The sequence below is a fragment of the Xyrauchen texanus genome, chromosome 7 (genome assembly GCF_025860055.1).
Source record: "Xyrauchen texanus isolate HMW12.3.18 chromosome 7, RBS_HiC_50CHRs, whole genome shotgun sequence".
Taxonomy (NCBI): domain Eukaryota; kingdom Metazoa; phylum Chordata; class Actinopteri; order Cypriniformes; family Catostomidae; genus Xyrauchen; species Xyrauchen texanus.
The window spans coordinates 27,354,984-27,643,341 of record NC_068282.1 but is presented as its reverse complement, the minus strand read 5'-3'; the positions used below and the strand labels follow the sequence as shown (position 1 = coordinate 27,643,341).

General features: G+C 38.9%; 10 protein-coding genes across 15 annotated transcripts; 6 read left to right on the top strand and 4 right to left on the bottom strand.

Moving 5' to 3' along the window:
* The first annotated feature begins 10,462 nt into the window (after window positions 1–10,462).
* boka (BCL2 family apoptosis regulator BOK a) lies at window positions 10,463–22,618 on the top strand. Of its 2 annotated transcripts, none has more exons than XM_052131181.1 (5): window positions 10,463–10,560; window positions 10,839–11,162; window positions 12,528–12,656; window positions 15,889–16,052; window positions 21,603–22,618. In XM_052131181.1, exons 2-5 carry the CDS (start codon window positions 10,937–10,939, stop codon window positions 21,726–21,728), a joined length of 645 nt encoding a protein of 214 aa, XP_051987141.1. In that variant the 5' UTR covers window positions 10,463–10,560; window positions 10,839–10,936; the 3' UTR covers window positions 21,729–22,618. The 2 variants fall into 2 exon arrangements, with proteins under 2 accessions (XP_051987141.1, XP_051987142.1); XM_052131182.1 differs by having other exon boundaries at window positions 10,535–10,682.
* Window positions 22,619–27,536: 4,918 nt separating this feature from the next.
* Window positions 27,537–35,912, top strand: atg4b (autophagy related 4B, cysteine peptidase). The gene is made up of 13 exons (XM_052130733.1): window positions 27,537–27,593; window positions 28,213–28,314; window positions 28,396–28,467; window positions 28,619–28,717; window positions 28,909–29,010; window positions 29,380–29,452; window positions 29,562–29,641; window positions 30,381–30,580; window positions 30,692–30,770; window positions 30,933–31,078; window positions 35,135–35,191; window positions 35,282–35,372; window positions 35,773–35,912. Exons 1-13 carry the CDS (start codon window positions 27,584–27,586, stop codon window positions 35,844–35,846), a joined length of 1,185 nt encoding a protein of 394 aa, XP_051986693.1. The 5' UTR covers window positions 27,537–27,583; the 3' UTR covers window positions 35,847–35,912.
* Window positions 35,913–36,448: 536 nt separating this feature from the next.
* Window positions 36,449–40,322, bottom strand: dtymk (deoxythymidylate kinase (thymidylate kinase)). Its single transcript, XM_052130739.1, has 5 exons — window positions 40,094–40,322; window positions 37,582–37,690; window positions 37,119–37,209; window positions 36,723–36,920; window positions 36,449–36,597 (listed from the first exon to the last, which is right to left on the bottom strand). Exons 1-5 carry the CDS (start codon window positions 40,221–40,223, stop codon window positions 36,487–36,489), a joined length of 639 nt encoding a protein of 212 aa, XP_051986699.1. The 5' UTR covers window positions 40,224–40,322; the 3' UTR covers window positions 36,449–36,486.
* Window positions 40,323–46,128: 5,806 nt separating this feature from the next.
* Window positions 46,129–54,401, bottom strand: agxta (alanine--glyoxylate and serine--pyruvate aminotransferase a). Its single transcript, XM_052130734.1, has 11 exons — window positions 52,895–54,401; window positions 52,309–52,501; window positions 49,128–49,192; window positions 48,644–48,744; window positions 48,389–48,459; window positions 48,225–48,309; window positions 48,030–48,128; window positions 47,827–47,896; window positions 47,554–47,649; window positions 47,321–47,449; window positions 46,129–47,193 (listed from the first exon to the last, which is right to left on the bottom strand). Exons 1-11 carry the CDS (start codon window positions 53,051–53,053, stop codon window positions 47,086–47,088), a joined length of 1,176 nt encoding a protein of 391 aa, XP_051986694.1. The 5' UTR covers window positions 53,054–54,401; the 3' UTR covers window positions 46,129–47,085.
* A 156-nt stretch (window positions 54,402–54,557) lies between these two features.
* zgc:103559 (Allantoinase, mitochondrial) lies at window positions 54,558–63,544 on the bottom strand. 2 transcript variants are annotated; one of them, XM_052130731.1, is made up of 11 exons: window positions 63,241–63,544; window positions 62,552–62,703; window positions 61,553–61,667; window positions 61,303–61,449; window positions 58,370–58,415; window positions 58,171–58,264; window positions 57,868–58,054; window positions 57,567–57,705; window positions 55,160–55,275; window positions 54,969–55,001; window positions 54,558–54,763 (listed from the first exon to the last, which is right to left on the bottom strand). In XM_052130731.1, the coding sequence occupies exons 1-11, from the start codon at window positions 63,385–63,387 to the stop codon at window positions 54,617–54,619; spliced, it is 1,323 nt and encodes a 440-aa protein (XP_051986691.1). In that variant the 5' UTR covers window positions 63,388–63,544; the 3' UTR covers window positions 54,558–54,616. The 2 variants fall into 2 exon arrangements, with proteins under 2 accessions (XP_051986691.1, XP_051986690.1); XM_052130730.1 differs by having other exon boundaries at window positions 55,160–55,332; window positions 63,241–63,540.
* A 3,909-nt stretch (window positions 63,545–67,453) lies between these two features.
* On the top strand, window positions 67,454–201,473 carry kif1aa (kinesin family member 1Aa). Its single transcript, XM_052130720.1, has 48 exons — window positions 67,454–67,523; window positions 76,406–76,569; window positions 100,060–100,133; window positions 100,691–100,870; window positions 101,184–101,252; window positions 101,532–101,710; window positions 102,906–103,017; window positions 103,206–103,283; window positions 103,558–103,623; window positions 103,745–103,762; window positions 104,205–104,283; window positions 104,370–104,448; window positions 105,374–105,516; window positions 118,233–118,366; window positions 119,915–119,994; window positions 121,670–121,745; window positions 122,679–122,758; window positions 122,876–122,982; window positions 123,074–123,154; window positions 124,429–124,609; window positions 124,695–124,767; window positions 131,555–131,645; window positions 131,779–131,927; window positions 132,015–132,193; window positions 132,440–132,577; window positions 135,538–135,837; window positions 150,355–150,473; window positions 152,451–152,536; window positions 152,877–153,012; window positions 153,376–153,538; window positions 153,821–153,911; window positions 154,010–154,128; window positions 166,617–166,672; window positions 175,662–175,770; window positions 176,159–176,225; window positions 176,354–176,438; window positions 176,526–176,631; window positions 188,213–188,327; window positions 188,547–188,680; window positions 188,775–188,836; window positions 190,786–190,931; window positions 191,046–191,243; window positions 191,467–191,538; window positions 192,127–192,251; window positions 192,665–192,793; window positions 194,317–194,509; window positions 197,368–197,486; window positions 197,590–201,473. The coding sequence occupies exons 2-48, from the start codon at window positions 76,464–76,466 to the stop codon at window positions 197,630–197,632; spliced, it is 5,325 nt and encodes a 1,774-aa protein (XP_051986680.1). The 5' UTR covers window positions 67,454–67,523; window positions 76,406–76,463; the 3' UTR covers window positions 197,633–201,473.
* Window positions 80,657–83,392, bottom strand: LOC127646829 (uncharacterized). 3 transcript variants are annotated; one of them, XM_052130737.1, is made up of 4 exons: window positions 83,035–83,392; window positions 82,691–82,903; window positions 82,292–82,407; window positions 80,657–81,259 (listed from the first exon to the last, which is right to left on the bottom strand). In XM_052130737.1, the coding sequence occupies exons 1-3, from the start codon at window positions 83,375–83,377 to the stop codon at window positions 82,292–82,294; spliced, it is 672 nt and encodes a 223-aa protein (XP_051986697.1). In that variant the 5' UTR covers window positions 83,378–83,392; the 3' UTR covers window positions 80,657–81,259. The 3 variants fall into 3 exon arrangements, with proteins under 3 accessions (XP_051986697.1, XP_051986695.1, XP_051986696.1); XM_052130735.1 differs by having other exon boundaries at window positions 82,723–82,903; XM_052130736.1 differs by having other exon boundaries at window positions 82,723–82,903; window positions 83,053–83,392.
* Window positions 201,474–205,817: 4,344 nt separating the features above from the next.
* On the top strand, window positions 205,818–216,969 carry scly (selenocysteine lyase). Its single transcript, XM_052130732.1, has 13 exons — window positions 205,818–205,912; window positions 206,687–206,820; window positions 206,915–207,024; window positions 207,110–207,210; window positions 207,322–207,505; window positions 208,138–208,265; window positions 209,322–209,483; window positions 209,570–209,676; window positions 209,800–209,836; window positions 211,073–211,156; window positions 211,303–211,405; window positions 211,971–212,046; window positions 215,342–216,969. The coding sequence occupies exons 2-13, from the start codon at window positions 206,690–206,692 to the stop codon at window positions 215,493–215,495; spliced, it is 1,377 nt and encodes a 458-aa protein (XP_051986692.1). The 5' UTR covers window positions 205,818–205,912; window positions 206,687–206,689; the 3' UTR covers window positions 215,496–216,969.
* Window positions 216,970–217,443: 474 nt separating this feature from the next.
* Window positions 217,444–260,705, top strand: espnla (espin like a). Its single transcript, XM_052130723.1, has 10 exons — window positions 217,444–217,737; window positions 220,543–220,733; window positions 227,932–228,118; window positions 229,642–229,824; window positions 229,951–230,082; window positions 255,379–255,519; window positions 255,691–255,838; window positions 256,077–256,222; window positions 258,565–258,729; window positions 258,843–260,705. The coding sequence occupies exons 1-10, from the start codon at window positions 217,444–217,446 to the stop codon at window positions 260,340–260,342; spliced, it is 3,087 nt and encodes a 1,028-aa protein (XP_051986683.1). The 3' UTR covers window positions 260,343–260,705.
* A 118-nt stretch (window positions 260,706–260,823) lies between these two features.
* LOC127646823 (kelch-like protein 30) lies at window positions 260,824–267,988 on the top strand. Of its 2 annotated transcripts, none has more exons than XM_052130728.1 (8): window positions 260,824–260,967; window positions 261,684–262,522; window positions 262,664–262,847; window positions 263,640–263,726; window positions 264,428–264,583; window positions 264,771–264,959; window positions 266,561–266,706; window positions 267,388–267,988. In XM_052130728.1, exons 2-8 carry the CDS (start codon window positions 261,749–261,751, stop codon window positions 267,631–267,633), a joined length of 1,782 nt encoding a protein of 593 aa, XP_051986688.1. In that variant the 5' UTR covers window positions 260,824–260,967; window positions 261,684–261,748; the 3' UTR covers window positions 267,634–267,988. The 2 variants fall into 2 exon arrangements, with proteins under 2 accessions (XP_051986688.1, XP_051986689.1); XM_052130729.1 differs by having other exon boundaries at window positions 260,845–260,967; window positions 261,800–262,522.
* The last annotated feature ends 20,370 nt before the right edge of the window (window positions 267,989–288,358 follow it).

The window sequence follows — 288,358 nt, the reverse complement described above, 5'->3', positions numbered from 1 at the left end:
TAGGTCTTAATGACATTGAGGGAAAGGTTGTGCTCCTGACTCCAGAGTGTCAGAGTGTGCACTTCCTCTCTATAGGCTGTTTCGTCATTGTCATTGATCAGACCTACCACCGTTGTATCATCAGCAAACGTAATGATGGCATTGGAGCTATGTGTTGCCACACAGTCATGTGTGTATAGGGAATACAGGAGTGGGCTGAGAACACAGCCTTGCGGGGCTCCAATGTTGAGGGTCAGTGATGAGGAGATGCTGCTACCCATTCTAACCACCTGACGTCTGCCTGACAGGAAGTCCAGTATCCAGCTGCACAGTGAGCTGTTTAAGCCCAGAGCCCGGAGTTTCTCGTCAAGCTTGGAGGGCACTATGGTGTTGAATGCTGAGCTGTAGTCTACAAACAGCATTCTCACATATGTGTTCCTTTTTTCCAGGTGGGAGAGAGCAGTGTGTTTGTGGGTTGTTGCGGTAGGCAAACTGCAATGGGTCCAGAGAGGTGGGCAGCACAGAGCAGATGTGATATCTGATTAACCTCTCAAAGCATATGCTGATGATGGGGGTCAGAGCAAAAGGATGCCAGTCATTTAGGCAAGTGATTTTAGCTTGCTTCGGTACAGGCACAATGGTTGACGTTTTGAAGCATGTGGGGACTACAGACAGGGAGAGGGACAGGTTGAAAATGTCAGTAAAAACACCAGCCAGTTGGTTCACGCACGCTCTGATGACACGGATCCCCAGCTGGACCCCCAGCTTTACGGATGTTCACCCGTCGGAAGGATCGGGTTACATCTGCAATAGAGACGGAGAGTGAACCATCCTCTGTAGCGTCGGCTGCGAGTGCTCTCTCTGCGAGGGCAGTGTTGTTGTCCTCGAAACGAGCATAGAATGTATTACGATCATCCGGGCGAGAGGTAGCGGTGTTCACGGCGGACTTTTTGTTCCCTTTGTAGTCCGTGATGATGTTAATTCCCTGCCACATACTTCTAGAGTCGGTGGTGTTGAACTGTCCTTAAATTTTGTGCCTGTACTGGCATTTGGCTGCACTGATAGAGTTACGGAGGGCATAACTGGCTTGTTTATGCTCCTCCACGTTCCCAGAATTGAAAGCAGAGGTCCGCGCATTAAGTGCCGCGCAAACATTGCCGTTAACCCATGGTTTCTGGTTGGGGTAGATCCGTATTGTTTTGGTTGGCACAACGTCCTCTACGCACTTCCTGATGAAACACGTTACGCTATCAGCGTAAACCTTGATGTCGTCATCAGAGGCAGACTGGAACCTCTCCCAGTCCACGTGATCAAAACAGTCTTGTAGCATAGATTCTGATTGGTCCGACCAGCACTGGATCGTTTTGAGGGTGGGTGCTTCCCGTTTCAATTTCTGCCTGTAAGCGGGCAGAAGCAGAATGAAAGAGTGGTCTGATTTGCCAAATTGTGGGCGGGGGAGGTATTTGTAGCCATCCTGGAAAGGAGAATAGCAATGGTCCAAAACCCGATCCCCTCGTGTGTTGAAGCTAATGTGTTGGTGGTATTTTAGTGCGATTGTTTTAAAATTGGCGGTTTTCTGCTCACTTATGCTCCCATACAGTTCCTTGAGTGCCCGGTCTGTGTCAGCTTGTGGGGGGATGCACACAGCAGTGATAATGACCGCTGTGAATTCCCTCGGTAGCCAGAATGGTCGACACAGAAGCATGAGATATTCCAGATCAGGAGAGCAGAAAGACTTGATAAAATGTATGTTCCTCTGATCAGACCATGATTTGTTGATCATAAAACATATACCACAACCTCTGCTTTTACCTGAGAGGTCTTTCACGCTGTCCGCTCGGTGCTCGGAGAAACCCACGGGTTCGATGTCCGAGTCTGGAATCTCCACAGACATCCAGGTTTCTGTAAGGCAGATAACGCAGTATTCCCTCGTCTCTCGTTGGAAAGAGATCCGCGCTCTCAGCTCGCAGAGCTTGTTGTCCAGAGACTGAACATTTGCCAGTAGTATACTGGGTAGCGGGGGTCGATTTGCACAACGTCTTACTCTGATGAGCACGCCTGCTCTTTTTCCCCTTTTCCTTCTGCGTTTCCGCGGCCGGGCAGCCCAGACAAAGGGCTCTGCTGGTGTGTTTGTAAACAGCGGGTCAGCATTGAGGAATTTGAAGTCCGGTTTTCAGTGTCTAATTGCAGAACCAATTTCCAAAAACATTTGTCTGTCGTATACAATAAGGCAGACAACATCCAAGACAAAAACCAAAAAACTGTGAACAATACAAACAATAAACTGCAGTGTTGAGTCGGAGCCGAGTATGGCTGCTGCGTTGCGAGCTCCGACACAATTAACAGTGGTTCTGTATTAATGGGACATATGTAAATGGAGTGTACCAGCATCATCCCTTGAAAGGTAATGACGATCCATGCCGTAGAGTGATAGATGACCTAACTTGCATGTAGCTTGTGATGCTTACTTTGCAGGTCTCGAACGGTTTGCCAAGGGAGAGCGTTGCTCCAGCTACCTCTGTGAAGGTGTTGGAACCCATCAGACTTATTTTGGAACCAGTGTCGAGTAGTGCATAGGAGCTGATGCACCCCCGACCACTACTGATGTGTATATGCATCGGGTGTTGCCCTTACGGCCCATATTGCTCAAGAAGGTTAGAAAAGGAGGGTTTGGTGTGTTAGGAGTGACTGTTTTGGGGAGCAACTTGGCCTCCACTGTTCCCATTTCCCAATCTACAAAGTAAACTTTGTCATTAACCGGAGGGTGTACATAGTCTAGTCATACTGATGGAGGGTCAGCGCCCTGGTGAATGTTGGAGCATGTCAAGTTGCGTTACTACCTCTTTCTGGCATCTCCTGATTTTACCCTCCATTTCCTGTCTCAAACCTTGTCCACTGGGGGGGTTTGAAACTTTGTCTTCCCACTCACCTTCTTGTTTGGGTTTTTGTTTGAAAAGGCCTGGTGTGATCCTGGGGGTGTGTCTGGTCACCACCCCCCTGGTTCTGTTGCCCACCATGCTGGAGAGTTGGTCAGAGCCCCTGGCGTCCTGTTCTAACGTTCACCTTAACTTGAGGTGCTGTGCATTTCCTGGGTGGCCAAGTCAGCAGCTGCTCTTACCCGAACTGACTCTGCTCTTAGTTGGGCAGCTTTGAGCTGCCTGCGCAGGTTTTCATTTACCTCCTACATCTGGGCATTATCTTCCTGTGCCCGGACTCTTCAAGCGTGGGTGCACCTAACTTCTTGGCGCAGGATGAGATTTTCCCTCTGCACCACTTGGTTGTGGTTGTGTAGCTGGGTGAGCTGGGCCTGGTGCTGTGCGGTTTGCAGTTGGGTTCTGCGGTGATGAAGAAGAAAATTTCATCATGAAATTTCAACATCGTGCCCAACACAGTGTAACTGACTCACCTACAACACAAACAGTATTTCATTTCATCACTTTATTCTTTTGCTTTTCACTCTGCATGTAGAGACACATGAATTACTCTTATTATTTGTCATAACATGCAACAAACTGATATACAATATGCTCATGGCCAATGTTGTGTGCTTGTTTTTATATTCAATAGCCAAAAAATCATCACTGAATTCCCTGAAGAAGACGTTAATTTTCAGACACCTGTGAAAACCAAAGAACAGAAGAGGCTGTGAAGTGGATCATTGGAAAGCTTTGGTAGGTCCTTGACTAAAGGTGAAAGATGAAAGATTATATTAGATGGCCTTAACTACTATATGCTTAACCATTTGATACAATGTATTTATTATGTACATACATGTTGTTGCATTGTAACTACATTTAAAGTACTTGAATTTAATTGCATTTGTAGTTACACTGTTAACTTTACACCTAACCAAATCTAACCCCTAATCCTAAACCTAACCTTACTCCTATACCTAATCGTACCTCAACCTCTGTAGCAGCAAATGTGGGAATTTTGCAGGACAACATGTAGTTACACAGTAAAAACATGTTTAATGTTAGAACATTGTACTTAAGACCACCTAATATAAAGTGTGACCGGGTTTTTGTAATCCGTAAGTAATGCAATATAAATACATGTTCATGTATTATATGAGATAAAAGCTTCTATAAGACTGGTTTACTTTGTTATATGCTGAATGTGTATTTTTGCAGCTTAAACGATCCTTGATTTATTGTTTCCTATTGTTTCTGAACCGCAATGATCAGGGGAGGAAATAAGTGTATCTACTTGTTCTGTTTGATGTTACACATATTTCAATATTAATCATGCCACTTCTTGTTCTGTCAATACATTTTGCATTGTGAATAACCTATCAAACGACATTACAGGTGTTGGCATTACATGAAAAATGGGCCTTCATTTCATTTTCATATATTTTATTTAATTAAGTTTGCATTCAGTTAGACCATGTTGCTTTTATTACTAACTTCTTGTACTATATTATTTACTCTTTACAGGTACATCAAAGAAAAACTCCCACAAAGAATTCACTGGATTAAGTTGTGGAAAGACATGATACACAGTGACAAGCTCCTGATTGAGATGATGAAAATAAGCAGACCAAAGCACAGTAAATGCTGTTTCACGCAAACAAAAAAATAGTCTGATAATAGTTTGATTTAAACACATGGTTTAAATAAGTTTACATTTGATAAGTATAAAATGAGTTCAATTAATGCCAAAAAGAAAATATTATTGCTTTTTGCCTTTTACCAAACTGTATTGTTTAAAACATTTTGTTTAGGCCTACTGCTTCTAAGTTCAAACTCCTCATTGTTTAGCTAAATACTCCATATAAATTCTGAATTCATAATATGTGCTTTATTCAAAGATTACTTAATTCTGTGAATCGAGGGCGTAGAAGCAATGGGGGTGGCACATTCTAAATCAGCCTCTCTTCACAACATGACAGTTTTAATAAATTTTTTTATTTTTATTTTTTATTTTTTTTTTGAATATGTTTCATGTTTTTAAGAATGTGTTATTTGAAAGCAGAAAAAATTTAAGAAACATCAGGATTTTTTATGAAAGACCTTTAATAATTAGAACTAAAATGTACATGTTCACATTAAACAAAATAATTATCATATAATTTAATGACTGTAGAAACCATGTATAAATGAAAATGTTCACATTAAAAAGAAGAATTATCGTATAATTTAATGACTGTTTAACATTTCAAATATTGGTCCCCCCACCACCATTTTAGGAATACCATCCTTTGGCATTCACTGTCATTTTTGACCAGAAGGTTTAGACGTGTAACCCTTTTTTTAATGATGATAATGATGCCATTTTTTATTCCCTGAAAAGTAAGAACAATACAATTATGCATTTCTTTTGGGATTTTATGCTATTTTATTCTTACATGTAAATGTCAAAAAATTTAATTAAATTGTCAAAGAACAAAATCATTTTTTAAATGTATACTATGTCATATGTCTGTCACACTATGTCTGTCCCTAGTTCCGCCAACTACCAAAGCAACCAGCTGGCAGAGGCTTCTGCGGGGTCTTAAAGGCTTAATTTTAAAATCAGAATCATCTTTATTGCCAAGTATGCTTACACATACAAGGAATTTGTCTCAGTGACAGGAGCTTCCAGTGCACAACAATACAAATACAATACAAAAACAGCAACAAGCCATAGATGATAGTAAAAAAGAATAAAAAATAACTATACACATACGTACATACAGACACATACATAAATTGATACACACATAAACATACATAGTGCAATTCTAATACAAATCTGTTATCTGTTATGTACAGTGCAAAATACAAATGTTATTTATTTTTATTTATTTATTTTTTTTCTCAGAGGAATGAAATAGCTGAAATGGCAGAAGAGGTAGATGTGTTGGATAAATATAAAAAGACTAAACTGTGAATTTCACATAATTATTGCTCAATGGGGCAATTCAACTGTTCATGAGATGGATAGCCTGCGGGAAAAAAACTGTTCCAGTGCCTGATGGTTCTGGTGCTCAGAGCTCTGAAGGCAACAGTTCAAAAAAGGTAATGGGCAGGGCGAGTGGGGTCCAGAGTGATTTTTCCAGCCTTCTCTCTGGAAGAGTATAGGACTATAGAAAGGAGTATAGTAGTGCAGAGTACAGAATCAATGACTGCTGAGTAGAACTGTATCAGCAGCGCCTGTGGCAGGTTGAACTTCCTCAGCTGGCGAAGGAAGTACAACCTCTGCTGGGCCTTTTTCACAATGGAGTCAATGTGTGTCTCCCACTTCAGTTCCAGTGAGATGGTAGTGCCCAGGAACCTGAATGACTCCACTGCTGCCACAGTGCTGTTTAGAATTGTGAGCGGGGTCAGTGTTGGGGTGTTCCTCCTAAAGTCCACAATCAACTCCACTGTTTTGAGTGAGTTCAGCTCAAGGTTGTTATGACTGCACCAGACAGACAGCTGTTCAGCTGATGATGCTGATGACAGTGGTGTCATCTGCAAACTTCAGGAGCTTGACAGAGGGATCCTTGGTGATGCAGTTGTTGGTGTAGTGGGAGAAGAGCAGTGGGGAGAGCACACATCCCTGGGGAGCACCAGTGCTGATTGTACAGGTGCTGGAAGTGAATTTCGCCATATGGGCCTGAAGCCTTCCTTGTCTTTTGTTTCTGAAAAACCTGGCGCACATCAACTTCACAGATCTTAATGCCGTTCGAGTAGCAGGAAGTAGGGAGGAGGGGGGTTGCATGAGGTGTTTTTGTGAAGTGAAGGCCAGAGCGGGTGAGGGGTGTGAGATTGGGCCTTTCAAATCTGCAGTAGAACACATTCAGGTCGTTAGCCAAATGTTGGTCCACCACAGGGTTTGGGGTAGGAGTCCCATAATTTGTGAGTTGTTTCATGCCACTCCACACTGATAAAGTGTCGTTAGCTGAAAACTTGTTTTTCAGCTTCTCAGAGTAAATGTTTTTTAGCCACTCTGATTTCCCTATTCAATGTGTTTCTGGCCTGATTGTACTTAAGATTTTAAGCACCCTCTTTGGCAAGACGAAGCTGTCTGAGGGAATTTTAGGGGAACGGCTGCTCTTTTTTTCCCATTGCACTACAATTAAGCAAAATAAACTTATTAAAATGGATTTAATATTTCTCAAAATTGTTTTATTTTTTAATCCATATGTATTATACAGTAAAAGTTTTGTAAATTATTGAAAATGTTTAAAAGTACACATATTAAACAATTGCTGTTTGTGTAATGTTGTAAATAGTTATTCAAGTGAGTTCTTTTACATTTATTTTAATTATATGACTATATCATTTGCCTGGTATATAACTGTATATATATCATTGCTTAATTTATTGCTTTGTAAACTTTTAATATGCTTAATAAAGTCAGTTTTCCCATCATTATTGGAATGAAGTGAACATATATTGGATACTTACCATACTTTAACACTTTAATTAAACATGTCATTTTAAAATGACATATTACAGCATATGAGTGTGCTTGTGTATAAGATGTGTGGACATTTCCAGACATTTTTATAAGTGGTACACAGGAATTTATGTGCTAGTGCATGGGAGTGCTCAGTTGTGCTTCGGCTGGTGCGCAGAAGTGTTTGGATATGTTTTGACTGGTGTGCAGGAGTCCTGTGCACAAATGTAGTCCATTCCCATAGGTGTACAGTAAATGTATTAGCATGAAATTGTGGCACACTTTCCCATAAAAGTTTAGAAATCAGATTTTTCATTAAGTGTTAACTACAATGCTCACAGTTGCCTTACAGATTTGTGCCTTTAATGTGAATCTTTGCCAGTAAAAGTGTTATTGCTGTAAAAACATTTTAGTAATGTAGATGTGTACTTTAAAAAAAAGCAGTTTAATTAAATTTGGTGCATGACACAATGTTGTCTCCTCTTCGTCAGAGCAGTTGATAATGTCGCTGCTGTCAAGCAGTTTGAGTAGAAACTTTATTGTTGCTTTAAATTAGAAAATTTTCTGTAGAATTCAAATGGGTCACTAGTTTTGCTATCCCAAAGCTCTGGCTATCCCTTTTCGAATGCTGATGTGTGCTGCGGTGGTTCCTGCAAAACCGCTTTTCATTTGCCCGCGAATGACTTATCTCGAAAGTTTTCTTTCTCGTTGTGCAAATCCAAAAATAAACTCATCATCGCTACTGCGGCATGTGGGGAAGTCCATTAAATTTTTTCGATCTGTTTGGAGCAGTGTTGCCAACTTTGGATACCAGGCTGGAGTGAGCTTTTGATGTCTTGGCCAGGGCTGCATTAATGAACAGGCAAATCATCTTTCAATCCAGTAGAGGTCTACACGGGCCTTAAAATGAAACCTGAACTGTACCCAAGACTGTGTGTTCCGGCCCAAACAATACCATCAGATTTTAAGCCCGAACTCAAATTGTTTACTATCTAATGTCTTCTAGCAAGTATTGTTGCAATAGGCTGTATTTTAATTAAGCATATAGGCAACCTTCCTAACAGTGCTGAAACTGTAAAAAAAAAAAAACAAGGCACAGTAGCCCCTTACTACACTAGAGCAGAAGGGAAAATAAGCATTGACTTACCGTTTATTTGCTGAAACTTCACTTGGCGCAGAACAATCGGGAATAATATGAAACACTGCAACGGTCTCCTCTGTGCAGCCTGAACTTGTTCAGATTGTTTAATCTTTTTGACAACTTTGACAATGTGAACATTGACAATGACATTTTAACCCATATAGACAGTGTAAGGGAAATGTTGGCCAAAATAAATAATTGTAACATTAGCTTAGCTGTTGATTGTTAGAGAGAAGGTTATGGAAGTGGACACCCACTGTTGTTGAAAGAAAATTATAAAATGACAATGGATGCAAACAAGTGCTATAGGTGTAATTTATGGGTGGGACATGTCCTTACCACCCTTTGCCTTTGCCAATTTTGTGCCCACCACTTTTGATATAGCTTTCATCAGGTAAGTGTCTAATGCAGAAGAAAAATCTCCAGTTCTTGAGCAGGAGATTCCATTTCATTTGTGTGTGTTATAATCTAGCGCTGAAGTTTGTTATTTTTAAAGTTATGTTGAGTGTTCATTGCGGCTGTTAGCAGTGGCGTTTACTGACAGCGGGCTGCTGGGTTTTTTCTCACACATCCAGACTCAGCTTGCACTCCTTTGCAGTTAAATCACATAGCAAAAAGCAAACAAATGTGTCCCCACTTATAATATACATCCACTGACGAGCAGATGCATTTCTTCACTGATTCAAATAAAAAGTTCTGGAGGCGAAGATTTTACCTTAAGACCAATCAGAAATTCGGAATAAAATTCAGTGATCCATGTTTTTATTTACTAACAAAATCCAATTACTGACAGTGTTAGATGCACGGACCAAGTTATCATATTATTTTTGTGAAATATTTATTGGAGCTCTTAAACTGGTCATCAAGACAGACTGTTTATCAAAATTGTAATATATTATTTGACATAATCTGCACATGACTTAATTAATATTCATGAGTTTCGCCACTTAACTACTCTATTTTTAAAATAAAGTGACGGCCATGCTCTAAACACAATACAAGGGACAATTACTGACTGATGATTGATTTAATACTTTTTTACAGTATCGTATTCATTATGTATTTAATCATTTGTGTATGTATTTAAATATTTATTTAATTTTTTGTAATTAATATTTTTTTTGGAGGAAATGTAGCTTCAATATGATTTTTGTTCTTTTTTAATCATTCTACATTATTATTCAACATCTCAAGTTATTCAACATTTAAAGAAAACCAACATGCTTTGCAAAATACCAGAGAATGTTAATCACAAGGCATGTAAAAACAGATATTTGGGGTACAGTGTTTTTCTGCTTGCTATGGGAAATCCTAACTGGGTGGGTGATTCTAAAGAATGGAAACAGCTTAAAGCAAAAACAATTACGACTTGTAAAACAACTTGTAAAATCATAGATGGGGCTGGGACTGGAGTAACGTAACAATTTCCGTTCAACAATGACAACACTAAAATTACTTTTAAATACATTATGCTTAGCCTATATTCACTAAACTGTAATTGTTGGCATAAAAACTTTAACAATACAGTGAATTTGGGGCTGACAAAAAAGCAAATCAGACTGATAAATAAGCATCATCTATTGTAGTCGTAGCATAAAGTATGTGCAATTGTTTTCCACGTCTAAAAAAACTATATAGGCCTACTGATGGGCCAATCCATCTGTTGTATGACTCGATTTGTTGTTTTTCTGTTCTATTTGCAAAAGGAATGTTTACAAATCCAAAAACTGATATTTACTACTTACACACTAAAGCAGAAGCAATAAAATAACAAATGTTTTTGTGACACACTTAATGTGCATATTACAGCCAGCCAGACAGATAGATATATTTTTGGCTCCTAGTCGAATCATTGTACCTTGAATAACCAAATCTTCGGCTTGCTAAATACTAGGTAGTACAGGCCTATCATGCTCTTCGGGAGGGGCGGGCTATCAAAGCCACAACTCTGCTTATCTCCGCCTTAACGGAGAGCTTATCCATAGAAGGAAACTTCATGTGTGCATGCGTACACAGCCCATCTGACAACAGAACTGAATCTGCGCGGTTTTAATGATCATTCTGTGACCAAGGTGAGATCGAGTCTTTTTAACACATAATGTACGACTTTGAAGCATATTGTAGCTTACCCTTTTAACTAACTAAAGTGTGATATTTACCATGTTCTTCAAATCCAAGATATTTTGTTGTAAAGGTAAGCAAGCAAAGACAGCATTTGCATATAGGCTACTTAATTATTATTATTATTATTATTATTATTATTATTATTATTATTATTATTATTATTATCTTTTTTTCTTGTATTCGATGTTATGACACCAGCTTTTCTCTCTTTTGGATGCATATTAAGACTCCAGCAGACATTGCAAAGAGAAGGAGAAAATACTTCCATACACGGTGCTGGTGGAAGTTGTCAGCTGATTGAGGATAGTTTGTTGTTCTCCGCTCATGAGGGGCATGGAGATGTTGCGCCGCTCCTCAGTGTTTGCGGCTGAAGTCATGGAGGTGTTTGATCGATCCCCGACGGATAAGGAGCTGGTGTCTCAGTCAAAAGTGCTGTGCAGGGATTACATTCACTCCAGGCTCCACCGGGCTGGAATCGGGTGGTCTAAACCGGAGCACGGACCATCGGGAGGAACACTGGCTGAAGTATCTTCAGTCCTGCTGTGGTTAGGTAGGTAGGACTAGGACATATGAGATTTCGCCTGTGTACTTTGAATCATGTTGGGGATTTCAATGGCGCTCATGAATAGAAATCGTTTGGTATAAATGGGAACCATGATGATGGACTACGGTCTAGTCCAGTCAAGTAGGCAAATTAAATGACATTTAAATGGATATGTAATGAACACAGGCCAATGTAATAAAAGGTTTATTCTTTGATCATAATGTTTAAAAGGTGCTGAAGAAGGTCACTGTGTTTTATGTAACCTATTTATACACACTTTTGATAATGTATGTATTGACTTTTGTTGGGTTAAACTGGAAACATTGTAAGACTAACAGCTAAAAGTACAGACCTTCATGTCAAATTTATTATTTTCTTTAGTTGTGCTGTGGTTCATAAAAATATCAGTGGTATATTGGCCATCCTTGAATGTCCCATGTGCTTTCAGAAGCTAGAATAAACCCATGTGTTTCTCAACTTCCTCATAATCAAAGCATAGGATTTCATAAGAATTTACAACACACTTATAAGGTTCATCCGTGTGTCACCCACTGAAATGTATTGCCAAGTACTTTGCCTTTGTACCATGTTCATTTACATGCATTGTTGGCTACTTTGAGATCTTCCTTTATTGCTGTGTCATGCTGTTAAACATTATGAGAAGGATGATCTAGAGCTACAAGCCCCCTAGACATATGCCATATGACTGGCATCTGTGTTATTCTATCATCTTAACTGCCATTGCTCTGTAAGAACCAGTTTTTCTCCTCTAAGTAAACAGGAAATTTAATGGAATACAAATGGGTTATGGGGAAAGCTGCTTTTTATGGAATACGCATGAAAACATGCAGATCATTAACACAAGGAAGATTGAGGGTTCCCCACCCACACTTAAACAGATTAACCCTATATTGTCCTTGACCTATTAAAGTCCTCCACATTGTGACAAACAACAAGCACTGTATGCCTTCCAACACACCTCACCCACCTGAATCACCTACATTTAGACGTGGGACATAACTTAACTAATCTGAAAGGCTTATTTGTTCACTAATGGAACCTCACTCCAGTAATCAATAGGTTATATTATTCCCTACTTATTATTCATAGAGGATAAGGCCATATAAAATACTTAAAAGTAATAATCTCTTTCTAAAGTATCACTCCTTTTAGGCCTGTAATATGGATAAATAGTGGTAATAGTGCAGCCATGTTGTTGAGTCATTGTTTGAAGCCGCACTGAAAAAGTGATTTTATTAGATAAGAATCTCAATTTTATTTTCATGTGATGAGAAAACTGATAGCTTGAGCCAAGGCAAGAAAACACATTTTCTCTCTCTCTCTCTCTCTCTCTCTCTCTCTGTCTCCTAGGTGACGAGCTGGAGTACCTGCGTCCAAATGTATACCGCAATGTAGCACGACAGCTCAACATTACTGTTGCCTCTGAGAATATCGTTTCTGATGCATTTTTGGCCGTCGCTGCAGAAATTTTCTCCACAGGTTGGTCAACATGCTCCTGCCTGAGTCTTGATGTACATTTACTAGGGAAAACAATTTATATTGATGAAAAGCTTCTAATACCTGCCTCCAGTTCCAGAGTTGTTGTCCATGCTGCCAGTTTAACCAGAGCAAAAATTAACACTAAAATCAGTGAATTATTAAAACACACACACACACACACACACACACACACACACACACACACACACACACACACATGTTGTGTTTCCATGTTTTATGGGGACTTTCCATAGACATAATGGTTTTTATACTGTACAAACTTTATATTCTATCCCCTAAACCTAACCCTACCCCTAAACCTAAACCTCACAGAAAACTTTCTGCATTTTTACATTTTCAAAAAACATAATTTAGTATGATTTATAAGCTGTTTTCCTCATGGGGACCAACAAAATGTCCCCACAAGGTCAAAAATTTCGGGTTTTACTATCCTTATGGGGACATTTGGTCCCCACAAAGTGATAAATACACGCTCACACATACACACACACACACACACACACACACACACACACACACACAATGAAACATGGTATGTTTGCTCTGCATTTTATATGTTATATAGCAGAATCAGCATGGAATGTACTGTCTATACATTTTACAGTTCTTTTAAAAGTGATTTATTGAGAGACCCAAGCTTTGGTCCTTTTAAGGAAGAAAAAGAATGATCCTTTCTGACATTTATATATACAAACAGAGACAGTGCCGCACTCGTCCAGAGAATTCTGACAGCACCATAAAATATTTATTTTTCTTCAAGTAAACAGTGTCTGGGCACCATGGAAGTTCTCATTCCCTTTGCTGCATATATTCGCATATGTAGTGCAAACCCATGGGATTCAGATTAGTTCACATAACAATAAAGCTTATTTGATCTCCCATGTTTTAAGGTTTGCAAATCTCCAACATGCACCCTTGCACCTCCTAACCTGTCCTGAAGCAGAATAGCTGATGTGCTCTGGTATGATCGTCATGCCCAGATTCAGCTCCCGGAATGCTGTTTTGCTCAAGTATTGTTGTATTTCTTAAAAAACAAACTTTTAAAGGATTTGAGGAGATTGATTACTAGTTATTAATTACTAAGAGTAATTTATGACAGAATTTAAAATTTTGGGTGAACTATGAACTCCGGTGCACTCAGTAAGTTTTTATTTATGTAATCTTGGAATTACACTGACACCTAGGGACATGGGTGGAGCATCATTCAAACGAAATAGTTTGAGAATAGAAATTCAATATCCAAAGTTGGCCATGAGTGAAAGTGTCCAATAGCTGGCCAGTTTACTGAAATTAGTTGAGTAGTATTCAGTTGGTCGTGTGATACTTACATGGTAGCCTCCATGAGGGGACCCGCTCCATGTAAAATAAAACCGCTTTTGTAAGGTAACAGATCAGAATGGTGTCTTCATATCATATCTAACATATCATATATAATTTCTTTAGAAGTAAAACCTTTTTAATAAGGGACAAAATTACTGAGTGCACCTTTTAAATTGTCAGTGTGATACAAGGATCATTGTTGTTATTGGAAGTGACCACTGTCTCAACTCAGCAACACATTACCCAATCTTTTAGAAAACACGTTTCAGTGTGTTAGCTATTAAAAGGGAAACCTCACACAGTCACAACATTGATGCAAGTGATGAAGCTAAATCATTGTCATAATCATTGTATTATTGTTGTATGTTTGAAAGCCCAGATCAGTTTTTGATAGTGCTTCTATATAGCAATGGATTGTATTGTTGAAAAGGATTATGGTGATTGTCCTGTATTTTTGAGCATAAATATCAGAGAGTCTGTGTGTGCCCATATTTATTGAATTACTGTAGTAATTATACTGCAAGATATGACTTCTGGAATGTGAACTCGGCAAGTAACTGTCTTGCCAGAGATAGTGAGAGGGAATTTTTTGTTGTTTATCTTAAACTTTAAACCCAGCATTTATTTCTGATATGCCTCAATATGGTTTCCTATTCTTACTTTGCCTTTTGTGCTTCCTATGTGTGCTAGTCTCAGATTACGTGTCTGACCACTACAAGATATTTCCGGGGGTGGGCTGGCAGCTTTAATAAGTTACATTTCATGCTGTAAACACTAACCAAAATATTCCAAAAAGTACCATGATACTGTGAAGTTATGGGAAATATACTATGGTTGTACCATGGTATTCTTTGAAGTACCTTGGAGCACCATGTAAATACCATGGTACATGAATATAGTAGTCATTCATTACCATGGTATATGTCAAATTATCAAGTATAGGAAACCATGACTGTGCCATGGTACAACCATAGTACATTTGAAAGGAAATGTATTCTGTACATATTCTGTAAAAATGCATTCAGTATATGTATTCATGTTTTTTAAGGTACAGGCAGATCTTTTGGAATAGTGTATCAAGGGATTCTTAGTCTATTAGTGCAAAAGAGGCCTTTTGTTTTCTTTGGTTTATTACACTAGCTCTAATAAATCAGGATGCCCACTTAACATAATCGTTTACAGAGAGCCTATTTGCTGTGGTGAAGAAAAGTTCCTTGTGTCCCTCTGTTCCAGACTGTCTGACAGCTTGCCTGGCTGCTAATACAGTTATGTAACATTAACCCACCCCCTTGTGCAGTACAATGATTTTGCTGTCTTAATAAAGGGGTTAGGGATTGTCCTATTAATATGTTCTTGTATAATCTGCTGTCCCAGTGACTCACCTGGTTATATATGCAGTCAGAAACAGAAACAGTTGTTTGACTCAGGCTAACATGCAGACACAGACTTGGCAAATAGTATTTAAATCGGTTAGAACAGTCAAGACTATGAGATTTATAGGATAGTTCATCCAATTCTGTCATCATTTACGGTGTCATTTAATGTTGTTCCAAACCCATATGACTTTCTTTCTTCCATGGAAAACAAAAGCAGATGTTAGGCAGAATGTTAAGTGGCTGACTTTCTCACACACCATTCACCATAATTACATCTTTTTTCTCCATACAATGATAGTGAGTGGTGACTGAAGTGGAAAGATAAGTCATACGAATATAACATGACGCTGAGTAAATTATGGATGAACTATCCCTTTAACCTGCTTATTTTCAGATAGGTTGCAAATTAATTAAGCTATGATTGGGTTACTTGTTTGAATAAGATCATACTGTTAAATGGTTTATATACAGTACATATATACTGTAGATGTCTATCTTTGTCTGTCTTCATACAGGTGTAACTTGGGGGAAGATTGTGTCTCTGTACGCAGTGGCTGGAGCTTTAGCTGTGGACTGTGTCCGGCATGGCCATCCAGCCATGGTACACACCATTGTTGACTGTATGGGAGAGTTTGTCCGCAAGAGCCTTGTGTCCTGGTTAAAAAGGAGAGGAGGCTGGGTAAGAAATTAATCCATTTATAGCACATTTATTTTCTATGGAAACAACATAAATGTTGGCACACTGTTGCTCCCAAAAATACTAAAATTGCAAGCGAAATGCATCAGATGCAACATTTTTGATAATGTCTCCACATGAGTGTGGCTTACAACAAAAACCTGAACCAGGAAATTTAATGAAGTGTGTTTTGCATATAAGTGTATTTTTTGACTTGGTTATACGTCTGCGAGTTCACCAAAGACCAAATATACTTATATTCAAGATCTATTCTCTAAAAGCAAGTCTAAATATCTTATATGCTGCTTCTCAGGTGAATGCATCTATTTTTAAATGATTTTTAGATATTTAAATATATTTGTATTTTTTATATTTTGTTCAACATTCTCAGATAAAAACAATTCTTCTGCAGTATAGTTGCTAAATTAATGTGCAGTGACACATATACTGTATTATGATACAATAAGTCACAAGCCATCACGCTATAATCTAGCTGCAGCAAGTGCGGCTAGATTATGTGCACGAGGTACAAGCGTTGCTGTGACAGAGTGTGCTTCAGCCGGATACAGTTTCAATCTCTTCCCCTTTGATCGGGACACTTCGTGCAACTCATAGAAGAGGCTCCAGTTTTGTAGTTATTTACTTGACCTGCTTCCTTATTATTTGAACGTTAATAAAGCTATAATGCATTAAATATAATTGCATTAAAGAAGAAACACTGGGATCAGGGCTGGACTGGTAATCTGGAATACCAGGCATTTTCCCGGTGGGCCGATGCACTTTTGGGCCATTCAGGGGCAGAATGGCCATCGGGAGAACCGAGCGGGCCGGTGGTTCGGCTGCGAAACGTGCCGAATGGGCTGCGATAAGCAACAATGAGCAGAACGAGCAAATATGCAGAACGGACCACAAAACGGCGCCGTGCAGAAAAGGACAGCGAACACCCCACCCTCCGCTCAACAGTTGGGCCAGTTCCCTGTTAAAATCCCGGGCCGATTTCTCTTCCCAGTCCAGCCCTGACCAGGATGTTTCCTTTAAAGACGTTCGACCAGAAAGTTTTGCTTCAGTGGAGAGGCAGCTCCGGCTCCGCGTATTCCATAACGAGAGTGCTTCTGTATTTACTTAGTAGTTATTTTTGTATAATTCCCTCATATTGTGCATCTGGACTGTGAGCTGTGTTTTCTCCCTCTCCTCAGTCAGGCGTGAGCTGCAGTGCTGCTCTCGCGCCCCATCATTAGAGTTTCGTATGATCTCATGTTACGTTAAATGACATCAAATGACTATTTGACAATGAAAATTTTTGTTGCCAATTTTTTTATGTCGATGTTGTCTATAACGTCCACTAATAGTTTCAGCCCTATTTATGAAGTCATAATTAGCCATAGTACCTATGATTTGTGTGGATGTGATTAAAAGCCTCTTGTGTTAATTTCACCAGGAACTGCAAAACTTTGAAAGCGGCACGTAAAACTCAGTTTGGAAAAATGTAGTTAGAATAACTTACATTTTTTGAGACAAGGTTGCAAACATCTGTGTAAACACACTGCTTTCATGTGATTTCTGTGATGCAGCTGTGGAGTAAAATTGCTCTAGATAGGCAAAACACGAGAACTGTTTCATAACGCCAATGGGTTATATCCCAGTTTTTAGAACTGGAAGAAATAGGTGCTCCTACATAGTTCTGAATTTGTGTGCTGTTCATTTTATTTCTACCAACATAACATTGACCTCCTTTTATTATTCCTGAAATTCATTTTTAATGGTGGTTTCTCAGTTATGGCCTGTGATGTCAGAGCAGGGGTAGGCAACTATTTTGGTAAAGGGGCCACATTGGACTTTAACTAGTGCACAAGGGGCCGTATTGTATTCCTTTTGAGATACAATGTTCCACATTGATTTGGTTTTTGTATCTTTTAAGCCCAGAAATATTTGTGTACTCCATTTTCTTAAGTGTATATGTGACTAATGTGACTATTCTGCAATTGCCGAAAGTATTGTATTGCTCTGCAAAGGTAGATACTTTTCTATCAGGCATTAAATAACTGAATAAAGACTGAGCTGATTATTAATTATTTATTTTACCATCTCTACTTCCTTGTTAATTTATTATTCAATTTAACACTCTACAACATTTTAATCAAATAAATAGAAAAGTATAGAACTTTTAATGTTTGTCGCAAAGTAGGCGAGTTTACTTATTTTATTCTCAAAACGTTACCCGTTTACATGCTAAAATGGTCATGATGTTGGTCTCGTCAATGGTTTGACTTTCCATTCAGCACACAAGTGAAAAAAAACAGGCTTATGACTATGATAAATGATTACTACAAGAGTTAGATTAATATAAAGGTGGGAGGGGACTAAAAAAATAAATATCTCTCGCTTGCTTTTCCTCGAAAGTCAATGACGCAGAGATCTACTTTTTATTTAATTTAATCACTGAGAAGGTTTATCTGCAAATTTAGTAGCATCAAACATTAAAACCAGCCTTAAGAATGGACACATGGTGGCTGTATAACACTTTTACTTGAGCAGAATATTGCACTAGAGAACACTAGGTTTGTTCAAAGGGGAAGGCAAGGTCTAGAAAGGGCACACTAGCACGCATGGTTGCCAGATTGCACAAAATAAGTATAATGTTAGGTGGAATATTTCCAATTTGCGCAAGTGTAAATCTCAAATTGGGAATGATGCGTCACTTATCTGGTAACCCTGAGCTTGTGGAGGCGTGTTAGGTCCCAATGCGTGATATCTGAAATATCCAATGACCAAAAAACAAACGCTTTTGAGATAAATGAACCACGGGCCACGTTGAACCATGTGGAGGGCCAAATCCGGCCTGCGGGCCGTAAGTTGCCCAGGTCTGTGTTAGAGGGTCTTTTATCAGTTAAACTATACTTAAAGGTATTTCTTTTTTATATAACTAAGCTAAAATAATGCCTTTCCAGTTTTGCCAATATATAAAGACAGAACATTCAACGTTTATGCTGCTTTTTTCTTGGGTGGAAATCAGATTAATCTCTGAAGATGGGCACAGTTCAGCGAACCTGTTGAATGAGGAGCTGTGCTGGTATGTGTGCCTTTGTTTGCAGGGCATGCCTGTGGTGTCTGTTCATTAGACTGTCTTTGTTCAGGTAGATTCAACATAACCCTGAGGCAGTCATAACACGTGTCCATGTCCAACTCTTACAGACTCTTTCTTTCTAGCAAACTGTCTCTGAATCTACATGTTCTAGGCCTGCTTTTGGTACATTACTGTGGCAGGGCGGAGGGTGGGACCGGGTCGTGATTATACACACACATGACGGACATGCCCATAAACGATCTCTCTCTCTCTTGCACCATCCTCCGCACCATCCTCCACAGTCAGCCTTTAGAACTCTTGATTAGCCTGATAAGGGACCGGGTGTGTAGAATCACGACCCCACCCTCTGCCCTGCCACAAATACTTTGTCCATAATGATTAAGACAGTAAGCTTGATGTCTGTTGTTTAGAAAGATCAACATCAGATATGTTATATTACTTGTTTGGAAATATACATGATGACTATTAAAGTATCAACTTAGTTCAAAGTTGGTTTTAGTATTCTTTTGAAAGCTGCGGTGGGAAAAGGGAAATTTAATTGGATGGGTTAAAAATCATAATGGTTGCTTCAAGCAAAATCATTCTCAGCATTCGTCAAGGTGTTCTTCTTGGGAGTGTCCTGATTTTGTAACTGCTGTTTTTGTACAAAATGGTCACACCCTCACACTGAATTGAACCTGAAAACTGAGGACTTTTTGTTGGGAGCATTAATTGAGAATCTGTGTGGCATAAATGAGGACTGGCTGCACATTCTTTTCCATGCTGTTGATTTGAGTATGTGGGCACTTGTGTCTACGTGCCATTTGGTGTGTTTTGGTCTACGGGATTGCCCTGGGAACTAAACTCTCACTCACACACACTCACACACACACACACACACATAGACAGACAGAGCAAGAGAGAGAGAGAGAGAGAGAGAGATTCAAAAACATTACTGAGTAGCATACAATTCCTAATTAAGGGATACCCCCATATTTTCTTTGTTTTTCTTGATCCATCAATTTGTTTCTTGATGAATTTCCCTTTCAAGAGAGAGAGAGAGAGAAAGAGAGAGGATTTTTATTTCTGGCTTCTGCCATAGAGAAATGCTGTGAAGTAATTTTATATTTTGTGATGCAGGAATGTCTATGTATATGATATGTATTTATATATACTTTATATTGTGTGTGTTTATATTGTGACAACAAAAATGTCATTGCTAAGGGAAACTGTGTGTGTGTGTGTGTGTGTGTGTGTGTGTGTGTGTGTGTGTGTGACACACACACACACACAGTTTCCCTTAGCAATGACATTTTTGTTGTTGGCCATCCAAACAAATGGAACAATCCATGCTGAAATATAAGACATTTATGCCTCTGAATATTGCTTTTGGCGAAAAGGTATGGAGGGACAAATTACTCAAAATGAAATCATTAAATACATATTTTTATAAATAATTTAATACGTAGTGAATTAGTTAATTAAATGCATCATTAAATAAATAATTACATATTTAAATATATCATTATATACATAGTGAAGTAATTACATGCAAAATTAAATACATATTTAAATAAATAATTAAATGCATAATGGAATTGAAAAAAAAGCTATACAAATATTACATTCAAGTTTCAAGTTTTATTTTTCACATACATAACCATAAACAGTACGACATGTAGTGAAATTCTTGATACGACTTTTCTCCCCACAGTTTATGATAAAGATATATATATATATATATATATATATATATATATATATATATATATATATACTGTATATAGATAAGGAGTAGAAATAGAAGTAAAACCACAATAATAAAAATATATATTTTTTAAAACATGCCCATTTAAAAACAATAAAATACACAATACAATAGGGAAAAGAGAAATATACTATATGTACAAAGTATGCATATGAATATGAAATAGTGCATTGTGAAAGATGTAAAGTAGCAGCAACACTTTGACTGGTAATATAAATATTGTGCAGGGTAAAGTGCAATTGTGCATTAATGCATTAATGATAAAATCATTAAATAAATAAATAAATGCCCTTGTATTTTATTTTAGCACTATTTTTTGGTTTATATTACATTTATACATGAGCTTCTAGTCTTTTCATTTTAAATTTCAGGGTTATGGCACTTTACTCCTCGACAGTGGGCAGTTTTTGATATATATATATGATTTAATAAAGCATTTAATTAATTCACTAGTTCTTTTTATATTTAAATATTCACTATGTATTTAATGATTTAATTTGGAGAATTTGGCCCTCCATAATAGGGCACATACTTGAGTGCAAACAGATATATATTAGCCTTTTTTTTAAAAAAAAGAAAAGAAAAGAAAAGCTTTGTTTTAGGTGTTTAATGAAAAATTCCATATGTACAGTAAATGTTTTGTGCTGTTTTTATTGTATTTATCAGCACAACCGAGTAAAGTTTTTTTGTATTTAAATGTGTTTTCTGTGCTCTCTTACAGACAGATATCACAAAGTGTGTAGTCAATACAGACCCCAGTTTCCGTTCTCACTGGTTAGTGGCAGCTGCCTGCGCCTGCGGTCACTACTTCAAGGTTGTGGTATTCTATCTGCTTAGGGAAAAATGAAGGGTGACATTAGGAAGTGATGGACTGCTGGACTCTGGCAGAAGGGGTCTCTACTCACCACTTCAGTCTTTCACTGCTCTTGATGTGTTTACGCTTGCACAGAGTTTGCACTTTTACTTTAATGGACACTCTTGGGCTCCAGGATGGACCGTTATCTTCGAGGCTTTGTTATATGTTTAACCTGGCCTCTTGCACTCTTAAGGCATTCCTTGCTGTTACTAGTTCTTTCTGAACATAGTGCTGATATGTAGAATGTCAAGTCCAGTGGGACACAACTTAGTGGAAGCTACCATGACCTTTGTATTTGCAGTGGAATATAATGCTTGTGCAATGAATATGTACTTGGCTTGATACTACCTAGCCCAACGTTGGCTTATTAGATGTTTTTTGTAATTGATCTTGCATTTTTCAATGTCTTAAATTGATCTCAGCTGGATTAGAAAATCCAGTTGAGATCCAAAATGCAGTTTAATAAACCTATAAGCAAATTGCTTTAAGTGGAATGGATATCAAAGGATTATACTCCTTTATATTTCACAAATGAAATGTTTATTAAGGGTTTAATTATGAAATTGGCCACAGGAGAGTGAAAGTATGTAAAAACAGATTTTGGTTGGCTTATAATCAAATATTATTTGAATTATGCTCACCACTGAGCAAGCAGAGAATATGCAAATGATCTGTAATATTTCATTTCATGTTATATTTCAAGTCTGGACCTGTCAACCAGTATATGACTGCCTCAACAGTCCTGAGCATTCAACAGTCATGTATGGGCTGTTTTTTTTGTATTTATTTTTCTTGTTATTTGTTCTTCCCCTTATGTTTCATTTGTTGTGTTATTTCTGGTATTGCTGGTACCACCCTGAAAAACTGTAAGATATTATGAACCATCACTAATAATAACTTAAAACCTGCCATTTTATAATTGTATTTGTTTTGTTCTATTTTATATTTTAGTTCATAAAAATGATTCTGTGAATAATGACACATTGTTTGTGTGTGTCACACTGAATGTATGCAAAAAATAAAATAAAAAATGTTTTTTATTGATGATACATTTGTGAAACATTCTTGTTCCACATGCTTGTCTTGTGGTTGAATGATCATTAACACAAAACTTTCACCTTCATACTGATATATATATATATATATGCAACATTAGAGTAAACCATAATTTTTATTTGTATAGGCTTAGTGCCTTTTACTACACGCATTGTCTCAAAGCAGCTTTACATAAAATGATGCTGTAATGTCTTGAAGTCCTCATTGGACAGATTCAATAAATAAGTTAGCAAAAATCATGCTTTGAAAATTATTTACAGTTGTGAACGTACAGTTGTGGCCAGACAAATTAGCACCCTTGGTAAATATGAGCAAAGAAGAATGTGAAAAATATGTCTTTATGGTCCGGAGACTGGGATAGCCATGACAGGTCCGTGAACTTTGTGTTGATTTTGATATGTGTTTTGGATCATTGTCCTGCTGGAAGATCCAACCACGCCCATTTCAAGCTTTATGGCAGAAGCAGTCAGATTTAGATTTTTTTTTCTGTTTGTATTCGATAGAGTCCATGATGCCATGTATCCGAACAAAATGTCCAGGACCTCTGGCATAAAAACAGCCCCACAATGATAAAGATCCACCATCATATTTAACTGTTGGCATGATCTAATTTTCCATCTGGCTTTCTCTATGTGTTCGACAAATCCATCTCTGGTGTTTTATCTTATCATAGAACCTAGTCCAATTTGAAGTTCCAGTAGTCTATGGGAAACTGAAGATGCTTAAATTTGTTGTTTGATGAGAGCAGAGGCTTTTTTCTTGAAACCCTCCCAAACAGCTTGTGGTGATGTAGGCGATATCTGATTGTGGTTTTGGAGACTTTCTGACCCCAAGACCCAACTAATTTCAGAAAATCTCCAGCTGTTATCCTTGGAGAATTTTTGGCCACTCGAATCATCCTCCTCACCATGCATGGAGACAATATAGACACACGTCCTATTCCAGGCCGATTTTTAACATCTCCAGTTTATTGGAACTTCTTAATTATTGCCCTGGTGGTGGAAATGGGTATTTTCAATGTTTTAGCTATTTTCTTATAGTCACTTCCCATTGTGTGAATCTCAACAACCTTTTGCCACTCATCATAATTATATTCTTTGATCTTACCCATTGTGATTGATGACTAAGGGAATTTGGCTTGTGTGTTACCTCATATTTATACCCCTGTGAAACAGGAAGTCATGGCTGAACAATTTCATGTTCCTAGTCACCCAGGTGTACTTAAAATTTAAAATATGAATGGGAATATACTTTAGATATATTTTACTCATAACAATTTCTAGTAGTGCCAATAATTGTGGCATGCGAGTTTTGGATAAAAATATTTAATTATTAGATTTTTCCCACCTTTTAATTAGTTTACTTCAATTAAAGGTTAGACATTTTTTTTTAATATTTTGAATGAAAGATCAAAAGGATAAACAATAAAAACATATTTTTCAGAGCCTTCTTTGCTCATGTTTACCAAGTGTGCCAATATTTATGGCCACAACTGTATAGTGAGCAAGCCAAAGGCAACTATGGCAAGGAACCCAAAACTCTAAAAGATGTTAGTAGAAACCAAGCTCAGCTGGGGGAGCCAATTACCCTCTGGCTTTTTTTTTTTTTCAGGTATAATGTTTTATTTTGTAATTTTAATGTACATATTCTGGTTAAATAGTATTACAGTAGGAAGACTTGCTGTCCTGCACTAATGGACCATACTCATTTGGTTGGCCCAAATCAGGGTTTTGATCTAGACAAGGCCAACCAGTTAATAACAATTCAACCCCACCACATTTTAAATTCATAATCAATAAAGCTTGCAGAATGAATGCCATCTGTTTAATTTACAATTCCATTATTCAATGGTTAATACAGGATGTACTAGTTCATTAAAACTGATTGTCTTTATCTGTCATCTTTGTAGGGGAATACAGCTTAACCCATCTGAGACCAGTATGAACAATGAAGAGTTGAGTTTTAATCAGCTGAAATAGAGTTTACTGAAGACAAAGTTCTCCAAAGGCAAAAGCGAGAAACAGAAAATGAGTTGAGGATCTCACCTTGAACTAGCAATGTTAATTATAAGCATAAATGAACTGACATCTCTTACGAGTTCTGATAGGTGAGCAGAACAGATAATTATAGAAATGTCCAAACATGGTGTTCTGTTCAACAATGTGAATGCAATCATTTAAAGATTATATTTTTAAACACAAAGTCTAGCTGGTCAGCAGATAAGTGTCAGAGGTGAGTCATGAATTGAGAGGCTCTTATCTTTTTAGATAACTTTGTTGCTCAATTCCTTAGGCTCAGTCACATGACTCTTAAAACTCCAAACAATCCCTGCAATGACAGAATTAAACAGAACAAATCAGTGGGCTATCATTCCCTCAAGGTTGAGGCAGACCTCACTAGAACACAGACCGTATCCAGCTGGAACAAACATGAAAATAAAACAATACATCCAAACTCAACAGAGCAGAGTTAGACTGAAATGTACTTTTAGTTACAAATACTAAGAATGCATTTGTGTTAGTAAAACATGTGGTACATTAGTGCCCTAAAACTTAAACACACTAAAACTCTTCCTTAATGTAATTATGTCTGATGAACTGACTACAAATTTCAGAAATTATAATTCTCAGGGAGCTGGCCTAAATGACCAAGCACTGTTACTACATTCCTGACATGAGTCAGACCCTCAGAGACCAATACATAAATGACCTGTAACATTGATAATTAGTAAGAACACTTTGATTACCTTTTCATTATAACAATTGCTAGTGGATGTATTCAACTCATCTAGGCCAAAGAGGCAGGAGTGAACCTACCCCTTTGTCTTATTATCTTTCTATAAACATACATTGCATTAGTGTAAGAGGTGGAAAATGAGTGGGAGGATAGTTGAGATCAGATAGCATAGTTAATGGATATATGGTGATCAAGCTCAAAATGTGGTATTATTTACCAAGAAACAGATCCCTCTGCTTTTGACTTGAGCACACAGCCATGAATTAATATAGAGTGCTTTGCTGATGTACAGCATAAACATTAAGCAGTAATGCAAGTGAGTGAGTTCTACACATTTTACCATCTTAAAGGGATCATTCACCTAAAATGAAAATGATCTTATCATTTACCCACCCTCATGCCATCCCAGATGTGTATGACTTTCTTTCTTCTGCTGAGCAAAAATTAAGATTTTTAGAATATCTCAGCTCTGGAGGTCCTTTCAATTCAAGTGAATAGGTACCAAATTTTGAAGCTCCAAAAAACTCTTAATACAGTCTATAATACAGTGGTAAAATCCATATATTCAGAAATGATATAATAAGTGTGGATGAGAAACAGATCACTATTTAATTCCTTTATGACAAATATAAATTCTCCTCCCTGCCTTGTAGGTGGCAATATTCACGAAGCATGCAAATTACCAAAAACAAAAGAAGAAGAATGTGAATGTGGAGATTGATTCAAAAAAAGATCTGTTGCACACCCACACCTATGATATCGCTTTAGAAGACATGGATATAACCACTGGAGTCATATGGATTACTTTTATATTTCCTTTATAGGCATTTTGGACCTTTAAAATGTTGGGACCCATTCACTTGCATTGTGAGGGCCTTCAGAGCTGAAATGTTCTGCAGAAGAAAGAAAGCCATACTTAACTGGGGTGGCATGAGTGTGAGTAATAATGAGATAATTTTTCATTTTTTGGTGAACTATTCCTTTAACAACTGGGCCTAATAGGTGGAGAAATTGAGGACTCTATTAAATAATTCAGACATAAATATTAGATCAGATCTCTTGGGATTATGATCCAGAATATTATGATGTAATAACTTAGAAACTTTGTCATCTTGACTAGATCTCCTATGTACATTTAAACTTTATATGTACTGGATGCAATTTTTATATTGTGACGACACACTGACACCTACTGTCTATAAGGAGAACTATATCCTTAAATAATGACACGTGGGTGCTTAGAAGTTTTTATCAGTGCACAAAACGCCTGTAGATGATCGAAGTGATTTAATTGACACTGTTCTTCATTTATAGAGGTAGCTCTCATGTACCATTAGAAATACCATTAAAATTTTCACTAATGAGTTATTTTGGCTTTACTGCTAATGTTTTAATGTTGATCGAACTAAATCAAAGCACAAAGCGTGTGGCCAGCCTGTCCAATTTACACGTATAACGATGTAATGTATACAGGACGTGAAATAATTTAAGAGTGTGTCCTGTGACGATGAACTTGAAGACTCGAAGGGTGTACCAATAAATAAATAAATCACGTTTTATGGTTGTGCCAGATGGTGTTATTGCTAAGTTGTTTATAATTAATTAAATTGTTATTAATATGATTGTATTATATGTTGTTATCATTTGAATATCATTTGAAAAACTTCCAGGCTTCTCATTTTTGTTATCAACATATCCGGTTCTGAGCAGCATCCACGTGACATTGAACAAAGCTGTATACGTATACAACGCACGCTGAAAATTATCTTGGTTTATAAAAACACTAAATCATTTAAAACGGCGAATGCTAATATAATGCCAACATTCCACAACTTTGAAAAATATTTTGACTTGTTTACATCAACTTCCCAGACAGGACAACGTGTCCCTCCCTTGGCGAAATTCAATTGGTTAAGAAAACGTTCCAGTCCGTAGAAGTGATTTGATTGGTTATAACACATATGACGCACCCGAGGCAAAGCGGAAGTAATTTCCTATTGGTCCGTACATGTAACGAACGCTCAACAAACAACATAGGCTGAATCACTGTCGGGATGGATGCAGGTAAGAAACCAGCAAAGAAACAAACAATAACTTTACAAATTCGGTAAACTGTCCGGAACTAATGAAATGGTTAAAAAGCAAGATTCTTCCTTCAACAACCAAATATGTGCCGGTTTGTGGAGAGGCGGCCTCTACAGTTTGTCATGAAATATGGTACATACCTGTCCCAACTGCTGCCAGCTAGACAGAAAAATGGCACAAATCTCACACTCACTGCAGCAAAATTCCACGGTTGTGCAAACAGTTATGTTTTAAAGGCTGTTTCAAAAAGTAGTAAGCTGCCTACCTAGCCGGTTGATAATGCGGTCTAGGTAACAGCTCACTTGGTTTTGAGACAAAGGTATGTCAGGTAGCACTTGAATTACGAAAGCTGGAGTCGCCGATGCAGGTTATCCTTGTCGTTAGTAATCAACTGTTATCAATTAGGTAAGTATTTGTAGCAAAGAGACATGAATACATTGTGTCATGTTGTAATGTGACACAAAAGATCAGCAGGTGTCTAAAGGAATGCCTGTGATTTTATGAGAAGATAAAAAGTAAAGGTTTTAAGGTTTTTTTTGTGGTCATAGGTGATTAAAAGAGATGAAAGTTGTTCAGTTTTCCTTTTTTCTCAAAACAGCTACTCTCACATACGACTCATTGCGCTTTGGAGAGATCGAAGATTTCCCAGAGACCTCAGAACCTGTCTGGATTTTGGGAAAGCATTTCAGTGCACTAACAGGTAGGTTTGAAACATTTGTACTTTTGTGCTGTTGTGTCCAATTTTGACTTCTAAGGAGATTTGCATTTCTTTGTGTTTCAGAGAAGGATGAGATTCTGGCTGATGTCACTTCACATTTGTGGTTCACTTATAGAAAGAACTTTCAACCAATCGGTGAGAGTCAGAGTCATAATCCTCAGTCATAATGTGTCGGCACACTTGCAGTCTAATGTCACCATTTAATTAATTATCCACATAGTCCATTATTATTATAAAATTTTTTTCAGATGGTTTGTTAATAGACTGGTTAATGGTTATGTTATAGGTGGCACTGGGCCCACTTCAGACACTGGCTGGGGCTGCATGCTCCGATGTGGGCAGATGATTCTTGGGGAGGCCTTGGTCTGCAGACACTTGGGTAGAAGTAAGTCGGCCACAAATGGAAACACTGTATTTTCTGCTTTTTGTTTTTAAATATATATATTTATAAAAAATTATTTTTATTGAATTATGTTATGTTGCTGAGATAATGTGCAAAAGTTGGTCCTAAACTTTGAAGATCAAATGTAAATCCAAGAGTTCACTTTTTACTACAACTGTGTTTTGTCTTATTAGACTGGAGATGGAGTCCAGGTCAGCGGCAAAGAGCGGAATATATCAGTATCCTCAATGCCTTCATTGACAAGAAGGACAGCTATTATTCCATTCATCAAATAGGTACTCCTCAAATCAGCTGCCTGAATAGTATTACATCAGAACAGTGGTGCTGCAGTTACTGACTTGGAGTAAATAACTCTGGGCGGCTGTGGCTCAGGTGGTAGAGCGGGTTGGCCGCTAATCACAGGGTTGGCAGATCGATTCCTGGTCCACATGACTCCACATGCCGAGGTGTCCTTGGGCAAGACACTGAACCCCAAGTTACTCCCAAATGGCAGGCTAGAGCCTTGCATGGCAGCTCTGCTGTCATTGGTGTTTGTGTGTGTGAATGATTCACAGTGAAAGTGCTTTGAAAACCACTAAGGTTAAAAAGAACTATATAAGTGCAGACCATTTGGATAACAGATATGGCTTGTTCTTTTCTTTTAGCTCAGATGGGTGTAGGTGAGGGCAAGTCTATAGGGCAGTGGTATGGTCCTAATACAGTGGCACAGGTACTCAAGTAAGTGCCAAATTATATTAATAATAATTTTTTGTTATTAAATGTTAAATTATCTGTTTTGTTTGTTGCTTATTTAGACATATGGGCTGTTGTTTCTGTGCTCATTCAGGAAACTGGCAATTTTTGACTCCTGGAGCCGACTGGCAGTTCATGTAGCTATGGACAATACTGTGGTCATAGAGGAAATCAGTGAGTTCTCTTTCATAATATCTCATAAGTGAGGAAATGGTGATGTATGTATCTATTCTATATAAATCCCTCATAAGTGAGGTTTATGTCAAACTAGGCTTTCATTTATTTAGAATCCCTTAGGGTGTTATCATGTACCTCCATTAGTACAAGGATTGTTTAAAAGTATAGTTCTCCCAAAAATAAAAGTTCTCTAATCCTTAACTACCTGGGGAACAGTAAGATTTTTTTGAAGAATGTCTCAGCTTTGTAGGTCCATAAAATGCAAGTGAATGGTGACCAAAACTTTGATGTTTCAAACCGCATATAAAGGCAGCATTAAAGTAACCTGACTTCAGTGGTTTAACCCTTTTAATGTCTTAAGTGATCTATTAAATTTGTATGGGAACAGACCAAAATACCTTTTTCACTGTACATCTTCCTATTGTAGCCTCTTAACATTATAATTACTTCAAGCTTGATTACACTTCCTAGTGCTTTACGCATGAGCAGAGCAGTAGATGGTGCTAGGAAGTGAAATCGAGCTTGAAATCATGATCGTCAAGGAGACCACTGTAATAAAGGAGTTATTTTATTTTTGGCTGATCTATTCCTTTAACAATAGGAACTGGTTCTTGTAAGTGGACATCATTCCTTTCTTTACCTTTATTTACAAAGGAACTCCTATTTCAAGATTTTTGTGACATAATTAATCACATGTCTGGCATGTGAGTTTGATTATTGTTTATATTGTCTGTAGAGAGGTTGTGTATGCCATGGCTGGACTTTGATAGGGGAGCATGTGCAGCTTCTGAAGCGCCTCGGGAGTTGATTGGAGATCTGGAGGGGGCTTGTGCTCTTGCAGAGGAAGAGACAGCTCTGTGGAAACCTCTCGTTCTTTTGATTCCTCTAAGACTGGGCCTTAGTGACATAAATGAAGCCTACATTGAACCACTCAAGGTAATTATTTCATATCTGCTGTATGAATAAATGTGAGCACTTAACATCATTCTGTTAAGGCTAGTTGCTGAAATTTACGTGTTCATTTTTAATTTCATATCTTATGCACAGCAATGCTTCATGATGCCTCAGTCTTTAGGAGTAATAGGTGGCAAGCCAAACAGCGCTCACTACTTCATTGGCTTTGTAGGTAAGCCAAGTTAATAAAGCTTAACCCATCTATGCCATTAGACACATAGTAGTCTAGAAGTTTATCTGTGGTGTGGACATTAAGTAAATGTTGAGAGCCATATGGCAGTATTTTCAATTTGAAACTGCATCATGCTCTTTTCTTATTGATGTCATCCTGCAGGTGATGAGCTGATTTATCTAGACCCCCATACCACTCAGCCAGCTGTGGAACCAAGTGAAGAGGGTCACTTCCCAGATGACTCCTACCACTGCCAGCATCCTCCCTGCCGAATGCATATCTGTGAGCTTGACCCCTCCATTGCTGCTGTAAGTAGTGCCAAATACAACACACACTAATTCTCACCATTAAAGGTGTTGCCAAATTCAACATTAAGACCCTACCAGGCGTGGTTGCTGTGTTGGGAGTATCTATGTAAAAGTAGCAACACTTCCAGTAGGGTTTCAGTAACTATTTTTAATATAGTGTAGCTTGTCCAGTAAAAAGCTACATTAAGAGGCATCAATGTTTGCACACGCTGCTTGACAGCCAGGCAAGCTGCGGCATTAATCAAATTTATACGTATTTAGTGTTGGAAAGTCCAACATATTATGGTGAATTGGTTTGTTCCAGATGGTTTGTAAATGAACTTCAAATTTACTGATTCAAGTCCCTGCACTCTATTGTAAATAATCTGTTCATTATTCATTCAAAAAACAATTTTTTTTTGGTGCCAGATACATTTTGATAAAATCAGATTAAATTATATAATTGGATAGATAGTTATATATTTAAGCAATATCATGAGCAGTAGTGCTGTATGGCTGTATATCAGCACAGCTGTGATGGTAATGCCATAGGCAATCACAGCCTTGCTGATTTATGGCCATACAGCACTACTGCGAGTTTAATACTGCTTATGATTTTATTCATTTGTTCGCTGAACTGAGGAAAAACAAAGGACTTCTAGCCTTGAGTATGTGTGATTACATCATCTGTTGTGTCTCTCAGCTGTAATAAGCCTTAATGGTGAAGCTGTATTTCCCAGTTGTAGTCTAGTAATAATCATAGCGATCATGGAGTGAGAGGCAACTGCCACTAAACTGCTCACTCACTGGCAGCGCTGACTAAAATGAATGTCAGTTCAACTCGCTCACAACATACCAAAATATCTTGTCACCACAGGCTGGCAAAAAAATTTTGTCACAGGGAAATTTAGTCTAGTTCTTTTTATTCAATGCCTATAGAAATAATCATACCTCCTGGAATAGTCACTTTTTTTTGTGTGTTAAATGAAATCAAAACGCATATAAAAAAAATTTTTTTACAAAGAGGCAATACAGGTGAATCTCGAAAAATTAGAATATCGTGCAAAAGTTCATTAATTTCAGTAATTCAACTTAAAAGGTGAAACTAATATATTATATAGACTCATTACAAGCAAAGTAAGATATTTCAAGCCTTTATTTGATATCATTTTGATGATTATGGCTTACAGCTTATGAAAACCCCAAATTCAGAATCTCAGAAAATTAGAATATTACATGAAATCAATAAAAAAAAAAAAGAAGGATTTTAAATACAGAAATGTCGGCCCTCTGAAAAGTATAATCATGCATATGTACTCAGTACTTGGTTTGGGCCCCTTTTGCATTAATTACTGCCTCAATGCGGCGTGGCATGGATGCTATCAGCTTGTGGCACTGCTGAGGTGTTATGGAAGACCAAGATGCTTCAATAGCGGCCTTCAGCTCTTCTGCATTGTTTGGTCTCATGTCTCTCATCTTTCTCTTAGCAATGCCCCATAGATTCTCTATGGGGTTCAGGCCAGGCGAGTTTGCTGGCCAATCAAGCACAGTAATACCATGGTCATTGAACCAGGTTTTGGTACTTTTGGCAGTGTGGGCAGGTGCCAAGTCCTGCTGGAAAATAAAGTCAGCATCTCCATAAAGCTTGTCTGCTGAAGGAAGCATGAAGTGCTCTAAAATGTCCCGGTAGACGGCTGCGTTGACTCTGGACTTAATAAAGCACAGTGGACCAACACCAGCCGATGACATGGCTCCCCAAACCAACACAGACTGTGGAAACTTCACACTGGACTTCAAGCATCTTGGATTGTGTGCCTCTCCATTCTTCCTCCAGACTCTGGGAACTTGGTTTCCAAATGAAAATTTGCTCTCATCAGAAAAGAGGACTTTGGACCACTGAGCAACAGACCAGTTCTTTTTTCTTTAGCCCAGGTAAGACGCTTGTGACGTTGTTTGTTGTTCAGGAGCGGCTTGACAAGAGGAATACGACATTTGAAGCCTCAGTCCACTCCTTGTGAAGCTCCCCCACACATTTGAATGGCCTTTTCCTGACAATCCTCTCCAGGCTACGGTCATCTCTGCTGCTTGTGCACCTTTTTCTTCCACACTTTTCCCTTCCACTTAACTTTCTATTAATGTGCTTTGATACAGCACTTTGAGAACATCCAACTTCTTTTGCAATTACCTTTTGAGGCTTTCCCTCCTTGTGGAGGGTGTCAATGATGGTTTTCTGCACAACTGTCAGGTCAGCAGTCTTCCCCATGATTGTGAATTCAACTGAACCAGACTGAGAGACCATTTAAAGGCTCAGGAACCCTTTGCAGGTGTTTAGCTGATTAGAGTGTGACACTTTGAGCCTACAATACTGAACCTTTTCACAATATTCTAATTTTCTGAGATTCTGAATTTGGGGTTTTCATAAGCTGTAAGCCATAATCATCAAAATGATATCAAATAAAGGCTTGAAATATCTTACTTTGCTTGTAATGAGTCTATATAATATATTAGTTTCACCTTTTAAGTTGAATTACTGAAATTAATGAACTTTTGCACGATATTCTAATTTTTCGAGTTTCACCTGTAGTTCCAAAAATGTATACAAAAAAATAAGTGATCATACCCCTGGATTAAATACTTTATAGATCTGCCTTTTGCTTAAATGACAGCCATTAGCCTGTTTGGATACTTCTCTACTTGCTTTGCGCACCTAGACTGGGGATTATTTGCCCATTGTTCAAATTCTGTCATATTGAGGGGTGAGCGGCGATGATCTTTGACCTTCCTATCCATGAGCCACTGCATTGTTTTTTAGGGTAGAGTGTTTAGGGTCATTGTCATGCTGAAAGGTGAACCACCTGCCCATGCTCAATTGTTGAGCAGAGGGCCACATATCTATCAAGTACTTGGGTGTACATGTCAGCTCCAACTTTCCCTTCAATCCTGACCAATTGCCCAGTCCCCGATAAAGAGAAACACCCCCACAGCATAATGTTGCCAACACCATGCTTCATAGTAGGTATGGTATATTCTGGGTAGTGTGTGTTTGGTTCTCCTAATGTAGCACGAGTTCAGTCCAAAAAGTTACATTTTTGTCTCCTAGACCCATTCAACCTTTTGTCATATGGCATCAGAATCTCTAAGTGTTTTTTTCGCAAAGAGCAAATGAGACCTAGTGTGGCACTTATTCAGAAGAGGCTTTTTGTCTTGACACCCTGTCATACAGGCCAGCTTTATGTAAATCTTGAGAGATTGTTGTCATGCACAGACAGATCAATCTCAACTGTAAGGGCTTGTAAATCCTTCAAAGTTGCCTTTAGCATCTTGATAGCTTCCCTGAGCTGGTTTGGAGGGACTGCCGGATCTGGGAAATGTTTTGGTGGTGCCGCCATGTGCTTTCCAGTTCTTAATAATGCCCTACTGTGCCTTCCCACAATTTCATCCTGGAGTCCTTTTGAAAGGACTTTTCCAACCATGGTGAATTCATTACCATGCACTACTTCGCAATGGAATTATCATGGAACAGCCAGTTTTATTCTTAAGTAATCAACTACTAAGGTTGATGTCAGGTGGGGGCCAATTAGCCAGGTATGTGATCTGAAAGGTGATTGGTTGCACCTGAGCAAGTTTGTAATGGTTACTCTTAGGAGCTGATCACATATCAAAAACATGTATTTTACTAATTCATTTTTAATAATTGTTCTGAATTTTTTACATGGTAATTTAACTTTAATGTTGAAGGTTATGTGTAAATACAGCTAAGAAGGTGAGATTTCATTTATTTAAATTTCCAGGTTGTAATGTGACAAATGATAAAGATTTTGAGAAGGTATGATGACTTTCTATAGGCACTACTTTTTCAAGAGCAGCTTGACTGTAGTTGAAGTATTTCATATTACGAGTAGCTTGGCAAGGTATAGTTTCAAAATAGCTTCCCCTACTCTTAACTAAATTGTTAAGTGTCAAAACAGCAAAGGTAATTTTTTTTTTTATGAATAACATGGAACCCCTTGGATTAAGTTGCCATTTTGAAAATAATCCCGTATGTGCAGTAACATCTGTACTAAATTTGTGTCTCAGGGCTTCTTCTGTCAAACAGAGGATGATTTTGATGACTTGTGTGCACAGATTCGTAAGGTACTTGGTCATTCCATTTTTTGTTTTGTTTGTCTAAATGTTGCACTTTTTATATTAGCTTCTGTTCACTGTCCTTTTTTCCTTGTACAGGTTTCAAACTGTAGAGGTCTTCCTATGTTTGAATTGGTGGACAGTCAGCTATCCCGCCTAATTAGTGCCGACATACATAATCTAACTCCAGGTAACATCATATACTATGCCTTTTCTATATATTCAAAATGGCCACGTACTTGCTGCAAAGTGTTGGGAGTGTCAACCCTTAAATTTCTATTCCATATGTATACAGGAGTCACTCCCGAAATTGCGATGGATGACAGTGATAAAAATAGCAATGTTTTGCCGTCTTGCGGCTATAATTGAAACAAGGCATTTCAATACCATTGGTGTTAACTATTGACAGAGGCGCAGTAAATGCGTAGTTGATTCTAGAATGCGGTTGTCACTCTCCTAACTGAGTGACAACTGTATACAGCTGCAATGTATATGTGGCCAATGAGCTTTAATATATATATATATATATCTTAGTATACACAATTATGGTATATATTTTTTCATAGCCCCCCATATACATTTCTTAACAGACTTCTCTGATTCAGACCGGCTAGAACGCTTATTTGATTCTGAAGACGAAGAGTTTGAAATCCTGTCTTTTTGAAGAAAGGTTACTTTTGTGAGACTTCCTGAATCCAGTGGTAGAACCTCCTTGGAGGACAGAGGGGAGTGAAAAATAAATACCATTGATGTCCAAGGCCAGTGTGGCATTGTCACTCGTGTCAAACACACAGCTTTCTTCTTAAACAGCAAAATTGACTGCCCTGTGTCATCTTGGGTGAGCCAGGGTCAGGAATCAGTCACTCAGGATCATCAGTATGTACATTTTATGTGTATTGATATTGAGTCTTAACACAATAGATTTATTTTTAAGTGATATGGTGCCTTTTTACCCCTAAACTTAACCACAGGTTTGCCATAACACATTTTTATGGTTTTGGTTTGGATCACTGCTAATTGGATCTGAGTTAGCATGTACTCCAAGTCAGTGAAGTTTTGGACCTGTATCATATAAACGGCAACAAAGGTTGGTTGAGCATTTACCGACAGTGTAAGTTCTGTAAATATACAGACAAATGTTTTTTCTTCATGTTTAAAAACAAATCTTATGTACACAAGTGTATTTTGAATATTTATTTAATCAATTCATTTTAAAATAAAAAATAATTCAATCAGTTTTCACTTTATTTTTCTCAAGTGTCAGGTCTATATGAAAAGCTTCTCCATAGCAAGTGGAGGTTTGTTCATCTCCACAGATCCCTGATCAGCTGATTTTCAGATAATCTGATGATATCCTCACTCAAAAGCTTAATATCTTTGTGCACCTCCTCTATGGTCCTAGCAGCATCAATCACCTAAACAAGAAATCACATGATAGTCAAAATAGCAGACATTATCTGATACAGAGTCAAACTATTACAATATAAATGGAAAACAACTGCAAATGTACAATATACAGGTTTATATGAAAATAAATCACCTTCCAGTTGACTGACTGATCTTTCATGAGCTCTTCAAACCTCTGCTGAACTGTGCGTTGGAAAGTGCTTGTTTCATACCGTTCAATTCCATATTCTCCACGGTTTGCTGCAACATTAGGATTTAGCTGCAAAAACATTACCAGATCTGGCTTTGGAAGTCCCACGTCTGGCTGCATGCACCAGTCCAAAGAGAAGCCCTGAACACACAAAACAATTAAACTGAGGTATCTACATATGCTCAAATTGTGTTGTTATTGACTACTAAAACAAAATAAAAGAAAAATGTGATGCTATTTATGCTCATTTAAAAATATTACATCCACATCTCTACACCTATTTTTTTTTTTTCTGTATATGTCAAGTTTATATTAAACTGCTTTGGTAATAACACTCACAGGCTTGGCACTAGTGAAAGCGACTCCTGAAAATGCATAACGGTCCACCACTAGATTAATGCCTTGCTCCAACTTCTGTTTCATCATGGGCCTGAAGTTAGAAAAGAGCTTTGAAATGCTGACTTGTTGCACATTGACCAACTTTTGACAAAGTACAATCTCTAACTGCAAACAACAAAAATAAGATTCGAACAAGGCTAAAGGACAGTGAAATCTAGTTAACCTATGCAACGTCGACAAATGGGCTTTATTTAAAAAAAAAAATTGTATCTTTGTCTTGGACAAAATGAGGGAAAATACAGAAATTATGCAATAAATAAAGAAACTCATTGTGATTGATTGACAGACGGATAGATATACAGATGGATCAGTATTAATCAATGGGACATTCATGTGCATAAGATTCACTGCATTTCTAGCCAAACCATTTAACTGGATGCAATACACTGAAGTGATAACCTACACCATTTCCCAGCGGTTTGCTGAAAAAAGCAGGTGGACCGTGTGATCCTCCAGATTACTCTTCTTCTCCAGGTATGAACTGATGAGCTGGCCAATCTTAGTGGTTCTGTCTGGATGGAAAACACTTTATGCGGTCAATACCGAACAAAGACCAATGCTTTATGGATTAAGTCTGTGTCTTGAATCCAAGTGAGAAGCCTGCTTAGACAAAATGCTTGTTCATCACAGAAATGTTCAAGCAAGCAAAATATTTGGACCTATGTGGTCCAGGTTGGCTGGTCACTGGGTTTTGAGACACGGCAAACTATTTCCTATTGAATAAGTTTAGGAGTAGCTGAGAAAGTGCATAATATTTTCTTCTAGGGCAGTCTATCTATGGAAGCATTATAATATTGCAGTTTATTCAATGTACTGCTAACAATTTGCAATACGATTGTGTATAAAGTAACATTACACAATAGTTAACATGAACCAAATCTAAACACTAATTTAACAACATTTTTAAATCTTGGCGTATGTCAATTTATACATACACTAATAAATGTTTAATATTACAGTAAAAACTAAATGAACAACAGTATATTTATGTTAACATTACCCAAAATGAAGAAATGCATAAAATATAAAAATTCATGATAATTTATAAATAACTTTTTGCACTGTTTTGTTATCGACGAAGTAAAAAGTCTTCTGCCCGTTTCCATTCAAATGGCCTGCGTGATGACGTCATGCCTAAAAAATACTGTGTTGCATAAGTTTTGGTTTATCGCAGAAGAAATCTGCCCTTAAGCCATTACCATACAGAAATGTGTGTATATCGCTAATTTACCTACCAGATGTTCATTTTTTTTACTTCTTAGTTTTTTATAAAATGGGGAGAGTATTGAGACAATTCATGGAAATGAGACAGCTTGCTCTCATTTTAATTTCACAAATAAAAGAAACCAGAAGATGAGGAATTGCAATGAAAAGGGAACAGTTGCCCTTCTGATAGGACTGTAATATTGGTCCTGATGTTGTGCCTATCGCAGTTTGCCACCAGTTCCAAACTGAAAGTGAATCTTCATGGCCCTGTTAAAGCTGGCAACCTGCACCATGTAGTGGAGGAAAATTTTGGTCTTCGTATAAGGACCATCCATCCATGTGTATATGCTGTGTGCACAGCTATTAAAGAAAAATGTATACAGTGTAAAATCAGGGTTTAATAGATACATTCCTGATATTCAATAGGCTATTTTGAACAATCATCTAATAATCTAAAGCATTGCCATCACAACTGCATTGTGTCCTGCATATTTCTCCAGCATCCTTTAATGACCAGCTGAACTTGTTTGTCAACTAAAATGAATTTTAGTGTCAATGCAATTTACATTTTCTGATGAAGCTCAGCAAATGTGATCTGAGGTAAAGAGGGTTAGATTTAAACGTTTTAAAATGATCAAAAGCACGTTTTCTGAAGGTGAACTCAGCATTGGACAAATAGTTCTGATAGTTTATAGTCTTGAAAAAAGTGTAGAACATTCTGAGAATGCCATTTGGCCGATTTTATCTACAGAACAGGGTAAAGCTAATTTATGTTTGTGTAAAGAAAGGGCATATATAGGTCTAAAAATAAATATATTTTTCATTTGGTAATTTATTTGTTTAATACAGGGAAATGTGCCTGCATTTTTTTCAAAAGTAAACTAGACAATTTAATAGAATTGGGCTATATATATAAAAAAGCACACAGGTTATCTCAAAGTATTGTGTATTTATTTTTAATTTAACACATCTTTGTGCACAGAAATTATGCATTTTATTTTTTTTTTGTATTGTGGGCTAATTCCATGACTGCCATCTATTATTTTGAAATGGTGTGGAAAGGCAACTTCAATAAACACATTGATTAAATTAAACCACAAACACTGGCCATTAATTTGTTCTCCGTGCATTTGTCGATGTGCATGAAACAAGATACTTGTGTTTGCGCTCCTGGATGTTGGCAGCATCGGATCTATATGCCGTTAAGATCAATCCATAATCACCTACAATAAATTGGCTTTCAAGGATGTATACCGTTATCATGATTAACTATGCTAACAATTGAGATACATTCTGTCATGTGACAGTACGTTTTTGCGTTAATGCCAATTTTCTTGACAAAAGGTGTGTCCAAACCAGTTTTTCGAGACATTTACGCGCTATTGTTAAACGGAAAAATTGTATGTCGACACTTGTTAAATTGAATAGATATTTTGCGTTTTCATCAGCTTTATTTTGATGCGCTAAAACTTTTTTCGCAAAAAAAAAATCCTTGGATGGAAACGTAGTTATTTTAACACATGCGCATATGTTAATGTATACAACCTTGTGGATCTGATGCCCTGAAGGTAAATATTTAATTCACATATTATATTCTTAGAAACATAAATATTGGCTGGTATCATTCAAATTACTCTGAGAGAATTGCAGTATGTCTAGATAACAAACATTTCTTATGTGTTGGTCAAGGACGGGGTCCGTGATTTTACCGGGAAAGCGCATAATTTCTGCGGCTCGTCCACTCTGCTGTAACGCCTCCACGAGTTTGTGACACTGTGTGCTTTTCCCGGCTCTGTCTACTCCCTCCAGCGCAATCAAAGCTCCTCTTCTGCAAGACATCGCTCTTAAAAAACAAATATACAACAAAACAACACTTTAAAACCCTAGGTAAACGATAGAGATAAACGATAGCAAGTCGTGTTCAAGCGGTCATGTCTTTACGCGGTTCTTTTCTTAAAAAAAAAAAGTCTGTTGATCCTTCCCCTTCTACGGTGCCCGGGAAAGGACAAATGAGATTCACTAAATGGAGTGTCCTCCAAACAACTATAAAACGTTTCAATATAATAATAATTGTGTATATATATATATATATATGCATTCCACTACAGATTACAGAATATATGCTGTAAAATGTAATTATAAATTAGATTACTCAAGGTCAGTAACGTATTCTAAATACTTTGGATTACTTCCTCAACACTAGAATTTTTCAATGGTTTTGACTTTAAAAACTCTGCCACTACAGTAAGACAAAATACACATGTTAAATATATTCTCTGAAAAGCCTAAATATCTTATGCAGTGTTGTTTCTAAAACAAGATAAATCAAACTGGTCTTGTTTTAAGGATTTTTAGATATTTTTACAGGAAAACAATACAAAAATTATTATCAAGAATATGATTTTTGCCCTAATATCAAAGGTCTTACTAGAAAAAAGAAATTATGATCTAACATGAATTTTCTTGTAAAACAAATATGATTGTGCCTGGTAACGTGCATGTAAAATGGCTAGAAATAGCATGGTGTAAAGCTGACAATTTACACAAGATTTATTTATATTTCTTCTGCTCCAAACTTCTCTGTCTGCTCATATGAATGTAACACATCATAAGAAAGTGTTTCACCGCTGTTCAAATGCACTTTGGACCACATCATTTATGTATAAATGTTTTCCATCTGAAAGGACTAAATATTAAATTAAACAAATTACAATAAAATGCACAGTAATCTCTTCAATAATCAAAAAACTTTTTGAATGTAACTGTATTCTAATTACCAATTATTTAAATTGTAACTGAAGTGGAATAGAGTTATTTTAATTTTACATATGTATTTTCATTACTCCCCAACCCAGAATGAATATATATATATATATATATATATATATATATATATATATATATATATATATATATATATATATATATATATATATATATATATATATATATATATATATATATATATATATATATATATATATATATAAATATTAAATACAATTGTCAATGTTGAAACAAAATTTAATTGATAAAACTAACAAAATAATGAAACACCCTTTACACGCTATGTGAAAGTCCGAACATTGGCTGTTGCAGACCACTTGACAAAACCGGGGAAAGATTCTGAACACTTTATTCTGTTTGCTACAATTTATATTCATAAGCAAAAAAAAAATAAATAAATAAATAAAACAAATACAATTAAAATTCCCACTTAAAGGAAAAATTCTCTCAATAATTTACTCACCCTCATGCCATCCTAGATGTGTATGACTTTCTTCTCTTGAACACAAACGGAGATTTTTAGAAGAATATATAAGATATGTCCACTCAAGGCAAGTGAACGGTGTCTAAAACTTTTAAGCTCCAAATAGCACATAAAGGCAACATAAAATAATCCATATGACTTCAGTGTTTTAATCCATTTCTTCTGAAGCGACCCAGTCAGTTTTGGGTGAGAATAGACCAAACTATACGTTTTACATAATTCATCTGGTTAAATACACAAATGCACATCCTGACAGAATGTGTGGTGCCTTAGCATAATTGTGCCTCAAGGTGGCACTCTAATATTAATTGGGATGTTCTTAGATGCTTTTATTTTGAATGTACTTTATTGGCATTGTAGTTGTACATAACAAAAACTGTTTGCACAACACACTGTTACATGTTCATCGGCACTACTTGTCATCTGTTCATTATGCAATCTGTCACACTGCTGGTGCGCACTATTGCTGCCCCTGTAAGTGCACATGGGAAGCTTGTATATTTTATGCCGTGTTTACACTACATAATTTTAAGACCGATTTTCGGTCGCCGACAGTTTTGTAGAGATCGCCGACAAATGCCTGAAATCATTGACAAATCGAAGTTCGCTCCCGTGAGCAACGATTGCAATGTATGAACTATCAAAGACGCGATTTGAGAGAAGTACATATATTATTTGAGAAATGTATCTAGGATATTAAATATCTGGACCTGTCCGCGACTCCAAATCGTGCAATGTGAAATGTGTTTTAACTGAATACAACTGCTGCGTTGACCTACAGCCAATGAGAGAGCAAGAAACGGGGCACGGGAAGTTTCAGTGGGAGGAGTCCTGATGTACCTGCAACAGAACATCAACTAGCATGGCTGCGGTCTCAAGAAAGTCTCATTGGACTGAAGAAATGGAGGAAAATTTTGTGCAACATTGGCAGGAGTACCAGTGCATATTTGATGTTTCCTCTGAACAGTACCACAACCGGGTGGAGAAAGAGCTGGAGAGAAATTGCCAATTCTCTTGGACAGTCAGGTAAACAAATAGGTAAATTTTTCAGTAGGATGTACTTTTTCATATTGTTACCAATAAAATATATGATGCCTTTACAGACTATGTAAAGGCGATTAAAAATATACACATATTCTGACATGCATAACGTATGATCATGCATTTGTTTTCGTATCTCGTATCACTTCTCATGTGTACTCTGTTGTTAAATGTAATTTGGAGTCCAGAAAGAGTCATCAGGGATTCATCAATAGTGAAATGTTTTGTAATGTGTTCACCCCTGTTGCCGATTCCTCGTGTAATTTGTAAACGACTTCCATGACAAGACAGACAGTTGTGTAATATGAACGGTACCATGATCTGACATCTTTCAAAGTCGTGTAGTGTGAGGCATTAGTCGCATTCAAGTCGGAAACAAACTACAGAAGATGCCAAACAAAAAAAGTACACAACAAACTGTTTTGCTAGTGGATAAGCATAAGTGAATAGACCTGCGTCACTTTTACATGACCTGTATAATTTGATAACACATAGGGTAGACTTTCTATATGCAGTAGCAGCAGGCAGAGCACCAAAAATGGGCGAGAGCTCCAAACCGCCCTCAAATATAAAGGAAGCCCCTAACCCTAATTGTGTGTGGAAGTGATGACCCATTTTGTAGTTGGCACAACCCCCTTTTGGAGTAACCCCTACCTCTTTTGGAGATTGCACCTCCATTTGGAGATCTCCGGCCTGCAACTATACCTACATGGATGGTTCAGTTAGGGCTGGTTAGTTCCATATTTGACCACAGATTTCCATTGGGAAAAATTAGGGACGCTGTGAAGTTATGGTGGGCAGCAGATTTTCCAAGTAGGTATAGATGAAGGCTGGGTGTGGTTACTCAAGGGGGTTGTGCCAACTCCAAATGGGGGTGCCACTTCCACTCATGGTTAACCCCAAAGTATGCTTCGATGCAAATTTTGTCATTAGCAGAGAGCTTGAACACTGAACGAACGCAGCCCTTTTTTTCGGCATGCACCTGGAATTATTTGCACTACTTAGTGGGTCAACAAGTTGGTAACACTCACATTTGAGCCATTGAGGTCACGAAGAAGCACTAGAAGATGTAATTGCCTCTAAACAACAGGAGACGAAGGTGGTAACAACAACAGTGGATGTGCACATCAAGAGGTCAGGAGATGCATTTGCATAATTCGAGGCTGAAGAATATAAAGACATATTTATACATCTAAACGCCTAAGGAGAAATTGACCAGTAAGAGACCAGAAAGTGCAACCACCCATGTATGCACACAGTAAAATTAAGTATACTTTGACAGGCTTGCATTCGAAAGTGCATGGAGTCGATGCTGAGCATAAAGTATACTTTGGTCTTTAGGTGAAGGAGAAATGTTTTAATCTTAAAAGAAGGGAAAATAATATCATATATTATTTTCTCCCTTTACATAATACTGGCACACAATTCTTGTTTATTTTTAAATGTTTCTAATCATTTTGTACATTTGTTTATTTTTAAATGACATTTTTTTTTGTTTATATACTGCACATCTTTTTTTTCCTTTTTTCCCCCCTATTCTTGGAAGAGATATACACAATTGATTACCTCTCCCATACATTACCCTCTCCCAACTCCAGATCCCAACTCTCAGTCCATTTAACCTTTTTGGAGCTTTTCTCTCCAACTTTTTAAATGGTCAGGAGATCCGCTAGACAAGGTGCAATGGTCAGTTTCCCCCCCAGGTGGCCTGTCCACCTCGCGTGACGCCCAAGGTGGTTCTTCAGTCAAGCCTTCACCACTGATGGCATAGCCCACCCAGGGACCAGCTCTGTCACCTACCCAGCACCACTCCCTCCAATCTTCCCTTTCATATCTGCCATAGCCCCAACTGAATAAATTTTCAGTGGGGACTACGTTAAGCCCTCAAGTAGAGGTTAGGTTTAGGGTTAGGGTTAGGTTAGAGTTAGGATCAGAGTCAGCGTTAGGGCCCAGTTAGGTTAGGGTTAGGTTATGATTAGGGTTAGAAGTCACACTCTAATTGTCTCTAAGATTGGGAATAAATTGTATATCCCTATTTATAGATCCTAAGAGTTAAGGTTGGGTTACAGGTAAGAACCGTAAGAGTTAAGATTTAGGTTATCTCAAAGTTTAGGAATTCATTTTATATTGATATTTACAGATCATCTGTTTTGGAATCCAATTCAATTAGGGTTAGGTTAGGGTTATTTTGTAACTCTATTCAGGATAATACATTATTTTATAAATACAAGTAAAACAAAATATACATATAAGAGAGTTTGCTAATACTAAATAAAAACCTTTTAAGTGCTATAAATTGACGCAAGTGCTATTATTAATATCGGTGCTCAAAATAATCCAAATATATTCACTTCAAAATTGAAAAATAAATCAAATAAGAAAAGTTGAGGTTAGTTAAATCAAACCTCTTAAGTGCCATTCTTTATATAAGTGCTCAAGATCAATCAAAACAAACTTAAATCCAAAAATATTTTATTAGAAGACACAACCACACGTGAATGGAGTCGGTTTTTATTCAATACCTATCACTCAATATATAAATGTATATATATTTTTACACACACACACACACACCTCTCTACATACACCTTTATAAACTAATCTATATTCTCTAACCCCCACTCTCCCTACCAACTCACACACACCCACATATATACACATACTCTTATATATACACACACACACACACACACATTCCAACCCACTCCCCAATCCAATTAAAATCAGGAATTCAAACCTTTTAGAAATCTAGTCCATAATCTGTTTATCCACATATATTCTGATCTTTTTCTTTGTTTAGTGGACCATTGAGGATCAGTTTGCAAACCTGCTATTTGAAGATGTTGTCTAAAATGAATGGCTAATTGTGTAATACATTTATTTATTTTTATGTTATAAATATGTTGTTTTATTCTAATTTCCATAGAATATCTTGTTTCTCCAACATATTTTTTATTACATTGTTTACAAGAAATAAGATACACCAAATTCTTTGTGTAAAAAGTAAAGTTATTTAAAATTGGATATCCTTCCTTTTTAACTGTCAGATACTTCAGCTTCTTGAAAAAAGTTGCACAATTCATACTGGTTCTCCGAGCACGAGGTCTGTATGTATCAGAACAAAATTTTGACCTCACCAATATATCTTTCAAATGTTATTTTTTCTTGTACGCTGAGACCACCTTCAGTCTTTGTAATGGTTCATATATCTGTTGAATCTTGTCAAATTCTTCCTTCACTCTGTTATTCAATACCATCGCCTGACCTGAGAAAGTGGTTATCAACGGGATAACATCCCCGGGGTCTGGCCCCACGCGACCATTACCCACCTCTGTCATCTCCTGTAAAGTAGTGGATTTAATAGATCTTCAAAATCTTTTTGAATAGCCCCTTCTTCTGAGAGCTTGAAATAATATTGTGATAGCCTCTTGAAAATGTTTTTTTTTTTTTTTTTTTTTAGAGCAAATTCTATGGAATCGAATGATTTGTGATTTGATCAATCCTTTAAAAGTATGTTTTGGATGGGAACTACTCTTATGTAGCAAGGTGTGCGTGTCTGTAGGTTTGAAATATATTTTGGTCTGTAGTATTTTTTTTTCCATTTTTAAAAAATAAGGGTTATATCGGGGGAGCCCTATCTTTGGTGTTGGTTTGGAGCTCCTGCCCGGTTTTGGAGCTCTGCCTGCAGCTATATCCTTCTTGGATGTTCTGCCCCATATGCTACCACAGAGTGTAACTGAGGTTTCGGCTACATTTAAATACATGTTGTCAGCATTTTTAACACATTTTCGGGTTAACAAATAAATTTTTTGGCAGTTTATAGTATAGATATATGTTTCCAAATGGATAAATATCCTACAGTAGTAGGACACTGTCCATATAGAGGAGTCGTGGCTGATTAAAATACATATTTAAATCCATTCCCTGCAAAATGGGAGAAGTCAATAAACCACTACAATGGGCCCATCCTCACATTTATCATACACAGGACCTGCATGGTGACTTCTGGTCACCTTTGTCCTATGTGTGAAATGAAGTCTTAAGCATGTGAATGTAATCAGATGAAATGCACTTTTTAACCCTATTTTAAGTTGTATGGAAAAATAAATAAATATATATTTTTTTGTCTCCTATTTTATTTAAATATAAGTAGTACTTAGTCATTAAGATCTCACTATATATATATGTAAGGTGGTTACGTTTTGGAAACAAAACACATTTGTCAGATTAAGGGTGTTATGACTTGGTCACATTTACTATAATTTTATATTGCACCTATAACTCAATACACTAAGATTAAAATATCAAAGCGATTAAATATCACAGCTGTGTTACTTCAAAGACTAACTTTATATGGGGTTGAAAAGATTGACAATGATGGCCATGCTGTCAGACTCTGCTCTTGTGGCAGTGTTGAAGAGCATCAGCCAAGGCCTCTAAAACCTTGTCCACATTAGCAGTGCTGCTGTTACACCCCATCAATCCCACACGCAAAACCTGTAAAACAACATGAGAAGTCTCTTTAACAGAGCCAAGCCAATGCACAGGCAATGGACTATTGTTCTGTCGTTTGATCAGTCAATTGTACAAAATAAATGGTTAATTGAAGCCAATAGCTACTCACCATGCCAGCAGAGGGCCCCAGGCCCCCAGAGATTTCAATGTTATAGGTTTTCATAATGTACCCAGTAATTTCTCGCCAATCATATCCTGGGGGAGCTACTATTGTGGTGACTGTTGGCAGTCGTGCTTTCTAAAAGACATAATACGTTTTTAGGTAATATTAGTGATATTCACTTGATTGATACATTTTCCTTGTGAGATGTGTAGAGTTGTTTGTTGCTCTCTTTTGTTCACCTTGTCCTGCACAAACAGTTTTAGGCCCATCTCCTCTAGGCCCTTATGGAAGTACTCTGCGACCTCTCTGTGTCGTTTCCATGAGTTTTCAAGACCCTTTAAAAAAAACTATGTTTACCTTGTATGAAATTGGCAACAGTGTCATGAAAAGTAACAGTGTCAAGTCTTTGATTTGCTCATTTGCTCTTCAAGTGAGCACAGCAATATAGAAATGGCAGAAACAAATGTGAATTTGAAAAATAATATGTAATACAGAATACTTTATACACTCACACTTTCTGTGAGGATGGACAGGCTCTCCCGCAGACCATAAAAAGAAGACACAGGCCCAGTGTGATGATAACTGCAGAAAAAACATCATATTCTTTTTGAATTGATTCTCTTTGATTGTTCTTCTCTAACAAGTACAAAATATTAATGAATGCAGCCTATATGTATTATGTCTGTGTTTGGTAAATGTGCTAAATGATCCTTACAGGCGTACAGGTTTGTCATCGCAACCCCAATAGTTTGCCAGCCAGCTCATGTCCAGAAAGTAAGAGATTGGCTTTGTCTTCCTGTTAAATATTTTTTGACTGCAAAAAAGAAAGCTGTTTAGAAATTTGATCTTTTCAAACAACAAAAAGTAAAAAAATCTGCCAGTACTGATACTTGTAGCTGTTCTGTCTCACCATGCCTTCTCACTGAAGGAGATTGGTGCAGTTCCCGGAGGGGCATTCAAGACCTTCTGAGAGCCAGTATACATAATGTCAATACCTACAGACATAAAATGTATGGTTAAATCATGTATCCACAGACTATGATTGTGATCCAAGAACTTGTAAAAAGGCAATACCTTGCTTATCCATGAAGATGGGAGCACCTCCCAATGCTGCCACAGAGTCGACCAGAAACAAGCAGTTGTACCTGAAAAACACATCAGAATTACAAAACAAATTTAAAATAAATAAATAATGTTAATAAGTGAATTTGTGTGCCAGGAACAGCTAAAACACAAGGAGGGAAAATATGGACAAGTTAAGGGAAAGAATATAAAAGAAGATGAGGTAGTTAAAATCTCGAATCTGACACATCTATTGATACTTCTTACTTTTGGCAAAGGTCACCTATGCCATCAATGGGGTGGACCACTCCTGTAGACGATTCCCCGTGTGTGAGGAAAAACACCACTGGTCTATATTTGTCTAATCCCTAGAACAACAGACAATTTTTTTCAATTATGCCTAGTAAATCCATATTGCAACTAATACAACAGTTAGTTCCAGTCCTCCAATTTGATTGTACAAGTGGTACTCTAAGAGTGCTGATATTTTATGTAATGGTACATTGAAAATACACTGTTTTTATCACTCTGCTTGTCTGTGTTTATGCATTCTAGACAAGCTCTCAGTCTGTGTATTGCTTCAGCAACATGCAATGATTGCTATTTCTTTGGCTTCTTTTGAAATTATTTTCAATGGTTGAACTATTTTTAGAACTGTTGTATAAAAGTAAATAAGTGCTGTTGTAATGAACACAAGCACCCTTGTTCGTGTGATATTTACTGAAGTATAATTTAAATGTGAAAACATTACCTGCTCAATTTCCTCATTTGTGAAGTACCCACCAGCAGAGGTAACAATTGTGTTCACTTTGGCACCTGTTGAAAGCAGGATGAATATATGAGTTGATCATGTTCTGAACCACCTTTATAACCCATAGGTTTATGTTGTATACTTAAATCAGGGGTCCCCAAACTACGGTCCGCGGGCCGAATACGGCATTTGGACCGGCCCTCTGAACAATGCCATGCAGAGAAATATTTTTACAATTTAATTTTAAATATGTTTTAATCATATCATATTTGTATTTGATAATACATATTGGCTTTCAAAATAAAATATCCCTTAGTTATAATTATTAAAGTAGCCAAATTATTTGTTAGATTCACCCGGATTGATGTTCCATCGTGATCGAGCGGGTGCACGCGATCCAGCAAGAAAATTTAAAGTGACAACAAAATGGCCAAACGGTTGGGAAAGAGAAAAGTTGATTCAGAATGCAGGGTATTTAACCAAAAGTGGACAAGTGATTATTTTCTTGTTCAATGCAAAGAAATGGCTGTTTGCCTCATCTGTCAAGAAACAGTCTCCGTGTTCAAAGAATACAATCTGCGCCAACACTATGAAACCCGCCACAGAGACAAGTATGCGAGTTTACAAGGCCAAATGAGAGCAGACAAAGTGTCGAAGCTAAAAAGTGGACTATCTGCTCAGCAAAATACGTTTGTACGGCAAACCCAGTTGAACCAGTCATCCATTCGAGCTAGCTTTCAGGTAGCTAAACTGATTGCAACCTGCGGTAGGCCATTCAGTGATGGTGAGTTAGTAAAGAAATGTATGAATGCTGTTGCGGAGGAGGTGTGCCCCGATAAGAAAGACGTCTTAAATGCGGTGAGTCTGTCCGCAAGTACAATCACCAGACAAATTGAAGAAATGGGGTTTATGTATATGCCCAGCTGAAGGAAAAAGTGAAAGAATTAGATTTTTTTGCATTAGCGCTGGATGAAAGTAATGACGTGCAGGACACGGCACAGCTGCTCAGTTTTCTTCGTGGAGTTAGCTCAAACTTTGAAGTGTCCGAGGAGCTGGCAGCCCTAAAAAGTCTCAAAGGTAGTACGACAGGGGAGGATATTTTTGGTAAAGTGTGCCAAACGATAGAAGAGTTGGATCTAGACTGGTCTAAGCTGGCCAGCATCACGACTGACGGAGCTCCTAGTATGGTTGGCGCGTCAAGGGGACTGATAGGACGCATGAATAGAGAAATGGAGGAAAGAGGTCTCATGCCCCCTTTACAAGTACACTGCCTAATTCACCAGCAAGCACTGTGCTGCAAAGTTCTGAAGTGGGAATCGATTATGAAAGTGGTGGTGTCATGTATAAACTTCATCAGAGCAAACGGACTTAAACACAGGCAGTTCCAAGTCTTTCTGTCCAAGCTAGAGTCTTCTCACGGAGATGTGCTTTACCACACAGAAGTCCGATGGTTAAGCCGGGCAGAGTTTTGAGGCGTTTTACGAGCTGCTACCCGAAATCAATGTTTTCTTCTGACAAAGGGCAAAACTGTCCCAGAACTGATCGACACAAAATGGAAATGGACCTCGCCTTTTTAACAGATGTGACAGAAATGTTGAATGGCCTCAACGTGCAGCTCCAAGGCAAGGGAAACTAATATGTGACATGTATTCCCACATAAAAGCATTTGAGGTGAAACTAGCACTGCTTGTGGGACAAGTGCAAAAGCAAGACTTCACCCATCTCCCTGTTACCCAAAGCCTCTCAGCTGAGAAACCAGTGGTCCCATTCCCAGCTGAAAAGTCAGTGGAAGCGCTGGAAATGCTGAAGGCGGAGTTTGATGTGCGATTCCGTGAGCTACATGTCCACGCTTAAAGAAATCCGCCTTTTCAGAACCCTTTTGCTGCTGAAATTGACGAAGCCCTGCCTTCTTATCAGTTTGAGTTGGCTGAGTTACAGAACTGTGATGTTCTGAAAGACGCGTTTAAGCCCAACAGTCTCATTGAATTCTATACTGCCCTCCCTAACGAGACCTACCCAAACATCAGAAGGAATGCAATGAAGATGTCCACACTTTTTGGCAGCACGTATATCTGTGAGCAAACCTTTTCACGCATGAAACTGATGAAAAATACGATGAGATCAAGACTCACTGATGAAAATTTGCATCAGTCTTTGAGACTGGCTGTGACAGGAATGGAACCTGACATTGGACTTCTCACCAGCCAGAAACAAGCCCATAGTTCACACTGATTAGCCTAATACGCATGAGTAAGTAAATAATTTGATTTCAATAGCAATGAAAAATTGTCATTACGATAGTAATAATGCTCTTTTAATAGGCTATATATCACTTGATATGTATGGTGCATAAATAATAAAATAATCTAGCATTAGGAGGCATAATACTGTAAATCCATTTAAAATCATAATAAAATCTCCACAATAAATCACTCCGGCCCATGCCATTTTCTGTTAGACTACGGCCCTCCATTATAGAAAGGAAAAATGATGTGGCCCTCATAGAAAAAAGTTTGGGGACCCCTGACTTAAATGGTTCACCCAAAAATGAAAATGTTCTTGTCATTTACTCACTTTCATGCCATCCCAGATATATATGACTTTCTTTTTCTGCAGAGCACAAACAAAGAATTTTTAAAAGAATATCTCAGATCTGTGGGTCCACACAATTCAGATGAATGGTGACCAGACCTTTCGATCTCTAAAAATCACATAAAGGCAGCATAAAAGTAGTCCATATGATGCCAGTGGTTTAATCTATGTCTTCATAAGCTATATAATAGGTGTGGGTGAGAAACAGATCAACAGTAAGGCCCTTTTTGTTTTAACTATAAATCTCCATTTTCACATTCTGAAAGTGAAAGTGGAGATTTATAGTATTAATAATAATAAAAAAAAGGATTGAAATGTTGATCTGTTTCTCACCCAAAGTGATTGCATTGCTTCAGAATACTGTATATTAAATGACTATATTACTTTTTTGCTGCCTTTGTAATTTCTGGAGCTTGAAAGGTGTGGTTACCATTCACTTGTGTTGAATGGACCTACAGAGCTGAACTTTGTTTGTGTTCTGCAGACGAAAAAAAGTCATACACATATGGGATAGCATGAAAGTGTGTAAATGATGAGAATTTTCTTTTTTGGGTGAACTATCCATTTAAACTGACTGCAGAATCAGTACCTATCCTCTCAGCTATCTCAGCAGCCCTCTCCCCCCATATGCCATTGACTGCTATGAGCACACTCTCTCCGGGCTCCAGTGAGTTAAAGATGGCACACTCCATTGCAGCATGACCCGGTCCACTTACAGCCAGAGTCATTTTGTTGCGAGTCTGAAATGCATACTGAATGCCACTCTTAATGTGGTTCATAATCTGAAACAAACACAAACAAACTTTGATGTGTCTGATCAAATGAAAGAGAGGCAAGACTTTGGCATATATTAAAGAGCTGGTGGATTTCTAGAAAAGGACAATTGATTTATTTACAATTATAAAATATTTTTTAAACATGGTAGTCTCTGTTGTTGTTTTCTTTACCACTTTTTGAATTATTTCCACAAGATCTGACATTACCAAGGCAATTCAGTCCTACACTGTATTGTATTTATTCATCTGAGCCAATCATTACTACACTGTAAAGCACCACCTCATTATAAAACAAAAAAAGGCCAATCATTATGATGTTTAGAAGTAGTTTTAGACATTTCAGATATTTTTCATTATATTTTTAGTCATTAAAATATACATTTAACCAAAGCATATTACCTCAATGGTTTCTGCATGCAAGTGACCCAGCATGGGTTGGGCTCCAGCTGCCGAGATCCGTGCAGGTACATTGGACGGTCCTGGTCCAAGCATAAGACGCTGGGGGACGGTGAAAGGCTGTAACAGACATGCCGGTGGAGGAACAGATAGAGAGGACATAATGCTGCCGGCACAAAGAAAGACTGAGGCAATGGTTAACTCCTGTAAACTGTGTGCAAACCTTTCACCTATTGGTTAATCATCTAACTTTGAGTTCTGATACAACCAGCTTGTGGCTGAACAGTGACTGTAACTGTTTAAGAAAACTAATTCATTTTCCTTTATATTCTGTTTAACTGACAAAATAACCATTTTGTTGAGATCAACCATAAATTGTGTTTTAGGTCAGAATATTTAAATCTGCATACACAAATTAATAAATAAAATTAAACCTTAATGAAATAGCGATGTGGACTGCAATAAATAAATACTTTTTTGTCAGCCCTCTTCAAATATTTTTGGACATTTAGTTTGTGGAAGAATTTTACAACTACTCTTCCACCAAAAAAGAGCAAAGAAACAGATTTCTGTTTACTAACACAAAAGTATTTGCTCCATTTAAAAAAAATAAAAAGAATTAATACAATTGTAAATGTATGGCTAAACTGAGAATGTAAATTTTTAAAAATCAGTCTTTGCTCCCCTGTAGGGTTAAACATTAATTGCTTATCTTTGCAGTTATGTAATCAAATCGTATTTACATTTCCTGACAGGATCAACAATTTACATGTCATGAACAACATTGTATAGCATGCTAACACAATTTAAGGTAATTTCCAAATACAATATTCATATTTGAATGTACATAAAATATTGATCTGATAACCTTGATGTTCTGTTTTTTTTCTAGGGGATCACAAGGCCAGTTGATTATAAAAATAATTTAAGCTTGACAACATGCTAAAAATTTTACATTACTTCTGTTTGGTGTCTCCCATGTAAAAACATGAATACAAGCTAAGATTTTATAATGGCCGCAAACAGAAACAATATTACTATCCGTTACAACTGTCTGTTTTCATTTCTACACTGGTGTTGGGAACACCAAACAAAAAACACAATCTCAACAGAGAACAAGAGTTAAGCATTATTTGAAGTTTATTTGTTTAATTCAATAGATTTTGTAATAATTAACATTTGACATTTTTGGATTTTTGTAAAATCATTAGATGCATTTTTTCTTACAGTGATACTTAATTAAAAGCAAAGTAGCTTTGAGAAAATGTCCAGGAAAAATTGTTTGCAGATGCCACAGAGTTTGATATTTTGTTTCTTATTCAATGAAATTTGTTACTTAAGAGTCTGAGTTCTTTTAGGGGCTGATGATGAGCACTTGTATTTGATCATTCATGTTTTCATATCAACGTCACGTGTCAGTGATATTTTTATTGTAATGTTCTGCAAGTAATGATTTCAATAGATTATTCAAGTTATAAAAATTTTTAAATCGTTAACAATTAATCATTAGATTATTTTTTAAATACAGTGATAGGCTACTTTATTAAAAGCACAATAATTAAATAAAATAATTGGATAATTAAATATACATATATATATATATATATATATATATATATATATATATATATATATATATATATATATATATATATAGTAGCATCAGCACTGTAGCACATCACAGTGAGTATATGGAAAGATGCAACAGTAATGTGCTGTATATATTCACAGAGAAGTCTGTGTCTTTTGCTGAATGAGCAGATGCTTCCCCAGGGGCTGAGAACTAAAAGAGCCATGACTGTAAACCAGCCTACCTCGGACTATAGTGCCCTTCACCTCCCCTTGCAGAGGAAGGCCAAGGTATGGTGTCAACTGAAAAGAGAGGGGAATTTATTTTTTCTCATATATACAAAGAATCTCTCTCTCTCTCTCTCTCTCTCTCTCGCTCTCTCTCTCTCTCTCTCTCTCTCTCTCTCTCTCTCTCTATATATATATATGTATGGATGTCTACATGTATATATGTCAATATATGAAGAGTCATCTCCAACTTTGTTTTTTTTAATGTAATTTTACTTACTTTGTTTTTGTGATGAACATTGTCCTCTGCCACCTAGGAAATTAAAGGACACATATTTACTTGCACATATGGCAAGCTTTTTATGTATTTATAGAAGAATACATAAATATAGCAACAAACAGTTAGTCATTTATAACACAGCTGAAGGCCTTGACAGAAATGAATAGGTGGACTGAATCTCTCCTTCTCACCGTAAACACTTTTTCTGGATCCCAAATGACTAAGTCTGCATCGTGACCTGGAATGAGACTCCCTTTTTGGTTGTCAAGACGACAGAGTTGAGCAGGCTCTTTACACAAGAGTCTTACTGTGTCGGAAAGTGAAAAACCTCTTTTAGAAGCTGAGGTCCAGAACAGAGATAAACCTGTTTTTAAAACAGTAATATAAATCAAAATTGTAGTTTGTACGATTAAGTTTTGTGCTTAATCGTATCATACAGAGGCTCCAAAGGTATTTGGACATTTAAGCCACACTTAAAAATGCATGAATGTTTTTGTGACACACAACACTATTTATTTACAATAAATGCCACTTGGTTAGATATACAGTACACAACAAACAGTCTTTCCAAGAAAAAACATTTCACAAAAAGATGTTTGTAAGATTTTACATTTTGAAAATGTAAATATAAAGTATACGGACACTCTCTGGCTGTAAAACTTTGTGGAACATGCCCATAGATGATAAACTACACACATGGTTACTATGATTTTCTACACCTGTGTGAACTTAATTTACCCTTTCCAGAAATAATTACATTTGGAACAGTTAGTAGAGAAAACTGGTTAGTTTTGAGAAAATGTTCTGCACATCTTGTTGTTTCAACTAAAAATGAAGTTTTCGTGCTGCCTTCAAATTTTTAATTGTGCCAACTTAAGAGGGAAGGTTGTTTAAACGGTGTAAAGTTCACTTAAATCGGTATAACTTGTTAAATGATCTTAATGTCTTTTAGAGTAAACTTGACTTTCTTAATTCAAACAACTTCATTCTAATTCAATTTTATATTGAATATAGAAATACAATAACTTACTTTATATCATTTATAATCATTGAGGTAGTTAGGACTATCCCACTGTCAGAGATAAATTAACCTACTATGTGATGGTATTTAGTTAGTTGATTATCAGAGACTATCATCTGGCATTAATCATTGTAACATACAAACTTAAGCTTGTTAAGGAGACACGCATGGGCCTCAACTCTTTATGTGCAAATCACAATGATGGTAATAATCATCATAATCATCATTGAGTAAAAGATGAGTTTTGATTTATTGCTACAATCCAGACAACTGGAAGTGACAACAAACACAAGAACCAACAGCATAAATAAAAGCAGCAAACAGTAAAACAATTTTTTAAGACAGTAACACTGCAATTTTCATAATTTATGCATGCCACAGTGTATGCTGGGAATCCGAATATGTGAGTGTTATGTGCATAGTTGTCTTAACTTATATTTTTGATTTCAGCTATAAACTTTTTCTAAATTCAATAACTTATCCAAATTTCAGCCAACAAAAACTTGAATGTTGAGTTATCTCAACAAGATCAGGGCAGTTATTCTAAATCTATATTTTAAGTTTATAATAACTTAGAGCAAAACATTTTTTTACAGTGTTTGATGTTTTGCTTCTAATGCAATGAAATTCATACAATTTAAATATTACTTAAAAGTGCACTTAGTAACTTTTGTCTTTGTGTCATCTTGGACTTACACTTGGATGCAGCATAATTAAAATCAATAGTTTTCAGTTTCAGATGCGATTGTAGAAATGTAGTATTCTCAGTCAGCCAGGATTACTTAAATCAATGAGTAAAAGTGTCAAATAACAGGATGGTTACTGAGATAAAGAGAGTAGTATTCAGCTGGTCATATGATTCTATCATGGCAGCCCCCATGTGCGGACACTCCATGTAGAATAAAACAGTAATATGACTGGAGTCTTCATTTGAATGTGAGTGGTCATGATTTCTTACATATTTTGCAAAATTACAAGTCGTCTTTAGGAGTTAAACTTTTTAATGGAGAAAAAATTACTGAGTGCACCTTTAAGTGTTTGAATACTTTTTGGGGCTGATGATAAACACTCTTGTATTTGGTCATATATGTTGTAATATCAATGTAAAGCATCAGTGATAATTTGATTGTAATGTACTGTAAGTAATGATTTCATAAAATAATTAATCATTTAGGAGTGGTGATGGCTTAGTGGACTAAAGCACATCACTGGTAATCAGAAGGTCACTGGTTCGATCCCCACAGCCACCACCATTGTGTCCTTGAGCAAGACACTTAATCCAAGTTGCTCCGGGGGGATTGTCCCTGTAATAAGTGCACTGTAAATCGCTTTGGATAAAAGCATCTGCCAAATGCATAAATGTAAATGTAGCCCTTTTTAAAGTTAGAATTAAACCGAGACTCTGACCGGACTCCTAAAGGATTCCTGATTCTTTCTTTAGAGTCAATCATTAGTATGATTGGTAAACAGATGTCAAACCACTGTTTACCTCCCACAGGACTTTGGCCATCAAAAGGCACACATAAATAATAGGCGTGTGAGTGTATAAATGTATTGGTACACCAGTGACAACCTACCAAATTGCAGAGAAGAGATCCCTCCCCATGCCTGCATGAAATCCCCGTTGTCAATACACTTGAGGTCAGGTGTGCAGGGTGAGTGATCTGACACAACCATGTCAATGTCCCCAGCTTTAAGTGCAGACCACAAGAGCTCCTGACAAAGAAATATAAAAAAGATTATTTAACAGATGGGTAGCTAGAATTCGCAGAGTTTAATCTTAAGAGAAGATCTCTTTACATCCACAAATTGCCTTGTCTGTATTCATTTATTAATGTTGCTTAAAAACCTTTCTTAGGGTTTAAATTTGTCCTATACCTGGTTGGCTGTGTCACGAATAGGAGGGCAGCATTTAAACTGAGTGGCACATGTTGGGATGTTCTCGGCGGACAGGTTGAGGTAGTGATGTGTGGTCTCCACAGTCAGAGGAGCTCCGGCATGTCTGGCATCCCTGATGAGATCGAGAGGCTGGGCTGATGACAAGTGCACAATGTGGCAACGCACTCTGATGGATAATTATAACAGAGTTACAGTCAACATTTTACCTCCTATCGGGCTATTAGATAATCAAAAGTTGAGGACTTGATCGTTTTCAAATGTTATGGTCTCATCATAACATACTGATACTGTAGGCAGAGTTGAGTGACAGTGCGGATGGCCTCAAATTCCATGATGTCAGGTCTGGACCTCAGGAAGGTGGAGTATTCACATGGATCTGAGGAAAGAAAAAGCAATAACTTCCATTAAGAAGATTCATAAATGTTCACAGTCTCAAAGTATGATTTTATTTGATCAACTTTTAAAAAGGTAAGAATCATACCCCCCTCGTCAGCAACTGGATGCTGGACTTCTTGCTCGGCATGAAACTATACCAGATAGGAGCATCATTACACATTCACAACTCAACGGCAACATCATTAATTTAACTTCCATGAGAGACTGACACCAGGGTCAAAAATGACACAAAAACAAATGACAAAAATGCCCAAGAAATTCCAAATGTGGGGGTGAAAATGCTATTTTAATGATGTCTTATGTTTTTTTTTATTTGTAAAATTGTATTTAGTTCATTTTCTATTAAAGGGTCTGCACTTGTATAGCGGTTTTTTTCAACCTTAGTGGTTTCAAAGCTCTTTACACTGTGACTCATACACACACCAATGACAGGAGAGATGCCATGCAAGGTGCTAGCGTGACATTGGGAGCAACTTGGGGTTCAGTGTCTTGTCCAAGGACACTTCGGCATATGAAGTCATGTAGGCCAGGAATCGAACCACCAACCCTGCAATTAGTGGCCAACCCGCTCTACCACCTGAGCCACAGCTGCCCAGTCAAAGTCCTAGTTATACATACTATGGCATATACTGTAAGTCAACAGATAAAACACAGTTTGTTTTAAATGGTTGGAAAAAAATATGTCCTCATAAAGATAATTAAATGCCCCTAAAAATCTAATCCAGGGGCAAATATTGACACTGACTGACACATACTATTATTAATTTAGATAATTCCACATTTTCTGTGTTATAACTGATATTTTATGCTATATAAAATAGTTCACCCAATAATTAAAATTCTGTTATCATTTAATTTTGTCGCCAATTTCAGTCTGTTCAGCTAACGACCCTGCATCGGTTTGGAGTGGCATGAAACAACTTATAAATTCTCCTGCCCCCAACCCTGTGGTGGACAAACAACTGGCTGACGACCTCAATGTGTTCTACTGTAGATTTGAAAGGCCCAATCTCACACCCCACACTCGCTCTGACCTTCACTTCACACAAACCCCAACACCTCCTGCAACCCCCCCTCCTACTACTCAACCTGCACTTAAGATCTGTGAAGAAGTGGTGTCCCATGTCTTCTGAAAACAAAAGATAAGGAAAGCACAGGGCCGAGATGGTTTCACCCGCATGTCCCACATAACCAGCTGGCCCCCATATTCACACAGATCTTCAATAGATCACTGGAACAGTGTGAAGTCCCATGCTGCTTCAAATGCTCAATCAACATTTCTGTTCCAATTAAACCAAAAATCACAGGACTTAATGACTACAGACCTGTCGCCCTGATGTCTGTGGTCAAGAAATAATTTGAGAGACTGGTGTTGGCCCACCTGAAGGACATCAATGGACTCTTTCTAGATCCCCTTCAATTTGCTTATCGAGCAAACAGGTCTGTGGATGATGCAGTCAGCATGGGACTGCGTCATATCCTGCAACATCTGGACAGACCAGGGACATATGCAAGAATCCTTTTTGTGGACTTCAGTTTGGCTTTCAACACCATCATCCCTGCTATCCTCAAGAACAAATGACACCAACTCTCTGTTCCCACGTCTATCTGTCAGAGGTTTACAAACTTTCTGACGGACAAGCAGCAGCTTGTGAGACAGGGGAAATTCACTTCCAGCACCTATACAATCAGCACCGGTGCCCCCCAGGAATGTGTGCTCTCCCCACTACTCTTCTCCCTCTACACCAATGACTGCATCACCAAGGACCCCTCTGTGTAAGCTTCTGAAGTTTGCAGATGACCCCACTGTCATCAGTCTCATCTGAGATGAAGATGAGTCTGCATACAGAAGGTAGGTTATACAGCTGGTTGTATGTGCAATCAAAACAACCTTGAGCTGAACAAGCTCAAAACGGTGGAGTTGATTGTGAACTTTAGGAGGAACACTCCAACACTGACCCCGCTCACCATTCTAAACAGCACTGTGGCAGCAGTGGAGTCATTCAGGTTCCTGGGCACTACCATCTCACAGGACCTGAAGTGGGAGACCTACATTGTGAAAAAGGCCCAGCAGAGGTTGCACTTCCTTCGCCAGTTGATGAAGTTCAACCTGCCACAGGTGCTGCTGATACATTTCTACTCAGCAGTCATTGAGTCTGTCCTCTGCACTTCAATAACTGTCTGGTTAGGTTCAGCTACGAAATCAGATATCAGAAGACTACAAAGGACAGTTCGGACTGCTGAGAGGAATGTTGGTTTCTCCCTGCCCTTCCTTCAAGAACTATATACTTCCAGAGTGAGGAAAAAGGCTGGAAAAATCACTCTGGACTCCACTCACCCAGCCCATTACCTTTTTGAACTGTTGCCTTCTGGCCAATGCTTAAGAGCTATGAGCACCAGAACTGTCAGGAACAGGGACAGTTTTTCCCTCAGGCTATCCATCTCATGAACAGTTAAAACTACCCCATTGAGCAATAACTATGTGCTATTCACAGTCTAGTCTTTTTATATTTATAAAACACATCCAACCTCTTCTGCCATTACATTCCCTTGCACTGTATATAACAGATTTATATTTATATGTGTATGTATGTATGTGTGTATGTATGTATATATGTATGTATGCATATATATATATATTTTGTATTGAATTCTATATATACTTTGTTTCTATTAAATGTAATTTGTTTAAATTAAATTTATTATTTTGTATTTTTATATATGTGTTGTTGCTGTTTTGTATTGTTGTGCACTGGAAGCTACTGTCACAAAGACAAATAAAAGAGAGTCATATGGGTTTGAAATGACATGAGGGTGAGTAAATGATTTTGCTGCTTATGTCTAAACAGATTCATTTTTACCACCATTTCTCAGTGTCTGTTGTGCAATAAGTTGCATCATATCACCATAAGTACATCAAGTTTTGAGGTAGAAGTAGTAGGAAGCATGGCAGATATGTTTGATAAATCAGAAATTAGGTGGAAAGGATTGCGCCAAAGAGAAAATGAGGTGGCTCACCAGCAGAACGCTGTCTGTGCCCTGGAGCTGTTTCATAGCTGCATGCAGATCACTGTCACTCACATGAGGAAACTCATCCACTCCACTGTGAATCAGAAAGCACTTAAACCCGGCCACACCTGCCTGGGCCATCGGCCTCAGCTCCAGCTGACATGTAGAGACAGAGAGAGATTGACAATATTGGTAATTTATTGAAATCAGAAGGTTAGAATAACAAGCTAAAACTTGAGCTGGTACAGTATGTTAGTACTTGGTTGCCAGGGATGACTCCTCCCCAGAATGCGGTGTCTACAAAACACTGTCCAGTAGCAGCATCCAGCTTCTCTTGAAAGTTTACAAGAGTGGTAGTTGGTGGGATGCTGTTTCTATAAAAAGGAATCTGTTGTCATGATACAAATTAGATTTTAGTTACACTAAAATATTTCAAGACATTGAACTGAAGTCTTTCATTTCAGTTGCAAGCATGTATCCTTAGTTTGTATAGGTATAGGTATAGTTACTGGAAGGCCAGTATTTTGTAATGTGTCTAAGTGCATAAAGGTCAGTGTTGGGTGTTGGTAAGTAATTAGTTACTGTAATCTAATGATATTTTAGTAAAACAAGTAGTATAATGCATTACATTTTACATTCTTGTAATTAGATTACATTTACTGACTTTCAATTAATTTACTTTTAAGTTCATTATAGGGTTATGATTATTTATAATATATTATTTATGTAGAATACATTAATTATGGCCCCGTAACAAGTCATTGTGAAGGAGAAATGTGAGGCAGGACTAGTGTTTAACAATGAACAAGTAATTTAAAAGTGGAGTAATTAGTAATGTGATTAATTTCTCAATGAAGTAATTAGTAAAATAATTTAAAATTGTTAATTTATATAACAGTTTTTAAGTAAATTACCCAACACTGATAAAGGTGTATAGGCCCTACTGTATGTATACTCCCAGTGGCATATCAACTTACTATTGAACTTACTCTTACTGTACCAAATTTTTTTTATAATTTTCTCTGTCTCTTTCGTCTGCTCCTGTGCCTATACTACTCCAGCCACTTTGAAAACTTGGCAGTTGCAGATGTTGTTGATTGTATGACAAATTGCTTTCTACATTCCTCATTTGTAAGTCACTTTGGATAAAAGTGTCCGCAAAAGGACTAAATATAAATGTAACAAAAGTGTGAATGTATATGGAGACTCACATCTGCATGTCTACAATGGCATGTGTGCAAATACTGTATATACTCACAAGGGCATGTCTACAATAGTAGTTACCCCTCCAGCAGCAGCTGCTCGTGTGGCAGTCCAGTAACCCTCCCAGGTTGTACGTCCTGGTTCATTCACATGAACATGACAGTCCACTATACCTGGCATTACCAGACTGTTACCCACATCCAATACCTGCAATAAAGATGTTTTCCAGTGAGTGCAGAAATGATAAGCCCCAATACAGAATTTTACTTGGCAGAAAAAACAGTAGCGATTTAGAAGCTTACAATTAGACTGTTGTTTAGGGATCTACAGTCAATGCTCCAGAACAAAGCATATTCCACTGTCCAGAAAAAGCAATGCTTCACCTTTATCTCTAAAAATTTAAATCTTTTCTGAACAGGATAATATTCACAAAATTGTTTATTACAAAAATGTTAGACAGTCCAGTTGATTGTGGTTTTGTAATTCATGGTAGAATATTTGTTAACTTTGATTTCATGTATTTAAAATAATAAATGTTATGTATACATATGTAAAAATAAACTATCACAATATTACATTTATTACATCACAATATTACATTTCAGTTATCAGTAATTGAAAAACTGTTTTGAGTTGCTTATGACTGAATTCTGCCACACATCCTTCAGACGCAAGTGTGAACTGTAGTGCATTTAGTCTCCAGCAGGAGGCGTATGTCTATGTCCCGCTCACAAAGTAGCTCACCTCTCCAGCAGTGTGCACTGCAGCTCCAGGATCAGGCAGAATGCTATGAATCTTTTCTTCTTTTATAAAGATGACAGCAGGTCGAAATTCTTCTCCACACAAAACTCTCTGGCTCCGCACAGCACTGACTATAGATCCTGGCTCCATTTCTGCACCTAGCCTGCAAATGTTATGTAGTTTTTATGAGCCTCTGCCTTTCCCCGTTCTGCTGACCACAGTAAATTACACTCAAGGGTCAATGTACCTCCACTCATCGGTCTTTACATAAGAGTTTCAGCAGGGAAAAAAAAGGTCATTGACCTGTTTTTGTCTTGCTTCCTTTAACTGTAATAAAATTAATTATTAAAAAAATAAAAAAATCCCTCATCGGTGATGGCAATTACACCATTAAAGGTGCTGTAAGCGATTTATTCTTGGACAGCTATACAAAAAATAGTCCTACTCCCTGAAAGATATGAATGAAATAAGTGTTGTGAGATATCTCACCAGTCTCTGTAGACTCTGTAAACAGCAAACAAAAAAGTTTCCGTTGGCCACGGTCTCTTACGATTTCTACCTGTCAATCATTTTGCACATTCTCAAGGTATTGTAGTTGCGGTGATTTACTGAGACTCAAAGGGATAGTTCACACAAAAATGAAAATTCTCTTATACTCAACCTCATGCTATCCCAGATATGTATGACTGACTTCTTCTGCTAAACACAAACAAAGAATTTTAGAAGAATATCTCAACTCTGTAGGTCCATACAATGCAAGTGAATGGTGATCAGACCTTTGAAGCTCCAAGAAGGTGATAAAGTCAGCATAAAAGTAATCCATACAACTCCAGAGGTTTAACAATGTCTGCTGATGCAATTCAATTTGTTTTGGGTGAGAACCGACCAAATATATCTCCTTTTTCATCTTGATGAATAATTCTAAGTCCAAAAAAACAAGTCCAAAAAACAATTCACAGGTGCGTGGGCCACAAAAATCCAAGTCTATAATCCATATGCAAAAAGAAGCCTGCACCCTATTTATGGAAGACATACATCACTACTTGTGAGATAAGTATAGGTTTACTGAAGGTGAGCAGTGTGCAAAAATTTAGGTCACAGGTGACCTTCCTCAAGCACTACACATCTTGCCATTGAGGTCTCTATGCACGTTCATGATATGAAGCTTGATTACACATCCTAATGCTAATCCTAATGACGCATGCGTGGAGCGCTAGATGGCGCTATAAGAAATGTAATCAAGATTGAAATCATGATCGCTAAGGAGACTGCTGTCAAGATTTGTGTTCTGCTGAAGAAAGAAAGTCAAACACATCTCAGACGGCATGAGGGTGAGTAAATGATGAGAGAATTTTCATTTTGGGTGAACTATCCCTTCAATGGAAATTCTAGAATGGTCAAAATCGCTCACAGCACAGAAGCTTCTGAATAATGCTTCCCAAAACCTAATTTCTTTTGAAAACATTGCATTCTGTATTGAAGGTTCTTTATAGAGTGGAGTTTCATTTCTCAAAAGTTTATGCAAAGATCAAATGAAAACCTCAGAATGAGTCCTTAGTCAGGATTATAGACTAGCACTAGTAGGATTAATTCAGACTGATTTATTTTGTGTAGATTACACAGATATTTATACAGATGATTATTGTGTTGCAAAAAGATTAGATTTGTTTTGTTAGGATGTATTATCAATGCCTATTGTAAAACATTAGCAGTACTAATTCTTGCAAAAGGCGTGTCCCTTTAAGACCATATCAGGTCAGGCCCACACCAGTGGTTCTTAGATGGATAAATTATTCATGGTATTGCTCTACTGAGCTGAAAAGAGGAGTAGGAAGGGTTGGGGGAATGGACAGAAGGAGAGAGAAGAAGCCACAAGGGACTGATCAGACTGGCATGGCGTTGAAATAAAAGCTGGTTTCTCACTGCTTGCTGTGCTTTCCTGTCTGGGCCATATACATTTCTTACCTTCCTATTTTACTCTGATCACACACTTCATAGATGGAATGGAAGGAGTTACATTTAGTATCAGGTGGCCATTTTGTTCACTGCACAGCATTAGTTTTAGATTCACATTTCTGGAAAGGTGTGAGTCACACACAACTGGATCTCTGTGTGTCATGATTGAGTTGCCTTGGTTACTTTGATATTTATGAGTTATCAGGAATGGATGATGTAGCTTGATGTAGCTACATTGATGGGCATACTGTTTGTGGCCAGAGTGAAATAAAAATAGAACAAGAGGTGTTAGGAGGTATAATCAAACATAAAGATGATGGAATAAGATGGAACAGAAAACAAACAATAAAAAAATCAAGTCCCAGATCAACAAACAGCTGATGGGCTTTGTATATGTTTATAGCTAGATCAGTGTATTGTTTTGCATTCAATATGGGTGAAACCCAAGCGGCCACTGACATGGTATGTTCTGGATGCACCATGGATTGTCTGTGTTCTTTCCTTTTATTGTAGATGGACAGACCAATCAATTGATTTGAGCTACACACAAAATGATATCATCATAACAGCATTCAGAGGGACTGATGTGCTGGTCTGTTTTTCATTCTTACATTGTCACATTGAGGCTAGCAGCACAGATGTTCAGTCCTTCAACTTGTAACATCTTTAAAGGAGTCATGACGTACATTTTGTAAAATGTATTTAATTCCTCCTTGAGGTTAACATATTACATTAGTAAAGAAAAATTAGTAAAAAATGATTATCATATATTTGTAAAACATTTTCACCCTCATTCTGTCACTGTCAGAAACGCTCGGTTTTGGTACTGCTTCTCCTTTAAGACTTGACAGTAAACGCCCACTGTTATGATTGGTTCTCTGCTCTTGACTGACCTGCTCTCTTCTTGCCATCTCACTGCTCACTGCTGGGCAGGCTAAGGAAGTAATAAGGTAAAGTAGGTGTTGATGTTTTGCTGTAGAGGCAGTCAGATGCAAATATCTACCACAGTGTAACATCACAATGTGGAGGAAGTAGAGTGAGTCATTTTGGCAGCTTGGTTTCAATAAATACTCTTTTATCAGTGAGGAGGAAGTTTTGAGTTCTGATACTTACAGTATGTTTTTATACTACAATGAATTTTGTCAAAAGATCTAGGAAAATTTAATTCCTCATGTACTGATGCCTTTAACATTTTTTATCTTGAAATTATATGCATAATAAGCTCCCTCATCTTCTCCAAAAGATGCCTATGAATTGCTACTACATGCTTTTGATTGCTTAAACCATAATCATTCTTTCAAGATCACCTAAAACCTTTTTACTTAAAAAACAAAAAAAAAATCAATAAATAAATCTAGCTATTTTATTATTAAATAGCTAAAATTCCCAGCATGATTAAAGTTTATCTTGAATTATTATTTTTAATTACAGTTTTTAAAAGGACTGTTAAAAGAATGATCAGCTTAGGCTAATAGAAAAAAGATAAGTTTCTTAATCATGATTACATAATGAGATACATTTCTTCACTGGTTTCATTTCCTTTAAGTCTTTAATTCACTTTCTCACTTCAGAAAATGCAAACAGAGGCTGAGTCAGAAGAACAGAGGTGGATTAATGTCAGAAGGATATGTCTCCTTTTTGAATGTGTAACAAAAAATAACATATTATTATCTAGAATTCTGAATTCTGTTTCTTTTGGGACCAAATTTGAATTAATCAAGGTTCTTAAATTCATCCTAAGTACTTACTATGTTTGGTTTCTTTTAACACACTAACCACATACAGTCATTCTAATCAGCATTAGCCACTGAATGTCAAGTATTTTAAACAGGTTATGTAGAGCTGTGTGTGTGTGTGTGTGTGTGTGTGTGTGTGCACGTGTGTGCAGTACTCCACAGGGATTGTAATCTCACATTCTCCATCCCCCTCCTCCTCCTCATCTACTCCCCCCCCCCCTCCCTCTCTCTCTCTACTGCATTGATGCTGCTGCCTTCACTATGATGACGTCACTGGTTCAGTCAGTCTCAGCATCACTGCTCTAGGCAGCCAGCAGAGCCATTTTGCTTTTACATTACAGGGCACTCCAAGATCTCTCCTCCAAGAAGCCTTCCTCCTTACAACTAGGTTTCACTGGGCACCCAGCTACACAACACCTCTCTGGAACAATAAAGGACCCTCTGTTTAACAGAGGGAAAAGGAGATTGTTTTCGACATTTAAGAGAAAGAGCTGGATAAAACAAGAGCATTTGAGAAAGCAACACAAGAGGCAGTAGTGCGAGATCATCCTTAGAGTCAATAGCTGAGGGCATCAGAGAATCATCATTGTAAAAGTAAGAGTTTTTTCATTGTCATTGTGTTCTAGAGGATAATGCAGTATTAATGAAGCTCAGTCTGTTTATTTGGTGTGGGTCACCAGGGTGGGATTGCCATGGGGTGCGGCTATTCAGGGCCTGTCAACAAATCCAGACATTACTATTATGAGAGAGAGAGAAAGACAAGTGTTTTATTGAGTAGAGGAACAGACGTTGTTCGCCCTAAATGGCCCTCTGTGCTTGTGTACATATTTCTAAGTGCAGGCTGGATAAATGCACTGTCATTCATTGTCTTTGGTTGGTAGCCACTCAGTCATAGCTTCAGGATAGAGCTAATGAATAATGATTTTATAGTTTTGCCTGGGAAAGTTTCATGTATTGATGAAAATTATAAATTTTCTATCTTTTTTGAGGAAATATAGGACATGTTTCTTTTTATTTCATATGTATTATAATCGATGGTTGGGTAAAATATAAAGACATCTGGCTTTATAAGCTTATGCAGTTGCTTACAGTATGAATCCCATTTCGTTTTTAGATCACGATATTCTAAAAGTGATATCAGGTAAGATGAATTACTTCTTGATTTCTTGACAGTTGCCTTGAACATTTTATACCTTGATTGATTATTTTTTGGGAAAAAATTGGAAACATCAGATATTTCTGCTTATCTGTAATGTACATCTGAGTGCATAAAGTGGAACGGAAGTCCAATCTTAATTGTGACAGTAATCCTTTACAAAATAGATGGCGTTTGTATGTTGAGTGACTGTTCTTGTTTTAAGGGATACAAGAACAAACATGCTTGACCTTTTCCTTTGTGGCCAATTCCTCAAAATAAAGTCAAGGTTAATCACAAATTATTTGGAATGGACATAAATAGAGAAATTATATGATCATTTGTAGATTTAAATTTAAAGTTAAATTAATTGCAGGTCACCATTGTTTTTTTATTGTTAATACATATTTTCATATTATTGTCTATTCTGCATAATTACTTTCCTATAACACCTCAAGGGGGAAATTATGGCATAATACACCATTTGCAGTATATATATGCAGTACTGTGCAATAGTCATAGGCACATACGGTGTTTCACAAAAGCAATTGTCTTAAGATGGTTATTTATATCTGCTTCTTTAGTGTGTCAATAGGAAATATGAATGTTAGACTCCCATACATTACTTTTGCAAATAGAAAAGATTAGAATAGAAGAACACGGAGCCCTGCAAAAGATGTCATGACCCCCACAAAGCCCCCCACTGAACATCATGTCTGTCTGAGATTACATATAAAGACAGAAGCAATTGTGACAGCCTAAATAGATAGAAGAACTGTTGTCGAATTCTCCAAGAAGCTTGGAACAGCCTATCTGCCAACTACCAAGAAAAACTGTGTGAGAAGAATTGGTGCTGTTTTAAAGGCAAAGGTGGTCACACCGAATATTGATTTAGCTTTTTTATGTTTACTGGACTTTGTATAACATTAAGTGAGAAATGAAAACCATTTATTACATTATTTTTGAAGAAATGCTGCTTTTTTACTGAGACTGAAACTGTGTTATAACTGGCATGCTGTCTTGAGGTTCATGTCTTGGATTCTAACTAGACTAGAGTAAAGAGACTCCTTTATGACACTGAATTCACCCTGATAAACCAGAATGTGACTCTGCATGATGCAAGTCTAAACAAAAATGACAAAATTGAGCTCATATGAGATCGCTATATTTTGTAGTCATGCAAACAACCATGCTTTGATACACAACACTGGAACTCATTGAAGATTGAGGCTTATAGCCCATAAATCTCCCCTGACACATTTATTGTACCTCCATTTCTGTCTGACATAGAGGCTGAGCTGGACTCTGGGTTTGTGGCAGCCAGCTCTGTTACTCGGTCATTGTAATCCTAGGAAGCATACTGACATTTAGCCAGGCATGCACTTCTTTTGTTGCTGCCGGGACCAGTATCTCTCTCTATCTGTAGCTGACAATGCATGATCTTTTTTATGGTGAAGTCATGTAAACACAACCTCCCTGTTTTGCCTGAATATTAAAATATTACCTGTACTTTACAGAACGTATTTGTTTTTATTGTTTAACCTTATCTTAAGTCGCCACTGCTCAGTTGCTATGAATTCATACTTACCTTATATGCTTTAGATGTAATGCATTTTCATATGCTAACCCCTCATGCAATTTCTTTATAGGTACAACAGAAATTATACGCATACTGTAGGTTGCTATGGTGAAAGACTCTGTCTAAAAGACTCGGTTTTAAGCTGACTGGCCCTTAATACTTAAATCAAAATGCCCACTGTTATGGTAGGCTAACATCATGCAGCCCTTTCAATACAGCTATATTTGAAACACAATCCGAATAAAATGAACAAACTCCACACTACATTTCAGGGTAAACACATAACATACACCCAACACATTTCATGTGAATATATTAAACTGTTCACTCAAGCAGCTCCATAAAATATTAAACAGTCATGACATTTGACATACTCATGATAAAATTGTTTACATATGGATTTGCAGTCCAATAGTGTTTTAACTGCCCCATACTTCAGTAACAACTCCTTCGCAAAGCTTGAATCATATGGTGACTAATACAATCCATGACATGGGTGCTTCAACAGGCCAAAGCTAAGTTGCTGGTCTTCCCATCTCACATCTTCCATTTTTGTTTACACACAAGTCTGCATTTGTTTCACCCATCCAGTGGCAGCATCAGAATGAGATGTGTTTTTAAAAGTTGTGCCTGTATGCTCTTAAAACATGGCATACATTGCAGGTGTTGTTGGGAAAGGCACCAATAAGATCAATGACATCCATTTTTTCAAAAAAGGCTAACAATTGTGAGTGGTGGTGGCGTAGTGGGCCAAAGCACATAACTGTTAATCAGAAGGTTGCTGGTTCGATCCCCACGGCCACCACCATTGTGTCCTTGAGCAAGGCACTTAACTCCAGGTTAATCAGGGGGGATTGTCCCTGCAATAAGTGCACTGTAAGTCGCTTTGGATAAAAGCATCTGCCAAATGCATAAATGTAAATTAAATATACCAGAAATGGGTGCAAAAACGGTCCATGACACCTTCAAAACAGCACAGCTGAATGAAACACAATGGAGGTCTCCATTTTAGAGATATAACTTGACATTGCGTCTTTTATAAGTGACCCAAGATGTTTGATAATGGTCTAAGTCATTCGTCTAGTGCAAGTTTATGTAGAAAAACATTTAAATCTAGACAGGAAAGCACATGAAGTTGTCCTGTGTAAATCCACTTTGGATGAATCTCTCAAAAACACAAAACACACACACAGACACACACAAAAAAATATACTTTCAAAAAACAATTAAATTGCACACCCACATTTAAAACAAGAGATCCCTCTCCACTACCCCTCCCAGAATGCCTTCCAAAAAGGTCAAATATCTGCCCCATTTCCTATCAAATAACCCCAGATTGCCCAGCGTTCTATTTGACATCTCCTCAAATGCCACTACCTTTCCCATCTCCATGCACCACTCTCGAAATGAGGGCACTCCAGCCGACTTCCATCCCCTGAGAATAACCCATCTACCAATCAAAACACTGGCCAGGACCCAATTCTTTATGTACTTATCCCCTATATTAATGACCGCCCCATTGTCTAAAATACAGAGTCTGTGGCAAAACTCTGAACCCTCAACCAGAATTCTTGAATCTTAACACACCACCAAAAAACATGGGTTGTGTCCCCCTCTTCTGATTGGCATCACCAGCAGGTGGGTGTGTCTTTAAGACCAAGCCTATACAATCTAGACGGTGTCCAACAGAATCTATGTTAAATGCATAAGGCATCCCTTTGCATCTCTAGATGTTGACTTGACATTTTTATAATACTAGCCCACACTCTCCTCCAATACCAAGCTTAAATCTTTCTCCCATAATCTCTTGAAAGAAGCCGAAGCTCCATCCCACAGACACTGAATTAGCAGGGAGTAATACACTGACAACTCATGAACTTTTCCAAAAGCAGTAATTACCACTCCCAGAGTATCAAATTGTTGAACCATATTTTCAAAAGATCTCAACACTCCACTCTCATATTGGTAATTCCTCACAATCCACTCTGTCCAGCAGAAAGGGAATTTATTAATACATAATTTTGGGTTCAGTGATGTGCTCGAGGCAACATTTAAATAAATGTCAGAATTAAATACTCTGGACTCATTTGTCCATACCAAGTGCAAATGCAAGATAAGAGGTTGTAACTTAACTTCTCTGGTTAGTTTGATAGAAAGGCTTTGTAATGGTGAAATAGGGGCAAGGTCTTCCTGTTCAATACAAAACCAGGGAGGGGCTCTCTCAGGTGGGAGCGACCAATGAGCCAAATGTCTGAGACCAAATGCATAATAGTAAAACAAAATCTTGGGTAGGCCTAGCCCACCTTTGTCAATCGGCCTATGTAACTTACTGAAATATAATCTATGACATTTACCATTCCAAATGAAGGACTTCGCTATGCTATCAAATTCTTTGAAATAAAAGAGGGGGACATCAATATGGCGAGACTGTAGCAGGTAGTTGAATTTTGGAATACAATTCATTTTAATAACATTAACTTTCCCAATCATAGATAAATGTAATGAAGCCCACCTGCCCACATCAGTCAAAAAACTTTTATTAAAGGGTAAAACATAATTCTAAATAAATCACAAATTTGCTGGGAATAAAATACCCAAATACATAATGCCCTATTTGCCCCGACTAAACCCCACCATCTACATGTATAAGAAATGTCATAACTTTACTTAATCGGTTAGCCAAAATTATTGACAATATTTTAACCTATGGCTGGATCAGGGAAATTGGACTGTAACTCTTACTCTCACTTGGATATTTGTCCTTCTTAAAAATCAAACTGATCCAAGCTTGATGCATGGTTGGTGGAAGCTTTCCCTTCTTTAATGATTCTGTATAAACTTCTAACAATAGTGGAGTCAGTTCTGTAGAATAAGATCTAAAAAAAATCAGTGGCAAAGTCATCTGGCCTCAGAGACTTGTCTGTAGGCAAGGCCTTAATTACCCCGCCAAGCTCCTCCAAGGTTCTCTCAGAATCAAGAGAATTCCTTTGCTCTGTCGTCAGTTTACAAATTTCTAATGGTTTCACAAAGTTTCTAATATCCTCATCAGTAGATGAAGACATGGAACTATAGAGATCAAGATAGAATTATTTAAAAGCATTATTAATATCAATGGCTGAGGTATATATTTCACCATGAGGGAATGGCAGAAAAAGACTCTCTCAGATTTGATATACAGTATCTAGCCAGAGCTTCCCTGCTTTATCCCCTGACTCAAAGTATGACTGTCTTTGCCCTGAATAGCCAAAACTCCACCTTCCGCGAGAAAATAGAATTATATATGTATTTCAGTCGGGTCAATTCCCTGAGGCCATTAGATGACATTCGGCACCTCAACTGTGCCTCTGCACTTTTAATATTCCCTTCCATTTCCACAAGTTCTTGTGCTTTGGATTTTTTGCTGATAGAGGCATACTGTATGATCCAACCCCTAAAAAACGCCTTAAGCGCCTCACAGGCCACACCCACAGAGGATACTGAGGTATACCAGTTGGTCTCCTTAAAGACATTGATTTCAGTCTTTAGGATTTTTTTGAATTCAGGATTTTGCAAAACTTTAAACAATAAAGCACCAACTATATGATTTATTTTTATCTGTATGTGGCAACACAATCTAAACACACCAGAGCATGAGCTGAGACTAAAATGTTTCCAATTGAGCAATCAATTAATGAAATGATGGTCTTAGATATAAAAAAAACTATTCTAGAGTAAATCTTATGGACTGATGAAAACTATTTATAGACCCTACCAGATGGGTTCAAACTCTCAAAATATCTGTAAGACCAAGATTTTTACACATCCTGTGATGCGTCCATGTTGCTCTAGGGGGCTTGCATGCTTTGGCTTTACTATGGTCAAGGGCTGAGTCCATCAAAAGATTAAAGTCTCCTCCCAATATTATAACATGAGGCGTGCCAGCGGCTTGTAACATCCCTTCAAGATCTATAAAAAAAGCTCTGATCATCAAAGTTAGGTGCATAAATATTAGCCAGAATAAAACTTTGTCCCTGAATTTCAGCTAAAACCATAATGACTCTTCCTAATTTATCTTTACACTGTTTGAGATATTTTAATCGTAGATGTTTATTTACCAGTGTAATGACTCCCCTGCTCTTACTCGAGCCAGCACTATAAAAAAAATGCCCACCCCATATCTTTCCAAATTTTTCAGCTTCCTGTGGAGAAAGGTGCATGTCTTGAAGATACACTTTATCATATTTCTTATGCTTAAGAATATTAATAACCATCCTTCTTTTTATGGGGTACCCCAATACATTCCACATGGAGAGAGACAATCCACTCATATTAACATTTGACATTTTTTCATATAAGAAAAAAATTATTGTGTTATTATAAAGACCACTTTCCAACATTGGTGCGACCATCAAAATGACAGCACCAATTAGCATCCATCCCTCCAAACTCAAACAGTCCATGCACACCTACGAGAGCCCCCGCAACAACTTTGCCATCAGATTCCTCAAGTCCGGGGTTTATATACACATTTTGTGAGTCAGAATTACACAGAAAAAGATAATCTATAAAACAAGTTCCAGTCAATTAGAGGAATAAGTACAAAGAGCATGTAAGTAAAACTGTCCTGAAAGTGTGCCACTCTACAAAATAAACTCAAGCTGCTAGACGGAACCAGCACAAAAGAAAAGTACTCAGTTTCCTCAAAGAGTCAAGCGAATGTTCAGTGAGCTGGTCCAGTCAGCTGCAAAGTGAGTACCACAAGATGACTTACTCCATTGACTTTATGAAGGACATTGCTTGCTGTGGGCATATGAATGTTTTACTGCCCTCCTTAGTATTTATTCTCAATTCAGAACCAGAAAATGCTGTGAAATCCTTCCTTACTCCTCACCTTGCATAACACAAAATCTTCCAAGCTGGACCCTGTGAGCTTGCTCAATTTCCAGCTTATGGCCTGCTATGTCGAGCAGATTCAGAAGGAGCCCATCTAGGAATTTCACCATATCCTGTCCTTCTTTGCCCTCAGGAATTCCGACGAAAAGTATGTGTGTTGGAAGTCCGTGTCTTCCAACTTCTCCCAGACATGCTCCAAATTCACCTTTTGCTGGTGGATTAGCAGATAATTCCCTCTCCGATGACTAGATCCCTCTCTGATGTCCAGATAATTGATCTGTTTCTCGAAATCCCCCACTCTTGTAACCATCTAAATGGTAAATGGTCTGCACTTATATAGCGCTTTTTTAACCTTAGAGGTTACCAAAGTGCTTTACACTGTGTCCCAATCACCCATTCACACACACATTCACACTCACACTCATACACCAATGGCCGCAGAGCTGCCATGCAAGGCGCTAGCCTGCCATTGGGAGCAACTCAGGGTTCAGTGTCTTGCACAAGGACACTTCGGCATGTGGAGTCGTGTGGGCCGGTGATTGGCAGCTGCCCCTAAGTGAACTTCACTTCAATGGCAGTGAACGATCAATGTATCACAGCAAAATCCTCCAAGTCAGCAACAACCTTCGTCAACATTGCCGACATGTTCAGCATCTCTCGCCGCATTTCCTGCACTTCTCCAACTAAATCAACTCACTGGCTTGCGGCCTGCTCAGAGGCGTCAACTTGACAACGTAAGTGTCTATTGATGTCTCCAGAGCCCAAGAATTTTTAATTATTTGACATATTGGCCTCCTAGAACAGTTATGGAGTGTATCGAATCCAAACTGGCAAAGTGCGCAGAGCTTGCCGTTCACACGTCCGATCCTCACATGACTTCAGGTGACCCTCTCAACTTAATATGTTGAGATAAGTATAAGTAAGCTATTTGTAGGTTGATATATAGGTTCCCAAAAAGTGTAAACACTGTGTCTCTGGTGAATTCACAACATTGCTTTGTTTGTTTGAGCAACCCACCTAGGGGTGAGTTTCCTATAAAACTACATAACTCACTGCTTAACCACTATAGTACCACTGCTTAACCACCATAGTACGATTCATCGTTGGAGAAATTAACTAGCTAGTGATGAGTGTAAAAGTGACAGATAAATTAGCTGCAATAGTGGGGTTTCCCTTTACATCAGACTTTGTGGTTCCCCTGACGCACTTGAGCACATGCGCACTTTTCAGAAACATATAACAACTTCACTTATGCGTTAACATGGACAGCACTTTTTTTTAACAGCCTTCAATCCTGATAACAGCTACATTTGCGTTTATGTGACATTTCGGAACGCCACTGTCTTCAAACCCCTGAATAAGCAGTTTTCTTAAGTGCGTGTAAACGTGGTCAAAGTCTTGATAGAATGAGATATACATATATACAGTATATATGGAATAAAAGAGATAGAAGCCTCAGCAAAGTCAAATGATGTCCACACAGCAAACTAAAAAGCAACTATGCTTCTAACCACAGGTAAAAAGCTGTAGTTCTATCCACACAACTTTGCAATGCTGTTTGCAAACATTTGTTGAAACTACAGTTTTGGGAAATACCAAAACTTTGAGCTATGTTGGTAACAATGGAACTTGTGACCATAGTTGGCTAACGATGCTTGTGGGAAACGCATCTCTGCCCAACATGGCCAGTGGCGTGAGTCTAGGGTGGGGCTATCTGTTTGTACAACCAATGGCATTTACAGTAGGGGGGAGTGTTCGAGAAATTTCTTTGGAAACAATTCCATTTCGTGACACTATTGGTGAAATGACACACTTCAGCTTTAATGATGTTGTTTGAGGTTTTAGTTTGTTGAAATTAATGTTGTGAATGCTTCATTTCTCTTTTAACAGGTGTGAGCATTGGCCTGGACTTATAGAGGAGTACTTTCACCACACATAGAAAGGCACCATGGCAGGAGCCTCAGTGAAGGTAGCGGTGAGAGTCCGCCCCTTCAACTCTCGCGAGATCAATAAAGAGTCGAAATGCATCATCCAGATGTCTGGAAACACAACCAGTGAGTATCCAACTGCTCCCGTAAACAATTTCCAACCATTAAACCCCTCAGAATGCCCCAAACAACCAGCTCCAATATCAGGTTTATAGAGCATCACTTATTGTGTGTTTGGCTGCTGTTTTTCTCTCTTATTGCATTTGTTCTATGTTTATGGGCCCTGTCTGAGTGCTTGACCTCATTTTTAAGGATTTCATAAAGGCAGCCATTTTGAGACAGAGTGGGACATTAGCTATCTGATCACTGACCTGGGGGGTGAACAAACGCAACAGAAAATCTGATCCGACATTAATTTAGTTTTCAGCCATTAATCTAATGTGCCTACAGAGAAATGGAGAGCTATTAAAATAGATAAAAATAAAGGGATTTTGCGATTAACTTATCACAACTGACAAGCAGCAATGTCAATGACCTGTACAGCTATAATTAGGAGTGAGCAGTTTTGCTATGATGTGTTTGATAGTTGTTATGCAACCACTGTTTCAAATGGTAGGGTGATCGATCATTTTCTGAATAATTAAGGAGACTTTGATTAGTCTTAAAGGGATAGTGTTACGACTGGTGTGGAAGCAGGACAAGACAGACGAGAGGTGCGGATCCAAACGCGGTTTTATTGTACAAAAATAAACATAAACAGATAGGCACAAATGAAAACATCTACGGGGGGACAAAAGCGAAACCAAAACACGAACACCACGGAACTAGGGAAACACGGAAGAACGGGCACGGAGCAAACATAGAAACATAAACATGCATAGGGAAGAGTAGGCGACATGAACATGAAACGTCAACGAACGACAAAGGGAAGGGAAGAAAGCAGGGTTTAAATAAACAGACAAGGTAATGACAAAATAACAGACAGGTGCGGACAATAACACAGTGATCAGGGCTGGGAGTGTGATCCAGGAATTGTGGGAAGTGCAGTTTCACACACGGACAGTGAGACTCAGGGCGGACAACAGGGAAAACGTGACATGGAGCGGGATCGGTGATGGGTGAAACGGAAAACACGGAGCAGACAACAAGGAAACGTGACATAAACGTGACTAGTGAGACAGAGAACACAGGGCAGACATCAAGGGATCGTAACAGATAGTTTACCCAAAAATAAAAATTCTCTCATCATTTACTCAACCTCATGCCATCTCAGATGTGTTTGACTTTCTTTCTTCTGCTGAACACTAACAAGGATTTTTAGAAGAATATCTCAGCACTGTAGTTCCATACAATTCAAGTGAAGGTTTGAGTATTTAAATTCATTATTCATTAAATCCAAAATCAATATTTAAATCCCTTTTTTACTATAAATCTCCACTCTTACTTTAAGGATGTGAAAATGTGAAAGTGGAGATTTAAAGTAGGGATGCACCGATACCACTTTTTTGGAAAACGAGTACGAGTACGAGTACTTGCATTTCAGTACTCGCCGATACCGATACCGAGTACTTAATAAAAAAAACATGATTTAAATTTACAGGTAACAGCTTTAGTCATATAATTTAACAAAAAACAAGGGACTAGTTTGGAATTAAGAACATTTATTTAAAATGAAAAGCATGTTGTATGCAACATATTACAGAATAAATAATTATAAAAAAAATTTAAACAGTGACAGTGCAACTCAAGTATTTTTTTCAGTTTGTTGTAAACTCTGCCGCTTTGGACAACACCGTGGTATCGGTCCCGGTATCGGGGGACTTTTAACCAGTCACGAGTACTTTAGAAAATGTGGTATCGAGGCCGATACCAGATACCGGTATCGGTATCGGTGCATCCCTAATTTAAAGTAAAAAAATTACTGAAATATTGATCTGTTTTTCACCTACACTTATCATGTTGCTTCTAAAGATATAGATTTAACAACTGCAGTAATTAATAACTTTTTTGCAGCCTATATGCAATTTTTGGAGCTTCAAAGTTCTGGGAACCATTCACTTTTTATGGACCTACAGAGCTGAGATGGTCTTCTAAAAAATTTGTGTTTAGCAAAGGAAAGAAGTCACATATCTGGGATGGCAGGAGGGTGAGTAAATGATGAGAGAATTTTCCTTTTTGAATGAACAATCCCTTTAAACAGTTAGATGAGCTAAAATAAATGTTTCTGATTCAATTATTTCCAATCAAACCTACATTTGAAAAAATGAAAATGTCCAGTTATTACCTTTAATGTTTGATCAAACCCTTCAAATTTGTTTGGTTGGTTTAACCTAATATGCCCATTAACATCATGCTGCAGAAATTTCCTGATTCTACAGAGTTGAAGGAACATGTAGGAGACAAGAGAGAGCGATCTGATTTCTAATCTTCCTGGCAAGGCACAGCCATTGGTCAATAATGAATGAGAGCTTTTAAAATATTTAGAGTTTGGCCTAATTTAGCTTCCACTCTTCTACCTTGTGTTGCTTGAGACAAACAAGGTGTCCACCATCGTCTCTCAAGGTCACTCTTGATGAAGTGTTGAGAGATGTCAGTCAAATATTAGTCAAAAACTAAAGACAGTATGGTATAAAAACTGGAAGCCAATTGTGATACTTCTGTTTGTTTGTAAATACACTGCACATTCAGGTGTTTCAAGAAACAAAGAATCTTGATGATAGTTGATGTAATTTTACACCACAGTATTGTTGTACAGTATAGGACAAAAGGAAGGTGCTCTGGCTAGCAAGATATTTGTTGTTTTAAGTTTTTCAGTCTCTAAGTTAATGTGGCTTGGTGTAAATATGATATTGTTCTAGAGTGATGACAGTAAGTGAGGATAAAAGCCAAACCCATCAGCCTCTAGTTATTTTGTTTTGATGGGTGCAGGCTGTGAACCTTTAAAAACAGAGAAATGAGCCAGCAAAATCAGTAGAAACACTTTCTGACACTGTAAATGTATTGTGCTAGTCAACTCTCTCTAATGGTTCAAAGATGAACATAACTGCTCTGACAATATTTGTAACATCATATCTGCCACCTGCTCAAACATTGACGTCATCTGTGCCCTGAAACCATCATCCTGTTAATACTAGATTTCAAAAGCAAATCATTACCTTTTGTCTGTGACCTTTTTTTTTTTTACCGTTTAGCATGCCATATATGTTTGTTAAACATATTTTTATAGGACATCAAGTGCTCTTTCTATTCTGACTTATATATTTATATTTGTATATTTAACATTACTCTCACAATATTAAATTAATTTTGATATACTGGAAGCATAACACATGTTCTAATCTTAAATATTAACAGTTAAACATCGGAGGTGCATTGAAGTTCACAGCTGGTAGTGCCTAGTTGAAAACTTTGATTAATATTACATACTGTAAGATAATAATAATAATAATAATAATAATAATAATAAATTTTATTTGTAATGCACTTTACACATGAAGGAACATATCTCAAAGTGCTACAAGTGCACAGGTAAAAATAAATAAATAAATAAATAAAAATAGATTGAAACACTTAATAACAAAATTAAGAACAATTGGTGACAACAAAAACAGGATATGTTTTAAGAAAAAGCAGTTAAAAATAAGTGGGTCTTTAATTTATTTTTAAAAACCTCTATAGACTGTGGCGCCCTTAGGTGATTAGGGAGAGCATTCCACATTCGAGGCGCAGTTACCTGGAAGGCCCTATCTCCCACAGTACGGAGTTTGGACTTAGGAACCTGGAGTTTGTACATTTACATTTACATTACATTTACATTTATTCATTTGGCAGACGCTTTTATCCAAAGCGACTTACAAAAGAGGAAGAACATCAGCGAATCATCTTAGGGAGACAGTGGTACAAAAAGTGCCATATTACAAAGTTTTACTATCATCATAATAGTATACAAAACAGATTTAAGTGCAACAAGAAATGTAAATATATATATATTTTTTTTTTTTTTTTATTATTATTGACCGGTTAAGTGCTTTTGGAAAAGATGTGTTTTTAGCCGCTTTTTGAAGATAGAGAGTGAGTTAGCTTCCGGATTGAGTTGGAAAGGTCATTCCACCACCGTGGTATGATGAAACTGAAAGTCCGGGAAAGTGTTTTGGTGCCTCTTTGTTTTGGTACGACAAGGCGACGTTCCTTAGCCGACCGCGAGGCTTCTGGTGGGAACGTAGCTCTGCATAAATGTTTTTAGGTATGCTGGAGCAGACCCAGTGACTGTTTTATATGCCAGCATCAGGGCCTTGAATTTAATACGTGCATGAACCGGCAGCCAGTGGAGAGAGACAAAGAGTGGTGTAACATGTGCTCTCTTAGGTTCATTAAAGACCAGACGTGCTGCTGCATTCTGGATCATTTGGAGAGGTCTAATAGCACATGCAGGAAGGCCTGCAATGAGAGCATTACAGTAGTCCAGTCTAGTTATGACAAGGGACTGAACGAGCAGTTGTGTGGCATGTACAGAGAGGAAGGGTCTTATCTTCCTGATATTGTAGAGTGTAAATCTACAAGATCTTGCAGTTTTTGAAATGTGGTCTGTGAAATTTAGCTCATCATCAATGGTTACCCCTAGATTTCTGACCGTTTTGGAAGGCGAAACTGTAGTTGGACCCAGCTGCACGGTGATGTTGTGTTCAACAGCAGGGTTGGCTGGAAAGACAAGGAGTTCTGTCTTGGCAGGGTTGAGTTGAAGGTGGTGTTCCTTCATCCAGGCCGAGATGTCTGCCAGACAGGCAGCGATTCGAACGGTCACTGTGGTGTCGTTGGGCTGGAAAGACAAGTAGAGTTGCGTGTCATCAGCGTAGCAGTGGTAAGAGAAACCATGTGACTGGATGATGGGTCCCAGTGATGTTGTGTATATGGAGAAGAGAAGTGGCCCAAGCACTGATCCCTGAGGTACCCCAGTAAGTAACTGGTGTGGCTTGGATACTTCCCTCTCCATGCTACCTCAAAGGACCTTTCTGAGAGATAAGAGTTGAACCAGTCAAGCACAGTTCCAGTGATACCCAGTTTAGAGAGGGTGGAGAGTAGGATCTGATGGTTGACTGTGTCAAAGGCAGCAGAAAGGTCCAGCAAAATCAGAACGGATGATCTCGATTCAGCTCTCGCCAGTCTCAGCGACTCGATGACAGACAGCAGGGCAGTCTCAGTGGAGTGTCCACTTTTGAAGCCCGACTGATTGTCATCCAGCAGCTTGTTCTGTGAGAGATAGGCGGAGATCTGATTGAAAACTGCCCTTTCAAGTGTTTTTGCCATGAATGGGATGAGAGAGACTGGTCTGTAGTGTTCTATCTGTGTGGGGTTAAGTGCAGGTTTTTTCAGCAGTGGGGTTACTCGAGCCTGCTTAAATGTAGTGGGAAAAGTGCCTGCAAGAAGAGATGTGTTAATTATGTGTGTAAGTGCCGGTAGGATGGACGGAGAGATGGCCTGGAGAAGGTGTGATGGAATGGGGTCAAGGGAACAGGTTGTGGGGTGGTTGGAGAGGAGGAGTTTAGAGACCTCAGTGTCAGTTAAAGGAGAGAACATAGTGAAAGAAGGGTTGCATACAGGAGCCAGGTGTTTGACAGGGTGTGGTGCTGTGAATGTATTGCTGATGGCTGTAACCTTATCAGTAAAAAATGTGGCGAATATATCTGCTGTCAGTGATGTGTCAGGTGGTGGAGGGGAGGGCAGAGAAGTGTGTTAAATGTTCTAAACAAGCTACGAGTGTCTGTGGTGCTGTTGATTTTGGTCTGGTAATATGAAGTTTTTGCAGTTTTAACGTTATTTGAAAAAGTTGCGAGCAGAAGCTGATATTTACCTAGATCAGCTGGATCTTTAGATTTCCGCCATCTCCTCTCAGCTGCCCTGAGAACAGTCCGATGTTCACGAAGGATGTCAGACAGCCAGGGGCTGGGTGGTGTAGTCCGTGCTGGTCTAGAGGAGAGAGGACAGATGTTGTCTAGACAGGTTGTTAAAGTAGAGCTAAGTGTGTCTGTGGCAGTGTTCACATCAAGCATGGAAAATACATTTATTGTGGGAAGAGAGGCAGAGACATCAGTGGAAAGGCGAGAGGGTGAGAGGGAACGGAGGTTACGGCGAAAGGAAACCAAAGGTGGGGTCGGTTTTACAATGGATGGGAGAATCATGTTGAATTGAACAAAGTAGTGATCAGAAACATGTAAAGGTGTAACAAGAATATTAGAGGTGGTACAGTTACGTGTAAAAATGAGGTCCAGCTGGTTGCCCGACCTGTGAGTTGCTGTGGTGTGTAGTCTTTCCAAGTCAAATGAGGCCAGAAGAGTATTCAGTTCAATGGCCTGGGGTTTGTCCTGGTGTATGTTGAAATCACCAAGAACCACAAGTGGCCTGCCATCCTCTGGCAAGGAGGACAGCAGGACATCCAATTCCTCAAGAAAGCTTGTCAGCTGACCTGGGGGCGATAGATGACAACAACATGTATTTTTGTGGGTTGCATTGTAGTAATGGCATGGAATTCAAAAGATGTATTGTTACATAGTGAAGCATGTGGTGAAAAAGTCCAGTTATTATGAATGAGCAAACCTGTTCCCCCACCCCTACCAGTATGTCGAGGGGTGTGGGAGAAGGAGAAGTTGTTAGAGAGAGCAGCAGGTGTTGCTGTATCCTCAGGACGTATCCATGTCTCTGTCAGTGCCAGGATGCTGAGGGTGGACTGCGTGGCGAAAGCCGGAATGAAGGCAGCTTTGTTCACAGCAGACTGGCAGTTCCAGAGTCCCACTGAGAACGAGAGTGGAGCAGGTGTTGATGTGCAAAGCGGCCGTAGGTTGTGTGGGTTGCGTTTTGTCTTGCATCTGTATCTTGTGAACGGTCTACAACAGATAACAGGGATGTGCTTGAAGGCATGTGTTATTAGTGAACTAGACATCTTAGTATGTATGTATAAGTAAAATAATAAAAGAGATAGAATAGAAAAATACTTATGTGCTTTGGTGAGTGGAGCCTTGTCAGTGTCCTTGCTCGGTGGACTCGCACAGGTAGACTCGCTGGTCTTTACCCAAGTAGGTCTTCACATGAGGGCCACCACTTCCGCTGCCGCTTCCGCGTCAGCATTAAGTCCAATAAATAACAACTTTTACGAGCCGTTCAGTGGAAAAAAGCAGCCACGCCTTAATGCTACTTATCACAACAAAGCTAGTCACGTGGTCACCCGAAACCGAAACTCAGGGTTGCGCGGGAACAAACGCAACTTCTGTACAGCGCAAATAAATTATGCTGCACTTAGCAATAAATAATACTCTGAAACCAGTGAAGCACTGTTTGCAGACACTAAAACGACGAAAGTTTTACACACACACAGGATAACCAACCCGAAGTCTAAGCAAATCTAGCAACGAATCCTACGTGACAAGTTTAAACAAGTCTAGCAATTCTATCAGCGAATACTATGGGACAAGTCAACACAAATATAGCGCGCACACACCAAGCACACGTCTAAGCGACCCGCGTTAAAGACAGTAAACAAACAGCACCTGATCTAGCAATGAATACCACTATAACAACGTTAAAAACAATGAAATAAACACACTTACATACAACTGCAGACTCCTGTAGATAGATCGCTTCTCCTGAATGACTATGTTTCTAACAGTTTAAATAGTTTACCTGGCGCTGGCCACGCCTTAATGCTACTTATCACAACAAAGCTAGTCACGTGGTCACCCGAAACCGAAACTCAGGGTTGCGCGGGAACAAACGCAACTTCTGTACAGCGCAAATAAATTATGCTGCACTTAGCAATAAATAATACTCTGAAACCAGTGAAGCACTGTTTGCAGACACTAAAACGACGAAAGTTTTACACACACACAGGATAACCAACCCGAAGTCTAAGCAAATCTAGCAACGAATCCTACGTGACAAGTTTAAACAAGTCTAGCAATTCTATCAGCGAATACTATGGGACAAGTCAACACAAATATAGCGCGCACACACCAAGCACACGTCTAAGCGACCCGCGTTAAAGACAGTAAACAAACAGCACCTGATCTAGCAATGAATACCACTATAACAACGTTAAAAACAATGAAATAAACACACTTACATACAACTGCAGACTCCTGTAGATAGATCGCTTCTCCTGTAGCTGTCAGAAGAGCGGAGATGTCGGTGTGGATTATGCAAATAATTAGTTCTTTAAGGTACACTGGTGCGCTACCGTAGACACACTGATAGGTCAGGAGACAGATCTTATAATCAATCCTGAGTCTAACAGGGAGCCAGTGAAGTTTTTGGAGGATGGGTGTGATGTGCTCAATTTTACGAACCCCCATCAGGACCCTGGCAGCGCAGTTCTGAATGTACTGCAATCTTTGTATGCTCCTGCCAGGGATCCCAACAAGTAGTGAATTGCAGTAGTCAAGCCTGGAGGAGACAAAGGCATGCACCAGCATCTCTGCATCAGAAAAAGAGAGGGAGGGGCGGAGTTTGGAAATGTTTCGGAGATGAAAAAGTGCAGAGTATTGAGTATTGAGTATAAGAGTATTGTACAAACTGTTTATATAAATTGTATTAGTTTATTAGTGTCCTGAAATGCAAGATGACATACAGTGCCTTTCGTTTGAAATATGCTGTATAACAGTTCTCAATTTCTGAAGAAACATTTGAATTATTTAGTTATTTATTGATCACATGTCAGTTTCTGGATTTTTTTATTAGCAATTTTTCCAGGGTCATGGAAAATCTAAAAAAAATATGAGTAAAAAAAAATGCGATTTCCAGACCTTTTTTTTTTTTAATAATGTTTGAATAATAATTTTTTTTTGTTTGTAGTTATAATAGCTCTAAAATATTTCATTGGCTAAAATACCTTTATGTTTTATGTGCAATCCTTATCCAGTAATCATGAATGACTGGAAAACTCTTTGAAAATGGATTGCTCAGAAGGTTTGAAAAAGTTTTTCTTTTTCCATGCTGATTGTCAGATTTGTTAATAGGTACCATTCTATATTTATAACTGGATTTCGGATAAACAATGCTTTTCCATCTGCTCCCCATCATCTCTGTGTGAACCCTAAGACCATCTTGTCCCAGCACAGCAGTGCTGTAGGCCAGGACATCAATTTGAAATGCAAGACAGTCTTTGTGGTTTGCCTGTGTCTATTCAGAGTCCTCCCAAAGACATCTATTCAATAAGGCCTCAACACAATGGCCAAGCTGCTTAAACTGAGCATTTAAAGGCCCAGCAGAGTGGCATAATGGAAGAGATCTTTTCAAAATCTAACGTGAGAAACCTCATATTTTCTTAACATGTTTTACCTTTCTGTGGGCGAGAGAGCATTTTAGTGTATTCACATAACCCAAACAATACATATACACTCACTAAACACTTTAGGAACACATGTACACCTAATTATTCATATGATTATCCAATCAGCAAATTGTGTGGCTGGAGTGCAATGCATAAAATCATGCAGATATGGGTCAGGAGCTTCAGTTAAAGTTCAACCTTCAGAATGGGGAAAAAAACGTAATCTCAGTGATTTCGACCATAGCATGATTGTTGGTGCCAGATGGGCTGATTTGAGTATTTCTGTAACTGCTGGTCTCCTGGGATTTTCATCCCATCTCCTGGGATTTTCATGCTCAACAGTCTCTAAAGTTTACTTAGAATGGTGCCAGAAACAAAAACATCCATTGAGCGGCAGTTCTGTGGATGGAAATGCCTTGTTTATGAGAGAGAATGGCCAGACTTGTTCGAGCTGACAGAAAGGCTATGACAACTCAGATAACCACTCTGTACAACTGATTAGAATATCATATCAGAATGCACTTCGAACCTTGAGGCGGATGGGCCATAACAGCAGAAGACCATGTCAGGCACTTTATTATGGACTATGGACTAGTTAGCTAACATACAGTATTTAGCTGCAATATAACATGTCTTCTATTTTTAAGTCCTCTCTTTGGTATGTTGACATGGACAACTGTTAAATATACAATGCTGTGGTCATTATAAAATAATATTTGACAGCACAATGCTGCGATTGTAATAAATTTAAAAATGCACGCACAAAAACAGAAATCTTTCTCAATTACTTTACAGATTTTTGTTTTTCACATCCTTGAAATGTAAACTCAGTTTCATGTCATGAAAGTGTATTTCTAGTCAGCAGTAATTTGGAGAGAGGCCAGTCCCAGTCGCAGTCTGATGGTGTAAATAACTGGTTGTTAGTGGGAGTCTGAGCCCAGATAGTGTCTTTTGTGCTCTGTGCTGGTTGCTTTGTTACAACTGCCAGATGGTCAATAGCCAAGCTCCAACAAAGCTGTAGAATGGTGGAAAACCGAGTGATTGGCAGCTCTGGCTAGTCTAAGCCACCCAGCTATAATGGAGGTACCACTGGGCTGCTCACTCAGGCCTTTAAGTTCATTAAGTATCATTACAGAGTGTTAGAAGATTTTAGCTCTTCCTGTCAGAGCGGTGAGAGTGAGACAAACAGACCTAAGAGCAGAGGAACAGTTCAAAGGATTTATTCACAATAATAAAGGTAGATCTGTGAGGAATCCTCATAAATCCTACCTAATATTGTTATTTTACCATACCGTAGACTTTGTCAGTTCGAACCAGTCTGGCCTTTCTTTGACCTCTCTCATCAACAAGGCATTTCATTTTTTGGCACCATTCTGAACTTCTTATCTTAACTAATTCAAAGAGTTCTAACCAAAAAATCCTCCCAGTGACAGCTTTGCAGATCCTAGGCATTCTAGCTGTCAGTTTGTCCAGATACTCAGGTGATATTTCACCCCACGCTTCCTGTAGCACTTGCATTAGATGTGGCTGTCTTGTCTGACAATTCTCACACACATACAGTCTAGCTGATACAACAAAAGCTCATTGGGGTTAAGACCCATAACACTCTTTTCCAATTATCTGTTGTCCAATGTCTCTGTTTACTTGCCCACTCTAAAATTGTATTTTTGTTTTTCTGTTTCAAAAGTGGCTTTTTCTTCTTTCAATAAGGCCTGCACCCTTGAGTCTTCTCTTTTCTGTTGTACATGAAACTGGTGTTGAGGGGGTAGAATTCAATGAAGCTGAGGACATGTGAGCCATCAATTTCTCAAACTAGAGTCTCTGATGTACTTATCCTCTTGTTTAGTGGTACATCTTGCCTTCCACATCTCTTTCTGTCATTGTTAGAGCCTGTTGTCCTTTGTCTTTGAAGATGTTAGTGTACACCTTTGTTTGAAATCTTCCGTTTTTTGGCATTTTCAAGCATTGTATAGCCTTCATTCCTCAAAACAATGATTGACTGACGAGTTTCTAGAGAAAGCTGTTAAGACATGCCAGTCTATTGCATATTGTGACAATTCAAAAACAAACACAAAGACTATGTTAAGCTTCATTTAACAAACCAAATATCTTTCAACTGTGTTTAATATAATGGCAAGTGATTTTATAGTACCAAATTAGCAATTTAGCATGATTACTCAAGGATAAGGTGTTGGAGTGATGGCTGGAAATGGCGCCTGTCCAGATTTGATAAAAATGTACTTTTTCAAACAGTGATGGTGCTGTTTTGTTTTTACATAAGTAATGTCCTGACTATACTTTGTGAGCAGTTATATATATATAGAGAAAAAAATATTTGTATTTCTTTACAGTGAATTGGCCCAGACACAAAGACTACAAGAGTGCAAATTGAATGACATGCCAGATGTCGTTTATTGTGCTACTCCAATCCCAATCAATAATTGTAACGCTTGGTGTGCTTTGGAGTCGTTGGAGTAGGAACTTTCAATCCTTTAATAATAAACACTGGAGTAGGAGCAAACACTGGAGTAGGAGCAAACACTGGAGTAGGAGCAAACACTGGAGTAGGAGCAAACACTGGAGTAGGAGCAAACACTGGGGTAGGAGCAAACACTGGGGTAGGAGCAAACACTGGGGTAGGAGCAAACACTGGGGTAAACATCACACTCTAAACATAACACTTCAAGGACTGACAGAAACTAGGAGAAACTGAAGGGTATATATGCACAAAGGATTAGACGAGGGAATGACAAACAGGTGGGGACAATAAAGGAGTGATCAGGGCAGTGGCTTATGGGAAATGTAGTGAGGGAGAGAACTTCAAAATAAGAGTCCTGGAAAAAGGTGCAGACTGAACGTGACAATAATAACCGGGGGAAAAATATTTGGTGCAAAACACAGAACTTTTAATTTACACAAGCCGAAATAAGAATGGGACTACTATTTTGAGATGTCTGCGCTCCCAGTTGTGAACTCACTTACAGCTGATTCACTGAGAAAGTGAATCAAATTCAAACTGCTAACCTGAGCTCCTGAGTTCAAAAGAGCTCTTGTCGGGTGATTTAAAAAAAACAAATCTTGTCGGGTGATTCATTAACTAGACCCGGTTCAAAAGTAATTTGTTCACAAATTGGACATCATTTATGTTTGATGTCGTGTGCAGCCAGCGAGCTTATATCATCAACAGAAAGGGTGAATACTCTAAAGATGTATTCAATATCTCTGATATCTGACGAAACCACATATGAAAGCACACATCCCGAAAGCACACGTTGCCAATAGTGACTAGATTTTAAATTATTGTCACTATCATTTATTTTGGATGCAGTCTGGAGCCCTGCTACTATTTCAGTAAAGGTGAGTATTCATTCAGTTAGTCAAACCAATGATAAGCTCCTTCACTGCCCGTTCTTGAATGCTCTTGGCTTAAACTAAAGTCAGTCTTTAAAAGCAACGCAAAGGGATTTCGCATGTCTACAAATGTACGAAGATATTTTAAAAATAGAGTTTAAATGCCATAACTGTTTTCACCACAAATCCTATTTTGTCAAATGCTGGGCTTCATGGTCTTCAGTCATTTTTACACATTCATAAATTAGGAATTATGATTTTGCATACCTTTAAATGTGTTTTAGTACATTTCACCTCTTTCTCTCCTTGTTGAATGCAATTGATTAGCATGCCGAACTGAAAGAACAACATGCCTCCTCTCGTTCAGTCGTTTAACCCAGTCATTCAAGTCTTTCGCGAACAAGTGTATCAGTACATTCAGTTAATTTATGAATGAGACGTCTCATCTTGTTCACTCAAACGACCTATTCAACTAGTTTAGTGAAGGGGTGAATTCATTCTGCAGGTGAAACCATGATATGTAGCCTCATTTCACTTTGAAGTTTATGATTATTGTTCATGTTCATGGTAACCAAATAATAATATCCCTAGTTTACAATTTTTTTTTATCTATATTTTTGTGTGAGAATCAATATTTTAGATACAACTTCAGTATCGGAAATAACGATACTTTTGGATCGATTTGCCCATCCCGAGAGTAGACGGCTGCAGTCAGGGGAGGAGTAAAATATGTGCTGTCAAATTGGACAATGGACAACGCACGGCACGCAGCCTATGTATTTCCGCTAAAATCTCAGCCAGCTACTTTACTATATAGCGCTTGCCTATTGCAATGTGTACAAGCGGAGAAACTGAATTGATTATTCAACAAATATTATTTAAGTATTATATAGTTAAGTATTGTTATAAATATAAACATAAATAATATCTCATTATAGTAATGACTTCCCGAAAGTTTAAATATCAACGATGGGAAAACAATAGTTTGGCCGAACACTTCTTGTGGATGACTGTGTGCAATGCAAAGTCTAAAGACCTGTGTACCTGTCAAAGAGGAAACAGATGTCAGCTGAGGATAATTCTCACATCTCATAGTGGATCAGTCACCTATGAGATCAAAGGCAGGATTCATGTTCATGCGCTCTTGCTGATAAATTGGATAAAATTTAAATTCTGTTGCTTTAAGATGAAAATAAATATGATGAAAAAGACATTCAATGTACCTGTTATTTAATTTAGCCAATAAGACGTGTCTTTCCATCCATTTGTAGTTTAAATAGTTCAGAAATATGATAAAACTCGCATATCCCATAGATTGTGTTGGGGATATTCACATATACACTCACCTAAAGGATTATTAGGAACACCATACTAATACTGTGTTTGACCCCCTTTCGCCTTCAGAACGGCCTTAATTCTACGTGGCATTGATTCAACAAGGTGCTGAAAGCATTCTTTAGAAATGTTGGCCAATATTGATAGGATAGCATCTTGCAGTTGATGGAGATTTGTGGGATGCACATCCAGGGCACGAAGCTCCCGTTCCACCACATCCCAAAGATGCTCTATTGGGTTGAGATCTGGTGACTGTGGGGGCCATTTTAGTACAGTGAACTCATTGTCATGTTCAAGAAACCAATTTGAAATGATTCGAGCTTTGTGACATGGTGCATTATCCTGCTGGAAGTAACCATCAGAGGATGGGTACATGGTAGCCATAAAGGGATGGACATGGTCAGAAACAATGCTCAGGTAGGCCGTGGCATTTAAACGATGCCCAATTGGCACTAAGGGGCCTAAAGTGTGCCAAGAAAACATCCCCCACACCATTACACCACCACCACCAGCCTGCACAGTGGTAACAAGGCATGATGGATCCATGTTCTCATTCTGTTTACACCAAATTCTGACTCTACCATCTGAATGTCTCAACAGAAATCGAGACTCATCAGACCAGGCAACATTTTTCCAGTCTTCAACTGTCCAATTTTGGTGAGCTCTTGCAAATTGTAGCCTCTTTTTCCTATTTGTAGTGGAGATGAGTGGTACCGGTGGGGTCTTCTGCTGTTGTAGCCCATCCGCCTCAAGGTTGTGCATGTTGTGGCTTCACAAATGCTTTGCTGCATACCTCGGTTGTAACGAGTGGTTATTTCAGGCAAAGTTGCTCTTCTATCAGCTTGAATCAGTCGGCCCATTCTCCTCTGACCTCTAGCATCAACAAGGCATTTTCGTCCACAGGACTGCCGCATACTGGATGTTTTTCCCTTTTCACACCATTCTTTGTAAACCCTAGAAATGGTTGTGCGTGAAAATCCCAGTAACTGAGCAGATTGTGAAATACCCGTCTGGCACCAACAACCATGCCACGCTCAAAATCGCTTAAATCACCTTTCTTTCCCATTCAGACATTCAGTTTGGAGTTCAGGAGATTGTCTTGACCAGGACCACACCCCTAAATGCATTGAAGCAACTGCCATGTAATTGGTTGATTAGATAATTGCATTAATGACAAATTGAACAGGTGTTCCTAATAATCCTCTAGGTGAGTGTAATTACTGAACATAAAACATGATATTAAAGAAATCAATTATTTTTTTTTGAAGAGAATGAAATATCAAGTTTTTTTTTAATCCAATGAGCATTAAGCTGTGCCATCTGCAAGTTGTTTCCCATCATGCTTGCAGCTTGCTCAGCTGGAAAAATCTAACTGAGCCACCTGGCTTTTTTGGCATACGTCACCATGAGCAAGTCGGACAGATTTCTAACTGACATGCACCTGCCACTGATCAACGGTAATCACTTCTGTGCAGAACTTGCTCATCTCAAATGAGCCTTGTGTATTGAGGTGAATGAGAATGATTTGTTAACTTGAAAGATTTGTTTCAAAATACTGAATCATTCACAAATGAAACCTCACTAATGGACATTCACTTTCAAGTGAAACTTAATTTGAGTGCTGCTTATCTCATTAAGCAGATGCTATCAAATTGACAGTGCAACAGTTTCACTGTTCTTATTGCATTTTTCCACTGCACATTACGGTTTGACTCGACTCTGTTTGCTTTACTTTTCTGAGCTTGCTTTTCCACTGCAGTCTAGTGCCGCCTCAACGTGGGTGGGATTATAGGCTGATAATCATAGTTGCGCCGCCTCTACTGCCCTGACATCATCTTAAACGTGACACAAACATTACTGACCATAAACAATAACTTGACAGCTAGCTGTTAGCTACTAGCTCATTGTGCTGCATAAAGCAGTTGTTGCATGGTGATTTTACACAAGTGTAACAGTTAAATTGGCCTGGTTGTTTTAGAAGCAAGCTTTCCAGTAGCTGGTCAACTAAATAAAGTGAAGCTTTCAAGCAGAATATAGAGGTAATGTAACAAAACGCACCATCCTCCATCATGGGCTCCAACAACGCCGTGGCCAAGTCCAGGACACTCTCCGTCCCATCTATTGCCATAGATAGTGTCCATTTGGTTGAACCATGTCCACTTTCTTCAGTTTGAACCACTCAGGCTGTTGTGGTCCTTGATGCTTCTGTAGTCAATTTAATTTTTTTTAACTTCTCCCTAAACTGTTGGTAGGTCCGGTGGTAGCCGTGTGCGGCCAACAGCCGAGACACTTCCTGAAAGACTTTTTAGTTTCACGTTGTTTCGTTCGTCACTATAAGTGGAACGTCGGCACATAATTTATTGACCACAGCGTGGTTTTGCACACAATTCAAAAGTCACATGAACAAATTATTCTGCTATTGCTGTTGCTAAATTTATAACTAGCTGGTTGATGTCACGTGGCAGTGCATGAAAAAATCCGCCCCATCCATGCCCATATAGGGAACAAAAACAATTAAGGAAAATGATAAAAAAGGAAGGTAAAGATGGAGACAGGGAGAGTGGAGAGGAACTAGTAAAAAGCAAGGTGCACCAATTATCTGAGGGTGTATGAGATCAGTTCCTAAGCTTGAGCGGGACGTGCTGTGTGTTTGGCCAGTGTTAACGTCGGAGTGAAGAGGTTCCGCGCCGCACTTCCTAATGCTGGCTGCAGAGTGTTGTCGTCTTATGCGAATGCCGTTGTCAAGTAACCAGTTCAGGTAATCGACTTGTGTCTGCGTCTTTGCAACCTCAAGGGAATAGTTCTCCCTGCCATCCATGGTCAGTGATTTACAAACATGCACACACACCCACACAAAACCACACACACCTAATCGCATACATTTACAGTCCCACATTTGCGCACCTCGCTCAGAGTGAGTGTGGCGTCTAGTTTTTTCTTTCCTTTAAATTCAAAAACTTTTTCATGCCAATCTAATTACCCTCTATTTCTTGCCTCCCTGTTGTTTTGATTTTGATACTTGTGAGTGAATAGGACACTCGAAATCTGCTGATTTTGATTAAAAAATACAGGTGCCTGAGTCAATCAACACTGATAGACTATTTCAGCTACAGTGTTTTTTATTTTTTATAACTGTTTTCTGTTAAACATTGTGTTTATAATTGTGTTATGGATGGGGGTAAAAATATATCGTATTAAATTGCATTCTGTTGTTTGTGGTGTTTTGTTTTTTGTGTGTATGTAACTGGTGTTTTTTTGTGAGCTATCTTTTAAGGGTTAAAATCTACCAGTAGACAGGTTTGAATCCAGTGATGCTGGTAGTGACAATTCTCTCTGACCAATCAGTGATCTGCTGCGTTTTGATGTCACATTTAGTATCGCTCGACTCACTTGGAACCTCGACCGAGGTGGTACTAAAAAAAGTACCAGGTACCAGGTACTATCCACAGTGGAAAACCCCCAAAAAGCCGAGTCGAGTCGAGCAATACCGTGCAGTGGAAAAGCCCCATTACACTAGCTCACCTCGCATATATAAATGATTAATAAAATAAAGTAAGTTGGACAGACTAAATTAATTAAATGAAACATTAGTACATTTTATTTGATAAACCAAATAAAGTTTAGTTAAAACTACTGTAGTACATAAATTTGACCTAATCCAGCTAAATTATGTTTGCTGAAATACTTAATTTGAATGAAAGAAATGAAATTGCTTGTAAAAACTTTCTCATGATCAATTAAATAAGGGTAATGACTTAAAGCAAGAAATGGTAAATCTAAGCAAGATACCAGAACTTTTTTAAGTCTGATGATTGATGCCTTTAGAAACTGGCGATAATGGAAAAACATTTGGCAAAGGGACCTTTCGTTTGACCTTTAATGGGTGTGCATCAGTCAATGGTGTTGTTACACACTGTTACACACATTTATACTTTATATTACTAAATTATACTACATTTATAAAGGAAACTTGCTAACCCAGTGAGCACAAAAACTCCCTCACTCTCTCTCTACACACACACACACACACACACACACACACACACACACACACACACACACACACACACACACACACACACACACACACACATGCCTTCTTTCATCACATCCTCCTGTGGGCATTAAAAGTGATTAAAAATCCTCCTTATTAGTTTTGTTCATTTACCGCCTCAGTTGTGACTCTGAGGTTATGGTTGCTGAAAAGTGTAGGTGTGAATCATTGCCACTGTTGAGAGGAAAAGCAAGATGAGAAGAAAGTTTAGATATTTACTGCGTTAGACAATAATTTACTTTTTATATCCTAATGTATTGAAGTTTTTTGCTAACAATTTACTTCCAGTAATGCGGCAGTACAACAGATCAGCAGCATGGAATCAAACTCCATGAGTCAAATGAATAATTCAAGCAGTGACATCTCAAGGTTAGCATCATTAGCACTGATTTGCCTTGAGGAGATTGTGACCTACTGGGCTCCTAGCAACAGGACTACTGATAGAATGCTCACAATCAGCAGTGCCACAGTCTCTACAATTGTCATTTGCACAGCTCAATGTCTGCCTTTTAACTCTATATCCATTTTTCACACATTATGCTGGGTTCACACATCCTCCATGAGGTGTTGCATGAGTGATGTGCGAGCGGTGTGTGAGCAGGCGGTCGCGTTGGACATTCACATTGGCTGCATCTCTTCTGCGAGAAACAGCAGTGCATAAATAAAGTGTATATAGATTAATTTATAATTGTATATTTTAAATATTTAATAAAAAGTGATAGTCCAAATCACTTTTTCAAATACAATTCTAAAAGCCTTTATTTGAATTTAGCTTCTATATTCAATAATTGAGGTAAAAATTATTATAAATTATTTTTTAGAAGGTGCAGTGAAATATTACATTCCCTTTAATGGATACCTTTTTCTTCAGCTAAAACCCCATTTAGCACACAATTTGTTTACTTTCAGAGTAGACGTCAGTGCTCTTATACTGATGTCCCCTGGGCTTATAGCTCTATTATTATAACTCACATTCTATACTCTATGGTACAGCCGGTACTGCAGTGCCCTAGAGATAGTCAAACACAGATGTACAGACCTAGTAAAAGGATATGTCCCTTTTTCTGAGACAAGTGAATTAATTATTTCACTCCAACTCCTTAAGTTGGGTTGGCTATTTGAAAACAGGGCTTCCAGTGTTGCGTAATGTGGCCGCAGGATGTTGCTTGATGTATGATACAGATGTTCAAATGGGTTTTGATGGTTACAACTATTTAAATTAGAGTTCCAATAGATCATATATTAAGGATATTTAAGCCTGTTTTTAGAGTAGCCTGCATTCTTTTTATTGTAAGGTGAATTAGATTTGCTAATACTTGGAGCTCGGTTCTCTTATAGGTGTTTTAGCTACTAGATTATTTGATTGTTTTCAGGCATTAGCTTTGCTTGAGTGATAGTTGAAAACTGGAGCAGGGATTTACAGATGGGATTGTGCATTGACACATCATTCTGCTACTGTGTGTGTGTTTGTGTGTGTGTGTGTGTGTGTGTGTGTGTGTGTGTGTGTGTGTGTGTGTGTGTGTGTGTGTGTGTGTGTGTGTGTGTGTGTGTGTTAAAATGATTGAATAGCCCTATATTATTGAAGAACAAAACGAACTTTGGCAACCTTAGGTGATACAGGTTATGGTTAGTCAGAGACTGATTGTGACAACATAAATCCACACTATTTTGTTAAATTAATTAAACAAAATGTACAAAATAGATCTTAACAAAAGAGAACTAATTTGGGGGACCATGAATAAGGCCAAATTTACAATTGATGCTGCAGTACTGTCACACCAAATATATAAAAAAATGATATTACAGTCATTTTTCACTTGCATTGTGGTGAACAATAATTCTGTCTAGGTCGCATTGCAGTCCATAGAATATGAAATATATATAGATCAGCTATATAATGAGATTGTATGTTTGTAAACTGACAAGTACATGTCCCTGGAGAAACAAGCTAAGTGTCTGTGGAGTGCAGAGAATCCTCTCTCTGTTGACTATAGAATATCCATTGACTCTCTGAAGGTCAATCTATTGTATCAGAACACATTGTGCAGCTTAAGGGAACATGTTGTGCAATTTAGGTTATATGTGCATCCCATGTACCGTAATTTCCGGACTATAAGCCGCAACTTTTTCCCCACGCTTTGAACCTCGCGGCTTAAACAACGATGCGGCTAATAGCTTATATGGATTTTTCCCGCTTTCAAATTTTATTTAAAAAAAAAAAAACATTCTGTGACGTGCTCAGTTTTTTGGCGGCATGAAGCTTTCATTAGACCAATGAAATTGCCGAACGGGTTAAGGTCAAACAACTTTTTTGTTTACTGTTTAGATTAAATCGAGCGCGCTCAAACTTCCCATCATTCTGATTACGGTAGTCATTTTGTCACCCTCAAGACACGGAGAAACGCATATGATGCAGCTTTCAAGTTGAAGGCGATTGATCTGGCTGTTGGAAAAGGAAATAGAGCTGCTGCACGGGAGACGTTGGAAACAGCAGCGTGATGAATTGACTCAGTGCAAAAAGACAACTAAAGCTGAGGCTACCCTATTCAACTCTGACACCGATGGAGATGACTTCAGTGGTTTCATGTGCACAAGAGGAGGAAGATAGTGACCAATGACTTTCTTGCTAGGGTACTGTTTACTGCAAATGTTTTATTACAAGCCGTGTGTGGCAGCGGGGGCGTGGTCAAGCGCCCGTCCGGGAGAGAAAAGCGGTAAGGGCGCTTACACCTGAGCTAATGTCTAACACCTGTGTCTAATTTCAGTAAGCGTGGGGAGAGCGGCATAAAAAGGCAGCAGTGTGAGAGAGTGACACACACACACACACACACACACACACACACACACACACATACACACACACACACACACACACACACACACACACACACACACGTGTCAGTCTAGTGTTGGCGCATAGAAGACCAAGAATTGAGGCACCTGAGACTCGTAGTGACGGATTAATTGACAGCTGCTGTCAGACTCTATGTTATTATTATTCCTAACACGGTCGCAAGACGACATGTACATGAATCTGGCGTGGTGAGCTGGAACCTGCTTACGTCAGCTGTCACCGCTTCCGTCACGAAGTACCGCAACAGCCAATAGGAAAATTCAACTGCAGTAGCCACCGTTCAACCTGAAGAGGGCAGCACTCAGACATTTTTGCACCATATATTGTAGAATTAAAACACTTTATACACAAATGTCAAAAAAATTACTTGAATCAATGACCAGTACTAATAAAGCCCCATGCTTACAGATCATTAACTAAAAAAAGTTGGTTTAGGGTTTAGTTACCCTTTAAGACAAAACCACTGGGAGTGTGTGCATATGTGTCAGTGACTGTTCAGAAAGTTTCCCCATTACTGGTTTACTAAACTCAATCTAAGTTCAATTAAGGATGCTCAGCCATGTCTTGAAATAGTTTACTTGAAATGTCCTTTTCATTATATATTTGATTTAGACCTTTTTATTTATGGATGAATGTTTTTAATACATATTACTTAATTTTCTATTTTTATACTTCAAAGTTTTTTTAGTTTTTTTTAAAGTCTTCCACATCACACCATATGGTTGCTGAGATGTATTTCAGAGCAGAGACAGTATGCTCTGTCAGGATTTATGCTCATACTGGCTGTCAGACACTAGGCTGCACAGTTTGTGAAGCCACGTGGGCCAGTTATGAGTAAGCCTGACGGAAGACTGATTAATGACTTTAGGCGAGGTACAGATGAGCATACAGTGAAATGATTGTAGAGGCAATTTAAATGTAGGTAAGTGATTCCAGTGACCTCATTTGGTACTAACTGAAAGTGGATGACTTGTACATTCTGCCTTCATATGAGTCAACAGCAAAAGGGCTATGAGGTCACAAGTGCTTGTTAGATGTGCATACTTTTAAATGACACTTCCTTAACATGAAAACATGAGCGATGCTGGCAGAAGTTTTTGGCAATGCTCTTCTCTTATATGTCCAAATATCATCTGCATTTGATTAACTTCCTGTGGGATAATGTTTGTTTTATCAAGTACCAATTATTATTAATCCTTGATTATTAAACCTACTTAGTAGTTATACTGCTTTTTGTGGAGTAACAGTGCAAGGGAAGCTCTCACTTTCATTAACAGGTAACACATTCTCTAGTCTAATTATTTTAAAAATTATCTTTCTTTTTCTTGCTTGCACAAGAACATACAGAAAAACTAAGAAAGTGGTATACACTGTAATGTGAATAAACATATGAAGGAGTAATCACACGTAGAGAGGTTCATAGTTTTAAGCCTGTTCACATAATTTATTAATGCTTGCATGTTTAAAAAAAAAAAAAGAAATGTATAGAGCCATTGAGAGTACATTTAACAATTCCAGCTTAGCATTCAGCATTACATCTTTGATCCAACGGTTTTGTGATGGAGGAGTTGAATTCTTCCATTTAAACTGAATTTCTTGTGTTTGCATGTCCACATAGCCCCTGAAGGGAAATGGTAAATGGATTGTTAAGGGTAACATCTTGCTCACAAGAGTGAGAATGTTCCTCCCCCTTATAGCACCTGCAACTCACTAGCAAGTTGCAAATCACAGTTCACTGTTGTGATGTAGCTTAAAGCTATTGGCTATTCAACCATTTGGCACGTGAGTATTTCCTGTACTGACGGATCCCCCAGCGTGAGTTCTTTAACCCTTTCACACAAGCGATCAAACCGGTGTGATTATGCTGGGCTCACACGTGTACGATCAAGCCGGTGAGATCTGCATTTGTGCTGCTGTTTACCAACAAAAGAGGGACTGAAGCAGATGTCATAATGAACCAGCTGATCAAATATTATTTTAATAAAGATATCACAATATCTTTATTTTTATATGTTACAAACATTCAAACAATTCCTGCTTCAATAGGAAATACATCATCACAGTAAAAAAATACAAATAATTTGCTCATCAAGCCATTTCATGGGGTCTTTAAACAAAAAGACTCAACACTAAAGTCAGTCCATATATTTACGGTTTATTGCAGGACAATAAAGCAGTTATTCTGCATTATAAATCTTATGGTTCTGACTCTTGAATGATGCTGATTGAATGAGCTGCACTCCATGCTGTTGTAAATGACTATAAATGCACACCTGGCATTGCACATTCTGTATTAATGTGCAAAGTTCCCATTTTTGCCAAGCAGCCACAAACTGTCTACAGTTAGGAAAATAAACTTACTATTCATAATTGTAAATATTTATTGAACACTGGTGTCTTCACTTGAGTCACTTGAGGCCCCATATTCATGGCTTATCTATTTATTGAAATGATAATTGCATATTCCTAAATAGTATTTCCCTTGACTTTGAAAGTTCAGATGACTGCAGTCTTTATGTGAAGAAACCCGTTTAGTTGGTCATTTTCATTTACACCCATTCCCTTATTCAAATAACAAAATTAGCCTGGTGAGATTCCTGCCTCACTGTGATGATTTCCATTTGGTCATTCTTCAGTGACTCAGCACTACTTATTCTGTGTGGCAACCATTTAGTGTCTGACAGCTATCTTTTCACTGTCTTTCAGCTATCATCAACCCCAAAGCACCTAAAGAGAACAAGAGCTTCAATTTTGATTACTCCTACTGGTCACATACTTCGGTGAGTCAGTGAAACTGTATCACAAAGTACATTTAAAATATTAAAATAAGAGAATCTAGATGAAACTTGAATCAGCAACCTAAATGTGTAAATTCTGTTATCATTTCCTCACCCACATGTCGTTCCAAAACTTTTCAACTTTCTTCTGTGGCATGCAAAAGGACAAAAAAGTACCTTAAAATTGGTCTTTGCTACTTTTTTGTCTGTTCCTCACACAAAGCTATGTTATGGCTTCAGAAGACTTGGAATATAGCACACAAGTCCTCTTTGAAGGTAAAAAACCTCATCCCCCTTGGGGACTAATTAAATGGAAAAGAGCAACCAGCAAAATTATCTTTTTCTGTTCTACGCAATACATATAGTAATGTGGGTTTGGGACGACATGAGGGTGAGTAATTGATGACAGAGTTTTAATTTTTGGGTGACCTTTTGCTTTAATTGTTGAAGTGCACTAAACAAGGATTTTATTGGTGGGTATTCTTTTTGTTCTTAGAATAAATAATGGCTATCAAATAATGATTCAGAGATATTCAATATTTCTCTTCATCTATCCACAGCCAGAGGATATCAACTATGCCTCCCAGCAGCAGGTGTTCAGAGACATTGGAGAGGAGATGTTACTCCATGCCTTTGAGGGCTACAATGTCTGTATTTTTGCATACGGCCAGACAGGGTCTGGCAAATCGTATACTATGATGGGCAAACAGGAAAAAGACCAGCAAGGAATCATCCCACTGGTAATATAGATACATGTTCAAACAAACACAATGAGGTGCAAGCATCTGCAAATATAAATTCAAGAACCTAAATATGTTTAAAACTCGAGTGGCCTTTTTGTGTATCTTAAGCACATATTGTTTCTTAAGTCACATCACTACTGTGTAAACATGGAAATGATAATGCATTCAGAAACAGTGTGTGAACAATGTCAATTCAAACAGAATTAAATGACAAGTCAAATACTACGCTGAGACCAGTACACACAATGTGAAACGATTTATTCACTAACTACTCTCTTTATCTCTTTCTCTATTATGTCTCTCTCTTTAGCTTTGTGAAGACCTTTTCACCAAGATTAATGACAGCAATACTGATAACAGCATGTCCTATTCTGTGGAGGTAAGATTTGACTAAGCCATCTTTTGTTTCTCTCCAACTCTTTTTGCAGTTTATTTCAGAAATTAGATTCCATAAACGGTCTTACGGTGTGTTTGATGAATCTGGGCTTTGAGTTCTATCCATAAACAATACCTATGGGAAACATTTTGTAAACATCTCATTAACAGTTGTGCTGTAACAATGTTATTGTGAATTCTGTAATGGATGATATAATCCTCTGTTAGATTGTATTTTTGAGGCCATTTCTCCATTTTAAGTCTATCATTTTTGGTCTTTCAGGTTAGTTATATGGAGATTTACTGTGAGCGGGTAAGAGATCTTTTGAACCCCAAAAACAAAGGAAATTTGCGCGTACGTGAGCATCCCTTACTGGGCCCATATGTAGAGGACCTGTCCAAACTCGCTGTCACATCGTATAATGACATCCAAGACCTGATGGACTCAGGAAATAAGGCCAGGTAATAGATCTATTCTATTCTATATTGTTCCTCACACTTACCTATAGTGACCAGTGGTCACACTCCTGAGTACAGTATGGACTTATGTATGGTTTCTGTTCAGATGTGTTGTCTTCTAGGAAAACACTTGTTTACACATTATGCTTGCATCACAAAGCCGTGGAAACTAATGGATCATATAATTCCTAGAGGCCTTGCTTTTATGTTACCTAAGCATATGTTGTAACTCAGCAGTTCTCTAATTTGACTCAAGGAGTTGTGCTTAATGCTTCAGGACACATCTTCCACTTTTCTGTGCATTTTAAGGAGCAGATAATTCACAGAGGAACAATAATTTTTTAAATGCTTCAATGTTATAATTTGGCAATGCGATCTCATGGTAAATAGTCTGCACTTATATAGTGCCTTTTTAACCTTAGCGGTATTCAAAGCTCTTTACACTGCATCTCATTCACCCATTCAAACACACATTCACACACCATTGATGGCAGAGCTGCCATTCAAGGCACTAGCCTGCCATTGGGAGCAACTTGGGGTTCAGTGTCTTTCCCAAGGACACTTCAGCATGTGGATTTGTGTGGGCCGGGAGTCGAACCGCCAACCCTGCGATTAGTGGCTAACCCGCTCTACAACCTGATCCAAAGCTTCCCGATCTCACTATTATTCATAGATATTCAAATGTAAAATATGGTTCAATCATACGTAACATTTTGGCGTACAATATAGATGCATTGACAGCATCTAAAATGTACTGTAGACCCCTTTTGATTTTAAGAAATGCAGAGACTTTTCTTAAAATCCTTTGGATTCAAATAATCAAGTTTCGGAACAATTGTGACAGATCATACACATATCATATCACATATCTATTTATACTTAATTTGTTCTTAAATATGCCATTAAAAGACAATGTTTTTGGACAATGTTTCTCCATCAATAACGGATAAATAAAAGTACCACTCATCAAGATTTGTTCATCTCTAAAGCTGCACATACGTAAAAGTGCTTACATGCTTAGCGCGTACACTTCACTGGCTATCCAAACATATTAAAATGTATGTTTAAATGTTATGTGCAAATATCTATGAATTCTAAAATGAAGATTTGCCAGAACACAACCTGCACCTATGTGTCTGAAAACCTGATATGAATAAGGTTTCTGAATGGTGAAATTCTCCTGTCTCCTGTTATGCAGGACAGTAGCTGCCACTAACATGAATGAGACAAGCAGCCGTTCCCACGCTGTCTTCAACATCATTTTCACCCAGAAGCGGCATGATGCAGATACAGAAAACACTTCAGAAAAGGTGCGCAATGCTCTGTCTTGTTACAGACCCTGTTAGTCACGATAAACAGCTCATTGCAGAAAGTAAGTCTGGACTGCTTCTTTTAAGACACACAATCCATCTAGTTATATCGGATGACTTTTGACAATGGGAGTTTTTTTTGATGTGGAAGGTAATATAGGCTGACCTCTCCTAAACCTCTCTGGCAGGTCAGCAAAATCAGTCTGGTGGATTTAGCTGGCAGTGAGAGAGCAGACTCCACTGGAGCCAAGGGAACACGGCTCAAGGTGAGTGTTGTCTACAGTATTTTCCTCTCTTAATATTGCCATAGTTGTTTCCACGCCATCATGTTCCTCTGTGTTTGCTTTAAACTTCTACTTATAATCAAAATCTCTGTATCCTTTTGCTTTCTACTTAGTTCTCTGCTTCTTTCTACATACTGTGCTTCCTGCTCTTCATGCATAAAGAGCATTTAGACAAGTCTCAAGTTTTGTAGAGTACCTCATTTAGATGTTTGACTTTTATTTTAATTATATCTTTTACCAATTCATTTTATCTCAGGAAGGGGCAAACATCAACAAATCACTCACTACCCTGGGGAAGGTCATTTCAGCTCTGGCTGAGGTGGTAAGTGTTTTGTTTTGATCTGAGCTTTCAGAATGTTTGATTATTTATTAATATGTGCATGAAGAGTTCAATGTGTGTCAGCTTAATCACCTGTGATGCATTTTATCACTTGTTTTTGCAGGATTCTGGATCAAACAAGGTATAACCCTGTCTGTCTGAAACATCTGTCTGTCTGTATTTCTCATCTGTCTGTCTGTTTTCTCATCTGTCTGTTACTTTATCTATCTATCTGTCTGTCTATCTGTCTGCAAATCTATCTGTCATTCTGTCTGTCTGTCTGGGCTTGCCTTGTTTTTCAGTAAAACATCCTAAATTCAATATAAATCAACCTGAAAGTAAAACTGCATAAGATATTAAGACTTGTTTTTTGTACTTAATATCTAACAAAATTTGCTTTTCAGACAGAGTAATCTTGTATTAAGGATGTTTAGAAATTTTTACTGGAAAACAAAACTTAAAGAAATTTGAAAATGTGTTTTTTTTTATACTGTTGTTTTTTTGCTGTGTATCTTATTATCTTTTTATCTATTGCTTAATATAATGTTAATGGTGAGTATTGTATGTTCTCCTGATCCACACAGAACAAAAAGAAGAAAAAAGTGGAAAGTTTTATTCCTTACAGAGATTCTGTACTGACCTGGCTCCTAAGAGAAAATCTTGGTATGTATCAAAGGTATTCTGTCAAATAAAGCAGGATTTGAATTTAGTCTCACTCTTGAAACACTTGAACTTATGACCTTGTGCAGGTGGCAACTCTCGCACTGCAATGGTGGCCGCTCTCAGTCCAGCCGACATCAATTATGATGAAACCCTCAGCACTCTTAGGTATTCTGCATCTGTACTCATTCAATCATTCTCTCTCTGTTCGAGGTTGTTAATGAGCTGACAGCTAAAGCAGTGTGTTACGTAATGAGAACAGTCCCTTTCATGTACCTGCCTCACATTTCAAATGCCCTTCAAAAATGCTGCTGTGCAGTAACACTGCTGAACTGAGTAATTGGGCACCCATGAGAAGCGTGCACACATTTGTGTTGGTGCAAATAGACAAGAATATCTCAAATCGCATTTTAGTTAAACTCAATATCTTTCTTTTTTCTGAATACCTGCCATCATGAAATTGTCCTTTGTATTATAACCACAAGAAAATCAATGTTGTTAAAGCACAATGTGGTACATACTGTACTGTGGGGGTGACATGTCTGAGTCCATTATAAAAATGCTTCTGTTTTTGTTTTTTCTCATTTGGTCTCATTTGGTTCAGTATAGTACAAATTATATTGTCAGCATAACAATTTGAACAAACAAAAAACATGAATCTCAGAATTTCTTGGTATTTGGTATGTCCCATTGTTTGGTTTAATGGCATCATGCAGTCAAGCTGGCATGGACTTTACAAGTTTGTGCAAAACCTAATGATCCATTTTATACCAGCGTAATCTGAGATTGTTCCAAAGAGTATCTTGTGTGCTGAAACAGAAGCAAGGAAATCATACAAAGAATTGAACATGATAATTGTCACAAATTTGCTTTTTTGTTTAGTAACCTTATAGAATCTTAAATATTCCTTATTCATTTTATAACGTTTCTTTGTTTAAAATGTTTCAGACTTTTATAATGCTCTGTTTATTTTCAATTGTAATTCCAGATTTTCAATGTTGACTCAGACTTTTAAAAAGCATTGATATTAGCATGTGCTCTTTGTGATGTGAAGTCCAGGTCACATACTGACAATTCTGTGTTTGTGATACAGGTATGCAGACAGGGCTAAGCAGATCCGTTGTAATGCTGTGATCAATGAAGATCCTAATAACCGTTTGGTGCGTGAGCTGAAAGATGAGGTGTCCCGTCTGAAGGACCTCCTCTACGCCCAGGGCCTGGGTGACATTATCGAGAGTAAGACAGCTTTATCTTATAATCACCTCTGTTACATCACTATTAAATCATCAGACAATGATGATGACACATTGATCATTTTAAATGTGTTTATGGTTCTGAAGTGATTAGTACCTAATTTTCTATGTCCATATAAGAGATTAAGAGAGTTGGATAGATAAACATGGATTATCATGGCAATTAAAACACACCTGCATTTGGGCTGGGCGATATGGCAAAAAAGAAAGTCTCGATTTTTATCATTTATACGATTTATTATTATAATTTTTTTCAACTTTTAAATGTACTCCAACATGATTCAAATTGCATGTTCTTTATTAGAATGTACTTGCTTGTCTCTGCATCCCCCCTGGAATCTACACCCCTGAGTACACTTGAAACACATCACAGAACAAAGCAATAATTAGCCATCTATCTGGATCATCATGGTAAAAGGAGCGGTGGATGTTTGGTTCTTCCAAATACAGTATAGCCTATCCATATGATTTTAAATGAAGTGCCCTTAACTGTCACATAACTAACGCTTTTTTATGGGTAAAAAGAAAAGAAGCGAGACCGTTTATCACGTGCATGCCGAGGCCAGTTATGGTCTTAGGCCACCATAAAACCCAGCATTCTCTGAAATTACTTTAGTGGCAATTTTTTCCCCTGTTTGAACTGAGACAGACACCGAAGATGCACTGGTCTGTACGTGCTCATTTGTGAGGTGCGCGCGCCTGCTCACGGTGTCGAGACGAACCCCTTGCTTGCTTGAGAAAACAGTTGCACAGATGACATTCAGACCCAGATTATTCAAATGGCAAAGCAGCAAGTCTCTGTGTTCGTACAATAGTGCCTCTGGTTGGGCTAGTAATAGCCAATCGTCAATGTAACTCAAAACACGCACACCGTTCATTTTCAATGGGGCGAGCGCCGCATCTATACACTTCGTGAACATGCGGGGAGCCAGAGACAGACCTTTGAATTGATACGCAGTCCCCTCAAATGCAAATCGGTTTCTGAGTTATCATTTTGAATGAGTGCTTCGCAAGAACTGAGATTGTGTGAGCATCCCATGTTTGTACAATGGGTGCTTTTTTCTCTTTTGTGAGAACAACCTCTGTTTGAGTAATACACACAGAAGCAACATTTTGAACAATGTCCCATTCACAATGAACATTAATGGGGAAGAAGGGAGAAACACTGTGCACCTCGAATCGAGCATTCTTCTGCTCGCTCTGGGCTTCTCTTCAGTGAGGTTGAGCATTTCTGAGGCTGAGGCGTTTCTGTTGCCTGGCCGTGGTTTTTCCATCAATGTGTTCTCGCATTGAGATGGCGGGTGCTTATGCTTGGGCCATGGTTTGTGTGGTTTCACAGATGACTCAACAGAAGCTTTTGGCTGTGCTGGGGCAGAGAAAGAAGGATTCTTTGCCGGACGCTGACCGGAAATAGATTGGGAGTGTGCCGGCAAAGGAAAACTCTACTTCTCTGTGGTAGAAAATGTTTCATCACTTGACTGCTTTTGTGTCGCGATGAAGCACTCCAAAAATATCCCGTCAGGCGACACTGGGGTGTCAAAGAGGGCGACTTTCTCTGAGTCAAGCATCTCTGTGAGGGTTAGCCAAATATGCTGGTCCAGAACCACTAGGCTGCTCATCACTTTACTGATGGCCTGAGCGGTAGCTTTCGTAATTTGCCAACGTGCCAAATCTGTAACGGTGTGGAGATCTTTGAACGGCTCTGGATCAGGGTCTTGCTCATCCATTTGTTTGAGGAGCTTAGCTTGAAAACCTGGAGCACTGACATGCTGTGGAGTGCTGAAAGCTTGGCCCCTGCTGTATGAGCTCCTCAAACCAGTGCTGACACTGCTTGGAAGGGTGGGCAGGATTTCCATCCCATGGCAGTATTATGGCAGAGGTGAACTGTAACCACCTGTTCCACCGGGGGAAGCATTGAGTAGCATTTTTCTTCGGCGTTGTCCACTTTAGTGACCTGAGTGCGTGAAAAGTAGGGCACACGCCAGCTCTTTGTGAGCTCCGTGTGGACCTCAGGGAAGAATGGTGCACTCCTCCGGACCGCAGTCTGTTGACAATGGCCGGTTTGCAAAAACCATTCATAAAGGTAAGAATGTTCAGGCTCTTCTGGAGGGGGCCACTCAAGACTGAGCACTTCAACCGCTCTTTCGAGGATGAGGAACGTGCACACCTCATGGACAAGGAGCTTCTTCACATTCTTGAAATAGCGGTTGAAGTGCTCAGCAGCCTGAAGCAGCATCCTCTTTGAACCACTCGCCTGAAGCTCCGAGTGACAGTATTATTCCCATCGCCACAGCTGCCAAACGCTATGAGGCCGTGTTCTTCAAAAAAGGGCCTGAGCTCATATCGCACATATTGCATAGACGAGGCTCGCATGGCTTACGCCGGCACGAGAAACTCCTCTAATTCTTCCGTCTCAACCTTACTGCCCCATAGGCCAACTGTGTGCCTAAAGGGGCAGGGCTCAGACACCATTGCCAATCAGAAGGGTTTCAACAAGGTTGTCTATAAGGATGACCCCATAGTGCTTACGGCAATGTCTAGTGAGCTAAATCGATAAGGAACTGCGTTTACATGAGATTTTAAATCATTACCACAATAAGAACGCCAGTGTGAAATTAACGTAATGGGAAAAAATCTTAAGTGTCCCAATTCGTTTATTCTTAAGCCATTTATGACCTTACCCCAAAAAAGAAAAACCATTTCAGGCATTTACTTGACAACACATGTTGTCGGCTTATTAAACATAATCAGTGAAAGACTTGCTTATTAATTCACTGGGTCCTGGGTCCTATTCTCTTCCCTGTGCACTCATAACTCTATTTCTCTCTTTCGTCTAATCACTCTTTCCTCATCTTATCATCTCTTGATGGTGATCCCAGCGGTGAAATATGTATTACAGAGGATCTGGAGTTCAGCGCTCTGGGTTTGCTTTAATTCAGTGTCAAGTGACTTTCAATAGTCTAGTTCAGCTTTTTCCCTAAAAATCTTCGCTTTGACTGTCTAACAATGAGTCTCACTTTCCTCTGTCTCTCTTTCCCTCTCTTCACTTTGATCTTTATTGTCTCTTCTTCTTCTCACTCTTGTTTCTCTTTTGTTCTCTCTCAGCATTTCGGGGGACAGTTGAGGATTTTGCTGGTTTGAAATGTGTGTTTCTTGGGCTCTGTTTCACTCTCTCTTTTGTGCTTTTGCAACTTTTATGGATAAAGATCTCTGCAGCACCAGGGTCCATTAAAACTTAATAAAATTTCCTGTTCTATCAAACAATCCAAAGTCATATCAGAATAATATTCATGTCACATCACATGAAAGCCATATATTCACATCTGCTAATGGAGGGCAGCAGAATATACTGTAGTTCCAACCCAGCTTGTACATAAAATGCCATCATGTGTCATTTTTTAAATAATCCTGAAGACCTTGCTTAACTTGGTGTGTTTAATTAGGGTTGGAGCTAAAGTCTAAAGGATGGTGGCCCTCCAGGAGAAAATTTTAATACCCCTACCTTAAAGTTTAACTTGTGATTTGTTAAGACTATCAAACAATTTAACAATATATTATAATTATTCATTTTGTAAATATTAATATTGTTATAATTATTCATAATATACTGTAAATCTAAGAAAAGTTGCATTTGTACTAGCATAATATAGTCTTATTTAGGCCTAAATGATTATTACCAATATAACCCATGGTTGGGCCATTTTTTTAAATGTATTTTTCTAACCCTGGTTGCTGTTACGGAAGCTGCTTTATCTAATCTGGTGCTGCAGGGCTGTATGCGCTTTCTCTGTCTCCCTCGCTCTCTCTTCCGTAATCTTTCACTTTTGGCTTGCAATGTTAAGCAAAATGAATGGTATATCATACTGATGAACTAACTGACATATCAGCTAAATGTTTAATTGCCCTCACATGTTTCAATTTGTATGCATTTAAAAAAAAAATTTCCAAAATAAAAAGCAATAGCATTGCTTAAGGATCGTTTTAATGCTGAGAACAAATTTGTAAACAAAACAAAAAACCACTCCATAATAATAAACACAGAGATGCAATGTAAATTGTTTTGGCTTAGTTTAGTAGATTTAATGAACAAAAATTGAACCAGACATAGGAAGAAGCCTTGACACCTCTCCGTCTTTTGTTGGAGCAGATGTGTGTTTGACTGACAGCTGAGGCTTTATCGTCTGGCTGCCTGTTACTGACTGCAGCTTTAGTAACAACTGAGCTTCAAACCCTAAAGATTCTTAATTGCCAGTTGTGTTATAACTCACCATTGTTATTTTTAAGGGAAAGTTCAACCAAAAATGAAAATTCTGACATAATTTATTCACCCTCATGTTGTTCCAAACCTATATGGTTTTCTTTCTTCTGTGGAACACAAATATAAGCCTCAGTCACCATTAATTTTATCACAATAACAAAATTTCAGTGGTCGGTACTGATACAAGTAATATTTTAGGCCTACTGATCTCGATATCAATTTCAGTACCACAAATAAAATATGCTATGTCAATATGCTATTGACAACACACTCCATTAGCCTATTAAAATTTTACATATCAGTGTAAATAATAAATTTTTCAAAAACTATTAATATTAAGTAATATTTCAAAACATTAGTGTTTCACAATTAAGTAAACATTGCTTCAAGTTTAAGTAGGACCCAATGAAATAATGTTAGATTTTTTTTCTAAATTCTAATACATTTTTCCCAAATTCCACGTTTTAATCTTTTGCTGAATTCCATGTTTTAAAGTTTAATTCAGTTTCATCATTAAAATTGTATCTAATCAAATTAATCTAAACTTTACTCTAAAACTATACTTAAAAATGTATTTCAACCAAAACTTTTTTTTTCTAATTAAGTGTTTTCGTAAAGATCCTCACAACATAATCTAAAACCATGGGTGCCAGAACCGGGGGAGGCATAGGCTAAAAAAAGGCCACTTTTAGCCTATGCCTCATCTGAAATTCTGCTGACATAAAAATATGCGCACTTCTGGCACATGCATTAAGAGTAGTATAGTGTGGGAACTGACTGAATAGCAATTATTACTAGCTGCTTTGAGTCATTTGTTTTCTTCAAATTGATCAAACTGATATCGTTCAGGCAATCAATAAGTCAGATTTTAGCTAACTTAAACTAGTGATATATGTATTCGTAACATGCTTTTGAAACCTTTTCAAATCAGTTGTTTCGAACCAATGCTTCGTAGCAAGTATCAGACTAAACAAGTCATGTACTTTCACCTGCGTTTGTCACCAGCGTGAGATGATTCAAGTGGTGATGTCCAGTTCATGAATGAAACTTTCTTTTTAAATGGTTCTTTTCAGTGAACGATTTGAACCAGTTCACCAAATCGGACTGAATCGTTTGATACAGTTTGTGTCTTGAGTCAACACTGATCAACAAGTTACTCTATCTTAACTTCTCTCTTGGACGTGCCTGACACTCCGACTCGAAATGAGCTGATAAACGGGAATAATATGATCCTTGAACTGGGAAAATCTGCTTTATATAACTCTTCTTTGCAATGAACTGCTCCATCTAGTTCACAAATGAGACTGAATGCTCCAGTCACAACAATTCTTGCATCACCAGTACAGTGAGTCGCTCGCAGCAGGTGTCCGACATACTGAGAACTGATGAGCTGGTGATACTTAGCATGCCTGTGCTGTGTAATTAAGGGGTGTTAAATGTATGTTTCTTATGTATTTTGCTGAACAGCAGAAAGTATAAAAAATAGAATATACTGGAAATAATTTTATGACTTGATTGTATTACCGTTTTTCAACGTATGATGATGATCCAGTAGCAACAGTACTCAACAGTACACTGATACGGAGACCGCAGCTCTCAAGTAAAGAGTACATTGAGTCGATCACAACAGTTTTCAATTTAACAGTACACTGAACTGAGAATCAGCTTTTTCAGTTCGAAATACTGAGAACTGATGAGTGAGTTGCTGATGAGCATGTGTGAACTGAGGGCTTGAATGAGGGAGCTAAATGTTTCAGTCGAGAGATGTAAATGAACTCTACTAGTGAGTATTGTACATACAGATTATATTTTGAAGTTATGAGCTGAATCATGGTTTCTGTAAAAAGGGTGAGTTGATAAAGACTAATTTATTCACTTTTTATGCTTTAGACACGTAGAACATCTGCGTTTGTATATGTCAGTATTGCGTGCTTTAGGTGCAAAAAAACTGGAAAACTTATCCAAGATGTATGATCACTGAATGAAACACTTATGACAATAAAAACCCTTATTATAACTGAATTTAATTATCGTCAATATGCGCTTACATATGGATATATTCAATGCGTTTGAGTGTGTATTCCACGATGCCATGATCATTACTCGATTTTTTTTTTTTTCTTTTCATTGAAGGGATCTGTCTGAGAAATACTGTTTGCAAGGACGAATCATACTTCCCATCGCTAGTTTCAAATAGTTTGTTACAGCAATTGATTTGTCTAAGCTTCAAAAAGCAATAATTTTTTCACTGTTTCATCTAACGGAATCACATCTAATTCAAAAGAACACAAATCTCACCCAGGGTAACAAAAAATAAACACATAATTAACACTAAACAGAACTTTAAGCATAACTATAACCCCAATAACTTCTAAATGTTAATTAATAACACCCCCAAACAGTCCCCAAAACCTGGACAACAGCCAGTAGCAAGTCCACAAGCATAAACAACAACAGACATTAAAGTATATTCCTGGTAAGGAATATAATTCGATGTAGTTTTAGCATCCGATTTTCATTTAAATAGGTACATTTTGTTTATGTTTGCCAATGTTATGAAACTAAACTGTTTGGACAATGTAATGAAGCTCCTCAACATAAGACATTTATTAACACACACACTTTTCAGTGTCACTCATAACAGTGTGCTTTTCTGCACCCCCTCAATATAGACACACACACACACACACACACACACACAGACAGCTTTGTGCGTGCGTCTCTCTCTCTCTCTCTCTCGAACTGTGGCTCTGGCTCCTCTTTATCTCTCTCCCGGCTGACAGCTGTCCATCTTTATCATTCGGCCACACCCTGCTCACCACAGTTATCAAGCTTATCAAGTAAAATAACAGTGTTTTAAAACCTCTGTGGGTTTTGTGTTATTCTTCTTTCAAGAGGGAAATTGATATCGAAGATCAGAAATAAAGTCAGCAGCATTAGACAAAGTAGGATAATGCACAAATATTGCTTTGTATCCTATTATTGGGGATAACAAAATAACTTTAACCCTTATCTCTTCAAGTCACACAATGTCAAATGTAAAATGCTGCTTTAAAAACAGTATAAAACTCAGGGCATATTTTGCTTATGCAACGGTGTTGAATGCAGGCACAAACAGTAAAAAACTGTCAAACAATTTAATAGACACATAAAAAGAGGAACCGATTCACAAGAACATGCTGTTGAACCAACAGTGTTCCAGTAATATCCGAAACCGAAGACAGCTCCCTCATCAAAATTATTTGTGAACTGTGAATATAATGACAAGTGAACGCCCGTGTTGATGGCGCGAAAGCAGATTTGAATCTCTTTAGTTCGATTACGTCAACAATTGAACTGTGTATGTAGGTAAATAACTAGTCAGTCACCGTGATTTTGACAATGTTGGAAAGTGGTCTGTTATAAATTGGCCATAGTGACTGTGGAATGTTGTTGTGATGATGTCACAACCAGTCCAGTTTACTGTTGTTGTGTTGATGTCACAACAGCCCAGTTTACTGGAAAAATGAGTCATATGGGTTGGGAACAACATGAGGGTGAGTAAATGATGACACTGGCAGGGCAATTTTGTGGTGTTGATCTTATCTGTTCAATTTTTGCATTTGCTCTGTGTAAGGTGCAACCATTATTCAAACAGACAGAAGATTTGTATAGAGAGGGGAAGAAACGTCGAGTCAGGGAGGTACACAGCACTGCCTTGTGAAGAAACTATTAGCCTTCTTCAATCCCCAATCTCCATCTTAAAAAAGGGTTTACTCATCCATAACTAGGGGCCTCGTCTTCTCACGTTTTACCCAGGATACATCCCTTGCAGCTCCCTTAGGGATATAGTAGCACCGAGTAAGCACTCTGTTGCCATAGCAGCACACTCATAGCTGAGATGTTATTGTGCTGAAGGTTACAGCAACATTACAAAGCCTGTCTCTCTATAAAAAATTATTTTAGCCAGTTACATTCCCTAGTCACATTTCAAATGGTAGCAATATATCCATTTAGATCTATATGATAGTGGTAGGATATGTAGTACCTCATGAAATTGTAAAAATGTCTCTTAACAGTTCATTAACCATCAGATGCATTGATGGTGACTGGTTCCCCCCAATGTTTACATTAATGTATTTTTTTTATAAAACTAATATGTCTTAAATATTTGATTACATCCATGCCTTGATGCGAGAAAGATATGGGACGATATTTCCTGTGAGCAGTTCACAAGAGTTGCGAATGTTATTTTGTAGCTCAGGTAAAGTTTTTCGCATTGTCAAATGGATTTCATGAGAGTATAATGGAGCTGGTAATGGAAGTTTTGTGGTTAGTGGTGATGACATTCACTGTAGTCAGTGATGACGGTGTAAGCCCGTCTATCGGTCCAATGGCGGTCTCCAATAATACGGGTGAAGGTCTCTGCGTGTTACTGTCTTTCTTGTTACGCAACACAACAATATTAAATGAAATACATTTTCTCTTATGTATTACCTCATTATTTCATCTGACTCCATAAATGAAAAAAGGTTTTTAATGATATCTGAGTATCATAAAAAGTGAGCGATTATTCTTTTAACTCCTTTAATTGTACTTTACCCGTTTAGATTAAGAAACTATGTCGCTTCGAGGTGCTCGCGTGTTTTCTCTACACCGCGGGTCTCACGATCACAAGCGGCCAGTATTGGATCATCAAACAGAGGTAATTGCTATATACCTGAGATCGGTCACGTTCACGTATACACAATCAAAGATACTTCAGTATAGCCCCATGGAATTGCATACACTTGAATTTAACTTAACGTTTTCTTCAGTAGAGGTCACGGCCACTATTAAAGATGTAAGTTGACCAACATAACTTCTCTTATAATAGCTTTGGATTGGCCATGCATGGTTTCCCACATACACTTATCTGGAGAAACATCAAATTAAAACAGAGGTAAGACACACCCAAATTTAGATTGGTCAAGCAGCATTTGCTGTTCTAAACGGAAATTCCCTTTTTGTCTTTGCAAACCAAGTACACTTGAATCGATGCCAAATATTAGTCGTCACTAATCTGACGCAGACTTGCGGTAACATACGAATCGTTTAATCTGTTTGGGAAACACAATGTCAGAATCAGTCAGAATAAAATCAAATGTTTACAATTTATTCACCAGGTAAATAGAACAATAATTCAAAATCCAATTCATAGAGTGAAATCATCAATCAAGTATAATAACAACAATTCAGAAATTGAGTAATATATAGACACATTTACCTGGCAACAAGAACTACACACAGCAATCGTGTGGGAAGTCTACCTACTGACTCCCAGAACCTTTCGTCCCTTCTCCTTATAAACCCAGATAATTCAATAAACCTACCAAATGGTGGTGTCTGTCATTATAATTAGATTTTGGTCCCCTGTTGAGGGGTTCACAACTGTGGGATCAGATTTTGTAATTGAATGGGTTCTTGCTTCCTGTAGATTTACATACAGGGGGTAGTTTGTATGGGGGATCTGGGGAAGGGCACACCTTTAAGGGGCACACCACATTTCACATATATTATAACTTCTTTTAACATTTCATTATGGCTGGGAGAATGAGACCAGCTTACCAGGCGCACTGAGACACTTTAAATGATACCAAACATGTGTGTAAAAACAGTAAATATACCTAACATTGCATAGGTTTTTAGTGAGCTTTAAGTGAGGAGGAGGAGTGAGATGAAGAGTCTTTAGAAGGGAGGTGTTAGCTGCACAGTCTGTTGCATCTCGGATGTTGCTATTACATATGCGAGAAAGGGTTCAGGTGTTAATTCTCATGAGAGCCTTTTGTTTTCTCGAGGAGAAGCCCAGACTCACTGGCACCCGCCTTACAACGGTCATTGGCTTTTAGCATTAATTTGAGCTTCACTGCTAATGTTTAAATGTACCAGACAATAGTTTCTTACATACAAAGTTTGTTCATCATTATGAGAGATGGGGCATTGCTGGATAACATACAAGATGTTTGGCTTTCTGTTTAGTTGCTTGAAAGGACTAACAGAATTGTTTTGCTCAATATACGCTAGCAAATGCAATAATAAGTTGTTGTCAATTAAAGGGTTCGTTTACCCAAAAATGGAAATTCTGTCATTTACTCATGTTGCTCCAAACCTTTATGACTTTTTTTCATCTGTGGAACACAAAAAGGCATTTTTGAGGAATATCCTGGCCACTCTTTTCCATTTAATGAAAAGGGGCTTTTAAGCTCAAACTATATAAAAAAAAAGCACCATAAAATTATCTTTAATTGGCTAGGGCGCTGTTTCCTAACCTTCTGAAGTCATTCGATGACTAATGGCCCTGATATATGAAATTAAAGAACGAACTGGTGTGACGTCATTTAGAACAAAATCTTGCCAAAAAGGTGTTTTTCACTTTGTTCCAGTGGTTCGTAACAGCTTGCCAGGTGAACTTTAAAGAAAACTGCTTACCGGTTGCTAAACTCCTTCTTACTGCCCAAAGATATGACTCTCGTCATCATTCTTTTGTCTGTATTTTGCACATTAACACTCTTTTATTCACCCATATCTGTGTCATAATAAATTATAATAACAGTGTAATCAGTGCATATTATGGTATAGCATGTACGCTCAATAGCTCCGTGAATTCAGATGGTAAACAAGACAAATGAAACATTGACTACTGCATACATTTAACTTTAAAACATCATCAAGTGGTTAAAACTGATTATTTTACTGACCTCATGTGAATTCTACTCATAGAATGAGGATTGATAACTAGGCTTGATATCGATGCTATTTTTCACGTATCGATAATCGGAAGATTTTCCTGATGATTATCTAAATAAATCAGAATTTTTTCAGATATAAAAGGGCTGCTCGTTTCACAATAGTTTTTATCAAACATATTTCTCGACACAGCTTTGGTTAAGTGGCAGAGTGTGGCAGGGTTAATGATATATTGTGTATAAATATCTTTATAGAGCCTACACAATGTTTTTTTTCAGTTAAAAGTATATCTTTTTGTGGTTTGACAAATTAAATGAAAGACCTGTTCAAGGCTTCATACAGAGAAATTGCATAATAAACGTCTGCATTTCTAATCGTTCAGTTATTGTAGTTACACCAGTTTCAGACACGAACCTCAAAACTCATCAACGTCACTTTGTTAATTCTTGGAAAATGTACAAAAACCTTTGTAACTTTGGACTGCCATCAGCTCGTAATGTGGGTGTGATGCCTTGTAGGTGCCGTGACTGGCTTCTGTAAATGTTATGTCGCCCCCTTGTGTACTCCCAAAGCTATTATGTCAAGAGTACATTGAATGGAATGCAACTGGGAGTGAATTGAAAGCACACAAATTAGGCTTCCTTTTTTAAAAGTTGGCTGATGTTAATATATTGATGCCTCAAATGTTTTTATAAAATAATGCATCAATAATCTGTATATAAATATTTTATTTTATCCCTGCTGATAACACAGTTTAACGTCACATTAGAGTCTTGAGCATCCTCAAATGTAAATGTATTTCTAAATGCCTCCCAGCTCCCACAGCGGTGTTGCCAGTGTCTGAATGTTCACAAACTATATACCGTTGCTCATCTGTTTCGATACTTCGTTTTAACCATGAACAAAGAATTTCTCCAGAAGTGTATAGGAGCCAGTAGTGGGAGGAAAAGACCAAAATATTCCCTTCCAGTGAACTATTACCTATTATGACCAGATCATTCAACCGAATCAGTCAGATTTGTGAACTAATAATTCAGACCAGTTGTGAAATGGATCAGCTGATTCATTAAAGATCCAACTTGAAAAGAATGATTAGTTCAGGAATTGGTCATTGGAAAAGAGATTCAGGATTTTTAGTAATTCACATTTTGTGTTCCGTGGAAGAAAGAAAGCTATACAAGTTTTGTACGATGAGGGTGAGTAAGTAATGACAGAATTTGTTATTTTCGGGTGAACTATCCCTTTAACAGCACAGATCAATGCATGCACGCCTGCTCAGTTTTTCAAAGGTGGCTATCAGGTTGCTCTCATTGGGTGGCAAACATGCAATGCTTTCACTGAAGCCTGCAGTTTTACAGTGTGCTTGAGATGGCTGGTGTATCTCTGTGCTGCGCTTTAGCTCCTATTTTATTTCCATTTGTCCCCTTTAGTAGGCTGCGAATGTCTCTTTTGTAACTCAGGCGTTTCTCCTTACATGTGAAATTTCTGGCTCTCTGAATTCAAATTCTTTTCAAGCTGCATATATCTTTCTGTCTCCTTTTCTCTACTTTTCCATCCTTCTGCTCTTCCTTATCTGTCTGCTTCTTTCTTTCTTTTTAAACTCTGTGTCTGTCACCCTCCGTCCCTCCCTCCTCTTCCCCCTGCACCTCTCTCCCCTTCCCTGACAGACTTATCCGATTACAAGAACAATAACAATAGTGGCCAAGCTGTCAATCAAAGAGGTGATCTCTCCACAGTGACCAATACTATGACGGGGATGAGCCCATCTCCCTCTCTCTCCGCCCTATCCAGCCGGGCTGGCTCCATCAGCAGCCTGCACGATCGCATCATGTTCAGCCCTGGAAGCGAGGAAGCCATTGAGAGACTCAAGGTGAAACCATAAAGTACCATATATTAAACATCTGGAAAGTGACAGCACTGACACAAATATCTGACAAATATGCATCTCCCTTATACAACTCCAAATAAAAAAAAAACAGCCACATGAACACACCAGCGTTCGGCGTTATTAGCGAGCTAGTACAAATTTACCTTCATCTGTATGATCGTTCACATAGAGACATATTCCAAGACCATGTTGTTTGCAAGCCCTTTTACTTCTGTAATGTGGCTTACACTACAAGGCTTAAAGTATGTGGATACACCCTTCTAATGAACAGGTTTAACTCTGCCCATTAATTGCAGCAAACAAAAATCAGTCAAGTCTTTATTATTTTATTGTCATTGTACAGGTACATCAATATTATTTTTGTATTCCACAAGGTACTTGCAATAATTTTAAATAAAGGAATGGACAAAGAACCTACAAGTTTAAATTAGAGAAATATATGTATAAATTGTAAATATATGTATTAAATCAAGAAAACCCAAGAAATATGTGTGTATTAGACAGATATATACTAGAAATATATAATAGAAATATACATATTAATATAAATATACATAGTTATGTCTAATACATAGTTACATACAATATTATAACATAATTGGGATATTATATAGAATTGTGTGTTTCCAACTTGTTGCAACAGTTTTAGGAGTGCCGTTTTCTGCTCCAGCATGACACTGTGCACAAAGCAAGGACCATAAAAGAAATGATTTTTGTTCTAGTCTGGTGTCAAACTTACCTGGCCTGAATAAAAGCCCAGACCTGAACCCCACTGAATGCTTTTGGGTTGAACTGTGAGCCAGGCCCTCTCACCCAACATCAGTGGCTAATTTCACTGATATTCTTGTGTCTGAATGGGGGCAAATCCAATCAGCCATGTTCCAACATCTAGTTCCCAAAACAGTGATAACAGTCATAATAACAAAAGGAGGACCAACTCCCTATTAATGCCAATGTTTTTGAAATTAAAATTCAAATAATTAATAAACAAACGACATAAGTAAAATTCTAATTCACTAAGCACATATAGGTTTGGTGTTGGGTTGGCCATGTTTTGTCCTTCAGAGAGGGAAACATAAATTTGACATTTGAAAAAAAAAAAAAAAAAAATATGTTGGGCCAGATTTTATTGGGAATTTATTGGATTGTGAAATCTAAATTACTGTAGTTGTAGGGGAGGGTTTGAAAAGAGGGCTTGGTGACATCAGGAAAGTTGTTTTAGAGGCAGAGAAAGTTGTAAAACAATTGCCATTGAAACCAACATTATCTTTTATTTTGAAAAAACATCTACTGACGAATCATTTACAATAAGACCACTAATATGTTCAGAAAGTAAATAGATAAATATTGATTTAATGTTGACTTCAATGCAAAAGATACACATCATAAGCGCATCCAAAAAGCTTGAATCACATTTTCCATGAACAGTCTTCGAATAACTCTGTCTGAAGATTTGGCATAAATGTATCTATAATGATGCCACAAACTTGCTGCATGGGTTGACTTGATATTGTTTGCAAATCCAACTAGGAAACAGAAAAAATCATTGCTGAGCTCAATGAAACATGGGAAGAGAAGCTTCGCAGAACAGAGGCCATCAGAATGGACAGGTTTGTTTTATAGAGCCAATGGACTCTTGGCGCATTCCCACCTTAATTTAGCTGTGTACATTTTCTTTCTCTCGTCTCTCTGCCGTAATCCATCTCCCTCTATTTTTTTTTTCTTCTTTTGGAAAGTTATGGAAACATACATTTAATAGTGGATTTTTTTCTTTTGCTGTTGGAGCAAATGGGTTACACGAAAATAAAGTTTCCAATGTTACACTCCTATGTACCTCTATAGTATGGAGGGCCAAATTTCTCAAAATTAAATAATCTAATACATATATAAATATTTAAATAAATCATTAAATACATATTAAAATTGTTTAAAAAATTTTTTATTATTAATAATTCAGTAACTAAATGAATCAATAAATATGCCTTGTATCTTACTTTAGCATTAGTTTGCAACCATTTTCATTTTAGCATAATCTTTGGGTTGGTTTATTATTTAAGCTTGAGCTTCATGTTTTTTCATTTTCAGGGTTACTGCTATCAGCATGTCACTCAACAACAGTTCTTTTAAAAATTGATTTCCCTGTACTTTCTGGTTAGTGAATTTAGCCCTGTTTTTTAATTATTTATTTACACTGCAACTGTGGCTGAGCTTAGTACAATAAGAGATTTGCAGATGTGAACAAAATATTAAACATTTCTTAATTTTAACCCATATAGGTGTTGATTCTGTGAGAGAAGGTCATATCCTTTGAAAGGTGACACCCACTGTCTGTCATTGAGTGAGGTGCTGATGGCAGTAACCCTGAAAATGAAAACACAAAGCTCATTCTTAAAGGGATAGTTCACCCCAAAATTAAAATTCTCTCATTTACTCACCAAACATGCCATCTGTGTAGATGTGTTTCTTTCTTCTGCAGAACACATATGCAGATTTTTAGAAGAATATCTCAGCTCTGTAGGCCCATACAATGCAAGTGAATGGTGATCAGGCCTTTTGATGCTTCAAAAATCAGATCAAGTCAGCATAAACATAATCCATGAGACTCCATGGATTTAATCACTGCCTTCTGAAGCAGTCTCCTTGGCGATCATGATTTCAAGCTCAAATACAATTCCTACAGCGCCATCTAGTGCTGTGTGCATACGACAAACACTAGGACGTGTAATGGCAAGATGTATAGTTACATTTTGGTCTGTTCTCACCCAAAACCAACTGGATCACTTCAGAAAACATTGATTAAAGGAATAGTATTCTATTATCATTTGATCTCCCTTATGCCATCCTGGGATGGTATGAGGGTGATTAAATGATGAGAGAATTTTCATTTTTGGTTAAACTATCCCTTTAAATGAAAAACAAACACAAAGATAACACAAACTAATGCTAAAAGATGGACACAAACTAATGCTAAAATTAAACACATGGGACATTTGTTTATTTTGTGATTTTAATCATTTTATGTATTTTTTTTAAACTATTCAATTATGTATTTAAAATGTATATAAATATTTCAATAATTATGTTGATTTCATTTTTAGTCATTTTAAAACTTCAAAAAAGTTCAAACTGCTATAGTTTACTTCCATGTTCTAAACCCAGAAATGTGAAAAGATCCATTCCTATGTGACAGCCAGAGCATTTGATTCATAGGCCGTTAAAAGCTATTGACATGACCACACACAATTTTGATTTATACGAACACATTTAAATTATTGTTTTTTACAGAGAAGCACTGCTAGCTGAGATGGGTGTGGCGATGCGTGAGGATGGAGGAACTGTTGGAGTCTTTTCACCAAAGAAGGTAAAGTGATTATAAAGACCTGAATCTAGTGAGGAACGTACACTTCAAACAGTGTGCAGGTGGGCCATATTTTACAGCTATTGTTTTGATTGCAAATAACCAAATAAGCCTGTGAATATTTACACTCCCCTTTTTGAAGCCTGCACAGAGAAAACCTCAGCCCGTTTTTATAGACACTGTTGGGCTGTTCTCTCCCAATGAGGTTGGTTGCCATGGACACTGTGTGATTGCATCCTGACAGCTCTTTTAAGAGTGTTCTAATGTACCTCAGTCTGTTCTTTCCCCTTCAGAACTCTTTTAAACACCATCTGTGATCTTTATGTAGTGATTTTTTGCTTATTACTATCTGATGTGAATTCTGAGATGCTGCAATTCCTCCTAGTCTTCATAGTAACATTAATGGAATACAAACTAGTCTTCAGATCTTATGCATCATGGCCCACATGTTGCTTTTAAAGGCCTTCCTGCTGGGAGCCTTAGACTTTTGTGACATTCAAATTAAATTGCATGCTATTTTGGTTGGATATCCAAATTGAAATTTGTGTTTATAGAAATGATTTCTCAGTGAATTTTGTTTTCCCTCTCTTAAGAGTCTTTAAAATTTTTACAGTGCTTACATGGCTGTATTGATATTTCTCAAACATTCTGGTTAGTTTGTTCTAAACCCCTATTCTAAAGGAATAAAATTCTGCAATGGATTTTGCCCACACCATTTAATATACTGAATCCATTCAAACTTTGTTTTGTTGATAATTTCAGCTGTAGATGTTTTTGTAAACTTTATACTGCTTCTCATCTATGCAGAACCAACGTATAATACCTCAGCCTATTTAAAACTTTAACACTGTTCTTTTGCTACATTGCATGCACTGGTATTTCCTTCTATTTGAGTGTTGTAGCATTGATTAAAGTATTTTTGGCCCATAATTACAGACGCCCCACCTGGTGAATCTAAACGAAGATCCTTTGATGTCTGAATGTCTCCTGTATTATATCAAAGATGGAATTACCAGGTTAGTGTCAAGCCAAGTGTTTCATTTCTCCATTGAGCATTCTGTACAAGTCACATAAAAACAAGTATGCTTTTGTTCAGTCAATTTTTACTATGCTTGTTGTGTTGCTCTGCTCAGGGTGGGGAGAGAGGATGCCAGCAGAAGGCAGGACATTGTTATGAGTGGTCATTTCATTAAGGAGGAACATTGTACTTTCACCAGCACCACTGGACCCATGGGCGAAGGTTTGTTAAAAACTGTAGATACATTTACACATATACATTACATGCAGGTATTGGCCACAGTCCTTATGGCTGTTCTTGCTTTTGTTTACAGCTGTCATTCTGGAGCCATGTGAGGGAGCTGAAACTTACGTCAATGGGAAGAGAGTGACAGAGTCCACTGTTCTCAGATCAGGTCTTTTTCAACTGTTTTCTCTTACAGTTGCCCTGCTAGTGGATTACTGAAACAGAGCATGGCATGGGAAGAGACATTCATATTTATAAGTGCTACCTGATTTGTTATGGTTAGGTTTAGGGGTTGGGATTAGGGTTGGGTTATAGTTTCTCTGTCTAATCAGCTAGATCTTTCCTGATGAATATTACTAAATCATCCAATCAGGTATACTTTCCTCATGTACAGTATATAAATAATTCTTCCTTTGCAATTCTAGTTTGCATTTTGCTACAGAAATTTTCTAAGCATTATGGGATTGTGGGAATGGGCGGATTGATCTTAAAATATTGATAGTTCCAATCTTTACAAAATAATAATAATAATAAATAAATAAATAAATAAATATATATATATATATATATATATATATATATATTTATTATTTTGTAAAGATCAGGACTATCAATATTTTAAGATCAACTGCCTATTCCCACAATCCCATAATGCTTAGAAAATTTCTGTAGCAAAATGCAAACTTACAAAACGTAGGACTAATATATATATATATATATATATATATATATATATATATATATATATATATATATAGGGACAGTACAAAAACATGATTTCAGCAATAAATATACATAGCTAAATAAATAAGATGCATTTGTAGATAGAGATAATTTCACATGCTTATTTGCATTTAAGGTCAATACGTAGATAGGCTTTTTTCCCTAAAAAAAAATAATACCTAGATGTAACTAAACAAAAGTAAACGAAGCATTTGAAAATTGAAAAGAGAAAATGTTTAATTAAATTGATATTAATTATAATAATATATTATTTTGTATAATTTATTTAGCATTAAAACAAAATGTGTATCATAAACTTTGAAAGGATTTTTTTTTTTTCTGTGAAAAGTTGTGCAAGAAGGAAATACTTCTCCCTCCACTTTTGTTTCATTCCACCAGATAACAATAAAACTAAATGTCACATTTATTTTATTAGATTTTCTTTGTCTCATAATTTGCTATTTATTTATCGTTAATGATGATGCTTTTAAATATGATGTTAAATGGCTGACGTTTTCCATTTCACACTTCAAGCATTTCTGTTTAAATAAATATTGGTAATGGTATATCAGCGATATTGATTTTGACAGTATCAGATTAAAAAGAAAATAATTGATATCGCTAATCACTATTTTCAAGGAAGTATTATGGATTTATATTCTAATTAAAGAACCTTAGTATATTCATTTATTGAAATCTTTATCCATGGATCTTTTAAAGGGAACCGAATCATTTTGGGCAAGAACCACGTGTTCCGCTTTAACCATCCAGAGCAGGCCCGTCAGGAACGAGAGATAACTCCGTGTAGCGAGACCCCGATAGAGCCTGTAGACTGGGTGTTTGCTCAGAGAGAACTGCTGGAGAAACAGGGCATTGATATGAAACAGGAAATGGATCAGAGGTAATAGAAATATGGAGGACAACAGAAAGTTCAAGACAAAGATTTGTTTTGTATTGCTTGACTAATCAGCTCTTTGTACGTACAGACTGCAGGAACTTGAAGATCAGTATCGCAAAGAAAGAGAAGAGACCAACAATCTGTTGGAGCAACAGAGATTAGTAAGTGTCATAGCTGACATAAAAGAGCACCTATTATGGTTTTTAAATGTGCCTAATTTTGTTTTAAAAGTCTCAAACAAAAGATTTACATGCATCCAAGTTCAAAAAACACTTTAATTTGCTCATAAGTTAAATTGCAGCATTACAATTGCCCCCTCGTGCAATGATCCATTTTAAAGGGTTCATTCTAAACTCCTCCTTTCAGAGAGTACTCTGCTCTGATTGGTCAGATGTCCCAGTATGTTGTGATTGGTCTACCACTTAGTGTAGTGTTTGAGAGTGGGTCAAAGCTGTTCGGGAGCAGCCACTGAAGACCAGAGGTGGGTTTTTTGTTACCAAATTATGTAGGTTAGTACAGGAAGTAAGTCTGGAATTACTAACGACTTGTTTCAGGTGTTCAGAATCGGTTCTTTCTTTTGTGAGTCAATAACTCCATTTGTCATGCACTTTCATTTTTGATTCACAAACAGCTATATAACACTGCATGAAAGGTAATATTTGAAAAACCATAATGGGTGCTCTTTAAGAGTATAAATTGTTCCCTATCCAGTATATATTCGTTTAGAAAGTTTCACATGTTTTTATTTTGTTATTTTCAGTCCATTTTTGTGTTTCAGTTTCAGTAGAATATTCATTTAAGGTTTCATAATTTATATATTATATAAATTATATATTAGGGGCTGTCGATTTAATACGTTAATTCAGTGCGATTAATGTTACAAACAATAACGCGTTAAAAAAATTAACGCAATTATTATCGCATGCCCACGGACTATAATAAGGAAGATTCCTGAGAAAGTCAAACTTGCAGTACCACCTGTTTATTCCAGAGGGCAGTAAGTGAAATTTCTATGCGATCTAAGGGATCTCATGTGTTTAAAGATTGAGTATTAAACTATATTTAACTTGACACAGTGACCTAAATGTAATGAACTCAGACTGGGCGTTTGTTGAGAATCCATGTGCAGAAGTTTTATTGAAGCAGTTAATCCAAAACGACAGGCAAAGCAATGGTCAAAGGTGCAGGCTGGGTTCAGTAAACAAATATAGGCAGTCCAAGAAAGCAACCAAGGCAAAAACAGTAATCCAAAAACGTGAAATCCAAAAGGCAGGCAAAAGGTCATAACATGAGGCATAAACAATGGCAATGGAGAGAACGCTCAGTAAGGCAGGAAAAACTGGCAATACTTCGCGAAGTGTTGGTGGAAAGCATGGCTCTATATATATATATCAAACAGGAAGTGACTGTAGAAGAAATTGAGTGATGTCAGTATTCTGGTGAGGGCTCCCTCTGTTGGTTGGAGGGAGCAGATGTTACAGAATCCCCCCCTCTATGAACACCTCCAGGTGTTCTTCGACTGAGGCGCCCCTTGGTCTGGGTGCTGGGTGATCAGGATGAGTTCGATGAAAATCATGGATAAGAGAGGGATCCAGAATGTCCTTGGCAGCTACCCAGGACCTCTCCTCTGGTCCGTAGCCCTCCCAATCCACCAAATATTGCATCTGGCCTCCTCTTCTCCTTGACTCAATGATTTCCTTTACCAAGTATGCTGGTTCTCCATCAATCTCCAAGGGTGGTGGAGGTTCAGGTTCCATGGTTTCGGGGCCACTCGCAGGGTGGACCGGTTTTAGCAATGATACATGAAATGAAGGAGAGATACGGTAATTAGCAGGAAGCTCAAGTCTATAGGTCACAGGGTTTATCTGTCTGATTATACGGAATGGACCAACGTACCTGGGACTGAGCTTCCTACAAGGTAGCCGTAGACGCAAGTCTCGTGTGGAAAGCCAGACCCTCTGGCCTGGCTGATAGTTAGGGTGGGGACGCCTCCGTCGGTTCGCTTGGATTCTCTGAGAACGAATGGCACGTTGAAGCCTCACATGAGCGCTGTCCCACACCCGTTCACTCCTTCTGAACCAGTCATCCACCCCTGGTACTGTAGAGGGTTCCCCAGACCAAGGGAACATGGGAGGTTGATAACCCAGTACGCATTGAAAGGGGGTAAGTCCAGTAGAAGAGTGGGTTAGTGAATTTTGGGCATATTCAGCCCATGGAAGAAATTCACTCCATCTCTGTTGTTCTCGACTACAGTATGACCTAAGGTAACGTCCAATCTCTTGGTTCAATCTCTCCACTTGACCATTCGCCTGTGGGTGGTAGCCTGAGGTTAAACTAACATTAATGTCCAACAGTCTACAAAATTCCTGCCATACCCTCGACGTGAATTGAGGACCCCGGTCCGTGACAATGTCCTCTGGCAATCCATATATCCGGAACACATGATGGAACAAGGCAGTGGCTGTTTCCATGGCAGTGGGAAGACCCTTCAGTGGGACAAGACGACAAGCTTTAGAAAAGCGGTCAATGATTACCAGAATAGTGGTGAAATTGTTAGACTTGGGTAGATCTGTGAGAAAGTCTACTGATAGATGGGACCAGGGTCTCTGGGGAATGGGTAGGGACTCCAGTAGTCCAGCAGGTAGTTCCTTGGGGGTTTTAGACTGAGCACATACAGGACATGACTTGACATATGAAGTAACATCTTGAACTAAGTCTGACCACCAGAATGAGTTGCGTAATAAGGCTATAGTTCGTTGAATACCTGGGTGTCCAGCTGAGGGAAGAATGCACCCATTGGATCACACGTTGTCGGAGAATGCGTGGGACGTACTGCTTGGTTGGTGGGCAAGAAGGTGGGGAAGGATCTGTTTGCTGAGCTTGTAGGATCTCATCCATGATGTCCCAGCGAATGGGGGCTATAACCAATGAAGGAGGGAGAATAGGATCTTGGTTATTTCGAAAAGACATAGGTTCGTACCTTCTAGACAGAGCGTCTGCTTTACTGTTCTTGCTTCCAGGGCGGTAGGTAACTGTGAATCGGAATCTGGAAAAGAACAGAGACCAGCGGGCTTGACGTGGATTGAGTCTCTTGGCACTCTTGATGTATTCCAAGTTCTTATGGTCTGTGATAACTTGAAATGGATGTTCTGCTCCCTCTAACCAGTGTCTCCATTCTTCCATAGCAGCTTTCATAGAGAGTAGTTCCTTGTTACCTACATCGTAATTTCTTTCAGCAGCAGTGAGTTTACGAGAATAGAAGGCACATGGGAACATCCGTCCTGGCATACCATGCCGTTGAGAGAGAACAGCCCCAATCCCATAATCGGAAGCATCTACTTCAATGATGAAGGGTAATTTTGGATCAGGATGCTTGAGGATGGGTGCAGTAGTGAAGCGAGTCTTGAGGGTATTGAAAGCAGTGTTAGCAGATTCGTTCCATAGAAGTCTCTTGGGTTTGCCCTTGAGTAATGATGTTAGAGGAGCTGCGATGATGCTGTAATTCCTAATAAATCTTCTGTAGAAATTTGCAAAGCCAAGAAATCGCTGAAGTTCCTTGATAGTGGTAGGTTGTGGCCATTCAGTAACTGCTTTGATCTTGGATATATCCATCTCCACACCGTGATGACTGATTATGTAACCTAAGAAACTAATACTAGTGCTATGGAACTCACATTTTTCAGCTTTGACGTAGAGCTGGTTCTGTTGGAGCCGAGTTAGGACTGTCTTGACATGTTGAATATGCTCCTCCTTTGTTTGGGAATAAATTAGGATGTCGTCAATGTAAGCAATGACAAAGTGATTCAAAAGGTCTCTGAAGATTTCATTAATAAAGGACTGGAAGACAGAGGGGCATTGACTAGACCAAAAGGCATAACTTGATATTCATAGTGCCCCCTAGTGGTGACGAAGGCAGTCTTCCATTCATCACCTTCTCTGATTCGAATAAGGTTGTAGGCACTACGAAGATCTAGTTTGGTGAAGAAATGTGCCTCTCTGAGTTGTTCTAGTGCTGAAGGAACAAGAGGAAGTGGATAGCTGTTCTTTAATGTAATTGCATTGAGACCTCGAAAATCTATACATGGTCTAAGTCCGCCATCTTTTTTCTCTACAAAGAAGAACCCTGCAGCTCCTGGAGAGGTAGAGGGACGTATAAAACCTGATGCCAAGGCTTCTTCAATGTAGTTTTCCATGGCTTGAGTTTCTGGGAGTGACAAAGGATAAACCTTACTTTTAGGAGGAGTAGTATTTGGGAGGAGCTCAATGGCACAATCCCATGGACGATGGGGAGGTAGTTGGGTTGCATTTGCCTTGTTGAAGACCTCAGAAAATTCTGAATATTCAAATGGAATCAATGTCTCTGTGGAGGTATCTGGGCTTTCCACACTCGTGGTGAGACATGGGAAGGTTATACTTGAGTTGAAACAATGCTCTTGACAATGGAGAGACCATTTGGTGATCTCACCTTGATTCCAGGAAATACTAGGGTCATGGATAACCAACCATGGGTGACCGAGAATGATCTGGTTCTTGGGGGAAGGAATAACATAGAATGAGATATTTTCAGTGTGAAACAGTCCAACTTTTAGAGTTATTGGGAAAGTCTGCTGTGAGATACCCTGTCCAATGGGTTTGTTGTCAACTGCTGTAATATCAATAGAAGGGATGCATGGCAGAGTGGGGATTTTTAGTTCTTGGACCAGATCTTCATGGATTAAATTGACTGCGGCCCCAGAATCCACTAACGCTGAAACATAATGTTCCTTATTTGAAACCTCAAGGGATACAGATAGGGTGAAATTCTGACTGACCGAACAGTAAGGAAATTTTCAATACTCACTGTTCTCCTTGAGGTGTTGTTGGTTCGATTGGGACAGGTTTTGCACTGATGATTAGGTTGGCCACAGTAGAAACATAGATGCTCCTGCAGACGGCGATGTCGTTCCTCTGGTGACACTCTAGTATAGCCAATTTGCATGGGTTCTGTGGATTGGGACATGGAGAGTGTAACAGCCTCAACTGGAACAGGCGCCATTTTGACCTGTTTAGAACGGGGTTTGTTACGAATGAGATTATCTAGCTTAATAGCCATGGTGATATACGCAGACAAGTCTGTGGTTACATCTCTGCATGCCAATTCTGCTTGTAATTCATGGTTAAGTCCTTCTCGAAACACTGTTTTAAGTGCCACATCGTTCCATCCACTCTGGGCTGCGAGTGTTCTGAATTGGATAGCATAATCAGCGGCTGATCGGTTACCTTGACGTAAATGCAACAACTGTACAGAGATGTCCTGTCTTCCTGCAGGATATTGAAATACATCTTGTAGTTGTTGTGCAAAATAGTCAAAAGACGTTCGTAACCGGGAGTCATTGTCCCATACAGCTGAGGCCCAATCTAATGCCTTTCCAGTAAGCAAAGTCATCATAAAAGAACATTTTGTAGTATCTAGACGAAATGCTTCAACTTGATTGGAAAAGTAAATTCTACATTGACGTAAAAAGCCTCTGCACTTTTCAGCGGAACCATCAAATTTGTCTGGTAGTGAAAACCTTACCGGCTCAGCTCTAGTTGACGGAAGAGATTGAATGTAATGGGTTAAATGTTCATTGACTGCTCGTAGGTTGGAAAGTTGGTCTTGAAAATCCTTTAGTATCTCACTCTGGTATGCATAGGCCGTCTGGAGCTGTGATACCTCTGCTGGATTCATTTCTGGCGAAGTATTCTGTAATGAACTCAGACTGGGCGTTTGTTGAGAATCCATGTGCAGAAGTTTTATTGAAGCAGTTAATCCAAAACGACAGGCAAAGCAATGGTCAAAGGTGCAGGCTGGGTTCAGTAAACAAATATAGGCAGTCCAAGAAAGCAACCAAGGCAAAAACAGTAATCCAAAAACGTGAAATCCAAAATGCAGGCAAAAGGTCATAACATGAGGCATAAACAATGGCAATGGAGAGAACGCTCAGTAAGGCAGGAAAAACTGGCAATACTTCGCGAAGTGTTGGTGGAAAGCATGGCTCTATATATATATATATATATCAAACAGGAAGTGACTGTAGAAGAAATTGAGTGATGTCAGTATTCTGGTGAGGGCTCCCTCTGTTGGTTGGAGGGAGCAGATGTTACACTAAACATTTTGTTTATGATGCAACACACCCGAGACGTCTAACATAGGTGTAAATTGACGGGCCCTTAAATAAACCCTCATAATAAATCTCCAACCGATTGACAAATTTACTTGTGAAATGGATTGCTGTGAACTGTATGACAATGACTGACTTATGATCAATAATATGGTAGTAAACAATATATAATTTTTTTATATTTAAAGATAACTATGTGTAATTATATATTGATATAAATTTGTATAATCATTATATATTGAGTTAATTATATGAGAGGCTTTCTCAGCAAATATTTGTATATGCGATTAATCGCAATTAATTTATCTGGGCACCATGTAATTTATTCGATTAAAAAATGTAATCGATTGACAGCCCTAATATATATCCATCTGCCAATGATAAAAACACATACCAATTTATAAGAAACTGCTTAAAATATTATCAAATTACCTTTAAAGTTTAAATGTAAATTTTAAATCACAATAACATTGCACAGTCTAGTATGTGTTGTCATCATTGATGGCCCCTTCCTTGTTTTTTTTTGTTTTTTTGACAGAGTGGGGATCCAGCTTTGATTAAAAATAAAAAAATCAAAGTAATGTTCTCCATGATTCTGTTTAGTTTTCATCTGAATTATAGTTTTATAGAATTTAGGATTTTGTTTAGTTTTCATTCTTTAGTAAATCCCCAGTTTATTTTTTAGCTAGTTTACATCTTCGTAATAGTATTTGTTAAGCTTAACCATGGTTCCCATACTTATAACTTTGTTACTAGTATTTTACAAGACTATTGAAAATTCACTTTATTTCAATGTTTTTTCCAGGACTATGAGAGCAGGCTAGAAGCCCTGCAGAAGCAGGTAGATCGTTGTTACCCTGATATAGCCGAAGAAGACTATGAACCCGAGGAGGAAGGTGAGATAATATCTAGATTGCACAAAGTTGAATGGCACAAAGTTGCTTTTTAATTGTTAGCTTGAACTGTTCGGAATTACCCAATTGAATCATTGAGTGTTGATGTCTATTGTTTGACATAATTTTACCATAGTGCAATGGTCTGAGAGGGAGACAGAACTGGCACTGTGGGCATTTCGTAAATGGAGATGTTACCAGTTCACCTCCCTCAGAGACCTGCTTTGGGGCAATGCCATCTTTCTCAAGGAGGCCAATGCCATTAGTGTGGAGCTTAAGAAGAAGGTGAAACTGCATCACTCATCTGTACCTATAAAATATGATAATATCATAACTGATCATGCCTAAAGATAATCTTACATTCACCCACAGGTTCAGTTCCAGTTTGTGTTATTGACAGACACGCTGTACTCTCCTCTTCCACCTGATCTGTTACCCCCTGAGACAACCAAAGACAGGGAGAAGAGCCCATTCCCTCGCACCATTGTGGCTGTAGAAGTCCAAGATCAGAAGAATGGAGCCACACATTACTGGACCCTAGAGAAGCTCAGGTACAAAACTTTATGTATAAAAGCAAAACATTATGTCGCTAAATGCATAACTTGTTTAGCTTTATACAACTACTGTACATCCTTGAGTTTCATTTCTAGTATATTTAAGATCACCGTGTCTGGGTTTATTTTGGAATAATGACTGGCTGACTCTACATTATCACTGTCATTTATCATAGTATGTAATTGTATGCCATCATGTGTCCAATTTATTTTGTGAGTGGTGTGTAATGCTGCCCCCTGCAGGCAGAGGCTGGACCTGATGAGGGAGATGTATGATCGTGCTGCTGAGGTGCCCAGCAATGCTCTGGATGACTGTGACAGTGTCTTGACAGGAGGAGATCCTTTCTACGACCGGTTCCCCTGGTTCCGTCTGGTTGGAAGGTAAGTTGTTAGGTTATATCAGTATAGTACAGTTTCAGGACAGAATGCTTCCTGGCAGATTGGTTTCTACTCCTCAAATGACACTTGTATATGAACAACCAATTGTAACTGATAGTATATTAGTTATGCTGAATGGAATCTAATGTACTAAGCAGCATGTATCATTGTCTTTTTCTGCTTGTAATAGTAGATCATATTGCAGCGCAGGACAAGTGCTGAGAATAGGAAATGTTTTGAAATCTTCCTGTAAAAGTTGTTTTCTTGAGGATGTGCATATTATTGACAGTATTCATTCCTCTGAGGACTTAGTCCAGAGATATTGCCCACAAAATTCTTAGGATTGATTTGTAATGCTGCTTTATTCATTAGAGCATGAAATTGATTCTCTGTGCATTTTCAAATTAGGTCACACACTTTCCCCCTGGACTTTCTACTTCCCTTGAACTGCTTGCTAAAGACTTGCTAAATCTTGCCATTACTTTATCGTAAAGAAGCCGTTCTGTCCCTTTTTTAAAATAGCTAATATACTTTAGTTACATCACACCCATTACCCATAATTTGCTACAACTAGCTACTTGCTAGTCAGTTGCAGGTGGTATAGACCTTATTCACAGCAGTGCCATCTATTATTTTTGATGGGAATGAAAACTAGGCCATGAAGGATAGACTTACCGTCACTTCAATATCATGCACTGTATAAAGCTATCAAAAAGCTCAAGATTACATCTAATTTTCCACAATTCATGTTGTCTGAAGTTTTTTGTCTGCTGAAATGTCTTGGAAAGATGTTTTTTCAATGTTTCATAAGGGGAACGATCCAAAAACACAAACAAATGTACAACCCATTGAAGAGACAATGTACATCTATCCTAGTCTCGGGTAGCCAGACCTATGACTAAGGCAAAGGTCTGGGCTTTATAGCGGCTTCAATTGGCCAAGAACTGCCCATTTAGTCAGGGAAAGCCATGTAACTAATATGTTAAGCCAGGGGTTCTCAATGGAGGCAGTACCATCTCCCAGGGGGGATTCAAAGATGCCAGGGGGCTCTGAGAGCAAATTAGTAGAGAAAGGGGTGTTAGGTTACAAATGGGCATTTATCACTCATAATAATTAAATCTATCGTCAAGTTCCTCTTTGCATTAAAAGTTTATCTAGATTTATAGTATATTATATGGGTTGGTATGCATTTATTCAGCAGTTCATCAGATTTTTAAGTCTAACGACGCATCTGAAATATCTGGTTTAGCAGCATCAAATACACAGGCAGAGGCACGACCTCCGCTAATGCACCTGTATGGCTCTGTAGATTGATACGGCTCAATGGACAGAGCAGTGTGAGGCAAAGATTGTGCTTTTTTACTCTGGATCATAAATTCACTGCATTTCGAGAATCAGTGAGAAGCAAGGCATGAGAAGGGGAAACCATTTGAATTCAGCACAGAATTCTACATTACCATCATTGAATTTACTATATTAACTAACTGTACTTTAGGCAGAAATATATTGATAATAAATATGATCATATCACTACTTCAGCTCTAGTAAATTTGTCATAGGCTACATTAGGGGAGTGAGGGAATATAATACATTTTTGTAACAACTAATAACTATTTATATGTTGTTTTTATTGTTTTTACATGTGTTTAGAGTAGATTTATAATTTCAAAAATGCAATAGTTTGTTTTATAGAATTCATGTTACATGGAACTATGGTAGATCCATGCTTCCATGTGTTTTCTATGGTCTTGTTAAAAAAAAAAAAACACTTTAAAAACTATAAGAAATATGTCATATATAATTAATAAATAAATAAAAAAATTTGAAAGGACAAACGCAAAATGCACTTTTTTATAGGTAGGAATACATTTGGTAGGGGGGTGTTCATCAAAGAATTTTGAGAAACACTGTGTTAAGCAATTTGTCATTACAGAGTGTTTAGGGGCAGGTTATTGGAGATGTATCATAGCATATTAGACTGACAGAAGTTAAATTAAACCAGCCAAACATATTTGTGCTGAGTTGATCGAGAAAGTGAGTTCTAGTTTTGTGTGCTATGTGCATCAGACAGTTAGAGAAAGAACTGTGGGCGGTCCGTGGGCATGCCATCTGAATCCTCACAGCCTTAATGTCATTCCCATCAAAGATCAAAGATGGTGCTGCTTTGAATAATGTCTATTGGGTGAGAGACATCCTCATTCCAGAAAGCATTTGATTGGACAAAAATCAGTATAGTGCATCAATATTTGTAGCCTGTTGTCCCAGAGGAGAAAGTTTTAAAGCTCATAGACATAAAAAAAAAGTCATGGACTAAAAAAGTCACAAAACTCTCATTTTGACTTAATGTGGTCTTTAAAATGTAAGGATGGGCCATCCACTTAAATATGCTGCAGTTTACATTTCAAACGTTTCATACCACTCATAATGGCTGTGTGCCACATGGTGTGTGGTCAGTTTAGTTTTTTTAAGGGCTGTATGTCTTGTAACCCTCCATGACCCAGCGACTATGCTGCTAAGATGGCTGGTAAAACTTTACAATAAGGTTTCATTTGTTAACATTAGTTAACAACATTAGTTAACTTGAACTAACAATTAAAAATACTTATTAAGCATGTATTAATCTTAGTTAATGTTAATTTCATTCTAAACTAATACATTTTTTTAAATCAAAAGATGTATTAGTTAACATTTAGTTAATGCACTATGAACTTACAGGAACAATTGTATTTTTATTAACTAACATTAACAAAGATTAATAAAGGATGTAACAAATATTTTGTTAATTGTTTATTCATGATAACTAATGCATTTATTAATGTTAACAAATGGAAACCTTATTGTAAAGTGTTACCAGTTGGCCTCTTAAAGTGTTTTCTTTACCACTTGCGAGTACAAAAACAAACTCTTAAATAGACAGAATGTCCCACATACTAACTGGGCTCTCGTGTCTTTGGCTACACCAGAAACCTCCTTTTCTCCACATGCCTTAGTGAGCAAGCGAGTAACCCTAACTCCTCCCCCACCCCCTCTGTGCCCATTTCGAACTCTGAACACACTGAGCTGGTCCATTCATGGTCCGACAAGAAGGTGGGAACAGAGTTGGATGACTTGGATGATGATTTCTTATTGGATGAACAATGCTTGGATTTTGAGGAGGAGGGGGAGGACAAGGAGGATGATGATGAGGGAGAGCTCTGCAGAAACTCCAACAAAGCGGAGGACCCATTTTACGATCGCTCCCCATTGTTCAGTGTAGTGGGAAGGTTGGTGAGGTTTCAGGAGCATGCTGGAAAAGGAAACTAGCTCTTTCACACTGAGACTACTGTGTTATTGTACAGTATTTTGTCTTACAATCTTATTGTACATTACATACACAAAGAAATCACACAAACATGCATATACAGTATAGTGCATGTAGGTTAAACTTGAGTTAACACTACACACACGTTCACAAACACATTCTCTATAAACACACATGATAAATAGGCCTTGATAATTGTAACCTCGAGGGTCAGGGTATATTCTGGCAAACCGTTTGCCAATCACGTCTAGCAATCGGCAAAGCAAAATGTGGCACACGCCATTTACCAACAAGCGATGGGTAACTCGCAAAGCACGCGGTTTACTTATAGATATGGAAATATCATATAGTTTATCAGAGCTTTTTGGATTTATAATGTTCCAAATATAGCCAGCAGATTGTTTGTGTTCTACTTTAACACTGGATTTAGCTATAAACAATCAATATTTATTGACTAAAACTTGTCTATTAATACCTGTTTGCGTGAACTTTAACTTTGAAATGTTTTAACTGGTGCCCCACCTCTTACTTCTCACCCCTCTTTATGCCGTTCTATGGTATCGTGCTGGGAAAACGGGAAGAAACATCGTGCTTTGCGAGTTACCCATCGCTTGTTGGTAAATGGCGTGTGCCACATTTTGCTTTGCCGATTGCTAGACGTGATTGGCAAACGGTTTGCCAGAATATACCCTGACCCTCGAGGAACACTGTTTAAAGATTGCTCTTTTAAGCTCAGGAGACTTCACTTGGATCGCAGTTTTGTTAAAGTATCAACTATCTGTCCATCTCAATAGGCTCCCTAGATCCCTATGTCGTGAATCAGTATATCGTGAATATGAATTCGGACACAGACAAGGGTGTTAATCCACTGAACATTGGGACACCTATGACTCAAACACCTGCAACATGATTATAAGATACCACATTAAAACACATGCATTTTCATTGTAGATTTTAAAAGACAAATTACAATATTATGAAAGATAAATTACATAAAGAAATAAAAATAAGGAGTGTATTTTTAACCTTCTAACAACTAATATTTTAAAGTTTTTTTCTCTTTCATGGTCATTATGAATGAAAGACATTACAAACAACATCTCCTTAATAGAGACTTAAGGATTTGACTTCATAGTTTTACACTTGTGCTCGTCTTCTATCAACTCAAAAGACTTCAGAAGACATGACAATGTTTCTGATAGTGGAACTTACTGAGCAACGATTCTCCCTGGGTTTTATGGTGTATTCTAGGAATTTTTAGTGACCGAACACCGGACTCCCTGATCAGTGCCCAGTCTACTGAACTAGGGAGCTAATTGAGACTAAAATTATCTAGGAGAAACAAAAATGGAAACAAATAAAACTGTTCTAATAATAAGTATATAGAGCTATAACGTTATTGAGGATATCCCAGACAATTTGGTCTTGGAAGAATTTGATGAGAAATGTTTGAGTTATTGAAATCTCTGGCTTTTTTATCTTGACAAACCTGAGCACAGTTTGTGACATTGTTGAGATCATTGATGAAAACTATTGAGGAGTTACATGAGTAATTCAGGTCTTTTGCTCAGAAAAAATATCTGAAAAGCAGGAGACATAAGCAGAAGTCCATTTGATCTCTATTTAATCTCTTTGGTGTCTAGGATAAACAACAGAGATATTAAAGAGAACCCTTATCCTGATTTTTAGTCAGCATGTCTGAACTTTACCCCTGTCTTCTCTCATTGCCATACATTTGGCTGTCATCAAATCGCTGCATACACACACCTTGAGCTTCTGGGTTTAATTTCAGCCTAATGATTTTGTTAATTGAAATTAGAATTGGCTCAATCTCAGCTACACGCCCGGCACAGCTATGCTTCTTGTGTCACGCTAAGGTCTGTGTCCATGCTTTCCATGCACTGCATCACTCATATTGGCTGTTTGTATTGTATGCTGCAGAAACAAATAAAACCAGAATTTCTTTAAATGGCATGAACCTGTGATGAATGAGAATGAACCATTCATCTAATGACAAACTAATTGGTTCCTGAAAAACAGCAGTATGGTTACTCAAAATGGTCACATATCTCAAGATGAAAGAGCTGGTTTCTAGCACAGCTGTCTCTCTTCTGGGCATGTAAGATCATACGCCTTATTTCGACCTTTTTTTTTGTGAGATTTTACATGGAAACCTTTGATGAATTGGCTCATTCTTTTAAGTTGCAATACACTGTACATTTGTGATAGCACAACCACTTTTTGCTGTATCTTATGTTGTATTCTTTAATTATTTGGTATTTAGCACTGATCTTGCTTGCAATGTCCAGTGCTGTCACTTTTGTGTCACTCTTTTAAACTTCAGTTAAACATGTTTTTGTCCAAAGCATGCATTTTTGGACCTCACCAAATCCCTTGTTTTGTTCAGTACAACTGTATCATACCATTTTTAACCCCCGACAATGGGCAATGTAGTCCTTGCTGGCATATGGATGGATTCCCTGGTCTTGGGAAAATATTCAAACATAGCTATTTCTAGTTTAGATCATGGATGTGTAGATTATACAAATACCCCAAATAAGATTGAATCTTAAACTCTGGGTTTGGGAAAATATTCAAACATAGGTATTTCTAGTTTAGATCATGGATGTGTAGATTTATGCAAATACCCCACAGACAAACAGGGTTTAGCACAATAACATATTTAGTCACTCTGCATGTACATATGAAATATATCAGCACTCAGTCACAAACCTTTATTTTATATAGTGTATACATTAGACACATAGGCCTATACATACTGTATATACCATACATAACGCCTCTTTTATTAGTTTTACTCCAAAATTTGAATATAAACATATAAATGTAAAAAAAAACCTAGCCTAAATTACCTTCCTGCATTTAACCCTGTAAAGCCTGACATATGAAAGACTTTTCAGAAAATTATACAGTATTTGTTTTATATTAAACCATTTTTAGTACCGTTAGACAAACTATAAAAATATATTTTTTATCTTATTTGATACCTTTAGGCTTATAAGGTTGTTACTCACCTGAGCCTCAGCAATTCATTTTTGTGTAGGACATTTGTTATTTAAGTTTCTCTCAGCCTATACATGCTAAAGTTAAGTATTATCAGAGGACTCCCTGGGCTTTTCAGAGATACCAAATGTTTGAGATTTGGCCATGGCAACTTTCTCTACTTAGTCTATAAATGTGGAATTAAATGTATCACAGTTCAGTTCAGCACATCTAGTACAATATGAATAAAATATTCTTTAAAAAAAAAAAGGATCATATTTTAGTGTGCAATGATAATGCAGGAAACCGATCTCAATAACATTTTCATTTATTAATGGCTGTTGTCGGCCACAGCCACACCTTACACTCTAACTGGAGAACTTCACTTGAAACCCAACATTGAAAACAGCTCTGAAAGAAATGTGCAACACAAAATGCACAAACAACATATCTCTAACAGTAAGAGTGTAACAAAAACAATAAACCATTTTTAAACATGCTAAACTAGCTCCAAGATCAGGTATGGCCTTGCCCAGTGGCGGTCCAGTTGGGGCTCCTGCCTTTTTTTCTGACTGGGCTGTAGACCCAAACAAGTTCCCCAGCAGTGAAGTGACGTCAACTGGCATGGAGGTCATATGCTCTTTTTATCGTATCCCTGCGCTCCACAGCTGTTTTCTGGTTTATTTATGCGCTGTCTCTAAGTGGTCCTGGAGCTGCATACTCAGGTCCTGCCAGGGCAAGCAGAGAATCTGGTGGCTGCCCAAAGGCCAACTCTGCGGGGGTCCTGATCTCTCTGCACAACATGAGCATTGCAGGTATGCAGAAGGTTGAATCCTGGACTGCTGAGTGGCATGCCATCAGGACTAGGGGTAAGTGAGTGTCCCAGTCGTACTGGTGCGTGGATGTTTAGATGGACAACTGCTCCACCAAGGTCCTACTGAATCTTTCCACCAGTCCTTCACATTGAGGGTGGATGGGAGTGGTGCAGGTCTTTGCAAATCCCAGATGCTCGTACATGGTACAAAATACCCAGAACTCAAAGTTTCTCCTTTGATCGCTATGGATATTCTGGGGGACACCAAGACATCTAAACATCCCCTCGACCAGGGTATTAACAACAGTCTCAGCTTCCTAATCAGGAAATGCTTATGCCTCTGGCCATTTTGTAAAGTAATCCATAGCAGTCAACATGAAATGGTTCCCCTGTGCCATGCTGGTAAATGGCCCCAAGACATCCACCAGCACCTCACACAGGGCAGTAACAGCAGATACGAATAGGCTCCCTTGGACCAGAATATTGTCCAGAAAGACAAGGCACTGATGATGTAGAACCTCCTCTATCACCCTTTCAAAAACTCAATGTGGCTGTGACGGCCCAGGTGGAGTCCGCACAAGAGCGGTAATGTTGTGTCATCGCTCCCACACACACACATTCATTTACACAGACATCAATTTATTCATTTCAGAATCCTTAAGTTTCTTTCCTTATTTTGTCATTCACATTTATTTGTTTAGTATAATGGGACAATAACTACACGGAACAAACAACATCCATTAATTCTTTATTGTTAAGTTTATATTTACAGCACATTTTTATTTACTTTGTTACTGATTTGAAGTGCACGCAAATTAGTTACATTGTATCTGTCACTTATATTTGTCTCTATTTTGAGTTTAAGTTTACCGGTGACCTTCAGGCATGGTCCACTGCAGCCGTATCCTGGCGTGGGGAAAGTGACGGCCGTATCCTGGCGCGATGAGAATTAGAGTCCGGGCAGGAACGGAGATTTAAGGGTTATTAGTTCCGCCCGGACATACCATTGCTGGGAGTGGTCCGGGGAGGAAGGAATGTTAATATCTTTTATTAATTGATTTCTTTAGTTGTACGTTTGTGGTATTTGACTGCATTTTGCTTGCTTAATTTTATTTACTATATATTTCTATTTTTGTCCTGATTTTGATTTATGTAAGGTTGTATGTTGAATGAGTAGTTAAATTGTTTTCCCTCTTAATTTGTAATGGGCCCATCCTTTCCTTTATAAGCTGTTGCTTTGTTCATTTCAGAGGTCAGCTTTAGTTTGTTTGGTTGTTTGTTTAATTGTTTCCGGATTTCATTTTCTGTTTGTTTATTTTTGTTGTAAGAAGTTTATGAGTTGTAAAGTTGTTTTTTTCTTTTTGGGTTCAAATAAACCCCATTTTTTCATTACAAAGCTGGTGTTCCTTGTTCCTGACTTCTCGGTCCCTCACATATGGTGGCAGTGGTGGGATGCTTCAGTCGGTCAAGGACACTAAGCAGTATTTGTTTTCTGCCCCTCGTGGCTGTTTTTTTTCCCCCTGTTATTATGAGTCGTACTTTGAAGAAAGGTGTGCCTAAAGCTCCTACCTTGCAGCAAGAGGAAGAAAGGGGTGAGGAGGATCAGGCCATTGTAGAAGGAGCTGAAGGAGGCGAGGCAACAGGAGACAGAGAAGTTTCGGTGACTGAGTTGGCAAATCTGCTTCGAGTCCACATGGCCAGGGCGGAAGGCCGGGAGACTGCAAGACAGCAGGAGCAGGCGGATCAGGAGCGACGGTTTAAGGCTCTCCAGCACCAGTTTGGTCTTTTGCAAATGGAGGTCCAAGCACGCACCTCTCCTGATCCTCACTTACCTGATGTTAACCGGGAGTTCCAGGGAAGGCCCGATGTGGATCGTTTAGATTCAGATGGAAACTCTGTGGCTTCAGTTCATCAGCAGAGTTTTGCTCAAGTTGGGAACAATGTAGGCCCACCATTATCTCAGATGCCTCGATTGGAGAAACTGAGTGACACTGATGATGTGGAACACTTTCTTGTTACTTTTGAACGGATTGCTGTTGCTTGTAGGTGGACTAAAACCGATTGGGTTTGGCATTTAATCCCTTTGCTGACTGGTAAAGCTAGAGCAGCCTACGTCCTTATGGACGTGGACGAGTCTACTGACTATGACAAAGTGAAGTGTGCTATTTTAAAGAAATATGATGTCAATGTTGAAACTTACCGACAAAAGTTCCGTTCCTTATTAGTGGATCCCACAGAGAGTCCAATAGAACTGTATAACCGGCTCAAGGAACTCTTTGGAAAGTGGATCCAGCCTCAGAGGAAGCGAGTGGAGGAGGTGAGTGAAATCATCATCCTGGAGCAATATCTTAGAATGCTGTCCCCTGAACTCCAGGTGTGGGTCCGAGAGAGAGATCCCAGCACCGCAGCGGAAGCAGCGTCTCTTGCGGATGTGTTTGTTGCAGCTAGAGGAAAGAGTAAGCCGTGGGCTTGGAAACCTGTTAATGTTCGCCATTCTCTTGACCTGCCTCATTTTCAGCAAAGGAAGGTGGAGGGGTCTGGTAAGCCCTACATGGGGAAACCTACTTCAGCCAAATTAAATTTTGCTCCTAAACGACCTCCCATATGTTACCTGTGTGGTCAAGAAGGGCACACTAAACCCAATTGTCCAAAAATCTCCGCTCAGCTTACCCAGCTATGTTTTGTACCAAGGAGGGAGGTAACTAAATCCCCAAGCTCTTTGAGAACTACCAATGTGGAGATAAATGGTGAGAAATTGACTGCTTTGATTGACACCGGCAGTGATCAGACTCTGGTTAGAAGAAAGTTCATATCACCCTCTTTGATCAGCACAGTTAACAAATTGCCTATTTGCTGTGTACATGGCGATGAGAGATTGTTACCTACCGCCAGTGTCTATGTCAAGATAGAAGAACAAACTTATCTGGTGAAGGTGGGGGTGGCTGATAACTTGTCTTTTCCTGTGATTCTGGGTCGAGATATACCAGTGCTGTTGGAGTTGTTGCACCCGATGCGACAGTGTCACGTGGTGGTGACCCGAGCAAAGGCGTAACCAGTCAGAGGGGATTGAACACACACTAAGTACTTTACCTTTCTTCAATGCAGAGATTGAGACCGTGGTGTCAAAGAGGAGGAAGACGAGAAGAGGAAAAAGACAAGAGAAGGTAAAATATGCTGCTCGTACAGTTTCTGAAAATATGGCCTGTGACTTGCCTGTGAACTTCCAGATGCCCACCAACATCGTTCAGATGCAGCAGGAAGATGCTAGTCTCACGGAGTGCTTTGCTAGAGCTGCAGAGGTAAGAGAGAAGTCTCTAGATGACAATACAGCCAGATATGTGATAACGAAGGGAATACTCTATCGGAAGATCGGGGTCCAGAAACAACTTGTGGTTCCACAGTGTGTTCGAGAGATGGTGTTACATCTGAGTCACTCGATTCCTTGGGCTGGCCACCTGGGGAAAAACAAGACTACTGCAAGAATCAAAAAGTGTTTTTTCTGGCCCGGTTTGAAGGCAGATGTGGCCCGATTTTGTAAAAGCTGTCCTGTTTGTCAGAAGGTGTCCCTCAGATGTCCGTCAAGAGCACCACTACAACCACTTCCTATTATTGGTACTCCGTTTGAGAGGCTTGGAATGGATGTCGTTGGACCAGTGGAGAGGAGTCGTGCAGGGAACCGTTTCATGCTGGTAATAACGGACTATTCCACCAGATACCCAGAGGTATTTCCGTTAAGATCTGTGAAGGCTGAAACCTGTGGCTACTTCCTTGGTCCAGTTATTTTCCAGGGTCGGATTTCCAGCAGAAATTCTAACCGACCAGGGCACCAATTTCATGTCTACCTTGTTGAAGCAGGTCTACCAGCTCTTAGGAATTAAGAGTCTGCGTACTACTCCCTACCATCCCCAAACAGATGGGTTGACTGAGCGGTTTAACCAGACTTTGAAACAGATGTTAAGAAAGTTTGTGAGTGAGACTGGCCAAGACTGGGATCAATGGTTGCCCTATCTGCTTTTTGCTTATCGGAAGTCCCTCAGGCTTCCACAGGTTTTTCCCCTTCGAGCTGTTGTATGGCCGTGATGTCAGGGGCCCGTTGGCTCTGCTCCAGGAGATGTGGGAAGGGAGTCCTGAAAAGAAAGAGCCTACCAGTGTTGTCTCTTATGTTCTACAAATGAGGGAACGTTTGCAGGAGATGACCGCTTTGGCTCAGAATCATTTGGCGGAAGCCAGAGAAAAGCAGAAGACTTGGTATGACCCTCTGGCTCGAGAACGAGATCTGGAGGTCGGTAAGAAAGTACTTGTCATGTTGCCCAGTCGAGAGAGTAAACTGCTAGCAAAATGGCAGGGTCCTTACGACATCAAGAAACGCCTGGGTCCTACGACTTATGAAATCAGTATGCCGGGTCAAGATCGATCTAGTCGGGTATTGCACGCTAACCTGTTGAAGGAGTGGGTTCCCCGTCCTGAAAAGTCACAGTCACTGATGATTCGTAGTATGGAAGAGGAAGAATCCGATGAGCAGTATCTGCCACAGCCCATTCCGGGGACATCGGGTTAGATCATCTAACAGATTCCCAGCGGTCACAGGTACAAGTTCTCTTCACTTCTTCAAAGGTATTTTCTGAATATCCTGGGTTTACCAACTTGATTGAGCACGGTGTAGTACTGAAACCTGATGCTGCCGTGAAACGCCAGAGTTATAGGATACCTGAGAAATTCCAGGTGACATTGCAGGAAGAGGTGGATCTTATGCTTCGTTTGGGCATCATTGAGCCTTCGAAAAGTGAGTGGTGTCACCCCATCGTCCTTGTGCCAAAGAAGGACGGGAGTATAAGGTTCTGTATTGATTTCCGATATCTGAACTCAGTATCGCAGTTTGATTCCTACCCTACCCCTCGCATAAGTGACCTAATTGATCGCTTGGGCCAATCCAAATATCTGACAACAATGGACCTTTCTAAAGGCTATTGGCAAATTCCACTGACTCCGCCTCGAGGCCCTTGACTGCATTCAGAACGTCAAGGGGCCTTTTCCATTTCAAGGTGTTACCTTTTGGCCTTCATGGGGCCGTGGCGACCTTTCAGAGGTTAATAGACCAAGTATTACGTGGTTTATCTTTTGCTGCTGCATATCTTGACGATATTGTAATTTACAGTAACACCTGGGAGGAACATGTGCAGCATCTACGAGAAATCTTGCAGCGCCTTCAGAATGCCGGACTGACTGTCAACCCCACCAAGTGTGCTGTAGCTAAGCAAGAGACTGAATACCTGGGCTATGTCATTGGCCAGGGTGTTGTAGCGACCGCAGGTGAAGAAAGTTCAAGCCTTGGAGAAGTGTGTGGTGCCCCAGACACGTAAGGCCCTACGATCTTTCTTGGGTATGGCTGGTTTTTACCATCGCTTTGTCCCCAACTTTTCCAGCAGGGCTGCTCTACTGACAGATATTGTGGGGGCACGTTGTCCGAACCAACTACAGTGGACCGAGGAGAGATTGAAAGCCTTCCGAGACATCCAGGGAGCTTTGACGACTTGCGCTGTACTACACAATCCTGACTTTGGTCAACCTTTCATTGTACAGACTGATGCCTCTGAGAGGGGAGTAGGAGCCGTACTATTGCAAGGGCCAACAGAGAACCGACAGCCAGTGGCTTATATTAGTCGCAAACTGTTTCCAAGAGAAGTACGTTATTCAACGGTGGAAAAGGAGTGTTTAGCTATAAAGTGGGCGTTGGATTCCCTACGATACTATCTACTAGGCCGTGAGTTTACCCTGGAGACTGATCACAAAGCATTGCAATGGTTGGAGAAAATGAAGGATTCTAATGGAAGGATTACAAGATGGTATCTCGCCATGCAGCCCTTCAGATTCAGGATACAACATGTGTCTGGTAAAGTCAACTGTACTGCTGACTATCTCTCCCGCTCTACGGGCGAGATTTCTGAAGAGGGGGAAATGTGACGGCCCAGGTGGAGTCCGCACAAGAGCTGTAATGTTGTGTCATCGCTCCCACACACACACATTCATTTACACAGACATTAATTTATTCATTTCAGAATCCTTAAGTTTCTTTCCTTATTTTGTCATTCACATTTATTTGTTTAGTATAATGGGACAATAACTACACGGAACAAACAACATCCATTAATTCTTTATTGTTAAGTTTATATTTACAACACATTTTTATTTACTTTGTTACTGATTTGAAGTGCACGCAAATTAGTTACATTGTATCTGTCACTTATATTTGTCTCTATTTTGAGTTTAAGTTTACCGGTGACCTTCAGGCATGGTCCACTGCAGCCGTATCCTGGCGTGGGGAAAGTGACGGCCGTATCCTGGCGCGATGAGAATTAGAGTCCGGGCAGGAACGGAGATTTAAGGGTTATTAGTTCCGCCCGGACATACCATTGCTGGGAGTGGTCCGGGGAGGAAGGAATGTTAATATCTTTTATTAATTGATTTCTTTAGTTGTACGTTTGTGGTATTTGACTGCATTTTGCTTGCTTAATTTTATTTACTATATATTTCTATTTTTGTCCTGATTTTGATTTATGTAAGGTTGTATGTTGAATGAGTAGTTAAATTGTTTTCCCTCTTAATTTGTAATGGGCCCATCCTTTCCTTTATAAGCTGTTGCTTTGTTCATTTCAGAGGTCAGCTTTAGTTTGTTTGGTTGTTTGTTTAATTGTTTCCGGATTTCATTTTCTGTTTGTTTATTTTTGTTGTAAGAAGTTTATGAGTTGTAAAGTTGTTTTTTTCTTTTTGGGTTCAAATAAACCCCATTTTTTCATTACAAAGCTGGTGTTCCTTGTTCCTGACTTCTCGGTCCCTCACAGTGGCCCTCATCAGCTCCAACTGACAGCCATGATCTCTCAAACCCACAAAGCATATGTCTTGTACCTCTGCTATCCACACAATGTTCCGCATCAGTGTCAGCAGTCCCCTCCCCCTCACTGGCGCTAGCTCACCAGTAACTGTGCGAAGCAGAACTGCTGTGTCCTCCAGGTGCATTCCCTTTAGCACCACCTCAGGTCAGACCACTGTAACTGTAGACCTTAACAAAAGCCTGAGATTGAAGTTCTCCCTACCACCACCACAGTTTCAGGTTCATCAGTCCTGCTGTTCATGGTGGATGGTACTGCCTGCACCTCCAATGGGCGGGACATGGGTGTGGGGGCCTGCAGAATCCCACTAACTGCAACCCTGCTTTGTTTCCTGTCTCCTTTGCTAATGCAGGGCTGTTTTTAACCAAGTTTACTGGCTGACCACACAGCCAGCAGAGACAGCTTCTTGTCTTTTGGCATGTGGGTGGGGGCACAGCCAACCTCCTGATCATCTCTGAAATTTCCTCCCTCTCTGATGTCCCACTATGGCTTTTGTGCTCATATTTCCATACCTCCAGCTGTTCTTACTGTGGGACATGTGGTGTTTCCTGCCCCCAATTGCGCAGCTCCCACTGCCATTTCTCTCTCCAGCATCAGCTCTAGGGCTTCAGTCAGGTCGCGTGGGTGGTCAAACTGCGTATGGACGCATAGCTCTGCTGGGGAGAGCACTCTGATGTACTGATCACGGGCCAACTCGCTCTGCACGGCCGGTGGAATGTTCACGAAAGCCTGTCACGCTAAACTCTCAATGTCATTCGCCAAAGCTTGCAATGGTTCACCTAGCAATCTTTGCTGGCTATGCAGTTCAGATTGGAAACACTTTCCAAAACGGCGCCTCAATGCGCCAACTAACGCTCTGTAATCAGCTTTCTCATTCGGGTCAAGCAGCAGCATCATTCACATCATCATTCAAACACAGAGCGAACTGAAGGAGTTTCTTGCCCTCGCTAGAAGCTCAGACTGTGGTAAATCGGATTGGAAGGCTTTTCACTCAGAGTATTTCGGCATCTTTACTCCAACCTGTTTACATGGCTCATAGGTACATCCATCTTTGTTTACCTCCATGCAAGCTGCTTCTGCAATCTTTGTTTACATTTGCGCCAAACCCTTTCGCAGCTGGCACGCAATGGCGGTCAGCTCCGTAGCTCTTAGCAGCAGCTGGGTACTGCTCCCTCATTACTGCATTCTCTATCTCATGACACCTGGAGCGCCAATTGGATGTTTGTACTCCATCCACTAGGGCGTACTCCTCATCGCCCTCTTCCATTTGAAAACGGTCCATCTCCCAATGCAGTGTTAGCGGCTAGGCAGGTAATGGGGCGCTGGCTATGTTCAGCATTTTCAGCTCACAGTTATACGCCTCTGTGTAGTTTTCCTTCTGACACCAGTAGTAGCGTTCAATGATAATGCAGGAGACCGATTTCAATAGTGTTTTCACTGATCAATGGCTGTTGTTTGCTAATGCCACACCTCACACTCTAACTGGAGAACTTCATTTAAAAAGCATGAAACCCAACTACCCACAGTATCCCAACATAAGAGTCACTATTCGCACAAGTCTGCTATTAAGGTAAATCAGTAGCAAAACTTGAAAGCTTGCATATTTGGATTTGAAAACGTACATTAATAGCACCGATGAGAAAACGTGTAAAATAAAAATTTGAAGTTGAATATACTGACTCTGCACTCACAGAAAATAATTAAAAGCTTTTTTTCTGTATTCACAATTGCAGACTAGTAAAAAATGTCACATTACAACTACAGACACAAATTTGTATTAAACATTAACTTTTGTACTTAATTCATTTTCACAGTACAACCACAAATCAGCACTTACAACCTCTCAAATGTGGCATTGCAACTTAAAATCTTCCCGCCTTGATTTTTACAACTACTTTTGTGAAAAACCTGTAGCAAAACTCAATTGTGCACTCGTAAAATCCTTATGCGAGAGAGATGGGCATTTCTAAACTATTCAATGAAAGTTGGGAATCTCAGTGTAGAAATAAGTGGGCGTTTCCAAACCAGGATGGGTGTTTATAAACTAACCAATGAAAGTAGGGAATCTCAGTGGTTTGAAAACGCCCACTGATTCGGAATTTTTTTTTGTTCTGCAGAGATATAAGTCTTGGTGGAGGGGTCAATTAAGTATTTTTATTGGTTAATGCCTAGCCAATGAATGCCACCGGTGTAGATCGTGTTAACTGGGGATGTGAGTGGGCATGTGAATCATTTCACTTGCCTTTTTAGCAGATTTGTTCAATGTGAATTGGCAAAGAGCTAAGAAAATTGCATATTATATTTTTTTGTAACATTATTAACACATTTTGTTTTGACACAGTTTAACAGTTATTGTTATGGTTTCACAGAGTAACATCTGATATCCCATGTTAACGTGGGACATTGGTTTGAATTGGATCCGGTGACTACACTGTCACTGAATGTACTGCCAGTAGGATTAACCACTGGACCAGCATCCCAGCTCTAACCTGAAAATCAACAAAGTGACAGATTTAATAATCAGGTCATTATTCATTATAAAGAAATACAAGCAATTGAAAGTGTATTATTGACACATATCAGCCTATGATGCCTTAATGTTTAAAACAATTTTTTCAATTTGTGATGTGCTGCTCTGACAAGTGTAAACGCCTGTTCAGTTTCCAACCAATGTCCCACGTTAACATGGGAAACCAGATGTTACCCTGTGAAACCAGTCAAATTAATTAGAACAGACTTCAATGAAACAAAGCAGATTAATAATGATTCCAACATTGTTTTTATAATGTGCAAAACATCTTTTCTTTGCTTCTTAGCAATTTACATTGAAGGAATCGGCTGAAAAGGCAAGATAATTCGTTCACATGCATGCGCACATCGCCAGTTAACTCCATCCACAACGGTGGCATTCATTGGCTAGACATCAACCAATAAAATGACTTCATTGACCCCCTCCCCTGTCAAACACTTGTCTTTCTCTCTCGCATCAGGAATTTACAAGTGCACAAGTGAGTTTTACCACAGGTTTTCGCAAAACTAGTTGCTAAATTCAAGGCGTGAAGAGTTAAAGTTGCAGTGCCAGATTTGAGAGGTTGAAAGTGCCGATTTGAGGTTGTACTGTGAAAATTAAAGTACAAAAGTTAATTTCTAATGCAAGATTGTGTCTGTAGTTGTATTTATGTCAATGTAATTTGACAAATTTGTGACTACTTGTTTGCAATTATGAATTCAAATACAAGCTTTGAATTATTGTCTATGAGTGCAGATTGCAACATTCAACTTCAAATTTGTATTCTACAAGTTTTCACATCGGTGCTGTGAGTGTAAATTTCAACTTACAAGTACACATATTTATTGTACAAGTTCTCAAATCCATATATGCAAGCTCTCGAGTTTTGCTACTGATTTACCTTTTATAGTCTGCCACTATTTTAAAAAGATTGATATAAACATTGAAACAACTTATTTCACAAATAACCACTAGATGGTGCCATAAACATGTGAAACTTATGTACCATAGGTTGTTTGCCTCATCAGCTTGCAGAGAGTGAAACAAGAGCCACCAAACATTGTGTATCATATTTGATACACAGAGCTTTATATGTATCCTGATCTTTGAGGAACAATCAGGAATTTGTATCCTGATCTTCAGTCTGCTCAGGGCCACAGCACTTCTTGCCTGTGTTTAGTTGCTTTGCTTCTCATTTTTAGTTTTTTCCTGTATGCTCTATGGTTGTTATTTTACTTCCCTCTAAAATATTTCCCTCTTCTTTAGGGCTTTTGTGTATTTGAGCAATCTGCTCTATCCTGTGCCGCTGGTGCATCGGGTCGCAATCGTCAGTGAGAAGGGCGAGGTCAAAGGTTTCCTCAGAGTCGCTGTACAGGCCATATCAGGTAAGATTAGGACTGCAGATATCCCGTAGAAAAACAAATTATGAATAATATTCCCAGGTCTAATTACACTGGTGAGTGGCACATTTTCCCTCTTCATTATCCTGCATCACTTGTGTGTAGATCAGTGGTGCTCAACTGGTTTTGCTTTAGGACTCAAGTGGACTCCGTAAGATTCAATTTGTTAAGATTACCGGTAGTTGTAGACCTTTTTAAACACAGGAGCGCAATTTAAGATTTTTGACAGGAATGAATGAAAACAAGGCTGTGAGGGATAGATGTACAATTTCTTCAATGGGTTGTACAGATGTTTTAATTTGTTTTATCATTTTGCTGACAAAACATTGAAAAAATATCTTTCCAAGATATTTCAGTAGTGAAAAACACTACTGGAAAATTAGATATAAACTAGGAGCTTTTTGATAGCTTTATATGGTGCCTGTAATTGAGGAGAACAGCCTCATTTTCATTCCCTTTAAAAAGATGCCAATACTGTGAATTAGGTCTATCAAACGGGTATCTGGAATACTCATTCTGATTGGTCAATGGAGCCATAGCAGTCTGATATTTATCAGTAACAGCTGCACATCCAGGGATTAAAACACATCAGACCTGTCATCTTTCCTACATCACTTATCACTCTGCAAGTGTGAGTGTAGCAGTAGGCAGCTGGTACGTGATAGCTGTGCAGTGTGTAAACCTCACTCTCCTGGCCTTAAGAGAGACACTAGCAACCAAGGCTAGAGGCTATGGCTTTTATAGCCTACTTGCTATTGGATCCGACTCCCATGCCGGGAATCGCCAGTTCGAATCCAGCTAGTTGAGTAGGACCGGTGACATAAGCTAATAAAATAATATCAACTCATATCAATGTTTCATGTCCATTAATTTATTTGCCAACTAGTCATGTAATAAGCTGGATAATTAACAGCAGGATTTTCATTTTCACAAAATAAACACTACCAGAACTCAAATGCAAATCAGCTGTTCAGTGAATTCTTTCATCTCACATAATGCCATAATTTCTATGCAAATCAATGTTTTCCATTCATTTAATTATTTGATTAGTAGCTGTGTAGTAAGCTGTATAATACACAGTTAGCCAGTTTTTGCAAAATAAACCCTTAATTTTAGTTAATTAGTTTTGATCAACCTTTCTGGGTTTATTTTGCAATAACAACTGGCTGACTACATTATAGCTTACTAAATGCATTAGTTATCATGAACTAAGAATCAGTCAATGATTCTTAGTTCATGATATGTTAATGGAACCAACTTAATGGAAAAATGTATTAGTATACAGTATTTTAAAATGAACCAAGATTCTGTATTAAGTATTGTTCATTGGTAATGCTAACCAAAGTAGTTATGAATACAAACTTTTTTGAAAACAAAAATGCCATTAAAATCAATCATTGAAATGTATCTTTTTATTATTATTATATTTATTAAACCAAGAAATCACAGCACAAAACACAGTGTGGTTAACTTGCAATTGAACCCATATTTAATGTAGTCAGCTTTTTTTTACCTTTTTTGTTTTCCTTTTGTTTATGCTTTTCGAGGATAAAGGCATGTCACAAAATCTGTCCATGTTGGCATCTACCTAATTTCTATAATGTAGAGAAGTGTAAAGTCTATTTTTTTTGCTAATCTAACTGCAAAATTATGTCAAGGTTAGTTGCATTTTATTATTAGTTGCCTTATTAGTTTTTGCTCTGCTGTTAGTGACCCAATCAGAAGACTAACCATTTTGAGTTTGACCAACCATTTGAGAACCACTGATCTAGAATCAAAACTTTTTATTCAAGTGGTAGGTAGGATATACATTGATGTATGTTTTAGGGAAATAGGAAATAGGTTATTGGGGGATTTCTGGGGTGAGAGTGTATTTAGACCTTGGAGATTATCTATCTGAAGGGCAGTTTGTGTGTGACTTCGTGAGGAAGTGATGTGAAGGTTCTCTGGTTTTTCCTCCAGCCGATGAGGAGGCACCAGACTACGGCTCTGGTGTCAGACAGTCGGGGACCGCTAAGATTTCTTTTGAAGACCAGCAGTTTGAGAAGGTATTTTTTACATATTTAAACTCTTAAAAATAAGGAATGACATAATGAAACACTCTATTAGAAGACCAAGGTCCCCTTAAAATCCGTATTGACCATCTTACCCAAGCATGGATTTCCTTGCTGGTCCTGGCTGTTTTATGCTGGTTTTGGTGCTGGTCTAGCTTGTAAAGCTGGTTGACCAAGGTGTTTTTTCTTAAGATAATTAAGCATTCTTTTGAAGACACCCCAGCATCCTGTACTGGGCCCAGCATCCAAAACACAACATATGATGGTCTTATGTATGTATATATGTATATATGACTGAAACTCACTTGAAGTGTCACCATTTCCTGTTGAGCAGTTCCAATCAGAGTCCTGCCATTCTGGTCTGTCCCATGCTGGGGTTTCTCAGGAGGAACTACGGATTGTGGAAGGGGAGGGCCAGAATGCAGAGATGAGTCTGTCAGCAGATGAGGTCAACAATAATACATGTTCAGGTAATACATACTTAGGTTTTTTAGTTTTTTTTAAACATGAGAGCAACTTTATTGTAAAGTTTGATCACATAACAATATTTTTTTTCCCTAAATTTACTGTTAAATTTGCATGACCTGTGTGTGTGTTAGGGCTATATCTGGCAAAACAAAAAGCTTGAATGTCCTTAATTGAATCTTTTTTATTTTATTCTAAAAATGCAAAAATATAGATATATTTTTGGGTGTGGATTAATATATAATAATTATAATTATGATATACTGTAGTCTATAGTCTAGTAGTCTATGGAATGTGTCTACAGTATATCATGGAGTTTCCCCATTTCTTTCACTTGAATTATCTTTTATTTCATGTGGTTGTCTTAGCTAACCCAGAGGAGCTAGACAGCCCTGTCAAAGCAGGTCTTGATGGCATACTGGATGGAGCTCTGGATCACTTGAAGATTGGAGATGTCTTTACATTCAGAGTTACTGTGCTGCAGGCGTCAAGCATATCTGCAGAGTATGCAGACATATTCTGTCAGTTCAAGTGAGTGAAACTATTCAATTCTAAACATAAATGTTATGATGTTTTCTAAAAAAAAAAAAAAACCTTCCCTGCTGAAAAGACCAGAATGGCTGGTCACTAGCAACGTTGTGATTTGGATGCTGGTCCCCAGCATGGAAATTTATTTTGGTCTACACTGGTCTTTTCAGCAGCATTTTTCATTAAAACCGTGTTTCTGTAAATGTGCATGAACATTTGTCAGTTTAAAGGCAGTGTTATTATTCTGTATCTAATTTACTTTTATTAAACTCTCCCCATTTGTAGTTTTATTCACAGGCACGATGAAGCATTTTCCACAGAGCCATTGAAGAACACTGGACGTGGTCCACCACTTGGCTTCTATCATGTGCAGAATGTAAGATCTACACTTAACACTGTAGCACACAGCACCACATTATACTGTTTTATTAGACTGTATAAAATGGTAAAACCCTTGTTTCTCTCATTTTCCAGATTGCAGTGGAGGTGACCAAGTCCTTTATTGAGTACATAAAGACTCAGCCAATCGTGTTTGAAGTCTTTGGACATTACCAGAAACAGCCTTTTCCTTCGCTCTGCAAGGATCTCATTAGGTAGGTCCTGGGACATATTTATTATTTCCAACATTGATTAAACCATTAGCTCACTCAATTAAAATTCTGTCATCATTTATTCACCCTCATGTAGTTCCAAGCACACAGTACTTGTTAAAGGGATAATTCACCCCCAAAACAATTATGCTCTCATCGTTTACTCACCCTACTGAACACAAACAATGGTTTTTAGGAGAATATTTCAGCTCTGTACGTCCTCACAGAAAAATGTAATGGATACCAACATTTTGAAGGTCCAAAAAGCATAAAAGCAGCATAAAATCTATCCATATGACTCCAGTAGTTAAATCCATATCTTCAGAAGTGATATGATAGGTAGGGCTGTAGCTAACGATTATTTTGATAATCGACTAATCTAACAATTATTAGAATGATTATTCGGGCGATTATTGCAACAATGAATCATTGGCTCTTAACCGATTATTCAGCTTGTGCTCCGACTTAAAAGGTTGTTTTAAATGAGCTAGCTAACAATAAAGCAGACAAAATCATAAAAAATACCTCTAAATTACATTTACTGAATTAAAGGAAAAAATAAGTTTTATTAAGTTTAATTCAGTAAAAAAATCACTGCAAAAATTCCTATTGTTTTCATGTTTTTATCTTGTTTTCCATTTAAAATTGTCTAAAAATACATTGAGAAGTTACTTGAGAAGCAACATAAGATATTTAGACATGCTTTAAGAGACACATATAAGTGTATTTTGTATAAATGTTTATTTTTCACTTAACTTGCACAGTAAAGACAAATTATACATATATTCAAGATCTATTCTCTAAAAGCAAGTATACATATCGAGTGGCATTCAACTGATCACAAAGTATAGACAGGACATTTCTGATGTAAAAAATGGCACATCACTATTTGAAAAAAAGGCATTTTTGATCAAATCTAGACAGACCCCATTTCCAGCAGCCTTATCCTTGAGTAATCATGCAGAATTGCTAATTTGGTACTAGAAAATCACATGGTACTGTATAATCACCATTATATCAAACACTGCTGAAAGCTATTTGGTTTGTTAAATGAAGCTTAACATTGTCTTTGTGTTTGTTTTTGAGTTATCACAGTATGTAATAGACTGGCTTGTCTTAATGGCAAAAACGAAACAGCTTTCTTTAGAAACTCATCAGTCAATCATTGTTCTGAGGAATGAAGGCTATATAATGCTTGAAATTGCCAAAAAACTGAAGATTTTATACAAAGGTGTTCACTACAGTCCAGAGGTGGGAGCAAGTCACACATGTTCAAGTCACAAGTCAAGTCTCAAGTGAAGTGCAGACAAATCAACAAGTCAAGTCAGTGACTCACCTCAAGAAAGTCAAGTCGAGCCCTGATGAGTTTCAAGTCAAGTTGAGTCAAGCCACAGTACTAAAATAAATGGAGGATAATTTTTCAAATAAATATTTATTTTTGCTGTGAAAAGATGAACTACATATCTTTACATTATTTTTTAAATGAATTGTATAACAGTAATGTGTATACAATAATATATAAGTAAATTGCATTAATGAACATGCACTGTATTTTTAGCGTGGGCACTTAAATACTTTGAATAATTCTAGATACCTTATTATCCAAATTGTATCCACTTAAAAATTGTAAATTTTTAGAATTATCTTGTTAAAATTAATAACACTGCGTGTATGCTGTGTAAAAATGCGGTCAGATTTTCACATTGATCTAACAAAAAAACGGCTGATGGCCTGAATGAAAATGCAAACTCGCTCTTTGACAGTAAGTGGTGCTTATGGAATAGCAGAAATATGGGTTATTGGTAACACTGGTAACGCATGTACACTTTAGCAGCCCTGCACTTATAAACTGTTATGACTTGTGTGAAGCAGGAGAAGGCAGGTGGGTGTTTTGGGTCCAAATGCAGTTTTATTTGGGTCTACACAAGGTAAACAAACTCGGGAACAAAAGAAAGGGTCCACGATGGGAAAAAGGAACTAAAACATGAGGTGACATACAAGGGTGAACAGGGAGCGAACATCCACGAAGGGCGGGGATAAGAACAAACAGGCAAACATAAACAGCAGGGTTATCCCGCACGAACCAGGGTTACCCTCGAACGGACCAGCGAACTGCAGGGAACAAGAACGAAGAACACATGAGAGCTTAGACAGCGAAAGGACGAACAGGCAACGTCAACGCACGACAATAGGAAGGGAAAACAGCGGGGTTTAAATAAAGAGACACGGTGATGACAAAATGACAGACAGGTGCGGACAATAACACACTGACAGGGCCGGAAACGACGGGAAGAAGGGAAGTGTAGTTCACACACGGATAGTGAGACTCAGGCGGGCAACAAGGAAGACATGACAGGGAGCGTGAACGTAAAACAGAAAACACGGGCAGACAACAAGGGAGCGTGACATGGAAAGTGACTAGTGACGGGTGAAACAGAAAACACGGGGCGGACAACACGAAACACGGTGCAGACGACGCGAAACATGGTGCAGATGACGCGAAACACAGTGCAGGTGACACGAAACATGGTGCGGGTGACACGAAACCGTGACATAATCCCCCCTCAAAAGGACCGGATTCCAGACGGTCCTAAAACAAAAAACAAAAACAATAAAAATGAACGAAGAACCCAGGAGAGAGGGGGTTGACTCAGGGGCAGGCAAATAAACCATGGGGGACACAAGGGGCGTTGAGACAGACTACGGGGGTACAAAGGGCAGACAGGGGGACCGGGGTGGCACAAGGGGCAATCAGGCAGTCCACGGGAGGCAGGCAGACCAGGGAGGTCGAGAGGGCAGACAGGCAGACCAAGAGGGCAGGCAAGCAGTCTATGGGGGTATGTGAAGGGAACCGGGTCAGGTGGCCTGGGGGGTGTCCACCGGGTAGGGACAGGTTTAGGTGGTCTGGGGGACGGCCACAGTAGGGGGACAGGTTTAGATGGCCCGGGAGCTGGCCATAAGGCAAGGGCCGGTTCTGGAGGCCTGGGAGGTGGCCACAAAGCAAGGGCCGGTTTAGGTGGCCTGGGAGGCGACCATGCTATGGGGACAGGTTTGGGTGGCCCGGGAGCTGGCCACAAGGCAGGGGCCGGTTCGGGGGGCCTGAGAGGAGGAGTGGCCACTGGGGGAGCTGGCGGAGCCAAGGTGGACTTCTGAGGCTCGGGAGGCAGAGCCCTGGGAGGCTCGAGAGGCTTGAGAGGCGGAGCCTTGAGAGGCGGAGCCCTGGAAGGCTTGAGTGGCGGAGCCCTGGAAGGCTCGAGAGGCTTGAGTGGCGGAGCCCTGGAAGGCTTGAGAGGCGGCGCCCTGGAAGGCTCGAGAGGCTTGAGGGGTGGAGCCCTGGAAGGCTCAAGAGGCTTGAGGGGTGGAGCAAGTCGTGGCCTTGGGTGGTGGTGCCGAAGGAGGCGTAAGCAAGGACGCCGGAGACCCTGGGGGCGGAGCAGAGACAGGCAGAGCCGTGGTAGACTCAGGCGGTAAGGCCTTGGGCAGGTCAGGAGGCGGAACAGTGTTGGGCGGAGCCAAGGGAGGCGATGGCGTAGAAGGCGGAGCTGGTGGAGCCACTGGAGGCGGAGCCGAAGGTGGCGAGGGTGAAGAAGGCTCTGAAGACGGAGCCAATGGAGGCTTCGGAGGCGGAGCCAGGAGAGGCTCGGGAGACTCTGGAGGCGGATCCGAGGGAGGCTCAGGAGGTGGAATTGAAGGAGGTTCAGGAAGCTGAGCAAAGAGTACCTCTGGAGGTGGAGCCGAGGAAGGCCTAGAAGACGGGGTTGAGGAAGGCGGAGCCGAGAAAGGTGGCGCCGTAGGAGGCTTAAGAGGCGGAGACCTGGAAGGCTCTGGAGGCAGAGCCGAGGGAGGTGGCGCCGTAGGAGGTTTCAGAGGCGGAGATCTGGAAGGCTCTGGAGGTGGAGCCGAAGGAGGTGGTGCCGTAGGAGGTTTCAGAGGTGGAGCCCTAGAAGGCTCTGGAGTCTCTGGGAGCAGAGCCGTAGGAGGCTTGGGAGGCGGAGCCATAGGAGGCTCTGGGAGCAGAGCCCTGAGAGGCTCGGAAGGCGGAGCCCTGGGAGGCTCGGGAGGCAGAGCCCTGGGAGGCTCGAGAGGCTTGAGAGGCGGAGCCTTGAGAGGCGGAGCCCTGGAAGGCTTGAGTGGCGGAGCCCTGGAAGGCTCGAGAGGCTTGAGTGGCGGAGCCCTGGAAGGCTTGAGAGGCGGCGCCCTGGAAGGCTCGAGAGGCTTGAGGGGTGGAGCCCTGGAAGGCTCAAGAGGCTTGAGGGGCGGAGCCCTGGAAGGCTCGAGAGGCTTGAGAGGCGGAGCCCTGGAAGGCTCGAGAGGCTTGAGAGGCGGAGCCCTGGGAGGCTCGGGAGGAGGAGCCCTGGAAGACTCTAGAGACTTGAGAGGCGGAGCCCTAGGAGGCTTGAGAGACGGAGCCCTGGAAGACTTGGGAGGAGGAGCCCTGGAAGGCTCGAGAGACTTGAGAGGTGGAACCCTAGGAGGCTCGGGAGGAGGAGCCCTGGAAGACTCGAGAGAATGGAGAGGCGGAGCCCTAGGAGGCTCGGGAGGAGGAGCCCTGGAAGACTCGAGAGGAGCCCTGGGAGGCTCGAGAGACTTGAGGGGCGGGGCCTCTTGGACGGTCATGGCTACTGGCGTTGGCTCTTGGACGGTCATGGCTACTGGCGCTGGCTCTTGGACGGTCGAGGCTACAGGCGCTGGCTCAGGGACGGTCGAGGCTACAGGCGCTGGCTCAGGGACGGTCAAGGCTACAGGTGCTGGCTCAGGGACGGTCGAGGCTACAGGCGCTGGCTCAGGGATGGTCGAGGCTACAGGCGCTGGCTCACTGGCCTCTGAGGCGACGGGCACTGGCTCACTGACCTCTGAGGCGACGGGCACTGGCTCACTGACCTCTGAGGCGACAGGCTCTGGCTGGTTGACCGTGGTATGCGCTAGCTTGGGTTCGCTAGGCGCTGAGGGCAGAGCCACGGGGGGTTTAGGGCACGGGGCTGCGGCAGGCAGAGGCTGGAGAGCAGAGGCCTTTCCCCTTCTCTTTCTCCGGGCTGATGTGACTGGCGACGCTTGAACGGCGTGGCTTCAGGCTCGCTGACCGTGGCTGGCAAGGGCTCAGGCTCGCAGACCGGGGCAGGCGTGGGCTCTGGCTCGCAGACCGGGGCAGGCGTGGGCTTTGGCTCGCAGATCGGTGGGGCTGACGTGGCAGGGAGCGCCAGGGATGACTGGAGAGTCTCCGCAGTGGATGGTGAGGTAGGGTCCTCCTTGGAAACGCCCACAGTGAACGGAGAGCCGCACAACAGTAGGGTCGCCTCCAGGAGGTCGCGGAGGGTCCAGCCGCGCGTCGTCTGGGGCAACCGCTCTTTCAGCGAAGGGTTCAGGTTATCTCGGAAGAAGACCACCAAGGCAGAGTCCGGGAAGTGGGAGAGGCTTGCCAGAACAAGGAAGTCTTGAATGTGGTCTTCTAGGGGACGGTCCCCCTGTCGCAAACAGAGCAGCCGGTAGTTTGCCCGCAAAACTGCTGGATCCATTGTTGGTCGTGCGTTTTGTTATGACTTGTGTGAAGCAGGAGAAGGCAGGTGGGTGTTTTGGATCCAAATGCAGTTTTATTTGGGACTACACAAGGTAAACAAACTCGGGAACAAAAGAAAAGAAAAATACACTTTTGAAACAGAAAACAAAAAGAAAATGTTAGAGTGGGCAAAGAAACACAGACACTGGACAACAATAATAATTGATAATTGATAAAGAGTGTTATGTATCTTAAACCCATTGTGATTTTGTGGAATCAGCTTGACTATAAGGTGCGTGAGAAGTGCCTGACAAGATGGCAAGTGCTACAGGAAGCATGGGGTGAAATGTTATCTGAGTATATAGACAAACTGACAGATAAAATGCCAAGGATCTGCAAAGCTGTCTGCACATGGAGGATTTTGGAAATCTTTGAAATAGTTTAAGAAGTTCTGAAAATTTTCAAATTGTAATAGTACATTTTTACATTACATTGTAATCAGTTGAGTGCCACTTTGGTGAATAAAAGTATACATTTATTTCCATAAGACTAAAATTTTTACATTATTCCAAACTTTTTGCCCCCAATGTATATTGGAAATCAATCAAATACAAATCAAAAACTTATTGTTGCAGTCAAATCACTTTTATTGTCACAGGACCATATACACAAGTGCAACAGTAGGTGAAAGTCTTGTGTGCGGTTCCGAGCAATATAGCAGTCATGACAGATTTACACAACACAATTTACACATCAAGTGTACACATAATTACACAATATAATATAAAATGTACAGTATACAATACACACAATATAGAGTGCACATACAATAAAAAAAAAATAAATAAAAAAAAAAGTATATATAAAAAAATAATTCTGGTCCTGATGCTGCGATACTGCCTGCCTGATGGTAGCAGTGAGAACAGCCCATGACTCGGGTGGCTGGAGTCTCTGATGATCCTCCGAGCTTTTTTCACACACCGCCTGTTATAGATGTCATGGAGGGAGAGAAGCTCACCTACGAGGATGTTTCTGGCAGTTCTCACCACCCTTTGCAGGTCTTTGCGGTTGTGGGCGGTGCTATTGCCGTACCAGGCGGTGATTCAGCCAGTCAGGATGCTCTCTACAGTGCTGGTGTAGAACTGTGTGAGGATGTGGTGGTTCATTCCAAACTTCCTCAGCCGTCTCAGAAAGAACTTGAAGCTGCTGACTCGCTCCACCGGTGCTCCATTAATGGTGATGGGGCTGTGTTCTCCGTCCTTCTTCCTGAAGTCCACTACAAGCTCCTTGGTCTTACTGACGTTGAGGGAGAGGTTGTGCTCCTGACACCAGCGTGTCAGAGTGTGCACCTCCTCTCAGTAGTTTCATCATTATCAGTGATCAGACCTACCACCGTCGTATCGTCAGCAAACTTAATGATGGCATTGGAGCTATGTGTTACCACACAGTCACGCGTGTGTGTATAGGGAATACAGGAGTGGGCTGAGAACACAGACCTGCGGGGCTCCAGTGTTGAGGGTCAGTGATGATGTTAATGCCCATTCTAACCACCTGACGTCTGCCTGAAAGGAAATCCAGGATCCAGCTGCACAGCGAGTTTCGTTCGCATCAAGCTTGGAGGGCACTATGGTGTTGAATGCTGAGCTGTAGTCTACAAACACCATTCTCACATATGTGTTCCTTTTTTCCAGATGGGAGAGAGCAGTGTGTATTGCAGATGCAATGGCATCATCAGTGGAGCGGTTGTTGCGGTAGGCAAACTGCAATGGCTCCAGAGAGGTGGGCAGCAAAGAGCAGATGTGATCTCTGATTAGCCTCTCAAAGCATTTGCTGAAGATGGGGGTCAGAGCAACAGGACACCAGACATTTAAATAAATTATTTTTGATTGCTTTTGTACAGGCACGTGGACGTTTTGAAGCATGTGGGGACTACAGACAGGGAGAGGGACAGGTTGAAAATGTCCGTAAAAACACCAGCCAGTTGGTTCCTGCACGCTCTGATGACGCGTCCCGGAATGCCGTCTGGACCCGCGGCTTTACGGATTTTCACCCGTCGGAAGGATCGGGTTACATTCGCAACAGAGACGGAGAGTGAACCATTCTCTGTAGCATCGGCCATGAGTGCTCTCTCCGCGAGGGCGGTGTTATTTTCCTTGAAACAAGCATAAATTGTGTTAAGCTCATCCGGGAGAGAGGCAGCGGTGTTCACAGCGGAGTTTTTATTCCCTTTGTAGTCTGAGATGTTAATTCCCTGCCACATACTTCTAGAGTCGGTGGTGTTGAACTGTCCTTCAATTTTGTGCCTGTACTGGCGTTTGGCTGCTCTGATAGTATTACGGAGGGCATAACTGGCTTGTTTATGCTCCTCCGTGTTCCCGGAATTAAAAGCGGAAGTCCGCGCATTAAGTGCCGCGTGAACATCTCCATTAACCCATGGTTTTCCATGGTTTCTGGTTGGAGTAGATCCATATTGTTTTGGTTGGAGCAACGTCCTCTACGCACTTCCTGATTAAACACTATCAGCGTAAACCTCGACATCAAAGGCGGACCGGAACATCTCCCAGTGCGCATGATCAAAACAGTCTTGTAGCACAGAGTCTGATTGTTCCGACCAGCATTGGATCATTCTGAGTTTGGGTACTTTCTGTTTCAGTTTCTGCCTGTAAGCGGGCAGAAGCAGAACGGAAGAGTGGTCTGATTTGCCAAATGGTGGGCAGGGGAGGGATTTGTAGCCATCCCGGAATGGAGAATATCAATGATCCAAAACCCGGTCCCCTCGTGTGTTGAAGCTGATGTGTTGGTGGTATTTTGGAGCTATTGTTTTAAAATTGGCTTTGTTAAAGTCCCCGGTAACAATGAACGTGGCCTCAGGGTGTGCGGTTTCCTTGAGTGCCCAGTTTGTGTCTGCTTGTGGGGGGATGTACACAGCAGTGATAATGCCAGCAATAATTTACAGTGTACTGTATAATGGGGCGAAGACTACCCTCTCACCTTTTTGTTCACTTCAATCCATCATTCACTCAAACAAACTCTCTTATTAACAAAGCTGAATATTGCCAGTTTTCTTCACGATAAGAAATACACAGTGACATGTACTGTATTATGATACAAGAAGTCGCGAGGCATCATGTTATAATCTAGCAGCAGCAAGCGCGCATGCTCGAGGGACAAGCATCCCTGTGCCAGAGTGTGCCTCTGCTGGATGCAGTCTCAATTTCTCCCCCTTAGATCGGGACACTTCGCAACTCATAGAAGAGGCGCTGATTGCACAGAGAAATGACAGTTTCGGAGTTTGTAGTTATTTACTTGAACTGCTTCCTTATTATTTTAACTTTAATAAAGCTATAATGCATTAAATATAACTGCATTAAAAATGTAACACCGGGATGTTTCCTTTAAAGACAATCGACATGCAAGTTATCTCCAGCTCCACTTATTCCACAACGAGAGTGCTTCTGTATTTACTTAATTGGTATTGTTGTATAATTCCTTTATGCTTTGCGATCTACATCACCAGAAGCTGTGAAAAATTAGAGTGCATCTGGACTGTGAGCTGTGTTTTCTTCCTCACCTCAGTCAGGCGCGAGCTGCAGTGCTGCTCTGGTCATTAGAGTTTCGTATGATCTCAGGGTATGTTAAATGACATCAAAGACTATTCGACAATAGCCTAGTTTCCATCCACTTCTCACGCTATTTTGTTATCGACAAAGTGAAAATGCTTAAAAAATGTTTGTGAAAATTGTCGTCTTCTACCTGTTTCCTTTCAATTGGTCTTTTATCAAAAAAATGATTTACATGATGATGTCATGCCTAAAAAAACACTGTCACATAAGTTTTGGTTTATCGCAAAATAAATCTGCCCTTAAACTTTCCATACAGATATGTGTGTATTTCACTAATTGTGTACCTTTTGCCTCCCAGATGTCCCAAATTCTTTTTCCTTCTCACTTTTTGGTAAAATGGGGAGAGTATTCTTGTCAATCATTGAAATTAGACAGCTTACTCATTTTAATTTCACAAATAAAACAATCAGAAGAGGAGGAATTGCAATCAAAAGGGAACAGTTGCCCTTCTGATAGGACTGTAATATTGGCCCTGATTTTGGTCCTGATTTTGCACCTATCGCAGGTTGCCACCGGTTCCAACCCGAAAAGGAATCTTCATGGCACTGTTCAAGCTGGCAAATCAAATCACTTTATTGTCACACTACCATGTACACAAGTGCAACAGTAGGTGAAATTCTTGTGTGCAGGTCTGAGCAACATAGCAGTCATGACAGTGATGAGACATATACCAATTACAGTAAACAACATACTTACATAACACAATTTACATATCAGATGTACACATACTTACACAACACAATAATTATATACAATGTACAGTAAACAATACACACAATATAGAATACACAATACACAATACAATAAGTAAAGAGTATACATATATATATATATATATATATATATATATATATATATATATATATATATATATATATCTATATATAAATATGCAGTTATGGGCGGTACTATTGCCGTACCAGGCGGTGATGAAGCCAGTTAGGATGCTCTCTATGGTACTAGTGTAGAACCGTGTGAGGATGTGTTGGTTCATTCCAAACTTCCTCAGCCGTCTCAGGAAGAAGAGGCGCTGGTGAGCCTTCTTCACAACGGCCTCCGTGTGGACGGACCATGTGAGTTCCTCAGTAATGTGGACACCGAGGAACTTGAAACTGCTGACTCTCTCTACTGGTGCTCCATTAATGGTGATGGGGCTGTGTTCTCTGTCTTTCTTCCTGAAGTCCACTACAAGCTCCTTGGTTTTACTGCCGTTGAGGGAGAGGTTGTGCTCCTGACACCAGCTCTTTCAAAGGAACCTCCTCTCTGTAGGCTCTTTCAAAGGAACCTCCTCTCTGTAGGCTCTTTCAAAGGAACATCCATCAAAGTATATATGCTGTGTGCACAGCTATTAAAGAAAAATGTATGCGGTGTAAAATCATGGTTTACATATGATACATTCCTGATATTCAATAGGCTATTTCGAACAATCGTCTAATAATCTAAAGCATTACCATCACAACTGCATTATGTCCCGCATATTTCTCCAGCAACTTTTAATGACAAACTGAACTTGATTGTCAACTAAAATACATTTTAGAATCATAATGCAATTTACATTATCGGAAAAAGCTCAGCAAATGTGATCCGAGGTAAAGCTGGTTAGATTTAAAATATTTAAAAGTTTTAAAATGTTCAAAAGCTATTTTTCTGAAAGTGAACATACAGTTCTGATAGTTTAGGGTAGAGAATGTAATTCAGCCGACTTTATCTACAGAACAGGGTAAGGCTAATTTAAATTTGTGTAAAGAAAAGGCATAGGTCTAAAAATATTTTTTTTTTAGTTTGGTAGCCTAATTAATTATTTTATTTGATGCTTGTGTCAAGGCGGAGGGCAGGGCCTGGTCGTGATTCTACACACCCGGTCCCTTATCAGGCTAATCAAGCCTCTGAGAGGGATAAAGGCTGACTGCGGAGGATTGTGCGGGAGAGAGAGATAGGTTACGGACATGTCCGTCATGTGTGTGTTTGAGTCTTTTTAAGTTTACCATTAAAAATATTATTTATATTGCCAAGCCGGTTCTCGCCTCCTCCTTTCCATCGAAATGCTTTATTAATTTGGTAATTTTATTTAGCCTAATTTAATACAGGGAATTTTGCTGACATTTTTTCAAAAGTATAAACAATAATTTTATAGAATTGGGCTATGTTAGTGTTCCAAAAAAGCACACAGATGCTTTTCTCCTAGTATTGTGTATTTATTTTTTATTTAAAACATATTTGTTCACAGAAATATTATGTTTTTTTGTATTGTGGGCTAATTCCATGACTGCCATCTATTATTTTGAATGGTGTGGAAAAGCAACTTTAATAAATAAATGGATGAATTAAATTAATAGCAAACAGTGGCCATAAATTTGTTCTCCATGCACTTGTCGATATGCATGATACAAGATATTTGTGTTGGACATCGGATCTATATGCCATTAAGAGCAATCCATAATCACGTACAAAGAATTGGCTTTCAAGTATGTATACCGTTATCATGATTAACACAGGCTAACTATTGGGGTAAAATCTGTCATGTGACACAACATTTTTGCGTTAATGCCAATTTTCTCAACAAATAGTTTCCAAAATAGTTTTTTATATAGTTTTAATAGTTTACAAAATAGAAATTTGTGGGCAAGAGTTAAAAGGAAAAATATTATGTCCACACTTGTGAAATTTTAGAGATCATTTGCATTTCCATCAGCTTTATTTTGATGCGCTAAAACTTTCGCAAAAATCTTTGGATGGAAATGTATTTAATAAAGAAAATCTTTGACAATTTTTTATTGTCGACTTTGTCGATAACTTCGATTAATCATTTCAGCTTTAATGATAGGTGTGGATGAGAAACAGATAATTATTTATCTGCCTTTTTTTTTTTATTATAAATTCTGCCCAGTAGGCGGCGATATGCTCAAAGAATGTGAATTGCCAAAAATAAGAGAAATGTGAAGGTGGGGATTGTTCGTAAACTTGACTTAAATATTGATCTGTTTCTCACCCACACTTATAATATTGCTTCTGAAGATGTGGATTTAACCTCTAGAGTCATATGGATTACTTTTACACTGCCTTTATGCTTTCTGGACCTTCAAAATGTTACACAATACAGAGTTGAAATATTCTTCAAAAAATCTTGATGTTTGTTAACCAGAAGAGAGAAAGTCATACATCTAGGCTGGCATGAGGGTAAGTAAATGATTAGAGAATATACATTTTTAGGTGAACCGTCCCTTTAAACAGAAAGTCAAACTGGGTAGGAACAACAGAAGGTGATGACAGAGTTAAAAAAACTGTTTGGTGAACTATCTTTAATGGGTGCTACAGCTGTGTTCACATATCCACATTATACTGAAATGACATCCAGATAATTTGACTTTTTGCAGTCCGTTCCGTCCATGTCGGCGGCAGTTCCCGAGAGTCATGCCTCTGTCCAAACCAGGTGAGAGCAATGATCATTTTTATGACCATGAGCAATCTGCTTTTAACATAGAAGCCACCCCTTTTCACCCCATATGCCACTGCATTTTCCACAGTTTTAAAAACATAAAGCACTTGCAATTATTATTTGTTTTTGTTTTTTGTGTCCTGCTAAATCAGGTTTGAGTCTGAAACTGTTTAGCACTTAGTCTTGGCTTCGTTTTTTTGTGTTGCCTTATTTATGTTGCTATTTGGGGTCCATGTGCCCATATCACAGTTTTTGTTGTTGGTGGTGGGTGTAACCGCAGACAACGACACTCCTCCTGATCGGGAGAAGAACCTGGAGCTGATTCGCTACCTGTTGCCAGAGGTCTTTAATGGGTCTCTGGTGGACTCAATGTCAAGCCACGCCCTCAATGCAGCAGGCATGGCTATTTCCTACCTCCTTGATGGGGAGGAGCAAGCCACACTGCCAGCCCTGCCCTTGTCTATCTGTTCAGTAATAAAAGCACAGAAGCCGGGTCTGTAATTGTTATAAATGCATACGGCCAAAGAATGTCCCTGGAACTGAACCTGTAGTCTGTCTAATGCACTGGGGTTACATTTTCAGATAAAGTCTAATTCCAGTCTGAGATCACTTAATTTAACTAAATTTTTGCAGTTCTTGTCAATTCTTAAAGGGGTCATATCATATAAGAAATCATATTTTCCTTTATTTTATTTTTTAATAAAAGAGTTTGATTACTATAAGAGGACTAATAAAATTACTTTTAGAACTCAAACTTCCTCTCCAGTTCAAAAAGTTAATGTGTTAATAGTAAGTCATTTTTTTATTTGTATATCGCTTTTTACAACTCACAGCGTTTTAAAGCAGCTAGACAGAAAATTAAGCTGTAATCTCTTAAAGTCATCATTGTGTGGTTTATTTATTTTTTTGAACTTGTTTTTTATTGAAATCAAAAAAGTGCAATTCACAACACACAAATGCGATACCCTGGATGGTACAATATACATGGATACATCCCATACAATATACATGTCCATCACTCCCCTAAAGCCTTTATATCGTCCATAGAGAAAAGGAAATGGATATATATAGCCAGCATAAGCTTCACAGTACATAGGTATCATGGAATATACATTAGGATGGGGGACCACTGGTCCATAAATAGATCCGTTTTCATCTGCAATCTTGCTGTAATTTGTTCCATATAGTACACTTCCTTCACCTTGTTTTTCCATTGAGAAATTGTGGGGGGCTGCGGTCTCAGCCAGGAGACTGTAATCATTTTTTTTGCAAGTACAAGCAGGATTTTCAAGAGATGAAAATGATAATTCGTCCTAATTTTGTTCTCAAAAATTCCCAGAATAATAAAGGATGGGTCCAGTGGAATCTTAATACTCAAACATTTATCAATTTCATCTTGTATGTCTTTCCAATAGTTCAATAATTTTGGACAATCCCAAAATATATGAGTGTGATCTCCCACAAGACCACAGCCCCTCCAACATTTGTCTGAAGTCCCACTGAACTTAGATATGATAAAAGGGGTCCTAAAGAACCTTACTTTGAGTTTCCACTCAAATTCTCTCAGCATTGGACTACTTGATATTTTATGCCCCTCTTGAAACATTTGTTCCCATTCCTCATCCGTAATTATTATATTCATTTCTAGTTCCCATTTCTCCTTTATAACTTTTGTATCCTCAGTAGCTTCTCTTTGTAATATTTTGTAAAAGTGAGAGATATATTTAGTAGTTATTGTCCCTTTTGTTACTGATATGAAAAATGTCTCAATGTCAGAAGGTGGCTTTTGTAAAGTTTGCCAGTCCTTATGTTTATGTAAATAGTGTCTCAATTGTAAATATTTGAACAAGTCCTGGTTTGGGAGGTCATACATATGTTGTAGCTGCTGGAAAGACAATAGACCTTCGTTCTCAAACATTTGACCCAACAGAATCAACCCTTTTTCAGTCCAGTTATTTAATCCGGGTGCTGGGAGAAACTCAGTATTATGGTTTATTCGAATAGCTCTACATAGTGAACTGGGAAGAGTCAGTGTCGTTTTAATTTTAGACCAGGTGGTAAGTGTAGCCTGAACCCATTCATTGTTAATTTTATTTTTAGACCATGTGTCTTGGTTGACAAATGGAAGAGTATCAAGAAATATATTTTGACAGTCCCCTTGTTCCATCTTGTACCAGATTGCCTCTTCATCCCGACAAACCCAAGTGACCATTGATCTAAGTCGTGCAGCCCAGTAGTAATTTTTTAAATTTGGTATATTAAGCCCACCAAGCTCTTTAGGGCACATAAGAGATTTCAATTTAATTCTCGGATGTTTGTTTTGCCAAATAGATTTTGAGAGCCATTTGTTTAATGTAGTGAACGTGGGCATGGGGACATGTATAGGTAATGATTGAAAAAGAAAGAGTAATCTAGGTAGAACGTTCATTCTAATGGTTTCTATTCGCCCTATAAGTGAAAGAGGTAATATTTCCCATCTTGCTAAGTCTTTCTTGATTTCATCCAATAATTTCCCATAATTTGCTTTAAACAACTGTGATGATTGAGGGGTTATAAAGATTCCCAAATATCTAAATCCCTGATTAGACATTCGAAATTTAAATGTACTCTTTACATTAGTGGGTAGGTGGCCATTTAATAACATTGCTTCTGATTTAGATTGGTTAATTTGGTAGCCCGAGAGTCTGCCATATTTCTCTAACGTTTCGACAAGTGAGGGTAGAGATGTGGCTGGATCACTGATATATGCAAGAATGTCATCTGCAAAAAGTGAGATCTTGTGCTCCCTCCTATTTTTATCTACAATACCCTTAATTTCGTTATTCAGTCTAATCGATGCTGCTAGGGGTTCGATGATTATAGCAAAGAGTAAGGGGCTTAGGCAATCCCCCTGACGCACTCCTCTCTCAAGGTAGAAGAACTCGGAACAGCAACCATTTACCCTGACTCGCGATTTGGGATTTGTGTATATTACTTTTATCCATTCCACAAACTGTGGGTGAAAACCCATAGATATCAGTGTGCTATACAAAAACTGGCAATTAACTGTATCAAATGCTTTTTGCGCATCAAAGCTGATCAGCAGGGAATCTTGTTTATATCCTCTGGCCTGTGTTATAACGTTCAGAGTTCTCCTTATGTTATTAGCACTCAGGCGGTTAGGAATGAACCCCGTCTGATCCGGGTGAATAAGTTTTTTAATGTGTTTCTGTATCCTTTTAGCTAAAATACTAGTCAGAAGTTTTAAATCTGTACATAATAGGCTAATTGGTCTATATCCTTCGCACTGGGTTGCATCTTTTCCTTCTTTATAGATGACTGAAATAATGGCCTCAGACCACGAAGAAGGTAGTTCACCGTTTTTAAGCGTGTAATTAAAAACCTTCGTCAATACTGGTAGTAGAATGTCTGTAAAACATTTATAAAATTCTCCAGGGAGCCCGTCTGTCCCTGGAGATTTATTATTTTTCAGCTTGTTGATCACCTCTCTTATTTCAATCTCGGTTATGTTTGATACCATACTCGCTGCTTCTTCTCCAGACAGAGTGGTTAAATTTAAATTAGTAAGAAATGTATCTATTTTATGTTTTTGTCCATCATTTGATGGATTTGGTTCCTTATATAAGTTTCTGTAGAAGGAAGCAAAGGCATTAGCTATTTCTTTGGGACGATATAGCGTCTTACGGGTGGGATTAATTATTTTGTATATTGTTCTGGCAGACTGTGCTTTTCGGAGTTGGAAAGCTAACAGGCGACTAGCTCTATTCCCCATTTCATAATATTTCTGTTTAGAAAACCTCAAGGCCCCTTCTGCTTTGTAGGTAAGAATCCTATCTAACTCTTTTCTAGCTTCTTTTAGCTCTGTCAGTGTGTTACTTGTCCCTGTATTTTTATGTTCAATTTCTAATAGTTTGATTTTGTTTTCAAGTTTAGTTTGTTCCTCGGAGCGCTGTTTCTTTAGTCTGGATGAAATTTGGATCATTTTCTCCCTTAATACTGCTTTGGCTCCACTCCACAAAACAGGTGGCGACACCGTCCCATTGTCATTTAGTTCTAAGTACTCTGTCAAACTTTGTCTTAGTTCCTGAACTATTGCTCTATTTGTAAGTAGTGATACATTTAACCTCCAATATCTAAAGAAAGAGTCCTTACACAAATCTAATTGTAAAATAACAGGGGCGTGATCACTCAGTGTAATTGTATCTATATGACAGCCAATCATTTTGTACATATGCTGTTGAGAGAGACAGAAAAAATCAATCCTTGAATAACTATTATGGACATTCGAATAAAAGGTATAGTCTTTCCTATTTGGGTTTTTAAGTGTCCATGGGTCAGCCAAGCCTAGTTCTATTAACATGTTGTTGAGTATTTTTGTTTTTCTACTTTGTGGGCCTGTTTCTGCCGGGGTCTTGTCTAGTTTCCCTTCCTGTACAGCGTTAAAGTCTCCTCCGACCAGTAAGATCCCTTTTGCATTCTCTGCAATTACCTTTGCTATTTCTTTAAAAAAGTTTTCATCACATTCATTAGGAGCGTACAGGTTCATAATGGTTATGTACTCTTCCCATAATCGACCAACTATCAGTACATATCTCCCATTCTTATCCTGCACAACCTTTTCTGTGGAAAATGCCAGTAACTTATTGATTAGAATGGCTACTCCTCTTTTATTCCCAAACGATGCACTATACGTTTGGTTTACCCACTCCCTCCTAAGTTTTTTGTGTTCTAATTCGTTCAAATGTGTTTCTTGTAACAATGCAAATGAGCAGTGCATTTTCCTTAGCTGGCTAAAAATCTTCTTTCTTTTTATAGGGTGGTTTAGACCATGGACGTTATATGAAACGATTGTTAGTTTCTCCATATGCATATTATGGGCAAATTAGGGAGCACACTTCTCCAAATAGTCATCGACATTTATGAAGGCTATTGCAGGGCGTGTATCTTTCAGAAGATGATTGCACATTTGCGATATTCAGAGTAATAATGTTTATCAATAGTAAAAAAAAAAGCGAACAGAGCATTGAACAGACTTCCAAACAGTAAATAGAACAAACCGACGACCTTAAAGACAGTCACTATGGAGATGGAGGGGCGTGACAAAAGCCCTCCGCTTAACACACTCCGTGTAGTAGCAACAGTCTCGCAGCAAAAGGCTGCTCCCTGGGTTGCCTTCGCAAAAAGCATAGTAAAACAATTAAAGCAGAACAAAAAGAAAAGAAAAAAAAAAATAATCGACTTGCCCTCTCCCACAGCAGGAGAAAGACCTTTTCCTTACTAAGATTGTAACTTACATACCTATTAGCCTACTCTCACATTGCTTGTCACTTATGTTTGCAAAGTCCGGTAATGAATGCCTACTTCTCCGCTACACTTTGTCTCTTTACATGAATGCCCGCATGTCTGCGACGCTCAGTGTTCCCTCTGCCGCTTCTTCGGATGCTGTGGTCCAGGTTTTGCGCAAAAGCTCTTCTCGACAGTTCTCACGCTCGTCCACCTTGACGTGTATTCCCAACTCGCCCAGAGTCGCTGTCGCTCTCGAAAGCGTAGGGAACGTCTTCATTCTTGTGTCCAAATAAATCTTCAGCTGTGCAGGAAAGGGCGACACAGCTCTCACATTTTTCTGTTTGAGTTGCTTAATAACTTCACGAATCTGTTTTCGTTTCTTCTGAGTGTCCGCCGTGTAATCCTGATCAAAATACACCCTCTGGCCCCGATAGGTGACGTCACGGCTTTTCCATGCCATTCGTATTATTTGTTCTTTGACTTGGTAGCTAGAGAATCTGACAATTATTGACCACGGTGGTGCCGAGTCTTTAGGCTTCAGGGTCAATGAGCGGTGTGTCCTATCCACACCGAGATCCATGTCCTCCGGTAATTTGAGTGAGGTCCGTATCATGTCAGTTATAAAGGAAATCATGTTGTTTTTCTCCTGTCCCTCTTGTATCCCATAAATGCGCAGGTTGTTACGCCTCGCTCTTGACTCAAGATCCTCACACTTAGCTGAAAGTTTGGCTTCTCTTCCTAGCAAATAGCGCATCACACGATCATGACTGATTAGTTGGTCTTCCGCGTCGCTCATTCTCTGGTTGGTGTCGCCAATTTGCTGCTCGAGATTAGCCGTTCTCTCAAGTACATCTTTCAGGGATGTTTCCACCCTAGACAGCGTAGCTTTAGTGTTGTTAGAAGCGTCGGTGTGTTCCTGTCTCAAGTGTTGTAACTCCGCGAGCACCTTCGCCATTTTATCTTCGTTCATGTCCATGTCCACTACATCATGTTGACATTCTTCTTTTTTTGTAGATTTACTCTTCTTGTCAGCTTCTTTTTTGAGTGTAGACATAATAGATTTTGTTTGACAATACTTTATAATGAAATTTGGGTTATATAGTAGGATTTCGGCTAGTTTTCAGGGCCTTTCCCCAGAGTAGAAAATCAGGCTGCTTCTTCGCTCATGGCGTCACCGGAAGTCCCATTGTGCGGTTTAAATGAATTACGTGATTGTAGATTGTCATAGGCGACTGTTGTAAGGATCTCAAGACTCTATAATATGTAGCCATGTCCTTTCTGGTTGAACAGCATGAATATAATGCCAATATTAATTATCAGTGTGTAAGGGTAACACATAGATGCAGTGTCCTCAAACTGGAAGAGTGTGTCTGAGTTCCAAACAATGCTAGGAAAACTATTCCATGGTTTAAATTAGTTTTAGAGTAGATGTTGGTGGCCAATGTTTAGGATTAAACATTTAGGCCAGTTAAAGGATTTTTTATAAACTGTAAGATTAATGACTAAACGTCTTTGAAGTCCATCCAGAATGAACTGTGGAAGTACACATGCTGTGTCCTTTGTTTTTTGGCTGATGAAAGCTTTAGTTGGCATTCATTTATTGTCTATCTGTTCCATTTTAAGAGAGTGTAGTCCATCCCATGACCAAGATGTTTTAGGCAAAGTCCAGTGAGGGGCATCGCAGTCCAGCTGGAAGCTTGTGGCAGTTAATTTCGGTTAAGTCTGAGGTGTAGGCAGTGGCCACAAGTATCCCATGTTTTACAGTTGGTGTTGGCAGCAGTTCATCCTCTGTGATGTACATTTTAGTAGACCGAAGTGATGTCTGGCTTCACAGACTACAGTTAGTAGTCATCTCTCAGCGACACATTACAGTGTGAGTGGGATATTGGGCTGGATCGGAGCTAGCTCTAACAGGATCTGGTAACCTCAGGATATGTATCCAGGATAAGACAGGAAAACAAATAGAAAAATATTAGCATAGATGCAATTCAATTTAAAGTGTAGTTATAGAATGAGAAGTGTTTCCAGTTCCGGCAGACCTGACTAATGCAGCATAACTATGAGTTGTATGATAAATTAGATTTATGCCTGGCTGAAGAGATGAGTCTTTACTCTATACTTAAACTGAGAGAGTGTGTCTGAGTCCCGAAACAATGGTAAAGGATCTACCTCCTTTTGTGGATTTTGAGATTCTAGGTACAATCAACAGGCCAAAGTTTTGTGATCGTAGTTAATGTGATGGATTATAGCGTGATAGAAGGTCTTAACCAGCTAAATACAGCTTGGATAAGCTGTAAAAATGTATCTTTTACATATACGTGAACTACGTCTATTCAGTTTTGATAAAGTATCACAGCAAGATAATTAGGAAGTAGGAAAGATACTTTTATTCCTAAACACCAAAAGAACTAACGTTCAGAGTAGTATGTGGGAGAGTTTGCCAAACATTTAACTGTTTCTGGATGTGTGTAGCACCTACACCTCTGCATATTCTTAAGTACCTCAGCATTAGGAAAGAGTGGCTTTAGTTTGGGTACACACATTACAGCGTGGATTGTTTTGTAAACCTGTCACAATGCAAGCTTTGCAAATATGCTGCTGATGCACTGAAGGATGGGCCAGTACCAAATATATTAGACCTTGCAGTAAATTTGCTGTGCGTCTGTAAAAGCTGTTACTCGTTTCACTTGCAAAGAGTCCGTTTATGCTGAAATCAACAAAAAACCCTATTGTAACTAATTCTAAGAGTAAATGATGATAAAAAACATAACGTGAAAAAACGTGGCTCAAAACATTTGACATTATAATTAGGGGGGAAATGTAAAATGTAAGATATGACCCCTTTAATAAACAATTTTACATGGTTAGAGAAGGCGTCTACTTATTTCCTTCATTCCACAGAGAGTCACACAAACTCTCTGCATTGACGGACTGAAGCACGCTTTGTTCCAGTGACTGTGTTTTGGCCTATTATTACTGTGTGTGGATATATTCTACATCTTTTTCTCTCCCTCAGTCTCACCATTCATACCTCATCAAGCAGATGGACAGTTGTAGCTTTTCTCTCTGACATAATATACCATGAATCAATTGATGAACATTACAGAATATGACTGCATCTCTGCATGAGTAAAACTGGGCATTCTGTCATATTTGAAACTGAGCTTGATGGTGCAGTAGGCCCTAAAACTCTGCTAAATCTAACCTAAGATATTAGATTTGAGTTGTTATTAATATTTTTAGGTTCTTTTTATTGTAGTGTTTGGGAGGCCAGACCAGGTTAAACGAGCAAAGGAGATTAAACCACTTTAGTCTAGTTTAGCTGGTATTTCTGTTATTATAATTGTTTTCAGCAGGTATTCACTGACTCCTCTTAAAAATAGGGACAATTTTAATAAGCTTAAAAATAAAACTTTAGTAAGAATTTGTATTAGTTATGTTTGAGTTCATCTTGCCATGTACAGATGTTTAGGGTTCACTGTTTTTCACATGACTTTATTCATTCTAACAGCTGTGTGCCTTTAAACTGCACCCTACAACCTACAATCTATTCCTCCTCTTATACTGTGATCCATATCTTCCTCTCACCTATGAATCTCTAGTATCCCTTTCATCTGCCATTGAGTTTTTATATCCTTTGGTCTAAGATTAGCTCAATATTGATTTGAGCCTCTGTTTTTTTCTGTTTTCTGCCTAGTACCTGCCACCAAACTGACAGCTATCACACGACCCACAGCAGGACCGTGCCACTGTAAATATGACCTGATGGTCTTCTTTGAAATCTGTGAGCTAGAGGCCAATGGAGAGTGAGTGTCTTCTCTGAACAGATTTACACGAGTAAAATAGATTACTGTCTCAGACAACCATTTTCTAAAGCATGTAAAATCAATAATATCCAATGTATAAGTAAAAAAACAAATTATTGATATTTAGATTAAATGATATTAAAGGGACAAAATATTAATATGCAGAGGAAATTAGTTTTGAGTAATTGAATAAATTGGCTCCCTTGTGGTTTATATGAAACTATTAATGTCAGGGAAAGAGCAATTCTTTTAAGCACACCCTGAACTAGATATACTTAATGTACTAGCCAATAATAAATATATTGGTTGTATACAGTGTTTCTAGACACAGGTAGGCATGAAAAGGCCGGTTATTTCACTCAACATACTGTTTATCTCTCTATTGCAGCTATATCCCAGCCGTAGTGGATCACAGAGTGGGCATGCCCTGCCATGGCACATTCATGTTACATCAGGTTTTTTACATTAGAGCATTTTTTTCTCAATATACCTCCATATATAGGCCTACCTGTTGCTGTTTACTCTGTATCATAAAATTAGAATATTGTAATATGAGGATAACAAGATTATATTTACATAACAGGGCATCCAAAGGAGAGTGACAGTCACGATTGTACATGAGACTGGAAGAGATATTGAGTGGAAAGAAGTGCGAGAGCTGGTTGTTGGTGAGTTGGGGCTTAAATTTTTAACTTTAAACTTAAATATTTCACGTTAACTTAAACCAGAATGATATTCTGATATGCATTTGACAGGGCGCATCCGAAATAAACCTGAAGCAGATGAGACAATCATAGACCCCAACATTCTCTCTCTCAACATTCTATCTGCTGGATATATCCGACCCGCACACGATGACAGGTAATTTCCAAGGTCATATACATACCAAGACATCAGAAGAAATCAGAAGACCACTTTAGAAGTTTACAAATAAAATGTTCTCATGTTAAATATTACTTTGTCTGTAGTTTGCTTGTAATTTTATATTCATGAATAGTTCCACAGTTGGTTAAAATACATGTGTGGATTATATTCTTCTGTCTGTGAAGCCTGGGTCCCCTTGAGCAGTAAGTAGCATATGTGCTTCACTTCGACTTTGTTTGCTATTCAGGTCTGTTTAGTACCAGGACTCCATTTTAGTGATTGATTCACTTAATATGACTCTCTTCCCAGCCGTGCACAACTTTAAAGTGATGAGTTTTTGCCAAATAGAAATTAATCCTTGCAAATGGATCTTAAAGGCCTGTAACAAGGGAGTGCCTTGGAATCAAACAGCACAGCAACAGTGCCAGCCTTAGATAAAGAAAAGAAGCATATTATCAATTTTATGTTCCTTTGTAAAAACATAACATAACTTTCTGGGTCGTTGTAGGGACTAAAAAACAGGTGAATGATAGAGCGATCATATATAGGCTTGTAGGATTTACATGGTATACTGGCAATGTAAGTATTTCTGGAACTTTCCATGAATAGGGTACAAAGAAGTGCCTAAAAAAAGAATAAAATATATGTTTTTTTCTATTTCAACAAATGGTCAGTGAAAAGGTTACTTAACCTCAATTTCATCAAGAGAAAATGTTGATATGATTTTGATTTGATTCAATCAATTTCATCAAGAGATCCTACAGGATATTGTCAGGGGGGCTGTGCGCCAGCTGAAGCTCAGTAGAAGTTGGGTGATGCAGCTGGCCAATTAACTTAAACATTGAAGAAAATACACTGCATAATGGCTTAAAAAATAGTCCCACTTTTGGAGTGGTCCAGCCAGAGCCCAGACCTTGACCCAGTAGAGATGCTAGGAATGACCTCAAGAGAGCATTCACACCAGACATCCTGAGAATATGGCTGAGCTGAAGCAGTTCTGAACATTGTGCATGTCTAATCCGCAGCAATCCGGCAGAAAAGCTTAGTTGAAGATATTACTGCCAAATGAGGATCGATCAGTTATTAAATCCAAGGGTTCACTTAATTTTTCCACAGTGCTGTTAATGTTTAATGGGATGTGTGTTGTTAGTTTAAGCACATTGTGTTTGTCTATACTTGTGACTTTAATGAAGATGAGATCAAATTTTTTGACCAATTAATGCAGAAAACCAGCTAATTTCAAAAGGTTCACATATTTTTTCTTGCCACTGTATCTAATAGTTATCGCTATAAATAAACATGGGATTTGTGCCTCTAATGCTTTAAAAAAAGTAATGGGACACAAAAGTATACTGTATTCATGGAAAGTGCCTTCTAGATACATACTTAAAATGTCTCAATACAACCAATCTCTCAGAACACCTCTTCCTCAACTGTAGGGTCAGGTTCTGTGGTTGTTAAGTTTAATAATTGCAGAGAACCTCTTGCATGACTTAACTGAAGAGCTTTGGGAGAAGATGCTTCAAATGCTTACTAACAGACTAATCCATGCAGCTGCTTTTTATCTGCTTTTTTGTGGTTACATTTTTATTGATTCATGCAATAAACAAAGAAAAACAAAACATATATACACAGAACCAACATTTTAACCCCTAACACTAGCTTAACACCCCTCTTAAACCTGACCCCACACTGACCCCCAATAAACATTCCTGTGGTCACAGATGAGTATGTACACACAAAAAACATATATATATATATATATATATATATATATATATATATATATATATATATATATATATATATAAAATCACAGATTTATAACTATACTTCTCTCTCCACTGCCCCTCCCCGAGAGCCCTCCAAGAATGCCAAATAGTTGCCCTGTTTCCCAACAAACGCATCCATGTTCCCCAGTTTTCTAGATGATGCTTCCTCGAAAGCCACCTCCCTCCTCATCTCTGTGGAGCTCCAGCCAAATTCCATCCCCTTAAAACGACTTGTCTGGTGATCATAGCACTGGTTAGAAACCAATATTTTTGTTTATTCCCAATATTGATGACCGCACCATCGCCTAAATTACAGAGCCTGGGGCAAAATAAAATTTGAGTGCCCAATACGTCACACACAAAACTCTGAACCTTCAAAAAAAATTATTGGATCTTAACACACCACCAAAAACATGTTCTGATTGGCATCGCCAACTGGTGAGTGCATCTTTAAAACTAAGCCTACACAATCTAGAGAGGGTCCAATAGAATCGATGTAAAATCTTGAATTGCATAAGGCACACCTGTGCATCTCTAGATGCAGACTTGATGTTTTTTAGCATCCTAGCCCACACTCCCTCCTCCAATACCAAATTGAAATCTTTCTCCCATAATCTCTTGAGAGAAGTTGAACTTTCTTATTGTGTTTGCTAATGGTTCCAGGGAAAGACAGAACAATAATGGTGAAAGAGGGCATCCCTGCCGGGTCCCCAATCCAGAATAAAATAATCTGAAATTTATAAATTAGTTGTACCACCGCTACCAAGTGTCTATAAAGTAACTTAATCCAACCAAAAGTATTCCTGAACCTGTACATTTCCAAAATCATAAAAAGATTATCCCACTCTACCATATCAAATGCCTTTTCAGCATCAAGTGAGATGGCAGCGATCGGAGTCTGATCATTCGCCACTGACCACATGATATTTATGAAATGCCTAATGTTATCAGAAGAGCTATGGCCCCCCACTTGATCTATATGTATAAGAGATGTCATAACTTTACTTAATTTGTTAGCCAGAATTTTTCACAATATTATAATGTCTAGCTAGATCAGGGAGATTGGATGGTAACTCTTACACTCTCTTGGATCTTTGTCCTTTTTAATAATCAGACTGATCCAGCCTTGCGTCATGGTTCGCGGAAGCTTTCTATTTTTTAATGATTCCTTATAAACTTCTAGCAAAAGTGCAGCCAATTCTGTAGCATAAGATCTAAAAAACAAAAAAATCGCCAAGCTCCTCCAAGGTTAACTCAGAATCAAGATAATTTTTTTGCTTAGCCATAATTTTAGGAAGTTCTAATGGTTCCACAAAGTTCCGAATATCCTCATCAGTAGATGAAGACGTGGAACTATAGTGATCAAGATTCTTAAAATCTTTATTAATACCAATGGCTAAAGGAAATATTTCACCACTAGCAGATTTCACTAAGGGAATGGTAGAAAAAGACTCTCTACTTTATTTATCTAGCCATAGGTTTTCCTGTCTTGTCCCCCGACTCAAAGTATGACTTGCCCTGATTAGCCAAAACTCCACCTTCTCAGTGCTACAGTGTTGCTCTAGGGGGCTTACACACTTTTGTTTAACTATGATAAAGGACTGAGTCTATCAAAAGATTAAAGTCTCCTCCCAGTATTATATCATCAGTGGTGCCAGCAACATCCCTTCAAGATCTATAAAAAAACCTGTTCATCAACGTTAGGTGCGTAAAAAGACTTTGCCCCTGAATTTCAGCTAAAACAATGACTCTTTCTAATTTATCTTTAATCTGTTTGAGACATTTGAATTTGATGCTTAATTATCAGTATAATGACTCCCATGCTCTTACTTGAGCCAGCAATAAATTCTTTATTGCTGTCCACCCCATATCTTCCCAAATTTTCAACTTCCTGCGGGGAAAGATGCGTTTCTTGAAGAAACACTATATCATATTTCTTACGCTAAAAAATAACCTTCCTTCTTTTTATGGGGTGCCCCAACCCATTCACATTCTATGTGGAGAGAGGCACTCCGCTCATATTAACATTTTAGAAAAAATTGATTGTTTGTCAAAAACAAAATTATGAAGACCACATTCCAACATTTGTGCAACAATCAATCCCTGAACCTCCTCCAAAACCAAACAAACTGAAAAAAGAAAAACATGCGCATTAACCCCGCGCATGACAGTGCCAACTAGCATCCTTCCCTCTAAACTCAAACAGTCCATGCACACCTACGAGAGCTCCCACAACAACTTTGCCATTGGATTGCTCAATTCATGTGTTTCTAGAAAATTTTTGTGAGACAACAGATAATCTATAAAACAAACTCCAGCCAATAGGTGGAATAAACACAAAGAACATGTAAATTCATCCACATAACTGTCCCGAAGGTGTGTTATTCCACAAAACAAACTCCAGCCGCTAGGCAGAACAAGCACCAAAAAAAAAAAAAACGACACACACACACACAAAGGGGCTCTCGGATTCTCGGACAGTCAAATGAATGTTCATTAAGCCGGCCCATTCGGCTGCTACATGAGTGCTACAAATGAACTATTCACCCCAATGTCTTGCAAGAAATACTCCACAAAACAGACTTCAGCCAATAGGAGGCATAAGCACAAAAAAACTTGCAGATTCATCCACTAAATGGTCCAAAACGAGTGTTACTTCACAAAAAACTGTAGCTATTAGGCAGAACCAACACAAAAAGAAAAAGTGCTCAGTTCCTCGAACAGTCAAGTGAATGTTCAGTGAGTCGGTCCATTCGGCTACAACGTGAGTACCACAAAATAACTTACTCACTCCATTGACTTTATGAAGGATATCACTTGCTGTGGACACGTAAATGTTTTGCAGCCATCCTTAGCATCTATTCTCAATTTGGCCAGGAACATCAGTGCAAAAGCAAACTTCACTTGATGTAAAAGTTTCTTACATTCCTTGAATTGATCACGTTACTCTCTTGTCGAATTCTCAAAGTCTGGGAACAAGAAAATGCTGTGGTTCTTCCAAAAAAGCCTTCCTTTACTCTTCGCCTCATGCGATGCGATCTTTATCGGATGATCTCAGAAATTTGGCCAGAATTGATCAGGGCCTGTCTCCCTCAGCGGATTGCCGAGCCAGAACCCTGTGAGCTTTCTCGATTTCCAGCTTATGGCCTGTTATGTCAAACAAATTCGGAAAAGGCCTGTCCAGGAATTCCAACGATTCGGACGTTGTTCCACCAGTTACTGTTATCCAAGTCCTCCAATTTCTTCAAGATGCGCTCCAAATCCACCTTGGTCGCCAGCGGATTAGCAGATAATTCCCCCTCCGATGACTCCAGACAATCAATTTGTTTCTTGACATCCCACACTCTTGTGACCACATCGAAATTGTGAATTTTGTCTCTATGGCAGTGATCGATCAACGTATTACAGCAAGATCTTCCATATCAGCATTGCCGACATGTTCAACAATTCTGCAAACTTTTCCGACCAAATCCCTGTCTCGAGGCCTCTGAAGGGGTGTCAGCTTGAGCACTTAAGTGTCTTTTAATGTCTCCAGAGCCCGAGGTTTTTGAATTCTTAGTCTTAGAAAAGTTATAGAACACAGTGTAATGAATCTCACCGGTTTATATCATTAAAAGTGTTAAAACTAGCAAAGTGCTCAGAGCTCGCATGGTGTCACGTCTGTCCCCCTTTTTTCTGCATTAAGAAACTAAAAAGTGTCATTCCCATCCCAGTGCACACAAGACAAAATGTGGTTTTATCAGCCTCAATGAAGGAGGTCACAAAGTCAAAGGAAGAATTAAAATCAGTGAACCAAAAAAACTGATCTGGGAAAAAATATTTAATCAATGCAGTATTTTCAGACAGACAGGAAATTGAAAGAAAGTTCTCTAGTTCACCTCCTTGCTGGTTGTGCAAGTCTTCTCATCTGATGCTGGTCTGCATTTGTGTACATTCCTCATCTATTCATTCTATTCACTATGTCTGTCCCTCACCATGTCACTCAAACTCAACTAATTACTGCTCACTGATTCACACAGTGGATAGAGTGCTTGACATCTCTGCTGATCACCATCACACAGCTGTGATTTGCATGCAAATCTTTAATCAGATGGATTTTATTGTGCTATATGAAGTATGTTTTCATCTAAAAGGAATAGTTCAGCCAAAATTAAAACTTGATTCATTTACTCAACCATATGCTGTTCCAAACCCATATGTCTTTCTTTCATGGGACACAGAGGGAAATATTAGGCAGAATGTTAGCTTCCAAGGTCAGCAGACACTATTCATTTTCATTGCATGGAGATGGACTGAAAAAGATGCAGTGAAAGTGAATGGTCACTAACATTCATCCTAACATCATCTTTCGTGTTTCCACAGAATAAAGAAAGCAAAAAGGGTTTGGATTAAATCTTTTGGGTGAATTACTTTATCCCTTTAAAGCAATGCGAACTTTATAAACCATTATAAGGTAACTTATTCTTTGTCTTTACTTATAATATTCATCATTAACAAACCATCATCATGAAAGTTATTGTAATCAAGAGGCCACATTTTTCATGCACACAAGCAGCCTAACAAAGCATTTTGTCATAGCATACATTGCAAACGTGAAACGCTTTAAATGAAAACATCAGATAAAGTCCTAATACCTCATATTTTAGATTAGTTTTAGACTCAATAGCGTTCATCCACCTGCATGCCACTGATGTAAAAATATCACTAAATAAATTACCTTTTTGAAACTCAATTTTCAAGCAGTTGTGACCTCCGCTCCTGTGATTTAACCACAATGCTTTACTAGATAATACACACTACCCATAAAACCATGTATCAAAGCTTGATATATGCATCAATGCAAAGGAACAAGGAAAAAGATGTGATAGGAGAATTGTGCAGAGGCCTTGACAGCTGTGTGTGCCACATTATACCCTAAAAATACAAACTTCATTACAAACTTCGGCTGCAGTGATAAACTAGTCTCTGCAGTACAGATACAGCTATCTGGGCCTCAACATAAACTTTTCTCTACAACCTTAGAAATTCTGAGAAATTTCTCTAGTTCACTAACAGAATGTTGTGTTGTGTTTTCCAGACAGTTTCTTGATTCGGACATGCCTAGGTATATTACTTTCAAATCCCTCACCTCTCATTTTATCAGACACAAACAGAATGTGTATTTTTTCATCCTTTTATTCTCATGCGCTTCTGTCCACCATCATTGTTTGCATCATTTGGTCTCATGTTTGTCATCTTTCTGCTTTCCTGTTGGTTTGTTTATTTATTTCCGTCCTATTTCTAGAAATCTGAGAGAAATTTGCTCCCATGGAAATGCTTTTGTGTGTGAAGCCTCTGTTATGTATTGTATGTTTTGTGTAGGATATTTTGCAGCACATCTAGGTGACTCTGGATTGCATGGCTTGGCTTGGCTTTGTATGGGCTGCGTTTTGGCTGTATTATTCACAGGAGGTGTGGTAGAGATTTTAAAGGTATAGTTTGTCCAAATATGAAAATTCAATCATCATTTACTCACACTGATGTTGTTCCAAACCTGTATTATATATTTTATTCTTCTGTGGACTATAAAAGGAGATGTTCGGCATAATGATAGCCTCTTAGGTCACCAATCACCGTTCACTTTCATTGTATGCAGATGGAATGGAAAGATGCAATGAAAGTGAATGGTGACTAAGGGTAACATCTTTTGCCTGTCCACGGAAGAAAGTAAGTAAAATGGGTTTGGAACAAGACTATTGGAAGGGCACTAATACCCTAATAAAAATAACTGGAATCATAATCAATTACTCTTGCTACTATATTGACATTTTCCTGCGGTTTTATCTTTCTTAAAAGTAGTGAGTCATTCTTACCTCCCACAGTCCCATATATATTTACAACTCTTGCTCAGCAAATTCTTAACAAATTGAGATGACATCTCTTAATTAAAAATTTATGGTTTCATTTAAACTGTTCCAAAACCAGATGAATTTCCAACACGAATGTCAAAGCAACACTGTAAAACACAACTTTGCCTGTGTGGGGTGATCAGTGTGGGCCAGACCACACACCATGAGATCTGAGTTGTTAGTGGAAGGGAGGGCTTGTCCTGCTAACCTCAATATTAATCATCTCTCAACTCTGAGCAAAATTAGTATTTTATCAGTCCACTGAGATTTTAAGATCTTATAAGAAATATGTGTTTAGTTTAAGTTTATTAGCACTTAGCCGCAGCTGGCATTCTCTGCTCATGGTTAGACAGGTTTTTTATTTTACCACTAGGGAGCAGTGTCAATCAAATTTCTTTAAATGTTTCCTGAATGGCAGTCTTTCTTGTGCTGCCTGAATCCTAAGAGTAAACAAGGGTTGCTTGTCTTACAGACTGTAATTACCATATCAGGACAACTTTAATCTCTGGAATTAGCTGCTTGTTTGTAAACATAAGGGTGGTGTTGCCACAGAGGGGTATGAGAGAATTGTTTTGATCTGAATCGGTTCTCATCTTGTTCTGCCAAGACTGTTCGGTTAGCTGGGGCAGTGGTAGATCTCACTGAGAATTTTATTTCTCAAACCTATAATTCAAACCTGGGGGGACCTACATTGTTTTTCATGTATGTTTGATCTATAGGTGCTGCTTCAAACCTCAATTTCATACTTCAAAAGTAAAAAAATAACAGTGCTTAAAAATAAATGAGACACTTTGGACCCTGAAAAAACTTTCAAATTAAAAACAGTCATGTGCAAGTAATGGTTCAGGCAGGCCTGAGCAATAAGAAAGCTTCCCTTGACTCCAAGCATTTCATATAATGTTTTAGCACACACTTGTCACCTTGGCAACAGCAATGTAAGCAGTGTCCGCACCCCAACACCCTTCAATGTAGTTCCGAACATCCCAAGGGCAGGAATTTGCAGAGGAGTGTGGAACACGTTAAGAACAATGCTGTGGTGTCCCTCCCAACCATATTGTTACGGGAATAAGATTTAATTTCCAACAGCCTGACTGACAGAGTGCAACAGCTTTCCAATCCATTCAACCATTACCTCAGTGGTAGCATGCATTCTGTCTTACCCCTTTGCTTTAAGTAAGTCTAAAAAATCTTATTTAGGCCCTCAATGGAAGCAGAACCAATTTAGAAAGAAATGTCTCCCTGCATGTTTTGCCAAGAACATGACTTATAGGTTGGATTGGCTGATAGAAGAAAATGAAGAGAAAGAAATGTTGAAAAGGAAGGTACAACAACAGGAAATCAATTTTATCGCGTAAGTGGGAGGTGGAAGTTCTCCACACAATCCCTCAGCTAGCTTTGTATGCCGAGCTTGATAAATGTGGTTGTTTATATGTGTATGAACAATGGCGTCAGAAATGGTATGATTGGGTGTTCTCTAAATCTAAGCCTGCGTGTGAACTTTATGGAAGGGTGTTCATTTGCTTTTGTCTGAGGTTCTCAAAACTTGCTGGAAACAGCTGAAAAATTATTATGTTTGTGGTTGTGTTTGGAACTGGTTAAGCTGGTTGACCAGCTAAACTACCAGCTGGAGGTGACTTGGCTGGGTAGGTAGACTATCTTGGTCAAGGTATTTGGTGGATTTTCAAGTAGTGTATGTATTTGTGAGAGTGTGTGCAGGGGTAGCAAACTAAACACATCAGGGGGACATCATAATCCCCTTTTCCACCATAGGACTGAAAGGATCTGAGCACGGTTAGAAATAGTTCCAGTAGCATTTCCTCTTGAGCACAGTTCAATGCAGTTAGATTACAAACCATTCCTGCATTTCTCAGCAAGGTTAGTGGTAACACTTTACAATAAATTTTTATTTTTTAACATTAGATAACTACATTATGATTGGTATGAACTTAACTATGATTGGTCACTTGCTCAGTCAGTCAATTCTAATCTTGATCTCGCAGCCCTAAAGTGAAAAGTGAAACCATAACCATGGCAACGAACCCAGATCAGTATGGAACTGCATGGTTCTGCAACGAGAACCACTTGGCCTGATGGTGAAAGCGGCTATAATTTTCTATGACTAAGCACACAGACACCACAGCAGTTCACATTCTTTTATTACGGGGGCTGCACAGAATTATTCTGCGCCACTGACAATATTTTTCTATTCAATTCCAATAAATTCGACCCAAATTACATACAGTATATTGTGAATAGGCAGTTTTTCAGTAATATATTTTTTTGTGTGGTTTGACTGCTTGAATAAAGCCTAGGCTAAAATTTGTATAATAAAATCTCCCTTTCTAATCTTTCAGTTTTCCACAATTGCATCGTTGTTTTCATACACCAACATACAAGTTAATTGATGTCACATTGTCCATTCTTGAAAAAGGGCAAAAACCTTCATAGATAACTTTTGTCTGAACACTGATTCACTGTTAGAATTACTGTTTTGGACTGCCTCGTCAATGCCACACCGCACTGACGCACTGTATGTGCATTACCTGTGCTTTGTCCTACCGGTGTGACACAATGTGGCGTGGCACTTTTCGTCCAGTGTGTGACCCTCTTAAGAGTGTGTTAAGGACCTTATTCAATTAAGTGGAATTGGATAGACCTTCTTCTACATGATCATGACTTCAAAGCGACCAACAAGACTTATAGGCCTTGTTGTTTTATTTTCTCTTCTCTTTCTCTCTCTCTCTCTCTCTCTCTCTCTCTCTCTCTCTCTTCAAATCTCACACTTTCAGTGTTCTATTTCTCTCCCTTTTCCTTTATGCACGTCTGAATGACAACCTCGAGGCTACCCATTGGGTCATCCAAGTGCATTCACTTTAACACTCAACATCTAAAGCACACAAGATCCATCTATCACTGGCCTCAGAAATGCTCGGCCCCTCTCATAGATTCAGGCATGTAGAGATTTAAGACCCTTACCAGGCTGAGAGCCAGAAATATAAGTTGATCCAGTGTGTGATAATTTCATCTAGTTATGACCTGTAGTTATCAGTGTAAGGGAGGGAAGGATGGAGGTTCAGCAGGGTGATCATAACAAATTAATTCACAAGAATTCACAAAATAGCAGCCCATGCTATTTTCATTCAGTATTTTTTCATGAAATTGGCATAGATTCAGGAGGAAATAATTATGTTCTATTGTTGGAGCTTCGCGGTGAACGGAACATGAGATCATAACAGGGAGAATTAAGCTGATGCGAGATACATTATATAGTCTCTTGTTGAAATTAAATTGCATTATGCTCAACTGATAAACAGATACTGCAGTTTACCTGTCTCACCTACTATATGATCTTTGATCTGACCTTTCCACCTAAAGCATTTCCTTGGGGATTGATCCTAGGTACAATTGTCCCTGTGTAACTTTCTCCCTCTTCTAGTCCTTCTAGTTTTTCATCCATCATCCTTTAATTTTCACCTTTGTCATTTTTGTCTATTGTCATTGTCATTGTATTATATTGTCGTCATTCTATGCATCGTTGGTAGTGGTATTCATATGAAGTGCTGATGTTAAAGTGTTTTGTTGCATGTATTAATATGGTCTAAGTCTTGTCTTTTATATTGTCACTGTTTTATTTAAATACTGTAGTGTCCTTAAATTGGCACTGTAAAATAATGTATTGATGCATTGATATCACCCTTAAAAAACAATAAAACAAACATTATATTGCTCCAAGTGCCTTGCACCCACCAAACTGATATTGTACTGTTTGTTTTATCATAGTTAATGCACTTAATATTATCTTTTAATATCCATGTAATTGTATCATATGTAGGAGAACAGGTCAATTCATCTAATTTTATAATCTTCATATAAAATTATGTCTTTAAGGCTATTTTCTACCCTTAATATACTCTATAGGACATTCTACCGTTTTGAGGCTGCTTGGGATTCATCCATGCACAACTCTTTGCTGCTAAACCGTGTCACTCCTTATGGAGAGAAAATCTACATCACTCTGTCTGCTTACCTTGAGGTAATCAAGGCCATTCTGTCATTTTAAATGGGGGGGTTCACTCATTTATGGGAGTTGCTGGCCTATATTGTATAGGTTCAGCCCAGTGCACATGCAAAAGAATGTTAATAAACCTTGTGGCACTGTAGATATTGCTTGTTCTTCCGCAAGCCAGGGGTTATTCATAGCTATTGAAAAATTATTTCAATTAAAAAGCTTACAATGTTTTTCTTTTCCCAGATGGAGAATTGCACACAGCCGACAGTGATAACCAAAGACCTATGCATGGTGTTCTACTCTCGAGATGCCAAGCTTGCAGCATCTCGATCCATCAAGAACCTCTTCAGCAGTGGCAGTTTGAGGCCATCTGAAGGGTAAGGCTGCTCCAAATTACAAGTCATGTCTTGTAACAGCATTTTAAGATATGTTGCCATAACAATGTTTTCTATTGTTTGTTCTGATGTTTAGGAACCGTGTAACTGGTGTGTATGAGCTCAGTCTGTGTCACCTGGCTGATGCAGGGAGCCCAGGTATGACACCCTTTCCTCAGATGTCTGCTTTCCAGAGTTTATGGATACTGAGCAATTTAAGGGAGAACTTGGTTAATTCATGTGTTTTTAATAATCTGATATTTATCCAATCATTAAAAAAGACCAAGTGCGACTCGGCCAAGTGTAAATGCATCTGATTGTTCTGGCCACGTACATACATTTTACTCCTCTTAAACAGAACTATTTCAGAATACATCACGTTTGGGAGCCACAAGTTTTTGTACCACAATCGACAAAGTGCCTCCTCTTTGTAGTTTTTCTGACCCACATCAAGTGCAGCAATATTTCGCTTCCCAGGCATAAGCATCATCACGGAAGTCACGGTTTTCTTTGCTCTAAAATATTTAATGACCTAGATATTGTGTAGTCTTGTCTAATGTGTAAACTCTCAATCCATAGTAATGTCTGATTTGTTAGTGAATCATTCTTTTTAGTCATTTATTTTCAATCAGTTAGTTCACAAAACGATTTAAATTATTCATTACTAAATTGGAATTAAATTGGTTGTTAAAAATCTGTATCCAGTAGGCTTAGGATCTATGCCTTTTTACACATCATTAATAAGAATATTTCCCAGACGATTATTGAGATATATATATATATATTTTATTTTTTTTTTCAAAATATAAATAGGGCTACACATTGCACAATAGTCTTAGTTATTTCAAATGTTTTATAACTATATATTTTCTATAAAAGTACATACACGGTGTGGGGTCATTATCTCCGGAGGCTACAAAAATCTGCAGCACCACAGAGCGTAACTTGCATAGTTTTCCATTAAATTTCACCCAAATCATTATCAAAGCACAAAGATTATTTACTCTAGCCATCAGTGGATGATATATTGTTTATATGTATCTTTTATACAGCCTGAGAACTACATTTGTAAATCACGTCTACAAGTAAAACAAATACCTTGTTGGCTGCTTGTCATGAAAAGAGGTGCTTGAGTTTACGAAAGTAATTATGAGCTTAAATCCAATATAGCATAGCCTCGTGAAGCATCTGCTCATCCGTAGTCCATCGGGAACGAACAAATCGTTTTGTTTTTTCTCATTTCCGCTAAAGGCAGTGATGTGTTTTCGCACCTTATTATATTGTTATTACCTGTTAACAATGAGTTTATTATACATCAAATAACCTCCGATTTGAATTTTAAACCTACATCAAGATTGTTTATTACATGAAATTATGGAATCAATTATCAATTGTGCATCATAAACAAAATATTAATGCAACAGCACTTACACAGCCTACACAATGTATTTTCAGTTACAATTATGTCTATTTGTTGTTTGACAGCTTGAATGAAACCTCTTCAAAGACACATACAGAAAAATTGCATAATTTCCAATTGTTCGGTTTGTGCAGTTAAACCAGTTTCATACACTAACCTGCAAACTCATGAACATCACTTTCATTCTTGAAGAACTACAAAAACCTTTGTAACTTTTGCGTGTATGCATCCTGTGCAAGGAAGTCTAAAATACCCATCCTTTGTTGATACCTGTGCCTTGCGACCTGCTTCAGTAAATGTTATATCACCCCCTTGTGGTCTTTCAATGCTATTACATCAGACATTCCACAGAAGCCCAACTGAGTGAATTGGGAAGCACGCAAATTCAAAATCGAAATTAAATCTAAGCTCATTTTAATATATTTATGCCTAAAAAATATATTGATGAAAAAACATATTGATTGCTGATCATTAATCAACATATGGATATTTTATGACATGCCTAGTATCCATTAATCACAAACACCTGGAAAGGTAATGGAAAAGTAATGGAAATGTATTGTAACCATGCACATAGCACAAGAATACTAGATCAGATTTGTAAATTAAATGTGCATACCCAATCTTTACGCATTAATTGAAAGTGTAAATAGGCCCTTGATATTAAAAGCTGCTGTTGAATGTGTAGGAATGCAAAGAAGGCGCAGGAGGGTGCTGGACACGTCAGTGGCGTATGTGCGAGGGGAGGAGAACCTGGCTGGCTGGAGGCCCCGCAGTGACAGCCTCATCCTGGACCATCAGTGGGAGCTGGAGAAGCTGAGCCTCCTGCAGGAGGTGAGGACATCCATTCATTTTATTTGGAGTGGAACAGTAAATGTGAAAAGATTGAACTGTATTACTGGCTGTTCTGGTTAGGATCTAACAACTTATTTCCTTTTGCGGTGTTAGGTGGAGAAAACTAGGCACTACCTCCTCCTTAGGGAGAAGCTGGAGTCCACCCTGCTGCTGGGCCAGGAGTTGCTGCTGTCCTGCGGGAGTGAAGATCTAACCGAGTCTTCTCCCCCCTCCACCCACCTGGGCCTGGGTCACAGCCCTGGCCCCGGCCATGACACTTCCAATGAGAGGCAGAGAGAGCTGGCTGCCAAGGTGAATCAATGACTATCCTAAGGCAAACCAAGAGGGGGATATTTTTTACCAAGAACTCAGGGAATTTTCTTTTACAGCCTTGTTATTTCTTGATTAATTGCAACCAGCCACTGCATTCTCTACCTATTATTATGATTTCCTGTAATATGATTAAATAGTTAATGTACAGGGATCATTTTAGTTATAGTAAATATAACACCCTTCTTTCTGTTTGTTCCACCAGTGTCTGCGTTTGCTTAACCACACATTTAACAGGGACTACATCCATGTGTGTGTTAGCGCCAGCGAGAGCAAGGTTAAGATGTTATTAAGAATATTTTGCACCAAAATCAAATTTTCCTGTTTTACCTCCTGTTTGCAAATATCACTACATATTCATTACACAATGACACTAGACATTTTATAGAGGTCAGACCATGGAGAATACAAATAATTCAAAAGAGTAATTACAAAATATTCACTGAAAAACATTGGAATATATATAAAGTTCTGACTAGTCCAGCAGAGAGAGTTTGTGAGAGTTTAAAACAAAACAAAATTGATAATTTAGTCTTATCAGAACTCCTTGTTCCAGAGTGTGTGCATGTGTGTCCACAAGTATAGTAAAACCTGAAATCATTTTTATTTTGGGGAACAGCCAATGGTCCCAATGTGAGAAAAATGGCTTAAAAAAAACTAAATCTAAATAATGTTTCGATTAAATGTAAAAATGCACTAAGGTTTGTGTGAGGGTTAGGTTTAGTTGTAGAGTTAGGGGATAAAAAATGTCATTAGCTCAATATAAAAACAAAAGTCAATAGAAAGTCTTCATCATAAAAGAAAAATAAGTGTGTGTGTGTTGTGATTGCTGTGTTTAGTAACTGGTTTCTATTTTATGTTGTAGTTGAGTGAGATGTCAGTGACTCTCCTGAAAGACTCTGCCTCAGTCTGTGATCAAAGCACTCTCACACCTTCTTCCACATGCCCCTCTCTCGTGGAGGGACGCTATGGCAGCAACACTGAACTCAGGTCAGTACTTACCGACTGCTGTCTCTAAACAGGATGTTTATAGCACAGGATGATTTTGCATAAAAGTGTAACACAGTGGCTCTATTAACATTCCTCCCACAATCCAAATATATGCAGGTCAAGTGAATTGGAGACTCTAAAATTGTCCTGTAGGTTTAAGTGAGAGTGTGAAATGTGTTTGTCTGTTTGTTAACCCTGAGATGGACTGGCCACCAGTTTACGGTGTTTCCCTGCCTTTGGCACAAGGATAGGCCAAACAGCTGGGATAGGCTCCAGCACTCCCTACATAGGACAAGCGGCTATAGAAAATGGATGGATGGATCTTTACATACAGTTTTTACATTCATGGTTTTAAGTTTGGCTGCCAAATATTTTGTATTAAAAATCAATATTGTGATTACTGATGTGTATAGACCCCCACCGCCTCGATCCCGCGCTGTCAGCCCAAACCCTTACTCTGAAACAGAGGGCAAGAAGTCTCCACCAGAGTCCAGACCAAGGACACGCACTTTTGTGCCAGACATTCAGGAAATCCGTGTCAGGTGAACAATAATAACAAATAAAACATCCCTCTTAAATACTGCTAAGTACATAAATGTGTAATGTTAATGTATTTTAAAAGTATTTTACTTGCCTAGACAAATTATCAAATGCATGACAATTTATTATGCTTAATTTGTTACGAAGATTGAATAGCGCATTCAAAGCAATGTTTTTATTCTAAAAATTTACAGAGCTTGGGTAATTAGTCTGTATATGAAATGCATTATCTGATATTTAATGAATGTTAATCAAGATTTTCTATATTTTACCAATTTACATTTGCATATTTGGAAGTTGACTCCAACCCAGTGTTAAAATTGTCAATGAAATCACTGACAAAAATAGTTTTCTTTGTTATTATTCTGTCAACAATAATGAATATGAGACAAAAAAAGAAGCATTATGATAATAATTATGATGATTATTAAAACATACTGTTGATGAAAAGATGACGAGAAAAAAAAACTATACTGCAAGATATTAACATTGCAAGAAATAGCAAAATATAAACAGAAAATGAAATGTCTAGAGAATCTAGATTTTACTACTTATTCTGCGTGAGTTAAATGTGCTGAACATCGGCAAAATTAACCTCTTTAAAATTTGTTAATTACCTCACTCAAACACATCCTAATTCTACACGAGATTAATCACTATCAGGGTCATTTTTGAGCATATACAGCAACAAGAAATCCTACTTGGAACCCCCAACCCCGCCCCCGGATCCAGGCCCACCCGTGAATTGCAGTTACATTCTCCCTCCCCTCACGGGGCACAAGGGGGCCTTAGTCATACTTACAGCTTTTAGTATATTTAATAATATATTTTATATAATTTATAAATATATATACAAACGACCTTGCTTTGTGGTGGCAGCTTATACTGCTTTTAGATAGAAATGGCTCTGATCACTGTATCCACAACATGTATGTAATATTGCAACTTACATCTACACAGACAATGAAGCCAATGGACAGGTGTACTTGAACTAAGTTACGCACTAGACATAATATGCTTGATTTGCCTTGTGTAACGTGTGTTGAATACACTGTGTCTGTAAAATAAAAAAAAAGGTTACACTCAATAAAATATCCTAAACTGGATAAACACGGAAAATTAATGTGTCTATAAATCATGAATAATTCAGAAGCTAACTTATAAAGAGTAGTTAATACTACAGTATATTCATATATTATTTCAGGAGCTCAAGTTTTCATAACAAGTACAGTTGTACATTATTATGTATGTAGCCTGTCTTGTTTTATACATGTTTAAATTAAGAAATTTTTTAAATATTTGATTTAAGTTTGGTCTGTTACAGTTTGAAATGCGTTTTTGTCATTTAGCACATTATCGTCAACTAAAAGATACTATTTAAAAAAAAAAACTGTCTAAAATGAATGAATATGACATAACAAAATATTGAATAATTTGAAAGGACATTTTTTGTCAAAAGAATTAAAACAAAAAATGGTGTAAAAATGATCACTGCTCTAACTTGAATTATTTTTTTATGTCACAGCCCTATTGTGTCAAAGAAAGGGTATTTGCACTTCCTGGAGCCCCACAGTAATGGTTGGGTGAAGAAATATGTGGTGGTACGCCGGCCTTATGTCTACATCTACAACACAGATAGAGACACCGTGGAAAGGGCCATTCTTAACCTGTCCTCAGCACAAGTGGAATACAGTGAAGACCAGCAGGCCATGCTAAAGGTAAACAACAGACACACACAAAAACAAGAAATTTAACAGAATAGCTCAGTTCCAAAACCTAGTAAGCTGCTTTGCTGCCTACTGCCTATGTAGACAGCTGCCTTCTAAGGCAGCATCCTTACTATCATGGAACCTTGTAATGGACCCTTTTCTCATTTCCAGGTTTGGAATACAGAAGTAAATTATTGTAGGGTAAACTTATATAGCGGTGAATGGGAGACCACAGCAAATATTATTTTTGTTTACTCGTTTGCTCCAACAGCAAAATAATGAATCCACTTTTAGGTTTCCACAACAAAAAAGGAAAAAAATGGAGAGTGCTGGATATTAGAGAAAATGCTCAATTTACTGTCACTTCCTCAGCAGACAGCCACGGCCCATGCAATTTAAGTCTAGGCCTTCAGTGCGATTCATGCCTTTTAAGAAAGGACAGTTTCACAATTAATAAGACACCGTATGCCCATCATACATTACGTGGCTGTCAACTAATAATACCAATTGAAATTTAAAAGAAATGTCCATGCACGAAAACCAGAACAAAGGAGGTCTAATACCAAGAATAAGCTCTCTAATAATATTTGCGATTTCAATTTTGTTTACTATAAATTTAGTTTTGTCAGGGTACACGGTTATTTTTCAAAACTTCTGACATTGAATGCTCAAGCAGCCTAATTTACACTTAGAAAACTCCTGATGTTGCTATAACAATGCAAAAAAAAACACTTACCAATTTGCTTGAAGTGAAAATCAGTCCTCCTTTCCTGTTTAATTAATCACTCACACAATCATGCAGAACATCTTAAATGGCATTTACATTTATGCATTTGGCAGATGCTTTTTTATCCAAAGCGACTTACAGAGCACTATCCCCCCAGAGCAACATGGAGTTAAGTGCCTTTCTCAAGGACACAATGGTGGTGGCTGTGGGGTTCGAACCAGTGTCCTTCTGATTACCAGTTATGTGCTTAGACCACTACACCACTACATTTGATCTCAAATGATTTTTACAAAGATCTCGTGCTCTTAAAGTGTGATTGCATCATTTAAGGCCAGCTAGAAGGCCTGGACTGGGAAATACCCTAAAGACCACACCTACAAGAACAAATAAATCAGTCTGATTGGCTGATGAATCTGACAGTCTGACATTAGATGTCTATTCACTCACACTGTTGAGGGATTCTGTGGAAATTCGGAAGGCCTGACGGGGTGGAGCTCAGACTCACGTGATGCTTCGAATAAGGAGCATGGCTTCCGGCATGCAGTTTGTGAAACAGTTGTGACACTTGGCTTGTAAGCATCAAGGAATAAATTCTGATTGGATAATTTTTTTTGGTTTTTGCTATTCGTTTGTAGATTAATTAGGAGTTGTAAGGGATTGAAAATACATAGACAAATGGTCAATGAGAATGAAAGGATGAAAAAATATGTATTTATAAGGCATGTTACGCCAGCAGAGAACTATTTGCTGGCCCTGAAAAATCGCCACTGTCAGTAGATATATTAGAAACCCCATCACAGCTATGGTAACTAGCATTTTTAAACTAATTGCAGGGTAATATAACACAAAGCATAATGTTATAATTAAATTTTAAAAAAAAGAACATATAAAAAATAGGGATGTCCCAATACTGGAATAGGAATTGAATCTGATACCCCGCTCATGTACTTATGCTCGTAAAAATGCTCTGATACCAAAAACCGATACCATCTTATGTATGAATGTCATTACGTATGTCATTCTTAAACCACAAAGGTTGCGATTTATTGAGATAAATAAATAGAGTTTGCTTGTGTTGTGCACTACAAACGTGAGTGTTTGTGAATGTGTGGAACCGTTTTAGAGATACTTGGCTCATACACGGAAAACACCATCATGAGCATCACACACCTTGTTTGTTGCAGATGACAGCGAGCAGAGCGCTAATTCACTTTGTAGTACGAGACACTACATATTTAATTAAACAGCAGCCTTTTGCGATTTAATAATCACCTTGAATCACATAGCAACTGGCTTTTCCAGATTGAGAAAATACCAGCATACCAACACAGAAACACTTCCAATTAAAAGCTCAGACAAAATAAAAGCTCAATATAAAGAGAAAAAGTATGACATTAAAAGATTACAACTGCATACTTATGTAATATTCACTGTAATACTACTAATAATAATATAAAATAAATAGTAATTGTATTATATTTAAGCAAATCTCATCTGTAATGCTCTGTTATGCAGCACTTTATTTGACCAAAATAATCCAATGTTGTATTTTGGATTGCCCTGTGTTGTGCTGCATTTCTGTATAAAAGTACTTCATTTAATAAAAATAATACAATATAATGTTGAAAATAAATTGTTATGTTTTCATTTGATGAAAATGTTTTAATGAATTATTTTATTTAAACGCCATTTTGATTAAAAAAAAAATTATAAAAAAAAATAAAGTAATCTGTTTATATGGAATTTCACGAAAAAAAACAAAAAAAAAAAACAGGTATCAGACTTATCGGAGAGTGCCAGAAAGGAAGTATCTAAAAAAATTGTATCGGGACATCCCCAAAAAAAAAAAAAAAGGTTTGCTAGATTTATGCTGCTAAATAAGGTGGAAACACAGTTTGTGAAAAGGGTCCATTGAACAATTTGTAATGCCCTAGATAGGCAGCAATTAATTTTTAATTACAGTGAACTATGTTTGTTATCAATACTTTTCAGTAATTAAGATGCCAGGTTTTGGAACAGCCTTTGTGTTGGGCTATGACATCTTAAAATGAACAGAGCATAAATCTTACATTCAAAATCTTTTTGAGTGAATTTACTCTTTATGGACTGAAATGTCATCCAATGTCTACTTGAAATGCAGACCCCATACACGTTTGCGGTATGCACAGAGCATCGTGGGATTCTTCTTCAAGCCAGTAATGACAAGGAGATGCATGACTGGCTGTATGCCTTTAATCCTCTGCTTGCTGGATCTATTAGGTAAAGAGGATCAATGGCCAATAATACATCTATTTATAACTCTTTCACTTTAACAACATACCCTGTCATACCAACAATGGCTAAACTCTCTCCTTCCCCTTAGGTCTAAACTGTCCAGAAGAAGAGCCGTGCAGATAAGGTTTTGAGATCAACACATGTATACCCACTGTACAACTCTCCAAGGACAAAACACAAAAGACTTACCTTGTAAATCTACTGACAAAGCCCCAAATTTCTGTGCTTAAGTCTCTCACCCCTGTACCTCTGTTATACCTAGTACATGTGTTTACCTGCACCTACCCACACTAGAACCTACTGTGCACCTGTACATCAAAGGCCCCATTGTTATGTGTCTACAGTGGCCTAAATATTCAACTTATAGCACCAACGGATCAGGCTAACTACCTTATTGGGTTAGAAGTAGTTGATGCTTATGTAGCCTACAGCAACAGCTTAGAAAGAAACATGGCTGGCAATGGAAATTTGACAGATCTAAATTTGTTACTGTGAAGAGTGAAGTCCATACCACAAGGCTGTGCCTCATCTCAATTTCAGTGGAAAAATGAAGACTAGTAAATTATTATGTCACATGGCCTTATTGTGTTAATCCTGAATTATGTAAGTCTTTAAGTTTAAATACTGATCAGTATTTAAGTTAGAAGACAATATGTTTATTCATCTCTTGGCTATGGCCAAGATAGAATTGATCAATGATAATACATTTTTAGCAAGGAACACATGAATCACATCATATTACACTCTTTCTCTCTTTAAGTGCAGTTCTTGGACAGAGTCGAACCCATCATAAATACTCATATACCTTTATAATGTTTGCCTTGTAAGGTCTGGAAATGCATAAAGATTTCAAAATAATCAGGACACATGAGAAAAAAATTGGCAACAGAATATGGTTACATTCTCATACCTCTGTATGAGAAGCATTGTAAAGATTTGGCCTATTTTTATTTGTATTTTTTTTTTTTGGAGTACTGGTCGGTAGATTTATCTAAAATGTATCATAATGTAGTCTCGTATTTTATATAGAAAGATTATAAGTATCCCTAGAGTGTCTTATATCTGTCTAATTTATTTTAAAAATTTCTATTAAAGTCTTATCTCGATAGATATTTATTTGACATGTTTTATTTTATTTCAGGATGTATTTATTTACAAAGACTGTAATGTTTTTGAAGAAGTACAGTGCAATTTCTGCATATGGCACTTTTTGTTATCATGAGTTGACTAACCTCGCTTTTACTGACCACACTGCTCTCATTCCCCCAACACAGTGAAATGCATTTGAGGAACAGGATAGAAATGAATGCTGGGATAGCTACTATTACATGTAGATTACTTGAATTTTACGTTTTAGATATGTTAAGTAGTTAGTTAAGAAAAGGGATTTTTGCCAGATTTATCAGGTAGAGAGAAAACAAAAACACCATACTTATCAACCCAAATCATAAATGAGTGTGTGTGTACAGTGGTAAAGTGAAAGGTTTTAAAGATTGTTTGAACAAATCAAAATGTTCTACAAACTCCCCAGTAAGATAGATGAACTATAATTTGTGTGCCTCTACAGCATCATGCTCTGTTTTTGTTTTATAATCTTAATCATCTCAAACCCTGTACACTTTTTAACATGGTGAACTTCCACTTTCAGCTCCACCCATTTGTGTCATCCTTTCTCTTTGTGTGTAAAAATGTTTAAAAACAGTTTTCAGTTTGTTTGCATTTTAAAGGAATATTTCGGGTTCAATAAAAGTTAAGCTCATTCGACAGCATGTGTGGCATAATATTGAAAAAAATCATTAAAAAAAAACACAAATCTGAGCTTAAGGCACTTACTGTAAAATGGAAGTGAATGGGGTCAATCTGTAAACATTAAAATACTGTTTCAAGAGTAAAGTCACAAGATGTAAACAATGTGTGTGTTAATGTGATTTTAGTGTTATAAATCACTTACTAACCTTTTCTGTGTAATGTTATATTCAATTTTACATCTTCGTTGCCATGATGATGTAACGCTGTAAACCCTACAACAATGATTTAAACATCTTTACAGCTCAAATAATACACATGTTTTAACAGAATAATTAATGCAAGTGCTTTTTTAAATTATAAGTTTCACATTTCTGCCTTTTTAAACCCTCCAGAAATTGGCCCCTATTCACTTCCATTGTAAGTGCCTCGCTATTTTTTTGTTCTTAAAGCAAAGAAGGGACAAGTTGAAGATATATTTTGTGGTAATCAACATTATGCCACGAATGCTTTAGATATAGCTTCACATATACTGAACCCGGAATATTCCTAAAAGACATCTTGCCCTGCACTTAATGTGACTAGGTATAATGGCTTTTACCAAGCATATCTAAATATGGTTTAAATTATCTTTTTATCTTCTTTCACTCATGCAAAGGAACAAAACAGCCCATTTATCCTACCAGAAACATTTTACGTTTCTCACCTGTTACAACATCACCCCATCTCTGTATTCCAGAAATAAGCCCTGCTGACCATCCAAAATTGTTCAGCTCTGATTGTTGTGGTTATAATCGGATGATATATTGCTGCATTTTATATTCCGATTTCCATTTTGTCTCAGGTCTTTTCCTTGTGATGTGCGTAATATCAATAGGCTTATGTTGTGCAAACCAATAAGATGCTTTCTACGTTATAAAATGCCAAACAAAATGTGCATGAAAATCTGGATCAGTATCACTCTGGATAGTTGCAACTGCTGACTAGTTTAGACTCAGTCTAACTACTTTTGGATTATGGACCCTGACATTACTAGGCTAACATAATACCATAACCTCTTATTTCTATGTATCAGTGTTTTATACAGAAGCATTTGCTAGCAAGTGTGGAGTCCTGTGTGGCAGATCATGACTTAGGTAGTCACTGGAGCAAAGCCCACAGATCCACAATTGTTGCTTTTAAAAAAAGCCAAACTGCTTATTATGTGGTGTGATTGAGTGATCCTGCTCTTTTGAAATTGCAAGCATTTTCTTCATATTGTTCAGAGTGCAGACCAACTGTTTGCATGTGGCCTAAGGTGTTTGGCAAATATGTAGATTAAAAACCTGCAAGAGACAGGCATACAAGTATGACTGAGGCCAGCCAACCTGCAGGGAATGCTCCGTACTGAAGGAATCTGACACTGAACAACTCAGATTAAAGCCTGTGGAGTATATGTTTGAGGGATCATACACATATAAATTCATATAGATTCAAGTAGGATTTGCAACACTTGTGTTTGTTTTATTTGACCAGCTCTTTCTATAAATAACAAAAACAAATGGTATACAGTTGTTACCCATTCCTAAAAGGATTCTCATTTACTAATTACTTTTCTTTTGTGTTTTTTCTGGTTCCGTTCTCTGTCACGTCTAGTTCAGATTAAAAAAGGCTCACTCACTACTTTTAAAATGGCATAAGTCAATGGTAATAGCAGATGCATTTTTCAATGGTTGACTTTCAGATTGACAATCATTTCCAGTTTGAAGTACATGCATGTAAATGAGAGTTGTCTTAGTTTTTTTTTTTGTTTGTGCATCTTGTAGAAAGTAGGCTAATGCAGAGAGCTGAACAGTGTTCTTCATGTTATATCCTGTCCTGCACCATTTCTACAAGCAATTTACATAAAACATTATCATGTACCCAATATAAAGGCATCATGTACATTTTTTCATCTTCCAAACTGAAAGCAGGATGAATCAGTTCTCTTCATGACACCAATTATTTGTGTGCTTCCATTCGCCTCTTATGCACAGACTCCATTCACAGGCATTTTTCTAACGGTTTCTCTTGGTTTTACTTGCCTTTGTACATAAACATGATTGCTGTGAATGTTGTAATATGCAGTTTGTACCATCTTTAACGGGCAGTACTTCAATGTCACTTTCTGAGTGTTGGATATGAGTCAAATGTTTGTGTACACTTAACACATTGTCAGTTATGAAATAAATGTTGAACTTATGCAACACAGTGAATGACTTTTGTGAGTGTTTAATGATTCTCAATGTAAGCCATTGCTTTATGAATGTAAAGATACAGTGTGCGGAAGATAGGAATAAAATATGTTGAAGATTTGCCTGATTTCATTTAAAGATTTCAAGCTTTCTGTAACCACAAATACAAACAAAATATAGAATAGTAAACCCTCTAATTTATATATGCATTGTTTGCATTTAATAGCTTCACTGAATTAACTGTAATCTGATTCTCATTCAATTTAGTTGGGTTAATATGTCAGTTTTGTATTGTTCTGTGACATCCCATGTCCCATAGGTGGTGCGAGAGAGTGAGATCTTTTACGGACATCCCATGTCACACAGGTGGTGCGAGAGAGTGAGATCTTTTACGGACATGTCCGTCGTGTGTGTGTGTGTGTGTGTGTTTGTCTTTTGTTTAAGTTAATCATTAAAAATATTGTTTATATCGCCAGGCCGGTTTCGCCTCCTCCTTTCCATTGAACTGCTTTACACTGGTGCCGAAATCCGGGAAGGAGGAGGTATAAGCTAGAGTAGAGTTCTCGCCACTACCATCCACCAAATGCTGTCAATTGAGCTTAAAGGGTTAGTTCACTATACTGATCCAAGATGGCAGCGCGGTAACACGCAAATCCAAAATGGTGCTATTTTGTTAAAAAAGCCCGACTTTTGCAGCACATGGACATCGGAGCAAACAGTGTTCGTGTCTACCATCGCTGCATGGTGATCTGCAGGAGGCGGTACGTGTACTCTGCTTGCTGCAGAGACCAGGCCGCCAGTCCTTGGCATCGCATGATGCTGGTGGCCGGGGGAGAGGACGTCGTAAGCGGAGTGCGAAAAAGTCAGGCTTGGCAAGAGGGCGGGGGTCCATGCTAGGCTAAAAACAAACCCTAGTAAGTAAGACTCGCGGTGGTGGCTTATGTGTTTACATCAACACGGAATGGTGCAAGAACTCTATGATAGTCTCTAGCAACTGTTCATCGCTGTTGGAGCTTGTGACTGTTAGATGCAGACCTTTTTACTTACCACAGGAATTCACCACTGTTTGCATAATTGGAGTTTGCATTCCTCCCAGAGCTAACGCTAAGGAAGCGCTCTGTGAACTGTATGGGGCTATGAGCAAACTGCAGAACACTCACCCCGATAGACTGTTTATTGTCGCCGGAGATTTCAACCATGCGAATCTCAAGACAGTGCTCCATAAATTCCATCAGAGGGGCGAACGCTTGATCTTGTTTACACAAACATCCCAGGCGCGTACTGGGCGGAGCCCGGCCCCCACCTCGGCTACTCAAACCAAATCTCTGTTATGTTAATTCCAGCATACAGACCGCTCGTCAGATGCACAAAACCACTTCAGAAGCACGTGAAAACCTGGCCAGCGGGAGCCATCTCTGCTCTTCAGGACTGTTTTGAGTGTACTGACTGGCACATGTTCAGGGAGGCTGCAACATATGGCGATTCTACCAACTTGGAGGAATACACAGCATCAGTGACCAGCTACATCAGCAAGTGCATTGATGATGTCACTTTCTCCAAGACCATCATCACACGCTCCAACCAGAAGCCGTGGATGACTGCGGAGGGGCGCACGCTGCTGAGGACCCGAGACTCCGCCTTCAGAGTAGGCGATAAGGCAGCCCTAAGAACAGCTAGGGCCAAACTGTCCCGGGCAATCAGAGAGGCAAAGCGCGCACATGCCCAGAGAATCCACAGTCACTTCCAGGACAGCGGTGACACGCGGCGCATGTGGCAGGGCATCAAGGCCATCACCAACTACAGGACAACATCAGTTGCCTGTGACAAAGATGCCTCCCTTCCAGATGCGCTGAACGACTTCTACGCTCTGTTTGAAGTGCAGAACGACGTGGTGGCGAGAAAGACCACCCCTCCTCCCAACGACCAGGTGCTCTGTCTATAAACGGCGGATGTGAGGAAAACTCTACGTAGAGTCAACCCACGAAAGGCTGCTGGGCCAGACAACATTCCTGGCAGAGTGCTCAGAGGATGTGCAGACCAGCTTGCAGATGTTCTTACCGAAATTTTCAACATCTCTCTGAGCAGCGCCGTCGTTCCAAAGTGCTACAAGGCCACCACCATCATCCCCATGCCAAAGAAGTCTTCAGTGTCCAGCCTAAACGAATTCCACTAACACCAATCATCATGAAAAGCTTCGAGAGGCTTGTCATGAGGCACATTAAGACCCAGCTGCCCCCCTCACTAGACCCACTGCAGTTTGCGTATCGTCCAAACCGTTCAGCGGACGACGCCATCGCCACAACCCCCCATCTGGCCCTCACCCACCTAGACAAAAAGGACTCATACGTTCGAATGCTGTTCATAGATTTCAGCTCAGCATTCAACACAATCACACAGTCAGTCCGGATCGGGAACACCATCTCCACCACCACCATACTGAGCACTGGGGCCCCCCAGGGCTGTGTGCTCAGTCCACTGCTGTTCACTCTGCTGACTCACGACTGTGCAGCAATGCACAGCTCGAACCACATCGTCAAGTTCGCAGATAACACGACCGTGGTGGGTCTCATCAGCAAGAATGACGAGTCAGCATACAGAGAGGAGGTGCAGCGGCTAACGGACTGGTGTAGAGCCAACAACCTGTCCCTGAATGTCAACAAAACAAAAGAGATGGTTGTTGACTTTAGGAGAGCACAAGGTGAATTCTCTCCGCTGGACATCGACAACTCCTCTGTGGAAATTGTCAAGAGCACCAAATTCCTTGGTGTTCACATGGCGGAGAACCTGACCTGGTCCCTCAGCATCAGCTCTATCACCAAGAAAGCCCAGCAGCGTCTCTACTTTCTTCGAAGGCTGAGGAAAGCACATCTCCCACTCCCCATCCTCACTACATTCTATAGAGGGACTATTGAGAGCATCCTGAGCAGCTGCATCACTGCCTGGTTTGGGACTTTCACCATTTCGGACCGCAAAGCCCTGGAGAGGATAGTGAGGACAGCTGAGAAGATCATTGGGGTCTCTCTTCCCTCCATCAAAGACATTTACAAAAAACACTGTATCCGCAAAGCAACCAGCATTGTGTACGACCCCACACACCCCTCACACAAACTCTTTACCCTCCTGCCATCTGGCAAGAGGTACCGAATCATTCGGGCCCCCATGGCTAGACTGTGTAACAGCTTCTTCCCCCTCCTCAATACTCAGAGACTGGTTTGACACACACACACACGTGTCCTGAGTTACACTTTAATTACTGTCACTTTATAACTGTCTGCTACCTCATTAACTGCTATGTGCATAGAACACTATCTCATAGTATGTTATGTTTACGTTTTTAGAAACTGTCATCTTTTTGCCCTACTGTGTACTGGTCGGCGCTGCACTGTCTCTCACTGTGCCTATTGTCTTGTTCATTGTTAGAAATTTCTTGTACTGTTCCATACTTTTTGCAGATGTTTGCACGTGCACTTTATATAGGTATATAGGTATTTTATTTAGTTGTGTTGTCTCATGTGGTTCTGTTTTTGTCCTATGTTGTTTTTATGTAGCACCATGGTCCTGGAGGAACGTTGTCTCGTTTCGCTGTGTACTGTACTAACTGTATATGGTTGAAACGATAATAAAAACCACTTGACCGACTTGACTTGACTTCACCTAAAATTGAAAATGATCCCATAATATGACTTTCTTCTTTCAGCCAAACACAATCAGAGTTATATAAAAAAAAATATCCTGGCTCTTCCAAGCTTTATAATGGGAGTGAATGGTACCTTAGATTTTGAAGCATTGTCCCGGTGGGCCGATGCACTTTGGGGCCAATCAGGGACGGACTGGCCATCGGGAGAACCGAAGGTGCAGATGGGTCGGCCGCGATAAGCAAAAATTATCAGTTCTTTATGCAGAACGGACCACAAAATGGTACCGCGATATGCAGAAAAGGACAGCAAATATTTCATTTTCATTTTTTATTTTGGGTGAAATATCTAACCAATTAACTCGTATTGAACCCGGAATATTTCTTTTAGCCATCAATGGCCTACTGGGGCCACTCCATTTATAAAACTGCTGTTGGGGTGATGTTTTTAATAGTTTAAAACAGCATTTTTCAATAGTAATAATAAAAAAAAAACACTGAGCACAAATGTCATGAACCAGGGTGAGGGCTTAGCTCATGAATATTAATTTAGTACCATGACATTCGGTTACTTGCCTAAATAATTGGCTGGAAGAAAAGTGGGCGATAGTCATGTAGCGAATTAAGAAACAGTATTATCTTGAAGGCTTGTCTTATGTATGACCTAAACCTTCGCCATAGTAGAGAGAGCCCAGTGGCTGTCTGTTAGAGGAGGGATTAAACCATGTGCGTTTCCTGATGCAAAGCCAAGTGTGTCGCGTCAATAAGTGTAACTGTGAATCATTGATAAGACACACACACGCCAAAGAGCAAGAGAGGTCAGTAAACTAATTATGCATAATTACAAAGGTTTATTAGCCTAGTCGTTATCTTCCTGGTGGCTTCTCTTGTAAAACGATTGCATTGGGGATTCAAGGGATTTTAGCTATCAGGCTAAGCTAGTGGCGTTGACGTCACTTATAGTAACGTGTCTCCACCTAGTATTATCACACGTATAATACTGTGTTTAATGAATCGGTTGTTCTGTCATACAGTATTTGAATTATAGCAGCATGATGCTGAAATTTATTATTTAGATTGCTCAATTTATCATGTACACCGTATGTCTGTCAACCTCTTTGTTGACATTGGCTTTACTAAAGTCTAAAAACACATTTACCTCTAATACTGTGATTCTCACGAAACCTGTCGGGAAAATGTCCTGTCATAAATTATATTTTGCATAAATGAAGCCTACATTAAGACCATAAGGGTTATTTATTTATTTTTTGTGACTCATCACTTTAACACCGTCATCAATTAAAGGCAGTACCAAGGGATTACTACTTTGATTTATAAATAATTTACAATTGAAAATAGTAATATAATGATCATCTTTTTTCGTATAGTGACATCATTATTTGTTTTATTTTTCTAAAAATAAATATAGGACCAGGAATCATCCATGTGCCTACACAGCCTATAGCCACCACTCCTATATTCCTTTTATTTAAATTAGTGATCATAGCCAAGTGCATGCATTTATGCTAAAGATTTGTGTCCTGTATTGCATTCACACTGATGTATGTTTGTTACCTACAAATATAATCCAGATAATGGCTGAAAAGTATGGTCCTCCTGTAATTCTGGATCATAATTTATGGGGCAGCTTTACAAACAATGCTGGAACTGACTTTGATCATCATGTTGCTTTGGACCACCATTCTATGGTTGATGGGCCAGACAGGTAATGAATAGGCCATATCAGTTCTAGACTCATTTGCATTCAATCTGCCATATACTAAAGAATGTGGCTTGTAAAACAACCTCATCTGATACAGAATATATATGGACTACAATGCCACAACCCCAGTTGATCCAGAGGTGGTCAGAGCTGTCACTGATGCTCTAACTGATGCGTGGGGTAATCCCAGCAGTAATTACCTGCCAGGTATGTGACTCTCACACACATACAGCAGCAGACCTCATAATACATCTTCGGAACTTACTGTAACATTGTTTCTCACTGATTCTAGGTCTGAAAGCCAAAGACATTATTTACCATTCTAGAGACACCATCGCAAGGATGGTTGGTGGAAAAGCAGCAGACATTATATTTACATCAGGAGGAACTGAGGTGAGGACTTACTTGCAGTTGGCCAAAGCAAAGCATACAGTTCAAGCAGAAATTCAGCATACTAGATACAGACTGAATACTATTTAAATTATCTCTCTTTTGGTCCTTCAGGCCAATAATTTGGTGCTTCACACAGCTGTGGAGCATTTCAGGAAGAGCAGTACTTCTCCAGAGGCAGGCACAGACAGCCAGCAGTTGAATGGAAGGGACACCCTCCCCCATATTATCATCTCCAATGTGGAGCATGACTCCATCAAAGTCACTGTTGAACACTTGTTGAAAGAGGGCAAAGCAGGTTTGCAGGACTGGAGTTTCCTCTCAAAACTATAAATGAAGACACTATCCACGATTCCACTATCAGGCCATTCGATGTGGACATGCTATTGCGTGCCAGGGCCAGTTGCATTCCCACTGTAACTTCCGGGGCTTCATCGTGCCCCCTCAGGCTTTCTCGGGGCCAGTGGCCAAAGCTAAATTATCTTGCTGTTTACATTTGATATAAATTTGATATTCTAGATAACTAGATAACATGATACCTTAGCTTGAGCTTCTCTATTGTTTTTGAAATTGGCGGGGTGTGTGACTTTGGCACCGCAGCGGCATATTTAGGGCAGGTTTTTGGCCAATGCTGCAGAGTTATTTGCCCGATAGTTGGAAAGCAAATCGATTTTGGTCTTGCGGCTCGAGGTCCAAGGCTATTGGTTCCGGCTAGCCAGTTGATAGCCCTGGCTCACACTGGTCCGATAGTGGAAAAGAGGGTATTGTTCTACCGTTGTAAGATTGTGATCATATTGTGCCACATTTAATTTTTGCTGGGAATAAAAACAAGGCTGTGAATTATAGAACAGTCCATCTTAAAATACCATCTTAGAAAACATCCAGTGTGCTTTGATTGCACCTGATTTTGAACTGATTGGATTCTTGTAGATGTCACATTTGTGCCCGTTTCCAAGGTGACGGCACAGGTGGAGGTTGAGGATGTGATTGTAGCAATTCGTCCCACCACCTGCTTGGTGTCAATCATGCTGGCCAACAATGAGACAGGCATCATAATGGTGAGCATATTGCCATGAGAACACACACAATTATGGTAAAGGATAATTCACTCAAACTGTAAATTCTGTAATCATGTACTCACCCCCATGTTTTTCCAAACCTCTGTGACTTTCATTTTCTGTAAAACACAAAATTAGATGTTTGGCAGAATGCCTCAGTCACCATTCACTTACATTATAAACAATATACATAGAAAGTGAATGGTGACTGAAGCTAACATTCTGCCTAACATCTCCTTTTTTTTTCTACAGCTAAAAAGAAGTCATATGAGCTCGAAAAAACATGAGGGTACATTTTTAAACGAGAGTAAATTATGACAGAATTTTAATTGTTGTGTTAATTATTTCTTTATTAACAACTTAAAGGGATATTTCACCCAAAAATTTAAATGTTCTAATCATTTACTCACTTACATGCCATCCCAGATGAGTATGATTTTTCTTTCATCTGCTAACACAAAGATTTTTAGATTAATATGACTGCTCTGTAAGTACTTTCAATGCAACTGATTGGTGGCCAGACATTTTTGAAGCTCCACAAATCATATAGAAGCAGCATCAAAGTAATCCATAGGACTCCAGTGGTTTAATATATGTCCTCTGAAGCGATGCAATCACTTTGGGTGAAAAACAGATCAGTATTTTACTTTTTATTTTTTTACTATAAATTCCCACTTTCACTTTGAGAAAGTGAAAATGGAGATTTATGGTAAAAATAGGACTTATATATTGATCTGTTTCTCACCTACTTGTGTCATATTTCTTCTGAAGACATAATTAACCACTGGAGTCATATGATGACTTTTATGCTGCCTTTATGTGATTTTGGATTTTGAAAGGTCTGGTCACCATTCACTTGCATTGTATGGACCCAGAGAGCTGAGATATTCTTCTAAAAATCTTTGCTAGTGTTCTGCAGAAGAACGTCATCCACATCTTGGGGTGAGTAAATGATGAGAGAGTTCACCCAAAAATGAAAATTATCCCTTTTTAGTTTGTTCTACAATGATTTAGTATGAACACCCAATGTAACAGATCAGACATTCATCTCAACAGCCAATTAAGGATATTTGTCAGAGGGTGAAGGAAGTAAACAAACAAAGGTCTTCATCAGCTCCCAGAATTCTCCTGCATACTGATGCAGCCCAGGCTATTGGAAAGATAAGAGTGGATGCACGTGAGCTGGGAGTAGACTATATTACCATCGTAGGGCATAAGGCAAGTAACAAGAGTGCTGTTAATATATAACCTCACTAAAAGCCTTGAAATATAGAGATCACAGTCCTATTGATGGTGTGTTCCAGTTTTATGGCCCTCGAATTGGTGCTTTGTTTGTGAACAGTCCCGGAATCACAACCCCAGTGTACCCTCTGCTTTTTGGTGGAGGACAAGAGCGCAACTTCAGACCAGGGTTTGATACAGTGTTATTGTGTGGTGTTTCATATATGAGTGCTAAGGTATTTAACAGAATTAAAACAAGAAGTTTGTTACTGACACTGAGATTAATACTGTTTGTTATCTCTTTATTTCTCAGAACTGAGAACACCGCAATGATTGCTGGTCTGGGAAAGGTAAAACCCACCATATTACTGTTCTTATCAATAATCACAAGTATCTTTTTTTATTTCATTATACTATATTTTAAGCCCTACCATCAAACTCAGTGCCTCTTTGCTTGACATCATGGGACAATTAAAAGAAATAAGCCAAGACCTAAAAAAATATTTGGACCTCCCAAAAGTCTGGTTCATCCTTGGGAGCAATTTGCAAACACCAAGTTACCACGTTCATCTGTACAAACAATAGCACACAAGTATAAACACCATGGGACGATGCAGCCATCATACTGCTCAGGAAGGAGACGCATTCTGTCTCCTAGAGATGAACGTAGTTTGGTGTGAAAAGTGCAAATCAATCCCAGAATAATTGCAAAGGACCTTGTGAAGATGCTGGAGAAAACAGGTAGACAAGTATCTATATCCACAGTAAAACAATTCATATATCCTGAAAGGCTGCTCCGCAAAGAAGAAGGTCTGATGAAACAAAAATTTAACTGTTTGACCATCGTTATGTTTAGAGGAAAAAGGGCGAGGCTTGCAAGCCAAAAAAACACCAGCTCAACTGTGAAGCATGGGGGTTGCAGCATCATGTTGTGGGGTTGCTTTGCTGCAGGAGGGACTGGTGCACAGCACAAAATAGATGGCATCATGAGGAAGGAAAATTATGCAAATATATTGAAGCAACATCTCAATACATCAGCCAGGAAGTTAAAGCTCGGTCGAAAATGGGTCTTCCAAATGGACAATGACCCCAAGCATACCTCCAAAGCTGTGACAAAATGGTTTAAGGACAACAAATTCAAGGTATTGGAGTGGCCATCACAAAGCCCTGATCTCAATCTGATAGCAAATGTGTGGGCAGAACTGAAAAAGCGTGTGCGAGCAAGGAGGCCTACAAACCTGACTCAGTTACACCAGATCTGTCTGGAGAAATGGGCCAAAATTCTGGCAACTTATTGTGAGAATCTTGTGGAAGGCTACCCAAAACATGGCAAAGGGTGACTACTTTGAAGATGCTAAAATATAACACCGAGATTTTGTTTTGTTATTCCATAGTTTTGATGAGTTTGATGATAGTTTTTGACTAAAATAATAATAAAGAATAAGTGTTTCAATACTTTTGTGTGTGTGTGTGCGCGCGAGCGCGCGCATATGTGTGTGTTATTTTTTGTGGGGTACTCAAAATCTGACTGAGTTTATGTATGTAAAATAGACTTGAATTACTTTGCTTTGTTTTCTTTTATTAAGGCTGCAGAGTTGGTAAGCTTAAATCTAGCAGAGTATGAAGCCCATTTCCTGAACATCAGATGCTATCTAGAGCAGAAGCTGATTGTAAGTCCATTTTGTAGTTTACTTTAATATTGCTGACAGGTCTTTTTATTTATATATATATACACACACACACACACACACACAAATCTGTTTAATCTCCTTTTTTTTTTTTTTTGTCTTATATTTCTGAAATTCTTTATTTTCAGGCTGTCTTTGGAAAAGATAAGATTAATTTTAACAGCCATTTTCCTGGCTCAGACATTTTGCCCAACACATGCAATGTGTCCATTTTGGGAAGAGGACTTCAGGGTGAGTTGGAGGATGCTGTCCTAGTTTTGTTCTTTGTCTTTTATAGTACTTGAAGGCTGATTTTATGCCAGGCTATCCGTAGATACACAATTTCACATTATGCATATTGCCCTGCAAAGGGAAAACACATTTATTACACATTTTGTCAAAACTGAGTTATGACTGAAATCTCTTTGTCTACAGTATGATCTGTCCAGTGACTGACTGATTTGGCTATACAATGCTAAGATTCAGAGAAAACTTTTAAAAACAGGATGAGGCTGTTTTAGAATCCATATTTAGCTGGAAAATCAAAAAACTGAAACCATTTTTCTCAGTTTCAGTGTTGGCGTAGTTACTACATTTTGACTTTGAAGGACAATAATTCTATAGAGATTCATTACAGACACATTGTTACATTCAAGCAGTATTAATTGAAATGTAACTCTGGTGTCTCCATTTTCCCCCTAAAGATTTTTTTTTAATACATTTCACACGTGTTGGTCATAAGTAGGTCAGGTCTTGACCCTGTAGATTTGTAAAACACGAGAGCTACTTTGAATAATTCAGGCTCCCCTCGCCATAGGACGAAGAGTGCTGTCCACCTGCAGGAGGTTGTTGGCTAGTGTGGGTGCCGCCTGCCACTCAGACAGAGGAGATCAGTAAGTAATCTGTACTTGCAATTGAAAGGGTTAAAATTAAGATGTACTTTGGGGTCAATATCATTGGTGGGGTGGGGTGGGGATGGGTGTATTCTATTCATTGCCTGAATAGAAAAATGCCTAAAATATGGCTTAAACATAAAAAAAAATTCAATTAATGTCTTTTATAAATCACATAATGTAACCAGCATTCAAAATAATCAAATTAAATACTTCTCTTTATCTTATGTTACCAAGCTAAACCAAATAACCTTGTAAGAGTATACCTTGCGTGTAAGCTTGTGGGTAATATTTCATAGTTGGTGAGCTTTGAGGATAGTTAAATTCTGCCATGCAAAGCTGTCCCAATTTGGAGTGACTATTTGCTCCCAGGTGTAAAGAGCACCAGTCACACAGCATGGCTATATTTTGCAACCCAGTAGTCTGATTAAAATGTAGAAATTTACAACAAACTACACTGGTGTAACACAAGTTTGTTTTCTAATAAAAGTGTTGCTGCAGCGGCATGGGGCGTAATGCCGGTGCGAATGCCCTTTTTCGTGCAGGCAACCCGGGTTCGGATCCTCCTTTTGTCCCACACTTTTTTTCCATCCTTTTTCCTGTCTCTAATCTTTTTTTTTTTTTTTTTATCCCCTTTTCTCCCAATTTGGAATGCCCAATTCCCACTACTTGGTAGATCCTCATTGTGGTGCAGTTACCTCAATCCGGGTGGCGGAGGACAAGTCTCAGTCGCCTCCAATTCTGAGACATTCAATCCACGCATCTTATCACGTGGCTCGTGGAGACTCCGCATGTGGAGGCTCATGCTACTCTCCGCAATCCACGCACAACTTCCCACTCACCACTTTGAGAGTGAGAACCACTAATCGTGACCATGCAGAATTTACCCCATGTGACTCTACCCTCTCTAGCAGCCGAGTCAATTTGTTTGCTCAGGAGACCTGGCTGGAGTCAATCGGCACACCCTGGATTCGAACTCGCAAGTTGCGACTCATGGGGTGGTTGTCAGTGTCAATACTTGTTGAGCTACCCAGGTCCCCTCCTGTCTGCAGTATTAAGATTTCCTTTAATACTACTTATATAAATGTATTCTCACTGTGATTTGGTCACGGTGAAGATCAGGGAGTTGAAGGTAAGCGGTGGGGTTTTTCTATCACACATGTTCCTCCTCCTGGGTGAGAGAAGTGATTGCTTTCTCCCGCAGCTCCGCAACAGTCATGCATACATTGTATCGCTTATTTTGTGAAAGTCTTGGAAGACTAACCCTTTAATTTAACATGGTTTTACTATAGTAATATTGTAGTAACCATGTTTTTTGTTGTAAACCATTGTTTTGATGCAATTAACCATGGTGTTACTACTGTAGTATGTTGTGTTATGTGTTAATAACAAAGTGTTAATAGAGTAACCATGTTTAATTTTGAGATTACTATGATTTTACTACAAAATACCATGGTGATACTATGGTTACTGTAGTAAAATTAGGGATGAGCAATGTGACCAATTTATCACGATAATGATATACATCACGATATAGTAAAAGTTTTCTTAAAATTATTAAAAATTGGTTTATATAAAAAAACATATTGTAATGCCTATTTTCGGAACTCCAGGCAGTGAATTAAATTCTTTATAAATGAAAATTACTTCCTCTTTATTTGGAATAAGACAAACAATGTCAAAGTAAATAAAACCAAAATGCTAAATATAACAGTATGCCACATTTCAGTTTATTGTTATTGTAAATTTTCCTCAATCTTCTCAAAGCAATGCGACAAAGAAAAAAACTTAAGTAAAAAAAAAAAAATCTAAAATAAACAAATAAACACTTCTTGAAGAAAATAATGTACATCTTGCAAAATAAATAAATAAATGACAGAATGTATACAGAGTTCATTTTTAGCTTTCATAATATTCTTTTGCGTGTTTAATTTTTAGGTGATAAAACAGTGTATTAGGAGTGATCGTTGTGCAACACAGTTGGCAGATACAATTTTTCTGCTTCGTGACCTGTTTGGGAGTCGTCCTGTTCTGTGGAGATTTCTTTGTTCATTTGGGGTTTTCCTTGATCAAAAATGATTGAGTAGCTCGAGAAATCCGACTCTGAGCTTCACTGTCTCTGGAGCACAAATATCGGAAAGCCTGCTGGACTCACACGCACTTTGGAGCTCCAGAGTCCGTGCACTCCAGAGTCACTAGAAACATTCACGTGTCAGATGAGAAGAATATTTTTTGCACTTTTGAAGTGCCAAACGTGAGATGAAGGTCATAATATTTTCTTGGGTAAAATGTTCTGTGCCGGAAAACCCCTGTCCTTTTTTCTTCAATTCTCTCAGTCTCACGTGAAGCCCTGCCAACTGATAGATATGCCCACGCTGCCCACATTGATATTTACATATCGTGATATACACGTTATAGCAAAATCTCTATCGATTGAAACTTTATATAGTCGGCACAATATATTGTACATATAGCCCAGCCCTAAGTAAAACCGTTATTTACTTTTGAATGGGAAGGTTAGGGGTAGGGTTTGGTATAGGCTGTCTGTGGGACTCTAAATAAACAAGCTGCAGTGATGCCCCTATACTGTATTTTAGTATTTAATAGGTATCTGACACTATTTGCACCCAGGTTGAAATCAAATTTACCACTATTTGCTTCAGCGTTGGGGTGCAAATAAATATGTGCACTATTTGCTATAGGCTGTAAATAGGATCTACCACCTTTAAAAATTAGCCTTGAGAAGGGCTTACTCCGTCATTATTTACTAATAAACAGGAGATCTGCTTTGAGGATTGTTGTGTTTCTGAACACTAGTCTCTTGTGCTGATGCTCTTAAAAAGGATGAAGCCACGTCCACACTAATTATTTCATTTGAAAGCGCATTCATTTTGTTACGTTTACGACCACCAAAAATGGAGCGTTTCGATAATGCTCTCCATCATTGCATGCTTTTAAAACAATAATGTTTGGAAACTGAAAATATTCAAGTATTTAAGTACTTTAAATTATGACTATTTATGGGATCCTCTACAACAGGGTAATGCAGCAGGCATTACGAACAGCCAACCCGTGGGTCCAAGGGGGGCAAGAGTTGTCACTAAGTACGCTATTTTCGCTTGAAAATTTGCAACACTTTATTGCATCGCTGTTAGTGGGAAGAGGCCCTTATATGTATACGTTTATATTTATTATATTCTTTTCAGATGAAAATGTTTTCTCTTTAGTTTAATAGTTTTTAAGAAATTAAGATCATATTGTAAGATCATAATGTCATATTCCGTTAACTCCTCAGAGCTTCCCATATTCTTCTGAGCAGTGGAATTCCATATGATGTGGCTACCAATGCTCTGAGGATCAGTGTGGGTAGAAGTACCTCGCGTGAAGATGTGGACATTGTAGTGAAGGATTTGAGAGACACTGTAGAGCAACTGGAGAGCATGAACTAGTGCCATTTGTTCCTTGGGGCACCCCTGTGGCAAGGATGTTGCACAGACCTATTGATATTGAATTCTAACTGGAACTAATCTTGGCTGAACTATGTATTTGCACAAGTACATTTTTGGTTAGATAGTGTCATGAGTATATGCCAAGGAAGCAGTCTACTCACCTTTCAGTAAATTTATTAGTTTTGAGTCCAAATTATGTCATTTACATACAGAGGTGTTAACTATCAATTTTACGTCCAAACAAAAACATTGTCCGACAAAATTAAAAAGATGTGTGTCTCTTTGATAGATTAAAAAAAAAAAAGCAAGAAAGCCATTTAAACCTAGCATGTTAGTTTACATGGCTTCTCTCTCTCTCTAAACACTCTCTCAGAAGGAGAGCAAGACATTGCAACACGAAAATAATGCAAAAGTAACTAACGTGCTACAACTTACTCTGTCAGAGTGATGGTGACAGATAATGAGTAGTTGTAGCACAACGTCTACTTATGTGATTTATGCATTACTGAGGAGGTTTTTTTATTTTGATTTCGGGCATCCTAAGAGATGTAAGTCCATATAAATGCAAATCATACGCGACAATACTGAGAGTTTTTGCTTGGTTGTGGTGGGAGATGTGTACACCCCACGTGATGTCCTTTCTTGAAGCTAATTCCCAAATTGACATTTTATAAATTGTAATCACTTAAAGGACACGTTAAGCTTAAACTTAAAAAATCTAAATGAAACATACCCCCAAAACACCTTTGACTCTCACCTTTTTCGTGAGTTTGCATCCCAGAATTACCTTAATGTTTCAGGGTTATTTTAGAACCACATGGATCTAAAAGCTCTTTCCTTTACAGCAGAGTATCATATTTAATGTAAATCAAATTAGATGTACCATGATCAATGAGCTGCAGGGTATTTAAAAGATCAATGTAAATAGTTTAAAGAAACTTTAAACAGATTGCATACGACTATTGGCTTAGCCATGGTAATTTCAGGTCACAGTTCTCCTTCAACAGGGTTTTTGTAAGGTATTTGGAGTCAGTTTACCCCTCTTGATTTTATATTAAAAACACTGTGATATATTGTATATGTTCCTGTAATCATAGACATGTGGTTGCACTTGTATGGCCTCTGATGCACTAGATACACATCGGGAGATGATGCAAACAATATTCATCACATACTTGAAAGATGTATAATGCAGTAAAAGATATTTATAGATTGTATTGATTGCGATGTAGATGTACATACCCTATGTTTCATGGAGAGAAAGAGCCCTCACGTGTACATTGTAATTTGGAGGCTGCATTTACAATGGGATATGAAGTAGTGTGCATGTACAGAATGAAGCAGAGATGTCTGTTACTAAAACAACAAAGCTGCAACAGCATTATTAAATGAGCTAAATGGTCTCTGTTTTTTTACTTCACATTGTTGAGTTGATAACATCCCCTGGCACTGAATCATTAAAGTTTATATGCTCTACCAAACTGCCCCAGTCTAATCCCTTGTTCTCTTTCCAGACACACTTTTGGCCATTCAGACAGAAATAAATATTTAACATGAAAATGATGCTCACTGTAATCTCTAATCACATAGCGCATGCATGCACACCAGTCACACATGTTTTAGTAGGTCTTCAGAGTTCAGAAGTCTCATTACTCGGGTGTCTAGAGCCAGAGGAGAGGGCAACCTTGTGCAAGTTGGTAACGCAGCACAAAGGCAACGGCCGGGCCATGATGAGCACCTGTGCATTGTGACGTCTTTCATTACCTTTACAGCTCACCGGGCCAGACCTGCTGCTCTCCTCCGCTCACCCAACCCCACCAGCTGGCAGACGGTTAGGTGTCAGCTTCCCGTGTATGTGTGTGCAGTAGAGGGTAGGTTGAGTTGCCCAAGGCAGCCTACCAGATCCAGTCATAGGCAGCCAGTGCCAGTTTAGAGAGGCAGGGCTGACATGGTGCTTCAAAAGGCCATCACGGCAGCCCGTGAGGGAGATCTACAGGGCCTCCGGGAAATAGCTGAAACTGGATGTCTGACTGCAGCCATTGCGGATGCTCAAGGGGCGGGACTAGTGCACCATGCGGCTCGCTGTGGTCAGCTGGACTGCCTTCGATTTATGGTGACAGAGGTGGGGCTGGCGGCCGACACGAGGGCCCTTAATGGGGCCACACCTGTCCATGATGCTGCAGCTACAGGTCACACCTGTGAACTACAGTGGCTTGTACAGTTTGCAGGATGCAATGCAAAGGTGAGTGTGATTTTAAAGAGGTTGAGGAGCTATTGGGGAATATAGGAATAGTTCACCCAAAAATCTAAATTGTCATCATTTACTCAACCCAATGTTGTTCCAAAAAGAGCTGTTATGATGTTAGCATCAGTTCCCATTCACTTTGATTGTTTGGAACAAAGCTGCAATGAAAGAGAATTATGAATGTAAAGCCATGTCCACATTAAAACATTTTCATTTGAAAGCGCATTAATTTTGCTTAGTTTACTCCTATCCATCCTAGAACTCGTGTTTCAAAAACCCTCTACATTACAGCAAAATTTGGAAAAAGATGATGAGAAACTAAAAGCAGAGTTTCAAACTGATTATTATGGATGTGGCCTTTGTTTTTTTCCACGGAACAAAGGTTTGTAATCTCTTAACAGTGGTGTGGACAGAGTTGGGTGGAAGTTTGATTATTAAATGTTTTCAGCACAGTTTTAAATGAACACACTGACAGTGCAGTCCTGAAATTCACCCATAGCTGCTGTCAAGTGTACTAAGATTTATGTGCGTCCATTTATCACAGAGCCCACACCCCTTTCCACCTTTATTGCAGAACTGTACATCTCACTCTTGCATACAGTATGAATGTACAATATTATATGAACTTTTTGCATGTTGCTTACCAAAATATATCATGGCACTTGATGAGGTGGCATAGCAAATCAGAATATCATTGGTAAGCTTCACCTGCTCCAAATATAGCCCCTTACATAACAAGTGGTTCACTTAGTACAGGAACCGTAGAATGGTGTGAGTGGTGTGATTACATCACTTTCCCTTGCTCTGTTTATGCTTTGCCTAGTAGTATTGCATGACCACAGTAATCATGACCAGATGGGTTAGAGGGGGCTCAATCTAACCGTTAACACGGTTTGTTTACCAGGGGAGCGCAGGCCATGCCGCCCCTCTGAGACCCCACTGCAGCTTGTTCTCACACTAATGCAAACCAGCTCTCTTAACCTCAACAACCTCTTGATCTAATTTATGGTCAGCTGTGCTGTATTAAAGTAGATGTTTTAAATGCCTTGTTATCATTGACCAAAGTGATAACAATATTCCATGTTGGTGGTCTTGCTGGGAGTTCATCGCAGAGTTTTTTTTTTTTTGTTAAGCCTATGCTTGCCAAGGTGAGGTCAAAGTTGTATGCGATTTGAATTATTAATGAATATTTCCTTGGTCTGATTAAATAAAGATGCCTACACTAATTTGATCACATTGGTGGTATAGAGGAGTGCTGGCCAGTTGCAGAACCCAGTCTCTGTCAGCAGCAGTAGATCTATAGTAGGATGGACAATACAAACTGTTGATTATGTTATGATTACATCATTTGATTGTCTTTCTTAAACTGCATGTTCTATCAGGCTTTTGTCTGTACAATTATGAATTCAATGGCAGCACTTTAAAAACTGTAGGAAGTCAGTGATTACTTGTCATATTATCAATCACATTAATGAGCAATAGCATATCATAATAATACTTACTTTAATTTCCTCTTTTCCCTGTCATGATAAAATTGTATTTGTAAGGTTAAGTAGAAAACCGTTTTCGCATTAGTAAGGTTTGGGTCAACAACTAGGGCCATAATAATGCAATTTCATTGTGTTTGGAAAACTTGTTTAAAAATATTATTTTTGCAATTAACTCATCTCAAAGATCAAGCTTTGCAGAACTTTCCTTAGGAATGAATGGGAGATTGATGTGAACAGAACAGTTTTATAAGGGGAATGGATTTTCTCACATGGTGGACATGGTGCTGCTTCTGCTCAATTAGAAAAACACAAGTGCTGCTGGACAATAGGACATACTAAAATACAATCCCCCAAAAAGCAGGTAACTGCAAAAATTCTTAACACAAAACATGAACGCAATCCCCCAAACAAGCAGATTAACCAGCAAGACTTGTGTACTTCTGCCTCTGCGAAGAACAATGTGCACCTAGCTTGGTATGAATTGGCCTGCTTGGCCGAATGGCATTACAATATTGTACTAAAATCGTTATGTATGCCTAGGCCTACTTGGCCGAATTAGTTAAATGGCCAATGACCTGACTCATAATGTGTACTTGAAACAGGAAAGCCCAGAGGTTACTTAGCTAGTTATGTGTTGATTTATTTCAATAAATGAGAAGAGAGTGATGTGTGCCAGTGCCTGATTTGGCAATGGCTTACCTTGATAAAGATGCGCTTCTATGTGTCATGGCCTAAAGAAGACCTTACCGTGCAAGCTGATAGAAGAAAAAGCCTAAGCAACCACCTGAGCAATTTGCTTTTTCAGGGAAAACTTGTCTATCCCTCACAGCGTTGTTGTGATTCCATCAAAAATTAAAGATGGTGCTGCTGTGAATAAGGTCTGTGAATATATGGGTGTCCTTACTAATGTTATACATTTTGGAATGAGAGCTGACACATTGTTTAATCCATAGCATGCTTTTCTCAAGATTTATTTAAAGATACAAAAAATAATACAGTGTGTTTCAGATATTTTCTGTAAAATCTGCTTAAGACTACCCAAACACACATGACTTCCATAGACTCATAACAACAAAAACATTCTGATGAAAATGGCGAACAGCAACAGTTGCAAGGTTGGATTGGTCAGTAATATTTTTAGGCTGGTCTTAGCAGAATTTGTATTTCGTTTGGTGACACTATAACTGCCAAACATTCCTTAAATGAATAGGCAACAGATGGGTTGGACTTTTCTGCTCAATGAAGAAAAACAGTCAAGCTTTTTGTAAAGCCTGTTGTTTGTAACTATTCTTACTTTTCTGTGTGTATTCAGGGCCAGGATTCAGGAGGGGCCACTCCGCTCCACCTTGCTGCCCGGTTTGGGAAGGTGGATGCTGTCCACTGGCTGCTGGCTCATGGAAATGGAGCAGAAGTGAAAACAAACTGCGGTGCACTTCCTGCACACTATGCTGCAGCAAAGGGTGACCTCACATGTCTGAAGTTGCTGATTGATCAAGCTCCAGGGTACGGTGTTACAAGATAAGATATGTACATTCAGTAAATTCAGATTAATCTCATGTGGCAGAGGTGGATGAAAAGACAGGACAAGCTGATCTTGTGGGTCACTATTCTTTGTCTCATGCCTTGCATTATTTGATGGAGTACATGTGAAAACAAAAACAATTAAAAAAAATAGTATCTTTTTATTCTAAAAACAGATTCAATGACTTCACTATTGGCACAACCAATAATCTATCTCAAGAAGACAGACATTTTGTTTTGATGGTACTGTATGATGTCAATTTATTGAGCAATTCGATTCAAATTTGAGACTTAAAATACTTGAGGCGATTTCTTTCAATTATTGGAATTGGAGCAGAAAAAGCACAGTAATATTCTTATATTACCACAATGAATTATGGTTATAATTCTTGTGATGTCCTCTTGTCCTGATCCAACGTATCTTGTAATGAAGCCACCAGACATTATAAAACCAACACCAGTAAAGTATTCTCTTAGGTTATTTATCCATGTTCTCTATGCTTTTTGCCTTTTGCAACTCTCATTGAAATGTGAGAGTCTCACAACATATACTGCCCTCAGGTAGTGTAAAAGGAAGTAAACACGTGGCATAGTGTGACGTGACAGTGTGGCATGTCATGATCTACTTATAAGAATGATGCCACACATAATTCACCCCTGACACCAAGACAACATGACTGTGCTTTGAACAAGATAAAGTTTGGAAGGACTTACACATTAATTTGTCTCAGTTTTGTCTGTGCTATTCTGATTACTGATCTATTTTGGATTTGTGCCTTAAAGGTCCCCTGACATGAAATTTTCACTTTCTGAGGTTTTTTAACATTAATATTAGTTCCCCTAGCCTGTATTTGGATGTTGTCTTTGAATTATTGGACCCACTTTATATTAGGTGTCTATTATATTTATATTAACTACGTAAAGGAATTTTTCACCCCAAAATTTAAATTCTCTTATCATTTACACACCCTCACATGACTTTCTTACTTCAGCGGAACACAAATTAAGATTTTAAGAAGAATTTCTCAGCTCTTTAGGTTCATACAATGCAAGTGAATGGGCGTCAAAATGTTGAAGCTTCAAAAATCACATTGTTAGGAATTCCTTGTCTTGTTTCACTGTTGCCCTCTGTCTGCCATTTTTGTCACCTTTGCATTCCTTAGTTTTCACTTTTGTCCCTTGTGTAGCCCCTTAGTCTCTTTGTTAGCCTTCGTGTTCACTTGTCATTGTTAAAGAACTACACTTCCCAGAATCCACCTGCCATCATCACTGCCATTTTGTTCATTGTTCTCACCTGTGTCTTATTCAGTCATCACTCACTGTGTATTTAAGCCCTGCTTTTTGTTCACTCCTGGTCGTTCGTTGAATGTTGTTGTTAGCCTGGTATGTGTTCCCTGCCCGTGTTTTCTAGTTTTATGTTTTATTTCCCCATTGAGGGTTTTTCCTTTGTTCCCGTGTTTTGTGTACCCGCCTTGTTTATTTTTCTAATAAAGTTTAAACTGCTTTTGGATCCGCATCTCCTCGTCTGCTTCGCTGCCTCCATTCATAACAGAACGAACGACCAAACATGGATCCAGCGGTTCGAAAAGCGAGCTGTCAGCTGCTCAGTCTTAGTCAGGGAAATCGTCTGGTGGAGGACCACATCCACGATTTCCTCGCGATTGCGAGTGCCACCGAATTCCCTGACTCTTACCTGGTGGGGTTTTTCCGGGCGAGCCTGAACAGTGCGCTCAAGACTCTGCTGGCCTGCGGTTCGCCGTTAACTGTGGGCGCCATCGAGGAGAACTCCTCCCACAGTAATAACCCTCCACTCGCCCGTGGTTCGTCCCTTCACGCCTGCCTTGGTCAGTGAGCCTGCACGGTCCACTTCGTCTGCCCGGCGGAGGAGGAGAAGAGGAAAGGCTTCTGCTCCCCAGTCTCCGCCTGCCACGGCCAGCGAGCCAGAGCCCACGCCTGCCACGGCCAGCGAGCCAGAGCCCTCGTCAGCTACGGTCAGCGAGCCAGAGCCCTCGCCTGCCCCGGTCTGCGAGCCAGAGCCCTCGCCTGCCCCGGTCTGCGAGCCAGAGCCCTCGCCTGCCCCGGTCTGCGAGCCAGAGCCCTCGCCAGCTACGGTCAGCGAGCCAGAGCCCTCGCCTGCCCCGGTCAGCGAGCCAGAGCCCTCGCTTGCCCCGGTCTGCGAGCCAGAGCCCTCGTTAGCTACGGTCAGCGAGCCAGAGCCCTCGCTTGCCCCGGTCTGTGAGCCAGAGCCTTCGTCAGCCACGGTCAGCGAACCCAAGCCAGCGCATACCACAGTCAGTGAGCCAGTGCCTGTCGCCTTGGTCGTCCTTGAGCCAGCGCCTGTAGCCTCGACCGTCCCTGAGCCAGCGCCTGTAGCCTCGACCGTTCCCGGGCCAACGCCAGTAGCCAGGACTGACCAAAAGCCAGCGCCAATGGTCATGCCCGTCCTAGAGCCTGCGCCCCTCGAGCCTCCAGAGCTTCCCAGAGCTCCGCCTTCTGAGCTTCCCAGAGCTCCGCCTTCCGAGCTTCACGAGCTTTCCAGAGCTCCGCCTCCCGAGCTTTCCAGAGCTCCGCCTCCCGAGCTTTCCAGAGCTCCGCCTCCCGAGCTTTCCAGGGCTCCGCCTCTCAAGCCTCCCAGGGCTCCGCCTCTCGAGTCTTCCAGGGCTCCTCTTGAGCCTTCCAGGGCTCCGCCTCTCAAGTCTCCCGAGCCTCCCAGGGCTCCTCTCGAACCTCCCAGTGCTCCACCTCTCAAGCCTCTCGAGCCTCCCAGGGCTCCACCCCTCAAGTCTCCCGAGCCTCCCAGGGCTCCTCTCGAACCTCCCAGGGCTCCACCCCTCAAGTCTCTTGAGCCTCCCAGGGCTCCACCCCTCAAGTCTCTTGAGCCTCCCAGGGCTCCGCCTCTCAAGCCTCTCGAGCCTTCCAGGGCTCCACCCCTCAAGTCTCCCGAGCCACCCAGGGCTCCTCCTCCCAAGCCTCCTAGGGCTCCGCCTCCCAGGGCTCCATCTCTCAAGTCTCTCGAGTCTGCCAGGGCTCCTCCTCCCGAGATTCCCAGGGCTCCGCCTCTCGAGCCTCCCTCTGCTCTGCCTCCTGAGCCTCCCACGGCTCCGCCCCCTGAGCCTCCCGAGCTTTCCATGGTTCCTCCTGCCTCGGCTCTGCCTCCTGAGCCTCCCACGGCTCCACCCCCTGAGGCCTCTGAGCCTCCAGAGCCTCCCTCAGCTCCGCCTCCCGAGCCTCCTGCGGCTCCGCCTCCCGAGCCTCCTGCGGCTCCGCCTCCCGAGCCTCCTACGGCTCCGCTGCCAGAGCCTTCCAGGTCACCGCCTCTAGGGCCTCCTCCCAGGGGTCCTGACCCTGTCCCTGACCTGTGGCCTCCTCCCAGGCCTACTGACCCAGTCCCTGTCCTGTGGCCTCCTCCCAGGCCTCCTGACCCTGACCCTGTCCCTGTCCTGTGGCTTCCTCCCAGGCCTCCTGACCCAGTCCCTGTCCTGTGGCCTCCTCCCAGGCCTCCTGACCCTGTTCCCGTCCTGTGGCCTTCCCCCAGGCCTCCTGACCCGGTCCCTGTCCTGTGGCCTCCTCCCAGGCCTCCTGACCCAGTCCCTGTCCTGTGGCCTCCTCCCAGGCCTCCTGACCCAGTCCCTGTCCTGTGGCCTCCTCCCAGGCCTCCTGACCCAGTCCCTGTCCTGTGGCCTCCTCCCAGGCCTCCTGACCCTGTTCCCGTCCTGTGGCCTCTTCCCAGGCCCCCTGACCCTGTCCCTGTCCAGTGGCCTCCTCCTAGGTTCCCCAAACCTGTCCTTGCCCTTTGTGCCCCCTTGAACTTCCTATCTGCCCCTCTGTGCCCCCTGGACTTCCTGCCTGCCCTCTGTGCCCCCTTGGACTTCCTGCCTGCCCTCTGTGCCCCCTTGGACTTCCTGCCTGCCTTCTGTGCCCCCTGGACTGTCTATCTGCCCCTCGTTGCCCCCTGGACTGTCTGTCTGCCCCTCGTTGCCCCCTGGACTGTCTGTCTGCCCCTCGTTGCCCCCTGGACTGCCTGTCTGCCCGTTGTTGCCCCCTTGGTCTGTCTGCCCACCTCAAGCTCCCCCCCAGTCATGGACATTTTTTGTTTTGTTTTATGTTACTGTGATCGTCTGGAATCCGATCCTTGAGGGGGGGGCTATGTTAGGAATTCCTTGTCTTGTTTCACTGTTGCCCTCTGTCTGCCATTTTTGTCACCTTTGCATTCCTTAGTTTTCACTTTTGTCCCTTGTGTAGCCCCTTAGTCTCTTTGTTAGCCTTCGTGTTCACTTGTCATTGTTAAAGAACTACACTTCCCAGAATCCACCTGCCATCATCACTGCCATTTTGTTCATTGTTCTCACCTGTGTCTTATTCAGTCATCACTCACTGTGTATTTAAGCCCTGCTTTTTGTTCACTCCTGGTCGTTCGTTGAATGTTGTTGTTAGCCTGGTATGTGTTCCCTGCCCGTGTTTTCTAGTTTTATGTTTTATTTCCCCATTGAGGGTTTTTCCTTTGTTCCCGTGTTTTGTGTACCCGCCTTGTTTATTTTTCTAATAAAGTTTAAACTGCTTTTGGATCCGCATCTCGTCTGCTTCGCTGCCTCCATTCATAACACACATAGGTCAGCATAAAAGTAATCCATATGACTCCAGTGTCATTGTCATTCTCATTCATTGTCTTCAGAAGCGTGGGTGAGAAACAGATCAATATTTTTGTCAATTTTTACAATATATTCTCTTCCCTGCTCAGTCAAACTCCACTTTCACATTCTTCTTGTGTTTTTGCTGAGTCACATTCTTCACGCATATGCAGAGAGTAGAAATCCCTGCAAAAATTTACTTAAATATTGATCTGATTCTAACCCACACCCATCATATCACTTCTGAAGATATGGATTTAACCACTGGAGTCTTATGGGTTACTTTTATGCTGCCATTTTGCTTTTTGGTGAGTAAAATTTTTGGCACCCATTCACTTGCATTGTATGGACCTACAAAGCTGAAATATTCCTTTAAAATCTTAATTTCTGTTCTGCAGAAGAAAGTCATACACATATGGAATGGCATGAGGGTGAGTAATGATAAGATTATTTTCCTCTTTGGGTGAACTATTCCTTTAAGCATTTGATACATTGTTACTGTACCCAAAGGCCCAGTCCTTGTGCTTAACACCTTTAAGAGATTGGCCCTGGATTGTGCAATCACTTTTAACTGTTCAACACGAAATATGCTAAACATATGCATTCTGAGCTCCAAAAACATTTGAATATGTTCCTGGAATTTGTGGGTGCCATAACATTGTGTCCTAACCAGTGTTGGTTAAGTTACTCAAAATAAGTAATCCACCACAAATTACTAATTACTTCTCTAAAAATGTAACCATATTACTTTACTGATTACTTAATCTAAAAGGTAATCACATTAATTATAATTTTATTTTTAAGTTACTTTATAGATCACTTTTGCTAGAAACGTTTTTGGTCCGCACCTAATCCGTCTATATTACCTTTTCAATCAATTGTAGCACACACTTCAGCTGTCACCAAAATGCTAACAGACGAGCATATGAATTCATATTTACAATTTATTACACATTACTTTAGCGCAAGTAATGTACAAGTACTGTACCCCATGAATTCCTCTATTTCTTATATGTAACATCAAATAGTTTATTTTTTAATATTATATTCTAGCCCTAGTATACTAATTATTGCATTAAATTATTTGATGTTCATTTAAATTAGGTAACAATTATCTGATTATACAGATTTATCATGAATTTGAATTAAATAAAGTATTTGACCTAAAACAATGACATCATATTGTCATATTTTGTATTGTTAGAAAAAATATTCCCTAAATGCCCTCATACAGGTAAAAAATGCTCCTGAAAAACTACTTCAGTGAGCAAATATCACACCTTAATAGAAAAATTATTTTCTGACACTAGGCTATACCACTTATTTTATTTTCGATCTGATACCGAGTACTACTAAAGACAATATCACATATATCGATACCAAAACCTTTATTAAGCTATTATAATTTTTTTCTGAGAATTGAATGGGTCATTTTTTTGCATTATATTTACATGATAACATTAAATTTATAAGACAAATATATTTAAAAACAACATAAGATTTTCAATTTTTCAACAGATTTGAATGTAATTTAATTTATAGCAAACAAGTGTTTTGACTGAGTGCCGTCTGTGACTTCTGTCTCTCCGCATTTCTGTATGTTAAGATGAGCGGATGGAAAAATAGAGACAGTCATATGCAACTATTTTATTAAATAAACTAGTTCATTTTTGCATTTGAATATCATGAAATGCAATTCTTTTCATACTAAACAAAAATAAAATCACCAGATCAGTAAAAACCTGTAGTATTGATATTGTGAGTATCAATCTTCTAAATACAACATCAGTATCTGAGGTATCGATAATTTAGCATCAATCTGCCCATCCTGAGCTGTCACTCACTCATCCCTTGTCACAGTCATGACTGGTTAGGACAAAAACACTGATTTACATGGAAACAGCTTGACACTTTATCCCATTGTGTCTGGCTAGTACACCGTTTCTATGAAGAATACATTTAGAAGAAAATTCACTTTGCTAAAGATGTGGTTCAGTTTCTTGGAAGTGTTTTCAAAGCTGTTGGCTTTGGGATGTAGTTCAAGAAGATGTGGTCTTTAAAGACCCTTAAGATCCCATGAACTTTACAAAACCCCCCAATGATTAATAGGCAGACTGTAATTGGTTTAACAGAGTGGTAGACAATCACACAATCTGGTTGAAAAAGCACCCTCCTTTGCTCCATTTATGTTTTAAATTGGTGGTCTCATGGTTCAGATGGTACATCTAACCAGGCTTTATATTTCAAGATGCCTTTAGCACATGTGAGAAACATGATTGGATCAAATGAGTGAATCTCATGCTGCTGGCCACACAAGCTGAGATGGCCAGTGACACAGCAGTACAGAGAAATTAAAACGGTTGAGTAGTGAGGTGAAGAGGTTGATTAAAGGGGGAATGCAGTCATTCATAGAGAATGACATGGGAACCCCAATAGCCTGTGTGGAGAAAGGATTTCACTGTAAATTTCACTCATGGTTCATATTCATATTAGTCAACCACTCATTTGGAAAGTATGAAATTATGCCTGTATAAACGTATAAATTTTCTCAGGTGTGTTGATGGACAGACTAATACGGGTGCCACGCCACTGTATCTGGCATGCCAGGAGGGACATCTACATGTTGTGGAGTATCTGGTGAAAGATTGTGGGGCCGATGTGCATCTAAGAGCGCAAGATGGCATGACACCACTGCATGCTGCAGCTCATATGGGCCACCATGCACTGGTGGTATGGCTTGTGAGTGTAACTATACACACACTATTTAAAGGGCTAGTTCACCCAAAAATGACATTTCTGTCATCTACTCACCCACATGTCGATTTAAACCCATAAGACTCACTTCAATGGAACACAAATGGAGCTGTTAGCCTCAGTCACCATTCACTTTCATTGCATCTTTTTTCCCTACAAAGTGAACGTTGACTGACTAATATGTCTAATATGTCCTTTTGTGTTACATAGAAAATAGTTATAGAAGTTTGACCCCAAAGGTGAAATTTTGGAGAATGCCCTAGTCATGTTTTTCATGTAATGCCAATGAATGTTGACTGAAGATGCCTTAAAAATGGTGCAAAATCATCATAAAAGTAGTCCATACTTGAGCTTTATTTTCCAAGTCTTCTGAAATGCATGCAATCACTGTAAAGGTTCACTGTTCCTCACTGAGTAGGGAAAAGTTAAATCATCCAAATTAGTTCAAATAAATTAACCTTGATGAGTATTTAGAACTTTTACTTTCGAGTTCACGAAATTTTAAATAACCTGAATTGTTTTATTATTTTGAGTTTAATGAGCTTGTCTCTTTAAATTTACAGGAACTTAAGTTTAACTAAAAACTGGGCTGGGGATTTCTATATCCCAGCATGATCTGCATGGCACTCGACAGGGAGAGTAAATGTTAAAATGTTATATCATGTGTCTTTGCACAAGATTAATGTAAAGGGGGAGACTTGTTAATGTTTAATGCTTAAAGTTATTTAGAACAGTTTCTATTATGCTAAAGTTTTTCTGGGATTACCCTTATTGTGAATAGTGGAGCTTGAGCTAAGGTTGAAAACAGGTCAAATTTAAGTTAGTTCTACAGCAGAGCTTTACTCAGAGCAATTACTATCCTAATCAAAGCATAGTGTTTCTTATTCAGCATGCTAGCAGTCACTGTAATAGCTAGTTCTACCTAATTAGGTTCCCTCTACATGAAGTATTTAAGTTGAACTTGCATGGTAATTTTGATTTCAGCCAAAAAGTTAAATTTAAATTTAAGTGCCATTAAAATAAATCTTTAGCTTACTCAAGATTTCAAGTTAAGAGCAATGAACCTGCATGTGTAGTACAATATTAAAATCTGAAAGTTATATTAACATAAACTTGGGAGATTATTAACTTAAAATATTTGATGTAGTTTACTGCCTCAAATTTTGGAGTTCTGCTAACTTATTAGGGTTTGCAGTGATGTCTTGTTTGAGGAACAGATCTACATTTTAAGTAATTGTTCATTGAAATCTGCCCTAGTTTACTTAAGAGTTCATGAGAAATGCTTGTTCACACTGGATCACACTTAAACTTCTATTTTTATGTATCACTAAAGAATGAATTTCAAATAGGTTCGGAATAACATGGGGGTGGGCAAATGACAGAATGTAATTTTTTTTTTGGTGAATTATTCATTTAACTTCACTTTCCATGCTTCAGTATTATATTTCTGTACAGATACAGGTTTACAAGTACTTCATTAATGGTTCAATAAATTTTCTCTGCTGCAGGCATCCTTCACAGACATTAGCTTGTCTGGTCAAGATAATGAAGGGGCAACTGCTTTACATTTTGCTGCCAGTGGAGGGCACCATCGTATCCTGGAGCGGCTGCTACAGATGGGATCAAAGGTCAAGAGGGATTATTGGGGTGGCACACCTCTGCATGATGCAGCAGAGAATGGCGAGATAGAGGTATGCCTAAATTAGGGTGAAAGTCGATTGTGTGGTGTCTAAAATGGAATCACAAGTATTGAAATGAATTGTGTTATTAAATCATGATTACAGTTATGAAACTGGACATTATACATAATTTTCCAGTGCTGTCGAATCCTCCTAAGTCACCAGAACAGCCCAAAAGAGAGAGACGTAGACGGCTTCACAGCTGCAGATCTGGCTAAATACAACGGCCACTTTGAGTGTGCAAGATACCTTCGCTCTGTGGAGAGAAATGTAAGATTTTATTTTAATAATAGCAGAGGATAAATTACATACACCTAATCAGTTCGGGTTAGTGATCAAAGTGCTCAAATGTCTGTTTAATTGTGTATGGCACGCACATGTTGAGAGCCTTCAATTACTTGAAATCTAATGCTGCTCATATCTTGTTTGTGGAAATATTGAAATCACTGACATATGACAGTCTAAATGGGTTACACAATATTGTTTTACAGTTTCTTTGTTTTGTTTTTTTCTAGCTTTGTTGACTCTTTTGTCATTTTAAACTGTGCATTTTTGATCTCCAGTCTGAAGCAATGTCTGAACTAAAGCTTCTACAATCAGTTTTACAAAGATTACCTTTAAATGTAATTTGTAGTCTGAGCATTTCAGGTTTAAAAAACAAAACACTCCAATATGACAGGTTTGTATTAAAACGTTGTAGTGAAATGTCACAAAGATAATCCCTGAAATCAAAAGCTCTCATCCAAGTTCAATTTCTTGCACTTAAAGGAAAAGATCACCCAAAAGTAAATATTCTATCATTATTTAATCATCCTCATTTCGTTTCTAACTCAGATCACTTTCTTTCTTCGGAAAGAACATGTGGAACATGTAGCGCCCTCTGCCCTCTTAGGTGTGTATTGGCTAAGCTCTTTTAGGGTGGAGCACCGGGTTCAATTACTTAGTGTCTCCCGACTTTATATAAAATCCTACTCTGATACCGCTATTATAGTCCCTCAGAAATATTAAGAAAATAGCAAAGACTGATTTAGAAAAAAAGTAAAAATAAAATAATAATCCAAAGAATTTATTTAGAATATGAGAATAGGGAATATATAAAGTAATAAACAATATAATATTTCGTATATAAACAGTATATATTACTATAGGTTATTAAACCTTACGTAGTGAATATATTCAAAATGTGCTTCAAAACATACACTTGCAATGAACTCTTAAGTGCAAAATACACTCAAATAAGTCAATGTATTGATACAATGATTTGAATGCTCTTTATGAAAGAAGCTAATCTTCTTCTGCAACAGTTCGCAGTCCGTAAAGCACTCACGTAGGCCTACCAGTCCGGTTCCGGCTTGCGATCGCTTCTTTCCCTCACTGCCAGAGGAACCGCGCGGGGGCGTGTAGCGCTATCTGAAGCGTTGCGTCACTTTCGTCATGCCTTCGCGTCTCTTGTGGAGTGAAAATAAGCAGGTATCTACCAGTATGCGCTGATTTGCACAGCGTTCCGTTCTCACAGCTCACAAACTGTCCGTTAAAGAGCAGTACATGTTTCATGAAGCTTATAAGCACCGATGTCATTTGAACAACGATGAAGAGAAATACTTTGACTGCCACACATACACACACACACACACACACACACACACACACGTTGTGTTTCCATGTTTTATGGGGAATTTCCATAGACATAATCGTTTTTATACTGTACAAACTTTATATTCTATCCCCTAAACCTAACCCAACCCCTAAACCTAACCCTCACAGAAAACATTCTGCATTTTTACATTTTCAAAAAACATAATTTAGTATGATTTATAAGCTGTTTTCCCCATGGGGACCGACATAATGTCCCCACAAGGTCAAAATTTTCAGGTTTTACTATCCTTATGGGGACATTTGGTCCCCACAAAGTGATAAATACACGCACACACACACACACACACACACACACACACACACACACACACACGTTGTGTTTCCATGTTATATGGGGAATTTCCATAGACATAATCGTTTTTATACTGTACAAACTTTATATTCTATCCCCTAAACCCAACCCTACCCCTAAACCTCACAGAAAACTTTCTGCATTTTTACATTTTCAAAAGACATAACTTAGTATGATTTATAAGCTGTTTTCCTCATGGGGACCGACAAAATGTCCCCACAAGGTCAAAAATGTCGGGTTTTACTATCCTTATGGGGACATTTGGTCCCCACAAAGTGATAAATCCACGCTCACACACACACACACACACACACACACTCACTCACTCATACTCTCTCTCTCTCTTTTATAATTAAACAAAACATTATAACTTGCTTGTTTGAGCAGTTAATTCACCTGTTCTCAATATCGGAGCGTTATTGCATCTCTTTACGATCTATCACTCTAGATGCTGTTGTACTGACTTTCTGAATTCCAATCAGTATTGCCAACTGTACTCAGCAAAAAAATAAATGTCCTCTCACTTTCAACTGCTTTTATTTTCAGCTAACTTAACATGTGTAAATATTTATATGAACATAAAAAGATTCAACAACTAAGACATAAACTGAACAAGTTTCACAGACATGTGACTAACAGAAATGGAATAATGTGTCCCTGTAAAACAGTAACAGTCTGTATCTGGTGTGGCCTCCAGCTGCAATAAGTACTGCAGTGCATCTCCTCTTCATGGACTGCACCAGATTTGCCAGTTCTTGCTGTGAGATGTTACCCCACTCTTCCACCAACGCACTTGCAAGTTCCCGGACATTTCTGGGGGGAATGGCCCTAGCCCTCACCTTCCGATCCAACAGGTCCCAGACATGCTCAATGGGATTGATATCCGAGCTCTTCGCTGGCCATGGCAGAACACTGATATTCCTGTATTTGCAGGAAATCACGCACAGAATGAGCAGTTTGGCTGGTGGCATTGTCATGCTGGAGGGTCATGTCAGGATGAGCCTGCAGGAAGGTTACCAAATGAGGGAGGAGGATGTCCTCCTTGTAACGCACAGCATTGAGATTGCCTGCAATGACAACAAGCTCAGTCCGATTATGCTGTAACACACCGACCCAGACCATGACGGACCGTCAAGCTCCAAATCAATCCTGCTCCAGAGTACAGGCCTCAGGCTCATTCATTTGATGATAAACGCAACTCTGACCATCACCCCTGGTGACACAAACCATGACTCGTCAGTGAAGAGCAATTTTTGCCAGTCCTGGTCCAGCTAAGGTGGGTTTGTGCTCATAGACAGCATTGTTGCCGGTGATGTCTGGTAAGCACCTGCCTTAACAGGCCTACAAGCCCTCAGTCCAGCCTCTCTCAGTCTATTGTGGACAGTCGGAGCACTGATGGAGGGATTGTGCATTCCTGTTTTATCTTGGGCAGTTGTTATTGCCATCCTGTACCTGTCACGCAGGTGTGATTTTTGAATGTACCGATCCTTAGCAGGTATTTTTACACATGGTCTGCCACTGCAAAGACAATCAGGTGTCCTTCCTGACTCCCTGCAGTGCTGTCTTAGGCGTCTCACAATATGGACATTGCAATTTATTGCCCTGGTCACATCTGCAGTCCTCATGCCTCCATGCAGCCTAAGGCACGTTCACGCAGATGAGCAGGGACCCTTGGCATCTTTCTTTTGGTGTTTTTCAGAGTCAGCAGAAAGTTCTCTTTAGTGTCCTAAGTTTTTATAACTGTGATCTTAATTGCCTACCGTCTGTAAGCTGTTAGTGTCTTAACGACTGTTCCACAGATGTTCATTAATGGTTCATGGTTCATTGAACAAGCAAGGAAAACATTATTTAAACCCTTTACAATAAAGATCTGTAAAGTTATTTGGATTTTACAAATTTATCTATAAAATACAGTCCTGAAAAAAGGATGTTTCTTTTTTGCTGAGTTTATTTCTCATGGGAAATTGCTAAAGGCTCTGAAATGCCGATAAAAGTAGATAAATCACGTAATGGCGTCATTTATTACATAATATGTAAATTAATTGGTGTAAAGAGTTATGGCAATTCTTTAAAGGTGTAGAACCATATGTTGTTGTTTTTTTTATTGAACTAATGATTAACAATTTGTATATCTATTTATCATTTAGCTATCTCTAATTAAACTTGTCAAACTTTCAGACAATGGGGGATTTCTATTTATTTATTTATTTGCTTTGTAATTAAACTTCATTGAACAATGACAAAGTCCAAAATTATTCTAGCAATAGCAACCAGTGTTAGGCAGTGGTGTAGTGTTGGGGATGTTTTTTATTAATTTTTTTACTTTTACAGCAAAACATATACCTGAAAACACAAAGAGCAAAAACATCCATTAATTCAAGTCAGATTATTTACAAAAGTTGGCACGCTTTGACCAAACACACTTAAATAAATTCAAGAGCAGAGGATTGTGGGTAGTGTCATCAGCCACAATGCTTCACCAGTTGGCATGCTTAGTAGCAGACGCAACAATGTGAAGTTCATAGTGCTCAGCCTTACAAGGTTCCCTCAGATTTTGACCCATGAATTTTAAGACCTTTGCATGACTTTAACAAATGGATAACATCATTAAAGATATGAGTTGAAATCAACGTAATTCCCACATATTTCGTGATCTTCTGTGGTAGAGCCTGGCTTTATAGACTTACAACAGTGAAATTTAAACTTCCATTCCACAGAGGTGCTCAAAGTTTCAAATAGGGGTGTGTTGGAGTGTCAGTGATCAAACTGAGCATGCTCTAAAGCCTGTGTGTTCTTACTTCACCACCAGACTTGATATTGTATGTGCTCACTGTTTAAAAATGACATAAATTACATAAAAGTTGACTTAATTGATTGTTTTAAGTAAACTCACTTTTTTCTAAATTTGATAGTTCAATCAACTTTTCAAATTGACCTTGTCTGACAAAACTGAAGTTGGATTTTTACAGTGCATATCACTTATCTCTACACCTTATTATAGATCAGGGGTTCATATCCAGTGCATTCTCTCTCTTGCCCTGCTAGATAATTTCTCAATGCTCTTCTATCACTGTATCAATGGAGAGCATGCACGTAAATTGAGGTTGAGTGTGTCGCAAACAAATCCCAACGACACGTAAGCGTGTCAGTCATTCAATTTATAGAAAATCCACCTCCTAAAGGCATGCAGGTCAGTCATAATACTTGAAACAAGGGGGCACTAGAACACAGAGAAAATGAGACTTCATTCACAATAGAGCTGATGTTTTTTGTGTCACCAGATGTGGAAGACTGTCACTAAAGCAAACTTCAAAAGTTGCTAAAATTGTCGCTAGTCGCTAGATGGCTCTTTTACTCGCTATCGCCAAGGAGGTCAAAAAGTCGCTAAATCTATTTGGCAACACTGATTCCAATAACAACCCACATAATAGTGTAACCAATTAACATTCAATAAAATAAAAGGAAACAAACTTAGTGGCAATACTTTTGCACAAGTGAAATGAAACCAAACTTTTAAGTCTGCACGGGGTTTCTTAAAGAAACATACACCTATATACAGTGCATCCGGAAAGTATTCACAGCGTTTCACTTTTTCCACATTTTGTTATTTTACAGCCTTATTCCAAAATTGATTAAATTCATTATTTTCCTCAAAATTCTACAAACAATACCCTATAATGACAACGTGAAAGGAGTTTGTTTGAAATCTTTATAAAAAATAAAAAACGGAAAAAAAAATCACATGTACATAAGTATTCACAGCCTTTGCCATGACACTCAAAATTGAGCTCAGGTGCATCCTGTTTCCACTGATCATCCTTGAGATGTTTCTACAACTTGATTGGAGTCCACCTGTGGTAAATTCAGTTGACTGGACATGATTTGGAAAGGCACACACCTGTCTATATAAGGTCCCACAGTTAACAGTGCATGTCAGATCACAAACCAAGCCATGAAGTCCAAGGAATTGTCTGTAGACCTCCGAGACAGGATTGTATTAAGGTACAGATCTGGGGAAGGCTACAGAAAAATATCTGCAGCATTGAAGGTCCCAATGAGCACAGTGGCCTCAATCATCCGTAAATGGAAGTTTGGAACCACCAGGACTCTTCCTAAAGCTGGCCAAACTGAGCGATCAGGGGATAAGGGCCTTAGTCAGGGAGGTGACCAAGAACCCGATGGTCACTCTGACAGAGCTCTCTGTGGAGAGAGGAGAACCTTCCAGAAGAACAACCATCTCTGCAGCACTCCACCAATCAGGTCTGTATGGTAGAGTGGCCAGATGGAAGCCACTCCTCAGTAAAAGGCACATGACAGCCTGCCTGGAGTTTGCCAAAAGGCACCTGAAGGACTCTCGGACCGTGAGAAAAACAATTCTCTGGTCTGATGAAACAAATATTGAACTTTTTGCCCTGAATGGCAAGCGTCATGTCTGGAGGAAACCAGGCACCGCTCATCACCTGGCCAATACCATCCCTGCAGTGAAGCATGGTGGTGGCAGCATCATGTTGTGGGGATGTTTTTCAGCAGCAGGAACTGGGAGACTAGTCAAGCTCGAGGGAAAGATGAATGCAGCAATGTACAGAGACATCCTTGATGAAAACCTGCTCCAGAGCGCTCTGGACCTCAGACTGGGGCGAAGGTTCATCTTCCAACAGGACAACGACCCTAAGCACACAGCCAAGATAACAAAGGAGTGGCTATGGGACAACTCTGTGAATGTCCTTGAGTGGCCCAGCCAGAGCCAGACTTGAACCCGATTGAACATCTCTGGAGAGATCTGAAAATGGCTGTGCACCGACGCTCCCCATCCAACCTGATAGAGCTTGAGAGGTCCTGCCAAGAAGAAGGGGAAAAACTGCCCAAAAATAGGTGTGCCGAGTTTGTAGCATCATACACAAAAATACTTGAGGCTGTAATTGGTGCCAAAGGTGCTTCAACAAAATATTGAGCAAAGGCTGTGAATACTTATGTACATGTGATTTAAAATATATATATATATATATTTTTATAAATTTGCAAAGATTTCAAACACACTTCTTTCACGTTGTCATTATGGGGTATTGTTTGTACAATTTTGAGGAAAATTATTAATTTAATCCATTTTGGAATAAGGCTGTAACAAAACAAAATGTGGAAAAAGTGAAACGCTGTGAATACTTTCCGGATGCACTGTATATATATATATATATATCTCTCTATATATATAGAGAGAGAGAGAGAGAGAGCTGTATACAAATGTGTCTATAGCTGTATACAAATAAGAATAAAAGGGAATTATTCTAGGAATGTGTTTAAAAATACCTGAACATGTATTTATATAAGTGTGTGTAGACTTCCCTAGAGTAGCTTCACTTTTAAGTGGGGTTACAAACACAAAAGGAGTTGTTAAGCAGAATGTTATCATCCATTTCACTTGATGCAATGAAAAAAGACAATTGTAACTGAAATCTTAAAATCTCTTTTTGTGCTCCACAGAAGAATGAAAGGGTCAGTTATCTCTTTAAGGGTCAGTTTCTATCTCGGAACGGCACACTTTTCATGAGCTTTGTTTGTAGGACTGTCCTCAAAATGCACACTCACACGACTAATTTGTTTTGACTTACATGTCCATTCCTGTCAAGAACAACTGAGATTGGTTGATCAGTTTATCGGGATGTGTCATGTAGCACTCATGTTCTGAGAAGAGGCTTTTGAGGTCATTCACTGAATGATCTCAATTGCCTCTAAGAACGTCTTAAGCCTTCTTGTTGCATGTGGTAAATAAGATGCTGCTTAATTTGAGTCATGCATTTTTAAAGAGCATTATAGAGGAGCGAGGCTGGGCTCACCAAATGAACCACACAGGACAACAGAAATGGATTTCAGATTTAGAGCACAAACCTGATAGATCCTTCTTTGACATATTCTGCTGTTGTAGGCCCATATGTTTTCATTTATTATATTTCACAACTGTGCATTGTTCATCTATGTTAATGGTCAGAAGAAATAGCAGAATAGCTGTTTTTGCTGTTCCCATTCTAGGAGTTTAGATTTATTTCTTGGATGTCTTCCAACATACCTTGCTCAGCTGATAAAACATGTTTAACTAACCAATCCTGAATGTAGGATCTAAAATTCATATGAAAAAATTCTAGAGGAGCTGAATATTAATTTATTTTACTTATTGTGTATAGGAATATGCTGTAAATGTATATGACAAACCTCCATGGACTATATTGGTTACTCAGCTGCTGAATTGTAATCATACCACTGACACTGACTTCTAGTGTAAATTGAGTGTAGGTCAAGTCCTGATTATTTCCATGAAAGACTGGGAGATTGGAATGCAAGTTGAACCTGCAGTTGTCATTGCAATTTGTTAGATATTTTAAAACAATTATTTTCTTTTTGGAACAAAACGAAACCATAAACCAATAACTGTGCCATATTAATTTGACTAAATAATATTTTATTAGTCATTAGCATATGCCAGGTGAGCAAGTGTAAGAACAGTCAAACCGTTGCACTTTAATTTTAATCACAACTGCTTATACACAGATGAGCCAAAACATTATGACCACTCGCAGGCAAAGCTAATAACGTTGAGCATCTCTTAACAAGGCCACATCATGTCAAGGTCTGGGTAAATTAGATGGTAAGCGAACAATCAGTTCTTGTAGTCAGCGAGTTGAATGCAGGAGAAATGGTCAGGAGTAAAGACCTGAGTGACTTTGAGGGCAAAATTCTAATGGCCAGATGACTGGGTCAGTACATCTCTGAAACAGCAAGGCTTGTGAGGTGCTCCCGGCCAGCAGTGGTGAGTACTTGCCGACAGTGGTTCGAGGAGGGACAAACCACAAACTGGCGACTGGATGTTGGTCACCCAAGGCTCACTGATGTGCCAGGGCAATAAAGGCTATCCTGTCTTGTCCGTACCGACAGAAGTTCTACTGTGGCACAAGCCGCAGATCGGTCAGAGAACCCATGACACCTGTCCACTGTTGAAAGTGCCTACAATGGGCACATGAGCGTCGGAACTGGACCTTGGAGCAGTGAAAATGTTGCCTGGTCCGATGAGTCCTGTTTTCTTTTACATCACGTTGATGGCCGTGTATGTGTGTGCCATTTACCTAGGGAAGTGATGGCACCAGAATGCACTGTGGAAAGACAAAATCTGGTGGAGGGAGTGTGATGCTCTAGGCAATGTTCTGCTGGGAAACCCTGGGTCTGGCCATTCATGTGTACATCAATTTGACATGTGCCACCTACCTAAACATCATTGCAGACCAGGTACACCCCTTCATTCCCTGATGGCAGTGGCCTCTTTCAGCATGATAATGCACCCTGCCACACAGCCCACGTTATTATGGAATGGTATGAGGAAAATGATGAAGAGTTCTAGGTGTTGCCCTGGCCTCTATTTTCCTCAGATCTCAATCCAATTGAGCATATTTGTGATGTGATGGAACAAAAAGTCTGATCCATGGTGGCTCCATCTTGCAACTTACAGGACTTGAAGGCTCTGCTACTGTCTTGGTGCCAGATACCACAGGACACCTTTAGGGTTCTTGTAGAGTCCATTTGGGATGGGCGGATCAATCCTAAAGTATCGATACTTCCGATACTGATGTTGTATCAGAAATATCGATCCTCACATGAAAATATGGATTCTAACTTTTTTTTTTAAACTAGAGATATTATTTTGTTACCATGAACAAGAACAATAATCTTCAATTATGAAACCACAGTTTTTCTACTGTAATATTGTAGTAGTAACCATGATTAATTGTGTGGTAACTATGGTTAAACTAAATTCCATGGATAAACTATAGTTACTGTAGAGAAACCATAGTTAATTATTGAAAGGGTAAACAAAACAGAAGTCTAATAATTTTCTGCTTGGTCATGTTCATAATGTTTTGGCTCATCAGTGTAGAGCTAAGCAACTCTTGAGTCAAGAATCACAAGTGTACGTCCATCCTCAACTTGTGCACAAATGCTATTTCTCACCACAATGTTAACCCCCAAAACTCCAACATAAAAAACCTTCATTTTAAAAACCAAAATTAGTAGAACATTAACAAATACATTCCTTTTCTCATCTTGCTCAAATAGCATAAAGTAACATGTTTTTTCAACTTCAATTTTAACCTGTTCCATGCAAAGAATGTTGGGAAAAGAGAATCCCCTGCCCAGTTTCATCAATGCTACATTAACACCACAATAAGTATTAATGTATTCCAAACTTCCAAAAAGGATTAAGTAAACTTCCATTTTACAATTTAAATGATAGAAAGCGATGAATTCAAGTTGTGACAAATGTTCTAGAATTGTGTTACTTTAGTTTGAGTGTACAGTGTCAACAGGTTAAGATGTGTTAAAAAAAGCAATTTAAGCCAATTAAGAATTTAATTAAAACGTTTAATTAAATTTGAAGTATTATATATTAGATTTCACACTAACCCCTGGATTAATTAATTACTTTGTATCCAGTCACCCTGGTCACAGTCTTCTATAGGTCTAATGCAGTAATATAAGCTGCCTGTCAACATGGTCATGAATAAATGAGCAACCAGTTGCTCATATATTGATGTGAAAGACTTGAGGTGCCACTAGACATCAAAAATAAGCTGATCTGTCTCAACAATAGAGTTCTAATTAGTGAAGGGAGGCAGGTGAAGCATCAGATCCTGCCATTTGTAGTCTCTCTCCATGCTGGGGGTGTATCAGTTACCTTCTCACCAGCAGCCTAGCTCAGGTAGAGGGCCGGGGGCTGAGCTCGTTATGGGATCCACAGGGTTTGGTTTCAGGGTTTTTACCATTCTAATGCTTGGAAACAGATACACAATCTATCAAATAGGTTAGAGAACAGGATATTTGTTGGCTTCAAACGTGCATCTAATTGTTTATCTTTTTTCTTTAACCTTACTACCACTGTAACACACATGTTCCTGCAGTAACTCCTCTTTCTCATCCTTACTTTTGTAATTTAAAAGAATGCGAGAAAAAAAAAAAGAAAACAAAATGGTATGTTGCTTTGCATATAAGTTTGTGCTCAATGAAGAATAATCTAAAAAGAAAACTGGGGCCCCCTCCTTAAAACCTTGTCATGATCTGGATGGTGAAATGTTTATAAAACTTAACAATAATGAGTGTACAAAGTGATGGAGGAAAAACATCAACATTCTTTTTTAGTAAATCAACTTATTAGTTTCAAAAGTTTTGTTCAAAAGACTTAATGTTCTCAACTTTCAAACAAGGGCCACCTTGAGGTAAATGTTTATGCTGCCAAAAGTGCCTTTGATGTCACACGCTTATTGATTTTCTAGTGAGATTTGCAAAGAAGGTCTAAAACGTTCAAGTTCCAAAAAGTTCCAAAATGTAAAAGCAATATATACAACCTGAGTGGTTTAATCCATGTCTTCTAAAGAAATGCAATCACTTTGACGACCAAAGGTTTGTTGTAGAATAGTGATGGGTCGTTCATGAACAATTTGTTAATTTTGAATGAGTAATCTCAGAAAGTTATGAATTAATTTATTCGTGGCTACACTTGCACAAAATGTATTGTTAGTGTTTCGTTCATTTGACACATGACAGCTGCATAGACCCATAGGCTCCATACAGGAATTATTAATTCATCTCCCGACTGGTTCTTCGGGTATGAGTCTTTCACATTCATAAAGCAAGATGCCTTAAAGGTGCTATATGTAATATTTTTACTGTACTAAATCATAAAATGACCATAATATGTCATTAGAGAATTAGGAAACATGCTAAGTTGAAATACTGGCTTCTCTGATAACAATATAATATAACAGTATATTATACTTCGTAGTTTCCATTCCAGGTCGGAATTTCTGTTTATGTTTTGCCTGTGTGATCCCACCCACTGCCCACTCACCAATAGTATTTAGACACTACTGGGTTGCCAGATTTGAACAAGTTTGCAGGCAAACAACACTGCATGCTGCAGCCATGCGAGCCAGCAAACGAACTGGATCAGAGATAACAGATTCCACCCGACCTAAAAAGTGTCGCCATCCATCTAAAAACCACCATGACCAGAGGTGTATAAAAAAAGGATAAATATTGGAGATGCCTTTGGAAGATGGAGACAGCTTAAAGCCCAGATATCCTTTAAAATGGATGCCTAGTTGGCTAATTTGCATGTCAACATTGACAGATGGATGTGTGTGTGAGAGAGAGAGAGAGAGAGAGAGAGAGAGAGAGAGAGAGAGAGAGACAGAGAGACAGAGAGAGAGACGATCACCTGTTGCCACATCCAAGCAGATATGTTGTCAGCTTTCTGATGGTCCACTTTATCAGTGCAAAATAGACGTCAAAGCAGGGGTATTCCTCCCTATTTCACGGTAGCCGGTGTGCAAGAGTCATTCACTATAGAAACAGCGATGTCCTCCGCCATTTTAAACAGTATGTCTGCAATGTGGAAACTATGATAAAGGTAAACACTTGAGTTCTGTAATAAATCAGTCTGTTGTGTCTCTCAGCTGTGATGATCCTTAATCCTGAAGTTGTCTGTTTAAAGTTGTTTAAAGTTATTTCCTAGCTTTGGTAATGTATTAGTAATACGAGCGATCACTGAGCACTGTTCTATGTAAATAATAACTAACGGATTCACTTTACATCTCCAACTGGCTCATATTACACACAAAATTGATCTTTTGCTACCACCTGCTGGCTAACATATGTAATTTCAAAAATAAATACAGTAACTCCTAACAGATCTGCACTGCTCTTACACTTTAGTTTAGAACAGCATGAATGCAAGCGGAGTGTCACACACACTGAAGCGTCCGAGTGCTGATGGTGTCAGACCATCAGTACACATGGAATGTCTCTCGTCCAATCAGATTTGAGGACCAGAACTAACTGTGTGTTTGTGTGTGTGTGTATATATATATATATATATATATACACACACATCATAATATTTTGTTTGATAGCCTCCAAAACTTTTTAAGCCTTCCTGCTGTGCCCAGCCGAACTCTCCTGGCTGACATGTTTTGTGCTTCTCAGATACTATTTTGTTTGATAGTATCTGTATAGAGACGAAGGGCATGTTTCTCCCCTCATATTTCCATGATATGCAGTTTACCTGATGTTGGCTCGATACAGTCAATATTTTCAGTTAAAAAATAATACAGTAAGCACAAGTCTGATGGAAGCAGGTGTTGTATTCGCACAGAGAGCGAGCGAGCGGAGAGAGAATAATCACATAAGGACATGTACACACGTGAAAACTGATGCGCAGTACGAATTACAAAATACACCTATAATAGTCCTAACTGTAGAAAGCACAGCGATATGAAGACGAAGACAAATCCTACACATTTCTAGCCATTTCTGAAATCCCGGCCATACGTTTATACGTGTCGGAAAAAGTGGACGTTTGGTCACCCTAAATTTCACAACGAAATATTTTTTCTCTTGCCATGGTGCTGCTGAGAGATGCAGAAGCAGAGCGTGCTAGTGTATAGGGCTAAGTTAATAGTTTTAGTTATAGCCAACAGTTAGCTATTGATGCATGGTGGGCATACGTTTTTGGAGTTGAGTGACACATCTCTCCCTCATAGCTAATTAGCTGACTGATCTTCATGTTTAGTGAAATAATGACACCTGATATTGTATTTCATGAGAACGGCAGACACATTGGGGGTAGCAGTCCCATTTAGAGACGAGAGCTGAGAAATATCACGAGCTGCTTTGATGTAATGGTGAGACGTTATGTAAATACATGTGTATAATAAGGACTTGAGTTAACCTACATAGCAATACGTTTACAGATATGGGCAAAATAAGTGACTTAATGTATCCTACCTACAGCGCATCAAAAAATAGAAAGGGAGCAGCCGTTACCTGAACGCGCATAGCATCAACGGATGCTTCCAGTAGGCCTACAGACTGCTAGGTAGATTTATTTATTTATTTATTTATTTCAAGCAAAAATAGTGTGACAACAGAAAAGATACACAATAATAATAACTTATACACTTATGCTTGAAAATGGAGTGGGAAGAAGTAAAACTTATTAAACCCCACCCCAGTCTATCAAAGAATTTATACAAACAAAAAAAATAGCTGCTTCCTTCATCAATAATCTCAAAGAGAAAATAATAATATTTTTTTTTTTAAAAAAGAATAATAATAATAGTAATAATAATACCTCATTTAGAAACAGTGGTTGCACAAGTCAAAACCACACATTCATACCATACATATTAATAAAATACAGATATTTCCACAGGTAACAATGATAATCAAATACCAACAATGGTAGACGAAATACCACAAGGGTAACTAAATAATAACTAATCCAACAATCCACACAACATGAATACAATCAAACCACAATGTCATTGTAATGGAACCAGACATTTCGTTTGTAAAGACGTTTGAAATTGTGAATGCCTTGACACTGCTTTAATTCAAGCCCCAGATTATTCCACAAAGTAACCCCACAAACAGACATAGAAAAACTCCTCCTGGTGGAACAAAGTTTCCAAATCGTCTCAAACTGTACGCCTGCTCCTTATGAGAAAACATATTTTGAATGTTCACAGGTAATAAATAGTGATACGCTTTGAACATGAACTGTGCATTATATAATTTTACAAGATCCTGCATTTTTAATAGCTCAGATCATGATGGAAGCGATCTAGTTTTGTTAAGTATGTAATAAACCATGCTGAATATATTAAGCTGTGGTTTAATCATCTTTGAAGAGAATTACGGGAAACATTAAAGACAAAAACAAAATGCAGAAAGTAACAATTAATTTGTGGGCCGGGTTTGAGCAAACTGTTAGCACGTGGTCCGTATGAATCTTTCTCGCGGGCCGGTAGTTTGAGACCCTTGATTTATGCCCTTCTTATGTCCTTGGTAAGAAATGTAGACCCAAATCAATTCCCTTTGAATTTGCTAATAGTCATCTAAAACCATTTTACTTTGCAGAATATAGGCTATCTAGTAAACAATTTCTGCATTCAATTGCCTATGCCTACATGAAAATAATTCATCTTGACAATTTGTATGATTTTAAAATGTCATTTATTGTCACACTAACATATACAGATCACATTATAAACAACTGGAACAAAAGCAACTGTACCTGATACAAAGAAAAATTTTCACTTGTGAACAAATCAGTTTTCTTTTATGCCGAGCCTAGTAGCGGTCACGTGTCAAATGATGTCTCTGATCCGACACAGTCGGAAGGTAGTCATTTCTGTTTTCTGAAGAGCCTATGCGGTTGTCACGTGACAAATGAATGCAATGACTTGAATGAAGATTTGTTCATTTTGCTGAATGAGATTCAAAGATCCAAGTTAGTAAAATTATCCAAGCCTCTCATCAATATTGTGGAATCTTAAAAGCCATGTGTCCAGAAAACACAATATCTCTCTCTCCCCCCATATAAAATATTTGTAATAATCATGTCAACATTTTATTTTAACGCATCGCCATCTCAACTGTATTATGTCCCACATTAAACAGAATTTAATATAATTAGTATATATTAGTATATATTTTTTAATGTGTTGTTTGATATAACTTGATTGCCTTCTAAAATTTATTTTAGTGCCGTAATTTATGCAATTTAAATTTGCAGATGAGGTGCTATATGTAATAGCACCACCCCCACATATATATATATATATATATATATATATATATTACATATACCATGGGTCTGTTGAGTTTCAAAGAGCCATACAGGCTACCACAGCAAACAATTAAAACAAAGACACTGGCTAAGTACATCAGAAAGAATGACAAACAATGTTTATAATATCTTAAACTCATTTCAATTTCTGTTGAAAAGCACCCATGCCCTCCAACTCTTCTTCACTCTCATCTCACCCACACATGCTGGCACACACACACACATACATAGAGACTCAAGTCATGACCAACAAACAGAGCCTTGCACCCCTTTGACTTAATCAATAAGTCATGTAATCTGAAAAGAAAGTTTAATATCTGTGGAAAACACCCGTGCTGTTCACCACCTCCTCTCTTTCGCTCTCACCCTCAACACACATATGCACACACAAAACTGAGAGCCTGACACATAGCCTTGATGTCAACAAACCCCCGCCACATAGCAAAACTAAGTGTATGTGAACAGAAAAGCTATATACAAGAATCGTGATGCTGTTGGTGAGAAGTATACTTAAACTTACGTCTTGACAATTTGAAGAGATCTGACGAGAGCTGCAGCAAACACAGGTAATCCCACATGCAAACTCTCAGTTTTCTCTTTCTCTCTCTCTCGATCACACACACACACACACACACACACACACACACACACACACACACACATACACATACGTAGTGTTTCCATGTTTTATGGGGACTTTCCATAGACATAATGGTTTTTATACTGTACAAACTTTATATTCTATCCCCTAAACCTAACCCTACCCCTAAACCTAACCCTCACAGAAAACATTCTGCATTTTTACATTTTCAAAAAACATAATTTAGTATGATTTATAAGCTGTTTTCCTCATGGGGACTGACAAAATGTCCCCACAAGGTCAAAAATTTCGGGTTTTACTATCCTTATGGGGACATTTGGTCCCCACAAAGTGATAAATACACGCTACACACACACACACACACACACACACAAAGTGTGTGTTTGAAAGCAGCACAAGCCTCCATTACTAGTAGTATGTAGTTGACGTTTTCGAACTAGAAATGAAGACTTGCATCAAAGCAAGACGCTTAATCTGTGATGGTAAAAAGTAGTTCCATTCACAAGTGCTTTTTAGGGACGAAAACCAGAACATTGTTTTAAGGTGTTTAAAAAATAATGCACACCCGATGTGTAATGGCCAACGACATGAAGTGGAGTTGGGGTGTGCATTATTTTTCAGTAATTCAACAGGCTAGCATAAATTATTCTACATAGTTCCACATTTATGTCCTTTACGGTCCTTTACAGAGCTTGAAAGTTTTGAGCCCCATGGACTTGACATTGTATGAAAAAGAACAACAACAAAAAACATCAAAACATCCTTTAAAAAATCTTTCTCTGCAGAAGAAAGTCATACGACTTTGAGACAGTATGAGGGATGAGTAAATGATGAAAGAAATATGTTTTGGTGAACTTTTCCATTAAGCTTAATCATCAATCATTGTAGTAATCTTTACATAAACAAAATGATCTTAAACTAGGATGAGATGAAATTGATATTGCTATTTTGATCATATTTAAAAACAACTCCAATGACAGAAAATTGTCAGAAAATGTCCCCTTTACATGTATGCATCCTAAATAACAGTACATTTTCATTTATTTTCTTCATTTGGTGGACACTTTTATCCAAAGCGACTTACAAAAGAGGAATAATACATAATTAGCGATTCATCTTAAAGAGACACACAGCCAACTATGGAAAGTGCTGCATTACAAGCTTTCACTTGCATCAGAATAGTGGTATCTAAGCCAGATTAGTGCAACAAGAATATATCAAATATATATTTTTTATTATTATGTAGGCAGTAGATGTTTCCATATCTCCAGTCATTGCCATTTGAAAAACTTCATCAATCCAGTGTTTGTTAAAATTAAGTTTTAACAATTAATAATTAAGACTGTAATTAAAATTACAATCATCCCACTGGAAAAGGTTCAAATAAATCAGCATTGCTTTGTTACATATAAAGTATATACCCTTGTCTTCTACTGTACATCTACAGAATTGCAAGTACTTCACAAGGTTGTATTCCACCTCAAGGGCTTGGGACAGGCCATCTTATTTCCTAACAGTGCCTGTAATGGATTGTTTGGGCTGCTGGCCAGAGAGCTGCGTGCTAGGTATTTCCTCATGTTTTGGTTTCATCCCAAAGAGTTCACCCTCCATGAGCACAGTCCTCTGCTCAAAGTGTGAGTGCCTTCTCTGTGAGACAGCTGCAATCAAATAAATGGATCAAGGGTTTGTTTTACAACTCACATCTATGCTTTTCCACATCCTCTTCAGGGAAGGAAATAAAAGGCCAGCTGTCCTAAATGTGCCTCTTTTCACTTCCCAAAGATTCTTAAGGTTTATTTCAGTATAAAACAAAATGAATTAGTGAGAGATGATTCCTTGTGGGGTGTACAACCCAGCTCTGTGATTTGTTTATTGCAGGAACTTTCAAGCATTATAAAAATGTGCTCGGGGACTTTAAACATGCACTTTGTTGGTGTTAATCAGCCACTAGGGGGTGGTAAGGGAGCTTTTTAATGAGTTTACTAAGATAAAGTCTACTAAGATAAATCTTTAAACATGTTTCTCATCAAACGTTCAGTCATATCTCAAGAATGTTCTGATGGCTTTGACCTTTAGTGGTCTGATACTGACATAGAACATTGTTTACCCTTTAATAGAGAATTAACTATGATTAAAAAAAATCCTGGCATTTAGCTTGTGCACACAGCCAACTACATTTAAGTTGTTAAGTAGATGTACATTTAGTTGTTGTTGTTGTTGTAGATGATACAAAAAAGGGAATGGGACTTGAAGGGGAAATTAGTTGTTTTGGAAATAAGTGTAAATTACATTTTTATTGTAGGAATCTTTGTCAGTCGGTTCATATTTTTTTCCTGTCTTTGTTTTTCCTGTGGCAGTGGTTTTCAACCGTTTTTTCTTCAGGGCCCAGTTTTTCAAATGGCAGCCCAATAATAAACGTATTAACATGACATAGGCATGAAAAAAGAAAACATACATTTTGTTAATTGTTTCAATATGTTTCAATCATTTATTAAAACACATTGTAGTCAGCACAAACCATGTTCATCCTTACAGGTGAATCTATATTTAATTTGGTCTGAATCGTATTTTCAACTTCTGTCAATTGCCTGATGTATTTGTGAGTCAACAACAAAATATATGGAAAGTGTTTTCTAATCCCTTTTAGAAGTTTATAAGCCTATTTATATATTTTTTTTTTGCTGAACTACTGCTTTGCACAATTATATGGTTAGTTGCTTTGTTTATTTCCAGCTGTCAGAACAAACATGCTACCCACCAATGCTAAAAGGGAAAGGTTTGCAGACCATCTCTTATCTGAGACATTATTTACTTTCACTAAAAACTACAATATTTTACCGTGAGCCGTTGCATTTTTAATTTAGAAAAACAGCTTTGGCAGTGAATGACCTGGCTAATGTGAAGAGCTCATCATTGGCTGCATTAATTGACCTGAGTGTGTTGTCACCTATTTTTCCAGGTCATAAATAATTAAGCAAATAATGGAAATGTTCTCTTTATGATACTTCCTGTCCTTTCAGGTTACGACTTGAGAAGTGTTTCTATTAATTACTGTTGATGTGTGTAAGGTCACGTCCTCCCAGTTTACTATGGTGCTAGAGTAAACAAAAACATCTGAATGAAAGAGATACCGTGTCTCTGTCTCTATTGTTCGCATGTGCCGATTGGTTTGTTCCTTTTCCTTCATTAGTGACATTGCTGGCTACCCAATCCATGGTGTGAATTATTAAGTGCATTCTCCTATCAGAGTTTATTGTTTATTGACTATTGTGCCATGGCCAGTTGTTGAGTTGGCATGAAAGGAGTCGAGCCATTTCTGGCTTTGGTGTTCAGACTGTTTGTAACTGTCTAGTGACAGTGTGCTCAGGCACTGCTACGTGGATATCAACACAAATTAACTGGACAATAGTCTGTAAGTAACTGTTATGCTTTTTGTTTATTGTATGTGTTGGGTTAATGCTGGTATCTGTTCTTTGTACTTATTTTGAAGACTTCTAGTTTGTTCATTTTAGAAATATCATGTCAATGCCGGAATAATTTCTAGATTTGTGGTTTCTTTAGCACTGCTGGTTAAATATAACCTGTTTGCTTAGTTTGAACACATTTTCGCAATTAACTGGCAACTTGCCAATAAACCATTTAGATGTTTCTTTTTGTATGGTATATCCTCTTGTTTTTCATGTAATATAAACTTTTAAATTATTTAAAATGTCTTCATAACATTAGGTTTCTTACATGTTTGCCATGCTATATATACATGTAGATTAGAATATTTGTTCTTATTACAGTGCAGTGTCTTTAGTGAAAGTTTAATAGTTTTAGGGCCTCTAAACTTTCATTAATGAACAATTTGAAATTTCTGTTTACAAACAAGCGCACCACTCTGCCACTTCCGGGTTCTTTTGGCTGCCAAAAAAGAGCTGCATTCAGCTGCTTTTTTGGGGGGTTTAAAACACACTGTTTTTCCATACAGATCAATGTATATTCAGCTTCTTTAATTTCCATCAGGATAAGTGGATAAGGATAAACTCCTTATTTGAAACAAATTATGATATTTCCTGCATTAAGTCATTGTTATCGCATCTGGTCTAATAAAACCCACTTACAACGCAGCTGCTGTTGGTAGATTTTAACTTTTCACAAAGAAATCACGAAAACTCAGAACACAAGTGATTGTTTTTAAAGGACAATCACTGTGACTGATATAATGCGATGTATTGTCTAAGGATGATCTTGCATACATTCAATGACCACTTTATTAGGCACACCTGTACACCTACATATTCATGCAATTGTCTAATCAGCCAGTAGTGTGGCAGCAGTACAGTGCATAAAATCATGCAGATACGGGTCAGGAGCTTTAGTTCATTTTCACATCAACCATCAGAATGGGGAATTTTTTATTATCTCAGTGATTTTGGGCATGGCATGATTGTTGGTGCAGACGGGCTGGTTTGAGTATTCCTGTAACTTTTAATCTCCTGGGATTTTCATGCACAACAGTCTCTAGAGTTTACTCAGAATGGTACCACAAACAAAAAACATCCAGTGAGTGTCAGATCTGAGAACACAAACAACTTGTTGATGAGAGAGGTCAACTGAGAATGGCCAGACTGGTTAATGCTGACAGAAAGTCTATGGTAACTCGGATAACCACGCTGTACAATTGTAGTGAGTAGAATAGATTCTCAGAATGCACAACACATCAAACCTTGAGGTGGATGGGATACAACAGCAGAAGACCACTTTGGGTTCCACTTCTGTCACTCAAGAACAGAAAGCTGAGGCTGCAGTGGGCAAATGCTCACCAAAACTGGACAGTAGATGATTGGAAAAACATAACCTGGTCTGATGAATCTCGATTTTTCTAAGGTACACAGATGGTAGGCCCACTGCTGTTGTAGTCCATCCGCCTCGAGTTTCGACAAGTTGTGCATTCTGAGATGCTATTCTACTCACTACAATTGTACAAAGTGGTTATCTGAGTTACCGCAGCATTTCTGTCTGCTCAAATCAGTCTATACACTCACCTAAAGGATTATTAGGAACACCATACTAATACTGTGTTTGACCCCCTTTCGCCTTCAGAACTGCCTTAATTCTACGTGGCATTGATTCAACAAGGTGCTGAAAGCATTCTTTAGAAATGTTGGCCCATATTGATTGGATAGCATCTTGCAGTTGATGGAGATTTGTGGGATGCACATCCAGGGCACGAAGCTCCCGTTCCACCACATCCCAAAGATGCTCTATTGGGTTGAGATCTGGTGAATGTGGGGGCCATTTTAGTACAGTGAACTCATTGTCATGTTCAAGAAACCAATTTGAAATGATTCGAGCTTTGTGACATGATGCATTATCCTGCTGGAAGTAACCATCAGAGGATGGGTACATGGTAGCCATGGTCAGAAACAATGCTCAGGTAGGCCGTGGCATTTAAACAATGCCCAATTGGCACTAAGGGGCCTAAAGTGTGCCAATAAAACATCCCCCACACCATTACACCACCACCACCAGCCTGCACAGTGGTGACAAGGCATGATGGATCCATGTTCTCATTCTGTTTACACCAAATTCTGACTCTACCATCTGAATGTCTCAACAGAAATCGAGACTCATCAGACCAGGCAACATTTTTCCAGTCTTCAACTGTCCAATTTTGGTGAGCTCTTGCAAATTGTAGCCTCTTTTTCCTATTTGTAGTGGAGATGAGTGGTACCGGTGGGGTCTTCTGCTGTTGTAGCCCATCCGCCTCAAGGTTGTGCGTGTTGTGGCTTCACAAATGCTTTGCTGCATACCTCGGTTGTAACGAGTGGTTATTTCAGGCAAAGTTGCTCTTCTATCAGCTTGAATCAGTCGGCCCATTCTCCTCAGACCTCTAGCATCAACAAGGCATTTTTAGCCCACAGGACTGCCGCATACTGGATGTTTTCCCTTTTCACACCATTCTTTGTAAACCCTAGAAATGGTTGTGCGTGAAAATCCCAGTAACTGAGCAGATTGTGAAATACTCAGACCGGCCCGTCTGGCACCAACAACCATGCCACGCTCAAAATTGCTTAAATCACCTTTCTTTCCCATTCTGACATTCAGTTTGGAGTTCAGGAGATTGTCTTGACCAGGACCACACCCCTAAATGCATTGAAGCAACTGCCATGTGATTGGTTGATTAGATAATTGCATTAATGAGAAATTGAACAGTTGTTTCTAATAATCCTTTAGGTGAGTGTATATTCTCAGTTGAAATGCTGAATCCAGCCTATCTGGCACCAAAATCATACCACAGTCGAAATCACGGAGATCACATTTTTCCTCATTCTGATGGTTGATGAACATTAACTGAAGCTCCTGACCCATATCTGCATGATTTTATGCACTGCATTGCTGCTATATATATATATATATATATATATATACACACACACACAATACTGTGCAAAAGTTTTAGGCACATGTGAAACATTTTAGATAGTGAGGATGTCTTGAAAAAAAAAAATACATAAATAGTTTTCATTTATCACTTAATGTCATACAAAGTCCAGTAAACACCAAAAAAAGCTAAATCAATATTCGGTGTGAACACCTTTGCCTTTAAAACAGCACCAATTCTCCTAGGTACACCTGGACACAGTTTTTCTTGGTTGTTGGCTGATAAGATGTTGCAAGCTTCTAGGAGAATTTGTCACAGTGCTTCTATCTATTTATGCTGTCTCTATATGTAATCTCAGACAGACATGATGTTCAGTGGGGGCTCTTTGGGGGCATTGCCAGCTCTTGCAGAGTGCCATGTTCTTTTTGCATAAGTAATGTTTGGGAGTCTATGATTTATATTTCCTATTGACACACTAAAGCAGAAGATATAAATAACCATCTTAAGACAAATGCTATTGTGAAGCATCTTAAGCGCAGTACTGTGTGTGTGTGTGTGTGTGTGTGTGTGTGTGTGTGTGTGTGTGTATATATATATATATATACAGTACTGTGAAAATGTTTAGGCACTTAAGATCTAAAACATTTGTCTTAAGTTGGTTATTTATATCTTCAGCTTTAGTGTCAATAGGAAAAATACATTTTAGACTCCCAAAAACATTACTTTTGCAAATAGAAAAGATTAGAATAGAAGAACATGGCACTCTGCAAGAGCTGGCAATGCCCCCACAGAGCCCCCCACTGAACACTGAGTCATTCTGGGATTACATGAAGAGACCAAAGCAATTTAGACAGCCTAAATAGATAGAAGAACTGTGATGAATGTGAATATTAACTGAAGCTCCTGACCCACATCTGCATGATTTGATGCACTGCACTGCTGCCACACGATTGTCTGATTAGATAATAGCATGACTGATTGTTGGTTTCTGTTGACCTTCTGTTGACCTCTCTCATCAACAAGGCATTTCCATCACAGAACTGCCTCTCACTGGATGGTTTTTTTTTTGTTTGGCACGATATTTATTATAACTTATATTAACACAAACAAACATTTTTACATTATAAAATGCTTAAAATATTATTAAAACTGTAGCACTGCCCATATTCACAATTGAAATCTGCTGCTCGAACAAACTCAGAAGCCTGGTTGCCTGGAGTGTGACAGAGTAATCTCATCTTTATTCAGATTTTTCACTATACATTAATTTGTGTTACTATAGCTTTTCTTCAATTACTTAATCTGTAAAGTATATGTATTTATTCAGTTATCAATTTACACAAGCATTTCACGTGTGTGTGTTGTGTGTGTGTGTGTGTGTGTGTGTGTTTGTGTCTGCGTGTGTGCGTTTGTAAAAAACAAAATCTTTGCATAGTTCTGTGATGGAAAAAACAGAAAATGTCAAAAGTGATGACATAGAAAAGATTTACGAATGACATCTTCACCTTAATAGAATTTGTTTTCATTATCCTTATTTTATTTTAACAAACTTTACAGCACAGAGGTTTTGCAGGTGCGGAACAGAAACTTAGAAAAGCATTTTCACTCAATCCTCTAAATTCAAGAACTGTCAAACATCTTCATCAGGTGTTGTAACCCAAGGTGTAATTGTGATTTAACATGGCATGTACAGTACATGTCAACAGAAGTGTGTGGTCTTGAATTCCTCCAGCAAGCAGAGATTTATGTGTGGGGTTAAACTTTAGTAAACCTTATTCAAGCTGGTAATGCCTACATATTTTAACCATTTCTGGTTCTTTTTATGTTAAGTATTTCATTTCATGTACTAGAACAGAACATTAGGAAATATTATATTGTTTCCCACTGACCTATTAATGACTTTGGTGTGTGTGTGTGTGTTTGAGATAAAGATCTTGTATACCTGAGTGATTTTTATCCAGATTTTTTCCCAGTTTGGCTGTGTGGAGCCACCATTGTAAATGAAAGACTGTCTGAAATTGCTTTATATTAGGCTTCCAACATATCACCATTTAGGACTTATGAATTTATGGCTTTTGCTGTAGTCTCCTCCTGTATCCTCTCCATCTGTGTCTGTGTGGCCCATGAGGCATATAGGAGGATGGGAGGACTGTGTTACTCCTGCATGCACTGCCGAAGCTTCAGAATAAGATAGCTGATGGAAACCAAATGTGCCACGGTGTCCACTGGCTTTGATTAAACCTTCACGCAGAAGCAGATGCACCCTGATCGTGAGTGAGGAACTGAGCTGTTGCTAAAAGGTCATGAAGGGATGAGATTCCACTTTGTTAATGTAGTTTTGCCCCATATACCCACATTACCCCTCCCAGTGTTTATCTATTTATGAATTGCACAAGTTCTGGGAAATGTATTCCTGCCTCTGTCCAAGCAGTGTCATAGTGCATTTCGTGCTGTTTGGACATCAAAGTGCCGTGCAAGAGGAAATTGGGAGGACCACCTCGCAGAGGCAAAGCAAAAAAGCATGCCGCGGCATATCAGTGCTCCCTTTGATGCTCTGTGTGTGTGTGAGAGTGAAAGCCCTTTGAGAACACATTTGATATGCATTCTGCATGGAGTCCATTAGGATATTACAGTTTCATCAGGGGTGATCTAAATGTTTCCATATACTCTGCTTTTTCTCTCTGGTAAAGTGGGATTTAGATGTTGGGCTCAGGTACAACTATTTTGCCCCCTAACTTGGGCCCCTCTTACAGTAACTTCCACATATTGTTGTGTGGAACACAACATTGCACGAAAAAAGATGGCAAATACAGTAGCTTCTGTTTTAAGTATGTGATTATGATGCTGTGCAGCTAATAAAATGGCAGTAAATGGGCTTTCGTTGCATTTCCGTATAGATGCATGTGAAATAGTTTGCTTTGATGGCATATTACCTTAATAAGTAAGTAATATGTGATCATAAAAACTCTGTATTGTAGCTCTGGGCAGCTGCTCAGCCTCTGGAGGAGAACTGTCCTATAGAGGAAGAGCTGAGAGAGAAACCAGCTGTGTCACGGCAACCCAGCTCAGATTATTACAGACAGATCACTAATATACACAAAGACATGGACAGTCTCAAGGTGAACATTCTTAAGTCATTTGAAACATAAATATATGTGTGATAAAGCAAGTCATTATGTGCATGTTTTGATGTTCTAAATCAGAAACAAGGCTCTGGTATCTGGCTTTAGTAAGTGTCGGTTTCATTTTCACATAATTGCTTGACTAACCATTTCCTTCAACCCCACCAGCACCCTGAGACAGAAGATTCCCCTCAAGCTCATTACCCCACTCCACCTCTCTCACCTCCTCCTCCTCCTCCTACCCCCTCGGTCACCTCGCCTCCATCCTCTACTTCACATGGGAACACTTTTCAGAATGTCCACATGGCCAGCACGGGTGAGAAAGTCTTAAGGGACTGTTTAATACCTCAAGTGCTGTTTTGTACATTTTGCAATCCTGACTAAAAAATGTATGAGTACTGCTGTCACCATTGACTCATCCTTCCTTAATTTCACTTAATGACTTAATTCCACTTCATTGAGTAATTGTAATCAGCCTATGTGAATATGATCAAAACATAATTGGAAACAGATGAGAGTAACAAATAATGCTTTTGTTCTGATTGTCATTGCAGTGGTGAAGAACCTTAGCTCTAATGCTCCTAAGAGTAAGCCAGTACCAGAGAAAGGGAGACTGTTGATGGGTAAAATGAAACTGGGAGATGTAAAATCTATCGCCAGCCTCAAGAAATCTGGATTGACAGCAGATTTGACGATTTCTGTTAGCAAATCTTACATATTCAGTCTCTCATGATATTTTAGTCTATTGACTTTACCTTTGAACAGCACAAGCTGGGTTTCCATCCACATATTTGTATGCAAATGATGGGATATTGCATTAAAAAAAAATGCTGGATGTAAACACCAGGATGAGAATAGAATTTCCACAATGCGCATACAAATCTTTTGAGCAATAAGAAATAAAATAAAATTATACTATAAGAAGACATGTGCATAAACTACATTGGAAACACAGTTACCAAATAAATTCTTAGATGCACAACAAAAAAAGCCTTATTGCTGATAATTCACTCATAATATGATAAACCATCGAAGCGATTTTGTCACATAGCATCTCGACTGTTGTTCTAGACACTACTGCTGGAGCCAAAGCCAAACTCATTAAATTATTGGCCGCTATTACCTCTCAGAATTTCCTGATAAGCTGTTGCTCCCAGACATAAAACATCTTCCACCAATTACTAGCCAACATTAAATATGTCAGTGATTTATCTTTGCACTTTAAATCGCAAGTAATTTATAACATTTAATATATTCAATTTTTCTCCCAATTCCTCTGAAGTGAGAATTTTTTTCTCTTGAGCGCATGGGTGGAAATCCTGCTTTATTCACAAATTGTTTTTGAGATATTACGATTTTCACATAAATGACACATACAGTGGGTACAGAAAGTATTCAGACCCCCTTAAATTTTTCACTCTGTTATATTGCAGCCATTTGCTAAAATCATTTAAGTTCTTTTTTTTTTCCTCATTATTGTACACACAACACCCCATATTGACAGAAAAACACAGAATTGTTGACATTTTTGCACATTTATTAAAAAAGAAAAACTGAAATATCACATGGTCCTAAGTATTCTGACCCTTTGCTGTGACACTCATATATTTAACTCAGGTGCTGTCCATTTCTTCTGATCATCCTTGAGATGGTTCTACACCTTCAATTGAGTCCAGCTGTGTTTGATTATACTGATTGGACTTGATTAGGAAAGCCACACACCTGTCTATATAAGACCTTACAGCTCACAGTGCATGAAAAGAAAGTTGTAGTAAGTCAACCATCACTGCAGCCATCCACCAGTCGGGGCTTTATGGCAGAGTGGCCCGATGGAGGCCTCTCCTCAGTGCAAGACACATGAAAGCCCGCATGGAGTTTGGTAAAAAACACCTGAAGGACTCCAAGATGGTGATAAATAAGATTCTCTGGTCTGATGAGACCAAGATAGAACTTTTTGGCCTTAATTCTAAGCGGTATGTGTGGAGAAAACCAGGCACTGCTCATCACCTGTCCAATACAGTCTCAACAGTGAAGCATGGTGGTGGCAGCATCATGCTGTGGAGGTGTTTTTCAGCTGCAGGGACAGGACGACTGGTTGCAATCGAGGGAAAGATGAATGCAGCCAAGTACAGGGATATCCTGGACGAAAACCTTCTCCAGAGTGCTCTGGACCTCAGACTGGGCCGAAGGTTCACCTTCCAACAAGACAATGACCCTAAGCACACCGCTAACATAACGAAGGAGTGGCTTCACAACAACTCCGTGACTGTTCTTGAATGGCCCAGCCAGAGCCCTGACTTAAACCCAATTGAGCATCTCTGGAGAGACCTGAAAATGGCTGTCCACCAACGTTTACCATCCAACCTGACAGAACTGGAGAGGATCTGCAAGGAGGAATGGCACCGGATACCCAAATCCAGATGTGAAAAACTTGTTGCATCTTTCCCAAAAAGACTCATGGCTGTATTAGATCTAAAGGGTGCTTCTACTAAATACTGAACAAAGGGTCTGAATACTTAGGACCATGTGATATTTCAGTTTTTCTTTTTTAATAAATGTGCAAAAATGTCAACAATTCTGTGTTTTTCTGTCAATATGGGGTGCTGTGTGTACAATAATGAGGGAAAAAAAATGAACTTAAATGATTTTAGCAAATGGCTGCAATATAACAAAGAGTGAAAAATTTAAGGGGGTCTGAATACTTTCCGTACCCACTGTACATTAATTTTGCAACTTTTATGGAAACATGATTAATGTTGTAATAGCTATGTTTCCATCCAAGTTGCAAATGTAATTAATGCAAAAAAACAAACATAATGTGCGAATAAAATGTATCCACCTCAAGTGACCATATAGGTTTTTAGGCGCATTTTATTTGCATCTTGGTGTTTCTATCCAGCAGTTTATGTGATATCTTAAAATGTGCATAAAAATGCGTGGATGTAAACCCAGCTAGTGTTGAATGCATGTAGAAGAAAAGTCAAGCTTTTCTTGAAGCTCACCATTACATTATGCCTACATTATGCCTCTGCCTTTTATCAGAATAAAATGGTGGTGTTACCCACAGAGGAGGCTAATTTGTCTGATATTGATTACTTGGTGCCCACCAATGATGAGAAGGGCAGACCTATAGCAGAGTGGAAGAGACAGGTGATGGTACGACAGCTACAAACCAGATTATTTGAACAGGAAACACAGAGAATGAAGGTGAGATGTGTGAAATGTCTTCTAAGCATCTGTGTGACTTTCCATAGAAAATGAGCAGCTTTCTCCAGGTTAGCTTTTATCTGAATGTTTTTAATCTTATTTGTCTGTAACAGGAGAATGGTAGTAGATATGAAAAAATGGACAGTTGGAGGTTCTCCCAGGCTCACAATGCCATCCTGGGCCCATTTGGAGAGCTTCTAACAGAGGATGACCTCATTTATCTGGAGAAGCAAATTAAGAGTGTATCCATGCAAAAAAACTGTGAGGGATATGAAATGGAACTTGCTCGTCTGGCTGAAGAACTCCGAAACATTCTCCCGACACCCATTGTCAACATCACCGTCAACACCCAATACAGGAACCTCTCTACACAGACTCCCTTGCCAGTTTGGTGCAACCGTATTTCAGGCATTGTGAAGAGTATGTCACTGCTTATGACCAACCTAACAGACCAGCCCTACTGCAAAATGCCAAACACTGAGCTTGTGAATGTCTTCTCTCAGGCTTCAGAGAGACAAGTCTCCAAAAGAGGCAGGAGGGAGAAGATAGAAAACGAGATCCACCAGTTTGGGGTATCAGTGAGGAATCTGAAAGACAACTTTGAGAATCAGAATGCTTCCTCATTAGAGGGTTCAGAGAGTACAGAGTCCTTGAGTACACAAGAACAAGAGTTGAAAATAGAAGTAGAAAACGGATCGGATAAGGACTCTCAAAATCATGTACAAAGACCAGAGGCTGATCAGAGTAATGATTCTGATACAGACTATATTGACATCAGTGATGTTATAGAAAGTACGAGCTTGCGCAAGGAACGTATTGTGGTCTTGTTCCTTGGACACTGGAAGAAGTCAGCTTACACTGTAACCTTGAAAAACGCCAAGAGGAAGCAAAGTGTTGATTCATTGGAGATGCCCAAGAAACCAAAGTGTGAACGCAAAGCTAGCTTGGATATCTCTCAGAAGAGTACCATGGAGAATGGTAAATTAGGGCACTTCTTCAAACAGAGAAGTGCTATCAACAAGATGATTGGGAACTGGAGAAGCATGATCTCGTTCGTACCATCACGGCAGATCCGAAGACTCAACCGGCAACAGGCTATTTACTCACCTGAGCAGTTCCTGCCCCGTGTGGATGGATCTCCTGTTGACTATGACACACTGACCCTGGACCTCTTCATGCTTGGCTACTTCCACATACTGGAGCTGGATTTGCCAGCAGATGAGAGGAAAATGAGACATCTGCTTTGCTTTGAAGTTTTTGACCATGTGGGTCAGTTCACCTGGGAGAGAGTCAGGGATTTCCACAAGGCTGTAATTCAGGACATTGAGGCTGGAAACCGGGAATGGAAGGATGGATTTGAGGACATTAAAGTAAATTTTTTTGGGGACGGATCAGGCCAACCAGAGCTTGAACAATCAGAACAGGCCACAACAGTAGAAACGAGGCCCGTGCCTAAAGTCATCATTCAGACTCCCACTCCAGTTGAGGGAGATGTTCTGAGAAATGGTCCAGATATTGGTAGTCTGAGAAATGATGAGATTTGTCAATATATTGACCGTAGTTTTGCTTTTTGGAAAGAAAAGGAGGCTGAGATTTTTGACTTTGAAGAATGACAATATGCTTTTTTTTTTTTTGTGGAAACAAACATATACTGTAGACTTCACTGTCTGTGTAAACTGCATTTCTTCTCCTTCTGGATTTGCTGTAGAAATGGTACCAATATTTATACAGTTTGACAGTGTGGTATACATTTTGCTAATATTATCCTCCAATTTTCCAGGAGAGTGCATTGAAAGACTACCATAAACTGACATGTTTGTTGTTCTGTTTTGAAGCTTTGTAAGAATTATAAAAATGTGAAGTTTTCATTTCTCTTAGAGGATCGGCAGACTTTTAGAAACCTACAGCAGATTTTTTTTTTTGCTTTACCTTGCACTAATATTGGAGGCAGCTTACTGTAACGATTAAATAAATGATCAACTAACTGTTTTGTCGTGTACTGTTGTAGAGTTGTGTCTGTCTCTTTAAGAGCAGGTGGGAACTCAACCATACTTTTCAAATTTCTGTGAATAGCCCCCCTGAATGACTGGCCTAAAAATAGCAGAGTGAAAGACAAGCATGCTGTCCCAATGACTCTGCAGAAGACAGTGTGTCCCTCACCCAGCAACAACAAAATACTTGGCCTTTTTTAACAAATGCTGTGAATAATGTGTGATTTCTGCTTTTATTTTCTACTAGGTAAGTTTGCTTTAGACATTTTCCTGTTTTTTTTCTATTAAAAAACAAAGTCTATGCAAATACATAATCAAATACTGGTTGTCCGTTACTCCTTGGACAATACATTTTGAAATGCTACTTTGAAAGCAATGGAACTAAAACGATGAATGTTAGCATTTTAGTTAGCTATAATGAACTAAAAATGTAAAAAAAAAAAAACCTTACAAAAATGAGCAACATATTTGTATGACTTGAAGCCTCTTAAAAATACAGTATTAGAATTGATTTCTAAATGTTACTTCACAGAGCATTTAACAAAGGAAAGTAAAGGGGGAGCTAATTTCTTCTTGTTTTACATCCTCTGTAGCTTTGCCAATTCAAAATTTTTTGTATTTTGCGAGCAAACTCTCATAGACAAGGAAATTAGTTTTGAATGGTAAAAACTTTAATTCCTAGCCTTATACACTACCAGTGTGCTTGTCAAATAAATTGCTTTTGGCAACAATCGTTTTTTAAACCGTAAATGTCCAATAATTTAACTCGCATTGATGTGCTAACATGACTTAATTCCTGCTCATCCAGTTGGTTTCTTAAATGTTTTGTCACCAAGCCAGAAAGGCAAAAAATTGTCCTTGGGTCAAATAAGGCTCTAAGTGAACTACACTACGCTATGATCATGAATGTCATAATGGGATTACACATGACTCATCGTTCCCATTTTGTCTCATCCTGCATAGGTAAACACTGACAACAGCTGTTGGTTAGCTCTGAATTTATTAAGGTCATAGGTCAGAGTGTCATCATGGTGCGTAATGTAGACGACCTAGACTTCTGCCTCTCTTCCCATCCACAGAGCATTTTAGAGGGCCTGCGCTCCCTCTGTTCTCAACCCAAACTTGTGGATGTCACCTTGTGTGCTGGTGGACAGGATTTCCCCTGCCATCGGGGCATCCTTGCCCTCTGCAGCCATTACTTCCATTCCATGTTCTCTGGAGATTTTGTAGAGAGCATTGCTGCTCGTGTCGAGCTTCATGATGTAGATCCGAATGTGTTGTCAACCTTACTGGACTTTGCCTACACAGGAAAACTCACCATCAACAAAAACAATGTGGAGGGACTTATCTGCACTTCCAGCCTGCTCCAGTTCAATACCGTCCGTACTGTATGTAGCCGATATCTGCAGCACCAGATGGATGCCACAAACTGCTTAGGAATCCTTGAGTTTGGAGAGATCCATGGCTGCCCTGAGGTGGTGGCCAAAGCCTGGAGCTTCCTCCTTGAAAACTTTGAGGCAGTGCTACAACATGAGGAGTTTTTGCTGATGGAAAAAGATAGGCTGGTAGCCTGCTTGCAGGATGAGGATCTGCACATAAGAGATGACCGTTCTTGTGCCCAAGCGATTTTGGCCTGGGTCAGGCATTGTAGAGACAGTCGGATCTGCCACCTGCGAGAACTGTTGAGTTTGGCTAAACTCTCTCTCCTACCAGAATCTTACCTCACTGAGACCCTCCTTCAAGAGCCACTAGTGCAGGATTCACTTGACTCCAAAGAGTTGGTTGAAAGAATATGTAGAGAGGTCAGAAAAAAATTATACATTTTATACTAATCTTGTTTTCAAAATATATTTAGCAGATTTCTTAAACTTAATGTTCATTTCATGCTAATCGTATTGAACTACTAAACATTTGTTCCAAATGGAATTTTTTTCCTTTGTCAGAAAGGAGAAATTACAGAAGATGATCCAGAGCAGAGAGTCGCTCAAAATGTCCTCAACCTGCAGGAGGTGTTATTTGTTATGGGTGGTCGCTCACTGGATGACTCAGATGAAGATGAGAATGATGATGAAGAAAGAGATGCAAGGTTGCAGCCCAGAAACTGTGGGTTCTACAACCCAAAGCTCGGTAAGGACAAATTCTTATTTCTTCATTCAGCGGGCACATCTGTCCTTTTTGTAAATTTATATAGGGTGAATTAGGGTAATCTGGGACATTGGGTGATGCGGGACACGTAAGACTGACTTTTCGTAAATGCGGTACGCCCAAAGTCTGTGCACTATGTCTTATCCAATTTTCTAAGTGCAATTTTCGTATCAACTTCTGTCTGTGTATTTGCACAAACTGTGGGTTTATTGTACATTAATGAAGTTGCGCAAAGCGCAGATGTGCCTGTGAAATGCACTTGACGTTTGAGAAGCACATCAAATCTTGCTGCAAAGTCTCAATTTAGCTCTTGCAGATAATCTCAAAGAGCTATCGATCACTTTTAATAAGAGCCATAATTTGTGCATCAATATGATTTATAATAATAATAATAATAATGGTAGTCTATTATGCGCATCATTTCGTTAACCCACTTGTGGCTAGACTTAGCGCATGCTTGCACGAAAATGTAAAATTTTCATGGTCATGTCCACTGACTTTGTGCATATAACATATTGTATAGTGCTGCACTTAAGGCATAGCACTCTTAAAATAGGGCCATATGTGTACATTTTCTTGCTTCCTTACAAGGAAGTGTGCGATAACCTTACAATATTCTAGCGGGGTTGTCCTTTGATAAGGCCTGATATGTTGGTCACAGTTAATTATAGTAGAAAGTGCACAAAGTGTTCCAGAGCCTGTGTCATCCTACATATAAATGTGCATTTTAAAGATGTCCATAATAATAGTGCATTTAATTCCTTTTTTTAACAGGGCAGTGGTATCAGCTTCCTGATTTTCCAAACTACAATAAATGGGGTTATTCTGTTGTCTCTTTAAATGATAACGTTTATGTCACAGGTGAGCTGAACTATTTTCATAAGATATTTAAAATGACCTGTTGCTCAAACCAGGGCTGTAGAGGGAGAAAAACCAGAATAATTTATTCACAATATTTATTGAATAATGGAAGATTTGATGGGGGGACGTATCTCCATAAATCTACACTGCTGTCTCAAACCAGAATGACAGGAATGAGAGGATGATAGAGATATAAATGAAAGAATGAAAGGACATCAACGAATAGAACGGGAGGCGACTTCTATTTTTACAGAGAGAAAATCAAGATGAGTTAGAGATTTTTTGGGGGTGTTTATAGAGACGGGGCCCTTTGAGAAGAGGATCAGAGAGATTTATATTTTTATTTTACATTTAAAAGGTATGTTACATGAATGGAATATCATCTGCATGGAGGATTTGAAAATGAAACAGAACATCCCCCTGTCTTAAAGACTATCCTGCTAAGATTCACTGAAGACCTGAAACCACTTTAGAAATAAGAGGACTACAGTACACAGTAACAGAACATTTAATTTGTGATGACTTGGGGAAATAGCTGGATGCATTATTCCTTATTTTGCATGGTCACCAGTGGGGACAGTTTGAAATGCAGATAAATCAGCTAAATCTTCCTAATTTGTCAGAATTTAGAAATAACACAAAATAAAAAAGTGGGAAAGTATACGTTTCACTTTTTTTTCAACCTTTTATCTAACTCACAGGAGGATCGAGAGGGTCTCAGTCCAATACCTGGTCCACCACAGAGACCTGGAAGTACATCACTCGTGAGGGGAAATGGGTCACAGTCGCCCCAATGTTGCGGCCCAGGACAAACCACACCTCTGCAACTCTCAATGGAGAGATGTATGTAATTGGAGGTAAGAAAACAAATACATTACAAACAAAATAACTGGAGGCTTTAGAGAACTGTTTTTGGGTACAAAATTGGTTAGTTTCCCCAGCTGAATTGGACAACTTATCTCCATAATAGAAAATAATAGCCTCATCTGAGTCACGGACACCTATTGCATTCTTATGTAAGATTTTATATTTTTCCATTAATAGGAACTACAATGGACTTTGTTGAGGTTGAACATTATGACCCATTCAGTAATTGCTGGACTCTCACTGGCCCAGCGCTGAAGTATATGACTAACTTTACAGCCACTTCATGTGAAGGAAAGCTGTACCTCATTGGTTCTTGTGCTGTAAAATATAATGCACTTACTATGCAGTGTTACAACCCTGTCATAGGTAAGACACAACACTGGTCAGTGTGGCTAGTATGGATTTAATGGTTATTAAAGGGATAGTTCTTCCAAAAATGTAATTATTTACTCACCCTCATGTGTTCCAAACCGACATGTTTTCATTTCTCCTGAATAAAAAAGGAAGTAGTTGAAAGAATGTCCTGTTGGCTGAATTCAATAGAATGGCAGTACAATGAGACTCAGTTTAACATTTAATAAAGCACCCAAAAGTGTCATAAAAGTAGTCCATGAAACTTGTGTGTTATATACCAAGTCATGTATGATGAACAGATCATAATTTAAGTCATTTTTTTAAAATGTTTTTATTTAAGCACTGAAATCCAATATGCCAACTACATCGATAACATAATCACATGTAATGCAACATATCGCAACCTCATTGATTATTGCGACTGTTAAATTAAGTGTTATGCTGCATTCCATTCAAATCGGATGTGGGATATTCCTACTTGATATGTCTGATCTCCAACCATAAAGTCATTCCATTGCCAGATGCTCAGAAGATGACATGTAAGGAAACAAATCTGTAATACTCCTGTTAGCTTAGCAGGGGTTCGACTGTCACCAGAGACGTCTCATAACAACCCAATTGATATATAATGCTTCAGTGCTTGCATTTGTGCTACAGGTGAACAATTATCAAAATGGAGTATAATTTACCATGTTTTGAACACCCATCTCTGCAAAAAAAAATTTAAAGGAATGGTTCATACCCAAACATGAATATTAATTGATTGACTGGAGTCATGTGGATTACATTTATGCCGCTTAAATATGAATTTTGAACCATCAAAGCGCTGGCACCCATGTACTCCCATTTTAGGACCTGACAGAGCTCTATCTCCTAAAAATCTTAATTTGTGTTGTGCTGAAGTAAGACAGTCATATACACATCTGGGATGGCACCAGGGCAAGTGAATAATGAGAGAATTATTCACTTGCCTATTCCTTTAAACAAGCTTTAATATAAATTAATCTAGGAAATTTTACTAATTTATCTATATTATTTGAAGTTAATGTTTATAACCCTGGGTGCTGAAAAGTGTGACGTCACGTACCTGCATCTTGGCGAAGTTGAAAATTTCTGCACAAGTTTCCAAGTTGGAATTCCTACTCCATTGCACTTTTATTAGTTGGAAGATGGAAAATCAGACTTTCCGAGTTGAATGAAATGCAGCATATGTCACTATGTACTGCCATTGTATTGAATTTAGCCAACAGGACATTCATTAAATAATGTCCTTTTGTGTTCACAGAAAAAAAAGAAAGTCAAATTGGTTTGGAACGACATGAGGGTCCTTAAATAATGACAAAATGTTCCTTATTTGGAGAACTATTGCTTTAAAAGATATTATTTTAATATCAGTAATAACAAACAACCCTTGTTGCAATAATAACTTGTCATAACATGATTAATGTCTTATTATGAACAGTTATTTTGCTATATGGGACAAATGATTCAAAACTATTTTATGAAACACTTTACAACTTGCAGTATAAATTATAATGTTGTTGTTGTCTCATACAGGTCTGTGCCAATTTAGTATTACTAAAATCTAGACTCATGATTCTCTTCTTTAACAGATAGCTGGAGCATCGTCTGTTCTCCTTTCATTCCTAAATATCTCTCTTCTCCCCGGTCTGTCTGTATGGATAGAGTAATTTACCTAATTGCGGATAACACCAAAAAGGTCTATATGTATGACCCAGTGAGCAATATGTGGGAAAAGGTATGTTTTAGTTTAAAAAACATTTTTCATAGAAAATCTTGAAACCAGTATGGCTCAAGTGCTTTGACGAAGAACAGTTGTTTTATTTTCACTATTTAATGAATACATTTGATTTAAGGAATATTCCGGGTTCAATAAAAAATGTTAAGCTTAATTGAACAGCATTTGTGGCATAGTATTGATTTAACACAAAAATTAACTTCGTCATTAAAATACCCACTGTTTCAAAAGTATAGCCACAAGACATTTACAATATGTGGGTTAACATGATTTTAGTTTGATAAAAATCACTTACTAACCTTTTCTGGTTGAAGTTATATCCAATTTTACAACTTCATTACCATGATGATGTCAACAAACACTAAAACCCGAGAATGACTGTAAAAACTATAATTTAAACAACTTTACAGCTCAAATAATACACAAGTTTTAACAGAAGAATTCATGTAAGTGCTTTTATAAAATTATAAGCTTCACATTTCTGCCCTTAAATCTTCCAAAAATTTGCCCCATTCACTTCTATTGTAAGTGTCTCACCATTTTTGCTTTTTTTAAAGAACAGGAGGGAGGAGTCTAAATATTTGTTTTTGGTCATCAACATTATGCCACAAATGCTGTCAATTCAGCTTAACGTTTATTGAACCCAAAATATTCCTTTAATAACGCCAATCTATTTTTCAGATTCAGTTCCTACATACTCTTCATGAGAATGGGGGTTTGGTGGTTCTAGGTGGGCAACTTTACGTGACAGGGGGGCACTGGCAGGGCATGGAGGGGGATTACGGTGTGGAGGTGGAGGTTTACAACCGTGCCTCCAACACTTGGAAGGTGGAGAGCTTTCTTCCCAGGCTCTGGACCTACAGTGGCTGCTGTTCCATCTTCCTGGACACCTCACAATGGACAGAAATATTCCCCAATGAGACTTAGGGTCTTCTGCATTGTAAATAAATCCATGTCTTAGGCTTTGTTGTGAAAAATGTTGTCTCCAAATACACTGTTTATTATCATTTAGTATTTGACCAGAATCACAGTTTATAGCAATCATATTATGATGTCACAGCAAATAATATTTCTTAGATATGTAATTATTTGGTTTGTGTGGGTTTTCGAATTTGTATATTTAGATATGCGTTTTTTATGAGCACTTGATATGGGTTTGGTCTCTCTCTCTCTCTCTCTCTCTCTCTCTCTCTCTCTCTCTCTCTCTCTCTCTCTCTCTCTCTCTGCTTTCTTATCTATGCAGCGTGTAAGTCACCATTTCTTCTGTCGTCTTCATATTTCAAATAAAACTCTTTGAAGTTAATTAGTCTTTTTGTATTTAATTTGTTTATGCGCGTTATTAAACCATTGGCATGTGATGCAAAGCACTGTGCAATGGCATGCATTATTTATTACAAGCAAAGCTTTCACGACATTTGTTGCACTGTCATTAGTTTACATAGCAGCTGGCTAGATCCACTTTAAGGCTTTAAGTCTCAAAAACTCTTTAAGTCTCTGTAAGAATTGAGGATTTTTGGAAAAACATCACTGTTCAGATATTAGCGTACTTGGGATCGATACTTGTTTCCAGATGAGTTGTGAAGGGGAGCAGGGACAGGCTGTGATTCAGGTGTTTGTTTTCCAGCTGGAAAGTGGAACTTCACTAGCTGTAACTTAAACAGGTTATTGCACCGTTACCCATTCAAAACAGCATGTGTGAATGAAAGAGGAGAGCCCTTGATTTAATTTTAATGAGCCTTGCCAATTAAGGTTGATCAGGGGGTCAGTTTCAGGTTCATCTGTGAAACTTGAAGACAGGTGATGTACTCCGAAACTAATTTCCTTGTGCTGTTGTGACATCCTGCAAAACTGAAACGGAGACAGACGTGATGAAATAGTTGGCAATAAATAACAGTCTAAATATTTAATCATAAATATTCATTCATAAATATTTATTAGCAAACATCAAAACAGTGTTTAGATAAATTCTGCAAAAGGTGAGTGAGTAAAACTTAAAAGGCTGTAAATATTAAAAGATAATCAAGGGACCATTTGTGGTTCCTCAGCTGCTGGACGTGTGGGACATGTACTTGCTTGCTCCCCTCCTAGGTTTTAAGCATGTTGGGTGGCAGCATTCTTGGTAGCCTGTCTTCCCAGGCCCACGGCAGGTGAGGGGGAAGGAGGCCTGGCCTCTAGCCCGTCGACCGAAACACGTGCTCTCCTCCCTGGCGACACATCTAACTCACACCGGGGTCCTGATGAGCGGGTTCGGCAACACATCTAACTCTGCCAAACCCTTCTCTCTCTGATACTGGGCCTGCAAGGATGGCAGTGTGTGCACACATGGAGAATAGAAGTTGTCTCCCTGAGAAGAGGTGCGCTCTTGTGTTTATGTGGTAGCGGTGATGAGGCTAAATACATCAGGTGTGCCTCGTTCCCCCACTGCCCAAATGAGGCTTATTAATTATGCGCCTCTTCTCCTGCCCAACTCCCGCCATGAGCCTGGCTGAAGGAATGGTGGGTCGTTCTGCCAAACCATTTATGAAAATAGTAAAAGATTGTACACAACCTAATTAATATTCATGATTTTGTGACATCATAACCAGCAGACACCCTTTAAATTAGCTGAAAATATCCTATTTATGTACTTAAAGAACTTATACTTATGATGATGGGGTTACTTAAGGAAACGTTGACAGTCCTTAGAGTTGTTTTCAAAGAACTGAACGGGTTCCTGGAGGATCTCCAGAGGTTTACACTGGTGTGGCTGCGGAGGAACCTCAAATAGTGCCTCAAGAAGTTTTAGTAAAGATCACTTTACTGGGAATGTGTAAGCCTCTCTTCTTACACTAATGATAATGTAGAAGCTGGGGGAGTCACTACTTAACCCAGATAACAGTACAGAGGGGAAGACTTACACTGTGCATGAGGATGAGGAGTCCAACATCATACAAGTTCCTGCCCGCATCCAAGAGATCTTCTGCAAATCCTTCAGACACCATTTAAAAGAGCCTCAAATATCATATGTACTCAAGCAACTTAAATATATATAGTTTAAGAACCTCGAAGCATTTCCCTTATGATGTGGTTACTGAAGGAACTGTTAAAAGTCCTTGGAGATCTTTAGAGTTCTTGCATAAACTAAGAGCAAGTTTCTCAAGAAACTGAAAGGGTGTCTGAAGGATTTCCAGTGGGTTCTGCAAAACCAAATATTGAGTATCTTTTAAATTTTACATTGTTATGCAGAAAGCAGTGTCAAATGTGGTCAAATGTGGAGTGGTGGTGGCGTAGTGGTCTAAAGCACATAACTGGTAAGCAGAAGGTTGTCTGTTCAATCCCCACATCCACCACCATTGTGTCATTGAACAAGGCACTTATCTCCAGGTTTCTCCAGGGGGATTGTCCCTGTAATAATGGCTCTGTAAGTCACTTTGGATAGAAGCGTCTGCCAAATGCATAAAATGTAAAATGTAAATGTAAATGAGTAGGATGTCTGAATTTGCAGTATCAAAGAAATAGAAGAACAATACCCTGATGACCAACTGCATCCACATAGAATCTAAAGTGTGCAACCAGTGGGCACTTTACTATCCCACTATAGAAGGGTCACATGAGTTAAAAAGCTGTCAGATTAGAAATGTTGAATTAAAAAAGCACAGAACCAGCAGATTTGTGTGGCTCTTATCTAGTGTACATACTATATACCATATATAACACCTGAGCAAATATACTGTATCATACTGTAGGTCCAAGAACATATGGGCAAAGAGTATTTAGCACAGATGGACCACATCTATTAAAATGAATGGGAGGAATGGAATGCCCAATGGATGTAGCAAATGTTTTCCAGGTAAAAGAGCCAATCAGCTTTTAGACAAAGATGGCCTGTCAATCAACTCGAGAACGTGAATGCCAATAAATAAAACTGTGAAAAATTGTGTTTTCTATCATGATCTTAGCTAAAGAAGCACAATTTATGATACAATTATAGTCAGATGCTCTTTGATCGTAATCTTGACCAACCGTTTTGGAGATTTCGGTCTTTCCCCATTCAAGTATAGGAGCTGTACTTTTATGCCACTTGTTTATCTATAAATCTACATACATGCATACTTAAAGAGCATACTTCATTAACAGTTCAAGAGAAACAGTTAAAGTTCTTTATCAAATTCAGTACATAGTCTGAAAGTTTGGAGGCAGCTCATTAGTCTCATGTGTCCCTACTTTTTCTGTCTGATCACCCCAGATAAAAGGCAAGGCACTACTCTGATGCAATGGCACAAGTGTATCACTAGTGTTTTATGATCTGCAAAAAAACCCAAAACAAAGCATAAATCTCCAAGTTTTTGAGAACTGCGCATTTTCATCCGTGCTTGTAAGTCAAAACATTTCAGTATAATGTAGATTATTGCCATAAAACTCTTTTGAGGCCCTGCACTAAGAAAACAGAGGGATTGGTGACCTGGTGGCAGAGGTTTCATGTATGGTGAAATAACGCAGTCTCTCTATCCAGGAAAAGATTTCAAGAAAGTGCTTCCCTATTCCAGCACTGTTTTTAAAGGATTGAGAACGCAGAAGGGACCATCACTAATAACGTGAGAGGTTGATGGAGCACCTTTGGACCTTATTTCTATTTTCCATAATTTTTTCCCTACACATATTGGTGAATAGACAGATGAGTGTAGGGAAGAGATCAAGAGATAGAGGTACAGAGGCTCTTTGACAGAGAAAGAGGGAGCCACATGGCTTTGAAACTGAATATGTGCACAGCAAACATCACAGCCACAGTGCTCTTTCCGAGAGGGAAAACCCGTTTGGAGTTTTTGATAAACAAACTCTGTGGTAAAGGGCCATCTGAAAATGAACTGTTTCACATGGAAATAAATGTATATATTTCTACTCAAAACCAGACTTTGGTTCTGAAAAATTGAATGAACCCCATTAAGTATTTAAAGGACTGATGTAAACTGAGCCAGAGTCATAGTTTATTCTACATCTACATTTCATTAGATTTGATAAAAGTGGCAGCTCTCTAATATTCACATTTAAGAATCAGAAATGAACTAAATGGACTCTTGTGTAAAATGTGACTTGTGTAAAGTAGCTAGTCACATTTGTGCAGATATGGTGATCATAGGCAACCATACACTGTAACTCAGGTATACCTCAAACCATTATATTCAGTGCAGATCCATGTAGAAGAGTTGGCATATGGCATAATTTCCAAACAAATTTGTCAAAGGAACAGTATCGGTAAGAATGGAAATAAAATAAACAGTCGTTGATTAATAATTTGGGGAACAAAGGTTCTCTCTCTCTTTCTGAAGTTTATAGCATTACCTTGGCCACTGTCTGTCTTCCCCCACAATGCTGGTTTTGGGAAATGAGAAGGTCAGTGGCCTTCTCCCATGAGGCTGTGAAAGAAAAAGCTCATTTTACATGGAATGCAAAGCCGCTGTTTGTGATAACAGTGCCCTCTTTTTGCTAGCCAAGTCTAATGAATGCCAACTGTGCATAAATCCAGTGGAACCTATTTTAAGATCTGTGCTAGCCTATAAGTAAAACTTAATTAGTCTGGTTGGTATAAATAGTATTTTTAATCCACACGTTTATATTTTTGGAGACAAGAAAGACTTGTGTCACAAGCTCTTTGAGAGTGGAGACATGTTTTTTCTTTCTTTCTTTCTTTCTCTCTCACACACACACACACACACATACACACACTCGTGCCAATTGAAAATTTGCCAATTTGAATGTGCTGCTGACATTGTGAAGTTAATAGATTGCATGCATATGAATGTTATGGTAACACTGCAATAACTATGGGTCACAATGTTTTGGTGGTAGCAGTATGTTAACATAACATCCTAGATGCTTACTTATTCCTACTCTGTACCTCATTTTGTCTTGATGTGGGAATGACATAATCTGGTGCAGTGTCATCCATTTCATCTGTCATTTCCAATTAGAGCATTAGTCTTTGTGTAGTTTTTTTGTACTTGTACATACCACATAGAGATTTCTTAGAACATGATGCTAGCCAACAAAGATACCCCAAAGATCTTACAGAGCTGGACCTGAAGTCTGCTTACCAGCACCACTGCTCATATAGTTTATATTTTCACCTGGCGTAGATGGGTTTCCTACTTTGTGATTGTTAACATGCACAGATTTTTTAATCTGTTGAATCCGAATGCAACAATACGATGGCAGATTCCAAATGTCATGTTTATACATACTCTAAACTCTGCAATCCCATGAAAATATGTGCAGAACATGTTAACATTTACATAACAGGTACTCCAAACCAAATTTCTATGCATGCAAAATGAGGCTGTTTGAGCAACTGTTATCGTAGCAGTGAGAATCTGCCAGCTGTCCTGTAATGCCGGACTCAAAACAACTTGTTTTGGCAGAGGGTTTCAAACATACAGACAGTTTTGCTAAGATCTCACTCTCTTCAGGCGGAGGTATAACACACTTGCCAATACAAAATGCTGGACAGGTGACACTCATACCAATTCACCGCAACTCTCTCTCTCTCTCTCTCTCTCTCTCTCTCTCTCTCTCTCTCTCTTTCTCTGATTACCTGCCACATGGAGTTCCACATGAGCATAAACAATTGTGAAATAGTGATTTATGAAGCGATTTATATGGTAACAAACCCTATGAAAGCGTGTGATTGCGTATTTATCTCCTTGAGGGTTGCCGTAGAACGAGTATGCCCAATTACAGTTCTCAGTGCATATAGAAATTACATTTAATAAAAGCAGACTGCTTTGTATCAGCTTTCTGACTTCACTAGTCTTTTTTTGTAGGGAAAAAAATGCTTGTTGACACAATCACTATGGATTATGTACAGATTTTTGTGCTGAGTGCCATTGCAGATGAAAATGTTGAAGAAGCTGTAAAGAAGAAATAGAAGAAGCTCATTGGTCACAAGAGCCTGCCCTGGCGACAGAGCGATTTAAAAAAATTTCTGTAATGTTGGATACATTTTTCCATTGCTGGGATCATACAGTAAACTCAGCAAAGAGTCCCAATGGTCAAGTGATTAATGACCTCCCGCTGGCCAGTGATTGTTTTAATCAAGCTCACACTTAAAAATCACTGAAAAAAATCACTTAAAAATCAGCTAGTGTGGCACCAACTCAAGAGAGTGTGGCACAGTTAGCTGGCTTGTAAGGAGCTGTTCACACAGGATACGTTCTTGCATTTAAAAACACACAGCACAGCATAAACAGCACAGCATAAATAACTAAAAGCAAAAAAGTTAAACTATATTAAACCTGACAGCGTCAAGTTAAAAATGCACCACTCATTTTGTGAGACACTGAAAAAACTGCAAACATGGCACCACATCCAATTACATTCTTCTGTTGCAGATGTACAGTAGATAGACTAAAGATAGATTAAAAAACTATTGTTAAAGTAATCCGTTTAAAAAAAAAAATCAATGGCATTTTTTTAAAAATTTCTCTTTTAATCGAACATTAATTTTATTTGGATTGAGCTCAATCAGATATTTTTTTAGATGTTTACATGTTTACCTTTTATTTGACCCATCAGTCAGAATTTTAAATGGTAAGTTCACCCAAAAGAAAATTCAATTTATTTTGTCACTTATTCACCCTCATGTCATTGTTAACTTCTGTGGAACACTAGGAGAAATTTTGAAGAATTTTGAGACTGGTCTTTTGAATGGGAGTGAATGGGGAGGCGGTCAGTCTTAACATTCTGCCAAACATCTCCTTTTGTGTTCCATGTGTAGCAGGTACGGCCGGTCGAGGATAGATGGGGCGGCGGCACCAGCCGAGGGGGGAAGCTCGCTGCCGATGCTGCCATGAAAACAACAATAGAGCAGACTACGCCACCCTGTATTTAACAGGGAAATAATAACCCAAATCGAAAAGGGCACACAGGTTCGTTGTTTCAAGACAAGAGGGCAAGAGACGTGAATACCAAGGTACAAAATATTTTATTCATCTATACAGATTAATCATAATGGGCACTGAATGCTCATTTTGTGCTTTAAAAGTGTATTAAAATTTGAGTACCACAATCAGCTGCGTGGTTTGTAGTAGGCGTCACACACCCATTAAACATATAGACACTGACGCAAAAGGCTGAGGCTTACCAGGAGCAGGAAGGCTAGCTGGGGGCAGCAATTCCCCGATAAAGACACGTCACCCCTAAGTGTACACTCTCTCTCACACACACACACACACACACACACACACACACACACACACACACACACAAACACAGGTGAGTCAGATGTAGACACACAGCACTCCATAGGTGAAAGGGGCACTACCACCATTTAGCGCGGGGAACAGCTAGCCCCCTGCACTGGGCCTTCAGCTCATGAGAACACAGAAGAGAAAATTAACTAAATACACCTAAAAAACAAAAAGACAAACTAATTTTCAACATACAACACATATGTCGGTGAAGGGCAGAGATAATGACAAGTCACCATAACAGAAGCAGCTTCACACAAACAATAACAAATTAAAATGGTTTCAATAAATACAAAATAACACCATCTCCAAACTCTAATGATCTCTGGGGCTCAGGATACACACAGAGGATGGATCTCACTTCTCTGTGAGGGAGTAAACAGCACTTCTGAAGCCAGAGACAGAGTTGATAATGTAAACATACAAAACTAAAATATATAACAAGACAGAAAACAAAACAACAGCATAGTTCAGTCCTGCAGCTTCAATCCAGACAGACACCTTCTGGTGAGCAGATTAGATCTATAGAAGAACAAACAATTAAACGTGAAACCCACACGAGTCGCTCACCATCGTATTTAAGGCGTTCACGTACCAAAAGTGTTGAAGCTACAGCCATAATTACAGCCGCACACACTCGGCTGTATGGAACAGCTGACTGAAGGAAGGCAGCAATTGGCCAGCGGAGCTCGATACGAGCCTCGCGCAAACAAACGCTGAATCACATACAACGAAACTAACATTAACACAAGGTACCAGAGCCAGGCAGTTAGCCTAACGTTGAACATAAAAACAATCAATGACGACAACACATACCTATTGAGCGGAAACGCCCAATACTGGAGAAGAGGGGGGGGCATTAGACCACGACGCGCATCTAGGCGGCACATAGCCACCCTAATATACCCCACGAATGCACGCTGATAGGCTATAAACAAAACCACTGAATACTAAGGGGTGGGATATAATAAAACAGACACATGCGCTGTTATGCACACCACATAATACAAAATCACATTAAAAAGTTATTATGCATAACTGGGAAAATCATGATTACACACAAATTACAACATTAGGAAGGGGGAAACTGCTACAAGACATTAGTCTGTCTCACTACACATGGAAAAAAGTAATTCAGGTTTGGTACATGAGGTTGAGAGAATGATGGTGAATTTTCATTTTTGGGTGAACTATCACTTTAACAAATTATTAGGCTTCATGTAAAAGCAGTTTTAATTGTATGTAATCCTCAGACTGTGAATTACAGATTCAAATGGGCTAGTTATCATTGTAAGCTTTTATAAAGTATGTGTTTATTGAGTCTAAAGTCTATCCAGTTTATTTAACTCAGCCTCTTTGCAAAATTGGTGGTGAAATAAGAATTTATCTCTTTGATTGTGTGGTTGTATTGAAGCGTTAGTAATCCTTTGTCATGTTTCTTGTTCATTAGTATGACAAGTTTATTAAAAATCGCTTTATTGATCTGATCTGTTAGTGTTCCTTCACACTACAGGGGAGAGTCTCAGCATGATTGTTGCAGAGTAGACCTGCTGTGACACATCTTGGAGCATTCAGCTAATTGAAAAAGAACAGTATACCCCATAAAGTTTCTTCATGGCTCTCAGGACAGTTTGAGAGTGGCCTCCAAAACAAGAGAGGGAGAATGAAAATATTTGGGCAGAGAGCAAGGTTTTGCTCTTGAAAGCACACCTCTGTCTCCTGGTAAAATCTCAGTAATCTCTTGTGACCCTTGAAAATTGCCCCTGAACCGGGATAAACCATGACCCAATTTGAAAAGCTGCATCGTCTCAGGAGGACAAAGTAAATGTTGAAGTGAACTTTGACCTATCTGTGTTGATATTGGATTTCTGCCAGCTTGCAATTTCACAGGCGTGTATGTGCGTGTGTATTTGTGTGGGAGTGTGTTCATTTGTATGTGTGGGTGTGTGTCAGGGGATTGCGTGGGTATTTATTTTACAGCTCCAAGGCAGTTTTTGGACCAGGATTGTGTGAAAAAGTCTCCCTGTGTGTTTTTGTAGGAGGTACCCAAACTTAGAGTTAGATGTATGATAAAGCAGCGATGTTAACCAAATGGAGCACTGTAGAAAAACAACAATCACAGAGCCACAAGCTTTTAAGCAGAGAGATAAATCACCAAACAATAAATAAAAAGGGGGCTTGTAGCTAAACTGTGATGCTATTTGTCAGAAAACCTTTTGGAATTGATCTGGACTTGCAGACTAGTTGGAGACTTTTTGACAAAGAGCATGGCAGCTTCCAGGATCAAAGTTTTTGTCCTAATCCTCAGTCCTTTTTTCTATAAAGGTCTTGTCAAAAATGATTGCCACTGATAAGGTTTGTTAGGGTGGGTATGGTGTACTGTCTCAATGTTTTGAGTTTTTTTTATGCTTACATAAAGCTGTTAAACTTTGCAGTGGTCGTGAGTGGAGCCGAGTCAGTGAGGCTGGATCTGTCAGCTGTCTCTGAGTTGTAAAAATGATGAGTGCACCACAAAATCATCCCTTAAAGTAGAGATCATCCCAGAGTCCTCATTACATTTAATTAGGCGCCTTTTATGTTTTTCCACGTTGCCGCTGCTGTCCACCAGGAGCCAAAGGAACTGCTGCTGTCTGCCGGTAAGCGGAGGAACCGCTTCTGTCCACCAGCGGGTGGAGGAGTGGATGTTGTCCACCTGGGGGCAGAGGAACAGCTGAGGACCGGATGGGCAGCATGCCCGTGGGAGTCGAAGAAGAGCGTTTTCTCTCTCTCTCTCTCTCTCCTCTCTCTCCCCCTCCCTCCCCTTGTCTCTCTCAGATTCTCAGGAGGCGGGGAAGACCATCGGGTGGCGGAATCGGCTGGAAGGGGAGTGTCTCCCCTCCAGAGATGGGGGGAGTAAGCCAGTCCGGATGGCGCCCCAGCCTGAATCGGTAGGTGGAGGAGTGTGACGAGGAGGAGGACGTGGCCAGGCTGTGAGGATGCACGTATGGCGCTGAGTTGCCTAATCATTGGGAGGGAGATAAGGGAAGAGCTGGGGACACCAGAAAGAGAGAGAGAGACATGTGCAGCCGCAGTTTGATGTTCTGTTAATTAATGTCTTGTTAAATTTGGATCTGGCTCCCACTTCCATTTTTTTTACAGTGAAAAATGCTAATAAAAACAAAAAGGAGTGATTTGTAAATTATATTCACCCTTTGCTATTGTAACGCCTTCACATGATGGGCAAGGAGGAGACGGGAACCAGCTGAGCAGTCCACGTAAAGTTTTTAATGACACAAATGAACAAAACACAACATAAAACTGATGCACACACATGACTCATCTCCAGAGAGAACTGGTGTCCCTGGCTCCTCTTTATACCTTTCCTGGCTGATTCAGCACCGGGCGTCCATCGTTACGGCCCTACCACACACTCCTCATCACATACTCCCAACGCCCGATTTAGGGTGGGGAAACCTCCGGCCTTACTTGTTCCCCCCTCCCTTCCTGGAAGTGAGGTGTTGCCCTTTCAGCCATCCTTCCTGCCGAATGGTCTTCCCTGCCTCCTGGGAATCTGAGTAGGATGAGGGGAGGGAGAGGGAAAGAGTGAGCAGGAGAGACCAAGAGAGAGAGAGGAGAGAGAGAGAACAACTGTCTCGCCAGTCCCTGAACACTTTACCAACTGGTCCTCAGCCACCTGTGCAGCAGTCCTCTGCAATGCCGGGTGATTACACTGGACCTGCCTCCTGGTGGACAGCAGCAGGCTCCTCCCCCCCCTGGCGGAAGACAGTGGCATCCTCCACCATCTGGTGAACTGCTCCAATACCACTTGACCATACCTCCTCAGTGTTGCAACCCTCCATCAGCAGTGAGGGCTCTCTGACAGCACATCCTTCCTCCCTCCCATGTTTCTGCACTAATATAATGGGATGGGCAAGGAGGAGGCATGAACCAACTGAGCAGTCCACGTAAATTTTTATGACACAAATGAGTAAAACACAAAATAAAATTGATGCACACTCACACAACTTCATGCGTCTCTCTCTCTCGAACTGGTGTGCCCAGCTCCTCTTTATCCATCTTATGACTGATTGGGCTGATTCAGTGCTGTTACATCCTGGCTACACCCTTCTCCTCTTCACAGCTATATTGAAAATACTACAACTACACATAATATGATGTTTTACCTCATGAATTTTATTGTATGGAGTGGGGCGTTGTCATGTGTCTGTCACTGGGGAGCGAGGAAGCGGTAAGGACCATCACCTGGTGATTGTTAACACTAAACACCTGTGTCTCGTTTCAGTGACGATGAAGATGGGATTTAAAAGGCACCCGAAGTGACAGATGGGGAGAGAGAGTCAGGGACAAAGAGACCTGAAGTTGTGAAGCTAAAGTGTACTACCGGTGTACTACCGGTCAAAAGTTTAGGGTCACGTTCTTATTCTTCATTTGAATTTTTTCAAATTTTAGAATAATATTAAAGTAATTTAAACTATGTAATAGCAGAACTGGGAGTTATGGTGTGAAAAATCTAAAATATATTTTAGCGTCATCAAAGGAGTCGCCCTTTACCTATAATTTGCAGAAATGTACTCTTGGCATTTTCTCAACCAAATACTTGAGGTATCACCCTGGGATGCTTTTTAAACAGTATTGAAGGAGTTCCCATCTATGCCATCATTTAAAAATACGACTTCAGATCAAAAGGTTTTTAAGATCATGAGAAACATTTCAATCAAGTGACCCTAAACTTTTGAACACCAATGCGCTCTTGTGAAGCTGAAAAGCCAAAGACTGTATTTGTTAGACTGAAAATAACATTAAAACTTGACTTACCTGGATTGCCACCCCACTTCCTGCTCCCTTATTCCTGGAACCTTTTACATATTGTTTTTTTTAAATGTACAGTAATTTCAAATCAAATGTTGAGACTGGGCAACTTTAAGACTAATAACAATTTGACGAGTTGAAATAACAAGCCGATGTGAAACCGGAGATGTTAAACAGGTGAGGCAATTGTGTCATAGGACTGTATAAGGAGCCTCCAAAAACAGCCTAGTACTTAGTACTAGGGTAAGGAGATTAAGGATCATTCAAGACTTGTCAATTTGCCAACAGATGCTTCAGCAGATAATCCAGCACTATGAGAACAATGTTCCCCAAAGACAATTGAAAGGAATTTGGGCATTTCACCCTCTAGAGTGCACAATATAGTTAAAAGATTCAAGGAACCTGCAGATCTCCAATCGTAACGGGCAAGATGAAAACCACTTCTGAATGCTCGTGATCTCTGATACCTCAGACATCACTGTCTTAAAAACTTAATTAATCTGTAATGGATATCTTGAACATGGGTTTGGGATATCATTACTAAAACTATGTTAGTCAACACCATTCGCTGCTGCATCCACAGATGCAAGTTAAGACTTTACTATGCAAAGCAGAAGCTGTACATCAACACTGTCCAGAAGCGCTGTTGACTTCTCTGTGCTCGGTCTCATCTTAGATTGTAGAAGTAGAACTGTGGAACAGTGTTTTTTGGTCCAATGAGTCCACATTTCAAAAATGTTTTTAAAAAAAACACAGCCATTGTGTATCTGGACCAAAAAGGAAAAGAACCATCCAAGCTGTTATTAGCATCAGGTCCAAAAGCCAGTATCTGTATGGGCCAGGGGTGGGTCAGTACCCATGTAAGGTAACTCTTACATCTGTGCGAACACTTTGAATTCAGACAAATATGTACAAATTTTGGAGTAACATATACTGCCATCCAGCACAGACTTTTCCAGGGACATCCCTGCATTTTCCAGTAGGACAACTTCAAACAACATACTGCCCAGATTACAAGTGTATCGCTGTAAGTAGAGAGTGTGGTTGCTAGACTGGACTGCCTGCAGTCCTAACCTGTCTCCAAATGAGAATGTGTGGTGCATTATGAAGCACATTAGATGGCAACGAAGACCCCATACAATTGTGTAGCTAAAGATCTATATAATGGATGAATGGTGGAAAATTCCACTTTCTAAACTTAAACTTTTGTCTTCAGTGCCCAAATGCTTAATAAGCATTATTATAACAAATGGTGATGTTTCACAGTGGTAAACACTCGACTGTCCCAACGTTTTTGGAGCATGTTGAAATCATCTGATTTGAAATTACTGTTCATAAAAAATAAAATAAAAAAAACTATGAAATTCACAGGGTAAAACATCATATTATGTGTAGTTGTAGAACTTTCAATATAGCAAAGGGTGATTATAATTTACAAATCACTCATTTTTGTTTTTATTAGCATTTTTCATACTGTCACAACTTTTTTGAAATTGGGGTTGTATAAACAACTTATAGTACCCTAATTGCATGCACCTAATTGCAAGATATTAGATTATTAATCATTATTTTATCAAAACTCTATTTATGTGGCATATTTTCTTCTCTTAATTTATAATAAAATTTTAGGATAGTCCCAATCAAATTATGCATACAGTGTGCATGTGTTTTATACTTGTTCACTTGTTTACATCCCTTGCAGTGGAGATTATCGTAAATTCCAAGCCCAGTTGATACACTAGTGTGCATGAACATGTGTTTGTAATCTTGTTTGCATTTTGGTTGTGGATATGGCCTATGTTCTGTTCTTACCTCCACAGCAGCTGTGACTGTGGTCATACAGTGCTCCATGGTGATAGTTGTTGGTTTGTGCCTGGGGGCTGCTGTGGGGACTCTGAGCTGCAGAGCTTCACAGCTCTCTTTTTCTTGGCCAGCATTGTGTAATCACTCACAATGACTCTACATAACAGCTTTCAAAATCAGCTGGATGTCTCTCAGCAGGATGGCACTGCAGCAAGGACAGATAGAAGGGCATATTAGTAGAAAGAGGACAGCAAGGCACAAGGGACCTGTGTGTGTGCATTGTTAAAATATGAATGAATGTTTATGTGCATGTTTGTATGGGTGGTTAACTTGTCCTGCAGTGTGACATGCTATACTGCCATACAAAGCCAAAATGCAGTAACTAACGCAAGATTAAAACTGAGATTTTTTTTGTTTGTTGTCTACCAAATGTGGATTATAAAATAGTCTCACTCATTTTTTTCTCTAAATTTGAGAATAGAAATGAGTCAAACTCATTTGTCACAACAGTCCCGATTTTGGTTATAACTAAATATTGACAAAATGTGTAGTTACTGCATTTTAGGGCAGTATACTCCATCTAAAACTATTTAAAACAGCATTTAGCTAATTCTCTTAGAATTATTATGTATTCATCTTTTATGACCTCATATTAATTGAGAGGCTACATGGATTATTTATACTTTTAAAATGCTGTCTCACTGCAGGACCATTTTAAATGAACTAGTGAAGGCAAACGTTGATAAGCTTAAACAAAATGGTGACAACTTACATGATCTAAGATATACACTTTATGTATGTTACATATCTTACATACATTTATATACATTTTAATCTAAAATCTTAATGTTGATAAAATAACCATTTTCATTTGTGAATTTTCAAGCGTGAGACAGAATTCTTACAAGTTTGTGTATGTATAGGGAAGTGAGTTTAGGTGTGTGCATGTGAGTGTGTGTGTGTATACATAAAGGATTTGTATGTCCGCTCCAGCTGTGTTTGGGAATCTGACAGATTATTCACTAAATTGATTCCCTTTATTAAGCCTCTGAGTCTAGGCCAATCCAGTAAGAAGCGCTCTCAGCTGTAACCCCCTCCATGCCATGGCACATGGCTGACTCACTGAGTGTTCTGTTTATGTGTGATATAGAGAGAAAGAGATGTTTTTCAATTTCTCTCTGCTTAAAACACTGTGTGTGCATATTTATATGTTTCCATGTTTGTGTATATGTGTATGTTTCTTTGTCTATATGTCTGTGTGTGTACATGAATGTCTGTTTGCATGAGTGTGTGTTTATAAGAGGAAGTCCATGTGTGATTCACCTGCGCAGATTTCAAATTCGATGATCATTTTCTCATCCTTATATCATTCCAAACAAGTATGACTTTCTTTCTTCTGCGGAAAACCAAAAATTGGATGTCCTGTTTGCTGATTTCAATACAATGACAGTTGATAGGTACTCACTAAAAAGGGGTCATGCCATGCATTTTTCCCTTTAGTTCCCATTTAGGTTTACTTATATAGTAAAGGTTTTTGCTCAAAAGACCTTATAATATAATATTAAATTAACCTTTTCCACCCTGTCTCTGGCCATCTGTCAGATATACTGTGTTATGACTGACTAACAAGTTTAAATGCAAACATCCCCTGCCAACACGAAATAATGCATTAAAATGTGCAAACGATTAACAAATTCCACTGAAAGCTCAGTCCACTCAATCATTAGCTATTTGTCTAATTCATGTAAGGCACACATTCAAACCTCAAGTTGTTCTGACTGAAATAACAATTGAAAACTGAACAAAGTTGACATACTGTTGGTCCCAAATACTTATATTATTAGGCATGGTGAGGCAATAATTCTATATAAAGTTGAGAACAATGAAAATAGTCCAGACTAACTCAAGCTGCTAATTTTAAGGGTTAATAAATCTGTATCCAGCTCTAATATATGGTCAACCTTGATGTTCACCTTCAATACACATCCTGTGTAATGGGAAATATGGGATGTTCGCCGGTCGACTGGGGGAGGGGATTGCTCTCGATTGTTTCACTTCTTTAATATGGGATAATGGTTGTCTTAGCTAATACAAACCAGGTGAGATGGCAGCCACTAGATTGTACTATACCATTGTATTTTGTTGCACTCTGTGCTACACATTCTTCTTACTCAATAAAATAATTTAATCTTACACCAATATTACATGATCAATATCCCACAAAAAGTAATGAAACTAACTAGAGACTGTAACTGCATGCATTTGTTTTGGACATTTTATTTGAACAAGAATGAAGAGTTCAGCAGGACACAAGTCTAATGATTTAAGTCATCCCTTAGAATATCAAAGCAAACATGACCAGTTTACTGGAGTAGGGCAGAACAGGAGGAACACTTTGTTAATTATTTGTCTATTGGTCTGTGTAAGGCCATATTTTAACCCCTTTAAACATTCTAAAGTGTACTTGCCTTGATGAAAGTTGTTCTTTTATTTTTTTTTTTAAATGGCATTTGTTATAATAAAGCCATTGCCACAGGTAAGACCATGGATGGCTCCACATTACTGTGTTTAGGCCTAAACATGTTTAGAAACCTCTAACTACAACAGTTAATAATTCCATGGAGTACAAAATGAATAATAAAATGGAAATGTTAGGTAGATAAAACTCAGTCACTATTTACTTTCATTGCATCTTTTTCCAGGAATGGAAGAAAGTCCTAAGGGTTTGGATCAAGATAAAGGTGACTGAATGATGACAGAATAATTATTATTAATAAAGATGAAGTCTTGTAGATTAGCCCTAATCAATTTAATATTCATATACTGTATACCAGTAACCAGTTAGTGTTACTGCAGTTCAAATGTTTTGGTTTGGATGTACTTAAAAAAAACTTGTAATCGATGTTGTTGCAGGGCGTGCTCTTCCTCTTACCTCGTCAGTGCTGTTTATAATGTCAGGCCTGTCTAACAGTTTGAGCTTTTTACTAGATTCTTTGTAGAATTCAAATGGGTCACATAAGTTTTGTGGTCTCCGCCAGCCAGCATGATATCGAACCGCGACTGAATCACAAGAATCCAAGAGCTCTGGTTCTATCTCTGGAGCACGCTGATGTGTGCTGCGTGGGTTTGTGCGAAACCACGCCTCATTCTACCTGCTGAGAGCCATGTGTCAGATATGAGAAGCATATTTACAGCTTATAAAAGCTGGAAGTGAGATGAATACAATTAACTTTGCTATGGCTACAGCCACCCACCAAGGTGGCTAGGGTGACAGAGTTAATGTCAAGCTTCAAAGTCTGAATCATATTAGTTCTAAATAGAATCCTAAGAGAATAAAATATATAATCCCACTTTGACGCGTTAAGGAATTTAAATAAGGAATTCAAATAAGCCACTTATTCTAAAGTTGGGATCCTTCAGAAGACTATGCAAAGATGCAGTTTTTCCACAACAAGAAACACAACATTTCCTTACTAACACCTTAATCTTTTTGTTGGTTAAAAACAGACTACAGTAACAATAGTATCACCTTCAGGTTGAAGTACCACTCTATCAATGTACTACGAAGATAACGCATGTTGTAGAGTCAGGGCTATTGAAATGACACTGCATTGTGACATCACAATGTAGCTAATTTCGAACACAACGTAGCTAGTTTTTGCGTAGAAACCATAAATGCTCTTTTCAGACTTGAGAGGAAGTTTTGAGATCTGTAAATTCTGTACATGTGCTCTGCACATGCGTCAAGCACTAGGAAGTGTAATCAAGCTTTTACAAGTCTTCGAAAGATGTACGATAGGCTTTGGTGAGAAACAACACAAAATGTTTGTTAAAAATCTTCAGCCATGGCTTACATTTTGGGTTGTTTCTCACCAAAACCTATTTTATGCCTCCAAAAGACTTGGAAAATGGTGCACAGGTCACATGGACTAATTTTATGATACTTTTGGGTCCTTTTATTATCCCTGTCCCAAAGAAACCAAAAATCACCAAAAGTCACAGGACTTAATGACTATAGACCTGTCGCCCTAAGATCTGTGGTCATGAAGTCATTTGAGAGACTGGTGTTGGCCCACCTGAAGGACATCACTGGACCCCCTTCAGTTTGCTTATCGAGCAAACAGGTCTGTGGATGATGCAGTCAGCATGGGATTGCATCAGGTCCTGCAACATCTGGAAGGATCCACAAGGATTCTTTTTGTGGACTTCAGCTCAGCTTTCAACACAATCATCCCAGCTATTCTCCAGACTAAGTTAAACCAACTCCCTGTTCCCAAGTCTATCTGTCGGTGGATTACCAGCTTTCTGAAGGACAGGCAGCTTGTGAGGCAGGGAAAATTCACTTCCACCACCTGTACCATCAGCACTGGTGCCCCCAGGGATGTGTGCTCTCCCCACTACTCTTCTCCCTCTACACCAATGACTGCACCACCAAGGATCCCTCTGTCAAGCTCCTGAAGTTTGCAGATGACACCACTGTCATTGGCCTCATCCAAGATGACGATGAGTCTGCATATAGAAAGGAGATTGAACGGCTGGCTGTCTGGTGCAGTCAAAACAACCTGGAGCTGAACATGCTCAAAACGGTGGAGATGATTGTGGACTTTAGGAGGAACACCCCAACATTGTCCCCCCTCACCATTCTAAACAGCACTGTGGCAGCAGTGGAGTCATTCAGGTTCCTGGGTACTACCATCTCACAGGACCTGAAGTGGGAGACTTTTTCACAATGGAGTCAATGTGTGTCTCCCACTTCAGGTCTCCATTGTGACATTGTGAAGTGGGAGACACACATTGACTCCACTGTGAAAAAGGCCCAGCAGAGGTTGTACTTCCTTCGCCAGCCGAGGAGGCTCAACCTCTGCTGGGCCTTTTTCACAATAGAGTCAATTTGTGTCTCCCAATTCACAATGTCACAATGGAGACCTGAAGTGGGAGACACACATTGACTCCACTGTGAAAAAGGCCCAGCAGAGGTTGTACTTCCTTTGCCAGCCGAGGAAGCTTAACCTGCCACAGGCGCTGCTGATACAGTTCTACTCAGCAGTCATTGAGTCTGTCCTCTGCACTTCAATAACTGGTTTGGTGCAGCTACGAAATCAGACATCAGAAGACTACAGAGGATAGTTCGGACTGCTGAGAGGATTATTGGTTGCCCCCTGCCCCCAATAGGAAAAAGGCTGGTAAAATAACTCTGGACTCCACTCATCCAGCCCACTACCTTTTTGAACTGTTGCCTTCTGTCTGACGCTCCAGAGCTCTGAGCACCAGAACTGTCGGAACAGGAACAGTTTTTTTCCCTCAGGCTATCATCTCATGAACAGTTCAATTGCTCCATTGAGCAATAATTATGTGCAATACACAGTTAAGTTTATTTATATTATCCAACATATCCACTTCTGCCATTACATACATTGCACTGTACATAATATACTGTATTTTTGTTCTTATATAACGGATTTGAAATAGATTTACACTACGTGTGTGTATGTGGGTATGTATGAAGGTGAGTGTATGCATGTACAATTATTTATTTGTATTTTTCTTTTTTTTTTTCTTTTTTGTTTTTAATTATCTATGTCTTGCTGCTGTTTTTGTATTGTTGTACACTGGAAGCTCCTGTCACCAAGACAAATTCCTTGTATGTGTAAGCATACTTGGCAATAAAACTGATTTTGATTCAGATTTTATATGTTTTAAATGTGAATCACTATCAACTGCATTGAAATCAGCGAACAGTAAATTTGATCCTTTAAAATTCATACAAGTTTGAAATGGCATAAGTAAATGATGACATGATTGTCATTTTTTGGTGAACTTTTCCTTTAACTGAAGCATTAACTAATTAATGGAAAGTTAATCTCTGTGACAAATATTTAGACCATTCCTTCTTCAGCAACATCTTGTAACAGTCTTGACAATAATGTGAAAAGAGATTTATTCAGCACCACAACATGTTTTAGAAAGCCTAATAAATGGTTGCACGAGTTTATGGAAATGCTGGTTTTAAAAATTACAAAATGTGAATGTTTTGATATTCATTAAGAGTGGTTGACAGAGTCTATTTAAGTGAATATTCTGTACAAAGTTGGAACCACAGGAAGTTTGATGTAAAATTAACATGATTCTAAATATGTTTTCTCTCACATTAGAGAATCAATCCACTGTTATGACCACATAGAGGGAGAAGCTGAATATTCTTGGCCCTCTTGCAAAGAGCTTTCAGTGGCCTTGAAATTGTTCTCTTGTTGGCAGATGAATCAAAGTGCAGCCGTTCCTTGATGTATTGTGAAATATTTATCAAACAAGACAATGCAAGGAGTGGCACAAATCATAAATATTAAGTAATATAAAAATGCTAACATGAAACACATTTCAGAGAAAGAGCAGTGAAGGGCCTATCTGTCCATTAAAAAAAAGATACTGTATTCGGGGAATAGATAAAAAAAACTGTGGAAACCAAATGCAATATAAACCATACATCTGGTCTTTTGCAATATGTTGCATGTTGACAATTATTGTTAGGAGTGGGAATTGCCACAGACTTATTTTGCAATGCGGAAGTAAGCAACAGCTGCATTTCTGGCGAATGTGAGGAAGTTCCACTGGCATTGACCGGAGTGTAAATAACTAGAAGGTTATAATACCAGAGTTACTGATCTGGTCTTATAAACTATCACACAACCACAGGATGTAAAGCAGAATTATGCAGATAATTTTCTAACGTCAACATTTATAGTAAAAGAATAAGAAAATCATTCAGTTGTTGTTGCATTCTGAGATGCTATTCTTCTCACCACAATTGTACAGAGCTGTTA

Excerpts from the sequence above, each read along its gene's own strand:
- boka (XM_052131181.1), top strand. The coding sequence starts at position 10,937 with ATGAGGGGCATGGAGATGTTGCGCCGCTCCTCAGTGTTTGCGGCTGAA. Across the intron at positions 11,163-12,527 it reads TTCAGTCCTGCTGTGGTTAG|GTGACGAGCTGGAGTACCTG; the intron begins GTAGGTAGGACT and ends TCTGTCTCCTAG. Across the intron at positions 16,053-21,602 it reads TAAAAAGGAGAGGAGGCTGG|ACAGATATCACAAAGTGTGT; the intron begins GTAAGAAATTAA and ends GCTCTCTTACAG.
- atg4b (XM_052130733.1), top strand. Across the intron at positions 28,718-28,908 it reads CTGCAGACACTTGGGTAGAA|ACTGGAGATGGAGTCCAGGT; the intron begins GTAAGTCGGCCA and ends TTGTCTTATTAG. Across the intron at positions 29,453-29,561 it reads ACAGTGGCACAGGTACTCAA|GAAACTGGCAATTTTTGACT; the intron begins GTAAGTGCCAAA and ends GTGCTCATTCAG.
- dtymk (XM_052130739.1), bottom strand. The coding sequence starts at position 40,223 with ATGTCTTGCAGAAGAGGAGCTTTGATTGCGCTGGAGGGAGTAGACAGA. Across the intron at positions 37,210-37,581 it reads GCAAACCGCTGGGAAATGGT|GCCCATGATGAAACAGAAGT; the intron begins GTAGGTTATCAC and ends TTCTAACTTCAG. Across the intron at positions 36,598-36,722 it reads ATCAGTCAGTCAACTGGAAG|GTGATTGATGCTGCTAGGAC; the intron begins GTGATTTATTTT and ends TTTCTTGTTTAG.
- agxta (XM_052130734.1), bottom strand. The coding sequence starts at position 53,053 with ATGTCCTCTCTATCTGTTCCTCCACCGGCATGTCTGTTACAGCCTTTC. Across the intron at positions 48,460-48,643 it reads ATAGGTGACCTTTGCCAAAA|GTACAACTGCTTGTTTCTGG; the intron begins GTAAGAAGTATC and ends TGTGTTTTTCAG. Across the intron at positions 47,450-47,553 it reads AACTGTTTGTGCAGGACAAG|AAAGCACGACTGCCAACAGT; the intron begins GTGAACAAAAGA and ends TATGTCTTTTAG.
- zgc:103559 (XM_052130730.1), bottom strand. The coding sequence starts at position 63,387 with ATGGAGCCAGGATCTATAGTCAGTGCTGTGCGGAGCCAGAGAGTTTTG. Across the intron at positions 62,704-63,240 it reads CAGTGCACACTGCTGGAGAG|GTATTGGATGTGGGTAACAG; the intron begins GTGAGCTACTTT and ends TCTTTATTGCAG. Across the intron at positions 58,055-58,170 it reads CAACTCTGCCTACAGTATCA|AGTGCGTTGCCACATTGTGC; the intron begins GTATGTTATGAT and ends ATTATCCATCAG.
- kif1aa (XM_052130720.1), top strand. The coding sequence starts at position 76,464 with ATGGCAGGAGCCTCAGTGAAGGTAGCGGTGAGAGTCCGCCCCTTCAAC. Across the intron at positions 101,711-102,905 it reads GACTCAGGAAATAAGGCCAG|GACAGTAGCTGCCACTAACA; the intron begins GTAATAGATCTA and ends CCTGTTATGCAG. Across the intron at positions 153,539-153,820 it reads GACATATTCTGTCAGTTCAA|TTTTATTCACAGGCACGATG; the intron begins GTGAGTGAAACT and ends CCCCATTTGTAG.
- LOC127646829 (XM_052130735.1), bottom strand. The coding sequence starts at position 83,377 with ATGTCTAGTTCACTAATAACACATGCCTTCAAGCACATCCCTGTTATC. Across the intron at positions 82,904-83,034 it reads TGGTAGGGGTGGGGGAACAG|GTCAGCTGACAAGCTTTCTT; the intron begins GTTTGCTCATTC and ends TATCGCCCCCAG. Across the intron at positions 82,408-82,722 it reads CACACCACAGCAACTCACAG|ACCAGCACGGACTACACCAC; the intron begins GTCGGGCAACCA and ends TCTCTCCTCTAG.
- scly (XM_052130732.1), top strand. The coding sequence starts at position 206,690 with ATGGCTGAAAAGTATGGTCCTCCTGTAATTCTGGATCATAATTTATGG. Across the intron at positions 211,157-211,302 it reads ATCTAGAGCAGAAGCTGATT|GCTGTCTTTGGAAAAGATAA; the intron begins GTAAGTCCATTT and ends CTTTATTTTCAG. Across the intron at positions 211,406-211,970 it reads TTTGGGAAGAGGACTTCAGG|GACGAAGAGTGCTGTCCACC; the intron begins GTGAGTTGGAGG and ends CCCTCGCCATAG.
- espnla (XM_052130723.1), top strand. The coding sequence starts at position 217,444 with ATGGTGCTTCAAAAGGCCATCACGGCAGCCCGTGAGGGAGATCTACAG. Across the intron at positions 255,520-255,690 it reads AAGACATGGACAGTCTCAAG|CACCCTGAGACAGAAGATTC; the intron begins GTGAACATTCTT and ends CAACCCCACCAG. Across the intron at positions 256,223-258,564 it reads CAGCAGATTTGACGATTTCT|AATAAAATGGTGGTGTTACC; the intron begins GTTAGCAAATCT and ends GCCTTTTATCAG.
- LOC127646823 (XM_052130728.1), top strand. The coding sequence starts at position 261,749 with ATGGTGCGTAATGTAGACGACCTAGACTTCTGCCTCTCTTCCCATCCA. Across the intron at positions 262,523-262,663 it reads TTGAAAGAATATGTAGAGAG|AAAGGAGAAATTACAGAAGA; the intron begins GTCAGAAAAAAA and ends TTCCTTTGTCAG. Across the intron at positions 262,848-263,639 it reads GTTCTACAACCCAAAGCTCG|GGCAGTGGTATCAGCTTCCT; the intron begins GTAAGGACAAAT and ends TTTTTTTAACAG.